General features: G+C 42.1%; 10 protein-coding genes, 3 non-coding genes and 3 pseudogenes across 29 annotated transcripts; 10 read left to right on the plus strand and 6 right to left on the minus strand.

The window, feature by feature from the left end:
* Positions 1-1,123: 1,123 nt before the first annotated feature.
* Positions 1,124-2,940, minus strand: LOC115202699 (tetranectin-like protein). Of its 2 annotated transcripts, none has more exons than XM_029766766.1 (3): positions 2,741-2,940; positions 2,543-2,629; positions 1,124-1,607 (listed from the first exon to the last, which is right to left on the minus strand). In XM_029766766.1, the coding sequence occupies exons 1-3, from the start codon at positions 2,847-2,849 to the stop codon at positions 1,210-1,212; spliced, it is 594 nt and encodes a 197-aa protein (XP_029622626.1). In that variant the 5' UTR covers positions 2,850-2,940; the 3' UTR covers positions 1,124-1,209. The 2 variants fall into 2 exon arrangements, with proteins under 2 accessions (XP_029622626.1, XP_029622625.1); XM_029766765.1 differs by having other exon boundaries at positions 2,543-2,635; positions 2,741-2,939.
* Positions 2,941-4,561: 1,621 nt separating this feature from the next.
* On the minus strand, positions 4,562-36,068 carry LOC115203062 (synaptic vesicle membrane protein VAT-1 homolog-like). Its single transcript, XM_029767393.1, has 9 exons — positions 35,735-36,068; positions 34,619-34,748; positions 34,144-34,359; positions 33,223-33,365; positions 31,448-31,551; positions 27,872-27,927; positions 27,534-27,728; positions 10,541-10,624; positions 4,562-6,983 (listed from the first exon to the last, which is right to left on the minus strand). Exons 1-9 carry the CDS (start codon positions 35,962-35,964, stop codon positions 6,885-6,887), a joined length of 1,257 nt encoding a protein of 418 aa, XP_029623253.1. The 5' UTR covers positions 35,965-36,068; the 3' UTR covers positions 4,562-6,884.
* A 3,401-nt stretch (positions 36,069-39,469) lies between these two features.
* On the minus strand, positions 39,470-45,795 carry LOC115203063 (bolA-like protein 3). Its single transcript, XM_029767395.1, has 4 exons — positions 45,634-45,795; positions 45,290-45,416; positions 40,553-40,641; positions 39,470-40,274 (listed from the first exon to the last, which is right to left on the minus strand). Exons 1-4 carry the CDS (start codon positions 45,667-45,669, stop codon positions 40,209-40,211), a joined length of 318 nt encoding a protein of 105 aa, XP_029623255.1. The 5' UTR covers positions 45,670-45,795; the 3' UTR covers positions 39,470-40,208.
* A 369-nt stretch (positions 45,796-46,164) lies between these two features.
* Positions 46,165-62,114, minus strand: LOC115204724 (beta,beta-carotene 15,15'-dioxygenase-like; annotated as a pseudogene).
* A 155-nt stretch (positions 62,115-62,269) lies between these two features.
* LOC115204725 (beta,beta-carotene 15,15'-dioxygenase-like) lies at positions 62,270-65,126 on the minus strand (annotated as a pseudogene).
* Positions 65,127-73,596: 8,470 nt separating this feature from the next.
* LOC115204726 (polycystic kidney disease protein 1-like 2) lies at positions 73,597-89,260 on the plus strand. The gene is given in 33 exon segments (XM_029770446.1): positions 73,597-73,879; positions 74,544-74,702; positions 75,746-75,886; positions 75,981-76,388; positions 76,526-76,647; positions 78,819-78,966; positions 79,688-79,836; positions 79,967-80,143; positions 80,361-80,498; positions 80,621-80,964; positions 81,133-81,253; positions 81,433-81,564; positions 81,774-81,999; positions 82,110-82,300; positions 82,417-82,647; positions 82,741-82,842; positions 82,937-83,115; positions 83,202-83,348; positions 83,446-83,645; positions 83,736-83,968; positions 84,120-84,342; positions 84,446-84,909; positions 85,008-85,104; positions 85,212-85,352; positions 85,443-85,628; positions 85,743-86,073; positions 86,240-86,373; positions 86,471-86,598; positions 86,717-86,877; positions 86,995-87,205; positions 87,414-87,515; positions 87,599-87,730; positions 88,836-89,260. Coding segments are annotated over 33 exon segments (6,303 nt in total). The 3' UTR covers positions 88,998-89,260.
* A 12,801-nt stretch (positions 89,261-102,061) lies between these two features.
* LOC115204727 (polycystic kidney disease protein 1-like 2) lies at positions 102,062-120,169 on the plus strand (annotated as a pseudogene).
* A 298-nt stretch (positions 120,170-120,467) lies between these two features.
* LOC115203064 (26S proteasome non-ATPase regulatory subunit 7) lies at positions 120,468-125,752 on the minus strand. Its single transcript, XM_029767396.1, has 7 exons — positions 125,576-125,752; positions 125,009-125,100; positions 124,821-124,913; positions 124,621-124,718; positions 124,383-124,463; positions 124,016-124,107; positions 120,468-121,184 (listed from the first exon to the last, which is right to left on the minus strand). Exons 1-7 carry the CDS (start codon positions 125,647-125,649, stop codon positions 120,755-120,757), a joined length of 960 nt encoding a protein of 319 aa, XP_029623256.1. The 5' UTR covers positions 125,650-125,752; the 3' UTR covers positions 120,468-120,754.
* Positions 125,753-128,091: 2,339 nt separating this feature from the next.
* On the plus strand, positions 128,092-192,490 carry LOC115203065 (nuclear factor of activated T-cells 5). Of its 14 annotated transcripts, XM_029767407.1 has the most exons (15): positions 128,092-128,416; positions 169,866-169,994; positions 171,296-173,829; positions 180,000-182,655; positions 183,868-184,057; positions 184,960-185,150; positions 185,332-185,504; positions 186,666-186,800; positions 186,918-186,970; positions 187,622-187,754; positions 188,382-188,450; positions 188,599-188,702; positions 188,848-190,843; positions 190,989-191,245; positions 191,451-192,490. In XM_029767407.1, the coding sequence occupies exons 4-14, from the start codon at positions 182,021-182,023 to the stop codon at positions 191,225-191,227; spliced, it is 3,918 nt and encodes a 1,305-aa protein (XP_029623267.1). In that variant the 5' UTR covers positions 128,092-128,416; positions 169,866-169,994; positions 171,296-173,829; positions 180,000-182,020; the 3' UTR covers positions 191,228-191,245; positions 191,451-192,490. The 14 variants fall into 14 exon arrangements, with proteins under 14 accessions (XP_029623267.1, XP_029623257.1, XP_029623259.1 ...); XM_029767397.1 differs by lacking the exon at positions 171,296-173,829 and having other exon boundaries at positions 181,998-182,655; XM_029767399.1 differs by lacking the exons at positions 128,092-128,416; positions 171,296-173,829 and adding an exon at positions 149,767-149,867 and having other exon boundaries at positions 181,998-182,655.
* Positions 192,491-202,415: 9,925 nt separating this feature from the next.
* On the plus strand, positions 202,416-213,262 carry LOC115203068 (lysine--tRNA ligase-like). 2 transcript variants are annotated; one of them, XM_029767412.1, is made up of 15 exons: positions 202,446-202,520; positions 208,302-208,490; positions 208,666-208,807; positions 208,976-209,141; positions 209,245-209,338; positions 209,439-209,625; positions 209,782-209,907; positions 210,135-210,254; positions 210,338-210,500; positions 210,629-210,802; positions 210,900-210,985; positions 211,079-211,164; positions 211,338-211,464; positions 211,696-211,839; positions 212,781-213,262. In XM_029767412.1, exons 2-15 carry the CDS (start codon positions 208,348-208,350, stop codon positions 212,853-212,855), a joined length of 1,833 nt encoding a protein of 610 aa, XP_029623272.1. In that variant the 5' UTR covers positions 202,446-202,520; positions 208,302-208,347; the 3' UTR covers positions 212,856-213,262. The 2 variants fall into 2 exon arrangements, with proteins under 2 accessions (XP_029623273.1, XP_029623272.1); XM_029767413.1 differs by lacking the exon at positions 208,302-208,490 and having other exon boundaries at positions 202,416-202,520.
* Positions 213,263-215,489: 2,227 nt separating this feature from the next.
* Positions 215,490-219,517, plus strand: gcshb (glycine cleavage system protein H (aminomethyl carrier), b). Its single transcript, XM_029767414.1, has 5 exons — positions 215,490-215,719; positions 217,336-217,415; positions 217,807-217,870; positions 217,962-218,093; positions 218,410-219,517. Exons 1-5 carry the CDS (start codon positions 215,569-215,571, stop codon positions 218,505-218,507), a joined length of 525 nt encoding a protein of 174 aa, XP_029623274.1. The 5' UTR covers positions 215,490-215,568; the 3' UTR covers positions 218,508-219,517.
* Positions 219,518-220,660: 1,143 nt separating this feature from the next.
* rpl13 (ribosomal protein L13) lies at positions 220,661-223,798 on the plus strand. Its single transcript, XM_029767415.1, has 6 exons — positions 220,661-220,751; positions 221,248-221,365; positions 221,633-221,774; positions 222,250-222,423; positions 223,083-223,139; positions 223,591-223,798. Exons 2-6 carry the CDS (start codon positions 221,262-221,264, stop codon positions 223,747-223,749), a joined length of 636 nt encoding a protein of 211 aa, XP_029623275.1. The 5' UTR covers positions 220,661-220,751; positions 221,248-221,261; the 3' UTR covers positions 223,750-223,798.
* Positions 221,935-222,013, plus strand: LOC115204817 (small nucleolar RNA MBII-202). The gene has a single exon (XR_003880485.1). It is a non-coding gene; the product is annotated as a small nucleolar RNA MBII-202 (small nucleolar RNA).
* Positions 222,659-222,742, plus strand: LOC115204815 (small nucleolar RNA MBII-202). Its single transcript, XR_003880483.1, has one exon. It is a non-coding gene; the product is annotated as a small nucleolar RNA MBII-202 (small nucleolar RNA).
* On the plus strand, positions 223,327-223,408 carry LOC115204816 (small nucleolar RNA MBII-202). The gene has a single exon (XR_003880484.1). It is a non-coding gene; the product is annotated as a small nucleolar RNA MBII-202 (small nucleolar RNA).
* A 7,753-nt stretch (positions 223,799-231,551) lies between the features above and the next one.
* cpne7 (copine VII) lies at positions 231,552-269,892 on the plus strand. 2 transcript variants are annotated; one of them, XM_029767417.1, is made up of 16 exons: positions 231,552-231,800; positions 233,455-234,090; positions 246,078-246,260; positions 246,516-246,590; positions 252,441-252,515; positions 255,583-255,666; positions 255,756-255,845; positions 256,012-256,110; positions 256,308-256,394; positions 257,075-257,134; positions 258,219-258,352; positions 264,378-264,432; positions 265,583-265,634; positions 265,989-266,122; positions 268,240-268,476; positions 269,094-269,892. In XM_029767417.1, the coding sequence occupies exons 2-16, from the start codon at positions 233,917-233,919 to the stop codon at positions 269,265-269,267; spliced, it is 1,713 nt and encodes a 570-aa protein (XP_029623277.1). In that variant the 5' UTR covers positions 231,552-231,800; positions 233,455-233,916; the 3' UTR covers positions 269,268-269,892. The 2 variants fall into 2 exon arrangements, with proteins under 2 accessions (XP_029623277.1, XP_029623276.1); XM_029767416.1 differs by having other exon boundaries at positions 231,552-231,730.
* The last annotated feature ends 18,466 nt before the right edge of the window (positions 269,893-288,358 follow it).

Genomic DNA, 288,358 nt, shown 5'->3' on the forward strand with positions numbered 1-288,358 from the left:
AGCTCACAAACTAGAATCAGGGTGCCCACTCCGACAAGGTTAATTGACCCACAGTCCCACACGGTGACATGTATCATTGACGTGACGTGCAAATGAGCGATAGAAAACCAATCACGCAAATATCACTATTCCGATTTTTTTTGTGCGGACGCCCGGTTCCACCCATGTCGCCTATAAAGTACCTAAATCCACCACTGCATGTATGTACAGGTAACTGCCGAAAATAAAGGAAGCACTTGAGTAAATGAGGGATACAAAGTATATTGAAAGCAGGTGCTTCCACACTGATGTGGTTCCTGAGTTAATTAAGCAGTTAACACCCCATCATGCTTAGGGTAATGTATAAAAATGCTGGGCAGGCCATTATTTTGGCTGTCATGGCTATGCCCCCATAGGATGACAATGCCCCATCCACCGGGCACAAGTGGTCACTGAATGGTTTGATGAGCATGAAAATGATGTAAACCATATTCCAGGGTCGTCTCAATCACCAGATCTCAACCCAATTGAACACTTATGGGAGATTCTGGAGTGGCGCCTGAGACAGCATTTTCCACCACCATCAACAAAACACCAAATTATGGAATTTCCTGTGGAAGAGTGGTGTTGCATCCCTCAAATAGACTTCCAGATACTTGTGGAATCTATGCCAAGATGCATTGAAGCTGTCCTGGCTCGTGGTTTCCAAACACCCTACTAAGACACTTTATGTTTGGTGTTTCCTTTATTTTGGCAGTTACCTGTATGTATGTAGGCCTATGTATGGATGTACGTGTGGATGTAACTTATGTCTGGCTGGCTGTCTGTTATGGCCAATATCACAGATTAGAATAGAATCTACTGTAAGGTCTAGTCCGGTACCAATCATCAAGTGGCATATTTTGGTAGGCCTAACAGTGTGCCCTATCTACTCGTTATTTTAAAATAACTATTAAACAATGAACACATTAACAATCATTATTGCAAGTGGGAGTACAGAAGGGAATTGTTAATTGTTTACCTAGAATTTCAACTTCTCTACAAACTCACCAACTCATAAATTAAAGCAAATTGGACATTTTGATTAGCAGTATAATACAGACAACTCAGTGAAGGTGAAAGAGAGACTCACAAACCAGTGTGGTACCATTTCCTATGTATTTTTTAATGACTAACATAAATGATCATCAGGTTGTCAACAACCATCTGGTCTCCATGGCGGTACACAAGTTAGGGAATAGGGTATTCACAAATGTACTTTTTCTTGCCAAGGCAGACCTCATCATGCCATTTTCCCTGTGCAGCCAGTGAGAGCACAACACAGCTCTCCCTCTTGGTCCCTGTGGGCTGCTTCTTGGTCTTGTCCCAGTTGAAGTAGCTGATGGGCATGCTGTTGACGTCTACATACTGGCCCTCCTTCACAATGTCTGTCACACCGATCCAGAACTCCTTGGTACCTGGCGCACTCCTCTTGGCATAGTCCCTCAGGTCATTGTTTTCATTGAGGTCACGTGGAGTGGCAAGTGTTCCACCCCATGCGATGCAGTGTTCGTTGGCCTCATGGTAGTGCTTGGGTTCCTCGATGGTCAGGTAACACTTCCTGTGAGCTTTGATGCCACGAAGACAAACTGGAAGCATAGGGAAGCAGTTTTACATTTATCTCCTTCAAACTTCCTCAGGCAATAACCCTACCTACCATGCTCAAATATTCCTGAAGAATGCGAAATATATACAAAATATATATTTACATGATATATTGGTGTATAATGTCTCACTGATATTTTCTAATCTATAGAATTTAAATCAGACATAATGAAGACTAGTAGGACCAAGCAAAGGTTTTCATCTGTATCTATGTTTTCTAAACCAAGTTCCCAAAATAAGACATAAGCCCTTTCAGTGGGAGGAACCCAGACAGAGGCATACTATATGAGACTGTAACACTCTGTTCTTCCACCCTCGCTGTATAAAGAACCTGTTTCATCATAATACTTTTATATCCATCGTCATACATTTCCCAATGTGCTCCAGAAATTCAACTGCATTATCTTCCACAGCACATGACTCAGTGCTCTGTCAACATCATTATTGCTGCTGCGAGGCATGAGGTTGAAGGTAAGAGTACTCCTGCCCTCTACTGGTGACTGAGCATATTAGTAAATGACGCTAACCCCTGATGTCTGGGGTTAGCGTGAATTATCATAATAAATATAAAATCATAATATCTCTGCATCAATTCCACACTATTAGAAAAAAAAGGTTCCAAAAGGGTTCTTCGACCTTTTTGATTCCAGGAAGTGGAACCCAAAAAGGTTCTACCTGGAACTAAAAAGCGTTTTCCAAAGGGTTTTCCTATGGGGACAGCCGAATAACTATTTTATGTTCCAGACAGCACAATTTTTTTTCTCCAAGAGTGCATGTACGACCTGCCTAACCCATAAGAAACATAGAGTAACTGCTAAATCTGCACTGTTTCCCCATGAGAGGCATTCCCTCTTTGAATCCTTCCTGGCCATAAATCAGCACTCAGTATAAGCGCACAGAGCAGCCAACCCCGCAATACCTGTCTGCAGAGCCGAGATCTCCTTCAGGGAGTTCACCTCCTGCCACAGCTTCTCCAGCTGCGACTTTACATCATCCTCATCTGCCGCTGTATCTCCATAGAAACACAGACAAGCAGGCAGGCATGTCAGAGAGAAAATGTACAGAAAAACATAGTAGAGCCACTGAAGTTTAGTGTAGTGTGTGTGGTGAGTGTTACCTCTCTGTGGTGCTGGCACTGCTTTCCTGGTACGAGATGGATGGCTATATCCCTGGTGGAGCAAGGTAAGAGAGATAACCAAAAAGATGGGGAGAACCAGATGCGCCATGTCTGCACTAAATTCCGACAAAAGAAAGGGGCACACCTTTTAACATTGACACAGGAGCCCAAAGCACTGTGGGCAGTTCACTATATACAGGCCCACTGTTTGCTCCTGCAGTGAGTCACCTCTCATTGGCTGACACTATGTAACTTTGTTTTTTTTCAAACATCAGGGGGAACTGAAATACCATGGGTGGGGTGACGACAATGATGGCCCTGTTTCTGCCCATTCATAAATATTTACTTGGGACAAGGTGCAATTCATTTACCGTTTTCCCCATCCATTTCACAAACAAGCTGTAAATTCATTGACTGCAACACTGCACAGAATGTTCTGTATGAGAATATCTGCTTGTGTATCTGACCTCCCACCACTCCCCTGTGCATGGATACATTTGACCCACAGTAAATTAACCCTGAAAAAGAAATGTTGCTACTCCATAGATGGCTAAGAGATTTGTTATTTTATACGCCATGTCACCAAAATTATTTGTATGACCAAATGCATAGATTGGTCTCCCAATGCATCAAAACATTAAGAGGATGATGACATTTTGCTTGTCAACTGTAATTATATCTCACTCAAATGTGCTGAAAATACAGAGATTCAATTGTGTAACCATGGAAAACAGGGAGCTTAATAGAGCTGAGGAAGTCCAGCTCCCTGCTCTGATGCAGCAGAGGTTCTTTTTAGTGTGTGATGTTGTAGAGTAGACAGATCAGATGGAAGAGGGGTGCAGTGTTAAGAAAAACTCTGCTGTCTGATTGAGAGAGCCGGGAAGCCCAAGCGGCACGTGGCCTCACTTAAATATGAATGAAGAGATACCTTTCAAATTTGATTAGGTGTAATGGTACAGTAAATATAATGTCTGTGTGAAACCATTTGCATGAATTAATTCCCAAAAGCTGAAGAGCAACATTGAAAAGAAATCACAATGTCATAACAACACTCTAGAACCCTGGCCAGATAATAGTCTAGGGCTGTTGAGAGGTGCAATATGACCACATAGTTAAAGTGGTTTAGCTACACAATGCTAAAAGGATGCAATCCATATTTCAAATAGATTACAGTATTGGAGCATAAAAACAGTAAAAGATCTTCGGCATAAATTATGTTTATGCCAGTCAGAGAGATAAATTCTGCAGGCTTAGATGATAGTGACTATAAATAGTACATAGGACATTGGCAAAGGTCACCCAATTTGAGTTACGTTACCGTGGGGGGATAGGAGCTTGAGAAAAGGTCAAGCATTTGTTATCACAGTTGTATTTGATTTATAGGATTCATAGGAAGTTGTGGTGGTGACATCGTGAAAGGCCACCAGCCTGCCAGTAAATAGCAAAGGACCAACCTTATTTATATTGCATAATAACGGTGTTACATACCCCACTGCTATAAGTGGAAAAGGGATGATAAGAGAATATCAAGACTCAAAGTGATTGGGAGAGATGAAAATCAGTAATTCATGTTGAATCCTTATGACTTAATTAGATAAGAAATCGGCAGAGCTTCTTAAAGTAACCATGGTCAAAGTCTATTTACCATTGTTAACAGGCAAGTCATTTACAGTGAGAAAATTACATTTTTCATACTGTACATTCTTGGAGAAATACCCCAGCCTATGAGAGTGTGATATTATAGGCAGTCTTTCACAGGGTGGCTTGTGGAGAAAACCTGCAGATAACACAGGCCAAGAAAAACACACAGCTTTCCCAGAATGCTCTGCAGATACATTTATTCATGTAAACAGAACTGGACTACGTACAGTATAACATAACAAAAACACTAATACCAACAAATACAGTTAAACAATATCTTCATATAAGTCTGTAATCAGGCTCCAGCTACAGTACTAAACATGCCTACATAGTTTATCTTTTTTTACTTTTAAGGCAAGTTGACTATCCATCATAATGACCTCCCATGGAAACACAAACATACACACTGCAAGTTACTCTACACTCTAGACCTAGACTAACAGGAAAACCCAAAGAGACATTCACATTTAGATGTACTGTTCTCCTTCATTAATATACTTGATTTCCAGTATCATTGCCAAGTCTACCATGAAAGGAAATAGGTGCAATGTTGTGATGTAGCTAATAAAATATTTGAATAAAATGTTGTGACATTTAATGTGACTTAGCTAATTAAAGATCATACGAATGTTGTAAGTGGCAAATGAAAGATCAATGAAGTGTGTGAAACTAGATTTCTTCACCAGTGGGTGGTTTGTTTGGAGAAGCACAGCTGATTACTTTCCAATCACTTCTACAGCCATGTAATAACTGGGCCCTTTCTTCCCATACAGACAGTAGGGTACATACACAAATGGATCATATTTTCTATTCACTTGCAAAGTTACAAGAAATTATATGCTGTTTTATACTGTGTCTGTACATTTATTTTTGGTTTGGGAATACTCCTGAAGGTAATATGTAAGCTTGCAGTTATATGAAACACAGCTGCCTCAGCTAGATTTACTGTTTATAACAAGGCGATTCAATAGCTTTCATCTCCGTACCATCAATGGTAGTTTCATATTTTAATGAATAAATAGCTGTGTACGTTGGATGATTGATTTCACACTTTCCATATGGATAATACTGGTAGCACAATGCAGTTGTCATACTCCATCTCACAGGAGATGGTAACATCTGATATGAATAACTCCTGTCCTGTGGTATCCACAGCAATAGTACTTCCATTCTTGATGGCCCATCAGCTCATCTGTAAGTGAATGTGTCTTTAGTCCTCCCTCTCGTTGGCACTCTGTTTGGGAGGCATTGTACACTATACACAGGCACCAGCCAGTAAACGTAACACAACTTCTTACACACACACATAAAGAACACAGACTAAACAGAAACGGGTGTGGTTAATCATCATCATTACCTGACTACCATGCCATTTCTCTCTGCATTGTTTGTCTGAAATGCGGACTATGGATGAGGTCAAAAGCTGACATTATCGTTCTTATTTTCATTAGTTGCAGAAATGTAGGGAACACACTCAGAATGCAGCCTGGCATTTGGCAGAACCACCATGAAATTTAGTGTTTGTGGAATGGGTACAATTCAAATACTGAAATCTTCTACAAGACTGCTGCAGACTTCTAGCTCAAAGGCACTGGTGATCCCATAACAACACCGCAGAAGGTCGGATCTCTAATGTGTCGGTAAACATGGTAGCAGGCATTTACAGTGGCATTTCCTAATACTCTCTCCTAGCTCACACACTGCTGAAGATAACCTGAGAGAGGAGGGTGAGAAACGATCTCAGAGAGTGATTTTGATAGACTCACTGCAGCAGGTGGAGGTAAATAGCCCAGGGCCAATCTGCTCTGGGTTTGCTGTGTATTCAGTGATAATGGGGTGATCAGAGTGACTAGTGTACATGAAGCAGCCGAAATGAATCTCACTTCTGAGTCACCATAATAGTGGTAAAAGAGAAAGGGGAATATAGCTTAGAGGAGACGTTTACTCTAACACCCACCCTCCTTGTTTCCCTCTTGTTTCAACCACCAAGACAGGAGTACAAGCATGGCCAATATCACTTATGTGCCTGGTTCACTCTCACTCACTTACTGTTCTCTTTAACACTCAATCACTCACTCTCGTATTTTCCCTAAAAGCAACATAATCAACCCCTTATTCACTCCGTTCCTACTTTGCTCCCTTGTTAAGGTTGCCATAGAACACAATGAACAACGATGAGGCTGCAGATAGGTCTAAGCATCTCTTAACATCATTTGGTCAGCAACACAATGCTCATCATAATACTGGATAGTGAATGGCACTTTACCTGATGGGCAACTTGACAACCAGTGTCTTATGAGTTTTCATATGTCTTTCAAACATCTTACATAACAAAAGACAACAGACCCACACACAAGCACACAAACATACACTCACATACTGTACAACGGTTTGAGTTCACGGTGCGTAGTTCTGGTTGTGGAGTCGTCTGTTATGGGACTAATCCCCCGCTCCACCTCCTTCCTTTAAGGTGTCCAGGCCAGTTGTGGTGCCGTACCTGGGCCTACTGGATGAAAGGCATGCGCTCCTTGTTGTCACTGTCCCCTTCATGTTCCTCCTCCTCCTCACCAGCCTCACTTGTCTCTGTGCTGTCACTGGCCATCTACACAGAATACAGAACACATTGTAATTTATCCAAATACAGAATAGAGTGCCAATACACAACATGTACGGTATAAACTGTATCTATAAGATAACATCCAAAGACAAGGAACAAAGGATACAGATATTAAAGTATCTGTCCAGTGTTCCAGATTTGTTATGAAATATTACCTACAATTAATGGCAATATTAATTAAATAGATTACTAATACAAAATATATATAATTAAGGATGTTAAAAAGCAGATTTTCTCTGTGTCCCTGCTTGGCGTTTCGGAAACAACACTGGCATACACTTGGATATTCAAATTAGTTCCCATGTGGAGGCACTGGGGCAGACTTCCTGAGCCTGGCTGCACTAAGTCAAATAGTATGGATGGATTCAGGATTTGGAAATGCACAATAAAACTACTAGGACACTTTACTATAACATCAATAAATGAATAAATGCACAGTGATTATAGCACAATTATGAGTCGTTTCTGTCCTTTGCTTTGTCATTATATTCCTAATATTTGTGTTGTTAGCAACCTAAATAACGTTAGCTAGCTAGGTAGTTGTGAAGCTAACTAACTAGCTACTGGCTGCTGCTACCTTTATCAGACAACAACAGCAAACTAGGTTTTCCCTTGACCTAAAACTTTTAGCTGCAAACCACAGGATTTAAAATTGAAGGATGGTTGTTGTGTGGAGGATCTGCTTTGACTTTCTTTCTTGTTGGTTAGCCAGCTGGCTTATTTAGCATTGATAGTGAACGTTAGCATGCTAACATTAGCTAACTGCTTCTAAACAGTCAGCAGGCCAACTCTTACTAACCTAGGGTGACTACAAGTCCCGGATTGTGCGGGACAGTCCTGCAGTTTGGCCCTTTTTCCCACATCCCACAACCAAACAATTATGTTCTACATTTTATTAACAAATTCAAACACCACTAATTTAGATTTTTTTTTATTTGTCCCGTATTTCAGTCAGACATTCCAACCTGTCTCTTGCAGTCACTTTTCACTTATGAAAAAAAATAATATTTATCATAAGAATGTGGTAGCCTACTGGTGATGTTAAACACTTCTCCAATCGTTGCTGAGATCTGATATTCTGCACAGCGCAAGACGAGATGTAGACTAATGTCATAGGTCTATTGTCAACCAATCATATTTCTCAAATCCTTTCGGGCTAAATTCCAGCTAAACTTGGAGAGGACAGTTAGGCCTAACTCTTTTCAAAAAGCATGCTTCTGATAAAGAACTACAAAAGTAAGTAAATAATCGTATTAGACTGAAAGATAAGGTCATTTAGTCAAACTTGTGAGGCTCTCCATGCTCATTAGTTGCACAATAAACATATTTGCTGCTACTTCACTAAATCCGATTTTAAAGTCTCCCTTCCTAGCTATTTGACCTTCCATGAGACCACCAAAAATGTTTCCTTGGCCAAATATTCCCAGATTTTCATAAAACAGCCACACATGTAGTCTCTCAATGGCATCACCAAATTTTGCGAAAAGCAAAAGCGTAGGCTAGGTGCGCTTCAATTACTTATTTGGTGCAACAGACTGCAGGGGTGTAGTGCTGCCATTACTCTGCTACTTCTCACAATGGTGCTCATTTGGTAATGTTAGATCAAAGCTGAATCAATGTCTTAGAAGATCACATAATGATTCATTCTTACTGGGCACAGACGTCAATTCATTTAATTGAAATGACGTGGATCAACGTTCATTCAACCAGTGTGTGCCTGTGGGTTAGTATTCTACATAACAAAACCAAATATAATAGCATAGTATAACGTTACTGTTACACCAAAAATACCACTTCATTTCTTATGAGATTTTAGGATGGTAAACTGAATAGTCCCCAAAAATTATCAGATGGCCAAAACTCAACAGCGCCAGAATGTACTATGATTGAAAAAATGTAAATACAGGAAGGCTATGAATTTTAACACCATCTGCTCTAATTTGCCCACAGAATTGGAATTCACAAAGATCTAAATGCATATTCCCATGAAACTATTTGAGATCAAATGATCGGCATGCAGACGCAGTTTGGACATTTCACTGGTAAAATCTGAAGAATTATCATTCATGATTGACAGTGATGATGTCATGGCCTATTTTGAAATGAGGGATGCCTAACTTGGTGTTTGAGGGTATTAAAAATCAAAATGTTCTTGAGACAATATGTGTGGGCATAGGTAGATGTTGCAATTGGAGGATGCATTTTATGCATATTCTATAATGATATTCAATAGGCTACATCTGGGTGGGTGTCACGACTTCCGCCGAAGTCGGTTCCTCTCCTTGTTTGGGCGGCGGTCGACGTCGCCGGTCTTCTAGCCATCGCCGATCCACTTTTAATTTTCCATTGGTTTTGTCTTTGTTTCCCACACACCAGGTTTTCATTTCCCAATTACTGGTCATGTATTCCCACGGGGGGGGAAAAATAAATGTATGAAATGTATGCATTCACTACTGTAAGTCGCTCTGGATAAGAGCGTCTGCTAAATGACTAAAATGTAAAATGTATGTATTTAACCCTCTGTTTCCCCCATGTCTTTGTGTGTGATTGTTCGTTGTTCAGGTCGGTATGTTTCCGGCTGTTTTTTTCCGGGTGCTGTTTTCACCCAGTGCTTTGTGGCAACCGTTATTGTTCACACATTGATATTGTTACTTTGTGCTATTCCTTAAGTTAAGTGCGTTGTTCACTCATCTCTGCTCTCCTGCGCCTAACTTCATGCACCAGCTACACCTACCGCCTGACAGTGGGATGGGGACATGCTGCTAAATGTTTTTATTCATGAAGGCAACTGTCTCGCGAATGTCCCGCAAAATCATCCTGTTGTCCCGCATTTGGGTATTTTAATTGTGGTCTACCTATACAAACCAATTGATTTGAAATAGAAGTGACAGGTGAGATAGTTGTTACATAGGCGTTGTCCTTTTTGCTAACACCAGCTGTGGATTGCTCGGCTTGCTAGCTATCTTGCTTGTGTGCAGTGAGTGTGCATTACTGAGCACGTGCCTCCCATTATCTCAAGAATGATCCTTCACCCCACTGGAAAATAAAAACAAAAAAGGCAAAAGCTGCTGGACCAATCACATATGGCCCAAGCAATTTCAAGCATTACATTGTATTTTTTTAAGTAATTTTTTTAAATACAATTAAAAGCGTTTGAGATGGGGTTTTACTGGACAGTTACTTTAAACGTATCAACATTGAATGAACATTTTTTTCAACGCTGCTCAGGCTTTTGTTTCTTATGTTTGCTGCTCCAAATGGGGACGCTGACATTCCCGGGTCACTACAGAAACCAGTGCCATTGGAAGATATCATATTATTGTTATCAGACTTAGCGTTATCTAGGAACCTCAAACCTAACCATGTGTTGATTTGGCCAAGAGTTCTCCAGGGATAAATTGCTCACTGTGGTGAGTCATGATGCTATTTAATAATTTCCTTTTTCCTCAAGGTTTTTCAAACTTGTTGAATGCATGTGCAATTTTAGACCACTTATCAATATCTTGTTTTTGTAGAAAAAAAGGTCAGGGTTGTGTACGTACCAAAGGAGTGGGAGACTTCTCCACATCCAGGATTAGCTTTCCTATGTTGCCCCTGTCGTGGATCCTCTGCATGGCTTCTTTTACCTGGGGTACAAACACAATAACCAATCAGACCAAACACTGACTGTCACATAAAATCAATGTCAGTAATAACAATATATACCATATAGTTTCGATCCCCCAAAATACAGCTTGTGATTTTGTTTGGGAGCTGTATGTGAAGTTCTGAATAGAGTGCATGCAGTTTTAGGCACTGCACATTAGGTGGCAGTGGTGACACAGCAAGCCCATGAAAAACATAGCGACAGTGTGACGTATGTGCACAGAGGAGTAGAGTTGCAATCGGGGCGATAAGGGTTTGCATTTCTCTTCACAACAACTTCAAAACTACATTTAACAGCATCTTCCATCCAAACTCTTGTAATAGGAGCCAGCTAAAAATCACATTCTTAAATCACAGTCCACATTGTCTGCAGAACTGAATGCTATTATGCTGTGCAAATAGCCCGACTAACAACGGAGTGTTTAAAAAAAACTTATAGGTGCAGTGAAATTTGTTGTTTTACAGGGTTAGCCATAGTACAATCTTCATACATAACCTAAGAAATTACAGTCAACAACCACAATTAATTGGTGTTCAGATTCCAAACTCAACCAATCACACGACCAGTGTCAGTACACGCTCTCATTTAGAATGATCAGAGTGTTATTATCTGAGTGGAACAGTTGCTACATGTGCTAAGTTGAAGGCCATGTTTTAAAGTGTTACTGCCTGTTCATTCTGCTGGGTGGAAGTGAGAGGTCAAACATTCCACTTCCCAGACAGACAGTAACTTTGAAGCACACACTGGTTCTCTCTCAAATAAATCAGTGCAGGTCACTGTATAATCAATCAGTCAGTCATCTGAGCCAGCACACATTTAACACAGCCAGGATGTGCACAAAGCATGACGATCATCACACCATTGCACAGGACTGAAAAATACGTGTCATTTCTAGAATACTGTATTTTGCATATTGCGTGACGTGGTCTGGTGGCTTTTCTGAATTGATATACATGGCCGGAGAAGATTAGCGTCCCTGTCCTTCATCTAGCTAGACTCAGTCAATATCTAAACCATCCGTCAGAGCTCATGACATTTACAGATGATTGGAACTGCTTCCCACCCGCCTAAAAAAAAGTGTATTCCTCCTACTTCTAAGGAGGTCAACCCTGCCACGAAAAATACTTTTCATCACACCATTTCACAGTATGACATATAGCATGATGAGATGACCTATAATGATTACCTCCTCTAAGTCAATGCCACTGGAGACCACTTTAGGGCTGCCCTTCCAAGTATTCTTACCTTACTGTCAGACTCCATTTTAAATTTGCATCTCTGCCTCTATACTCTTTGTTCTATGTGGTGACGTTTCACCAATCCCAATGTTTCAGTGCTCAAAGCACACCACTCCCCATGCTCCCTATCACCTGTTGCTACGTAGAGCAGAGAAGGGATATCTGAGACCAGTCTGCCCTGATGCATCTCAGGGATATTGCCTGTATGCTCAGTGTGATTACTGCAGAATGAATCCATTTACAGCAGTCCATGGCCAGACGAGCACAATAAAACGCATCACTGAGAGAGCAGTTCAAAATATATCTTTCAAGGCACTGTGCATTTTCAAAGTCATATCCGTATAATGGAGCAATTGTCTTTGAATGTTTTGAAAGGAAGCAACTGTGAGTCATGAGTAGGCACCCATTACATTACTGTAATATCTTTAGCATGGAAATGTATCAGAGGTAACATTTCTACAATGATTCCGAAATCCATTGAGCACATGTTGTGTTTCCCTGATTGTGTGTTGTTTCATTCCCCTCGGGGTTGGATAGATCTCTAATTTCCTTTAATTCATCCCTGGTCATTTCTAATGGCAGTAGTGTTTGCATTACCAGAAACCCACTTGAGAACACAATTAGGAAAATGAGTGTACCAAGAATCAATCCTGCAGTCAAATACGGGGAGATGCACTAGAAGGCTCTGTGATGCTGTAATTCAACATGATGCACTCTGCAATGGAAAACATGAGTCACATGGCTCTACAGTGCGACCATTTTACTTGCATATGTACCTAAATATTTTGCTGTGTGACCTGGAATTTGAATATAGGAGCACCAGTGCGCTTAGAATAGAATCACCCTGATGATAATTGCAATGATTCCTTCACTGTACCACAGGCCCTGGGTGCCACGGAGTATACGCTTGCACCATTACTACAAAGAAAACTGCTTGTTACCTCAAATATTTTTAATTGTGCTCTTAAATTTCTTTGTGCTCCAAAATGTTTCAACTTAGTCACACACGTGCTCCCTGTAAAAAAGGTCAGAGTAGAGCCTTGAGTCACATCCCTCCCTGTACGTAAACAATTATCAGCATGTGAAAAATGATCATTCATAATGTTCACCATAAATCTAATACATGCTTACTAACTTCAGCCACATAGAATATCCCAGTGTACAATAGCTTGTTAAAATTGTGTTTTCAACGACCAGTGGCTCAAACTGGAGACTGGCTGCTTTAGTAGTGGCAGCTGTGAGCCACTCCAACCTGATGGGTGGTGGGTTGTGGAATTAGATCTAATCCCCATGTTATTTCTCCTACAACTCCAACCGGATTTACCAGACTTGAGTAGCACTGATGTTTGAAGTTGGAATAATAACTATTTTCTTTTCTTTCAAGACTAAAAACTGATATAATCTAAAATGTCTTTGAGTGAGACCATTTTATCCAGTTTGAATGGCAAATGTCTTTTGCCTTGGGATATCCAAGTGGTGTGCTATCCAGACAGTACTCAGTACTCAGGTACACCATGAGAAAACCATTTCTACCAGGTAGGTGCACCAATCTCTGTCCATACATAAATGATGATGTTAGTAAATAAATTATGTTATGGGAAAAAGTGGGATCATAAATACAGCCTTGTGAGGTCATACAGTTACTGTGATTCAGTGGATCCCTCCATTTCTGACAAATCTTGCCTCAGCATTTTCCTACAAGCCACTGCAAACAGAGTACTTTCAATGTGAGAGAGTTGTGTTGGTTTGGACGGCTGTGACACCTTACTACCACATAGTTAATCCATCCCCCACCTCATCTCCACCCCCACCTCCCATCTCTTAATCTTTAGGTTCCTTTGTTAAAGAAGATTTAGATTTAAGGCGCCTGCATGCTTCCCATCCGAAACAGTTTGGAACAGTTTGTGCATATATTATGACAACATTTTGTGATGTTTTTGTTCGGCAAGGGTTTTTTCGCATGTTCGTGCACCCAAAAAATATCTTGAGGCAAGCCGAAGTCGGTAGCCAAAGTCTACGCCCCTTTGTCGATGATTGGTCAACATTAGGGATTCTTGAATGACAACAAACAGTTAATTGATGAGAGACTAATCGTTTTCATGCACATTTTTTCACTTGAGATATACTGAACAAAAATCTTGCACGATTTGGCAAAAACATAAAAGATTATTCTGACTATTTTGAGGAAGTGTATCTTGGCTACGGCGTCTCAAGATGGACAAACAGTAGTATTGACACTTTTTTTCCCATTTTTCAAGCAAAGGTCTTTTAATGGAGTATGCAAGCACACTGGTTCGGTTCGCATGCGGAAGGCTTAAGGGCATTGAGTCTTTTCATGGGCTGAGGAGGGTGGAAGGAACTCAAGCATGAAACCAGAACAACATAATCCAGACTGTGAACCAGCAGTCTGTGCCAGTGTTTGTTCCTGTGTTCAAAGCCGTTATGAGAGTTACTGCATTGGAAATTATGTATACTATAAAGTCATTCAATAACTATGCTGGAAGGTAGAGGGGTTTCATGGAAAAGGGTAATGTGATTACTCTCTGATCTCGCTCATTAAAACTCATGGGGATCTACATTATCCCTACATGGGAATAGTTCAACCCCTCAGAGATGATGACCGTGGACGGCCTATATCACTGTTCTCATTACCATGGTACACACAGACAATGTACCTCTTTGTCTGGATCCCATTGTTTCCAAAACATTCTTTAGTTAAAAGAAATGACGTAGCCTAAAGCAGAAGTAGGTCAGGGACTGTTAATGTGATGTTAATTAACAATGATGGAGAATTGTGGCTGGTTGGAGAGTCGGTAGGGGGTAAATTGTGAAGCAGGCACATATCTGAGAACCAGCAAGGAGGCTCCGCCATGCTTTATCCATGGTGAACCCCTACTGTACTCCCTGTCTAGATCCCGATTACACCCTAATTGGCCAAGACACTCCAAGTTAGACAGGCAATGCTGCTTGGGTATCCAGGCAACCTCTCCTTCATTCCATCCTGAAGACACACCCTCCACCCTCTCCAGCCAGGCGAGAACCGTTTTCCAGGCTCAGCATTTACACTAACCAACGCCCCCTGAATTCTCATCCCACGCACACAAGCAACGGGAGTCTTTGCCCCTGGCTTGCCACCCCACTTCCCTTTAATGAGGCTCTTCATGGGCTGTGGTTCCAGAGAATACCCTGCATTTCATGCCAAACCTCCCTGACCAGCGGAGGACAGTGTTCCCAGGAAAAATACAAAACATCTCATAAACACACCTCTCTCTTTCTCTCTCTCTATCTCATACAAAGCTGAAACTCACATGCTGCACGATATCCTCCCAAGACAACATCACGGAGAGCTCCACAGACAGCTACAGTATCTGTCTTCCCACAACTGCTGACAATTGCACAACTCATTTCACCAACAAACCACAAAAATAACTTCCAAATGGACTTCACAGGACTCACTTGGAAAAATGACGAAAAAGTTTCTGCTTACACAACCAGGTATGGCTGCATCCCGGTGGTATCCCCGCGATGTTAAACAGTCATATCTTGGAATTCCTTTCTGAGACCATGCCAGAAGTAGTACTGTGATGTGTTGTACCGGTGAGTGCCAAGCCTATGAGGATCAGAAGGCCCTTTCCGAAAACGCATAGTCAGGCTTGATAAATGACTTGACATTCTTTATCAGGCAGCCGTAATCTGAATGTTTAGCAGATAGCGGTCCTCCCAGATGAATGTGGGCAGCTGGTTAATGAACAGATCCTCCTCCCACAGCAGGAAAAGGCCACGGAATCCCACACCAGCCTCACACAGGAGATCCATCTCTAGGCACACAGCTACTGTCACAACTTCTAATAGCATCCAACATTGACAAGACCCCAAATGACAGGAAAGGCAGAAATTCTGACGGTCTGGAGAAGACGATTACATTGTCAGGCATATTATAGCTGGTTCAGGCGGAGGTGTGTAATGGGAATTTGAATGTTTGTGCTTATAACTATTTTCTGCGTTCTATTCATGTGCTGTTCTATAAACCAATGTCTGTGTTCATGCAAGTGGTTGACTGAACAAATCCTCTTATCAGTAACTGCAATTTGGCAGCACGCCCAGACGTTGTTTTGAGAACGAACAAACGATATCTCAGTTAAGGTCTCAGCTTAGAGAGGAGAAGCCTCGTGAGGTGTTGGTCTGTCACATGTTATGAAACAGCATTGGTCGGTCCCATGAATGAAACAAAATGGTAATGATTCATTAATTATGCTAAATCATGCAAATATAACTTGTCTGTGTACAGCCGTATATAAGACAACTGCTGGGACTGCCCAGGAAGAGCTTCTGACAGACATGTGTTCTATGGTGCATTGAGTTGGTTGGAACCTCTCCAGCGCGCTGACAATAAACAATGATTCATTTAAGATTGACTTTGAGTGTCCCTGTGTAAGAATTTTTCCACGACAGACGTTTGTAGCATAGGAAATTGCTTGAGAGCAAGAGAGGTAACCAAAGCCATAGCATCAATAGACCTGTGTTACAAATGCTTTATAACGGAAAATATTTTTTCACCACGCAAAAAAGACCTCCCTTTGTGCCACCAAATAACAGAATCTTGTCACCATGTGAGCTAGAGTGAATCTAAAATCTGAAAAGAAAATGCTGACATGGAGAAGATGGATGTGGGTTCCCAAGAACTTCAATGTGTTTATGGTGGCCAGTGTGGCCAAGGTCTTTTCAGATCATTGTCCCACAACAACAAAAGTAGGTTTTCATTGAATTTGGCAAGGCTGCTGTTCTATGGTGTGCTAGTAAGAGGACAAAGCATATGTTCCTTTTAAAATACAGTGCCTTCAGAAAGTATTCATACCCCTTGACTTACTCCACATGTTCTTGTTATAGCCTGAATTCAAAAAGGATTAAATAGCATTTTTTCACAACCATCTACACACAATACCCCATAATGACAAAGTGAAAACATGGTGTTAGATATATACACTACCGTTCAAATGTTTGGGGTCACTTAGAAATGTCCTTGATTTTAATCAGCACAACAGTTTTCAGCTGTGCTAACATAATTGCAAAAGGGTTTTCTAATGATCAATTAGCCTTTTAAAATGATAAACTTGGATTAGCTAACACAACGTGCCATTGGAACACAGGAGTGATGGTTGCTGATAATGGGCCTCTGTACGCCTATGTAGATATTCCGTTAAAAATCTACCATTTCCAGCAACAAAAGTAATTTACAACATTAACAATGTCTACACTGTATTTCTGATCAATTAGATGTTATTTTAATGGACAAAAAAAATGATTTTCTTTAAAAAACAAGGACAATTCTAAGTGAACCCAAACATTTGAACGGTGTATTTTTTTTTTTTAAATATCTCATTTACATAAGTATTCACACCACTGAGTCAATACATGTTATAATCACCTTTGGTAGCGTTTACAGCTGTGAGTCTTTCTGGGTAAATCTCTAAGAACTTTGCACAACTGGATTGTACAATATTTGCCCATTATTCTTTTCAGAATTCTTCAAGCTTTGTCAAATCGGTTGTTAATCATTTCTAGACAAGTAACTCAGCCACTCAGGAACATTCACTGTCTTCTTGGTAAGCAACTCCAGTGTATATTTGGCCTTGTGTTTTAGGTTATTGTCCTGCTGAAAGGTAAATTAATCTCCCAGTGTCTGGTGGAAAGCAGACTGAACCAGGTTTTCCTCTAGGATTTTGCCTGTGCTTATCTCCATTGAGTTTATTTTGTATCCTGAAAAACTCCCCAGTCCTTAATGATTACAAGCATACCCATAACATGATGCAGCCACCACTACTAAACATTTCGAAAAACATAATTCCACTCCACTAATAACATTAATGTCTATCATTTCACATGTTTATGAACAATTCACCAATACGAGTCAGCCATCCATTTTCCTCCATGTATTACAGATGAACAGATAACAGCAGACAACCTTTTCTGGAGGCTTCAGTTCCTTCTACCATTTGGGCACATTCAGCTTACACAGCTGCCTACTACAAGAGGAGAGGACTGTTCATCATGCTGTCTTACACAGGTCAGGTTTGCCAGGTGCGAGGTCATTAAATCAACAAGCGTAGCTAAGGCCAAGACTTAAGAGCCTTAATTTACATGATAGTGGTAATAGAAAGGTGCAGGAGCCAGTGCAAACATGGGGTGAATGACAACAGCCATTTGAATCACTGGAATAAACAGGAATGATCAGACCATGTGGTGGAATCAGTAGCTAACAATGATAGCAACCCATAATACATGCCTGTCTTAGCACGGCTCATTTCAGTGTGTCAGAGAGCCCACATGCTGCTGATAGATTTCACAGTCCTACAGGTCACTGGTCAGTGAAAATGGCTCTAGGGTGTCATAACAGGGTGTGGCAGCCTGGTTACTCTCTTCCCACCCCCACGTTCGGAGAGATCCCTGGCTACACTCTGGCCTGTTTATCAATGCAGGGCCTTGGTTCCTATGGCAACAGTGCCAAGCTTGGCTCAGCCGGGGAGGTAACGCCAGATCTGGTGTGGCCAAACCGAGAGCTGTGCCGTGATATACAACCACGTAGTACTAATGCTGTAGCTCAGTTAGCGACACGAGACAGCCGAGCAGGAGTCCACTGGGCAACAAGTAGCGACAGAAAAGGTGCTGTGTTGAGAATACTTCTCGGCTGTAGGAGAGGATACAGACGGCAGCATTAAAGCATTGAAAGTGTGGTTCAAGCTTGTGTTACACACGGTTTTGGTGACAGCTCAGCAGAGTTTAACCATGACAGCCTCATTAATGAGAAATCGAAACATATTTCCAGGACAAGGTGGACTAGTGAATCTACTGAGGCTTGGGTTATCTGTAGCCTGGCTACGGTGGTAGTACATCCTGAGTAATGCCAGTGTCAGTAATGGCCTTCTGCCTGATAGGCTGGTGAGGGAAAACACTGCTGGTGCTGAGTTTTAACAAGTGCTGTCTGAGAGGACCATAAATCAGATTGTCCAGAGCTGCATGGTTGCCTTGTCTGCCTTCTGCCAATGCCAGATCTGAGGTGTCAGGGAGCATAGTGGAACAGCCAAGCTGGTTGGGAGGGAGAGCTCGGCAACAACAGTAAACAACTGTCCGAAAACAACCGATATGCATTCAGGTGTCAGGTCACTGACAATTCCTAGGCAACAGACAAATGGATGTGGCCCAAGGTAAAAATGGGTTCTTCCCTGAGTGAGCAGCACAGCATAAAGCATACGAGAGTTGTGTTTCTGGAGGGGTGTTCATTTCCTGGAGTGCCGTGAAAGACTGACTAGTTTGGAGGAGCAGGATACAGCTGGTTGATGTGCATCTCTAGGGGGGAGCTTTGTGCATTCTCTGGCTGCATTCCTCTAATAGCCCCCTCAACTTCACTATGGACCTCTCCAGGACTTCACTTGACTCACGGCACAGAGAGAATTGCCTCTGTGATGCTCAGGGCATTCAGAAATAGTTTCTAGTAATTGAAGTCTGTGGCTTCAAAGCCACTCTCCAAGACAAGGTCCTTATAGGTAAACTTGCTTTTCATTGTGCAAACCCGTTTGATATATTGCTTTCCAAAACAAATCCGAGTCTAGAGACATTAAGAGGCTGTGGAGAACAAAATGATATCCCCTGGTCAGGATGTCACGGGGAGATGGTGCACGAGTTCCCTCACGACTACTGTGGAACAGAAGGTAGAGGACCATACCAAACAATCACAGCAAGGCCCCTGGCTACACTGGTGCTGAATGATGAATGTTGCTGTCATAGAAAGTATCCAGATAATCATCTTCAGCTCAGGGGGTTAAATGGAGTCCAGAAAACATGGCCACAACACAGGTAATAAGATTCACATTGCTTGGAGAAGACATGGCCAGCTCATCTATTTCCCCCTCTGGGTCTGGTATTGTTTCCAAGCAGAACAGTGGGATCATAAACAAGGATGACTATTAGGGCTGAGCTTTAGTGTGAGCGATGCTGCAAAATGTTACAACACTGAAGCCTCCTTCAAACCTCTCCCTCTCACAACGCTATCCTCCACTATCCCTTGCTTTCTCATTAACCTTCACTAATTTCTCTCTCTCTCTCTCTGCCCTTGCACTCTCTCGCCCTCTTCTGCGGTACCAGCTGCAGTCTCCTCATGATTAGCAGAGTAGCTTTGCTCCGGGCAGTGTGCAGACGTATCAGTCAGGTGATACAGACCACGGAGCTAGTATGTTATTATATCTTATGATGAGTATGGAGCAGCAGGTACTAATCTCCCTGACTTTCTAAATAACACTTTTCCATGCCGTGACGGCATAAGGCAGAACCCACCTTCACATCCAAAACATGACTCTCTGTGTGGTGGAGGCTTCCAGATAGAGAACATGTGTTCCGAAGAGCCCTCTTGGAGGAGAAGTGAACAGCAGAGATTAATAAGAGCCATGTCTGGGAAACGGTGGTTCTGCACTCAGGTGACAGAGCCCAATTCATCACACATCACATTATGTCTCCTGATGGAAAGGGAACATATGGATACAGCAGGTCAGTCATGTCTCTCTGACCAACTCAGGCCTGCACTATTGTTGCACATGAGGAGTAATATCATTGTCAATAGTATTACAAGTACATCCAGTCCCCAGAGTAAAATGATTGTAGGTTTAAGTCAACACTCTGAAAGCCTGTAAGTCAATAATGTTTCTAATGGACAGAACTAAGATAGGGAAGCCTTTTAGAAAAGTAAATTTATCAACTCAAAGTAGCTGACAAGCTAGGATAACATTTATTCCACTGACTGTCATTATTTGTTCATTTCAAGTTTATTCGGATCACTGATTTCGAAGACAGTGACCTCATGGCAAATATTTTGATAATTATTTCCAAATAAAAAATCTTGATTGGGAAAAAATTATAACTTACTACAGTACGTCATATAAGTGTGATACATCTGTAATTAGGGATTTCATTTCCTCAATCACTTTCTTTCCTATTCTGGTATGAGCATTTAAAGGTGCCACCCACCCTGGCATGACTTTGCAGAATGCTGTGGTTGGATCAACTTCTGAAACCATGACAACCATGCAGAATAGTGGGGAGTCAGTCTGTCACTTTCCCACCACAATGCCTGATAGGATCAAAAGGAAAAACAATAAACCAAGCAAACAAGGATCTATACTGAACAAAAGTATTGGTCCAAAGTTTCATGAGCTGAAATTAAAGATCCCAGAAATGTTCCATATGCACAAAAAGCTTATTTCTCTGAAATTTGTTTACATCCCTGTTATTGAGCATTTTCCCCTTGCCAAGATAATCCCTCCACCTGACAGGTGTGGCATATCAAGAAGCTGATTAAACAGCATGATCATTACAGAGGTGCACCTTGTGCTGGGGACAATAAAAGAACACACTAAAATGTGCAGTTTTGTCACAACACAATGCCACAGATGTCTCAAGCTTTGAGGGAGTGTACAATTGGCATGCTGACTGCAGGAATGTCCACCAGCGCTGTTGCCAGAGAATTTAATGTTTCTCTACTATAAGCCACAATGTCGTTTTAGAGTATTTGGCAGTACGTCCAACTGGCCTCACAACTGCAGACCACGTGTAACCACGCCAACCCAGGACCTTCAAGGGTGCGGACTCAGCCCCCTCCTGTACTCCCTTGTTCACCCATGACTGCGTGGCCATGAACGCCTCCAACTCAATCATCAAGTTTGCAGATGACTCAACAGTAGTGGGCTTGATTACCAACAACGACGAGACAGCCTACAGGGAGGAGGTGAGGGCACTCGGAGTGTGGTGTCAGGAAAACAACTTCTCACTCAATGTCAACAAAACAAAGGAGATGATCATGGACTTCAGGAAACAGCAGAGGGAGCACCCCCCTATCCACATCGAAGGGACAGCAGTGGAGAAGGTGGAAAGTTTTAAGTTCCTCGGCGTACACATCACAGACAAACTGAAATGGTCCACTCACACAGACAGTGTGGTGAAGAAGGCGCAACAATGCCTCTCAACCTCAGGAGGCTGAAGAAATTCGGCTTGTCACCCAAAACCCCAACAAACTATTACAGATGCACAATCGAGAGCATCCTGTCAGGCTGTATCTCAGCATGGTATGGCAACTGCACCGCCCTCAACCACAAGGATCTCCAGAGGGTGGTGTGGCCTGCACAACGCATCACCGGGGGCACCTACAGCACCCGATGTCACAGGAAGGCCAAAAAGATCATCAAGGACATTAACCATCTGAGCCACTTCCTGTTCCCATCGCTACCATCCAGAAGGCGAGGTCAGTACAGGTGCATCAGACCTGGGAGCGAGAGAATGAAAAACAGCTTCTATCTCAAGGCCATCAGACTGCTAAACAGCAATCAATAACTCAGAGAGGCTGCTGCCTACATCGAGACCCAATCACTGGCCACTTTAATAAATGGATCACTAGTCACTTTATACAATGCACTCTAAATAATGCCCCTTTAATAATGTTTACATATCTTACATTACTCATTTCACATGTATATACTGTATTTTATACCATCTATTGCACCTTGCCTATGCCGCTCGGCCATCGCTCATGTACATATTCTCATTCACCCCTTTAGATTTGTGTGTATTAGGTAGTTGTTGGGGAATTGTTAGATTACTTGTTAGATATTACTGCACTGTCGGAACTAGAAGCAAAAGCATTTTGTTACACTCACATTAACATCTGCTAACCATGTGTATGTGACAAATACAATTTAATTTGAATTTGATTTGATTTCACATCCGACTTCTTCACCTGCGGAATTGTCTGAGACCAGCCACCTGAACAACTGATGAAACTGAGGAGTATTTCTATCTGTAATTAAGCCCTTTCGTGGGGAAAAACATTCTGATTGGCTGGGCCTGGCTTCCCAGTGGGTGGGCCTATGCCCTCCCAGACCCACCCATGGCTGTGCCCCTGCCCAGTCATGTGAAATCTATAAATTTGGGCCTAATGTATTTATTTCAATTGACTGATTTCCTTATATGAACTGTAACTCAGTAAAATGGTTGAAATTGTTGCATGTTGCATTTATAATTTTGTTCAGTATAAAATAAATCCTTTATTTATTGCTTGCTGTCTTCAAGCAAGTCACAGGTGGCTGTTCAACTAAGGCTGTGTTCTGAACACAAGGGAGCCCATTTATTAAATGTCCTCTTATTAACTCTACACTCTTAGAAAAAAAGGTGCTATTTAGAACCAATACGGGTTCTTCGGCTATCTCCATAGGATAACCCTTTGAAGAACACTTTATTGTTCCAGGTTTAACTCTTTTGGCTCCAGGTAGAACCCTTTCCAAGGAGGGTTCAACATGGAACCCAAAAGAGTTCTACCTGGAAACAAAACGGTTCTCCTATGGGTACAGCTGAAGAACCCTTTTGGAAACTTTTTCCTAAGAGTGTACTGTACAGAATCACGTACCAAACTAGCCTTTGGGGGTAAGACAAAGAAAAATGTGATTCACATTAAAAAATATATATATATACAGTGGGGGAGAAAAAGTATTTGATCCCCTGCTGATTTTGTTCGTTTACCCACTGATAAAGAAAGGATCAGTCTATAATTTTAATGGTAGGTTTATTTGAACAGTGAGAGACAGAATAACAACAAAAATATCCAGAAAAACGCATGTCAAAAATGTTAGAAATTAATTTGCATTTTAATGAGGGAAATAAGTATTTGACCCCCTCTCAATTGGAAAGATTTCTGGCTCCCAGGTGTCTTTTATACAGGTAACGAGCTGAGATTAGGAGCACACTCTTAAAGGGAGTGCTCCTAACCGCAGAATGTTACCTGTAAAAAAGACACCTGTCCACAGAAGCAATCAATCAATCAGATTCCAAACTCTCCACCATGGCCAAGACCAGAGAGCTCTCCAAGGATATCAGGGACTAGATTGTAGACCTACACAAGGCTGGAATGGGCTACAAGACCATCGCCAAGCAGCTTGGTGAGAAGGTGACAACATATGGTGCGATTATTCGCAAATGGAAGAAACACAAGAGAACTGTCAATATCCCTCGGCCTGGGGCTCCATGCAAGATCTCACCTCGTGGAGTTGCAATGATCATGAGAACGGTGAGGAATCAGCCCAGAACTACACGGGAGGATCTTGTCAATGATCTCAAGGCAGCTGAGACCATAGTCACCAAGAAAACAATTGGTAACACACTACGCCACGAAGGATTTAAATCCTGCAGCGCCCGCAAGGTCCCCTGCTCAAGAATACATATACATGCCTGTCTGAAGTTTGCCAATGAACATCTGAATGATTCAGAAGACAACTGGTAAAAGTGTTGTGGTCAGATGAGACCAAAATGGAGCTCTTTGGCATCAACTCAACTCGCCGTATTTGGAGGAGGAGGAATGCTGCCTATGACCCCAACAACACCATCTCCACCGTCGAACATGGAGGTGGAAACATTATGCTTTGGGGGTGTTTTTCTGCTAAGGGGACAGGACAACTTCACCGCATCATTTGACGGGGCCATGTACTGTCAAATCTTGGGTGAGAACCTCCTTCCCTCAGCCAGGGCATTGAAAATGGGTCATGGATGGGCATTCCAGCATGACAATGACCCAAAACACACGGCCAAGGCAACAAAGGAGTGGCTCAAGAAGAAGCACATTAAGGTCCTGGAGTGGCCTAGCCAGTCTCCAGACCTTAATCCCATAGACAATCTGTGGAGGGAGCTGAAGGTACGAGTTGCCAAACGTCAGCCTCGAAACCTTAATGACTTGGAGAAGATCTGCAAAGATGAGTGGGACAAAATCCCTCCTGAGATGTGTTCAAACCTGGTGGCCAACTACAAGAAACATCTGACCTCTGTGATTGCCAACAAGGGTTTTGCCACCAAGTACTAAGTCATGTTTTGCAGAGGGGTCAAATACTTATTTCCCTCATTAAAATGCAAATCCTTTTATAACATTTTTGACATGCGTTATTCAGGATTTTTTTGTTGTTTTTCTGTCTCTCACTGTTCAAATAAACCTACCATTAAAATTATAGACTGATCATTTCTTTGTAAGTGGGCAAACGTATAAAATCAGCAGGGGATCAAATACTTTTTTCCCGGGCCTGGCACAGCTCCTGGTATATGTCCGTTACGTTTATGTGGGGTCAATTAAGGAAGACATCCTCTTCTGCAAACCACTGGAAACCAGGACAACAGGAGAGGATATTTTTAAAGTATTGGACAGTTTTGTGACATCAAATGGACTTTGGTGGTCAAGATGTGTTGGTATCTGTACTGATGGCGCAAAAGCCATGACAGGGAGACATAGTGGAGTGGTAACGCGCGTGCAAGCAGTTGCTCCCGACGCCACTTGGGTACACTGCAGCATCCACAGAGAGGCTCTTGCTGCCAAGGGAATGCATGACAGCTTGAAAGACGTTTTGGACACTACAGTGAAAATGGTTAACTTTGTTAAAGCAAGGCCCCTGAAATCTCATCTATTTTCTGTGCTTAGCAATGATATGGGCAGAGACCATGTAACGCTTTTACAACATACAGAAGTGTGCTGGTTATGAAGGGGCAAAATATTGACAATTTAAAAAGAAATTGAGATACGAGCTTAAGGTTTTCTTTACTGACCATAATTTTCACTTGTCTGACCACTTGCATGATGACGAGTTTCTCACATGACTGGCCTATCTGGGTGATGTTTTTTCTCGCCTGAATGATCGGAATCTAGGATTACAGGGACTCTCCGCAACTACATTCAATGTGCGGGACAAAATTGAGGCTATGATTAAGAAGTTGGCGCTCTTCTCTGTCTGCATTAACAAGGACAACACACAGGTCTTTCCATAATTGTATGATTTTTTGTGTGCAAATGAACTCAAGCTTACGGACAATGTCAAATGTGATATAGGGAAGCACCTGAGTGAGTTGGGTGCGCAATTATGCAGGTACTTTCCCGAAACGGATGACACAAACAACTGGATTTGTTACCTCTTTCATGCCCTGCCTCCAGTCCACTTACCGATATCTGAACAAGAGAGCCTCATCAAAAACTGTGAAAATTTAATTTAGTCAGAAGTCACTGCCCAATTTCTGGATTGGGCTACGCTCAGAGTATCCTGCCTTGGCAAATCGCGCTGTTAAGACACTGATGCCCTTTGCAACCACGTACCTATGTGAGAGTGGATTCTCAGCCCTCCCTAGCATGAAAACTAAATAGAGGCACAGACTGTGTGTAGAAAATGATTTAAGACTGAGACTCTCTCCATTACAATACAACCAAACATTGCAGAGTTATGTGCATCCTTTCAAGCACACCCTTCTCATTAACCTGTGGTGAGTTATTCACAATTTTCGATTAACAAATAAGGTTTTATATGTAAAATGGTGAAATAAAGAGCAAAATGATTGATTATTATTATTTGTGCCCTGGTCCTATAAGAGCTCTTTGTCACTTCCCACGAGTCGGGTTGTGACAAAAACTCACACTCATTCTTATGTTTAATAAATGTATCGTATAGTGTGTGTGTGGCAGGCTTACAACGATGACAAAAAACAACATTTGAGAGTGCGCTGACCCTGGTGCTAGAGGGGGTACGCAGCTGGAGGTTGAATGTTTGAAGGGGTACGGGACTATAAAAAGTTTGGGAACCACTGCTCTAGTGCACCCAACCAAAACTTTACTTCCGCTTTTAACCCAACCCCTCTGAATCAGAGAGGTCAGCTCTGTGACTTGAACTGGCCACCTGACCAACACAATGTAATTAAATCAAATTACATGACACACTGTATCTCCTTGACTGTTTCTACTCAAATAACAACATGTCAGCCTTACCAGAGAAACTATTCACATTTCCTGGAATGGATAAATGAAATGTACAGTTGTGTCTCAGACATTCGATAGGAAGGACAGAAATAATTCAATTTGTCTATACATTTTTTCACCTGAAACAGATTTTGGTCAATATCTGTATATATATATACTGTATATGTGTATAAAGAAATATACCTGAGTGGAGGTAAACACCAGTAATATGAATGGAGAGGAAAAGCTCCAGGAAGGCTTTCACTGTTTTATAAGCAGGGGATCTTGTGAATAATTAAACCACCAATCATCTACCTCATAGCAGCAGGACTGTAGTCTCAATAAATGACTCTATGACCCTCTATGCTGAGCTGCCTGCTAACCACTAGCAATTCCACAATCAAGTCCACAGAAATAGCAGAATGTGTGAAACACCCAAATGTCACATTTGTGTTTCTTTACAAACAGAGTTGGTGACAGTGTAGAAACAGAAAGAGGAAAACAGACACCCAGAGAGATGCACTGGCAGAGATGGAGAGGAGAGATTGATGTATGGAATTCATGTGGGCGTGAATGTGAACATCACATAACTGCAGCCATCAAAACAAGCAACCGGTCTCAACGGCCCACCTGCCATCTGCGGGCCGAACCGACATCCACTAACAGCGGAACAGTGACAGACAACAGATGACACTTCATCCAAGATGTTTCCATACCACCGTCTCTAAAACTTTCCATCTGTGTTTCCTTAGTGACCGTGTGGATCATTCCCAGATTGGCTGTATAGCAGACCTGCCAGTCAAAGACATCATGCCAGATGTGTTCAGGGAAATGTCCCTGCCCACCAGCTGTCCACTTACCTCCTCCAGTGCCCACAGGGAGTCCACCACAGGTTTGATCTTCTTCTGGTTGTAGAGGGAGAAGAGTTTCTCCACCACCGTTTTCACCTGCCCACACCTGCCCTGCTTGAACAGGAGGTTGAGCAGCGAGAATCCAGCAATGACCTTGTTCTCCTCGTAGAGTTTAATAGGGTTCACCTTCTCAACCTGCCACCACTGGGGAGTCAAACCAGAGACACACACATCACTTACCCCAATAATTAATTTGTGTTTCATTGTAAGTAATGAATGTTCGATAAATATTAAACAGACTGTTCCATTCTGTAAACTCAGTGACGGACTCAGCATTTCTGACTCACAGATTTTGCAAGGCTGAAGAAACTCTTTGTTTCCCCGGTCACCATGTTTGATGAGCCTGAAAACACAAAAACAAAGACACAAGCTTAGAAAGAGAGACAGGGTGGCGGTGTTAACTGTTGGGCTGAAGTGATAGGTGAACCGTAAAGAGCCGTGAGGTGAAGAGGGGTTAATGTGGGGGAGGAGTGGTTGCCTCTTTTTGATCTGGCACAGTAAATTAACTCTGTTCACCGTCATGTCATTAATTGATTCATGCCGACACTAGTGTTACAACTCCACGACTGTCATACTGACAGAAAAACTAATTCTACATTATCTGAAAACCAAGAAGACTCCTGTAATTAAACAATTCAGATGTGGATAAAAGCCAGGGTCAGTAAAATAAATTCAGGTATCATTTTTTTATCCATTTGAATTAACCTACGTTTCACACTGAATCACACCGCACGCTTGGTTTTCAATGAGGTTCAAGCGGTCGCTTAAATTCTGTCCAGATTTGACTATTGAGTAGATGGAGGGATATTACCTATAAATAATAGGACCATCTGTATTCTAAGTGTCCTTAGACAAGGTGAAAGAGCTTGAGCCTATATCTTACAAGAAACATAAAAAATATTTGTGGTCTAAGCTATGTCATAGGAAACAGTGCCTTCAGAAAGTATTCACACCTGTTGACTTTTTCCACATTTTGTTGTGTTTTAGCCTGAATTTAAAATAGATTCAATTGTGATTTTTCGTACCCCATAACGTCAAAGCCATTTTTGTATATATTTTTTTTAATGAAAAGCTGAAATGTCTTGAGTCAATAAGTATTCAACCCCTTTGTTATGGCAAGCCTAAATAAGTTCAGGAGTAAAAATGTGCTTAACAAGTCACACACACTATATATACAAAAGTATATGGACACCCCTTCAAATGAGTGGATTCGGCTATTTCAGCCAAACAGGTGTATAAAATCGAGCACACCGCCATGCAATCTCCATAGACAAACAACACATTTCTGCCCTGCTAGAGCTGCCCCGGTCAACTGTAAGTGCTGTTATTGTGAAGTGGAAACGTCTAGGAGGAACAACGACTCAGCCGCGAAGTGGTAGGCCACACAAGCTCACAGAACGGGACCTGAGTGCTGAAGAGCGTAGCGCGTAAAAATTGTCTGTCCTCGGTTGCAACACTCACTACCGAGTTCCAAACTGCCTCTGGAAGCAACGTCGGCACAAGAACTGTTCGTCGGGAGCTTCATGAAATGGGTTTCCATGGACGAGCAGCCGCACACAAGCCTAAGATCACCATGCGCAATGCCAAGAGTCGGCTGGAGTGGTGTAAAGCTCACCGCCATTGGACTCTGGAGCAGTGGAAATGCGTTCTCTGGAGTGATGAAGCGCACTTTACCATCTTGCTGTCCGACGGGCAAATCTGGGTTTGGTGGATGCCAGGAGAATGCTACCTGCTCGAATGCATAGTCCCAACTGTAAAGTTTGGTGGAGGAGGAATAAGGCCCCTTAGATACAGTTAAGGGAAATCTTAACGCTACAGCATACAATGACATTCTAGATGATTCTATGCTTCCAACTTTGTGGCAACAGTTTGGGAAGGCCCTTTCCTGTTTCAGCATGACAATGCCCCTGTGCACAAAGCGAAGTCCATACAGACTGCGAGCCAGGCCTAATCGCCCAACATCCGTGCCCAACCTCACTAATACTCTTTTGGCTGAATGGAAGCAAGTCCCCACAGCAATGTTCCAACATCTAGTGGAAAGCCTTCCCAGAAGAGTGGAGGCTGTTATAGCAGCAAAGGGGGTGATCAACTCCATATTAATACTCATGATTTTGGAATGAGATGTCCGACTAGCAGGTGTCCACATACATTTGGTCAAGTAGTGTAAGTAGTTGCATGGACTCTGGGTGAATTAATAGTTTTTAACATGAATTTTGAATGACTACCTCATCTCTGTAACCCACACATACAATTATATGTAAGGTTCCTCAGTCGAGCAGTGTATTTCAAATACAGATTCAATTACAAAGACCAGGGAGAGTTTCCAATGTCTTGCAAAGAAGGGCACCTATTTGTAGATGGGTAAAAATAAAATAAAAAGCAGACATTGAATATCCCTTTGAGCATGGTGAAGTTATTAATTACACTTTGGATGGTGTATCAATACACCCAGTCACTACAAAGATACAGGTGTCCTTTCTAACTCAGTTGCCGGAGAGGAAGGAAACCGCTCAGGGATTTCACCATGCCAATAGTGACTTTAAAACAGTTACAGAGTTTAATGGCTGTGATAGGAAAAAACTGAGGATTGATCCACAACATTGTATCTACTCTACAATACTAACCTAATTGGCAGTGAAAAGAAGGAATCTTGTACAGAACAAAACTATTCAAAAATATGCATCCAGTTTGCAACAAGACACTGAAGTAATAATGCAAAAATGTGGTAAAGCAATTAACTTTTTGTCCTGAATACAAAGTATTATGTTTGGGGCAAATCCAATACAACACATTACCGAGTACTACTCTCCATATTTTCAAGCATAGTGGTGGCTGCATCAAGTTATGGGTATGCTTGTAATCATTAAGGACTGGGGAGTTTTTCAGAATACAAAAGAAAGAGAATGGAGCTAAGCACAGGCAAATCATACAGGAAAACCTTGTTCCACCAGACACTGGGAGATGAATTCACCTTTCAGCAGGACAATAATCTAAAACACAAAGCCAAATCTACACTGAAGTTGCTTACCAAGAAGACAGTGTATGTTTCTGAGTGGCAAGTTACCGTTTTGACTTAAATCTGCATGAAAATCTAAGGGAAGTCTTGTTATGATCAACAACTAATTTTTTTAAAGAAGAATGGGCAAATATTGTATAATCCAGGTTTGCAAAGCTCTTAACAGACTTACCCAGAAAGACTCACAGTTGTAATTACTGGCCCAAAATGTTTATCATTTTTTTATTTAACTTTTATTTAACTAGGCAAGTCAGTTAAGAACAAATTCTTATTTAGAATGACAGCCTACAGGGGAACAGTGGGTTAACTGCCTTGTTCAGAACGACAGATTTTTACCTTGTCAGCTCAGGGATTCGATCAAGCAACGTTTTGGTTACTGGCCCAACGCTATAATCACTAGACTACCTGCCGCTACATGTATTGAATCAGGAGTGTGAATACTTAAGTAAATGAGATATTTCAGTATTTAATTTTGAATAACTTTGCTAACATTTCCAAAAACATGTTTTAACTTTGTCCTTGCGGGGTATTGTGTGTAGATGAGTGAGAAAAAATAAATATTTAATGCATTTTGAATTCAGGCTGTAAAACAACATGATATGGAATAAGTCAAGGGGTGTGAATACTTCTTGAAGGCAGTGTATATGTACAGTATAGCACAAGTACAATGGTGCCTAACCTATATACAATACCTGTCAGTAAGTTTGAAATGTTCTAAATGAAAAATGTCACTCAAGATACTTCATCATTCACAGGCTAACACCACATCATATCTCAAGAGTCTTATGTGCGATACTGGTGGCACAATGTAGCAAATTTATGAGTAGCATCCTGATAGGACACCAACCGTAGAGGATGTAGGTTCCCAGAGGCCTCAGCAGACCGAGGCCTTTACCAGTGTTCTCCCCAGACAGACAGTCCAGGACAATGTCCACTCCCTCTGGAGAGATCCTACCAAATACAGGAAATTCAATTAACGAGAATCAACATGTTCCTCATTTACAGACAGCCTCAACTACAGGCTTCATCAGACGCCTATCAATCTTAGTCATTCAATGTTTAGTTCAGATTTCAATAGTTACATTTATATATTTTTAGCAAATACTAAACAATCCACTTTATTGACATTTCGATCAGCCTTTTGTTCCATCAAATTCCACTCTTGATTTCAAGTGATACAGTATTAAAAGCATTGGACAGGTTAACCATCAGTGCAATTTTTCATAGCATGACTCACTTAAGAGCACCAATGTGAAAGAAAGAATGAGAGGCATGTTCTGATCAAGGGGTCCTAATGCCTTCCTTTCTGCCTGGTGGCCTGCCCGCCTGCTTGGCTAAACTGCTCGGTGGTCTTATGATGCCCATGGCCTTGCATATTGTAAAATGAGCTTTTTTGCTTTTTGCTCTCTTGATCCTGAGAGGAATGTGAGGCCACAGAGATGAAAGGCTTATTAATCTGCCTCTCCCTCTGATATGGCTGTATTTACTACCATTGTGATATGCAGGCAGACAGTATTCTCCCTCTGTCAATAAGTACTGAGGGGGAACCAAGGATTAGGCTCCTTAAGAAAGGAACTCAAGAGGAAAGCTTGGTTGAATGTATGCATTTATAAAGCACTTCAGAATAAATTCAGAATGTGATTATCGGATGGACATGCTTTAAGCCTCCTGACTGCATGACTCACCTCCAAAACACTATTCCTATTAGACAGTAGACACGAGGTTGGCCTTGGCATAGAGGGTTCTTTTCTGATTGTCTCCTATTGAGGCGGCAGCATCCCTATGGATTGCACTGATTGCCAATCAAACAAGCTAATTAGTGATGGGAGACAAAATCCATACAGTTACATATCGGGATATTATTTTTGAACGATATATCGTATCGTTCTGATAATATCGCAATATTATTTTTGCGCTAGTTGTCTGTACCTGCACCAAAACTCCAGTGTTTTTCCTCCAAAGCTTGTTCTCCATCTTCTTTTTAAATAGGGAGCCAATTTGTTTTCAGCACTTTTATTTCCATGACTGATCAAAACTCATTTTCTCATGGCTCTCACTTGTCCCTCTGCAGCAGACATATGGTGAGTAATATGTTTGGAACAGACAAGACAACGACATGCAGTGTGATCTGAATGGGCATAGTATTTATGAGGCATCAGGGCGCTTTCCTGATTGGCCCAGCTGTTCCACGTCCCCAGCAGACAGCCTGTTGCAGGTTGCCTTCAGAGAGCCTCTGAGCACTCTGCCCCACACACTGCCGTTGCTCTCGGAGACGAGCTGCGTGTTGCCATAGGGACCGCAGCCACACACGTCCAAATATGGCATCGACTAACATCTGCATCCTCCCTGAGCTCTACATACTCTGTGTTCTACGTTATCATTGTCATTTCATATGTACATATCAAATTGTACATTATAAACTGAAAGAGATTGTTAGTAATTATGTGAAATTATATCTAAACATATTTTAATAAACCTGTAAGATCCAACGAAATTACACATTTGCTAACAAATTAGTCTTATTCATAAAAATTGTGTAGAACAATTACCTCCGCAGCTCTATGTTTAGAATAAAGATTTTATCACAATAATTGCTATTGTAGAACAAAAAACAAACCTTACTTTTTAACTTCTTGTACATAATCAGCATTTCTGTCGAAGAGGTGGGTCACAGAATCTTTGATGGCTTCATGTTTGAAAGATGAGGCCGTTCCAAACACAGTGACGCTGGGTATAGTGGCGCACAGCTGAGCCACAGCTTGACCCTGAAAAACACCACACAATCCTAGTCAGACTCTCCAAGACACAGACAGTATTACACAAGGCCAATCCAGACAATGACATTTCCACAGGTTATGCATCACAGCTTTACCAACCATAATCCATATGAAAAATAATTATAATAATTATTCTCATCCTGTTCTAATCATTCAACACACTAGGTAAAGACAGTAAATGTTTTCTTGTCCATCTCCACTACAGTATGGTACTACATACGTGAATTAAACAACAGAGTTATACCCCATTGTGTGCATCAGTCTGAAATCTGAGCAGTCTGTATGTTGACACACTGGAAGAGGTTGTTCATGAATTAGTCTGTAGGAGCATCTCTGGAGTATAGTTACATCTCTAGTTATGTTTAATTATTAAATCTGGGAATCACTAACAGTGCTTTCGCTAAAGGGAAATGTGCTACATGAGCCTGATAATTCAATGTCTGGTAAAACATTTTTTTTTAATAATAATAATTCTGAAGAGTCTGTGTGCATATATACTGTAACCAGCACAGCCCAGACACTCTCTATCTTCAACCACAGTCACATCTTTCCTAGATGTCGTTTTCTCAGCCACATCTCACCATCATCTTCAATCATGAATAGGGCATTATGTAAAACAGCATCTGAGCTGTCTGATAATAGCCACAGGCTGTTACCCTCAAGAGCAACCAGAGATACGCACCTTGTCGGTATCTATAGTAACATCACTGATATAATTTTCAGATGCTGTGTTTTTCTTTCCACCTCCTTTCGGGAGTTGACTTACCACACCCCCTCCTGCTGAGTGGACCAATACTGACATCCCCTCTCGGAGATTGGCAACCTCAAACAGCATCATGTAGGCAGCCACGAAGTTCATGGAGAAGGCCGCTGCCTCAGGAAAAGTCATATCATCAGGCATGTTATAGACGTAATCCAGCGGTGTGCAAACTACCTCTGCCCAGGCGTTGTAATTTACAAAAGCCATAACCCGGTCTCCTATCTGGAGAGAGGAAAGGGTAAGCTATAAAATATGCTAAATGCAGATTTGAGAGGTGACATGGTTACAGGTTTGTTTAAGAAATGCAACAAACCTCACATGCTACTCTGACCAATGCATTTCAAAATATCAACATTAACCATTTCAAACTGGAACACAAATCAATATTTTGGGAGGTAAAAATGCAAAGTGAGATCAATATAGTTGTGCTACTAATCCATTACATAATATCTGTAACATATTGTGATCTGGATTCACTGACCTCGAATCCCTTGGTGTTTTCTCCCATCGCCTCAACTATTCCAGAACATTCAAATCCAGGGACAAGTGGAGTTTTCGGAGGATTGTCAATATTACCTTGACGCACCATAAGATCCAGGAAGTTCAAGCCACTGCAACAGTAAATGTCTCATTGATATTAACCTCACAATCAAGCAGTTATTTATTTTTAACTTAGGTGATTAGAGAAGACACAATATTGCATGATGGACATTTTCACTATTCGATAAATGTTACTTAGACTTAAAATATGTTAGTAAATAAATGCCTTAGCAGTCATAAATTCACAACACAAACAGTTTGACATCTACAAACCCATGCTTGAATTCCAGACTATTAAAAGGGGCTACAGTTCCAAGGCCATGGTGATTCACATGCACTGAACAATGAATAGCCAATCTGTGATAGGGCATATCTGTAACAGGCTCTCCTGCTTATGGAAAAATTGCATGCCACTTGTTGAAAGTATAGTTTATGTGTATTTATTATGGATTTCAATATTATCAATAAAACAATATGGTTGGACTAAAGACAACTATTCAATCCCTCAACAGAATCTACTTACTAAATGCCAAGTAGACAATCATAAGAGAATAGAGCACAAATACCACAATTGTAGGACTTTGTATGAGCCAGTTGTAATGAGAAAATCCATTTCAACTGGCTCGAGGTATTCCCCCTTCTGCCATTGCCAATAAAAGCTCACTAAGATGATCAGTCAAGAACAAGCCAAGCAAATCATTTTATCAAGCCAAATTGTAATTCATTCCAACATTTCAGGTGTTTTTGCTTTTAATTTGCATGATTGGTCCACAGACAGTCCTTATTAATCATCTACTACAGACAGTGAAACTTCAGAGGACATGTGGCTTCATGAATGCAATGAGTCCTTTTCTCGTGTAACTTTTACAAACTATAAAGGTCGAGTTGAACCTACTTTAATTCAAGGTCTATTCATGGCTCGCCCATACTGAATCAGAATCTGCAACATGTTGCAATACACTTATGAATGTGGTAACTTCGCATCACTGATATTTTAAGATCATATAGGCAGGCATCAATGTAACAATTAATCAACAGTTTAATATGCAACGTTTACCATGCTTTGACGCGAATTTTCACTTCTCCCTCCTGTGGCTCAGGCATCGCCTTCTTGGTTACCCGGAGTTTGTTGAGACCCCCGAAACCGGAAAGTATTACGGCTCGCATTTCTTTGGTATCTCCTGCAGATACTACATTTTCTGTTTCTTTTGCTCCATTCTTCTCTATCATGTGCTCAGTTTCCTCTGTCAACTCCGTCCCTTCTTTATCCATGTCGGTGGGCTTCATGGGGCTGGAAGGGGATGCTCGAGATTGTAACTGGTCCTTCCCTGCTTCCAAGTTCAGAATGCGCAGTATGAGCTGAATCAGTTCTCTTTTGGAAGAGGGGGAGGCTATTCGCACCAAAGATGTTTATAAACCTTGGATTGCTGGTGCTGTGTATTGGCCAAAGAGAGGATTTGAAGCCACCACTCGCCATATTGGCACTCCTCAATTAAACGTTTCAAGGACAAAATTACATGTATTTAAGTATTGTTTTGTTGTAGTGGGGACAGTAACATTATTCATCAAATAAATATATACTTTAAGGATTCTTTACAAATATATATATATATATATATATTTTTACGTTTAGCTCGCATAATATGATTTAAAAGTATGCATTACATTGTCTGTAACATAATACACGTGGCAAAAACGAATGTAGACATTCATACATGTATTTATGTAGCTTCCAAAATATTAGTTTTACACCGGTGGGGAAGTGCCAAGATGGAGGTACGGAAACTACAACTCAGCGCCCCCTTACAGTCATCTAGTGTATATATAAATTATTAGTAGGGACACGCCTGGTGCCTAAATTGATCACGTATGTCGCGCAGTTGAGAGTCGAGTGGAGACGAAAGGTTTCGGTTCAGTCAGTCGTGCTGATGAGCCTAGTTAATGTTGACTTGATGGCAAAAACAGAAGCATGGCATTGGCACTAATTCAAACTTGTAAAATAAAGTGATGTTTATTTCAATGGACGAGAGGGAAATAACTTGTAGTATTGGTCACCATCTGGAAGTCAGCTAACGTACAACGGTATGATATCGAGGTGCTTTTACCCACTGGCCAGCAGTTGCTTCATGGGCCAGTAACGTGGCGAATTTGTTCCATGCCACTTGATTATATTTAGAGTAGGACAGCAGCCTACACGATAAATAACTTCAAGTATTGGTAGTAACCATTTAGATGTCACCGTGATACAGTCTACTGCCCAATGGGGATAGTTTGTGCTGCAAAGCAGGCAACACAACAACACGTCCTGCAGTAAGGAGAGAAGTAGGTAGCTAGATAGTGTCGCAATATCAGGCCAGGCTGACAAATAAAGTACATTTATTGAAGTGATTTTCACCAAACATGTGGCCTACAACTACGGCATTAACGTCAACATTTTTATAAAAATGTATATATAAAAAAAAATCCTGTACACATATGATTCTGATAAAGATATTGTGTTCTGTGGGTGTCACTGAGTAGGCTGATACCTATGGATTGTGCACCAATGAAACGGAGTAAGGCTGTACAGTGAATATATAGTACCAGTCAAAAGCTTGGACACACCTACTCACAAAGGAGTTCCCACATATGCTGAGCACTTGTTGGCTGCTCTTCCTTCACTCTACAGTCCAACTCATCCCAAACCATCTCAATTGGGTTGAGGTCGGGTGATTGTGGAGGCTAGGTCATCTGATGCAGCACCATCACTCTTCTTCTTGGTCAAATAGCCCTTACCCAGCCTGGAGGTGTGTTTTGGGTCATTGTCCTGTTGAAAAACGAATGATAGTCCCACTAAGCGCAAACCAGATGGGATGGCGTATGACTGCAGAATGCTGTGGGAGCCATGCTGGTTAAGTGTGCCTTGAACTCTAAATAAATCACTGACAGTGCCACAAGCAAAGCACCACCACACCTCCTCCTCCATGCTTCATGGTGGGAACCACACATGCGGAGATCATCCGTTCACCTACTCTGCGTCTCACAAAGACACGGCGGTTGGAACCAAAAATCTCAAATTTGGACTCATCAGACCAAAGAACAGATTTCCACCGGTCTAATGTTCATTACTTGTGTTTCTTGGCCCAATCAAGTCTCTTCTTCTTATTGGTGTCGTTTAGTAGTGGTTTCTTTGCAGCAATTCAACCATGAAGGCCTGATTCACGCAGTCTCCTCGGAACAGTTGATGTCTGTTACTGGAACTCTGTGAAGCATTTATATGGGTTGCAATCTGAGGTGCAGTTAACTCTACTGAACTTAACCTCAGCAGCAGAGGTAACTCTGGGTCTTCCTTTCCTGTGGTGGTCCTCAAGAGGCAGTTTCATCATAGCGCTTGATGGCTTTTGCGACTGCACTTGAAGAAACTTTAAAAGTTCTTCACATTTTCCAGATTGACAGACCTTCATGTCTTAAAGTAATGATGGACTGTCGCTTCTCTTTGCTTATTTGAGCTGTTCTTGCCATAATATGGACTTGGTCTTTTACCAGATTTGGCTATTTTATGTATACCACCCATACCTTGTCACAACAAAACTGACTGGCTCAAAAACATTAAGAAGGAAAGAAATACAACAAATTAACTTTCATCAAGGCACACCTGTTAATTGAAATGCATTCCAGGTGACTACCTCATGAAGCTGGTTGAGAGAATGCCAAGAGTTTGCAAAGCTGTCATCAAGGCAAAGGGTGGCTACTTTGAAGAATCTCAAATATAAAATATATTTTCATTTGTTTAACACTTTTTTGGTTGCTACAACAATGTAGAAAATAGTAAAAATAAAGAAAAACCCTTGAATGAGGTGTGTCCAAACTTTTGACTTGTACTGTATGTATGTCCCCCAATGCAATTATGCAGTCTAAAACATCCACAGTGGGATCATTGTCTTACGTCAGATGGCATCACTCCTATGCAAAGCGCGTCTCTCAACCGATCAGTGCAGGCGGAATTTAAGCATTATCTGACGTAACACAATGCAGTTGGATTTCAACAGATTGTTGTTTATTGTCAAATTAATTCATTATTGTATTTCATTTGAAATTATGTAACAACATCCAACATTGTTTAGGATTATTCTGTCCAAATATGACATGATTGCACAATTTTTAGCCCTTAACATCACTTTCAAATGGGGGACTTTTATTTTGAAGACGAACCGCAAATTCCACTTTTTTGTGTGTGTGTGTGGAGGGGGGGGGGGGGGGGGGGCAAATTCCACTATTGTGGCAACAAATGAGCACGTGATCAGACAAGGTTATTCGCAAATTTCTTCTTCCAGGCACATAAATTAAAATATTTGTGAGTAGCAAAACATGAACCTAACATTGACTGACTACCACAACACATAGGCTACATGACACTGTATCAGTATTTGGGAAATATCAAAATTATGAATGACCATTTACTGGCAATAGTTTCATGTCTATAATCCAATCATAACCTGTTTATGAATAAGTGAGCAACAAAGTTGCATCTCAAGTAGGCTACCATGTAGTAAAATGTATTCTCACTTTAAGTACTAACCCACAGAAATATTGGCCAGGGAAATAGCTAGTGGGCCCCACCTGCTGGTGAATTTCCCAGTAGAAAAAACTGCAGTACATTTACCAAGTATGGGTAGCATTGGGGCCACACAGTAGAAGTAGGTCAACACAGTGATTATTACAATCTAATGAGGTTGTTAGACACCTGCAAATTATAAGTTATACAGTGGTGTAGACAAAATCCTGAAGTATCCCTTTAATAAAGACACAAGGGTCCTGTGTTTTTGTCCTTTTAATCACATACTATTTGTTTAAATCCATCTACTTTGTCAGCAACTTTTATTTCTACATTAATGGTTAACAAGGAGGAATAACAGAACATAAATACTGGAAACGGAATGAAAACTTGTCTCATGACAAACAAACAACTACTACACTAAACAAAAACAGGAAGGATTTTCAATTACAGATTAAATGTACAAGAATAGTTGCATAGCTAGTTGTCTTATCATGAGGTTTTCCGTCTGTTCACTACAATGTATTTGCATTCTATCTTTACAATGGTTAAAAACACTATAGGCCAACTCAATTGGATAGGGGAATTGACTTGGCAATTTACTAATGAATCCTGACAGCGTTATTTTGTGCGCATCATAGCTTTTTAGGTCAATGTCTTCTGTAAAGGCATCATTCCAATAATCTCATCATCAATCTCATCAATAATTTAATTGTGTTTATGGTAAATAAATAAAAATATGATGGTTTTAGAGTTACATTTATTTCACAATTGACATTGTAAAATATGTCCCTACCATAAATTCTTCAGATTATTTCTGACAATACTGTCAGGAAGTAACAGGACAAACCATTTCCTTTGTTACTGTCATAGACACATTAGCAATTCATCTGAGATTTTGGGTTGTTCATCCTTAGATGAAAATGTAATCAGCATATGACATTCCGTTTGAGGGGGGGGACGTTCATAGACCTACAATTTGTAAAAGGGCTTGGTCCTACTCTCGAGGAACATCTGTGAATATTCGTAGTCCATGCATTCCTTGGATCTCCTCCTTGAGAGCCTGTGGATGAGAACATAGCAGTTTTCAGCTGTGCTGTTTTTGCAACAATTTTGCATATTGAATAAAATGCAATACTAGATAACTTCACCTGAAAGGTTTGATATAAGACTTGACATACTTTACTACTTGTTGTTGCTTTCTCTCCCCCCACACATCCGATCGGTACAAAACAGTATCAACCAAAGCAAATGTACAATTTTGACAGCTATACAGCCTATACCCTTCCATACAATGGTGCAAACTAATTGATCTCTCCAGAATGCATCTCCATAGGTTACCTGGTTGACTAGTTGGTGTTGTTGAACAGTTCTTTTCCCTTTAAATTCATTGGATTCTATATGGACTTCATACATGGCACCACAGCCACCTGAGAACACAAAACATAATGACACAATTGTCATGAGTGCACCAAGGAATCAGAGGCGTCAAGCCCATATGGGGAACAAGGGCACGTGCCCCCTAAGATTTGTCCTGTTTTTGATTTGATTTTAGCTGCTGGTGATAGGCAGAACTTGCAGGAGGTAAGTTTATACATTAATTTGATTAAGCTATGTAGCCTATTGATTATTTCTTGATTAATAAATAAAACAAAAATGTTTTGTTGTTTCTCTGTAATACTAGCCACCTAGCCATTTTATGAAGTTTGCTTTAGCTAGCCTGCTAGATAGGTTCCCAGTCTCCCAACCTCATAACTAGCGTAGCTTGTCCAACTATTTTAGCTGGCATGTCTGCTGCCAATTTTGCTAGACTTTAGAAAAGCAAGTAATTACTAAATGTACTGAATAAGATTCACATTCCTTTCAATCTTTTACCCAGATTTTAGCAGAGAAGCGTAACAAAAATAAGCACCAGGCATGAGGATACAGACAGCTCAAGAGGTATGCTTAGATATGCAGAAACATACTTGGTTTAATGTAATCTGGCACCTTATGATAATATCATGATAGTTGTGAATTAATTATGATGCCATGATATGCCCACTGCACTGAGGATAGGAGACTCTGTCACCACCGATAAGCCCACTATAATTGAGAATTTCAATAAGCATTTTTCTACGGCTGGCCATGCTTTCCACCTAACTACCCCTACTGCATTCAACAGCACTGCACCCCCCACAGCTACTCGCCCAAGCCTCCCCCATTTCTCCTTCTCCCAAATCCATTCAGCTGATGTTCTGAAAGAGCTGCAAAATCTGGACCCCTACAAATCAGCTGGGCTTGACAATCTGGACCCTCTCTTTCTAAAATTATCTGCCGAAATTATTGCAACCCCTATTACTAGCCTGTTCAACCTCTCTTTCGTGTCGTCTGAGATTCCCATAGATTGGAAAGCAGCTGCTGTCATCCCCCTCTTCAAAGGAGGTGACACTCTTAACCCAAATTGCTACAGACCTATATCCATCCTACCCTGCCTTTCTAAGGTATTCGAAAGCCAAGTCAACAAACAGATTACCGACCATTTCGAATCCCACCGCACCCTCTCCGCAATGCAATCTGGTTTCAGAGCTGGTCATGGGTGCACCTCAGCCACGCTCAAGGTCCTAAACGACATCGTAACCGCCATCGATAAGAAACAATACTGTGCTGCCGTATTCATTGACCTGGCCAAAGCTTTTGACTCTGTTCATCACCACATCCTCATCCGCAGACTCAGTAGCCTTGGTTTCTCAAACGATTGCTTCGCCTGGTTCACCAACTACTTCTCTGATAGAGTTCAGTGTGTCAAATCGGAGGGCCTGCTGTCCGGACCTCTGGCAGTCTCTATGGGGGTACCACAGGGTTCAATTCTTGGGCCAGCTCTTTTCTCTGTATACATCAATGATGTCGCTCTTGCTGCTGGTGAATCTCTGATCCACCTCTACGCAGACGACACCATTCTGTATACTTCTGGCCCTTCTTTGGACACTGTGTTAACAACCCTCAAGACGAGCTTCAATGCCATACAACTCTCCTTCCGTGGTCTCCAACTGCTCCTAAATACAAGTAAAACTAAATGCATGTTCTTCAACCGATCGCTGCCTGCTCCTGCCCGCCTGTCCAGCATCAGTTCTCTGGACGGTTCTGACTTAGAATTTGTGGACAACTACAAATACCTAGGTGTCTGGTTAGACTGTAAACTCTCTTTCCAGACTAACACCAATCATCTCCAATCCAAAGTTAAATCTAGAATTGGCTTCCTATTTCGCAACAAAGCATCCTTCACTCATGCTGACAAACATACCCTCGTAAAACTGACCATCCTACCAATCCTCGACTTCGGCGATGTCATTTACAAAATAGCCTCCAATACCCTACTCAACAAGCTGGATGCAGTCTATCACAGTGCCATCCGTTTTGTCACCAAAGCCCCATATACTACCCACCACTGCGACCTGTACGCTCTCGTTGGCTGGCCTTCGCTTCATAATCGTCGCCAAACACATTGGCTCCAGGTCATCTACAAGACCCTGCTAGGTAAAGTCCCCCCTTATCTCCGCTCACTGGTCACCATAGCAGCACCCACCTGTAGCACGCGCTCCAGCAGGTATATCTCTCTGGTCACCCCTAAAGCCAACTCCTCCTTTAGTCGTCTCTCCTTCCAGTTCTCTGCTGCCAATGACTGGAACGAACTACAAAAATCTCTGAAACTGGAAACACTTATCTCCCTCACTAGCTTTAAGCACCAGCTATCAGAGCAGCTCCCAGATCACTGCACCTGTACATAGCCCATCTATAATTTAGCCCAAACTACTACCTCTTCCCCTACTGTATTTATTTATTTTATTTATTATTTTGCTCCTTTGCACCTGATATTATTTATATTTATATTTTAACTTTGAACTTTCTTCAAATTACAAATCTACTATTCCAGTGTTTTACTTGCTATACTTTATTTACTTTGCCACCATGGCCTTTTTGCCTTTACCTCCCTTATCTCACATAATTTGCTCACATTGTATATAGTCTTATTTTTGTCTACTGTATCATTGATTGTATGTTGTTTTACTCCATGTGTAACTCTGTGTTTTTGTATGTTGTCGAACTGCTTTGCTTTATCTTGGCCAGGTCGCAATTGTAAATGAGAACTTGTTCTCAACTTGCCTACCTGGTTAAATAAAGGTGAAATAAAAAATAAATAAAATAAATGTGCTTGTATTGATATGTGTTATGATCCCATGTACTGTGTTGTAATTTGTATGTAATATCCTGGGCATATTAATGTGTGAGATTTACAATAGTCAGAATTACACCCTCATTAAAATTGAACAGGTAAAGAGGTATGCTTAGATAACCTATCCAGAAAAATCTTAGAATTAGGCATAATGATTATGGCTCTAGAATGGAGGAAAAAAAATGTTTTTATCCAACTTCCCCCGCCGCATCATCCCCCCTCAATACTCTCGTACTTCATAACACTTCTAAAATAATGGGTGCGTGACGCCGCTTCCTAGGCCGAGAACTAGCCGAGCATAGACTTAACTAGCCCTCGCGCAAATAAATCAAGAGATGAAGCTGAAAACCTTTTTTTCTCCGGTTAATAGTGATCATGGAGGGAGTGATATGGAGTGAGGGAAGTGAAGAGAGTTAAGATGAGATAGGTAAAAATGGAAGAGGAGTCAGAGAAGAAAGATGAGGCGACTGCTGTGCCTTTGAAGAATGGAAAGGAAGCAGAGGAATGGAAATAAGAGGATTGTATGAGGATTCTATGGTGATTGGGGTTTGGTTCTTAGAAAAAGTAAATCTGGGGTTTTGGCAGACCCATTTGAGGTCTCAAGGTGGATGGAGAGTAGGATAGGGAAGTATGTATGCAGTATGTTAAGATAGAGATGCGTTTATTTGTTCGGATAGGATGCATATCCACCTCCCAAAGGGACTGAGCAGTGAGCATGGTCTGACTGGGAGAACGAGAAATAATGTGCTTTAGTTTACAGAGCAGGGCTCCACTCAAGGGTGTGATAGCAGTGCCTCTAAGTGTAGAGGTTGAGCAGCTAAAGAGGAAGGTTTCTGGCGTGTGTGAGGCCTTGCGGCTTAGCTGTAATCGAGATGGATTGAAGGAGGAGCCTGTCGGTTTTGCTATGCTTTGATTTGGAGGTACTTTTGATCTGGTAATGTTGAGATATATTGAGCTATCCGGTTAGAGCATTCGTGCCAGCTGTTCTGCAGTGTTTCCGCTGCCAGAAATGTGGTCATGTAGCGTCAGTGTGTAGGATAGGGCAACCTAGATGTGCAAGGTGTGGAGGTTTCCACGTAGTGGAGAAATGTTTGAAGGATGAGCCCAGAAAGTGTAGTAATTGTGGAGGCAGTCATGAGGCCAGGGCTACAGAGTGCCTGGTAAAGGTGAAACAGATACAGGTGGGACAGGGTGTTACATAAGCAGAAGCAGTGAGAAGGGTGAATCAGGAGGTAGGGCTCAAGGCTCTCTTCATTGCCTGCTCAGAGGGAGGAGGACAAATAGTGAATGTTCCCAGTGAAATGTGTGGATCTAAGCAACTGTGTTTGGACAAGTCCAGGTTTCTGACCTTCATCGCTATGGTTGTGAATTGTGCTGCACAAGTAGAAAGCTAGTCAGATGAAATTGGAATTGTTGTGTAGAGCAACTGAACATTTTCTGGATAATCTAGATATTTCTGAAAAGGATCTACAGAAGTTGTTGAAAGAGGTAATGCCCACTCAGGCCTGTGGTTAGGGATAATGCTGGGTATGGTAGTATATGCAGTTTGGGCTGGTTGTTTTTCCCATAAGTATTTTATTGAACCTATGAGTGCATCTGGTACTCCAATGCACTATTATTATTGGATGCCAACCGCCAATAATCCACAATCCTAGGAAGCCCAGGCTTCTCGCATTTCATTCCATTAGTCGCGTAAACGAGACCTAATATGGAAGGATGACCACGCGAGAATGAGTCCACTGAATACCAGCAAGACACCTACAAATTCAGCGTCGTAGTAACACACATTTGATTATGCATAATGATCTAGCTAGCTGGGCTAGACCAGGACCCCTTTTGACACCCATGTTTGTATGTCTATTTACCTGATATGTCCACAACTTTTAGAGACGTGGCCGATGGAAACTTCTCTTTGAGAATGTGTGCAATTCGGGTCTCTCCATCGGTCTGAGAAGACCGAGTCCTCTGCAACTGTCTAGAAACCAAAACAGCCTAAAACAAATGTTTTCAAAGACAGTTAGCGAACGTTTGCTAACTCACATCTTGTAATTCCATATTTATTGTAACGTTAGATCGCTCACTTAATTAGCTAACGTTACATTGCCAGTGTCATTTGCTGTCTGACTTAAGTGAGCAGAAAATAGTCGCACTCAACCTTCAAAGTTGACTAGTCTAACGTTATGTATTAGAATGAATGAAATTGATTTACTTGATTTTTTAGTAGAAATCTGGAAATAGAGAGCATCGTGACCAAGTCCTTAACTGAAGATAAACCTAACAATAATGAACAATAATCCAACACAAGTTTTTAAAAAGTAATGCCCCTCGATTTCAATGTTGATGTTCGTCTCCACAATATGACGTAGGTATCAGAGTCACGCAAACAGCAAAGTATACTCACTTTGTTGTAACTGGCGCCCTCTCGTGGACTGGAGACAACCATCACCCTTTTCACACATTGTTTATTAGGCCTAATTAAAACAATAATAAATGGTACAATAATTTGTATTATAAGGATTTTCCTTTACAATCCTATACAGGACAAAAATACATAAAAATAATACATAAGTATATAACACACCAATCACATAATTAAATAGGTAGCAAAACAAACATTTTCAGAAAAATATTTAATGGTATATTGATAGGTAGATGATTTTGAGGATATCCATTATGGTTTCCCTTGAGATAAGACTCCAGACTACACTGGCATTAGTCCATAGATAACTGCTCACATCATGTGTTGTGCAAAATGTAGCAATACTAGCACGTTGTTTAGACAACAATATTTACAAGGCACGTTGGGGTTTAGAGTTTCTAATACTATCCCTATTGTTTCCCATAGTGTCTATTTCTTTGTAGAGGGTAGTAGACTACTCTGAGTAAATAATTGCTTTGTCAGACTAATTTTCCTTTGGGATGACGTATCCATGCATGTCCATGTGAAGCTCTGCATTCACATATGCTCGAGCTACCTCCTTGAAAGACTTTGCATCCAGCACTAAGATGAAGCCAGATTCCCCTGGATTGGAGTTGATGACTGTTGTCAAGACCACACCTGGACATAGGAGACATTTTGTTAGAATATTGTAGGTGCAAGATGGACAGACTTTCATTGAAATTATAACTTGATTCAGCATACAGTGTGAATGTCTGGCCATTCTAATCAAAATGTAAGTCTATATATATTTAAGATTTGAGGACCATGTAAAGCAATCTCACCATCCTCTCCTTCTCCGTCGGGTCTTGGAATGAACACGGGCTCTGATGGCCAGCAGTTCTCCTCACGCCATTCAGTCCTCTCCTTTGTCTCATTGTCCAACTTCATGATCTATTTATAAAAGTTAAGTATGGTTAACAAAATATTAGATAAGCAACACATGCAGTTATGTTCACAAAGACCTAAATTAAAATCCCAGGGACTTTTACCTTAGTTGCCACTGCTGACATTGCAACACAAGTCATGTAGACAAATAATTTATCCTGGGTAGTTCCACACCTGTAGATAGATTTTGGGATTGAACAACAAAATCAACACAAGTATATTGTGAAAGAAAATGTTGGGCTGGTATGTATTTTGAGTGTCTATATGGCACAAGAATTTAACAGAACATTGAGCAATACAAGTTTTGGTCTTACCGTCACAAAGCACCTCTGGCTGACAGAGTAGTTTATCCTCTTTCTCTTTCACAGCACTGGCTGTTGTGTATTTGAGTTTCACCATATCATCTCGAACATCAATTCCCTTCAGAAACAGTTCACAACATTATAGAAACAGTTGACTACTCATTAGTTGAGAGCAATGTTTAAGGTTAAGATGGTAATCAGTTGCAAACCATTACCTTGCCAGTCTGTACAGGAAGGGCAAATCTTTTGCACAGACATTGCTGAGGTCTTTGATTGTTCTTTTAACACATCTATGTAGAACATGTTGTACAAGTTGGGATCTTCATAGGCGATGACATCAAAGATGACATGACCATCCTCTTCAAAGGCATTCACGTGATGGTACACTATCATTGCCTCTGTGTAGTACTTTATGCCCACTTCTTTGCCTGTCTTTCTGTCAATCAGGCTCTGTCAAAGTTGAAAACACAAAGGGATGTAATTTCCATGAAATGGAAAAACTGTGTACTTGCACTTACATTGGAATCATTAAATTCATTGCCAAAGAAAATGAGTCTTATAACCCTTACATTTTCCTCCGGGAAAAACTTCAGACAACTAGCCCAGTTGACACCTCTCATGTATGCTGTGGCCATCTTGAGGATGTCCAGTTTAAATGGCTGCTCAATGAAGATGAAGTGGTTACCAGTCATGCTGAGGCTGTGGTAGTAGCTGGGGCTGAGGAGGGAGCGGCAGGGCACTGTGCAGATCACCTCAAGGTTCTTCAAGGCTGGAGAAGCCTTGGCCTTATCTGAAGAAACAAAAACGGAGAATTTTCAACCATTTACTGCTATTTGTAATGTTTTGTGAAAAAGATCTGCTTCAGGCTCAGAATACTTCTCCATCCATGGTGTAAAGTAGTAAGACAACCCCCAGAAAGGTGATGGGTCAATTATTCTGCTAAATGTTTGAGATTGTAAAATACAAGGTTATTGCTCAAATGTGTTAAAACATGACTTCACCAATATAAAAACGGTCTTGACCACTGCTATATGAGACCATGCATTTTCATCAGATACCAGTGAAGGTCAGAGCTTACAAGGTCAGAGGTAACAAGGTTAGTGGTCTAAAGTTTAACTCCCGGGGCGCTGAAGTCTCTGCTAGATTTTTCTTTACTTTTAATTAGTGCCGGTTTTAGACCTGACAACCGAGAGGTATGGACAGTGATCAAGTCCAAGGGAGAAACAACCTCAAAGGGACTGGTGATACCCCTGTAACTAGGAATTAACTAACTCAAACATAAAAAGACAGACAACGTGATCTTTTTGAAGATATACAGTACCAGTCAAAAGTTTGGACAAACATAGTACAATAGTGAAGACATCAAAACTATGAAATAACACACATGGAATCATGTAGTAACCAAAAAAAATAATAATGTTAAATCAAAATATTTTATATTTGAGATTCTTCAAAGTAGTCACCCTTTGTCTTTGACAGCTTTGCACACTCTTGGCATTCTCTCAAACAGCTTCATGAGGTAGTCACCTGGAATGCATTTCAATTAACAGGTGTGCCTTGTTGAAAGTTCATTTGTGGAATTTCTTTCATTCTTAATGCATTTGAGCCAATCAGTTGTGTTGTGACAAGGTAGGGGTGGTATACAGAAGATAGGCATATTTGGTTAAAGACCAAGTCCATATTATGGCAAGAACAGCTCAAATAAGCAAAGAGAAATGACAAGTCCATCATTACTTTAAGACATGAAGGACAGACAATTTGGAAAATGTCAAGAACTTTTAAAGTTTCTTCAAGTGCAGTCGCAAAAACCATCAGCGCTATGATTAAACTGGCTCATGAGAACCACCACAGGAAAGGAAGACCCAAAGTTACCTCGATTGCAGAGGATACTTTCAATATAATTAACTGCACCTCAGATTGCAGCCCAAATAAATGCTTCAGAGTTCAAGTAACAGACACATCTCAACATCAACTGTTCAGAGGAGACTGCATGAATCAGGCCTTCATGGTCAAATTGCTGCAAAGAAACAACTACTAAAGGACACAAATAAGAGACTTTCTTGAGCCATGAAACACAAGCAATGGACATTAGACCGGTGGAAATCTGTCCTTTGGTCTGATGAGTCCAAATTTGAGATTTTTGGTTCCAACCGCTGTGTCTTTGTAAGACGCAGAGTAGGTGAACGGATGATCTCTGCATGTGTGGTTCCCACCATGAAGCATGGAGGAGGAGATGTGATGGTGTGGGGGTGCTTTGCTGATGACACGGTCTGTGATTTATTTAGAATTCAAGGCACACTTAACCAGCACGGCTACCACAGCATTCTGCACCGATACACCATCCCATCATTTGTTTTTCAACAGGACAATGACCCAAAACAGGTGCCAGGCTGTGTAAGGGATATTTGACCAAGGAGAGTGATGGAGTGCTGCATCAGATGACCTGGCCTCCACAATCACCCAACCTTGACCCGATTGAGAAGGTTTGGGATGAGTTGGACAGCAGAATGAAGGAAAAGCAGCCAACAAGTGCTCAGCATTTGTGGGAACTTCTTCAATACTATTGGAAAAGCATTCCTCATGGAGCTGGTTGAGAGAATGTCAAGAGTTTGCAAAGCTGTCATCAAGGCAAAGGGTGGCTACTTTGAAGAATCTCAAATATATTTAGATTTTTTTTCAACACTTTCCTGGTTACTACATGATTTCATATGTGTTATTTCATAGTTTGATGTCGTCACTATTATTCTACAATATAGAAAATAGTAAAAAAATAAAGAAAAACCCTTGAATGAGTAGGTGTGTCCAAACATTTGACTGGTAGTGTACCTCCCGCAGTAGTGTCTGGAACCTTGAATAAGGTGTATTTGGTCTTTCCCTTCTCCGCTATTGAAGTCCCCATGTTGTAGGCTGTTCCGTCTTTATCGTAATGTGGATGGGATGTCACCAGGTTCACAGCAAGGTATTTCAGGTAGTCCACCTAGTGAGATAAGCCCATCTTGTTATAAAAAGGTGTGTTCATGCGTATGGTCATCCAGATAGCAACGCCAGTGATAGCTTTAAGTTACCTTGTCCTGAGTCTTCAGAGTCACAGGATCTACTTTGTATGTAGTTGGTTTCAGAGGTTGCATAACAATCCTTCCCACATCGAATGAAATTGTTGCCACAGTTGTCAGTGAAGTCTGGGACCATGTGGTTAAGAAAGGTGATCACCCTGGAGAAAGATAATTTGATCAGCAACAGGCATATTCATAGGGACAAATACAATTAAATCATCAACAGTCAGCTCATATGCACCATCATGCCTGATCTTTTGCTACAGCATGCCAGAACATAATTGCTAGGTAATTGATTTCAACATCTTTCCTTTTTAATGTGCCAAAGTGAACCATCTGTAATGTGCTACCTAGATATGGTTTTTGCCTGGATCCGGGTAGGCCATTGTCCCTATTTCAGACAACAATTCTTTTGGCAGCCATGTTGTCTTTGTATGTGTATCCATGTAAATATCTGCTTCTGTAGATTACCTCACCTTAAATAAACACACAGACCGATTTACTTCTATTGTGAATTGAATTGCTAAATGTGGAAATTGTTTTTACTTGCACAACCAATGGAGCCAATAGTACCAAAAAGCCCAAAAGCTTGCCAATTGGACTTCTTGTTTGAGTTTCTATATCACAAAAAAGAGAAACACTTCCACTCATCTTACCATCATTGAATGTAAAGCTGTGCATCAGGGCCATCCCATCGAACCTGGTCCATTGCGCAGCAACGTGCCTTGCAGCCAGCTTGGAAGGTTGCCTACATAAAACAAGAGTTTTACAAAACAGCATGTGGGGGGGGGGGATCTACACACCTCACACACATGGTTGTGGGCTTTAAATGTTTTTTTTAAAGTATTCAAAAAGAAATGTGAATAACTAATAAGAGAAGAAATGGTCTTTGTTTGAGGAGTAGGCCTTCAGAATATTGTTAATTGACTATGAGAAACAATTTTGAAAGCTGGGTTCAACGTTTTGTGAAACAACAACATCCATTAGCCATTTAACACGGCCATTATTTAAATCATGAATAGCCTATACCTATGCGGTTCGTGCCATAAAGCTATGAACCGTCAGCTTGTGGCAAGTTGTGGGATGTCGGCATAGACATTAAAACCTGGGGATGTCGGTCGGACTCCAATGGCCTCCTCAACAACAAAGAGGGAAAACTGCTTTGCTTTTAAACATCCCCCCCAAAATGAACAACTTTCACCCCCCCCCTATTTTTATTAAAAAATAAATAAAAATATTGAACAATAAAAAATTAAGACTACTAAATAATTGATCTTTCATCTCTCTGCGTTTCATAATTTCCCTTCAATTAGTAAGGGGCTGAATGTATCTCACCGGAGAAAGCATCCTAGTGAGCAAAACAGTGCCTCCTGACTCTGTATGTGTAGCCCCACTATCTGACTCTGTCTGGTCAAAAAGAGTATGATGATGTTGTTGCCGCTAGTAGAATCAAATGCAAGGGAAGCCAGCAAGCATTTGGCCTCTCTTGATAAAAAAATTAAATACACAATGATAGCCAATCAGCATTGAGCTAAACTGAGTGAGCACAACTGTGAATGGTCCTGGCGCACCACAAAAAATGTCAAGCCAAACTTTAATGACAGATTTTTTTGGTTGAAATCTTGCATCTCCTTGTGTTGTCCTCCAATGTCTGGCTAGCTAAAATTGGCCCTTTCCTAAATTAGCCACGGACAGAGATTTGGACTTGTGCTTTTACTTAATTCTCCTTACTGGCCAATGATGTATGATGATGGCGCCGGAGGGTAGGGCTGCTGTCTTATTGGCTCTTAACCTACCATGCTATTTTTTTTTCTTTGCGTTGTTCTTAACTTGTTTTGCACATAATGATTATTCACCTCAAATTGGACAAGCAGTTCTGAGTCGAACGTGAGGGATATACTACAGACACCCGACCAGGTCCAGATCCCCATGATTTGCTGGAAAAATAAGCATAGGTTTCGCACAAAGAGATCAGGATGCCTTATGAGGATCAGGCGATGAGTGGCTAATCTGCCCTTGCCTTCCGTTCTGATAGCTAACGTTCAATCGCTGGAAAATAAATGGGACGAACTGAAAGCATGTATATCCTACCAACGGGACATAAAATAACTGTACTCTTGTTTTTATTTAACCAGGTAGGCTAGTTGAGAACAAGTTCTCATTTGCAACTGCGACCTGGCCAAGTTAAAGCGTAGCAATTCGACACATACAACAACACAGAGTTACACATGGAATAAACAAAACATGCAGTCAAGAAAAAGTCTATATACAGTGAGTGCAAATGAGGTAAGTTAAGGCAATAAATAGGCTATTGTGGCAAAGTAATTACAATATAGCAATTAAACACTGGAATGGTAGATGTGCAGAAGATGAATGTGCAAGTATAGATACTGGGGTGCAAAAGAACAAGATAAATAAATAAATACAGTATGGGGATGAGGTAGGTAGATAGCCCATCTGTAAACAGCCAGTGAGATATACCTGCTGGAGCGCATGCTACGAGTGGTTGCTGCTATGGTGACCAGTGAGCTGAGATAAGGCGAGGCTTTACCTAGCAGAGACTTGTAGATAACCTGTAGCCAGTGGGTTTGGCGACGAATATGAAGCGAGGGCCAACCAACGAGAGCGTACAGGTCGCAATGGTGGGTAGTGTACGGTGCTTTGGTGACAAAACGGATGGCACTGTGATAGACTGCATCCAGTTTATTGAGTAGGGTATTGGAGGCTATTTTGTAAATGACATCACCGAAGTCGAGGATCGGTAGGATGGTCAGTTTTACGAGGGTGTGTTTGGCAGCATGAGTGAAGGATGCTTTGTTGCGATATAGGAAGCTGATTCTAGACTTAATTTTGGATTGGAGATGTTTGATGTGAGTCTGGAAGGAGAGCTTACAGTCTAACCAGACACCTAGGTATTTGTAGTTGTCCACGTATTCTAAGTCAGAGCCGTCCAGAGTAGTGATGCTGGACGGGCGAGCAGTGATCGATTGAATAGCGTGCATTTAGTTTTACCTGCGTTTAAGAGCAGTTGGAGGCCACGGAAGGAGAGTTGTATGGCATTGAAGCTCGTCTGGAGGTTAGTTAACACAGTGTCCAAAGAGGGGCCAGAAGTATACAGAATGGTGTCATCTGCGTAGAGGTAGATCAGAGAATCACCAGCAGCAAGAGCAACATCATTGATGTATACAGAGAAGAGAGTCGGACCGAGAATTGAACCCTGTGGCACACCCATAGAGACTGCCAGAGGTCCGGACAATAGGCCCTCCGATTTTACACACTGAACTCTATCAGAGAAGTAGTTGGTAAACCAGGCGAGGCAATCATTTGAGAAACCAAGGCTGTCGAGTGTGCCAATAAGAATGTGGTGATTGACAGAGTGGAAAGCCTTGGCCAGGTCAATGAATACGGCTGCACAGTAATGTCTCTTATCGATGGCGGTTATGATGTCGTTTAGGACCTTGAGCGTGGCTGAGGTGCACCCATGAACAGCTCGGAAACCAGTTTGCATAGCGGAGAAGGTACGGTGGGATTCGAAATGGTCGGTAATCTGTTTGTTAACTTGGCTTTCGAAGACCTTAGAAAGACAGGGTAGGATAGATATAGGTCTGTAGCAGTTTGGGTCTAGAGTGTCACCCCCTTTGAAGAGGGGGATGACCGGCAGCTTTCCAATATTTGGGAATCTCAGACGATACGAAAGAGAGGTTGAACAGGCTAGTAATAGGGGTTGCAACAATTTCGGCAGATCATTTTAGAAAGAGAGGATCCAGATTGTCTAGCCCGGCTGATTTGTATGGGTCCAGATTTTGCAGCTCTTTCAGAACATCAGCTATCTGGATTTGGGTGAAGGAGAAATGGTGGGGGCTTTGGCGGGTTGCTGGGGAGGGTGCCGGGCAGTTGACCGGGGTAGGGGTAGCCAGGTGGAAAGCATGGCCAGCCATAGAGAAATGGTTATTGAAATTCTCAATTATAGTGGATTTATCGGTGGTAACAGTGTTTCCTAGCCTCAGAGCAGTGGGCAGCTGGGAGGAGGTGCTCTTATTCTCCATGGACTTTAGTGTCCCAGAACATTTTTGAGTTAGTACTACAGGATGCAAATTTCTGATTGAAAAAGCGAGCCTTAGCTTTTCTAACTGCCTGTGTATATTTGTTCCTAACTTCCCTGAAAAGTTGCAAATCAGGTTGGCTATTCGATGCTAATGCAGAACGCCACAGGATGTTTTTGTGCTGGTCAAGGGCAGACAGGTCTGGAGTGAACCAAGGACTATATCTATTCCTAGTTCTACATTTTTTGAGTGGGGCATGCTTATTTAAGATGGTGAGGAAGGCACTTTTAAAGAATAACCAGGCATCATCTACTGACGGGATGAGGTCAGTGTCATCCCAGGATACCCCGGCCAGGTTGATTAGAAAGGCCTGCTCGCAGAAGTGTTTTAGGGAGCGTTTGACAGTGATGAGGGGTGGTCGTTTGGTCGCAGACCCATTACGGATGCAGGCAATGAGACAGTGATCGCTGAGATCTGTATTGAAAACAGCAGAGGTGTATTTGGAGGGCGAGTTAGTTCGGATGACATCTATGAGGGTGCCCGTGTTTACAGATTTGGGGTTGTACCTGGTAGGTTCATTGATAATTTGTGTGAGATTGAGGGCATCAAGCTTAGATTGTAGGATGGCCGGGGTGTTAATTAAGCATGTCCCAGTTTAGGTCACCTAGTAGCACAAGCTCAGAAAATAGATGGGGGGCAATCAATTCACATATGGTATCGAGGGCACAGCTGGGGCAGAGGGAGGTCTATAGCAAACGGCAACAGTGAGAGACTTGTTTCTGGAAAGGTGAATTTTTAGAAGTAGAAGCTCGAATTGTTTGGGTACAGACTTGGATAGTAATACAGAACTCTGCAGGCCATCTTTGCAGTAGATTGCAACACCGCCCCCTTTGGCAGTTCTATCTTAGCAGAAAATGTTATAGTTAGAGATGAAGATTTCAGGGTTTTTGGTGGTTTTCCTAAGCCAGGATTCAGACACGGCTAAGACATCCAGGTTGGCAGAGTGTGCTAAAGCAGTGAGTAAAACAAACTTAGGGAGTAGGCTTCTAATGTTAACATGCATGAAAGCAAGGCTTTTACAGTTACAGAAGTCAACAAATGAGAGCACCTGGGGAGTGGGAGTGGAGCTATGCACTGCAGGACCTGGATTAACCTCCACATCACCAGAGGAACAGAGGAGAAGTAGGATAAGGGTATGGCTAAAGGCTATACGAACTGGCCGTCTAGCACGTTTGGGACAGAGAGTAAAAGGAGCAGGTTTCTGGGCACGATAGCATAGATTCAAGGCATAGTGTACAGACAAAGGTAAGGTAGGATGTGAGTACATTGGAGGTAAACCTAGGCATTGAGTAATGATGAGAGAGATATAGTCTCTAGAGACGTTTAAACCAGGTGATGTCATCGCATATGTAGGAGGTGGAACAACATGTTTGGTTAAGGCATATTGAGCAGGGCTAGAGGCTCTACAGTGAAATAAGACCGTAATCACTAACCAGGACAGTAATGGACAAGGCATATTGATATTAGAGAGAGGCATGCGTAGCCAAGTGAACATATGGGTCCAGTGATTGGTTGGGCTGAGTCGTGACTGAACGACGACATTAAGAACATACAGCTGGCGGGTTATACACTCCATCAGCAGGACAGAACAGCAGCCTTTGGTAAGACACAGGGCGGGGGCCTATGCATATTTGTAAACAATAGCTGGTGCACGATATTTAAGGAAGTCTCTGGGTTTTGCTCGCCTGATGTAGAGTATCTCATAATAAGCTGTAGACCACACTATCAACCTAGAGAGTTTCTGTATTTTTCATAGCTATCTACATACCACCGTAGACCGAGGCTGTGGCCACAGTGTCTTCTGATCCCTCCTGTCTCAGCCTCCAGTATTTATGCTGCAGTAGTTTATGTGTCGGGGGGCTAGGGTCAGTCTGTTACATCTGTAGTATTCTCTTGTCTTTTCCGGTGTCCTGTGTGAATTTAAATATGCTCTCTCTAATTCTCTCTTTCTCTCTTTCTTTCTTTCTCTCGGAGGACCTGAGCCCTAGGACCATGCCTCGGGACTACCTGGCATGATGACTCCTTGCTGTCCCCAGTCCACCTGGCCATGCTGCTGCTCCAGTTTCAACTGTTCTGCCTGCGGCCACGGAACCCTGACCTGTTCACCGGACGTGCTTGTTGCACCCTCGACCACTACTATGATTATTATTATTTGACCATGCTGGTCATTTATGAACATTTTAACATCTTGACCATGTTCTGTTATAATATCCATCCGGCACAGCCAGAAGAGGACTGGCCACCCCTCTTAGCCTGGTTCCTCTCTAGGTTTCTTCCTAGGTTTTTGGCCTTTCTAGGGAGTTTTTCCTAGGGAGTTTTTCCTAGCCACCGTGCTTCTTTCACATGCATTGCTTGCTGTTTGGGGTTTTAGGCTGGGTTTCTGTACAGCACTTTGAGATTTCAGCTGATATACGAAGGGCTATATAAATAAATTTGATTTGATTTTTGATTTGGCTGGCACTAAAACTGCACTCAATGAGCTGTATTCCGCCATAAGCAAACAGGAAAACGCTCATCCAACACATCCGCCACACTGATCCTCAACACAAGGGCCCCTCAGGGGTGCGTGCTCAGTCTCCTCCTGTACTCCCTGTTCACCCATGACTGCACGGCAAGGCACGACTCCAAAACCATCATTAAGTTTGCTGATGACACAACAGTAGTAGGCCTGAACAACAAGACAGCCTATAGGGAGGTGGTCAGAGACCTGACCGTGTGGTGCCAGGACAACAACCTCTCCCTCAACGTAATCAAGACAAAGGAGATGATTGTGGACTACAGGAAAAGGAGGACCGAGCACACCCCCATTCTCATCGACGGGGCTGTAGCGGAGCAGGTAGAGAGCTTCAAGTTCCTTGGCGTCCACATCAACAACGAACTAACATGGTCCAAGCACACCAAGACAGTTGTGAAGAGGGTGCGACAAAACCTATATCCCCTCAAGAGACTGAAAAGATTTGGCATGGGTCCTCAGATCATCCTGACGGGTTGCATCACTGCCTGCTATGGCAACTGCTCGGCCTCTGACCGCAAGGCACTACAGAGGGTAGTGCGTACGGCCCAGTACATCACCGGGGCCAAGCTTCCTGCCATCCAGGACCTCTATACCAGGCGGTGTCAGAGGAAGGCCCTAAAAATTGTCAAAGACTCCAGCCACCCTAGTCATAGACTGTTCTCTCTGCTACCACACGGCAAGCGGGAACGGAGCGCCAAGTCTAGGTCCAAGAGGCTTCTAAACAGCTTCTATCCCCAAGCCATAAGACTCCTGAACAGCTAATCAAATGGCTACCCAGACTACTTGCATTGCCCACTCGCCTACGCTGCTGCTACTCTCTGTTATTATCATCTATGCATAGCCACTTTAATAACTCTACCTACATGTACATAATTACCTCAACAAAGGTGCCCCCCGCACATTGACTCTGTACTGGTACCCCCTGTATATAGGCCTGCTATTGTTATTTACTGCTGCTCTTTAATTATTCTTATCTCTTACTTTTTTAGGGATTCCTCATAAGGATCTCTACAGATCGGTGTCCCACCCACAGGACGGTTGAGCTAACGTAGGCTAATGAGATTAGCATGAGGTTGTAAGTAACAAGAAAATTTCCCAGCACATAGACATACCTGATATTGGCAGAAAGCTCAAATTCTTGTTAATCTAACCGCACTGTCCAATTTACAGTAGCCATTACAGTGAAAGAATACCATGCTATTTTTTGAGGAGAGTGCACAGTTATGAACTTGAAAAGTTATTAATAAACAAATTTTGGAACAGAAATGCAATGGTTCATTGGATCAGTTTAAAACATTGCACACGCACTGCTGCCATCTTGTGGCCAAAATCTAAATTGCACCTGGGCTGGATTAATACATTAAGGCATTTCAAAGATGGTACAATTAAAAAAAAAAATACAAACAAGTAGTTTTCTTTGTATTAACTTTTACCAAATCTAATGTATTACATTCTCCTACATTCATTTCACATTTCCACAAACTTCAAAAGTGTTTCCTTTCAAAAGGTATCAAGAATATGCATATCCTTGCTTCCAGTCCTGAGCTACAGGCAGTTAGATTTGGGTATGTCATTTTAGGCGAAAATGGAAGAAAAAAAAGGGCCGGATCCTTAAGAGGTTAAACTAGGCTCAGGAGGAATTTGTAAGTCATATTCTTCATTTATTTCAGCTTTTATTTCTTTAATCACATTCCCAGTGGGTCAGAAGTTTACATACACACAATTAGTATTTGGTAGCATTGCCTTTAAATTGTTTAACTTGGGTCAAAAGTTTCGGGTAGCCTTCCACAACCTTACCACAATAAGTTGGGTGAATTTTGGCCCATTTCTCCTGACAGAGCTGGTGTAACTGAGTCAGGTTTGTAGGCCTCCTTGGTCGCACATGCTTTTTCATTTCTGCTAACAACTTTTCTATAGGATTGAGGGGCTTTGTGATGGCCAATCCAATACCTTAACTTTGTTGTCCTTAAGCCATTTTGCCACAACTTTGGAAGTATGCTTGGGGTCATTGTCCTTTTGGAAGACCCATTTGCGACCAAGCTTTAACTTTCTGACTGATGTCTTGAGATGTTGCTTCAATATATCTACATAATTTTCCTTCTTCATGATGCCATCTATTTTGTGAAGTGCACCAGTCCCTCCTGCAGCGAAGCACCCCCACAACATGATGCTGCCACCCCCGTGCTTCACGGTTGGGATAGTGTTCTTCGGCTTGCAAGCCTCCCCCTTTTTCCTCCAAACATAACGATGATCATTATGGCCAAACAGTTTTATTTTTGTTTCATCAGACCAGAGGACATTTCTCCAAAATGTACGATCTTTGTCCCCATGTGCAGTTGCAAACCGTAGTCTGGCTTTTTTTATGGAGGTTTGAGCTGTGGCTTCTTCCTTTCTGAGCGGCCTTTCAGGTTATGTCGATATAGGACTCGTTTTACTGTGGATATTGATACTTTTGTGCCTGTTTCCTCCAGCATCTTCACAAGGTCCTTTGCCGTTGTTCTGGGATTGATTTCCACTTTTCGCACCAAAGCACGTTCATCTCTAGGTGACAGAACGCGTCTCCTTCCTGAGCGGTATGATGGCTGCGTGGTCCCATGGTGTTTATACTTGCGTACTATTGTTTGTACAGATGAACGTGGTACCTTCAGGCATTTGGAAATTACTCCCAAGGATGAACCAGACTTGTGGAGGTCTACAATTTCTTTTCTGAGGTCTTGGCTGATTTCTTTTGTTTTTCCCATGATGTCAAGCAAAGAGGCACTGAGTTTGAAGGCAGGCCTTGAAATACATCCACAGGTACACCTCCAATTGACTCAAATGATGTCAATTAGCCTATCAGAAGTTTCTAAAGCCATGACATAATCTTCTGGAATTTTCCAAGCTGTTTAAAGGCACAGTCAACTTAGTGTATGTAAACTTCTGACCCACTGGAATTGTGATACAGTGAATTATAAGTGAAATAATGTCTGTAAACAATTGTTGGAAAAATGACTTGTGTCATGCACAAAGTAGATGTCCTGACCGACTTGCCAAAACTATAGTGTGTTAACAAAAAATTTGTGGAGTGGTTGAAAAACTATTTTTAATGACAACCTGAGTGTATGTAAACTTCTGACTTCAACTGTACCTGTCATCTGATGTACTTGGCTATACACTCTGTATCAGATAGTAGGCCTAATCTTTGGTCTCTTTGTTAAATCTCTTGAACATTCTAGGAATTACAGTTATGGTTGCATATTTATGTAATTCAACACTTTTATTACACAGTTGGTTAAGACAGACCTGTGAAATTGATTTCAGTGAACTCCGTGACACTGCCTGTAAGGTTGAAAAGCCTCATCTCCATTCAGTCTTATCTTACCTTTCAGACAGCAGAATAAGGTAAGACTTCTACTTACTGTAATTGCCATGTTAAGTTTTTGGGGAGAAAATAGTGTAAGGATAGTAGTCACAAGACTATTATTACTGTAAGTACTCCTCAGTTACAATAAATAACTTGTCTGTCTTGGGTGATTTCATTATTGCTGTGTGAAGCTGTCAAAATGGCTTCTCATGCACAGTAAACGTAAATAGCAAAACCTGATATAAAACATTTAAAATGTTGCAGTGATCATCTGAAAAGTCTAATTATTTTAAAAGATAACTATGTCTAAATAATGGCATCTCTGTGTTGTGTCTATGCTGTGAGGTAAGGTCGGGGGTAAGAAATCATGATGTCAGTTCTTTGCACTGAGTTACCCAAATCTTATACTTGTATACCATGATTAGTCTAATCCCACCAGGTCACCTAATATATTATATTTGTAAGCCATTGGTACCATGCTAGCCTATGCCAATTTCTTGTTAATTATGCATGCCTGGCGCTGAGGGATATCCAGTGTCTGTCTCTTATTAGTGAGGGTGAAGTCCCCGAGTCAAACCACATTTCCCATGGGGGAAGGAGGAGCTACACTAACAATCATATCAACCCTACCAACTGAACAAATGATCTTAACATGTTTCTGTTTTTTCAGTAATATTCTTTGTAGATTTTTTTTCTTGCGGGGAAAGATTGGTTCCTCTACAAACATCAAGAGTTGTGGATAAAGCAACAACAAGGTTTGAATATGTTTTTCCCCTGAAGTTTTTATTTGTTAGCAAGCTCAAATTTACTTTACTGGCACAGCCATGTTGTTGGACTATATTACACATAAATAAATAGCCATTTGTGTTACTGTAGTTGTAAACAATATGTTCCTTTTAGAATGTATTAATTAAAAGGTGATGACATGGTCAGACTTAAAGACAAATAGTTCATTTGCACATTTACACAGACATCAGGGGATCCGTTTTCAGCAAAGTCACAGAATCAAACTCAGACTAACACACTATTAAAACAAAACATAAAAACAACAAACAATAACTGGCATTTAATTCACAGCAAATTGTCAAACTGTTAAACTTTAGAGCATTAATGTCTTGTTTCAGTATTCCTCTAGAATGTACTAAATCAAAGTATACATGTTTTGTGAATTAAACAAGTGACATTTCATAAACACAGTATTCTAATGGATATTCAAATATATATTTACAAAGCTAATGTAAGTACATTGTAGTGACTCATGGTAATAATCATCATAATGTTGAATGAGGTAATTATGTGCGCAGAAAGTGCTGTAAGTTGTGACTTTTGAGAGAAGTAATGGTGATAGCAATGACACAGAAATAATAACAATGCCATAACTGCTTTGCCATACACTATTGTTTTCCTTAATAACCTGGTGTACAGAAACACAATGTACACTAGGGTGACCAGGATAGACGGAATGAATACATTATTAATAATACATTATTATAAACCCTTTTTACATACAAAACTACACTGTATACATCCTGATTAGAAAAATAGAGGTTGTCGTTCTCTGTCTAAAAATAGGATTTAAAAGACACTTTGTAGTAGATGTTCTGTAAACATAAATTATACATTTGAGCAAATACTATTGGAGAGGTAGCCTAGTAATCGAATGGCCCGGGGCTGGTTTTCTACTAAGCTATATGGAATTGTTTCAAGATGGTCATACCAAGGATAATTTAGCTATTTGATTTACAATTTTAAGACCTCTGTAGTTATACCATTTAAAAAATATATATATATTTGATAAAACATTGAATTTGGTCTTACTGCTATTAGCCCATTGAATCTGTTACTCATTGTGTTTCTTTCAGGTTTAGAACTTACACAGCAGGTTACGATAATGAAAGTAGCAGGTTAGGAGAATTAGGTTAAGGTTAGGAAAGGGGTTAGTGTTAGCTAAAATAATCACCTTTTGAGGTCAATTTGACAATCTGTATCCCATCTAGACATGATCTTGTAGCTCTGCCACCTTCTACCGCAGATGTGGAAGGCCGTCATTGTTGGATGCGGTGGATTGGGACGCAGCCCACACAAAACAGATCTCTACTTTAAACAGAAGAATTTTGATGGGGATGTTGTTTATTATGCTAATTGTATTTCCACGGGGGCACGGACATCGACTTTACATGGTTGGGAGCAATACTTTGCCCTCTACAATATTAAGGTACAATCCTGCCCTCTGCTGGCTATGTCAGTTGGTGCTCTGTGTGGGAATGAAGTGTCCATGCAGATCCATGTGAATGCTGGCGTCGATTGAGGCCCGAGCAATTTCCTCAAAGGTTTTGGTATTAAGGACAAGCATGAAGGTGGATTTCTTTGGATTGAATGAGACGACTGAGGACAAAATGACTCCTGAAAACAGAAAATAAATAAATGTACCGTTTTATAGTGACATACATCAGAGCTGAATTAGGCCTACTGCCTCTCACCGTCATCCTCCTCCACAGCTCCTGGTGTGGCAACAAACACAGGCTCAGAAGGGTAGCAGTCCTCTTCTGTCCACTTAATGTACTTTCTGGTCACAATGTCCCCCTTCCCAATCTGTGTAAGTATTAATAACACAAACAGCAGTATGTTGTCAGTGAGAAATGAGGAGGACCCACTTCTCTATGATAAGGAGAATACATTGGTAAGAGACTACCTTATTTGGGTGTGGAGTCCACTCCACTCTTGAGCCATAGAAATAACGGTACTTCTTGCCATTGAATTTGTAGTTCATCCCTGGCAACTCCAAACCTGTTTGTGTACAAATGGAGATAAATAAAATTGTATTGTAAAATGTATTTAGAAAATTAATTTTTTTGTGGGTATGATCCATACAAAATGCTGCAACTTATAACCCTCAATATTTCATTAAAACTAACAACTGTTTTACTAACGTAGCATTTGACCTCCTTGATGCAGTGGTATATAATAAATACTGATCACCGTGATGTTCAGTTCAATATTGTGTCAGGCAGGCAATACAGCGAGCTACCTCTCTGCATCACTGCTTTCTTTGGCTGTTGTGTCTTTGAGCCTCACCAGATTTGTTACTTTTGGAGTATCCTATAACATACATGTATCCAGTCTTTATTTGTTGTATAAACATGTAATGGTAACATTTAATTTGATGCAGCTTCGCATAAAGCTTATATCGCCTTGAAAACATAATATGAATTCATTGCTAGTTCATCATGGAAATGTCTAATTAAGCAAAATATCACAGCCCCTGATCAGTTCTAGATGTGATATTTTCACAGTATATCACGACCTCTCATGCTTTAATGCCTATTATGCTCTATAGCTCCCTCTTTAAGGTGCTCAATGTTTTAACTGTTCATAAGGAGCTAAATATTAATGTATTTACAGGATAGAATTGGGGTCTTATCTATATATACCTTGTCAACAGAGAGAGGCAAGACACATCTCTGGCAGATTGGTGGGGAGAAGTTGACCTTGTTGCTCTCAATGAACTCATGGGTTACCTTTCTCAGGTTCGCTAAGTAGAACATTTCATACAGATTGCTGTCTTTGTAGGTGATCATGTCAAACACTACATGGCTGTCATCCTCGTAGGCGTTGATGTGGTGGAAAACCACCAGGGCATCGGTGTAGAACTTGGTGGATACAGCCTTCCCAGTCTTCTTGTCGACCAGGTGGATCAGCGTCTAAAGAATGACCAAGGGGATCACCAGAGAGAATGTAAGAAGTTTGATTGTTGACAAAGTGAGTTCTAGATAAAAAAATCTACTTCCCATGAGGCGGTGATCAGACAAGTGTAGCTTGCAATGTCCTCTTTGTCGTATTTGAGGCAGCTGGCCCAGTTGACGCTTCTAAATATAGCTGTGGCCAGTCTGAGGATGTCCAGTTTGAATGGCTGCTCGACAAAGATGATGTAATTCTCTGTCATGCCGAAGCTGTGGAAGTAGCTGGGAAAGAGGGTAGAGCGAAATGGTATATTGCAGACCTGCTTCACCTTCCGCAGGGCAGGCTTCTTATGCTCCTTATCTGGAGAGGGAAAGAACATTGTCCTGTGAACACTTAAATGGGTATTCATTCATGGAGGTTTTTCCCCTAACATGAATATGGCCAGGAACCCCCAAAATTAAAATGTTCCGATGCCTGATGCATTTACTGGAACCTTGAAGATGACATAGTTGGGCATGCCAAACCTCATGAGGGCAGTTCCCATGTTATAGGTGTTTCCCTCATCATCGTAGTGAGGGTGTGCAGTCGCCATGTTCAGAGCAATGTGATTCCTGTAGTTCATCTGAGGTTGAGTTTACAGGACAGGCAAAGGGAGAATATATTAAAGCCAGTGATACTAGATTACATGGACAACAGTGATCATTTCAACAGATTTGAATTTACCTTTCTAATTACGTCCAGGGTCATTGGGTCAATTTGATTCAAGTAGTTGACTTCTGATGAGGCATAGTAGTCCTCACCATATCTAATGATGTTTATCAGGTTGTTATCTGTGAAGTGTGGGATGGCAGTGAAAAGGCTCTGAAAAAAGGACAAGATACTATGTGATATTATGTGTTTTTGGTTATGTTTGTCGATTATTTTGTGTGGACATCCATGAAAGGGAAATGTAAAATCAGGAACAAATAAACTATAAATCATGTTTAAAAATACATTATTTACTTTGAAAATATGTTTTTGCAGGGATCGGGATAGATCATGGTCCCAAATTCTGACACAACAATCTTGTTTGCCTGAGTGTTTTTCTTGAAGGTGTCACTCCTCAAGAATTTACTCCTGTAGTACACATCACCTGTAAAACACAAAGATTCTCTGCCCGATTCAGCCAGTTGGGAAAGTGTCTACCATTTGTGGAAATGTACAATGTGTTGTTCCTGTCTCACCATCTTTGAAGGTGAAACTATGAATTAAGGCCATGCCATCAAACCAGTGGTTGTATTCAGTGTCTCCCACTTTAAAGAGACCAGGCCCATTGTGCAGCAATGTCCCTTGTAGCCACTCAGGGACACATCCTGCAAGCACAGAAGATACAAGACACATAATAAATGCTTTCATTTGCACCATATTTTCATGTGATAAACCGAACAATGTAGAAATGGAGCTGATCCCTGATAAAGTTTGACCTTCAGCCTATATATTTTTTGGGATGGCAAATTTGATAATTTTTGAAAGTTTACAATAGAAGTTCATTATACCTCATATACTGTATATAGGTGTTTGTGTCAGTGGAGGCTCCTCAGAGGAGGCCCATTTTCAGAAAAATCTAAATTGTAAAACATTAAAGTTATCCTTTTTAGATAAAACTATACTAAATATAATCACGTCACCAAATAATTGATTAAAACATTATTTTGCAATGGTCTACAGTAAAAATAGACCTTCAACTTGTATGCATTGCAATTTAGGCTATCATTTTGGGTACTGATGTCTCGCAGGATAACTGTTTTTACTATAGGGTTACACTTAAGAGACCCTAGCTCACAGGCCTCTAAATATATTTTTACTAAATATTTGAAGAAGCACTTGCAGTGGCTGATTAGAGAAAACAGATCTGGCAATAAGAATAGGCTGTAGACAAATAAATTCAAAGATGAAAACGACTCGAAGGAGGAGAGATGACTAGAAACGATTCGGTTGGCCGTTTTATGTGTGGATTAATTGTCGGAGTAGAGGACCTTGTGCATTTCAGGTAAAATAACAACTCAATGTTTATATCCCAGGACAAATTAGCTAGCAACAGCAAGCTAGCTAAATAGGACAAATTAGCTAGCAAGTGCAAGCTAACTAGCTAAATTGCCATAGATGTTTAATGCTTTTCGACCTGTCCCCTAATTAATGTCATTGGTTCAGAGTTTGTTTTGATATTTTAACCTGCGTGCAGTGATCGCGTTTGGTGTGGGGGGACAAAATACATTTATGCACGATAGGGCACACGCGCGCAGCCGGATTCGGTTCCGTGTAGTCACAGCAACTGCGAACACACAGGCAGAGAAGCACAAAGGGATTGAGGTGCGGCGAGAGAGCGGCGGAAAACGCTACTTCGGGGACCGCAGCTGTGCCGCAGCAAGACAAATTGGTGCTTTGACGTCGTCGCGGCAACGGCAAAACTTTACTGATTTCTAGCGGAGCTATTAGTGGATCTCACTGAAAAATAGTTGGAAACACTGCACAAGAGATTCATCAGAACGTGCCAACGTTAAAAAAGTGAAGTTGCTCAGAAGGAAATAATATTTGTATTATGCAAGTCACTAACCAAAGTAACATAATGGTGGTTATTTAACATCAGGAAGAGGTCAGACTCTTATAATGCATTTATTACAACTTTGAATTGAAACTCCACTTCTCCTTTACTCCTTCTACATCTCTTATTAAATTGACATCTTGAACTTTACTAAAAGGCGATGGAAAAGAAAATAAAGAAATGGATAGATTAGAAATGAAATGTGCTTTTGGGCAGTGTTCATGATAATGGGAGTATATAGAGTTTATACATGTAATGGGCTGTCCTATAGTAAGTTTATTAATGAAAACTAAAAAGCAAACACCTGGTAAACAGCTGAGGGATGGGCTGGAGAAATGTAACCACTCTCAAATTCATAGACAGTGCTATGGATGCAAGGACTGCTCATCCATGAGATAAAAACATAAGTTTTAACCATGTTTTGGAGCTATACAGTGTTTATTTACAATTACATTGTTTACAAACAATGGAGTAAAACACGGTTATATTTAGACAGTTGAATAAGCTCAACAGGCATTACAAATGACATTATTCAACAATCAATGGCTATATACAGTGTCATTGTTTTACATGTAAAAACATGTACAGTGCGTTTGGCGAGTATTCGGAACCCTTGACTTTTTCCACATTTTGTTACGTTACGGCCTTATTCTAAAATGGATTCAATTGTTTTTCCCCCCCTCAATGTTTGCTAATTTATAAAAATAATAATAATAACAGATACCACATTTACATAAGTATTCAAACCCTTTACTTAGTACTTTGTTGAAGCACCTTTGGCAACAATTACAGCCTCAAGTCTTCTTGGGTAAGACGCTACAAGCTTGGCACACCTGTATTTGGGGAGTTTCTCCCATTCTTCTTTCCAGATCCTCTCAAGCTCTGTCAGGTTGGATGGGGAGCGTCGCTGCAGAGCTATTTTCAGGTCTCTCCAGAGATGTTTGATCAGGTTTAACTCAGGGCTCTGGCTGGGCCACTCAAGGACATTCAGAGACTTGTCCTGAAGTCACTCCTGCGTTCTCTTGGCTGTGTGCTTAGGGTTGTTGTCCTGTTAGGTGAACCTTCGCCCCAGTTTGAGGTCCTGAGCTCTCTGGAGCAGATTTTCATCAAAGATCTCTCTTTACTTTGCTCCATTCATCTTTCTCTCAAACCTGACTAGTCTCCAAGTCACTGCCACTGAAAAACAACCCCACAGCATGACACTGCCACCACCATGCTTCACCGTAGGGATGGTGTCAGGTTTCCTCCAGATGTGACACTTGGCATTCAGACCAAATAGTTCAATATTGGTCTCATCACACCATAGATGCTTGTTTCTCATGGTCTGAGAGTCCTAACGTGCCTTTTGGCGAACTCCAAGCGGGCTGTCATGTGCCTCTTACTGAGGAGTGGCTTCTGTCTGGCCTCTCTACCATACAGGCCTGATTGGTGAAGTGCTGCAGAGAATGTTGTCCTTCTGGAAGATTCTCCCAACTCCACAGAGGAACTCTGGAGCTCTGTCAGAGTTACCATCGGGTTCTTGGTCACTGCCAAGTCCAAGGCCCTTCTCCCCTGATTGCTCAGTTTGGCCGGGCGGCCAGCTCCAAATTTATTCCATTTAAGAATCACGGAGACCACTGTGTTCTTGGGGACATTCAATGCTGCAGACATTTTTTCTTACCCTTCCCCGTATCTGTGCCTCGACACAATCCTGTCTCGGAGCTCCTTCAACCTCATTGCTTGGTTTTTGCTCTGACATGCACTGTCAACTGTGGGACCTAATATAGATAGATGTGTGCCTTTCCAAATCATGTCCAATCAATTCAATTTACCACAGGTGGACTCCAATCAAGTTCAACTTGGACTCCAACCAATCAATGCTGCACGGCCATCGCTCATCCATATATTTATATGTACATATTCTTATTTATTCCTTTACACTTGTGTGTATAAGGTAGTTGTGAAATTGTTAGATTACTTGTTAGATATTACTGCATGGCCGGAACTAGAAGCACAGGTATTTCGCTACACTTGCATTAACATCTGCTAACCATGTGTATGTGACCAATAAAATTTGATTTGAAGTTGTAGAAACATCTCAAGGATGATCACTGGAAACAGGATGCACCTGAGCTCAATTTCAAGCCTCATAGAAAAGGGTAATAAGGGTATTTTTTATTAAAACAATTATATATACACATTTGCAAAATGTCTAAAAATCTGTTTTTGCTTTGTCATTATGGGGTATTGTGTATAGATTGATGATGATCCATTTTAGAATAAGGCTTTAACGTAACAAAATGTAGAAAAAGTGAAGGGGTTTGAGTACTTTCCGACTGCACTGTATGTGCCAATCCCAGATAGCCCTTCTAAGACCTTTTTACCTTTCATAATAAATTGGTCCCTTCTCAAACTTCCTCTCCGCCTCCCCAACAGAGATTTTGTCTCTGGCTGCCATGGCCTGGATAGTGGCCTGGGACGGTATGAAAAAACAATAATTAACCATTGTAACTGAATGAATGGATAAAGGGAAGTTTTAATGGAGTAGACAAGCATACATATGTTAAAATCCATGAAAGTGTCAGCACATGGTTAGACTTCACTGCCCAATATTTTGGCTACCATGGCTGGATGAAGAGATGTCAGTGACTTTGAAAGAGGGGTCTCAAAGGAGCATAGGGGGTTTAAGGTGTGTGTTTGTCTCAGTTACCAGATCGCAACCCAATTGCAGACTTATTGGAGATTCTGGAGTGGTGCCTGAGACAGTGTTTTCCACCAGCATCAACAGAACACTAAATTATGGAATTTCTAGAGGAAGATTGGTGTCACCTCTCTCCAAAAGAGATCCAGTGTCACTGTAAATTATTTGCAATCAGTGCATCAATCAATCAATTAATTTTCTTGCACTGGTAATTGCGTCCTTCTGAGCCAAGGAGTAGACATGAAAATAGAAGGAAATTACGTATCAGTAGGAGTGGCCCAGTTTTACTGAGGGGCCAATTTAGCCAGAGGCTCTTTTAGCGAGAGGCCAGACTCCCAGTCTCCAGCAGGACGCTAATCCGGTGGCTACATTATGGAATTAGTTCATGAGCCAGACCCCCAAATTTGGTCTGTCAGGCTCACTGGAGGCGACGATGAGTCCTAGCGATTTTGGAAAATGTGTGATAGCAGTGCAGCAATTGGAGCTTTCTCCAATAATAACTCTTTCTTTCATTCCTCAATCCCATACAATTTTCCCATTTGGGTTTTACACTATGACAGATAATGCTAGTATACAAGTTATTGCTCACATATAAGCTTTAATTATATATCATTGGAAAGATTCACAGCTATCCATCAGACACATTTTTGAATGTTCAGGTCAACAGAAGTTTAACCTTTGACCTTTAGGGTACATATCAGAATTACCTGTATAAATTGCTTTTAAAAAGAAACCCTGACACATTTTAAACTTTGTTTGACAAGTGGTTCTGAAAGGTCATTATCTTTCAAATTATATATAATATAACTAACTTTGAAAGCACTCGCTACAACTATTGTTTAATAATCACCCATATTATGCTATTGACATTAGAATGTTGGAAGCTTAGCCATATACTTCCATGTAGTGGGTCAACTGTGTTTTTGAATTGTAACTTTGGTGATAGAGGCACCAAATTTCACACACACACACAGCTAGAACAGGGTTTTAAACTGATGTGTAGATACAGGACCATCTGAGGATTCAGGCATTAACCCCACAGATTTTTTTCTCTCTCAATATGGCCATCAAATAACTCATTGGGGATAAATTTCACAAATCTACAAGATCTACAAATCTTTTCTAGGTGTGTATGTTTCATTTGGTGCCTCTATCACCAAAGTTACTATCCAAAAACATAGTTGGTAGAAGCTCTGTTGACCTGAACATACCGAAAATGTGTCTGATGGATAACTGTAAATTGTCGCTTTCCAATGATATATCAAGGACATATATCATATAGTTCTGAAAGAGCTGCAAAATCTGGACCCCTACAAATCAGCCGGGCTAGACAATCTGGACCCTTTCTTTCTAAAATTATCTGCCGAAATTGTTGCAACCCCTACTACTAGCCTGTTCAACCTCTCTTTCGTGTCGTCTAAGGTTCCAAAAGGTTGGAAAGCAGCTGCTGTCATCCCCCTCTTCAAAGGAGGGGACACTCTTGACCCAAACTGCTACAGACCTATATCTATCCTACCCTGCCTTTCTAGCCTGTTGTCCGGGCCTCTGGTAGTCTCTATGGGGGTGCCACAGGGTTCAATTCTTGGGCCAACTCTTTTCTCTGTATACATCAATGATGTCGCTCTTGCTGCTGGTGAGTCTCTGATCTACCTCTACGCAGACGACACCGTTCTGTATACTTCTGGCCCTTCTTTGGACACTGTGCTAACAACCCTCCAGACGAGCTTCAATGCCATACAACTCTCCTTCCGTGGCCTCCAACTGCTCTTAAATACAAGTAAAACTAAATGGATGCTCTTCAACCGATCGCTGCCCGCACCTGCCCGCCCGTCCAGCATCACTACTCTAGACGGTTCTGACTTAGAATATGTGGACAACTACAAATACCTAGGTGTCTGGTTAGACTGTAAGCTCTCCTTCCAGACTCACATCAAACATCTCCAATCCAAAGTTAAATCTAGAATTGGCTTCCTATTTCGCAACAAAGAATCCTTCACTCATGCTGCCAAACATACCCTCGTAAAACTGACCATCCTACCGATCCTCGACTTCGGCGATGTATTTACAAAATAGCCTCCAATACCCTACTCAATAAACTGGATGCAGTCTATCACAGTGCCATCCATTTTGTCACCAAAGCCCCATATACTACCCACCACTGCGACCTGTACGCTCTCGTTGGCTGGCCCTCGCTTCATACTCGTCGCCAAACCCACTGGCTCCAGGTCATCTACAAGACCCTGCTAGGTAAAGTCCCCCCTTATCTCAGCTCACTGGTCACCATAGCAGCACCCACCTGTAGCACGCGCTCCAGCAGGTATATCTCTCTGGTCACCCCCAAAGCCAATTACTCCTTTGGCCGTCTCTCCTTCCAGTTGTCTGCTGCCAATGACTGGAACGAACTACAAAAATCTCTGAAACTGGAAACACTTATCTCCCTCACTAGCTTTAAGCACCAGCTGTCAGAGCAGCTCACAGATCACTGCACCTGTACATAGCCCATCTATAATTTAGCCCAAACAACTACCTCTTCCCCTACTGTATTTATTTATTTTTTTATTTTGCACTTTCTTCCAATACAAATCTACCATTCCAGTATTTTACTTGCTATATTGTATTTACTTTGCCACCATGGCCTTTTTTGCCTTTACCTCCCTTATCTCACCTCATTTGCTCACATTATATATAGATGTATTTTTCTACTGTATTATTGACTGTAAGTTTGTTTTACTCCATGTGTAACTCTGTGTTGTTGCATGTGTCAAACTGCTTTGCTTTATCTTGGCCAGGTCGCAATTTTAAATGAGAACTTGTTCTCAATTTGCCTACCTGGTTAAATAAAGGTGAAAAAATTAAATAAAAATATGATTAAATGGTATACGTGACCAATAACTTCTTGTATACTGGCATGGTTTGTCAAAGGGTAAAATCCCTATGGGAAAATGTATGGGATGGAGGGATGAAAGAAAGTGATAACCGGAGAAAGCTCCAATTGCTGCACTGCTATCACACATTTTCCAACTCTAGGGACATAGACCTTTAAAGAAATCACTATGAGACATCGTCACCCCAAGTGAGCCCCAAGTGAGCCCGACCGACCCCTCATGGACTATTATGCACACTCCATACAAAAGTGCACGCACGCACACACATGCCTTTTCAACTATGCTTGCAAAAGAGAAATTGTTGTGAAACTTACTGTTATCTAAATGCCAATTCTGTGCAAAATGATCACGCAATTCTTTCAAACACGGATCATGTCCATTATCTTTAAACACACGATAAGGCCACACACATTCAGGCATCTGGGAACAACACATTTAATATGTTCTGTTTATTATTATCTCAGTGCAATTATTGTTGCCTATTAAGCATCATGTTAACATGATGTAAGGCAACTTGAGTTTAATCCCAAAAACTCCTTGGAGTTTATAAAATGTATCCAAATGGAAAATGCATTAATCCACCATGGCCTGGATTCTCTTTAGTCAATTGGAAAATGTAGAGCAGGCCTATACTTGGGACCTAAGTTTATTTGCCTTTATCTGTGCACATACTTAGCTATATGTGTTTATGGTTTTACAGAGGTAAATTCTACTATCACTGATTACCACATAGTACAGCTGGTCTAGAGCAGGGTTTCCCAAACTCAGTCCTAGGGCCCCCCCATGGGTGCACATTTTGGTTTTTTCCCTACCACCACACAGCTGAATCAAATAACCAACTCATCGTCAAGCTTTGATTATTTGAGTCAGCTGAGTATTGCTAGGGCAAAATCCAAAACGTACACCCAGGGGGGCCCCAGGACCGAGTTTGGGAAGCGCTGGTCTAGAGTCCCATATACGCCAACATTCTTTCATTAGATTACATTTTCATACACAATAGAAACAAGGGAGCTAAAACTGAATAAACACCAAATGACATGATACTGACTTACACGCAGCTCCTAAAAAGAGACATGTTCTTATTAGTCAAAGCAGACAGAAGACTTGTCAAGTTCACCACACTAACACATGCATTTTCCTTTACAACTGAGGATGTCAAAAGTCCAGAAGAGTTGGACATGACTGTCAGGAGACACGGCCACTGTCTGGGTCAGTGGTTGATTTTAAAAGTCCTCTTACAGTTCACAGCAGTATCAATGTTGATCAATAAAATTCTTGGCCCTGTAAAGTTTAATATGTGGTATAAATATAAAGAGTCTCTGTATTTTTTTAACTTTTATAACTCTGATGGTCTTTATCTGGGTCATTGGTTTGTTGCTGCCAAACCTGTATAAAGTTGATCTACACCTGCAAGCTGCAGTGTGTTACATCAATGGTAGCCTTCAGAGGCACCCATTATTACTGTTGACACAGGGTCCTTCCCTGAGGACCTTATTGCAGACCATTCACTATATCCCTGTGGTCTGTTGATTTGTACACAATGATTATGTCCATTAGAACTTCACAAAGGAAGTGCAGTCAGCCATAACAGGTCATTCTGTAATGTTAGGCCCCTTTAAAGACAGCATGTCACCAGGCTGCCTGTAACAGTGCACATGTGAAGGGGTGAAGATGGACAGCACTAATCTCTCTGTATTGCTCTTGATGGCTCTCCTCTTAAGCCTGTCTTGTGCTGAGGATGAGATAGCACCTCTATTCTGCCCAGAGTACCAAGAGGGTTTTGACGGCTCGTGTTATGAGTTTGTGGCTCTACCGCGTTCCTTCCTCAGTGCACAGGGCTGGTGTGAGAGGGGTGGTGGACACCTGGCCTTCATTCTAAATATCGATACACAGCAGTTCCTACAGAAGCACCTGCAGCCGGAGCAGGACTGGTGGCTGGGTCTGGCACCTGCCTCCCCGAACCTAACACTGGACTCTGCTGCTGAAGGTAAGAGAGCAGCCCAGGCAACTAAAGTGGGCATTATTTGATGACACTAATGCATTAGATCCTTTGATCATGCAAAGGATCTCAAAGGGTGGGAGTAGAGTGCATTGTATTCAGTTGAGCAGAAATTGTACAGAAAACCGTTACATTTCCACTGCTGTCTCCCAACCTAAGACTATGATGCTGGGCTTGTTGACTCTCACGTCAGCTGGCCTCTTGCTGGGAGATTTATAATGTATTAATCTCGCACCATTGCTAGGAGACCATGCCACATTTAGATATATCCTTTTAGCAGCTAATGAGGTACACCTGTCATTCAATAGGTTATGCTGTCCAGTCCTTTGATTTAAAGCAGTCTTTTTAATTCCCCACACGAAGGACCAAACTTTATCACCTAATAGCGTTGTTTCCTTTCCTTCCTGCTTCTTTACATATTTTATTAATGCCTCTGACATCCCTCATGAGAACACAAGCTATCATAGTATTTATCAAATTAACTAGATAGTACACAGTAAGCATGTCAGGTCGAACAGGTGGGACATCTAATATTGTGGGAAAATAATACTTTATTTCCTCTACTTTGAAGAGCAGGTGTTCCTAATGTTTTGTACCCTCAGTGTATATAGCATATAATACTTTCATTGGTGTTTGTGCTGTACATCCTCAGGTCCTCTCTCCTGGCTTGATGGCTCTGATGTCAGCTACTCTAACTGGGTGAACGACCCTGATCCAGGGGCTGGCTGTGGTCACATGCTGAGGAGCTCAGGGTTTCAGTGGGAGGCAACAAGCAACTGTGGCCAGGAGCTGCTCTTCATCTGCCAATTTGGTTTGTATTTGATGCGTGTGTGTGTGTGTGAGGCAGAGAGCGAGGAGTGCAGCTGGATAGAACTGTTAATATTGTAAAACAAACACAGCTGCAGCAAAGGAGGGAAATACACAAAAACAAAGTTCCACTTGAGGAAGGAGCTATTGTATAATCAACATAAAAGATGTCTTTATCACACAGGAAACCACAGTAGCTGAATAAAAGCAAAGCCACTGAATATACCCTTTCAATTGAAATGACATGCTTTGGTTGTAAAAACAATACAAATAAATGGAAATACAAGGTAGGAAATATTGACCTTTGCATTTAAAGTATTGCACTGTTTGTGCTCCTAAGCTAGTGTTTCATGCATGAATGGCAGACATTTAGAGTAGGCATTGTAATAATGATCCTCTATCTTAACCATGTGTACTGATACCCCTCCCATAAATGTAATGGCTTTTATACAACTCAATTCTAAAAAGGAAGACAGCCTAATGATGAAAACGATAATGATAATTTCACATAATTTACATTATTAGTAGCACTTTCTGTAGTGACAAAAACAGGCCTACAGTATATGCCCCTTATTATCTACACAGCTTATACGCTCTGTTACAGTATGTACTATGTAAAGTGATTTTCCTCTCCCTCAGTATATAGGAAGCAGTGGCTGCTGTGTGGCCTTCAGACAGTACCTGTACTACATGCTTCTCTGCTTGATTCTAATCTCTCTCCCTCTTATCAGTTGGATTACACAACAACTAATCTTTAGTCGACCACAATGTGAAAAATGGCACCACATCATCAGCCAATGAACTTTAGTTGTCCCTCAGACACATTCTAATAATACAGCAACACACATGAGAAAATATTCAATTCAAATGCAGAATGCAATGTGATGCATTTAAAATTAAACTAAACATAAATACCCAAGTAGGCCATTAACTTTGTTCTAGTTTGGTACATTTCAGATCTTGTATTTGAACACATTGGCAAGCTTGAGCGGAGACTAGCACCTAGTACACAGTCATATTCATCACCCAGCTGTCTCTGATCCACAGTCCAGAAAAACATCATCCTTCAGAAGCCCATCGGGGAGTTTGGTGTCATCAAGTGTTATAGCATGAACCAATCAATAGATGGTGCAAACTGCAAGGTCCTGTACGGAAGCCCCCTTCAAATCCAGGTAGAAGTAGAAGCTGGTAAGTAAAACCAACATGAGCAGAAATAAAAGCATCTGGTCTTACATTTCCGAGTACAAATCTTGGTAGAATGAGACAACTTTGCTATCTACAGGTACGAATGTGACCTACAAAATCCACCGTGGTGAGATGTTGGTGGCCAATTCATCAGCAGTCAGAGGAATCGTCCCCCACAACATCACAGTGGGACCAGAGGTGGAGAAACAGCTGGGCTCTGGCTGCCACCAGCTGACCCTGCATGCCTCTAACGGGGTCTCGGTCTTGGGCGTGTCCACTGAGCTGCAGGTGTGTCTGCTGGAGCCTGTGGAGGGCCTGCTGGGATCAGTGATGGCTGAGGAGGGGGAGTGTCCAGACTCAGACCTCTATGTTAGTGTCTCCCTGGACCGGGGAGCCCCGGTGCAGCTTCTCTTCCAGGTGTCTGGAGCCAACGACAGCATCTCCGAGACCAGAGACATGCAAAACAGCAGCATGCAGGTTTACAATATCTCAACCACTATCCAAGGTACCTAACCTATCTACTCAAACTGTCATCCAACAAACCTTACTCAGAGATTAAAACAGTGATTGATGAAGATACCTTTTTTTAAATTCTTTATTATACTCTTGCTTATATTATTCATATCAACTGTTTTGTTACAGGATTTTTGCAAGTGAAAGTCAGGGCCTGGAATGTCTTCTCACACATGGATGTGAATGTGGGGAACACAACAGTTGTTTGTCACAACAGTTCTGACCTCAGGCAGAATGGCTACGCAAACACAGTATGTGAAATAGCTAAGAATTCCAAAAAATGTATATATTCCTCTTTAACCTTTAACAGGTAGCACCTTTTTCACTAATGGGAAGGTAATTATTTTCCTGCAGTTTTTCTTCACATATTTGTTTTCATCCCCAGACAGAAAAGCATATGAGAGTTCGCCGAGAAAATAACTTGAAAATCACTGCCATTCCAGAAACTGCCAGTCAAGACACTGAAAGTGTCAAACTTGAGGTAACTGGCTTAGCAGGACTATCTCATGGAAAGCAGAGCAAATTTGAATGGGAATGCAGTAAGTACCAGTTAAAGGCTTTAAGCCACAGGGCTGTTGAAGAGAACCCTCTCACCTCACCCTATTACAGAATAAAATGAAATACAATGACTGTGAACTTTGTTACGGAAAATGGAAGTTATAAAACAATCTCAATCGTTTTTTTCTTTGTTTACTCAGTGTTGTCTGTCATTTTTTACAGCATGGCCTTATGGTGGTGTTTTCTAACCATTTTCCCTTTCTAATTCCAATAGAAGAAGACTGTAAGGGTAAAGGGAAATGCAACGACAAAACATCAGACAAGACTCGTTTGATTGAAAAAGACTGTCTTCCAAACCCATTTGAGTTTTTTGAATACACTTTTTCTGTGAAGAAATGGAGTGGCAATGGAAAATGGGTTGACTGGATTTCAACATCCCGATGCGTCACGGTTACTCCAACAAAATTAGCCAACTTTAGAATTCGGTAATATGGGGATAGGCTTAAAATAGTGAAGTTAATAGAATTTAACAAAGTCATGCTATTTTATTTCATGACATGATAACTCCTATCAGTATCATTATAAAAACAGGCAATGACAATATTATAAAAATTGCTGTTTAAATATCCTATAAGCCTATTAATAATTCATAATCATCCTCAGAGAAGTACAGGTAACTGCCAAAATAAAGGAAACACCAACATAAAGTGTCTTAATAGGGTGTTGGGCCACCAGAACGGTTTCAATGCACCTTGCATAGATTCTACAAGTGCCTGGATCTCTACTGGAGGGAGGTGACACTAATCTTCCTCTAGAAATTCCTTAATTTAGTGTTTTTTTGATGCTGGTGGAAAACGCTGTTTCATGCACCACTCCAGAATCTCCAATACGTCTGCAATTGTGTTGCGATCTGGTGACTGAGACAAACACACACCTTAATCCCCCTATGCTCCTTTGAGAGACCTCACTGACATCTCTTCATCCAGCCATGGTAGCCAAAATAATCATAATAACTGGACATTTTTATACATGACCCTAAGTATGAGGGAATAATAATAATTGCATAATTAACTCAGGAACAACACCTGTGTGGAAGGACCGGCTTTCAATATAATTTGTATCCCTCATTTACTCAAGTGTTTCCTTTATTTTGGCAGTTACGTGTATGTTGGACATCATAAGGCTTTTGAACTGGCCTAAGCATGCTGTAATTACATTGATAATATCGTTGCATTAAATAATATCGTTGCATTAAATGCCCAATAATTACATAATAATGTATGTATTGCTTTGTTATTACAAAGGTAAACTGTTTCTGGTACAACACGGTTCCTATTTCCATTTGTATGATAACAATAACTGCTGAACTCCATTGCTATGTATTTACGAAGCAATAATCAAGTTACTATGTTACAAAATGTGAATTCAATGTTTTTGAGATCTATTTTATGCTGAAAACATACCTATATTCTTTCAGTTGCCAGGATAATTGTAATATAATGGATGTAAAAAAAGACGTCACATTCAAATTGGACTGTAACTCCAGTTGCCCAAAGGTAATTTGGCATATTGAGGACCCAAACCCTTCAACAGTAAGTTTGAGATTCTTTTATTGTTGCATGCTGAATGCAATCATATGTTTCATTGGTTTCAAATCAAATTGTATTTGTCACATACACGTGTTTAGAAGATGTTATTGTGGGTGTAGCAAAGTGCTTGTTTTCATGTGTGAATGAGTTTCGTTGGAGTGCATGAATCAATTTATTGACTAACCCATGCTGTCTAATTTGGAGTTGACATATTCTAGATACATTTTTAAAAAAGATTCATAAACACATTACTTGTGGACTGCATGTGATTGACTATACAATAGCCAGAGTTCAGCGTACATGAGGACAACATTTTGAATTCTGTGGTCTTCTAGGGTGCCCTGCAAAACTGTTACAACAACGCAGGGAAAAAGCCACTTAAGGAAAGAATAGATCAAGATGGTGAGAAAGAGTACAAAGTGAGCAACAACTACCTGAAAGAAGCTTCAGATATGTTTCAGAATCTCCATGTGATAGTTTATGGTGAGTACTGTATCTATTCCTTGTATTCAATTCCAAAAGAACTTACTATAAGTACAGGCTAAATGTTTGGTTAACACAGTTGATAACAGGATGTCCTTCAGATATGTTGAACTTGCATCAAACTGTTCTTTAGCGTATTGACAGAAAGAAAGTGCAAAAAAAATTGTCATATTTAGACATTTTCCGACTGATCAATTAGTCATCCCCATTTTTGTTTGAGATATTTATAGGAGCTTAGTTTGGATTGATTCATCCTCAGAAAGTATGGAACTAATGTAACATATTCACAAGTGGAAATAAGATATCAATATCCTTTTATATCACCGTTCTTTAGATAAGGAAACTTTTGAATATGCCAGGTACACCCTTCAGATACCAGGTGTTACGACTCCTGCACCTGCTGATACTACGCCACCTGTAACCGCTGCTCCGGCTATCACCTTAAGTCCCCCTTCATGTAGTATTTTCCCTCCGAATGGCACCGTTCTGGATCCTTTCAATATCACCTGTACAACACCTACATCCTGCACAAACGGCTGCAAATATTGTTTTAAAACTGACCAAGGTGAGTATCCCTCTTTGCCAGTGTTGTATATTTCAGGAGACCTTCTCCCATAAAAGAAGTTTAGCACCAGAGCTAGATTAAGATCAAAATGCCATATTGATTTAGTTTTAAAAAATGATCAATGTAATCAGATAGTTTTTCTTCTTTATCTTTCAGGTAACCATCTGCGCTGCAGTTCTGTAAATAAAGTAACGTTACTCTTCCTACCTGTTGGGGAGATAAGCAGTAACTACATGCTGTCGGTAGAAGTGACTGTTACAGAATTGAACACAAAGACCCGTGGAAGTACCACAATCACCACTGAGGTTTGTTATTACCAAACAAAAATAAATAATCAATTATATAATTTAATGTATGGGCTCTGTCTTGCCTTTCGTCTCCATAGTTCACATCCATTTAGTAATTGGAGCACTCATTTAGTTGTTATCCCCCAAGGTGCGGCCAGCCAAGTCCGGTACTCCAGTGCAGGAGCTCCAATCTGCAGTGGCGGACACAGTGGCTAATCTAGGGCAGCAGGGGATGCTCTCTGGAGAGACCCTTGGACAGATGTTCAAGTCTGTGTCGGACATACTGAATAAAGGCTCCAGTGAGGAAAAGAATAACAGGATGAAGGTATAAGGAGTGTGTGTGTGGGTGGGGGGGGGGTACTAAATGAATATGAACTTTAAGACAAAAATAGTGGTATGTTTACGTTGAGTTTACAAGACAGATGATAGTGAGGTATCCTGATTGATTAATCCAGATGGAGATTATGCAATTGGCGTACATGTAAAAGGTCCAGGTTAAGGGCTTTAAACATCATTCTTCAATGTTGGTATGTCTCCTTAAGCTGCGAGAACAGATGCTAATGAATATAACTGAAGCACTGGAGAACAGCTCCAGCAGCACTCTTCAGAAAATGCAGCTGACGGCCAGAGCTGTGGCAGGACTCACCAAGAGGGGTGATGAGCTTAGTCCCGATGCTCAGGTACACTTGGATAGCCCCCCATGGAAGCAGGGTAGCATGGAGTAATTCACACAAATACATAGGCCTATTGGTCAAAATGTGCCCAGAATAAAGACTTAATTTCAGATGGTCTATTTTTCCAGCTTGAAGCTAGCTTCCTGGTGGCAAACCTCAGCTCTTCCCTCCTCTCCATGAACGTCAGTGAGCATGGTGGAGAAGAGGAGATGGTGCAGGCAGCTACACCAATTGTAGAGGCAGCCAGCAATATCCTGGATGTTTCCTCAAACGTGAGCACATATTTACCTTCACTTAGTCTAATGACAGTAATGAAGCAGCCTTACTGAAGAGTTTGTCTTTCACAGAGAGAAGTCTCTGATTTACTTCTCAAGGGCATGGACAGTGTGCAGAGTGCACTGTTGAATGGGAAGAAGGTTGATGAAGCTCCTGTGATTGTCAACAGCTCTCAGATCACTGTGTTTGTGAACAGGTAAGAAGAATGTAGGCAGAGGACATAAGAAAAGGAACTGTAGTTTTAAAAAGCAACAATTGTGACACATCAGATATATTTGAATTGCTGTTACAATACAATGTCTGCAAGACATTGCAACTGTTACGTAGCATCAATATTGAGTGACAGCATATCATGCCCTCTCAGAGTGTCAACAGAAACTATTCAGATGCAGTCTATAAGCAACCCAATAAGCTCCTCTGCAAGCTTTTCCTTCCCTCACCTGGGTGCTGATGTCCTGTCTCCAGATGAACCAGTGGATGTGAGAGTAAGTGCATGTGGGACTATATAATGTATGTATGTATTATCATGAGTCAGTATGCATGAAAGGTATTTTCATTGTGAAGAGAGATATTTGTCTTTTTGTACCTGTTAGTTTTGTTGATGAATAATTAGGTATGGTTTTTAAACCCTCTCTCTTGATTCACTATTTCCCACTTGTTACAGATGCTGAGTTTGAAGAAGAACCCATTTTCATGGAGCGAGGAGAACAATATTACCGGCACTGTGGGGTCTGTCTCCCTGACCAGAGGAAATGGTTCTGTCATCCCCATAGAGAACCTATCTGAGGAGATTGAGGTCAGAGTGCTGCAAACCCCTTCACTATTCTATGTCATTTGAGAGTGTAACAACTCTACTGTTGCCTTAATAATACCATATTAAATTAAAGATATAAGATTGCAGATCCTGGATCAGATATCAGTGGCGAATGACATCCTGTTGTATATAATAAATGATATACCCATAATCTCTTCTTTGAAAAACATAATCTCTTCTTTGACGCTCAGATCTTCTTGCCAAGGCCTGAAGGAGGGCAAGCAAACAGCACAATACTCTACTTGGGAAACTATAGCACACTGATGGTCGACGTCTCTTCACCTGATGTAACACTGGTGCTGAAGATAAAGCCATCGAAGGACATAACCTTTCAACTGTTCCTGGGGTATAAAGACTACCCAAACGATGAGCAATACGTAGCCAAGACTCAGATGCCTCACCAGAGCAACACGCAAGGTGATGTACCTCCTGAACGTACATATGAATCACGTAGACATAACAATTGTGAAGCATGATGAACGGATAACATTTCACGTTTAGAAACTGTGTGTGTGTTTTGGGTACAGAGGAGAAATACACCTGGGTCCTGGGCCCCAATGATTTGACAGGAAAAGTTGGGCTGCACTACCTTGTTGTGAGGCCCATTGTGGAAGCAGGGGTTAAATCCGTCAATGCCACTGTGACTGTCACCTCCATTGCTGCTCAGTGCAAATATTGGAACGAAACCTTATCCACCTGGAGTGAAGATGGCTGCAGGGTGAGTGAAACAAGTACAACACAACACCTTACGATAAAACAAAGGCACATTGCAGCATCCCTGCAATCCTTGACCAGGCCATAATGAAATACATAAACCAACTGTGATCTCCTTAGGTTGGTCCTTTAACCACGCTATTGGCCACCCAGTGCTTATGTACGCACTTGACCTTCTTCGGGAACTCTTTCTTCATCATGCCCAACCTCGTTGATGTGTCACGTACGGCTGAGCTCTTTGGCACCTTCGCCCAAAATCCTGTGGTGGTGTGCTTTATTGGTTCCATCTTTGTTGCTTACGTATTGGTGGTCATATGGGCACGCAGGAAGGACATCCAGGACATAGCCAAGGTCTGCCTTGAAAAACCACTGCTACCATTTTATCATCTTTGCTGTTGAACTTGCTGTTGATGCAGTTTTACCTTCAAGTGTTACTTCTTGTAGGTGAAGGTGACATTGTTGGACGATAATGACCCCTTGGCTGAATACCGTTACATGCTGAATATCAGCACTGGGCATCGGCGTGGTGCTTCCACCTCCTCTCAGGTCAGTACCAACAGTTTCCACTGCTGCAGGACATAATATTCTGTTCTCTGATAAAACCCCACTCAGTCACCCTGACCCTGTGTTGCTGCTGCAGGTTACTGTGACTCTGCTGGGCATTGAGGGAGAGAGTGAGCCACACCACCTCACTGACCCTGACAAGCCTGTGTTTGAGAGGGGTGCAGTGGATATGTTCTTGTTGACCACGCCCTTCTCTCTGGGGGAGCTGCAGAGCATCAGGCTGTGGCACGACAACTCAGGGAGGCACCCTGCCTGGTAGGAGAGTGGGAGGAGGGGAAAAATCCATGACCAAAGTTGAAGTGAAGATGTAGGTCTAGTTGACAATAAGAGTTTTCTTGCAGGTACATAAACAAAGTTATGGTGCAAGATGTAGAGACAGGACAGAAGTGGCACTTCCTGTGTAACTCATGGCTGGCCATAGATATGAGTGAGTGCACTCTGGATAAAGTCTTCCCTGTAGCCACGGAGATGGATTTGAAGAAATTCAGGTGAGAAGAAACTTGAATGCACCTTGGAATGGTAACATATTAATAAAAATATAATTGTCCATTATGGTACAAGCTTCCTATACCGTATATTCTGCAGTAATATGTTCTTCATGAGGACGGCAAAGGATTTCCGTGATGGCCACATCTGGTTTTCTGTGATCAGCCGGCCTCCAACGAGCACCTTCACATGTGTCCAGCGAGTCTCCTGCTGTTTCTCTCTGTTGCTCTGCACCATGCTGACCAGCATCATGTTCTGGGGCATCCCTACCGACCCCTCTGAGCAGACCATGGACCTGGGTATGGACGCCTGCACAGTAATGGGGGCATTTGGAAATGGTAGGTTTTCAGAACAATAACTCGTTCTTCTTTCTCTTTCTACTCCTGTAGGTCATATCGAGTTCACCTGGCAGCAGCTGATGATTGGAGTTCAGAGTTCAATCATAATGTTTCCAATTAATCTCCTCATTGTGAGTATCTTCAGAAACACCCGCCCCCGAGAGACGAAGCCTGGAAAGCCCAAGGCAGAGGTGTCCAAGCAGGGGAAGACTGGCAGAGTGTCTCGCTCACAGCCCCCCTCCCCACAGAGGGACAGAGAACTCACACCAGACACAGTCATCAAGGTAAAATATGTCAATATATTAATATTCCAATTGAAGCCAACAGTCCCTACCATAAAAACTAATTTTAGATACTGTATGTCAGTCATGATTTGTAAGTAGACAGTTGTAAGTTTGATATTAGCAAGGCTGTTAATGTACTGTATTCTCTCAGGACGTAAAGAAGATTGCTAAGTCACTCTCCAAGGCTATGAAGAGCCCCATTCCACGCCTGGAGTTAGAGATGAAGCCTGGACAACAGACTGATATCAACACTCTGCTCTCCCTGGTGGAGGACATCATCCGGCAGCAGAACCGAGCCGGTGGGGAGTTCTACACTGATGCCTCCAAGAAAGAGGGATCGCTCATTCTCTCACTAGGGGTAACCAATCTGCAAGGTACAGCCCGAGCCTCCAGATCCTACAATGATGATCATCAGTATTGGTTAAAAATGTTAAACTCTGTCTGACCCATATATTTCCTATGCTCCTCTGCTTTCAGAGACCAGCATGTGTGGGATCCCTGAGAAGACTGGGGATGGGAGCCAGAAAAGGTGCACCAACAGCCAGTATATGTACAGGCAGCTATGCCATGTAGAGAAGGAGCTGAGCCTACTGGGACCTTCTCGCTTCCCCAACCCAGACAGCTACTGCCGGGCAGTGCAGCAGGTCCAGGGCATAAAGGGACTGCTACAGTCTTCCAGCCTGGGAGGGGACGAGCTGGCTCAAAGCCCAGGCCAAGCTGAGAGCAGTGATGGGGACAGTGGCAGTAAAAAGTGCTGTCAAGACGGGCTTCCCTGGTGGTTTGTGTTTATCGGCTGGATACTGGTGGTAGCCACCAGCGGAGTATCAGGATACTTCACCATGATGTATGGGTTGACCTATGGGAAGGACCGCTCTATAAACTGGCTCATCTCCATGGTCGTTTCTTTCTTTCAGAGCCTCCTAATCATTCAGCCGCTGAAAGTGAGAAACATCAGATTAGAACTTTCTAATTTCAATGTAAGATGCCCTGCAGCATGTATCTGTAATCTGGGTATTACTTTGTGGATTTCCTAACACAGGTGCTAGCTTTTGCAGCCTTCTTTGCTCTCGTTCTGAAGAAAGTTGATCAGGACGAATATGGGGATCCAAAAATTGAGAGGGCACTCAGAAACCCAGGTTCTTTGTTTTCCTTATTTACAGTTTTGGGAAAATTCTGTTTACTTGTACATTAGCTAGACTTTTACAACATTAAGCAGTGTAAGATGGCAAAATCTGGTCCACAGATGACCCTGATGTAGTCTGGGCTGTCAGGAGGGATAGCACATGCAGCTTCTACCAGCCCCCTCCTCCCACAGACATCGAGAGGATGAGGAACAACATGATCAAGGAGCAGAAGGTTTTCGCCCTCATCAAAGAGATTCTCAGTAAGAGGAACCGCTTTTTCATTCACTGGACTGTCATTCACTACACCTATTGGTTAGCATAAATGTTTAAGGCCTATGATTCTGTTGTAGCCTACATGGGGTTCATGTGGATGTTGCTCCTGGTGGCGTATGGTCAACGGGACCCTAACGCTTACTTCCTGGCTCAGCACATTCGGCAGAGCTTCAGCCAAGGGATCTCAGACAGCATGAGCCACGGAAATGTGTTCACCTGGGCAAATAACTCTCTCCTCAGCAACCTCTTCGGAGAGTACCCAGGTAGGATTCTCTAAAGAGGATGTTTGTTTCTTGGAGAAACATGAAGCTCCAAAATGTCCTAAATAAAGGTATAGATTGAATCCTGTGTCAACAAAAGCAAATGGTGTGTTAAAGGTTTCATCACAGATGGGAACTCCAAACTGGTTGGTAATGCCCGTCTTCGCCAGGTGAGGGTGCAGAAGAATTCCTGCCGAATCGCCCGCTCCATGCGCCAGGCTGTACCTGACTGCCATGCTCCATACTCATGGGAGGTGGAGGACACGGGCTCCTATGGGCCAGGCTGGAACCGCTCTGTGAGTGAAAACACCTCAAGGACCCTCCGCAGCCCCTGGCAGTACCAAACCCAGGCCCGACTCAGAGCCCAACCCATCTGGGGTAGTGTGGTTCTCTACAGGGGAGGGGGGTTTGTGGTGGACCTGGGCCCTGACTCACAGAACGCTAGCAGGTAAGCTCACAATTACAAATGCTTCAAATTGATCACAATTATCATGCCATAGCAAATGTATATAATGTATATAATGGAGGTTGGTTCCCCGGTCCCCAAATTCTGTAGTCCGCGCCTGTGTATCGAAGGGTGTATTTTAATTATTCCATGTATTCTGTCCCTGCAGTACCCTTCAATATCTGTTTGACAACACCTGGCTTGATTTGTTCACCCAAGCAGTCTTTGTCGAGTTCACAGTGTACAATGCCAATGTCAACCTCTTCTGCATTGTCACACTCATGCTGGAGACCACAGCTGTAGGTGAGACAGTTGTTATATCACTCGATGAATACAGCATAAAGTAAGTATTTAAAGGCATCCAAAACTCAGATTGTCAGCACCTGTCTTATTCTCTCAGGAGCGTTCCAGTTTCGCAGTGAGCTGCAGAGCGTCCGACTATACCAGTCCACCGGTGGACTCCACATCTTTGTCATGGCCTCTGAGGTCATCTATTTCCTCTTTATCTTCTACTACATGTATGTTCAGGTAAGCCTTCATTTAAATACCTTTCTTATGTGTAAAGCGTATAAAATCTGTGACACAATTGTCTAGTGCCATTGTTCTGGAATTCCTCCTGAGTCTAACTCTTCTCTTCTCCTCACAGGGAAAACTGATGAAGCAGCAGAAGTGGGCTTACTTCAAGACAAAGTGGAACCTGCTGGAGCTTGCCATCATCCTCCTGAGCTGGAGCGCACTGTCTGTCTTCATTAAGAGGACCCTGTTAGGGAACCGGGACATGGAGTACTACCACAACCATAAAGACCAGTGAGTTCACACTGGGTTGGGGTATCATGGGTTTCTGCTATTCTTTCGCTAGTCTGCTATCCCAATTGTTGGTCAGTTGCTCCTGTGCGATGTTCAACTTCTCCGCTCTCTATCCAGGTTTGCCAGTTTCCATGAGACAGCCACAGCAGATGCAGTGCTGGGGTATCTGATCGCATTCCTGGTGCTACTGGCTACAGTCAAACTGTGGCATCTGCTGAGGTTCAACCCCAAGCTACACATGATCACAGCCACACTGCAACGGGCCTGGACTGACATATCAGGCTTCCTCGTGGTCATCACCATTATGTTCCTGGCCTATTCTATTATTGTAAGGGTCTTCCTGGATAACTTTTCATTCTCCAACTTTCCCATTTGGCAGTCTCTTGCAGCAATGCATCTGTATTTCTAATAAATTGCGATGTGCTTGTTTTTGTGATAAATGTCTCTTCAATTTAACTGAATCTTTCACTTTTCACAGCTGAGTTATGATTCATTGTGCTTTGACACTAAATCTAGCATGTGATCATTGTCTGCAGTCTAATCTGATGTATGGCTGGAAGCTGTACTCATATAGGACTCTCCTGGATTCTGCTCTGACCATGGTCTGCTTGCAACTGGGCATCTTCAACTATGACGAGGTCAGTAAAGGAAAGGACAGCTCTCTAAATTACAGCTATGGTCGTGATGGCAAGTCTGTGATTGGTATCTCCTTCCAATCCAGGTTCTTGATTACAACCCGGTGCTTGGTGCGTTCCTCGTCGGCTCTTGCGTTATATTCATGACCTTTGTGGTTCTGAACCTGTTCATCTCAGTCATCATGGTGGCGTTCACTCAAGAGCAAATACACCACAAGGTACTGTGCATCATAATCATATAATATTCCGTGTTTATACAACGGATGGGTCTAATCCTGAATGCTGATTGGTTAAAACCGCATTCAAGCTGGTGTCTATTCCACAAGTTGCCACTGGCTAAATCTATGATGTTAACATGCCTATTTACTCTGTTCCACCTGAATGCGCAATCCACTGTCTCATCAGTCCAGCCAAGCAATTTGCAAACTTGATCTCCACTATAAAAAGCATCTAAACATTATCTCGCATTTCTTTTAGACTAACATTTAGTTTTCAACAGCAGAGATTTGTATAAACCTTTGTCTGTATCTCCAACATTTGAAACAGCTGTCCCATAGTAATGGAGGAGTTGGTACGAGGCAGGCAGGCAGGGCAGGGCAGGCAGGCAGGCAGGCAGGCAGGCAGGCAGCGTTTCTCATCCAGTCGAAATCATTAATCAGCTGCCGTCATTTTTATGGATAAATACAAAGAAATGTCAGTTGAAAATAGCTGAAACAAAACTAAGTTCAGCTAGGTTGCAGTCTTTCCAGCTTCAGTTTGAAGTGATTAGCTGAGTTGTTGGCTAGCTCCTCTGAACAACAGTGTCCTGACAAGTGAACACATTTCTATGCCAGGCGAAATCGTGCCTCATCAGCTCATTGTTATGGATGAATCCAAATAAATATCACTAGAAAACAGTTTAAACAAATGCAAATGCAGCTACTTTGCTGTTATTCTCCATAGTTGGCTAGCTAGCAAGCAAGGGATAAGAACGTTGCCAGCCAGTATGGCAATGGAACATTTAGAACGCAAGACTGGGTCGAGTCCATAAATACAAAACAAAAAGACTGAGCGACTAGCCGACTTGGGTAGGATGAAATAGTATGAATAAATTAATCCAAATAACGTTTTTAATTAAAATATGTCAATCATTATTTGAATATGTTGGTAACCCATTGTATAAAAGTGATAATGCCGGTTTGCCAATATATCCTCCAAACACCGGTTTCGAGGGCATTATCACTTAAATAATACAGTATCAACACCACCATTTAACAGTGACCATTGGCGACTGTAGGTGTATCAATGTAAGACCAATCAGATTTGACTGATCTTTTTTTACAGCCCTCAGAGGAGGAGGAGATAGTGGATCTGATGCTGATGAAGCTCTGCAGCTTGTTTGGGATCAAATATAAGAAAGAAGATAAAGAAGAAAGTAACAGTCCCAAGGTGAATGCCAACAATGCCTCTGTTACTAAGAAAGAACCCTCCACTATATCCTCATAGATGCTTAGTTCTCAGTAAAGATCTGCCACTCTGTATGAATTGATTTTGGAACTGCTTTCATTTATGTTGCTCAATAGGAGTATTAAAACATGTTATATCAAGACTTTTGCACCACTTGTATGGTTGCTTGTAGCTGTTTAATCAAATCTAGCAATGTTCTAACAATATGTACAGGAAATAATAATTCCTCTCTCTAACAATTCTGCTTTTTCAATATATTTAGTTCCAAACTAAATAAACAATATAAAGGGTGTTGAACCATAGCAAACTGTGTTCTTTCATCATTATAATGGGTTGCATTAAGATCAGATAAAAGGCCTGAGATGACTGTTGTGAGCTGCGCAATTCATTCATAAAAAACTACTACAGAAATGGTTTAGTGCAGTTTCTGTTTTTACTTGTAAGAGTTGGGTGCAGACCTAAGTTCAAATGCATGTGTACAGTGAGGGAAAAAAGCATTTGATCCCCTGCTGATTTTGTACGTTTGCCCACTGACAAAGAAATGATCAGTCTATAATTTTAATGGTAGGTTTATTTGAACAGTGAGAGACAGAATAACAACAAAAATATCCAGAAAAACTCATGTCAAAAATGTTATAAATTGATTTGCATTTTAATGAGGGAAATAAGTATTTGACCCCCTCTCAATCAGAAAGATTTCTGGCTCCCAGGTGTCTTCTATACAGGTAACAAGCTGAGATTAGGAGCACACTCTTAAAGGGAGTGCTCCTAATCTCAGTTTGTTACCTGTATAAAAGACACCTGTCCACAGAAGCAATCAATCAATCAGATTCCAAACTCTCCACCATGGCCAAGACCAAAGAGCTCTCCAAGGATGTCAGGGATAAGATTGTAGACCTACACAAGGCTGGAATGGGCTACAAGACCATCGCCAAGCAGCTTGGTGAGAAGGTGACAACAGTTGGTGTGATTATTCGCAAATGGAAGAAACACAAAAGAACTGTCAATCTCCCTTGGCCTGGGGCTCCATGCAAGATCTCACCTCGTGGAGTTGCAATGATCATGAGAACGGTGAGGAATCAGCCCAGAACTACACGGGAGGATCTTGTCAATGATCTCAAGGCAGCTGGGACCATAGTCATCAAGAAAACAATTGGTAACACACTACGCCGTGAAGGACTGAAATCCTGCAGCGCCCGCAAGGTCCCCTGCTCAAGAAAGCACATATACATGCCCGTCTGAAGTTTGCCAATGAACATCTGAATGATTCAGAGGACAACTGGGTGAAAGTGTTGTGGTCAGATGAGACCAAAATGGAGCTCTTTGGCATCAACTCAACTCGCCGTGTTTGGAGGAGGAGGAATGCTGCCTATGACCCCAAGAACACCATCCCCACCGTCAAACATGGAGGTGGAAACATTATGCTTTGGGGGTGGTTTTCTGCTAAGATGACAGGACAACTTCACCGCATCAAAGGGACGATGGACGGGGCCACGTACCGTCAAATCTTGGGTGAGAACCTCCTTCCCTCAGCCAGGGCATTGAAAATGGGTCATGGATGGGTATTCCAGCATGACAATGACCCAAAACACACGGCCAAGGCAACAAAGGAGTGGCTCAAGAAGAAGCACATTAAGGTCCTGGAGTGGTCTAGCCAGTCTCCAGACCTTAATCCCATAGAAAATCTGTGGAGGGAGCTGAAGGTTCAAGTTGCCAAACGTCAGCCTCGAAACCTTAATGACTTGGAGAAGATCTGCAAAGAGGAGTGGGACAAAATCCCTCCTGGGATGTGTGCAAACCTGGTGGCCAACTACAAGAAATGTCTGACCTCAGTACTTGGTGGCAAAACCCTTGTTGGCAATCACAAAGTCATGTTTGCAGAGCGGTCAAATACTTATTTCCCTCATTAAAATGCAAAACAGTTAATAATTTTCTGGATTGTTTTGTTGTTATTCTGTCTCTCACTGTTGAAATAAACCTACCATTAAAATTATAGACTGATCATTTCTTTGTCAGTGGGCAAACATACAAAATCAGCAGGGAATCAAATACTTTTTCCCTCACTGTATTTGTTATATAAATACTTTTTTCTTTGTATTTGAGTAGTTTCAAATACACATCCTGTATTTGAGTATTTTCAAATACACAGCCCAAAACAAGTACCTTTATTTGAGTAGGACAACTACTCAAACTACTAATGGTTACAACTAAATTGTATTTGAAAGTATTTTTCAAATACCTGGGTTAAATGCATGAGTGTGTATTTTTTTTCAAATAACATTTATCTGGATACTTGTTTTCGAAATGTATTGTAAAATAATTGAAAAACCTGAAAGTATTTTAACCCCAGTCTGGTTGGGTGACAGAGTTATTTATACATGCTTGATTGACAGGCCATGTTGAAGTTAAGTGAAGTTGCCGTCCTATATGCTAAAAATATAAATAAGCCACACAATGAAACAATGAAAACTAACACAGTTGATTATAGGCTAAGCTAGCCGTACCATGCATAGATTAAGCAGAAATCTAGCTTGGTTTGACTGGCCCATAGTTGCATGGACAAACTGCAAGCTTGGCTATCTACTGTAGATAGCTACACCATAACTGCTTTTTGCAACACAGGTATATTTACATAAAAACAGTTTGTGGGAAGCCAGAAGCAAATAAAAATTCAATTTCAACTTACTGTGCTGGTGCGCAGGAAGGTTGGTCATTAAAGGGATACTTCAGGATTTTGGCAAGAGTCAGATGAACTCGTCGATACTATTTTTATTGCTTACCTCAATTAGCCAAGAAATCCGTAGTTTAAAAGCAACTGTTTTCTGGCATCTGCGTGGCGCCATTTTCCCTACATTTTCCCCCACGTGGGCCCTAGCATTTAGAGTTTCAGCCAACGAGTTTTAGCCTTTCTCCATTTGAGTGACAGCTAGCAAGATGCACACAAAGCAGAGCGAGAAAGAGCACTGATGTGGTTCACATATCTGCAAATATGCGATATAGTATGCAATTTTCGGGAAACACTTTTGGCTCGTGAGTGCTACTTTCAGAACTACTGTCTACAAAAGTACTGGAGAATCTCTTTTAGATGGGAGGAATTTAAAACCAAATATCTAAACAAACATATTATTAAAAATACTTTCCAAAGGTGGGTCTATTTTAGGCCCACTTGCTCTCTACTTACCTCATGTCAAAATTAAATTCCCCTCTATTTTTAATAATATATATATACAATTTAAAAAAATTGCAAACAATGTCTAAACAATTCTAAATGTTTCGTGGCCACCGATGATTTAACATTTATATCAAAATTAACAAACCATTTTATGCATTAGTGCTTTGAATTTGTCCTCTGGGGTGGCATCGTTATTCATGTAAATATATACATTTTCAATGATTCTCAAATAGACAAGAAAATGAATTGTACTCATTATTAGTTTCTTCTGTCTTTAAATCAGTCATGATTTTCTGGAATTTCAATTAAAAAACAAATTATTTTATTGTGCAATGACAATAACCAAGTGCCTCCCCATTACATTTTGAGTAAGATTTACCGTAATTTTGCCAAACCTTGAGAAAAAGTAATTAATTTACTTGTGTCTTATGATGATGTTACCTGCCACATGCTTAACAATTATTTTCACATTTTGTCCAAGACAACACCTTTTTTCTCTTTCATTTATCAGCATCACCTGTAGGACATTATGTCACACCGTTGGACAATACACAACAGGCAGTCAAATTTTACTATTAAAACATATTAGAAAAAATGCAATGGATCTTCGTTAAATAATTTCAAGTGTGTTCACTCCAAATACAGGGCCTCGAGAGTCCTATTTTGTTATTTTTTGTGTACTTCCCCAAGTCGGCAGCGGGTAATTTTGCGCCTGCTGCCTTAATCCTTGGGTATGATAGCTGTTTCTCAAGCTCACTCTCCGGAATCAAACCCTGATTCCTCATTACTCGTGGTCACCATAGTGTGCACAGAAGAACCAATGGAAAGTTGATAGATCAGATATTATCATGAAACGTCACTGCAACGAAGGGCACGCTATCAGCTCAAGGTTATCTAGAGTCACAAAGTGTCCGGGGGTGCCCGAGAGGACCCCACATGGGTTTTGGGTTTGATAAATGCACAACGTTCATTGGCATGTACAGATGTAGGATCTTAATTTGATCACCCTGTTACAGGAGAACTTTCCTGCAATGCAGGACATTCAAAACATGTAGTGTAGGTTTGATAAGGCTTCTGAAGTTTGTAGTTTCCACTTGATTCTCACTTAAGAGAAATGTATCAACCCCTACAAGAACGTCTATTAATTATAATCCACAAAATAATTAACATTTCCTGTTCCAGTAGGATTATTTTCCTGCTGAAGCAAACTGGCTCAAATTAAGATCCTACATCTGTATTAGCTCTAGAATTATCACAGTTATCCAAGTAACGTTGGAGTGATCAAGAATCCATAACTGATGAGCTATTAGCAGTTTCATTGTACCTGACCTCCCTGGGGCCCGAAGCAAAATTCTGACCCGTGAGCCATGTAAACCATTTACTATTGTCACACAGTCACACCTGACACCCCAGTGCTCCCGCTACAATCCTCCCTCCTTTTAAACAGTTTGCTCCATCGGCCTAACAATAAGTAGACCTATACAGAACAGAATGAGGTATAAACAAACAATATTTATTGAATAGAGTATTTTCTATAGAATCTTAAGAGAAGTGAATATTAACATTAACATAAATAAGAAATTGTAGAAAATATCAAATGTAGAAAATAATAAAATATAACACTGAGCTTTGGCTCTGCTGCCTGGTAATTAGTCCAGTCCTCACAATATGATACAATTAGCTTTGTCTATACAATGTAAACATAAGCCTATAGGCTGTGGCTGCAGCTATATGTCTTAAAAGAGTCAAATAAAACCTATACATCTGTGTGATTAACTTTGGTTCCCTCTACAGCCTGGGCATTTTCAGCATCACCATGGGCACCAGTCTATCTGGACTGTCTGGAAGAAATTGAGAAAGTATGTCACATAGTTATGTAAGCAGTCATTTACACAAATGCACTTCTGCTATACAATTGTAAATGTTACTAAGGTGTGTATACATTTGAATGTTTGAATTAAAATCTTACCATCAAAATATTCCTCTTCTGCACTTTCTCGAGGCAAAATCATCAATGATGTCATCATAGGACATGTGTTTCTCTTTTGGAAGAAGCTAGCTAGCTAACGAAGAATAACAAAGAATATCTAGTTAACAGAAGAAAAGAAAGAGAAAATCAGGACAGAAGAAAAAGGATATCAAAGTGAAACAGTTCTCTAAAGACACAAGAGACAATAATACAAGAAACAACACTTCTGTAGCTTGTCAACTATGTGTCTGTCTATCCCTGTTCTCTCCCCTCTGCACAGGCCATACAAACGCTTCACACCGTCCCAGCGCGCACGACCCACGTGGAGTTCCAGGTCTCCGGCAGCCTCTGGAACTGCCGGTCTGCGGCCAACAAGGCTGAGTTCATCTCAGCCTATGCTACCCTCCAGTCCCTAGACTTCCTGGCACTGACGGAAACATGGATTACCACAGATAACACTGCTACTCCTACTGCTCTCTCCTCGTCTGCCCACGTATTCTCGCATACCCCTAGAGCATCGAGCCAGCGGGGTGGTGGCACTGGAATCCTCATCTCTCCCAAGTGGACATTCTCTCTTTCTCCCCTGACCCATCTGTCTATCTCCTCATTTGAATTCCATGCTGTCACAGTTACCAGCCCTTTCAAGCTTAACATCCTTATCATTTATCGCCCTCCAGGTTCCCTTGGAGAGTTCATCAATGAGCTTGACACCTTGATAAGTTCCTTTCCTGAGGATGGCTCACCTCTCACAGTTCTGGGTGACTTTAACCTCCCCACGTCTACCTTTGACTCCTTCCTCTCTGCCTCCTTCTTTCCACTCCTCTCCTCTTTTGACATCACCCTCTCACCTTCCCCCCTACTCACAAGGCAGGCAATACGCTTGACCTCATCTTTACTAGATGCTGTTCTTCCACTAATCTCATTGCAACTCCCCTCCAAATCTCCGACCACTACCTTGTATCCTTTTCCCTCTCGCTCTCATCCAACACTTCTCACTCTGCCCCTACTCGGATGGTATTGCGCCGTCCCAACCTTCGCTCTCTCTCTCCCGCTACTCTCTCCTCTTCCATCCTATCATCTCTTCCCTCTGCTCAAACCTTCTCCAACCTATCTCCTGATTCTGCCTCCTCAACCCTCCTCTCCTCCCTTTCTGCATCCTTTGATTTTCTCTGTCCCCTATCCTCCCGGCCGGCTCGGTCCTCCCCTCCTGCTCCGTGGCTCGACGACTCACTGCGAGCTCACAGAACAGGGCTCCGGGCAGCCGAGCGGAAATGGAGGAAAACTCGCCTCCCTGCGGACCTGGCATCCTTTCACTCCCTCCTCTCTACATTCTCCTCTTCTGTCTCTGCTGCTAAAGCCACTTTCTACCACTCTAAATTCCAAGCATCTGCCTCTAACCCTAGGAAGCTCTTTGCTACCTTCTCCTCCCTCCTGAATCCTCCTCCCCCTCCCCCCCCTCCTCCCTCTCTGCGGATGACTTCGTCAACCATTTTGAAAAGAAGGTTGACGATATCCGATCCTCGTTTGCTAAGTCAAACGACACCGCTGGTCCTGCTCACACTGCCCTACCCTGTGCTTTGACCTCTTTCTCCCCTCTCTCTCCAGATGAAATCTCGCGTCTTGTGACGGCCGGCCGCCCAACAACCTGCCCACTTGACCCTATCCCCTCCTCTCTTCTCCAGACCATTTCCGGAGACCTTCTCCCCTACCTCACCTCGCTCATCAACTCATCCTTGACCGCTGGCTACGTCCCTTCCGTCTTCAAGAGAGCGAGAGTTGCACCCCTTCTGAAAAAACCTACACTCGATCCCTCCCATGTCAACAACTACAGACCAGTATCCCTTCTTTCTTTTCTCTCCAAAACTCTTGAACGTGCCGTCCTTGGCCAGCTCTCCTGCTATCTCTCTCAGAATGACCTTCTTGACATCAGGTGGCTTTTGATGAGCTTACATTTTGAAAAGCTCCTCTCTGCCGATGCTACTGTTACTGGTAGGGTGACTGCAAATCTTAGGGCTATCCAAAGGTTAGGATAGAGTTCCTCCAGGTTGTTCTCACAGAGAAAGGAAAGCAGCTCAAAGGCAGTCATCTTATCTGATGGCAGATCAGGTCAATTCTGAATGTCGTGTGCCAGATCCATTCCACTGGCGTCACAGTCATCTCTGAAGGTTAGAGTGTTTTCAACTTCCATCCAGTGAGCCTTTAAAGATTCACTGGACATCTGAGAGGCAGTGCTGAAGTTCTGCAGCACTCCATATTTAGTTTTCACCTGGTTGAGTGTTTCAAATCTCTCATCCATGGATGTCAGCAGAGTCGACCACAATGTTGAAGAAGTTGACTTCAAGGTTTTTCAGTTCATCAGTCACTGGTTGATCAGGAGCCTCATAACTGAAATGCCTCTTGCTGTTTCTCAGTCAATTCTCTTTCAGAACAGCCTCCACATTCATTTATTCACAAATGCTTTTGGCTGTTGTCTGGGCCTCAGAGAATCCAGTTTCCCGGTATGTAGTGAGGGAGGCCTTTGCAATTGAGATTAAATTCACTGCGATATCCAACTGCATTGAGGCGGATTGGAGGAGCTTGTTCACCTTGTTTGTCATTGTCAGTATCTCACATCATACGACACAGCAAATCAAGAAGCGGTAGGACCCAACTTCCTCTGCAGGTGCTTGTACCTCCATTTTGGCCACAGGATCATTGATCGTCTGTCTGGCTTCCAGTAATGCCTCCCGAACCTCAGAAGCCTGATACCTGATTGCATGAACACTTTGGAGCCTACTCTCCCATCTTGTGTCACTCCATGACTTCACGGTTATGTTCACCTGTTTCTTCAAAACACTCCATCTTTGTGTGCCAGCTGAAAAGAAGGTAAAGAGCTTTTGCACATGCCCAAAAACCCCAACTGCATCTTTTGAAGATTTGGCAGCATCTGCAATGACAAGGTTTAGAGTATGTGCTCCACTTGGGACGAACACGGCTCTGGGATTTATTTTGAGCAGTCTGGCTTGTACTCCTTGGTGCTTGCCCTTCATGTTGGCCCCATTATCATAAGCTTGCCCTCTGCAATCTTCAAATGGAATCTTCAGCTCGTTCAGCTTATCTAAGATGACAGTGGACAGATTCAAGCCTGTTGTAACCTCAACATTCACAAAGCTGAGTAAGGGCTCCTTGATCTCTGGCTTTCCCTTTAAAGCCACGCTTCTCAGAATAATGGACATTTGCTCCTGGTGACTAATGTCAGGTGTACAGTCCAAGATAATGGAGAAGTACTTTGACTCTCTTACTTGAGTCACTATTGCTTCCAGAATCTTGTCACTCACAATCTGTATCAGCTCATTCTGTGTGCGCTTCCCAAGGTAATGAGTATGTGTCTCTCCATCTTTAATTTTGCTGAGATTTTCCATAACGGGGTCAAATTTTGCCAGTAATTCAACCTCATTTAGGAAGTTTCCATTATCTTGTTGGAAGAGTTTGTCTGATGAACCCCTGAATGCTAGGTTTCTTTCAGCCAGAGACTGGGTGATACTTATTAAACGTGTAAGGACATCCCGCCATCTCTTTCTTTCAGCCTCCAAAATTGTCATTTGTATCTGGTCAAGAGTCTGTCCCCGACTTAGGCACAGATCAAGTTCTCTCCACTTAATCATATTGTTTGTGTGTTCAGGACTACCCTCATGGTGTTTCAGAATGGCGTTGATGTTTGACCAGTCATTCACGCCTTCCTTTATTATTTTGTAGTCTTTTGTATAAAAGAGCTTAAAGCAAAAACAATACACAGCGTTGTTTTTGATTAAGTATGAAAGCCAGCTCCTGGTAATCTTTTCCCCATTTGACAGCTGTCTCTGTAATAAGCCTGAAGGAAAACCTCTTCTAGACTTGTCTTTAGGGTAAGAAAAATCCAGTCCTGGTTTGAATGGACCTCAGCGCACTAACTCAGTCCTCATAAAGTCTGTTAAGACTGGGGGCTAATCTGCTGGGTCATTTGGTGGAGCAGCAACTGTTCTATTAGGGTCTGAGCTGCTTGTATCTGATGCTGGCTGAACACCTCTGGTTGTGCTAGTACTGGCTGGGGCTGCCTGTACTTCACCTGTGTCTGTGTTAGTATTTGCTGAAGCCAACTGTACTGGGTCTGTGTTAGTATTTGCTTAAGCCGGATGTACTGGGTCTGTGTTAGTACTGGTTGAGGCTGGATGTGGATCAACTGAGTCTGTGCTTGTACTGGTTGATGATCCAGCATCTCCTCTACTGACAAACTTAAGCATAGCACCTGTAAATTATAGATAGCAATACTATGATTAATTTTATCAGCTGGCCCATTCAAACTGGCTCCCCCAGATTTCCTTTTATACATTTTAAAATATAAAATACTATATATACTATGGCTTGGCTGAATACTTGATGGTTATTATTTATGAGAGATGCAACCATATTAGATGTATCCATTGCATCCATATTGCCCAGTACACCCAACTAATCAATATTTTAAGTTCAATATATAAATTGATAGTCAATGTCAATCCATTGCTTTCCATCTTGCATTAGTCCAGAGTTGTAACTAAACCTTGACTGAGAAACTAGATAATCATTGTCTTGTTTTAAAATGATGTGCACCTATGAGGAGTGCCATCACGCCCATATATTGTCTGGACTGGTCCCCACAGAGGTTGCTGCTGGAAAGTTTAATTTCGTGCACGTGCATATGAACGCATGTTCATGGGCGAAGCGGTTATCTTTTCCGAGCTGCGATTTATAAACACCGTTGCTCGTTGCCGTTTATCAAACATAATAAATAGTTATATTTCACTCTCACTTTTGTCAGGCACAAAGTCACAGAACACAGCCCTGGAAGTGGCTGGCAAGCCAGCAAGACAGACAAACCAAGAGATGCACTGCCCCACTAGGTTAGCAAGACAGACTAGAGAGCGATGCACTGCAAGCTAGCACATCAACTTCACGTTACTGTTATTTGCTGACATCAAACTTGGAGAGGAGAGAACACCAGTTTACCTGATTGTTGTTCCCGCAATTCACTCTCATGGTGCGGTGTTTTTTTTCTCTTTACGTGACCAGAAGGATAGTTCCGCTTCTTCCTCACATTGAAGTTGTAAACACTGACACCCGCTTTGACACAAGGGGGAGGCGGGGCCCTTGCGTAATTTGCAGGGCCCAAGCAACTTGCGTAGTGAGCGTATAGGGCCTCCCGGCTCTGGTACCCCAGCCATGTGTACTAAGACTTGCATGGCTTAATCTTTGAGCCAAAAATATGCTACTGGCAGGATAAACCAGGTAGCCCCTAGAAACATTAAGGTTAGCCTTGGTACACAGCGAGGAGGAGACCCGACCTACCCAGAGCAGCCAGCAGTAGCAGGCCATGCGACACAGTCCCCCTCAAAACTAACCACATTTGGTTAGTAGAGAGCCTACTGAATATTTTCTACCCCACTTTAGCTGAGACCGAAGAGATCAAATTCTAGATGCCATTGCCTGCCGCTGTGCCCTTGAGCAAGTCACTTAACCCCCCACAAAACAGCTCCTGGGCGCCCAGTGTGGCATCCCCCCGCACCTTTCCAAAACCTGTATATGTACTGTACATACAGTGCCTTCGGAAAGTATTCAGACCCCTTGACTTTTTCCACATTTTGTTACGTTACAGCCTTATTCTAAAATGTATTAAACGAATAAAAATACTAAAATAAAAATACATACATAATTATTCAAACCCTTTGCTATGAGACTCGAAATTGAGCTCAGGTGCATCCTGTTTCCATTGATCAGCCTTAAGATGTTTCTACAACTTCATTGGAGTCCTCCTGTGGTAAGTTCAATTGATTGGACATGATTTGGAAAGGCACACACCTGTCTATATGAATTCCCACAGTTGACAGTGCATGTCAGAGCAAAAACAAAGCCATGAGGTTGAAGGAATTGTCCGTAGAGATCTGGGGAAGGGTACCAAAAAATATCTGCAGGATTGAAGGTCCCCAAGAACACAGAGGCCTCCATCATTCTGAAATGGAAGACATTTGGAACCACCAAGACTTTTCCTAGAGCTGGCCGCCCGGCCAAACTGAGCAGAGCTTGAGAGGATCTGGAGAGAAGAATGGGAGAAACTCCCCAAATACAGGTGTGCCAAGCTTGTAACGTCATACCCAAGAAGACTCGAGGCTGTAATTGCTGCCAAAGGTGCTTCAACAAAGTACTGAGTAAAGGGTCTGAATGCTTATCTAAAAGTAATATTTCTGTTTTTTATTTTAATAAATGAGCACAAAAAAAACTTTTGTTCCTATGTCATTATGGGGTATTGCGTGTAGATTAATGAGGGGAAAAAACGATTTAATTAGGCTGTAACGTAACAAAATGTGGAAAAAGTCAAGGGGTTTGAATACTTTCCGAAGGCACTGTATACAGGTTCTGGAGAGGTGGGCAGCCACACTGTATACGTATGTATGTGTGTGTGTCTTTAAGAGGGGTTGGGTTAACATTTACGTTTTAGTCATTTAGCAGACATTCTTATCCAGAGCGACTTACAGTAGTGAACGCATACATTTCATTTCATGCATTTTTTTTTGTGCTGGCCCCCCGTGGGAATCAAACCCACAACCCTGGCGTTGCACACACCATGCTGGCGTTGCAAACACCATGCTCTACCAACTGAGCCACAGGGAAGACGTTAAAAGGCGGAAGTAAAATTTCAGTTGGACCTTGTGTGCAATTGAACAATAAACTGATCTTAATAATAATCTATTGTTTTGGGGGCTATGGAGGGGGTGGAGAACGAAGTGTTGCTGATATGTACGCCACAGTCCCCCTCCAAAACTAAACATATTTGGTTAGTAAAGAGCCTACTGAGTATTTTACACCCCACTTTAGCTGAGACAGATAGTAAAGTGTCAGCATTTTATTATTTCATTATTGAAAAAAACTTTTTTAAACCATGTTTTTTATTTGATTTTAGAAAATACTTATTGCCTTTTCTTATTGCCACAATACAAGTGGTCATTGATTACATTACAATATATTTTTTATCATCTAATAAAAGTCTATATTATTACAATCTGTTGAAATGCAGGCTTTTATTTTATTTCGTTTTCCTCATTCCCCTACGAAAGGGACGTCAAAGTGACTGGCAGTATAGTACTGGGTTGAGAGCGGGAACTCTAGGGAGAGTGGCGCAGCGGTCCAAGGCACAGCATCTCAGGGCTAGAGGCATCACTACAGACACTCTGGTTCGAATCCAAGTTGTATCACAACCGGCAATGATTAGGAGTTCCATAGCACAGTACACAATTGGCCAGCATCGTCCAGGTTTGGCCAGTGTAGGCTGTCATAGTAAATAAGAATTTGTGCTTAACTGACTTGCATAATAAAATTGTTAATTGTGACTCTAAAAATAAAACAATTTTGATAAGTCCTTGATATACTTTGAAAAGGAAATTCTGACCGTAAAAATATATTGATTTCTTATCATTTGAATCGGCAGGTTAGGACTTCTGCTAGGGTTTGAATAGTAGTTGGATATACAGTATAAAGGTCTCTCTCTAACCAGAGTAGCCTACTGGGTCTATAGCACTGCCTACTGGACACAATCATCTTATACTGCATGCAGGCTGCAATGAGTGCTCCATCATTGGCAGCCTTAAAGGAACAGTAAAACTCGGAGGCTGTTGACAGAGGGGCCAGAGGACCTTATTATATCCCATTCACCGTAGGCCTTTGCTCTGTTTGTTTGTGACTCTGTTTGTTTGTGAACAAGGATAAATCATCCAATGGGAACTCACAAAGCCAGACTGCAAGGCGCACAGCTCTTTGTTGGAGTCAGAACAGATCATTCTGTGATGTTGAAGTGGTGACAGGGAATTGCCTATCTCAGTCCCCTTTAAAGACAGCATGTCACCAGGCTGCCTGTAACAGTGCACATGTGAAGGGGTGAAGATGGACAGCACTAATCTCTCTGTATTGCTCTTGATGGCTCTCCTCTTAAGCCTGTCTTGTGCTGAGGATGAGATAGCACCTCTATTCTGCCCAGAGTACCAAGAGGGTTTTGACGGCTCGTGTTATGAGTTTCTGGGTCTACCGCGTTCCTTCCTCAGTGCACAGGGCTGGTGTGAGAGGGGTGGTGGACACCTGGCCTTCATTCTAAATATCGATACACAGCAGTTCCTACAGAAGCACCTGCAGCCGGAGCAGGACTGGTGGCTGGGTCTGGCACCTGCCTCCCCGAACCTAACACTGGACTCTGCTGCTGCTGAGGGTAAGAGGACAACTTAAGAAAACACTAATTGCCATCAATATACTGTATAATAATAGATATGATTATGTTAAGGAAATCAAAGGTTGAGAGCAGACTGTCTTGTGCAAGGATGTATTTGCAATGAGTTATTTTATTATGTGTTAGAGTGTATGATTTAAATTCTTATGAAATTGCCACGATATGAGGGAATTCTATGTCAAAGGACCCATGAGCACTAACAACAGAAGTTCATAGGATCATGTAAAATCTGGCGTCAAATGAAAGCTATATTTTTTTATTAAGGAATATATACATTTTTCAACCATTTTCTATCCTAAATAATAGGAATAAGCAAAGGCTTTGACTGCTGATCAAACAGATGGAAAAGGGGTCTTAGAAAACATCTACCAGAAAAACTCTTACAAGTTCAATGACGTCTATGATTGGTTCAGATTTGATCCAATCCGAACCAATAAAATGTCTTGTATTTGTTGTGTGTGTGTGTGTGTGTGTGTGTGTGTGTGTGTGTGTGTGTGTGTGTGTGTGTGTGTGTGTGTGTGTGTGTGTGTGTGTGTGTGTGTGTGTGTGTGTGTGTGTGTGTGTGTGTGTGCGCATGCATCTGTGTGTGCATGTATGCAGATTAACAAGGTAGCGAGGAATATATTGTATGCTCTTGTTATTCCCTTTCACTCTGTAATTGTTAAACCTTATTTACTTCTTTGTCTCAGAATCTGGGCACTCCATTGCTTGTACTGACCACAATGACACACTACAGTGTGGTTCTGGTCAGGTGATAGAGATTGATGACAGCTTCTATGGTCGTAAGATGGTTCACTACTGCCGAGTCCCGCTTCTTCAGCCACCTCCACACAGGAGGAATGTAGCTGGATAGATGTTGTAGATTCAGTGACAGGTATGGTGTGAAGTCTAAGGTTTTTAAAACTGTGGAAATATTGTGCAAGGTGTATTTTGTCCATCACTCAGGATATTGATATATGTTTTGGTTTGACTATTGATTCAAGAATAGTCTTGTTCTTACATTGTATGAGTAAGAACATTAAAGGTCCAATGCAGCCATTTTTATCTCCATATCCAATCATTTCTGGGTAACTATTAAGTACCTTACTGTGATTGTTTTCAATTCAAATGGTCAAAACAAGCAAAAATAGCTTATTAGCATAGAGCCATTTCTAAAGCAAGAATTTTGCAAGGACTGTCTGGGAGTGGTCTGAGTGGGAAGGGGAAAACTGAAAACTAGCTATTATTGGCAGAGGTTTGGATTGAACTATATTTCTTATTGGTCTATTAACTAATGTATCGCCTGGTAATGTCGCCAGGCAGGCCAACACTCCAAAACAGGCTGAAATTTCACGCAGTCTTTTCAAACAGCTCTTACACTAAAAGGGCATTATCATAATTTTCACAATTTCACAGTATTATTCCAGCCTAATAGAGTAGATATATATAAAAAACACAGGAAATCACGTTTTTGACTGCACTGGGCCTTTAAGCACAGTGCTTTTAATGGGTCAAAGTAATTGCCTGCTGTGCAGTATTTGATAATTGCACTTTTAGGACACGCTGCTAAAAATTAAAAAGCAGAAATGTAAATATTGTAAAGCAAACACAGATTCAATAAAGGGCCCAGCAATTCAATAGAGGCAGCAATTCAACTTAATTCCACTTTAGCAAGAAGCTATCACGAAACATATTTAAACATTGAGCTCTTAGAACATGCATGCATTTGCAAAGCAGAGAGCAGAACTGTAGATATTGTAAAACACACACAGCTTCAATAACGGCACAAGATGCACTGAGGCAGCAATAAAACTTCATTGCACAAAGCACCACAAAAGATGTCTTTGTGTCTTAACAAAAACCATAATAGAGGTACAGATGCTGATACAATGTCAAGACTGAAAGCAAAGCCACAAAATATACAAGTTTTAAATGGTTGTAATACCGTAAATGAAATCTAAACGTACTGTACTAAATACGGACCTTAGGTTTAAGCCATTGCTTAAGCTAGTGCTTCATGTATGAATGACAAATAGAATAGGCATTGTGATAAAACTCCTTCCTCTGAACAGTGTGCGCACGATTAATATTTTCAGAGCACTTGGACAAGTCTATTATAATGATAATGTGGATGATGATCTTAATGATGATTTTGATGGAAAACTCTCCTCTTCTATTTCTTCACCTCATATTTCTATTAATGTACATTATTTCCAGGAGACTGCCATGGACTGCATGCATGCTAGGCCACAGCAGATGTGGCCTCCTTTGTTGAACCTTGCTTAGGGCTTGGAAGCTACCTGTCTGTGGAATACAACTGCAAAGAGGGTCAGAACATTCTACCCCTGTCACTGTCTCTCCTTCCCTCCCTTCTACATTCCATTTAATTACCCAAATATGTTTTCAGCTAGTGAAGGACTCGATTTATGTTTTTCTAATGTTGTACTTCAACACATTATGAGTGGTGGCTAGCACACACAGTCACAATCTAACCTAGCCATGTCTGTGGTCCACAGGTCTCTACTTATTAATGAGCAAGTTGGCTGCTGTCTTTGACAATGTCTCCATAACAGTGAACAGGCTTCTCCATCCATTCCAGGGCAACCTGACCTGCACTCTAAGTGCTGGAGATGGGCACAACATTGATCCTTATAGTCCAGAAGAGTAAGTAACTGAGTAATGTAAATCGCCCCAACCTCAAAGGCAAAAAGTCCCTAATTCATTCACAAGTAATGGAATTTCCACTCTCACAGGTTGGAGAGCAGTGTGGTTCATAAATACACCTGTCCACAGATGGTGCAAACTGCAAGGTCCTGTACGGAAGCCCCCTTCAAATCCAGGTAGAAGTAGAAGCTGGTAAGTAAAACCAACATGAGCAGAAATAAAAGCATCTGGTCTTACATTTCCGAGTACAAATCTTGGTAGAATGAGACAACTTTGCTATCTACAGGTACGAATGTGACCTACAAAATCCACCGTGGTGAGATGTTGGTGGCCAATTCATCAGCAGTCAGAGGAATCGTCCCCCACAACATCACAGTGGGACCAGAGGTGGAGAAACAGCTGGGCTCTGGCTGCCACCAGCTGACCCTGCATGCCTCTAACGGGGTCTCGGTCTTGGGCGTGTCCACTGAGCTGCAGGTGTGTCTGCTGGAGCCTGTGGAGGGCCTGCTGGGATCAGTGATGGCTGAGGAGGGGGAGTGTCCAGACTCAGACCTCTATGTTAGTGTCTCCCTGGACCGGGGAGCACCGGTGCAGCTTCTCTTCCAGGTGTCTGGAGCCAACGACAGCATCTCCGAGACCAGAGACATGCAAAACACCAGCATGCAGGTTTACAATATCTCAACCACTATCCAAGGTACCTACCCAAATACAATCAGAAACAATGACAGAAGATAGAAGATTGTTTATTTATATCAGCTGTTTTGTTACAGGATTTTTGCAAGTGAAAGTCAGGGCCTGGAATGTCTTGTCACACATGGATGTGAATGTGGGGAACACAGCAGCAGTTTGTCACAATAAATCAGACTTTCAGACACAGAGGAGCATAAAAGGCTTGCCTGGGCCAATGTGGAAATCACTTCCGATTCAGAAAGTCCATCTGACTTCACTCAAAGTGTCACACTTGGGTTAACTGGTTTGAGTGGAGTACCCGGAATCAGTGAACCTGGGATACCACTTCAATGGGAATGCAGTAAGTACCAGGGCTGAGAACACTCACCTCTCATTTCAACTCATTAATAGGCTACAGTAACAAAGTCTGTCAAGACTATTTGCGTGGCTCACTTGTTCAAGTCTTATCTTCAAGGGTTGTGCCTGTTATAAATCCGAAGATTTTAGTTTTCAGTTCAGGCACAATCTTTCTATGAATAGAATTGTAACAATGATGGTATTTCTCTGGTTTCCGGGTGACAGTATCGATTATGTAGTACCTTATACTCAAACCATGTTCCCCATTTATTCCAACAGATGAAGAATGTAAATGCAGAGACAAAACAAACCAGGAGACTCATGTGATTACAGCAGCCTGTCTTCCAGACCCATTTATATTTGATATATACAGTTTTACTGTGCAGAAGAAAAATGGGGCCGGGGCTCAAGTGGCTAAAGCAGAGAAATGCATCACTGTTACTCCGCCAGAATTCACCGATGTTACCATAAGGTAAAACGAGGGAGGGAATGGCTCATTAGACAGATGTATAGTCCTGAGTGACATTTTGTTTGTTATGAGAGGTTTGCATTATCAAACGAAGAAGCTAAATGGCTGATTTGAATCAAATTCTAAGTTACAGTAATCTATGTCCCAGAAGATCTATTGTATGATAAAAGCTAACCTTTATTCTTCTAGTTTTTCTAATTGTAACCCAGTGAACATAAACAACGATATAAGGCTAAAATTGGAGTGTACCATCACAACGAGTTGCCCAACAGTAGTTTGGCATGTTGAGGACACAAGACCTTTGACAGTAAGTCTGAGACTCCTTTATTGTGCACACAGGCATATTTATGAATAGTGGTTTCAGTGCATGAATAGATAGAACTTCTGTTGTCTAATTTAAGATTAAATATACTTTATTAGTCCAGACGGAACTGTCTTCTGCTATTAACCAACCCCACTGACATGCACACAAACACACAGCTGTTTGAACACACATACACACAAACACACATTCATTTGTAATTTGTCACATGAGCAAAATAAGTAACCGAAATGTATGCATGTGAAGTTCGATTGTATAAAACCTGTAGTCATTCTGTACAACGACAGTGTCTATGAAGGCAACATATTTCATTTTGAGCTAATTTCTTCTAGGGAGACCTCAAACACTGCTACAAAAAAGCAAAGACCCCTGCTACACAGAATAAATGGTGGCAATGAATACATGGTGACAAGTGACAATCTGAAAAATGCACAGTCCAGATCTCTGAATCTCTATGTGATAGTGTATGGTAGGTATTCACTGATTTTAGAGTATATGTTGTTACACGTGCTTTAGTTACAGATAATAGTAGGATGAGCATCACTTATGTTGAACCTGACATCAGAATGTCAAATTAGCCATTGTAAAGTGGGCCAATGAAGTCAAGTCAATCTGCCTACCTCTCGGGAACAACAGTTACAACTACATTCTGTCTATGGTGGTTACTCTAATACATGGGGATAGAAAAACCAATGCCACAATCACCACTGAGGTTTGTCATCAAGTAAAAATCCTATCATTTACTTAATGATTTAATGGATGGAATCTGTCCTGCCTTTCTGCTCCATAGAGCTCACATTTATAATGTAGCATCTGGAGCTCTCATTTGATTGTTGTCCCCCATGGTGTGGCCAGCCAGCTCCAGTTCCTCAGTGGAGAATCTGCAGTCTGTGGTTGAGAACACTGTCGCTCAGCTACAGCAGCAGGGGTTGCTCACTGGGGAGACCCTGGGACAGATGTTCAAGTCTGTGTCCGACATTCTGAATAAGGGCTCCAGTGAGGATCAGAAAGGTGCCAAGGAGGAGGTGAGAATGGGGTAATATGCTAAGGAAATAGGGAGCATGGGCTTTGATGCCAGGAATGTCTACACCAGGGATGGCAACTGGCGAACCGCTTTTGTAGTCCCGTGGATCAATTTCCAAAAACAAAGCCCCAAATATAATATTTTTTGTATAGCCTTTAAAGACTAATAATGAGCAGTTTATAAACTACTACTACTCGATCCAGGCATAAGTGACATAAGCGGTCACTTAGGGCCCCTGGCTGCTAAGACGGGGACCAGTCAAGACCGGGACCAGTAAAAACAATTGTCCCACCAGGTGCAAGGCCAAGTCTCGCTTAGGGTCCCCAAAAGAATAGGGCCGGCGCTTGCTGCTGGTGTAATGCATTTAGTTAAGAGCCATAAGTAGTTTAACTGCAGAAATGGACTGAATGCAAAAATCAGTTGACTGCATGTGTGGCTATGGATGAGGGTACGCAGACCTGCGAGCCACTGCAGCTCCTCATGATGAGTTCACATTTTTTGTGTCCCCCACCCCATCAAAGATGCCCATCCCTGGTCTAGGGACTCTGTGTATTGGTGAAAATAAGACATTAGACTAAACTAAAAGTTACAATAAATTAGTATGAAGTTCAAGACAAAATGAAGTGTCTCTTTAGATGGATGTTTGTAAGGGATTCTGATTGATGTTCCAGCTGCGAGAACAGATGGTGTTTAGATGGATGTTTGTAAGGGATTCTGATTGATGTTCCAGCTGCGAGAACAGATGTTTCCTCAGGAAGCGCAAGTTACGGCCAGAGCAGTGGCAGGGATCACCAAGCGGGGGGAAGAGGTCAATTCCGCTGCTCAGGTACACTTGGATATGGGAGCAAGGAAACATAATCTTTCCCAAACATGTATTGCTGAAAGAAAGCGGAGATTTAGTTCCCAATGTTGTGCTATGGATCTTTTCCAGCTAGAAGCTAGCTCCCTGATGGCAGACCTCCGCTCTTCCCTCCTCTATATGAATGTCAGTTAGCATGGTGGAGAAGAGATGGTGCAGGCAGCTACACCAATTGTTGAGGCAGCCAGCAATATCCTGGGAGTCTCTTCAAATGCAAGTACACAGGTGATATATATAGCTTCACTGAGTTCCCTGATGACAGTAATGAACTATGGTTACTTTTCAGGACTACTGCATTTTGTTTGTCTTTCACGGAGAAAGGTCTCAAAGATTCTCATTAACAGCATGGACAATGTGCAGAGTGCACTGTTAAATGGCTAAAAGGTTGGTCAGGAGCCTGCCATTATCAAGAGCCCTGAGATCAGTGTGTATGCTAACAGGTAAGAGACAGAGCATTGGAGTGGAAACATTACAATAAAAATGCAAGGCCTGTCACATAAATATAATTTGTATTTAAAATACAATATCTCAAAAACAAAACGCTCCTGTTAATGTCACGGCTGTCGAAAGGAGCGGACCAAAGTGCAGCGTGGTTGTAGTTCCACATTTGATTTAATTCGTGAAACTTTGCAATTCATAAATAACTGAATTTGACAAAACAACAAACTGTGACGCAGAGAGAAACAAACACTACTCAAAATATAATAACCCACAAAACCCAGGAAGAAAAACCCCTACTTAAATATGATCTCCAATTAGAGACAACGAGGGCCAGCTGCCTCCAATTGGAGATCACCCCCCCAAACAAAACATAGATATAGAAAACATAGAAAAAAAACACAAAACACCCCCTGTCACACCCTAACCTACTCTACCATAGAAAAAAACATCTTACTATGGTCAGGAAGTGACAGTACCCCCCCCCCAAAGGTGCAGACTCCGAATCCCCCTAAACACAAAACAAAAAAGGGAGGGTAGGGTGGGTAACTCCTATCTATGGCGGCTCTAGTGCAGTCCACATAACCTTAAACTCCAGCAGAGGAGGCGGCTCCCGTACGGGGCGTAACCCCCGTTCCACCCTCTGATCCCTCTGTTTTAGTACCACCGGACCGTGGATCGGAGGAGGAGGAACCGGACTGTAGATCATCGCTGGAGGTTCTGGGCTGCAGGCCGTCGCTGAAGACTCTGGGCTGCAGGCCGTCGCTGAAGACTCTGGGCTGCAGGCCGTCGCTGAAGACTCTGGGCTGCAGGCCGTCGCTGAAGACTCTGGGCTGCAGTTTTGAGAAGAACCCTTATACTTGGAGTGAGGGGGGTAACATCAGTGGTGCCATGGGGTCTGTGTCTCTCGCCAGACAGGATGGATCAGCACTCCCTGTGGAGAACCTGTCTGAGGAGATTGAGGTCAGAAAGCTGCAAATGTGTACCAATTTTAGTGGAACTTTTCTCTTACGAGCCCTTGATGTCCAAGACTTACAGTATATCTTCTAAGATAATGTCCAAGACTTATACTTTAAAGACTATATGATCAAGTAGACAGAATTATGATTACAGTTCTATATATTACAACATCTTCTATGATTCTCAGATCCTCTTGCCGAGACTTGAAGGCGGGCAGGTGAACAGCACAATCCTTGACCTGGGAAACTACAGCACACTGACGATTGACGTCCCTTCACATTTACATTACATTTACGTCATTTAGCAGACGCTCTTATCCAGAGCGACTTACAAATTGGTGCATTCACCTTATGATATCCAGTGGAACAACCACTTTACAATAGTACATCTATATCTTTTGGGGGGGGGGGGGGGGGTAGAGAGGAGAGAACAGGGATAGACAGACACATAGTTGACAGGCTACAGGAGAGGCTACGCTAATGCAAAGGAGATTGGAATGAAAATTAACTAAACAACTGGGGAAGCGAGAGAGCAGGGCATCCCTCACTAACCATTCACTGAAACACTCAAATATAACTTTTCCAACTTCCACTTTAGAAATTATAATTGATGTAAACTACAGTGGTTCAAGGTGTGGACTCCGGCCGCAAAACCTGACTCAATAGGGGATCGTCGCCGGAGGACCCGGACTGTGGATCGTCACCGGAGGACCCGGACCGTGGATTGTTGCCGGAGAAAACGGACCATGGACCGTCGCCAGAGGCTCCGGACCGTGGATCGTCGCCGGAGGGACAGGACCATAGATCGTTGCCTGAGGCTCTGAACTGGGAACCCCCACTGGAGGCTCTGGACTGCCGACCGCCGCTGGAGACTCTGGACTGCCGACCGCCGCTGGAGACTCCGGGCCATGGATTATTACTGGAGGCTTCGTGCCATGGATCATCACTACAGGCTTCGGGCCATGGATCATCACTGGAGGCTTCAGGCCATGGATTATCACTGGAGGCTTCGTGCCATGGATCATCACTACAGGCTCCGGGCCATGGATCATCACTGGAGGCTTCGTGCCATGGATCATCACTACAGGCTTCGTGCCCTGGATCATCACTGGAGGCTGGGTGCGTGGAGCAGGCACAAGGCATATCAGGCTGGAGAGACGCTCTGGAGGCCGGGTGCGTGGAGCTGGCACAAAACGTCCTGGCTGGATACCCACCTTAGCTCGGTAAATGTGGAGAGCTGGCACAGGACGCACTGGGCTGTGAAGGCGCACTGGAGGCATAGTGCGTAGAGCCGGCGCAGGATACCTTGGGCTGTGGAGGCGAACTGGAGGTCTGGAGCGTAGAGCTGGCACAGCGCGTCCTGGCTGAATACCCCCTGTCACATGGAAAGTGCGGGGAGCTGACACAGGCCGCACTGGGATGTGCTGGCGAACTGGGGATACCGTGCGTAGAGCTGGCGCAGGATATCCTGGGCCGAAGAGATGCACCGGAGACCAGGAGCGCTGAGCCGGCACAATCCGTCTTGGCTGAATGCCCACTCTAGCACAGCAAATGCGGGGCGCAGGCACAGAATGCACCGGGCTATGAATGCGCACTGGAGATACAGTGCGCATCACCGCATAACACGGTGCCTGACTGGTCACACGCTCCCCACGGTAAGCACGGGGAGTTGGCTCAGGTCTAAACCCTGACTCCGCCAATCTCCCCGTGTGCCCCCCCTAAAAACATTTTTTTTGGAGCTGCCTCTTGGGCTTTCGTTGTTGCCGTGCTAATTTCTCGTAGCTTCGTCGATCCTCTTTTGCTGCCTCTATCTCCTCCCTTGGACGGCGATACTCCCCAATCTGCGTCCAGGGCCCTTCTCCATCCAGGATTTCCTCCCATGTCCACTCCTCCTGGCCACGCTGCTTGGTCCGTTTTTGGTGGGATCTTCTGTTACGTCCGTCGCATGAAGGAGATCAAGGTGCAGCGTGGTACGTGTACATCTTTCACTTTATTAGACAAACACCGAAAAACAAAGAAAATACAAAAACGAATGTAAAGATCTGCTGGATTCAAAGCAGCTATACAAAAACAAGATCTCAAAAAAACCCAGTGGGAAAAGGCTGCCTAAATATGATCCCCAATCAGAGACAACGAAAGACAGCTGCCTCTGATTGGGAACCATATCAGGTCAACATAGAAAACATAGAAATATAATAAGGTAGAATGCCCACCCAAATCACACCCTAACCTAACCAAATAGAGAAATAAAAAGGCTCTCTACGGTCAGGGCGTGACAGGCACTGTCAAAATCAAATGCATAAACTGACTGTGGTCTCCTTAGATTGGTCCTTTAACCACGCCATTGGTCACTCAGTGCTTATGTAACCATTTGACCTTCTTCGGGAGCTCTTTCTTCGTCATGCCCAACCTTGTGGATGTGTCCCGTACCATGCCCAACCTTGTGGATGTGTCCCGTACCACTGAGCTCTCAGACAACCCTGTGGTGGTGTGCTTTGTTGGTGCCATCTTCATTGCTTATCTCTTGGTGGTCGTGTGGGCATGCAGGAAGGACATCCAGGACATAGCCACGGTCTGCCTTGAACAATTGCTGATGCCATTTTCTAGACACTTTTGTCCAGACTATACAGACACCTTGAGAACATGCTACTCTGGTGATCCAATCAGCAGATTTACCAGTTTGAGAATGTATCATCCTGTTGGTTTGCTGTTGATGCTGAGTTTTACCTTCAAGTGTTACTTCTTGTAGGTGGAGACATTGGCTGAATACCGTTACATGCTGAATATCAGCACTGGGCATCGGCGTGGTGCTTCCACCTCCTCTCAGGTCAGTACCAACAGTTTCCACTGCTGCAGGACATAATATTCTGTTCTCTGATAAAACCCCACTCAGTCACCCTGACCCTGTGTTGCTGCTGCAGGTTACTGTGACTCTGCTGGGCATGGAGGGAGAGAGTGAGCCACACCACCTCACTGACCCTGACAAGCCTGTGTTTGAGAGGGGTGCAGTGGATATGTTCCTGTTGACCACGCCCTTCTCTCTGGGGGAGCTGCAGAGCATCAGGCTGTGGCACAACAACTCAGGGGGAACCTGCCTGGTAGGAGAGTTGTCAGGGAGGATGTCTCACAGTAGTAGAGGGGCAGATAGATTTGACGTTAATTAAAGCTGATGTTTGAAATTGTGGATGTAGTTGACAATAACGTTTTCATGCAGGTATATAAACAAAGGGACAGTGCAGGATCTAGAAACTGGACAGAAGTGGCACTTCCTGTGTAACTCATGGCTGGCCATAGATATGGGCGAGTGCATCCTTGATAAAGTCTTCCTTGTTGCCTCTGACATGGATTTGAAGAAATTCAGGTGAGGTAAAGCATGGATGCTCCTTGGAATGGCAATATATATATCCCTGGACAAGTGTCCATCATGTAACTAAATCTTCTTACACTGTATATTCTGCAGTAATATGTTCTTCATGAGGACGGCAAAGGATTTCCGTGATGGCCACATCTGTTTTTCTGTGATTAGCCGGCCTCCAACGAGCACCTTCACGTGTCCAGCGAGTCTCCTGCTGTTTCTCTCTGTTGCTCTGCACCATGCTGACCAGCATCATGTTCTGGGGCATCCCTACCGACCCCTCTGAGCAGACCATGGACCTGGGTATGGACGCCTGCACAGTAATGGTGCTGTATGGAAATAATAACATGTTTTCAGAACATTAAGATTTTCTCTCCTCAAGGTCATATCGAGTTCACCTGGCAGCAGGTGATAATTGGAATTCAGAGTTCAATCATAATGCTTCCAATTAATCTCCTCATTGTGAGTATCTTCAGAAACACCCGCACCCGGGAGACGAAGCCTGGAAAGGCCAAGGCAGAGGTGTCCAAGCAGGGGAAGACTGGCAGAGTGAAGTATTCAGACCCTTTGCTATGAGACTCAAAATTGAGCTCAGGTGCATCCTGTTTCCATTGATCATCATTAAGATGTTTCTACAACTTGGAGTCCACCTGTGGTAAATTCAATTGATTGGACATGCTTTGTAAAGGCACACGCCTGTCTATATAAGGTCCCACAGTTGACAGTGCATGTCAGAGCAAAAACCAAGTCATGAGGTCAAAGGAATTGTCTGTAGAGCTCTGAGGCAGGATTGTGTCGAGGCACAGATCTGGGGACGTGTACCAAAAATATTCTGCAGCACTGAAGGTCCCCAAGAACACAGTGCCCTTCATGATTCTTAAACGGAAGAAGTTTGGAACCACCAAGACTCTTCTTAGAGCTGTCCGCCCGGCCAAACTGCGCAATCGGGGGAGAAGGGCCTTGGTCAGGGAGGCCTGATGGTCACTCTGACAGAGCTCCAGAGTTCCTCTGTGGAGATGGGAGAATCTTCCAGAAGGACAACCATCTCTGTAGCACTCCACCAATCAGGCCTTTATGGTACAGTGGCCAGACGGAAGCCACTCCTCAGCAAAAAGCACATGACAGCCACTTTGGAGTTTGCCAAAAGGCACCTAAAGGACTCTGACTCTCAAACAAGATTCTGTGGTCTGATGAAACCAAGATAGAACTCTTTGGCCGAATGCCAAGCACCTGGCAACATCCCTACGGTGAAGCATGGTGGTGGCAGCATCATGCTGTGGGGATGTTTTTCAGAGGCAGGGACTGGGAGACTAGTCAGGATTGAGGGAAAGATGAATGGAGCAAAGTACAGAAAGTGACGAAACCTGCTCCAGAGCGCACAGGACCTCAGACTGGGGTGAAGGTTCACCTTCCAACAGGACAACGACCCTAAGAACACAGCCAAGACAACACAGGAGTGGCTTTGGGACAAGTCTCGGTTTTTGCTTTGTCATCATGGGGTATTGTGTGTAGATTCATGAGGACAGAAAAAACTATTTAATACATTTTAGAATAAGGCTGTAACGTACCAAAATGTGGAAAAAGTCAAGGAGTCTTTCTGAATGCACTGTTATTCTCTCAGGACGTAAAGAAGATTGCTAAGTCACTCTCCAAGGCTATGAAGAGCCCCATTCCACGCCTGGAGTTAGAGATGAAGCCTGGACAACAGACTAATATCAACACTCTGCTCTCCCTGGTGGAGGACATCATCCGGCAGCAGAACCGAGCCGGTGGAGAGTTCTACACTGATGCCTCCAAGAAAGAGGGATCTCTCATTCTCTCACTAGGGGTAACCAATCTGCAAGGGGGAGGGGGAGGGGGGTGTCTGCATTGACCTGCTGGTTGATCTGATAACATGTTCTGGTAGCATGTCCAGAGATGAAATATTTACAGTCTATAGTGGCTAAAGTTTAATCATTGTTGTCAGTCAGCCAAAGGATAATCATATGATATATGGCTTAAACCAAAACTCAGATTAAAAACAGCTAGGATCCAGAACCTTATGACTCCTCACCTTACAAGAAACCAAAGACCCCTGTTTGCCACGTTAAGAACCGGGATACTGCCTCTGGCAATTAAGGTTAGTAGGTTAAATGCAATAATTGAAGAAGAGCAGCTAGGGGCAATTCAGGGGAGGTTGAGAATTAACTGTACTTTACATTTACATTTTACATGTACGTACATGATAATTTAAGAGTAACCTTGTTTGATAAAATGCAACAACTCAAACCAGAAATTAGAGATAAAGAAAAACTGGAATGCTTATTTAGAAAATAAGTGTTCCTGGTTACAAATGCTGTTTCCAAAGCATGGAAGATACATCAAGAAAAGCAACACTGAGTATACAAACATTATGAACACCTGCTCTTTTCCTTACATAGACTGACCAGGTGAATCCAGGTGAAAGCTATGATCCCTTATTGATGTCACTTGTTAAATCCACTTCAATCAGTGTAGATGAAGTGGAGGAGACAGGTTAATTAAATAAGGATTTAATTAACGAATTGAGGCTGTTCGAATTGAGGCTATTCTGTGGGCAAAAGGGGGTGCAACTCAATATTAGGAAGGTGTTCCTAATGTTTTATTCCTAATGTTTTATACATGGTTTTGTCAAAATTGTTCAAGCTCAGTAAATTTATGGACAACAATATTCAAACCTTGTCCCTGATTTTCAAGCTAATTTAAGTCAGGACTTAGACTGGACCACTCAAGAACACTCAACGCCTATTGGAAAGCCATTCCGGTGTGTCTTTGGCAATACACATAACGTGATCCTGCCACCACAATACTTGAAAATACAGAGGATCAACAACATTGCATTCACTCCAGATTACTGGCCTGTATGACAAAGTGAAAAGAATCCACTCCAAATCATAAATTCAGTTTGCAACAAGGCTGTTAAGCAATACTACAAGACAATACAGCAAAGAAATGTACCTTTAAAAATGACAGGTTTAGGTCAAATACAACACAAAGTGAAGCCCTTTGTATTGTGGTGGCCGCGTCATGTTATGGGTATAATTGTCACCAGCAGGGACTGGGGAGTTTGTCAGGATCAAAATAAATATGAAAGGAGCAGTTTAAATGGGGAGTTTGTATGCGTGCAAATATATCATTATTTTCTTTGCTACTGCAGATATAGTGCTCCTACAAGCCCATATGGGCTGGGCATTTTGAAAATGCAAGACACTTTAATAATGAAATAAATCAAATTAATAATTGCTGTGTTTTCAGAGACCAACATGTGCGGGATCCCTGAGAAGACTAGGGATGGGAGCCAGAAAAGGAGCACCAACAGCCAGTATCTGTACAGGCAGCTATGCCATGTAGAGAAGGAGCTGAGCCTACTGGGACCTTCTCGCTTCCCCAACCCAGACAGCTACTGCCGGGCAGTGCAGCAGGTCCAGGGCATGAAGGGGCTGATAGAGTCCCACCTCTCTTCTTCCAGCCTGGGAGGGGACCAGATGGCTCGAAGCCAAAGCCCAGCAGAGAGCAGTGAGGTAGACACCAGCAGTAAGAAGCATGGCGGGCTTCCCTGGTGGTTTGTGTTTATCGGCTGGATACTGGTGGTAGCCACCAGCGGAGTATCAGGATACTTCACCATGATGTATAGGCTGACCTATGGGAAGGACTCCATGGTCGTATCTTTCTTTGAGAGCCTCTTTATCACTCAGCCACTGAATGTGAGACCTACAGTACAATACATACTATACAATGTAAGATGCCCTGCAGCATGTATCTGTAATCTGGGTATTACTTTGTGGATTTCCTAACACAGGTGCTAGCTTTTGCAGCCTTCTTTGCTCTCGTTCTGAAGAAAGTTGATCAGGACGAATATGGGGATCCAAAAATTGAGGGGGCACTCAGAAACCCAGGTTCTTTGTTTTCCTTATTTACAGTTTTGGGAAAATTCTGTTTACTTGTACATTAGCTAGACTTTTACAACATTAAGCAGTGTAAGATGGCACAATCTGGTCCACAGATGACCCTGATGTAGTCTGGGCTGTCAGGAGGGATAGCACATGCAGCTTCTACCAGCCCCCTCCTCCCACAGACATCGAGAGGATGAGGAACAACATGATCAAGGAGCAGAAGGTTTTCGCCCTCATCAAAGAGATTCTCAGTAAGAGGAACCGCTTTTTCATTCACTGCACTGTCATTCACTACACCTATTGGTTAGCATAAATGTTTAAGGCCTATGATTCTGTTGTAGCCTACATGGGGTTCATGTGGATGTTGCTCCTGGTGGCGTATGGTCAACGGGACCCTAACGCTTACTTCCTGGCTCAGCACATTCGGCAGAGCTTCAGCCAAGGGATCTCAGACAGCATGAGCCACGGAAATGTGTTCACCTGGGCAAATAACTCTCTCCTCAGTAACCTCTTCGGAGAGTACCCAGGTAGGATTCTCTAAAGAGGATGTTTATTTCTTGGAGAAACATGAAGCTCCAAAATGTCCTAAATAAAGGTATAGATTGAATCCTGTGTCAACAAAAGCAAATGGTGTGTTAAAGGTTTCATCACAGATGGGAACTCCAAACTGGTTGGTAATGCCCGTCTTCGCCAGGTGAGGGTGCAGAAGAATTCCTGCCGAATCGCCCGCTCCATGCGCCAGGCTGTACCTGACTGCCATGCTCCATACTCATGGGAGGTGGAGGACACGGGCTCCTATGGACCAGGCTGGAACCGCTCTGTGAGTGAAAACACCTCAAGGACCCTCCGCAGCCCCTGGCAGTACCAAACCCAGGCCCGACTCAGAGCCCAACCCATCTGGGGTAGTGTGGTTCTCGACCGGGGGGGGGGGGGGGTTGTGGTGGACCTGGGCCCTGACTCACAGAACGCTAGCAGGTAAATGAACATTTACAGTGCTTAATGTTTAAAAATGATCTGAATGATCAAACCATCTTTGTGGTAGAGAATGATGTTATTTTATTCATCCATGTCTTCTGTCCCTGCAGTACCCTTCAGTATCTGTTTGACAACACCTGGCTTGATTTGTTCACCCAAGCAGTCTTTGTCGAGTTCACAGTGTACAATGCCAATGTCAACCTCTTCTGCATTGTCACACTCATGCTGGAGACCACAGCTGTAGGTGAGACAGTTATTATATCACTCCATGAATACAGCATAAAGTAAGTATTTAAAGGCATCCAAAACTCAGATTGTCAGCACCTGTCTTATTCTCTCAGGAGCATTCCAGTTTCGCAGTGAGCTGCAGTGTCCCCGACTATACCACCGGTGGACTCCACATCTTTGTCATGGCCTCTGAGGTCATCTATTTCCTCTTTATCCTCTACTACATGTTCAGGTAAACCTTTCTTTACACAGCTTTCTTATGCTGTTCTATATTAGAATATAAAGGCAGTGATACAATGCTTCTGGAATTCCTCCTCAGCCTGACTGTTCTCTTCTCCTCACAGGGAAAACTGATGAAGCATCAGAAGTGGGCTTACTTCAAGACAAAGTGGAACCTGCTGGAGCTCGCCATCATCCTCCTGAGCTGGAGCGCACTGTCTGTCTTCATTAAGAGGACCCTGTTAAGGAACCGGGACATGGAGTACTACCACAACCATAAAGACCAGTGAGTTCACACTGGGTTGGGGTATCATGGGTTTCTGCTATTCTTTCGCTAGTCTGCTATCCCTATTGTTGGTCAGTTTCTCCTGTGCGATGTTTAACTTCTCCTCTCTCTATCCAGGTTTGCCAGTTTCCATGAGACAGCCACAGCAGATGCAGTGCTGGGGTATCTGATCGCATTCCTGGTGCTACTGGCTACAGTCAAACTGTGACATCTGCTGAGGTTCAACCCCAAGCTACACATGATCACAGCCACACTGCAACGGGCCTGGACTGACATATCAGGCTTCCTCGTGGTCATCACCATTATGTTCCTGGCCTATTCTATCGCTATAAGGGTCTTTCTCAAACACCTAACCTAGAAGTTGTCCAACTTCATCCTCATTCTCTTCTTATGTGATGTTATGCTTGTGTATGATGGGTGTCCCCTCGACTTGCAGTGTGAATGTAAACTGTGATCATTCTCTGTCTGCAGTCTAATCTGATGTATGGCTGGAAGCTGTACTCATATAGGACTCTCCTGGATTCTGCTCTGACCATGGTCAGCTTGCAACTGGGCATCTTCAACTATGACGAGGTCAGTAAAGTAGTACAGCTCTACTAGACTCCTGATTACTGCTGTAGTCATGATGGTAGCTTTGTGATTAAATTCTGTAACATCTCCTTCCAATCCAGGTTCTTGATTATAACCCGGTGCTTGGTGCGTTCCTCGTCGGCTCTTGCATTATATTCATGACCTTTGTGGTTCTGAACCTGTTCATCTCAAGTAATCATGGGGGCGTTCACTCAAGAGCAAATACACCACAAGGTACTGTGCATCAATCTTACACTATGTAAAATTAACTTCAATATATCAGAATAAACAGGGACCAATATCTCAATACATTTTGACTGAGGCGGTCACTTGGCTATCCATTCTGAGCTGTCTGTTCACTGTTCCACAGCCCTCAGAGGAGGAGATAGTGGATCTGAGGCTGATGAAGCTCTGCAGCTTGCTTGGAATCAAAATTAAGTAGGAAGACAGTGACGGACCCAAGGAGAATGGCATGACTGCCTCAGCAACTAACAGAGGATTCTCCACTATATCCTCATAGATGATTACATCTAAGTACTGGTGTACCACTCTCTATGTATTCATAGGGAGCTGTCATATTCAGTTCTGTTGCTTCATAGGAGCAGTGATGCATTTTGTTGACTTGTTGCCTCTAGCTGTTTAGTTATCTAATATATCATGCATAAATGAGGCTATTTGTGCCGTTTTGTGATCTAATGCACAGCTTTAAAAAGGAAGGAAATAACAACTCCTTCTCTTACCTCACTTTTCTGTCTTAAATACACATATGTATGGTTATTATGGCAACATGTGAGGAGACAATGAGGAGGAGATCAGGATACAAGATAATTCCAATGTTGTATTAGTAACATGTTTGTTGTGAAATTAATAAAAAATGTTTTGAACCATAGAAAACTAGTATTTTGTCAACATTAACCAAATGAGCTGCATAAGAATGAAAAATGATTAGACTTATGTGGAGTAGACAAACAAATGGCCAATTCCCTTCACTCTTTTAATCCATTAAGAAAATGAGAGGGTCTTCTTAATAAAAAAAAGATAGTGTCTGACAGGTGGGAAGAACGAAAATAAAGTCAGTCTGTAGTCAGAAATGACCATTGCTTCCTCATTTCTTCTCCTTCTTATCTTTCTTAGTGTCTCCCTTCTCTTTTTCCTTGTCCTCTTTCTTCTCTTTCTTGCTGTCATCTTTTTCCTGGCCTTCCTTCTTCTCTGCATCTCGGTTGGCGACCTTGTTGTTGATGAGGTTGTGAAGAGCAACCACGGAACGGATGAGTGAAGCCAGGTAAACCACCAGCATCTGGTCATTGGTCTTGAGGTAAAATGCCTTGATGAACTCTTGAAGGTTGACGTCAGGCAGCAGGTTGAAGACGTCCTGCAGCTGGTAGATGATCTGGTGGTTGATGGGCAGCTTACCTGTGGCAACTTTGTCCAAATACCCTTTGATATCCACTAACTTGCAGTTGAGACCCTTTAGGCCATGCACCTGGTTGGTGATGCGTTGAGACAGGGTGCCAACTGTTGTGTCCTTGATGTCTCTGCATAGAGATACAAAACATTTCATTTTAGTGACTTGCATGTTTTAAGTCAACCTGTTTCCCTTTTTGGTGGAAAAACTGGCCTTAACATAAAAATTTAAGAATCAGACTTGTTATTCAAATACCAGTTTTTCAATTACTTTCATATACATTTAAAGTACAGTTCCAGTCAAAAGTTTGGACACACCTACTAATTCAAAGGGTTTTTCTTTATTTTTAATATTTTCTACATTGTAGAATAATAATGAAGACATCAAAACTATGAAATAACACATATGGAATCATGTAGTAACCAAGAAAGGGTTAATCAAATCAAAATAGATTTTAGATGACAACTTTGCACACTCTTGGCATTCTCTCAACCAGCTTCACCTGGAATGCTTTTCCAACAGTCTTGAGGGAGTTCCCAAATATGCTGAGCACTTGTTGGCTGCTTTTCCATCACTCTGCAGTCCAACTCATCCCAAACCATCTCAATTGGGTTGAGGTCTGGTGATTGTGGAGGCCAGATCATCTGATGCAGCACTCCATCACTCTCCTTCTTGGTCAAATAGCCCTTACACAGCCTGGAGTTTTGTTTTGGGTCATTGTCTTGTTGAAAAACAAATGATAGTCCCACTAAGCGCAAATCAGATGGGATGGCGTATCGTTGCAGAATGCTGTGGTAGCCATGCTGGTTAAGTGTGCCTTGAATTCTAAATAAATCACAGACCATGTAACCAGCAAAGCACCCCCACACCATTACACCTCCTCCTCCATACTTCACGGTGGGAACCACACATGCAGAGATCATCCGTTCACCTACTCTGCATCTCACAAAGACACGCCGGTTGGAACCAAAAATCGTACATTTGGACTCAGACTAAAGGACAGGATTCCACCGGTCTAATGTCCATTGCTTGTGTTTCTTGGCCCAAGCAAGTCTCTTCATCTTTTTGTTGTCCTTTAGTAGTGGTTCCTTTGCAGCAATTCAACCATGAAGGCCTGATTCATGCAGTCTCCTCTGAACAGTTGCTGTTGAGATGTCTGTTACTTGAACTCTGTGAAGCATTTATTTGGGCTGCAATCTGAGGTACAGTTAATTCTAATTAATTTATCCTCTGCAGCAGAGGTAACTCTGGGTCTTCCTTTCCTGTGGCGGTCCTCATGAGAGCCAGTTTCATCATAGCACTTGATGGTTTTTGCGACTGCACTTGAAGAAACTTTCAAAGTTCTTGAAATGTTCCACACTGACTGACCTTCATGTCTTAAAGTAATGGACTGTCATTTCTCTTTGCTTATTTGAGCTGTTTCTTGACATAATATGGACTTGGTCTTTTCCAAATAGTGCTCTTATGTATACCACCCCTACCTTGTCACAACACAACTGACTGGCTCAAACGCATTGAGGATAGAAATTCCACAAATGTACTTTTAACAAGGCACACTTGTTAATTGAAATGCATTCCAGGTGATTACCTCATGAAGCTGGTTTAGAGAATGCAAAGCTGTCATAAAGGCAAAGGGTAGCTACTTTGAAGAATCTCAAATTGAAAATATATTTTGATTTGATTAACACTTTTGCTTACTACATGATTCCATGTGTTATTTCATAGTTTTGATGTCTTCACTATTATTCTACAATGTAGAAAATATTAAAAATAAAGAAAAACCCTTGAATGAGTAGGTGTGTCCAAACTTTTAACTGGTACTGTACGTATTCAGAAACATTTTATTTGAAAAGAAGTTGAATATTTTAGTGTACACTGAACAAAAATATAACCGCAACATGTAAAGTGTTACTCCCATGTTTCATGAGCTGATGTCAACGTTGTGAACAGGGTGCCCTACGGTGGTGGTGGGGTTATGGTATGGGCAGGCATAAGCTACGGACAACGAATACAATTGCATTTTATCGATGCCAATTTGAATGCACAGAGATACCGTGTCGAGATCCTTAGGCCCATTGTCGTGCCATTCATCCATCACCTCATGTTTCAGCATGATAATGCACGGCCCCATGTCTCAAGGATCTGTACACAATTCCTGGAAGAGGAAAATGTCCCAGTTCTTCCATGGCCTGCATACTCACCAGACATGTCACCCATTGAGCAAGTTTGGGATGCTCTGGATCGACATGTACAACAACGTGTTCCAGTTTCCGCCAATATCCAGCAACTTCGCTGGACGAATGGGAAAACATTCTACAGGCCACAATCAACAGCCTGATGAACTCTATGCGAAGAAGATGTGTCGCACTACATGAGGCAAATGGTGTTCACACCAGATACTGGTGTTCTGATCCATGCCTACTTTAAAGGTATCTGTGACCAACAGATGCATATCTGTATTCCCTGTCATGTGAAATCCATAGATTAGGGCCTAATGAATTTATTTCAATTGACTGATTTATTTATATGAACTGTAACTCAGTAAAATCTTTGAAATTGTTGCATGTTGTGTTTATATTTTTGTTCAGTATATTTAGAAATACACTTGGAAAGCATTTGAAAATAGACTGACTCAAATACACACCCATGCACTTAACCCAGGTATTTAAAAATAGTATTTGAAATAAGTATTTGAAAATGGTTTCAAATACAATTCTTTTTTACAAATAACCATTCAAATACACAAATGAAAGTACTTGTTTTGGGCTGTGTATTTGAAAATATTCAAACAGAAAAAAAGTATTTTCAGTACCAGATACTCAAATATACATGTATTTGAACCCAGGTCTGGTCTGAAAAAATGATGAGCAATAATACAAGAACGACAGTCATTTACATATTGAACTTCAAGACAAATGACAAGTACAAAGACATTGACCACATGCATGAGTCATGTCTTACCGGAGTAAATGCTCCACTCCCACTTCCTCTGCTTCTTCAGCACCAATCTCACTGGTGACATGTTCAAATGTCTTGGATGTTGGAGTGCCATCCTAAAAACAAAAGAAATGTTACAACCATTAGACCTTCTTCTCAAGTGAGTTTGTCAGTTTTCCTCAACATTAAAGCTCAAAAGGCATCCGTTGCTCCACAACATAACAAACTTTGATTTGTACAGTGACATTCTTCTAATCCTACAATTTTTAGATTTCACTAAGTGGTAGATGTAAAACTGACATGAAGCATAAACCTTTGTTGCAGAGGTAAGAGTAGAGAATTGTTGTTCCACTTTTACATTAATTCAATAATTCCACTGATAAAAACATACATCATGCACTTCCTCCACAGATATGTAGGCCTCCGTTGGTAGACCAAGGTCTTTCGGTTTCACGTCAATGATGACCAAAACCTATAAACAATCAAAAAAATCGAATTAAAATCTTTATACCATAGTATAAAGATGTTTACTCACATCAGTGACATCAGTAGTAATATGTAATTGCTAAGTAAAAAATTACATCAACATTTTGTATTAAATTCAACTAAAATGTTGTACTTATACTTACAGAATTGGTACAATATTGCTTCACGAGTTCATTGATGGCAATGTCATTCTTGTGTAGTTTGGGGCCTGTGTGATACCAACCAACTATTCTTTCTCTTGCTGAAACAATGGGAATACATGTTCAATCACTAAATCACATTGTAGAGTAAAATCTAGCGTTATTAAAAATGCATACTAATTTACAAAGAACTCGAGACTTACCATTGACTTTCTTGAACATGTTGTACATGTTCTCCAAATAGTCATGGTCCAGGAACCACACAGAATCATCCTTGTCATCCTCGTCAAATGGCACTGGAAGAAGGGGGATCAGACGGATCAACAAGAAACCAAAGTGTAATCAAATAATGGACTGTGGTTGTAGAAATAGGTCATGTTAGGAAACTCACCTGCAAAGCTGTTGGACACATCAAGAACCTTCTTATGCCATGAGCCGAGAAGTACACCCACAACCCTCTTCTGACTTCCAACTTTACCGATTCTGATCAAATACAGAACAAGAGTAGGCTGTTAGCTACAGACAGCGTTTCTGAACTGTCTTTATTGCACACTTGTGACAGTGACATCCCTGACTAGAGAGCGCGGATGGAGCAAACGCGTTACAAGTTGGTTAACGTTAGCTAGCTACAATAGCTAGTACAGTGCATAAACGATGCACTAATCGTTGAGGAAACCTGCCATTTGTGTAATATGAGAACTTGTGTATCTAGCTAGCTACTAGCTATACTGGATAGCATTAGGTGAATCAGAGCCTTCCGAGGTGAATCAGCTAGTTAGCTACACAGTAGCTAGTTAGCTAACGTTAGCTTGATTGCTCTAAATTATTTTACTTTCACTAGCTAGTCGTTAACGTCAGTTAGCTACTATAACTAGCTAAACTGTAGGTATTTGGGAAACAACAGTGAGTCCACATTTTTGAACAATCATCAACTGTCTAGCTCATTCGAATCCTTTACCTGTTAAAATGATCCACCACACTCAGGAGCACCAAGGGATGGACAATAACTTTCTCAACAGCCAACTCCGGCATGTTTATGTGTGAATTGAATTCAATAGAAACTATTTTCGCGACAGAGCACAACAACCACAACCACTGTCAGTGCGCCACAATCCCACAATCCTTCGCGTAGGGTCATGTGACCAAAGAGCCAAAGGGTATGGATTTGTCAAAACTGCGCAAAAAATGCTTCGTTTGGGTTCTAACGTGCATTTTGCATGGATTTGAATACCCTTTAAAAAAAAATTTAGGCGAAATATCTTAAATTAATTTGACAAGCTATTTTTTTAATCGAACGAGTCCAGAATATACTTTGTGTAGAATCATTGCGAAGTTGCAGTTCAAGCTTTTTATTATTGATTCCTCCATGGGTTGGGCTGTCCCTGGTTTTAACACTAGAGGGCTGTAAACGCAGAAATAACTCTTACACACTGTCCCATCCTGTCACAGTTTGATTCTAGCATGAAAGTGCTTTTGAATTTAGACATTTGCCCTATTTTCAATGTTGCTCGTGATGACCAGACAGACAGTGATCTTGGTGGACAAATCAATCAATAAATTGTATCCTAATTTATTTTCCATCGTTATAGCTGTAGCTCTTAGAGTTTGTGCTTCACTTTATAGTGAACTCTCCTCGCGTTTCTTCAGAGTTAATAATAATCCACCCTTGGTAACTTCATTACCCTCATGCTCATCCAAGGTTAGTAGTAGTTGCCACATGCTGTGTGCATAACATGCCTCACACTGTGTGTGCTATCTAACCGCACATAATATTTAGGTATTTTGGTTGTATGGTGTTTTCTACAAAGATTGATGAGGCTTCTTGTGATGGAGGAGTTAGGGTAGTGCCTTTATAAACTAATAATGAGCAGTTTATAAACTACTTATAACCCTCTGTATAAATCCTTAGGTTGTTAGGTTGCTACAAACTGGGCAGGGAGCTATTTTATCGCTGGTCTACTGTACTGACTATTTTACTTCAAATGTAGCCTACCGGTCAAACTATGTTTTTTCATTAACTGAACAGAAAGTATTTGGAAGGGTGAGAGAAGCCTGATTATCATCAAAATCATAGGGCCAATAAAAGCATTAAATCCCAAGGACACGGTCATAAACACTAAGGCCACAGGTCGTTTGAAGTTTGTTTTCTTTTTATAGAAAGAGTAATGAACTTGTGAATGTGAAACAAATGACGAAACATTTGCTGTTGATTAACTCAGTGCATTGAGAAAGTAATGATCAGTCACAGATGTAGACCATGGCATGTGAATGGTTATTTTAGGATGCATGTGGTGAGTGCAGTGGTGAGATTAGGTCTATGATTAGGTCTCTGCATTGTTCGGAATGGGCTCGTAAGTAAGCATTTAACTGTAACCTGTTGTACTCTGCGCATGCGACCAATACAATTTGATGTCCAATGATGTTGGGATTTGTTCTGGCAGAAGTCAGAGTGTGCCATCCTCCAATCTTTACTTTAATGTCTATCTTCAAACCTGCAAACTTTCTAAAGGGTACATATGACATGAATAACGAAAAAGTCTCACATAACTCACAAGATCTACAGTACAGTGCAGTACACCCATTGTTACAGTCATGCCCCAATCAACAAACAGGTTTCTGCAATTACCTTGCTGCTGCGTTAACTTTGCTCTTGGCCATTGTTAGGATTTATAAGCATATCATTATTCATTCCACTCAAGAAGCTCATTGTGTTTTATAAGTGCTTTTTTTTAAAGTCTGTATATCTATTTAAACTGATAGTTATCATACTTCAACAGGTGGCATAAGTGAAAACATGTAACTGTCAAATCAATAGAAAACTTCAAACCTTTATCAAATAGTATCTCACACTGAATCAAAATCCTCTTATTTCTGCTGATAGTTTGGCTTTATGAGATGCATATCATAGAACCATGATCCTTTCATTATACTCTAATATCCAAGAAGGGGTTCTGTGGAAAAAGGTTGAGGACTTTGATGTGTGATAAACTAGCACAGGTGACAAGCTGCAAATCCTTTTGCAAGTGTAATGCATACCTCAACGGCCAACAGCTGTGCTGTTACTTTTGAAAGTTGTTGGAGTTGCAGTGCCACAGTCTTTGTTTACTCATATAATATCACATATATGACATAACACGTCAGAAATGGCCAAAGTGATGAGTGGATGCACCTCCATGACTTATAGCCACTGTGCCAGAAAGAAAGAAAAGCTGTGACCAATCTCATCATGACCATTTGCTTGTGCATTATCCTATAACTACATTGACATCAGGGGGAGATCACCAAATGCAAGAATGACAATTATCGATAGACTTTCCTTTATTATTTGAGTAGGCCTAGTGCTGTTACACTTTCAATTATGCAAATATAAGACTAGTTGTAGGCCTACAATCATGTGACAGATTATTGTCCAGTGGCGACTGTCTTATCTTAGCTGACGAGTTTGCGTCATGGGGGGGGGGGGGGCGGGGCTGTACAGAAAATAGACGAACTGAACATATTTGACAAACACGAACGTAAAGGAGGCAGAAAGAAGCGTGTTACACAGGCTAATAACGACTATTTCAAGATATACGTAGCCTATATGTCAAATAGCGTTTTGTTTGTTATCAGTATATTTATTTCCCATTAATTCAGTGTCAGAGAAATATTTATTTCTAGCTTGCTAGCTCAGCGACGTTCATATCTGAGGGCGTCCGATTTCCCCTCCTCTTCAGAGGCATTACGATGCCCTCTGATTTTATATCCCTACTCAGCGCGGATCTCGACCTGAATTCCCCCAAATCCCTATATTCCAAAGGTAATACATCTATTTTATGTTAAACTGAGACTCATTTTTTCTTGTCTGTGTTGTTTTAGTTATTTTCGTTGATATACACTGTTGTTACTCTCGTACATGTGTGTTGTGAAAGCGCTGTCCTGGTTTATTTGGCCGCCCCCGGTCGGGGTGAACGCCAGCGCTCCGCATCCCTCTACGCCGCTTTAGCGTTGCATCTAAACAGTAGATCTATAGCCGATGCCGCGTTTAGAATAACTAGGAAATCGGAAATCGCCGACTTCAGTGCATTCAAAACCACTGGGAACTCGTAAAAATTGGTTTGAATGGTCATCCATCCCGGAATTCCAAATAAGAAACTCGGGCATCTTCCGAGAGCGCCGTCTTTCCGACCTGAAGATCACTGACGTCATGATTTGACCTGTTTTTTTCCAAGTTCCCAGTTGTCTTGAAAGCATCATCAGTGCAACGTCACGCGTAAATCTGTTTTTATTTTCATTAGAGGATTTGCTTTAACCCTAAAGCTAGTTTAATCCTGTTTGTTTCCTATATGTATTTTCGACGACTATGCAATATAAAAAAGGAAATACTTTGCCTAAAATCCTGTAAATTTCATACACAATGCCACATGATACATTTACCCTTTTGACCCAGTTTATTATTTATCCTCCTTACAAAGGTGAGGACCTTTTTGGCAGGCATAGCAGATCTAGCCTAATTTTTTTGCATTCCTGCTGTCTAGAAAGTATTAGTAGGCATTGGCCAAGTGATCTGTTATGTATTAGACCCATGTGTAGATTATAAAAGAAAATAGAAAGTTGCCTCTTAATAATAGGCTAGTCTTATGAATGTAAGAAAGTATTAGATTTGTATACCGTTCAATGTAGCTTTATATGATAAACATCTGATAATGGACCAAAAGCTGCTTACCTTGATGCAATGTCAACATGTTACTGTTGTTTGTCATAAGTCAACTAGGCTATTTATTCAGCTGGTAAATGACTACACAAATGATTTTATATTTTTTATTTGCATGTAATGATATTAAAGTAATTTGGGTTTATGGTCCCATACCCTACACATATTTGTAGTGCTATCATGAGTGTTAGAGGATAAAGGCTGCCTCTGATATCACAACACAAAAAGGGTTAATTCCTGATACCCTATGTTGAAAGCCATTAATGCATTCTGTGGAAGTGTTTACCAACACTGTGCCAGCAGTAATTTCAATATTTAATGTTTAAACAAACACAGTCATCACTCAGATGGTGACTTAAAAAAAGAGGCAGATACTAGAGTACAATATAGGCCTAGGCCCTATTTTATGCTGTAGTTGTGGGTCTAAATAGATTATATTCACCATGGCCTAGTCCCACTGAACAACAACCAAGGGGGAGTGCACTGGTTGGCTGAACAGTTAGGGGTGTCTACAGCAGCATGTCAGTCCTCTTGACTGATGCAACAGCCGAGCTGAACTGGGGTTGCTTCGAGATCTGCAGCAAAGAGTAGTCACTGAGAGGAGTGGGTCGCTGCACAGTCAAATGTGAAAGTGTAGAATATGATATGTCTTTAAGTATCTCAGATGTATCTCACACTGTAGTTGCTTAAAGGTCATGTGCTATTTGTGTGGCAAATTGACAACTGTTTCAGAGCAGCTTTTGTTTTTCCAAGGGTATGATGTTATGTTGGCAATACTCAGGGCCAGGTACACCGATTCATCCTCCAAATCTCTCTTCATATGGTTTCGCAGTATGTCTCAATACAGCACTTCAACAACATATCTATAAGCCCTTTGACAAACAACGGTATTAAACATGTCCAATTTCACAGTGAAAGTTCATCGTACATCTCAATACATCTCAAACAGCCAGTGGTCTTAGGCTAGCCTATGTCTCTTTTTTACTCCCTCAAATCCCCTACAAAGTAGAAAGTGTAGTCTTTATTAAAATCAGAACTTTTTTGTAACCCATTCCTGAAAACATGTTTTTAATTTCCTGAGTGCTGCAGAGATATACAGTTGAAGTCGGAAGTTTACATACACCTTAGCCAAATACATTTCAACTCAGTTTTTCACAATTCCTGACATTTAATCCTAGTAAAAATGCCTTAGGTCAGTTAGGATCACCACATTATTTTAAGAATGTGAAAAGTTAGAATAATAGTAGAGAATTATTTATTGAAGCTTTTATTTCTTTCATCACATTCCCAGCGGTTCAGAAGTGTACATACTCAATTAGTATTTGGTAGCATTGCCTTTAAATTGTTTAACTTGGGTCGAACATTTCGGGTAGCCTTCCATAAGCTTCCTACAATAAGTTGGTTGAATTTTGGCCCATTCCTCCTGACAGAGCTGATGTAACGGAGTCAGGTTTGTAGGCCTCCTTGCTCGCACACGCTTTTCAGTTCTGCCCACAAATTGTCTGTAGAATTGAGGTCAGGGCTTTGTGATGGCCACTCCAATACCTTGACTTTGTTGTCCTTTAGCCATTTTGCCACAACTTTGGAAGTATGCTTGGGGTCATTGTCCATTTGAAAGACCCATTTGTGACCAAGCTTTAACTTTCTGATTGATGTCTTGAGATGTTGCGTCAATATATCCACATAATTTTCCTCCCACATGATACCATCTATTTTGTGAAGTGCACCAGTCCCTCCTGCAGCGAAGCACTCCCACAACATGATGCTGCCACCCCGTGCTTCACGGTTGGGATGGTGTTCTTCGGCTTGCAGGCCTCCTCCTTTTTCCTCCAAACATAACACTGGTCATTATGGCCAAACAGTTCTATTTTTGTTTCATCAGACCAGAGGACATTTCTCCAAAAAGTACAATCATTGTCCCCATGTGCAGTTGCAAACCGTAGTCTGGCTTTTTTATGTCGGTTTTGGAGCAGTGGTTTCTTCCTTGCTGAGCGGCCTTTCAGGTTATGTCGATATAGAACTCATTTTACTGTGGATATAGATACTTTTGTACCTGTTTCCTCCAGCATCTTCACAAGGTCCTTTGCTGTTGTTCTGGGATTTGTATTGCACATTTCGCACCAAAGTACGTTCATCTCTAGGAGACAGAACGCGTCTCCTTCCTGAGCTGTTTGACGGCTGCGTGGTCCCATGGTGTTTATACTTGCGTACTATTGTTTCTACAGATGAACGTGGTACCTTCAGGCGTTTGGAAATTGCTCCCAAGGATGACCCAGACTTGTGGAGGTCTGCAATTTTGTTTCTGAGGTCTTGGCTGATTTATTTAGATTTTCCCATGATGTCAAGCAAAGAGGGACTGAGTTTGAAGGTAGGCCTTGAAATACATCCACAGGTACACCTCCAATTGACTTAAATGACGTCAATTAGCCTATCAGAAGCTTCTAAAGCTATGACATAATTTTCTGAAATTTTCCAAGCTGTTTAAAGGCACAGTCAACTTAGTGTATGTAAACTTCTGACCCAATGGAATTGTGATACAGTGAATTATAATTGAAATAATCTGTCTGTAAACAATTGTTGGAAAAATTACGTGTGTCATGTACAAAGTAGATGTCCTAACCGACTTGCCAAAACTATAGTTTGTTAACAAGAAATTTGTGGAGTGGTTGAAAAACGAGTTTTAATGACTCCAACCAATGTGTATGTAAACTTCCGACTTCAACTGTATATTCTGTTTGTAAATATACATGCTTCTTTGGTTCCAAGTACAGGACTCCAGTAATCTCTGTGCAATTTAGTCCGAGAGAAATTCAACTTTTATCCTGCTATTTTCATCAAACCCGAAATTACCATACAGTTATCAGGAATTTTCATCCAGTCAGTCCCGAGGGTGCATGTGAGTGTTAAACTTCAATCACAATGTTGGGCAAGTAGGGACTCTGCTTGTGTAGTGTTGCACCTGAGTCCTGAGTTCCTTAGCATTTTAGAGGACTCTTCAGTCTTCATTGCCTACTTTCCAAGACAGATACTGTATAACTTAAACTGCATGTTCCTTCAACTGAAAACGGAGAAAAACAGTGGGTATATTTTTCTGGTGTCTTTGGTATGTTTGTGGATTGCGGAAAGTATCCATAAGACTTTGACTCTGTTTTTCAACTGAATTCACAATAATCTGGCTAACCTAAAGTATAAAGGGCTGTGTTTACTTTCTGTCTGACCGTGCTGTTAATCCTCTACCTGGCTGGCTGCTGGCAGTGACCACACAGAGGCTGCATGCCCAGAGTAATCTCTGCACAAACCATCAGATTGTGTCTGTGGCTCAAATTTGCTTAGGATAGCCTAAATGTCATAGGCCTAGCAGTGTTGGAGAGGTGGCAGAGTGAAGCCCAGAGGGTGTCAAAGAGCCACCCTTAATTAGTGTGGCTTTAAAGCCAGCAGAGTGAAGAAATTACTCAATCATCCTCTTGACTGATGTCAGGAACTTGCTCATAAATGGGTTCACTTGAGTTGGCCTGACTTGCGGCTGTAATGGACTGCCCCATGTCAGATTATGAAAATGATTCGGCTAGGCCTAGTTTCTTCACTGAAAGTCTGCTTCTTGAGGACCTACAGATGGATATCTTTACAGTGGGCTCAAAGGGCTATCTATTTTTCTGTGTCACTACTTTTAAGGGTGGAATGAGTGACCGGGCATGTATGATTCTCTAGACTGGCAGGCTCCTTACATCATCATAATCCGAAAGATTTTGTGTGGGCTTAGAGGACGTTTATCCACTTTTGTAATAAGAAGGGAAAGTAGAGAATTTGAGGGACAGAGAGCTTCCTCAATTGCTGCCCTGTAAACATTTTGAGAGGTTGAAAACGCTCAAATTTAAATCAGACACTGTGTTTCCAGTTTCTGTTTTTACTCATCGTTTACTAAGTTTTACAAGCATTGACATAACATAATGTCATGTGTCATTTTGATGGACTAGAACAGGTATTCCCAAACTGGGGCACGTTCAATGTCGTCGGGGGTACGCCAAATGAAAATGTGAATCGCATTTAAAATATATTTATTAAAAATGTTTTTTATTTTTACATGTTTTTTTTCTTCACATTTTCAAACAGTCCATTTATATTTTCCAACAGGGTTATACATTTGGGTGAGGTTCTTTTCTCGCCTGAGTAGCCTCGTTTCACTGCCAAAAATAAAACTAAACCATCTAGTGTTCAGCGAAATAACAACACAATGTCAAATACAGGTAGCCTAGTCAAATAATTAACATCAATCACATTAACCGTTAATCTCTCGCAGGAATTCCACTAACGGTCCGTATGTAGCCAAAAGTAGCTGCTGCTCATGTTGGTATCAGTACTGATGGCGCAAAAGCCTTGACAGGGAGACATAGTGGAGTGGTAACAGTTGCTCCCGACGCCACTTGGGTACACTACAGCATCCACAGAGAGGCTCTTGCTGCCAAGGGAATGCCTGACAGCTTGAAAGACATTTTGGACACTACAGTGAAAATGGTTAACTTTGTTAAAGCAAGGCCCCTGAAATCTCATCTATTTTCTGTGCTTAGCAATGATATGGGCAGAGACCATGTAACGCTTTTACAACATACAGAAGTGTGCTGGTTATCAAGGGGCAAGGTATTGACATGTTTTTTTTAATTGAGAGACGAGCTTAAAGTTTTCTTTACTGACCATAATTTTCACGTCTGACCACTTGCATGATGACGAGTTTCTCACACGACTGGCCTATCTGGGTGATGTTTTTTCTCGCCTGAATGATCTGAATCTAAGATTACAGGGACTCTTTGCAACTATATTCAATGTGCGGGACAAAATTGAGGCTATGATGAAGAAGTTGGAGCTCTTCTCTGTCTGCATTAACAAGGACAAAACACAGGTCGTTCCATCATTGTATGATTGTTTTGTGTGCAAATGAACTCAAGCTTACGGACAATGTCAAATGTGATATAGCGAAGCACCTGAGTGAGTTGGGTGCACAATTGTGCTGGTACTTTCCCTAAACGGATGACACAAACAACTGGATTCGTTGTCACTTTCATGCCCTGCCTCCAGTCCACTTACAGATATCTGAACAAGAGAGCCTCATTGAAATTGCAACAAGCGGTTCTGTGAAAATTTAATTTAATCAGAAGCCACTGCCAGATTTCTGGTTTTGCAAATCGCACTGTTAAGACACTGATGCCCTTTGCAACCACGTACCTATGTGAGAGTGGATTCTCGGCCCTCCCTAGCATGAAAATGAGGCACAGACTGTGTGTGGAAAAGGATTTAAGACTGAGACTCTCTCCAGTACAAACCAACATTGCAGAGTTATGTGCATCCTTTCAATCACACCCTTCTCATTAACCTGTTGTGAGTTATTCACAATTTTCGATTAACAAATAAGGTTTTATATGTAAGATGGTTAAATAAAGAGCAAAATTATTGATGATTATTATTTGTGCCCTGGTCCTATAAGAGCTCTTTGTCACTTCCCACGAGTCGGGTTGTGACAAACTCACACTCATTCTTATGTTTAATAAATGTATCGTATAGTTTGTGTGTGGCAGGCTTACAATGGTGGCAAAAAACAACATTTGAGAGTGCGCTGACCCTGGTGCTAGAGGGGGTACGCAGCTGGAGGTTGAATGTTTGAAGGGGTACGGGACTATAAAAAGTTTGGGAACCACTGGACTAGAACATGATATGTCCCCATTGACACTGAAACCACTTGTATGACTAATCTCAGCATCTCCAATCCTCAACTATGATTTCTGAACCATCCATCAAGATAAGAGGCAGAGGATGATCATTGTTTTCCCTAGGATTGTTTTCAGCAGTGGTGGCGTGTGTGTGTGTGTGTGTGTGTGTGTGTGTGTGTGGTGGGGGGGGTACATTGTTACTATTAGCGCAATGACATGCTACCTGTTCCCATAGTCGTTGGCTCAATGACTGAAAGTCTATCTTTTTTAAAGCACGTCTTGGCAGAAATATATATATATATATACATATATACATATATACAGACAGACAGACAGAAATTTTTTTTTTTGCAGCTAAATTAATATAGGGGAAACAGTGGGATGATAAAGAAGATGATGATAAGCTTTACATAGACAGGACAGAGTACAATGACCGTCGAACGTTCTGTTGACTGTCTTAACCTCATTTTTAGGCTATAAGTGGTCATTTATTACATCAATTGTCAAATACCTACATCCTTGTAGGTAGGTAACATCTATTACAATGTTATGTGACTGGTATAAAACTATGGAACGCCGTTTGGGTCTTTGCGTGTCAAAAAAGATACATGTCAAATAACGCTATTTAACACGTCAAATAAGCTTGTTGATCAATCAGGACCTGAATATGACTGCACGTCCCATAATAATTTAACGCGTTCATACATTTTTTACGGAGTTATTACACTATCACTCGTATTTCATATGTCACAATGATTCATCGATACGTATGCTCTGATGCTGGTGAAGTTGTCTCGCGCACCTGCAGTGCTGGTCATAAAAAAAGCTAGCTAGCTGATGGATGCAAACAATGTTCTTCCCCCAAAACATAGCAAAATTACATCTGTTTCCGTAGCTATAGTTAGCTAGCTAACTATATAGTTAGGTGTCATCATCTAAAATAAACCTAATTTATAAAACAGTTCTTATTTGATTAATGGTGGTCGGACCCATCTATGTGAAGCTAGCCACAATAAGGATTAACCACAATAGTGGACTTTGTGGTTAGCCTTTAAATTAAAAGTATGTCATTGACAGTGATGCAAATGAATACAAATAGTGTAATTATGCCATAATTGTATAGATCATAATAAACGAGGTTGGAATGTTATATAAAATTAACAAAAGACAATTTGTTAATTTGACAAATCTGTTGAAATCACACTGGATGTATTAGCCTTTAGAATCGCATTGGGGGCATTCTTATTTCACTGTACAGCCTTACCCCCATGTCATTGATCCACAATCCATAGGTATCAGTCTACTCAGTGACACCCAGAGAACATTAGCGTTGTAGCTCTTATTGTGGGACTCTGAAAAAACTGAATTGAGCCACATTTCTTGTCAACCTACTATGTGCATTAAACATTATTCCTGAGGAAAAACAATACTGTGTTGATGTTTTGGAGTCAGATAACTCTGAGGAGGGTGTTGAGTATATTATTGAGTAGACTGATACCTCATTTCATTGATCCCAATCCTTAGGTAAAACTGTACAGTGCAATATGAATGTCAATACACACAATAGGCTGACTGGGGAGGTGATTTCACACAGTCACAGTCCTGTGATAAGAGCTACAACACTAATATTTGCGTAAACACTTAATTCTTACATCTAGCTGTTCCGCTAGCGGAACACCTGCTCCAATATCCAATGATGGGAGTGGCGCGAAATACAAATTCCTCTAAAATCCGAAAACTTCCATTTTTCAAACATATGACTATTTTACAGCATTTTAAAGACAAGACTCTCGTTAATCTAACCACACTGTCCGATTTCAAAAAGGCTTTACAGTGAAAGCAAAACATTAGATTGTCAGCAGAGTACCCAGCCAGAAATAATTAGACACCCATTTTTCAAGCTAGCATATAATGTCACAAAAACCCAGAAGACAGCTAAATGCAGCACTAACCTTTGATGATCTTCATCAGATGACAACCCTAGGACATTATGTTATACAATGCATGCATGTTTTGTTCAATCAAGTTCATATTTATATCAAAAACCAGCTGATACATTAGCATGTGACGTTCAGAACTAGCATACCCCCGCAAACCTCCGGTGAATTTACTAAATTACTCACGATAAACGTTCACAAAAAACATAATTATTTTAAGAATTATAGATACAGAACTCCTCTATGCACTCGATATGTCCGATTTTAAAATAGCTTTTCGGTGAAAGCACATTTTACAATATTCTCAGTAGATAGCCCGGCATCACAGGGCTAGCTAATTAGACACCCACCCAGTTTAGCACTCACCAAAATCAGATTTACTATTAGAAAAGTTTGATTACCTTTGATGTTCTTCGTCAGAATGCACTCCCAGGACTTCTACTTCAATAACAAATGTAGGTTTGGTCCAAAATAATCCATAGTTATGTTCCATCAGCGACGTTTTGTTCGTGCGTTCAAGACACTATCCCAATGGTAAATAAGGGTCGTGCGCATGGCGCATTTCGTGACAAAAGATTTCTAAATATTTCATTACCGTACTTCGAAGCATGTCAACCGCTGTTTAAAATAAATTTTTATGCAATTTTTCTCGTAAAAAAGCGATAATATTCCGACCGGGAATCTGCAATTAGGTAAACAGCCGAAAGAAAATACATCACGGGGTCGACTCGGGCACGCGCCTAAGCCTTTTGTCTGCTGATAGACCACTTAGCAAAAGCGCTCGTGTGTTTCAGCCAGGGCTTTGAATTACGTCATTCAGCTTTTTCCCGGGCTCTGAGGGCCCATGGAAGCCGTAGGAAGTGTCACGTAACAGCAGAGATCCTTTGTAATGGATAGAGAGAATCAACAAGGGGAAGAAATGGTCAGACAGGGTACTTCCTGAACAGAATCTTCTCATGTTTTGGCCTGCCAAATGAGTTCTGTTATACTCAGACACCATTCAAAGAGTTTTAGAAACTTTGGAGTGTTTTCTATCCAAAGCTAATAATTATATACATATTCTAGTTTCTGGACAGGGGCAATAATCAGATTAAATCGGGTACGTTTTTTATCCAGCCGTGAAAATACTGCCCCCTATCCATAACAGGTTAACAGTTATTTTCTGTGGGTGTCAGCGAGTAGACTGATACCCCGTTTCATCGCTTCACATTCCAACCTTGTTTATCATTATCTAGTTTAAATCTGACATGATTCCAACAATTGTAACCTTCTGCTTCACTTTGAAAGAGGTACTTTTATTTTGAAGGCAAACTGATATTCCACTATTGTGTCTAATCCTTACTGTGGCTAGCTTCACAACACAGCCCGTTCAGGTCAAGCCTCACTAGCCAGATGAAACTAGCTGGCTGCTTATAACATTAGCTTTGGGCAACAGGGTTAAGTAGTTGGCTAGCTATTTATTTTCATGAACTGAAGTTCAATTTAAATAGGCGAACAACAAGTGGCTACCTAGCTAATACTTACAAGGATTCCTAAAACATTGCTAGGAATAATGAAAATAACTGCAGTTTCTACTGGTCATTGTTTTCAGACTGGTTGTATTGGTGCTAGCTAGGTACCAAGCTAAAACTAGCTAGCTACCCCAGAAGTAGCGGTCGAGCAAATAATGCCTTATTACTAAAGCGGTATTGTAAACACATCGTTTGTGGCCGGTGTGCTTGTTTGCATACTTTTTTTTGTACAGCTTTGACAGTGCTTCTTATAGTCGTGGTGGTGCTTGGCTTGCACGTGCAAATTCAGCACTCACAACATTCTATAATAGAATTGTGTTATTTGACGTGTCAAATTAAAAGCTTATTTAGCGTGTTAAATAGTGTTATTTGGCGTGTATCTTTTTTGACACGGAAAGACCCAAACGGCGTTCCATAGTCTGCAGCTGAAGTTTAATCAAAACATGAAACATTCACAGCTTACATGGAAGTTGGAGCAGGCAGCTGTTTACCTCATGGCTGCGTGAGGTTGTGTCGTCATACTGTACTTTTTATTTTCTATCATTTATGGATCATATTGTGGTGTTCCCCTGCCGGGCCTCTGGGAGCACGTTCTTTAATGATGCAGTGAATTGCACTACACTGCAAACACTGCTGTGGAGATGGAGCCAAGCATATGGCCTTGTCTCTGCTGTCCTGAAAACAGAATGCGCTAGAGGTGAAACACTTCTATTTCTAGTACATCTCTCCTATTACATCTGTTTTTAGTCATAATTCGCATAGTCTATATGTAGATGTAGGGGCAGTGAGGGGTTAGGTTGCATTTAATACATCTCAGTTGGGTTTTGTAATGTGATCCAGGTGCAGTTCTATAGACGTAAGAATATTTGAAACTATAGGATAAGAGCATACTTCGCTTGTCAATTGCCACGGACCTCACAATATGATATCACGATACTTAGTGCCAATACGATTTCTATTGAGATGATCAAGATTCTATGTGTTGTGTTTTGATGTTCCAAACATTGCTCACTATTTGTCTGCTGAAGAGAGCATGAGAAAATTAGTTTTGATCAGTCATGATAATACAAGTGTTGAAAACATGTTGGCTCAATATTTTTCTTAAGAAGATTGAGAACAAGTTATAGGATGAAAAATACTGGAGGTTTGGTGCAGGTACAGCAGCTAGTGCTAGCAAATTCTACCTAGCAAAATCACTAGCGTGCCTTGTCAAGTTGTAGAATTGTGACCATTTTGCAATGTGACAGGTATTTTAGGAGAAGGTATAACTACCATTAGAAGTAAAATGGAATTGGTAGTTTACAAGGCAAGATATTTGAAATGGCCAGCCACACAATGAAACCTTTACTCCTGAACACTTACTTCACTGTTAAGTTAACTGGTTGGCCCAATTTACAAGCCCTGTGGTTTTGGTAAGCTTAAGAGCTCTGACCTAGAGAGACTGGTCCCTGTCTTAATGACTGTATTACACAGTGACGCTTTCCATCAGTATTGGTATCTTTGTCCTACTCTGGACCACAGATCTCCCTTTGGCAGAGGCCCTCTATGTCTCTAAGCTGGCCCACCAGAGCCCATAGGATCAATCATTAACCATCACAAGGGGAGCGGGCTGCTTTGTGTGTAAACCTGAGCTTGCCCTCAATTAATATTGACTCTGCTATGTTAAACAAACTTGGTGGCATGTGCTTAAAAATATTTGATTGCCTTGAATGCTAATATATTTATGATGATAAAAGATCAAATACCTCAGAGGGACAACAAATGAAGCCAGTTTTTGATTAGATTCTTGATAATAATTTGAAATGTTTGACTTTCTGATTGGAACAATGAGATGAACAAACATTCAGTCCCACACTCCTGTGCTTGCACTTCTACCTCAAATCTGCAGGCATGGCATACACAGAGAAAGGATGGATTGGTGATCTCTCTTTTTAACCTTTGGGATTATCATGGGTTTAGAGAGAGGCCGGAATCTAAAATAAATCAGCTGTCCCACTCTTTTTCTGCTCCAAACAATTTAATTTAGCCTAATCACAGCAGTTGATAGTGTCAGTTTCACACTACTACCCAGGCACACTTTTGAAACATGCCCTAAATCCTTTTGATTATGTGCAGAATTATGGCCTAGGTTATGTTTTCTCAGACATGTCCTTATGAAATAATCTCCTTGTTCACTGGATGGTTGCTTGTGTTTTTATTCACGGTATTGAGAGGCTCGGAAGTTCATTTGTTTCTCTCGTTTTGTTTCAAGACATACAGAAGGTGTTTTCCTCTCAAACATCATTTTGCCAGAGACCAGGTTATAATAAGTCATGCTGGGTATTATATGTCATGCAGCGTATAATAAGAGTATGCCAGCTGGGGGGCTATACATTAAGTACAAGGGCCACAGAGGACTGTTACAGGGCCATCCGTGTCAGTGAGTTAGGATATGAGGATCCACAGTGGGTTAGTTAAGAGCAAGTGTAAGGTAACAGTATATTTCTGCCAAAGTGGATGCTTGTCTCAATGTCTAGTTACACGCAGATAAATCCGCTGGATTTGCTTTCCAAGAACCATCATATGATTTAGTCTCATTAGGTGTAGGCTACTGCTTTAGGAACATTGTCATAAACTAGGCTAAATGGTTTAGTACTGTATATCAACTATGCCGATGTGAATGAGACTGTGAATGAGACTATCAATGAATGGATTGTTTTGTATCCAAAGACTTTTGGTATTTTTTCATTTGCTATAGGCAGAGATGGGCCTACTTTAGGACTCTGACTGTAGGAGAGTTAAATTAGTGTGGTCTGGACATTTTGAAATATGGCTGTTATTTTTCAGTCCATTTTCTTCTCCAGGATAAGCTTAATCCAGAACTATTAAGAGTCATGGTCATGTAAATTGCTTTGTACTTTAGGTAAAAGGAATGTTCAATGACAAACTATAGCTTAGTCCCTAGTCTTGGTTTTCTGTGGGTCTGGGTCACTCTTTGTTGTGAATCCATCCAGTGGTTACAAAAATGCTTGGTTATTTCTGAGTAGCTCATTGCTGGTGTGCTTGTCTGGATATTGAAAGCTGTATGTCACCACCAACATGGAAGGAAATGGGTCAGCATCACGTCCGCTGTGTTGACATGGCTGAGAGTGGTAGTTCTTTCACTTGGTTCAAAGAGCCAATACAGATGACAGTTACAGGTGTAGGATCTTACTTTGACCTGTATTGACGCAGAAAACTAGTTCTGCAGCAACAGGATTTGAAAATTTTAGTCCATAATGTTGCTTGCTTGGCGGTTAGCCTGGTGGTTAGCTGGTCAAAATGTTACATGAATCGTGGAATACTGTTAATATAACTGTGTGTTAGTGCAGGTTTTCAGTGAATTTCTGTAAATCACAATCTGCATTTCCTGCAAGGCTGAAATTCTAAGCAACAAAAGAGTGATCAAATTAAAATCCTTCATCTGTATGTGAAAACAGCACGATTTCTGGTAGATGATAGGTTGACCAAAAGCCTACTTTTTTCAAAATATGTCTTGGGCCAACATGTTTAACACGTTCTTAAAAGCTTCTTATGCTCTTAGCGTACAATGTTGTCAATGAACGAGCTGTCAAAGCTAGCTGAGTTATTAGAGCGGTGTATGCAAAAAAAGTGAGCAGACTTGTTTTGAGAAATTACATTTGATCACACAGCCCACTCCCCCTCAACACACTAGCCTACTTCAAACCAGGCTGCACACTAAGGCTTCACTGATGGTTCTTAAATCCATTTTATGACACAAACTGGACAGCAGGGCTGTTTCTAGCTTTTTGGGGGCCCTAAGCGATATTTGTTTGGGGGGCTCCGCCACCTTGAAACATATTTTAGTCCCCCCCTCTTGGAGGTGGAGAGAGAATTGCAGCTTTAAAGTTAATGTCAAGCAATTTTACACATTTAGCCATGGGGCGTTAGAAAATGTTGTAGTTTTAAAGCAAATGTTCTGCATTTCTAAAATGAAATCCATGGGGCAGAGAGAACATTTTTCACTTTGAAATCTAATTTCATGCGATTCTAGTCATTTTTCCATGAGGTTGAGAGACAAAATAGTTGTTTAAAGCAGTTTTTCTGCAGTTCCTACACATTTTGCCATGACCTATTCCATGTTCATATGATATCTGAGTGAGAGTGAATATCAAAATTAATGGTGGCCCCCTAGAAGTCAGGGCCCTGAGCACATGCCTTGAGTGCCCAGTCACTAATTCATGATTACTACAAGGTTTAGATTAGCTGGCTAGGCTAATTTACCTAGCAATCTAAACTGTTAGTTGACATGGGCTTATTGACTGGCTGTCAGTATCTGACATGACGAGGAATACATCCTTCCTTTTTGTTTGGGGGCCCCCTAGCGGCCGTGGGGCCCTAAGCGGCCACTTATGCCTAGTAACGACACTGCTTCCCCCATAACTTCCTTTTAGAAACTCTCAGGGGTTAATGGTTAACACTAACCAAACCTCAGTAAAGGGGAGTAATAGGCCTCAGGTCAAAACATTACCTCTTCCAGTGTTTACTGTGACCTTGTTTAGGCTCTAACCATTCTATGCATGAGCGGTTTAACCTCCTAGCACCCATAGCAACAGTCACTGATGGTAACATCTACACTTGTTATTTCACCTTGCAGTGGTTATCATCCCTCTTGTTCTCGTATCAAATTGACGGATTTCTGACGGTATTATGTTACGAGGCTTTCATTAATCAATGTTCTTATTTCATATGTACTTCTTTTGTTTAAAATGACTGCAGAACAATGTAGCCAGTGTCATAGGCACCCTGATCATAATTTGGCAAGGGGATACTAGTTCAGATGAGCGTGAGAAAATATGTAGAGCAAAAGCCACAATAGTTGCAGGGCTACAATCTCTATAAAGCATGACAAGAGGTTGGCAATACAACAAGCCAGTTGGTTAATGCCTACCTTTCTCAAAACATCAGTATCACATAATGATCGACACACCAGTCCCTGTTGTTGCATGGTTTGTATTGATACAATAAGTCACTGCTGTGAATGAAGTGCCTCACCACATTGAGTTTAAAAACATGGCGTTTATCAGTACTGTTAAATGCCATTTGTGATTTAGTGAACATCAAGACTGTGGTCTCATGTGACTTTAATTGACTGTGGTCTCATGTGACTTTACATAGGGTTAGTAATTCAGAAACCCTGTTTTAGGAGCTACTGAAAGGATTCCCAGATCAGTTGTCTGTTGGGGACAATTCAAGAATGACACAATCGTGCAGGAAGAATGACACATCGGGCATTAGGTAGCCTAACAGTTAGAGAGGCGAGCCAGCTTCAAACTGGGTTACCAGTTTGAATCCCGGGTCTGAAGGGGGAAAAATTTGTCTGAAAGTGAGCCAGGCAATTGGAGGGTTGCTGGTATCCTAGATGCCATTGCCTGCCGTTGTCCCCTTGAGCAAGGCAGTTAACCCCCCACAACAACTGTTCCACGGGCGCCCAGTGTGGCAACCCCTGCTCCAACCTCTCCAACTTGTGTGTGTCTTTTGGTGGGGTTGGTATAAAGCAGAAGTCACATTTCGGTTAGACCTTCTGTACAATCGACAAATACAGTGATCATAATCTTGTGCCAAATGATCTGCACGTTCCCCAGTTGTAGCTTATCTTTGGAAATCAGAACTTGGCACTATTTCATTTCTGCTACTGCCAGTAACTATAAAGAAATACATGTAGGCCTATGCACTTAACAGCATAGTCTTTGACCAAATAGGGCCTTAAATTGGGCGATACAAATGCCCAGTCTCAACACTGTCCCTTGGCTTTTGTCTCAGAGACAGATCCTGTGCCCACAGTTGAACTCCGGTGGTAGACTAATTCTCACGTTAGTATTTCATAAATCTCTTGTCGACAGTTGCACGTAACATAAATGGTAGTAGCAGCTGTCGACAGAGTGTATGATGCGACGACTGAAGCCTGTTGCATGCTTCCCAATCGAAACATTTTGTGAATATATTATGACAAAATTCTGTCAAGTTTTGGTGTTTGGCAGGGATTTTTTTAATCTGTTCACGCGCACAAACATTTTTCTTGAGGCAAGTCGAAGTTCGGTAGCCGAAGTCTGCTCCCCTTCGTCAGTGATTGGTCAACAGTACTACTCCTAGTAGGAGTGGGAACTAGGGACAGGGTTTTTCAGTAGTGTTTGTTGTCATTGAATGAGAGACAACTCATTTTCATGCTATATTTTTTAACTTAAATACTCCAGTTAGATGTGAAATTGCACAACTAAGACCTCCTTTGCAAAAACGTCCAAATGAATTACAGATTTCTTGATTTATCTTCGATTAATTATTTTGAGGAAGTGTTACAGGGTATGTTGTTGCTACAGCATCTCAAGAGGGACAAACAATAATATTGCTGCTTTTTTCTCGTTTTTCAAGCGAAGGTCTTTTTAAGGGATCATGCGAGGCACAGACGTTCACTTTGCCTAGCCAAGTTCTGCTAAGAGCAAACCAAACCTAGTATGCAGGGGCCTTTACGAGGAGCTTACAGATACACAGATTTTTCATCACTGGTCGTTTGGGCAAATCAGGATTTAGCAGGTCCTCACATCTTTAGAATTCAGAAGGGAAGAGATATTTGGCCTGTAGACTTGCCACAAAACTGTCTGAGAGTTTATGTTTAGAGTGGTGGAGAATTTTCTTATTATCATTAGTAATTTTTCGAACACGCCCCCCCCCCCCCCCATAACCTAATCGAGCATCTGACGCAATTACGCAAGGTTTTAGTTCTGGATGTCTGAGGTTAGTGGTTTATTAAATTCTCTCTGGCCACAGGTGCTGTACCAGTGAGAGACGGGATAGGCTGGGAGTTTGGCTGTGGCGCCCTCTGCTCTCGCTGTGCCTCTCCCTCGTAGGAGACTGATTTGTGACACCTTTCTGTGAAAACCCAAAAGCGTCTCCGAGCTCTGATCCCTCTGATGTTTCTACCCAGAGCGAAATGCACACTTTTTTTTATGTCAACAAAGATGTTAAATATTTAGAGGGCTAAATCATAGCTGCCAGGAGATTTTTCCATTGGCAGATGAGAAGACAAGGTCAGGTTTCAGTGTAGGCTTACAGCTCTGCTAGTCCCGCCTCAAAGAGCATGGCTCCTTATGTGGACATTATGACATGTCTGCCCCACTTGGATCCACCGCTAATGAGCATTGTTCATCAATCTTAACTAAAGGCCATAAGCCTTTTCCTCTTGTGGTAGTTTTCAGATAACCCCTTGCTATTTAAAGTCCTGTTCCTGATTTGTGATTCTTGTTAACGCTTTCTCTCTCCCTCTCCTCTTCTACCTCTCTCTCTCTACTCCTGCAATTGCCACACCCACACGTGCTCTGTGTCAGAGAGCTTGCCCAACGATAGATTATTATACACAAGAGGTATGTCAAGGGCTTTGGCTACACTGTGACTTCAAGGGGGGTATAAATTGACAAACGTTCCAGCGCACCATTACGGTTGTGCAATCTCAATTTCCTGTGTTTTCATTCCTTTTTCCTGTCATCTGTTAGTTCCCAGGGAGGTGTGGGCAGAAAGAATGGCACATTTGGAGTGACATTGTCCTATTCTCCCCCCAACATCCTGTCGTTAAAAAAAAAAATCTGTTTTATGCAAGTAGCTTAGCTACCCGTCTTAAGTCTCAATAACTTGTAATTGGGAGCATAATAAGGTTCACTTTCACTGAAGGTAGATAGTTATCACTTTACCTCAGTTGAACTGCCTCTTAGTCACAGCCTGATAAATGATGAAATGTTAGAAGGGTTTTGGTGAGTGGGAAAACCAGACGTCATCATCAGGTATGACTGTGCCCCACTGCCAAGCTCTGAACCAGATGGAACCTGTTCTGGTTAGAGATAGGACTGATTACATTTTATCTTTCAACCGTTCGCTGCCCGCACCCGCCCGCCCAACTAGCATCACTACTCTGGACGGTTCTAGCCTAGAATATGTGGAGAACTACAAATACCTAGGTGTCTGGCTAGACTGTAAACTTTCCTTCCAGACTCATATAAAACATCTCCAATCCAAAATCAAATCTAGAATTGGCTTTCTATTTCACAACAAAGCCTCCTCCACGCCAAACTTACCCTAGTAAAACTGACTATCTTACCAATCCTCGACTTCGGCGATGTCATCTACAAAATAGCTTCCAATACTCTACTCAGCAAATTGGATGCAGTCTATCACAGTGCCATCCGTTTTGTTACCAAAGCCCCTTATACCACCCACCATTGCGACCTGTATGCTCTAGTCGGCTGGCCCTCGCTACATATTCGTCGCCAGACCCACTGGCTCCAGGTCATCTATAAGTCTATGCTAGGTAAAGCTCTGCCTTATCTCAGCTCACTGGTCACGATAACAACACCCACCCGTAGCACGCCCTCCAGCAGGTATATCTCACTGGTCATCCCCAAAGCCAACACCTCCTTTGGCCGCCTTTCCTTCCAGTTTTCTGCTGCCAGTGACTGGAACTAATTGCAAAAATCGCTGAAGCTGGAGACTTACATTTCTCTCACTAACTTTAAACATCAGGTGTCTGAGCAGCTAACTGATTGCTGCAGCTGTACATAGTCCATCTGTAAATAGCCCACCCAGTCTACCTACCTCATCCCCATATTGTTTTTATTTTACTTTGCTGCTTTTTTGCACACCAGTATTTCTATTTACACACCATCATCTGCTCATCTGCTCATCTATCACTCCAGTGTTAATCTGCTAAATTGTAATTACTTTGCTACTATGGCTTATTTATTGCCATACCTCCTCATGCCATTTGCACACACTGTATATAGACTTTCTTTTTTTTCTATTGTGTTACTGACTGTACGCTTGTTTATCCCATGTGTAACTCTGTGTTGTTGTTTCTGTCGCACTGCTTTGCTTTATCTTGGCCAGGTCGTAGTTGTAAAGGAGAACTTGTTCTCAACTAGCTTACCTGGTTAAATAAAGGTGAAATTAAAAATAAAATCTCAGGGCCTCTGTCAGGATCTGCTTGATAGTAGAGGTCGACCGATTATGATTTTCCAACGCCTATACAGATACCAATTTGTTGGCGGGCCAAAAAAGCCGATTCCGATTAATCGGCCGAATTTTAGCTTCTTTTTTTTGTGCTTTTTTTGTTGTTGTAATAATGACAATTACAACAATACTGAATGAACACTTATTTTAACTTTAATATAATACATCAATAAAATCAATTTAGCCTCAAATAAATAATGAAACATGTTCAATTTGGTTTAAATAATGCAAAACAAAGTGTTGGAGAAGAAAGTAAAAGTGCCATGTAAGAAAGCTAATGTTTAAGTGCCTTGCTCAGAACATGAGAACATATGAAAGCTGGTGGTTCCTTTTAACATGAGTCTTCAATATTCCCAGGTAAGCCGTTTTAGGTTGTAGTTATTATAGGAATTATAGGACTATTTCTCTCTACGATTTGTATTTCATATACCTTTTGACTATTGGATGTTCTTATAAGCACTTTAGTATTGCCAGTGTAACAGTATAGCTTCCATCCCTCTCCTCGCTCCTACCTGGGCTCAAACCAGGAACACATCGACAACAGCCACCCTCGAAGCAGCGTTACCCATGCAGAGGAAGGGAAACAACTACTCCAAGTCACAGAGCGAGTGACGTTTCAAACGCTACTTGCCATTTCACATCGGTTACACCAGCCTAATCTTGGGGGTTGATAGGCTTGAAGGGGTGGGTATAATTTATGGAACGTTCCAACAGGAATCTGTTCCAAAAAACGTAAAGTAAAAGGTTGCCAACCAACAACGCATACAAAGTAGCAACGCATACAAACCTAGCTAACTAGCTGCCGAATAGGCATCAACTCACCACGTAGCTTATTCTTAATGTTTGTCCATAGGCAAACAGACGTGAGGACACATTTTTCGGAATAAACGTGATGAGTGAAAAACGCAATGAAATAGACCACTCCCTACCCAGTATCTTATTCTGCCGCTATACAACTGTGTATGCGTTGTTTTTTGGAAACCTTGTTATTTACGAAGTTTTTGGAATAGATTCCTGTTGGAACGTTCCACAAATTATACCCACCCAGGTTGAAGTCATAAACAGCGCAATGCTTGATGCACAGCGAAGGGCTGTTTGAATGAATGCTTACGAGCCTGCTGCTGCCTACCACCGCTCAGACTGCTCTATCAAATCATAGACTTAATTATAATATAATAAACACACAGAAATACGAGCCTTAGGTCATTAATATGGTCGAATCCGGAAACTATCATCTCGAAAACAAAACGTTTTTTTCTTTCAGTGACATACGGAACCGTTCCGTATTTTATCTAACGGGTGGCTAAGTCTAAATATTCCTGTTATGCATTGATGTTTATGGTTAGGTACATTGGTGCAATGACAGTACTTTTTTCTCAAATGCGCTTGTTAAATCAACACCCGTTTGTCGAAGTAGGCTGTGATTCAATGAAAATTAACAGGCACCGCATCGATTATATGCAATGCAGGACACTTTAGATAAACTAGTAATATCATCAACCATGTGTAGTTAACTAGTGATTATGTTTAGATTGATCGTTTTTTATAAGTCTAATGCTAGCTAGCAACTTACCTTTGCTTCTTGCTGCCCTCGCGTAACAGGTAACAGGCCTGTTAATCCTTGTGGAGTGCAATGTAAGGCAGGTGGTTAGAGCGTTGGACTGGTAACCGAAGGTTGCAAAAACGAATCCCCCCTGAACAAGGCAGTTAACCCCCGTTTCTAAGCCGTCATTGTAAATAAGAATGTGTTCTTAATCTGACTTGCCTAGTTAAATAAAGATATATAAAATAAATAAAAATATCGGCAAATCGGTGGCCAAAAATACCGATTACCGATTGTTATGAAAACTTGAAATCGGCCATTCCGATTAATCGGTCGACCTCTACTTGATAGCATTTGATTCAACAGAATACATCTGTTGCAAAACATTGGGCTACTACCTTTCTCGAATCTTATCTGGAACAGCATTCATTTTCCCTCATAGTTTTGAATCCCCTCCAATATAGCCTTGGCAACAGAACAATTCTGCTGAACTAAATTATGTATCTTAAAGTGAAGAGATGGCACCGGAAGAAATGGCAGCCGTTTTACAGGCGCCTAATCAATTGTGCTATTATGTGGGGGGTTTTTTCGCGTTATTTGTAACTTATTTTGTACATAATGTTTCTGCCACCGTATCTTACAGCAAAAAATAGCCTCTGGATATTAGGACAGCGATCACTCAGCTCAGATTAGACAGATTTTTTTCTTCAACAAGCAGGACGCACAGGATGTACTTCAGACACCCGACAAGGCCAATATCCCCTTCATTGGCAGGAGAAAGAGACGCAGGTATAGGGGACACAGGACCGGGTGCCTTGTAAGGATCCGTTGACGGTGAGTGGGAAATCTGCCTTTACCATCAATATTACTTGCCAACGTACAATCATTGGACAATAAATTAGACGAGGTACGATCACGAATATCCTACCAACAGGACATCAAAAACTGTAATATCTTATGTTTCACCAAATCGTGGCTGAATGACGACATGGATAACATTCAGCTTGCGGGATATACGCTGCACCGGCTAGATAGAACAGCACACTCCCGGTAAGACGAGGGGCTGCGTTCTGTGTATATTTGTAAACAGCTGGTTCACAAAATCTAAGGAAGTCTCTAGATTTTGCTCACCTGAAGTAGAGTATCTCATGATAAGCTGTAGACCACACTATTTGCCGAAAGAGTTTTCATCTATATTTTTCGTGGCTGTTTATTTACCACCACAGACGGATGCTGGCACTAAGACCGCGCTCAGTCAGCTGTATAAGGAAATAAGCAAACAGGGAAACGCCCACCCAGAGGCGGCACTCCTAGTGGCCAGGGACTTTAATACAGGAAAACTGAAATCAGTCATACCTAATTTCTATCAGCATGTTAAATGTGCAACCAGAGGGAAAAAAAACTCTAGACCACCTTTACACCACACACAGAGACGCATACAAAGCTCTCCCTCGCCCCCCATTTGGCAAATCTGACCATAATTCCATCCCCCTGATTCCTGCTTACAAGGAAAAACTAAAGCAGGAAGCACCAGTGACAGCGTCAATAAAGAAGTGGTCAGATGACGCAGATGCTAAGCTACAGGATTGTTTTGCTAGCACAGACTGGAATATGTTCTGGGATTCCTCCGATGGCATTGAGGAGTACACCACATTAGTCACTGGCTTCATCAATAAGTGCATTGATGACGTCGTCCCCACAGTGACTGTATGTACATACCCCAGAGCATCTGCTGTTCTGGACGACTGTGTGATCACGCTCTCCGTAGCCGATGTGATTAAGACCTTTAAACAGGTCAACATTCACAAGGCCGCAGGGCCAGACGGATTACCAGGATGTGTGCTCCGGGCATGTGCTGACCAACTGGCAGGTGTCTTCACTGACTTTTTCAACATGTCCCTGACTGAGTCTGTAATACCAACATGTTTCAAGCAGACCACCATAGTCCCTGTGCCCAAGAACACTAAGGTAACTTGCCTAAATGACTACAGACCCGTAGCACTCACATCCGTAGCCATGAAGTGCTTTGAAAGGCTGGTCATGGCTCACATGAAAACCTAGACCCACTTAATTTGCATATCGCTCAAACAGATCCACAGATGATACAAACTCTATTGCACTCAACACTGCCTTTTCCCACCTGGACAAAAGGAACACCTATGTGAGAATGCTGTTGGCTTGTACCATTGCTCTGATAATAGCCTCATTCTCCCATGGTTATTTCTAATTCATCAGCAGACATTCTAAATCCTTAATTAGATTTTGTGCCAAATCCTCTTAGGTGATTAATATACTGTAGGTGTGGTCTTAGTATGGCTGGGAGAGGTGAGACTGAAGGACAAATTAGCACTGCCATGCAGCACTAGCCAGGGGCAAAGACCGCTACAACCACACACAGCCCTCCATGCGGCACCATCATGGTCCAACTGAAGAATTCAATCAGGATTGTGGTCAATGATTACAGCAAGCCTATCTCATCATGGGTTAAATTATACAAATTGGTAAATACACAGTTGGTTTTATTTAGGTTGTTCTGACTGCTGTTGCTGCAGTCCTTCATATTGCTCTGCTCAGTAATAAGTAGTGATGTTTTTTCAGGTTTGGCAATTTATTTTTTTATTTTTTCTAAATGCATCAATTACCTCCCTCCCCAAACCCCATGAAGGGGGAGCCTCAAGGCCAGAACAACCCTTCCTAACATAAATTGTTAATGCCAAATATTTTATCAGCTTATTCCAACATTCTTATCAGCAGAGTCAACATGCGCTCGTAGCAAAATCAAGAGCAAATCCACAAAGGTTCCAAATTTGGAGGCTTGTGACGCCGCAGGCTATTTTTAAGCATGTTACTAATAACTCTCCTGGGATTTATAGATGGATGGTAGGAGAGGGGTCTCTGTTTCTCAATGCTCTACAGAGCTGACGTTTGACTGTGAATTTCATGGGCTGCTGGGTAAATGGTTTGGAGTCTTTCATAGTTCTCATATGTCAACATGGCTGGTACTGATAGAGCCTCAACCACTAACCATTGTTCATCAATCATTCACTTGGGAAGAGATGCAGTTTTCTCCTTCATATGATCCTGGATAAATAGTAGGGTCGGGACTATACCAGTATTGCGATACTTTTTCCATGACAAAAATGAAACCATGAAGCAGTCTCTTTGGTCCTTAAAAACCTGCTGTGTGTAAAATATTGTGTGCTATAGATTGTAAAATAAATAATTGTGACTCTGGATGACAACATAATGGATGTTTGTTTCCAACATTAGGGCTGTTTTCCTAAATAAGATAAATCCACTTTGTTTCGTTTCCTTGCCACGATACTAACGAGTATCGCGATAATGGTATCGTCCTGGCCCTAGTAAATAGCATTGACCTTTTTTGTATTTTAACCAAATCAATTTGTATTTGTCACATACAGAGTTTACAGCAGGTATAAAAGGTGAAGCGAAATGCTTATGCGCTAGCTCCACTAAGGTATAAGAAGTAGAGGTCGACCGATTAATCGGAATGGCTGATTTAATTAGGGCCGATTTCAAGTTTTCATAACAATCAGTATTTTTGGACACCGATTTGCCTATTTTTTTTATATTTTATTTTTACACCTTGATTTAACTAGGCAAGTCAGTTAAGAACACATTCTTATTTTCAATGACGGCCTAGGAACGGTGGGTTAACTGCCTTGTTCAGGGGCAGAACGACAGATTTTTACCTTGTCAGCTCGGGGATTCAATCTTGCAACCTTACGGTTAACTAGTCCAATGCTCTAACCACCTGCTTTACATTGCACTCCACGAGGAGCCTGCCTGTTATGCGAATGCAGTAAGAAGCCAAGGTAAGTTGGTAGCTAGCATTAAACTTATAAAAAACAATCAATCAATCAATCAATCATAATCACTAGTTAACTACACATGGTTGATGATATTACTAGTTTATCTAGCCTGTCCTGCGTTGCATATAATCAATGCGGTGCGCATTCGCGAAAAAGGACTGTCAGTGCTCCAACGTGTACCTAACCATAAACATCACTGTCTTTCTTTAAATCAATACACAAGTATATATTTTTAAACCTGCATATTTAGCTAAAAAAAATCCAGGTTAGCAGGCAATATTAACCAGGTAAAATTGTCACTTCTCTTGCGTTCATTGCACACAGAGTCAGGGTATATGCAACAGTTTGGGCCGCCTGGCTCGTTGCGAACTAATTTGCCAGAATTGTACGTAATTATGACATAACATTGAAGGTTGTGCATTGTAACAGGAATATTTAGACTTGGGGATGCCACCCGTTAGATAAAATACGGAACGGTTCCGTATTTCACTGAAAGAAAAAACGTTTTGTTTTCGAGATGATAGTTTCCGGATTCGACCATATTAATGACCTAAGGCTTGTATTTCTGTGTGTTATATTATAATTAAGTCTATAATTTGATAGAGCAGTCTGACTGAGCGGTGGTAGGCACCAACAGGCTCGTAAGCATTCATTCAAACAGCACTTTTGTGCGTTTTGCCAGCAGCTCTTCGCAATGCTTCAAGCATTACGCTGTTTATGACTTCAAGCCTATCAACTCCCAGATTAGGCTGGTGTTACCGATGTGAAATGGCTAGCTAGTTAGCGGGGTGCGCGCTAATAGTGTTTCAAACGTCACTCGCTCTGAGACTTGGAGTAGTTGTTCCCCTTGCTCTGCATGGGTAACGCTGCTTCGAGGGTGGCTGTTGTCGATGTGTTCCTGGTTCGAGCCCAGGTAGGAGCGAGGAGAGGGACGGAAGCTATACTGTTACACTGGCAATACTAAAGTGCCTATAACAACATCCAATAGTCAAAGGTATATGAAATACAAATCGTATAGAGAGAAATAGTCCTATAATTCCTATAATAACTACAACCTAAAACTTCTTACCTGGGAATATTGAAGACTCATGTTAAAAGGAACGTCCAGCTTTCATGTTCTGAGCAAGGCACTTAAACGTTAGCTTTCTTACATGGCACTTATTGCACTTTTACTTTCTTCTCCAACACTGTGTTTTTGCATTATTTAAACCAAATTGAACGTTTCATTATTTATTTGAGGCTAAATTCATTTTATTGATGTATTATATGAAGTTAAAATAAGTGTTCATTCAGTATTGTTGTAATTGTCATTATTACAAATAATCTAAAAAATCAGCCGATTAATCGGTAGCGGCTTTTTTTATTGGGGCCCTCCAATAATCGGTATCGGCGTTGAAAAATCATAATCGGTCGACCTCTAATAAGAAGAACTAGACTGCCTTCAAGATGGCCATTCGCATACACCGTTCCGTAGCCAGTGTGAGATTTGGCTTTTTCTTTGCAACTCTGCCTAGAAGGCCAGCCTCCCGGAGTCGGCTCTTCACTGTTAACATTGGGACTGGTGTTTTGCGGGTACTATTTAATGAAGCTGCCAGTTGAGGACTTGTGAGGGGTCTGTTTCTCAAACTAGACACTCTAATGTACTTGCCCTCTTGCTCAGTTGTGCACCGGGGCCTCCCACTCCTCTTTCTATTCTGGTTAGAGCCAGTTCGGCATTGTACGAGAACTTCAGTTTCTTGGCAATTTCTCGCATGGAATAGCCTTAATTTCTCAGAACAAGAATAGACTGAGTTTCTGAAGAAAGTTCTTTGTTTCTGGCCATTCTGAGCCTGTAATCGAACCCACAAATGCTGATGCTCCAGATACTCAACTAGTCTAAAGAAGGACAGTTTAATTGCTTCTTTAATTAGCACAACAGTTTTCAGCTGTGCTAACATAATTGCAAAAGGGTTTTCTAATGATCAATTAGCCTTTTGAAATGATAAACCTGGATTAGCTAACACAATGTGCCATTGGAACACAGGAGTGATGGTTGCTGATAATGGGCCTCTGTAGGCCTATGTAGATATTCCATAAAATATCAGCTGTTTCCAGCTACAATAGTCATTTACAACATTAACAATGTCTACACTGTATTTCTGATCAATTTTATATTATTTTAATGGACAAAAAAAAATTTTCTTTCAAAAACAAGGACATTTCTAAGTGACCCCAAAGTTTTGAACGTGTGTGTGTGTGTGTGCATATGTGTGTGTATGTGTGTGTGTGTGTGTGTGTGTGTGTGTGTGCATATATGTATATGTGCTTTTTATTGCTGTTCCATGTTACAAACATATTGCTCACCATGTGTCTTCTGCAGAGGGACAAGTGAGAGCCATGAGAAAACAACTAATTTTGATCAGTCATGGAAATAAAAGTGCTGAAAACAAATTGGCTCCTTATTTAAAATTAGATGGAGAACAAGCCATGAAGGAAAAATACTGGAACTTTGGAACTAGCACAAAAATAATATTGTGATAGTCAAAACGAAACTACAGTGAGGGGGAAAAAGTATTTGATCCCCTGCTGATTTTGTACGTTTGCCCACTGACAAAGAAATGGTCAGTCTATAATTTTAATGATGGGTTTATTTGAACAGTGAGAGACAGAATAACAACAAAAAAATCCAGAAAAACGCATGTCAAAAATGTTTGAATTGATTTGCATTTTAATGAGGGAAATAAGTATTTGACCCCTCTGCAAAACATGACTTAGTACTTGGTGGCAAAACAGTTGTTGGCAATCACAGAGGTCAGACGTTTCTTGTAGTTGGCCACCAGGTTTGCACACATCTCAGGAGGGATTTTGTCCCACTCCTCTTTGCAGATCTTCTCCAAGTCATTAAGGTTTCGAGGCTGACGTTTGGCAACTCGAACCTTCAGCTCCCTCCACAGATTTTCTATGGGATTAAGCTCTGGAGACTGGCTAGGCCACTCCAGGACCATAATGTGCTTCTTCTTGAGCCACTCCTTTGTTGCCTTGGCCGTGTGTTTTGGGTCATTGTCATGCTGGAATACCCATCCACAACCCATTTTCAATGCCCTGGCTGAGGGAAGGAGGTTCTCACCCAAGATTTGACGGTGCGTGGCCCCGTCCATCGTCCCTTTGATGCGGTGAAGTTGTCCTGTCCCCTTAGCAGAAAAACACCCCCAAAGCATAATGTTTCCACCTCCATGTTTGACGGTGGGTATGGTGTTCTTGGGGTCATAGGCAGCATTCCTCCTCCTCCAAACACGGCGAGTTGAGTTGATGCCAAAGATCTCCATTTTGGTCTCATCTGACCACAACACTTTCACCCAGTTGTCCTCTGAATCATTCAGATGTTCATTGGCAAACTTCAGACGGGCATGTGTATGTATTCTTGAGCAGGGGGACCTTGCGGGCGCTGCAGGATTTCAGTCCTTCCCGGCGTAGTGTGTTACCAATTGTTTTCTTGGTGACTATGGTCCCAGCTGCCTTGAGATCATTGACAAGATCCTCCCGTGAAGTTCTGGGCTGATTCCTCACCGTTCTCATGATCATTGCAACTCCACGAGGTGAGATCTTGCATGGAGCCCCAGGCCGAGGGAGATTGACAGTTATTTTGTGTTTCTTCCATTTGCAAATAATCGCACCAACTGTTGTCACCTTCTCACCAAGCTGCTTGGCGATGGTCTTGTAGCCCATTCCATCCTTATGTAGGTCTACAGTCTTGTCCCTGACATCCTTGGAGAGCTCTTTGGTCTTGGCCATGGTGGAGAGTTTGGAATCTGATTGATTGATTGCTTCTGTGGACAGGTGTCTTTTATACAGGTAACATGCTGAGATTAGGAGCAGTCCCTTTAAGAGTGTGCTCCTAATCTCAGCTCGTTACCTGTATAAAAGACACCTGGGAGCCAGAAATCTTTCTGATTGAGAGGCGGTCAAATACTTATTTCCCTCATTAAAATGCAAATCAATTTATAACATTTTTGACATGCGTTTTTCTGGATTTTGTTGTTGTTATTCTGTCTCTCACTGTTCAAATAAACCTACCATTTAAAAGTATATACTGATAATTTCTTTGTCAGTGGGCAAACGTACAAAATCAGCAGGGGATCAAATACTTTTTTCCCTCACTGCATATATTGTCTAAAATTATATCCTGATATGTAACTGTATGGATTTTATTTTTTTGTCACTAGTCAGTGAAATTAATCTCTAAAGTGCAGATTGTCTCTGAGGCAAATTAACTCTCATTTCAGTGTTATATGACTGGTTGTTTTTATGATTGTCCTGTTTCGAAGGCTGAGAAGCTAAAATCTCTGAGTGTAGCCCTGGCTTGGTGATGTCATGCAGTGAGTGTATTTGTGCGTGCTGAGTGACCACAGGCCTTGTTGCCTAAGCATGGTTTTCCCGCTGGCTGGAAAAATGCCTATGTGGGCACACTAAGCTCATTGTGAAGCAGCATCCTTGGGGGAGAGGGGGAACAGCAGTCCTGTGATTTGTGTCCTATAAATGAGACAGGCAGTAACAAGATAGATATTAGCAGATGGACCCTATTGTGACTGACAGACCACACCTGATGGTATGCAAGGCCTGGTTCAGTAAACTATCCCGTGTGTTGTGTGTCTTTGTGGGTCTGTGCAGAGGGCTGGCTTGTGTAAATAGCTTGAATTCCACAGTCTTTCTTTCATCTTGTCTGTTCCTCCTCTCTGAAGCCACTGGTAAACACAGCACAGACAGACCAGGATTTCCATGAGCAAAAAGTGGCGCAGGACATTAATTTACCGGACATTTGAGAAATGTACCTGGTCCATATGCAATAGGTGCGTAACCTGATTATGGCGTCCACCCACGGTGCTCAGAATGACAGAAATCACGTTTACATTATGGTAATTAATCTTAACAAAACTAGAGAGCGACCGATAATCAGCAGAGCCGATATATCGGGCCGATATTGGCCTTTTCTATTCTATCGGCTATCGGTCCTTCTCTATCGTCTTTGCCGATAGTGCCTCTACGTAGCAAAGCTTCTGCTATGCCAGCCACCACTCACCGCTTGAGCCACGAGCACTGCACAATGCAGAGGAATGTCTAGCTGGGAAAATCATCAACAGCAAGCTAGCTTATTCTCCAACAGAAAGGTGCAGTATTGAGAAATTGATTAATTGACAAAGTGACCAAAATCAAATTCATGTTGCAAATATTAGTTTAGTTAGCAATTCATTAATAATTACGCTTTTGTCGACGTGCCTGGACATGCATGCAATAAGCAAGCTAGCTAAGCAGATAGCTATGGGATCTGTTAGCAAAGATGACGATAACTGACCCTTTTATCTGTGGTGTTGGCTGGCTAGCTATTATTAGCTACTATGCTAGCTAGCTGGCTAGATAAACATGGTACTAAGATATCAGATAACGTTCGCTAGCTACGTTGGCTATTAACTGCTATCTGGTTATCATATTGAACATGCACCAAGTTCGGGAACGAGCCAACTGACTTGCAGTGTAAGGTTAGCTATTTACTGGTGTGCCGATCTGACCATCCACAATCGTTCCCGTAAGTTGACAGTTGATAGTCGGGTTAGAGGACTGTCGTAATAGGGAAAGAAGGAAGTGTTTTAAAATGGCTAAATAAAGGTATGCAATAGGTTTAGCTGCATAAGAATCTTACTGCATGTTTATGGACCAAGAAATCTGTAGATCAGTGCGTGTATGTGCGTTCTCACTTCTCAAACTATGGGCAGATTTCAGCCTTTCAGACAATGTGTATTGTCGTTAAATCATTTTTTCCTACCCTCGCTCTCCCTGTTAGATATATTATGCACTTATATGGCTTTGTAGCAAATGTAATCACCATTAGCTAGTGCTCATAGTAGCAGAAAACGTCAACAAGGGATATGAGGATGGAGAGAGATGTGAGGAGAAAGGGAAAGTGAAGTTACAGCCTTGCTCTATCCAATCATAGCAGTAGGATCAAGTTACAATCCGCCCATTCCTTGACAGCCCATTGAGTTATTTCGAATTTTGTCATAGCATTTGAGTTGCTTAGAGGTGCATCCTGACGGCAACAAAAAAATAAAAAATAATTTCCAGATCACAGAAAATGACTAAAAATACTAGTTTCATAAGAGTCCATGATCACAAATCATGATGTTATGTTGGACCCATTTGCATTGAAAATATATGCTCTTATATTCTCAAACTAACAGCAGTGCCTATATGATGTCCTTCCATACAGGCGTGACATGCTGGAGTGATGCTGCTGTGCAAATGTTGTTGATTATTAGGCTAATATAAGTCCCAAATAGAAGGGAAACAGATTGTCATCTGTAGCACCATAGACTCCACTGATCAACCAAACAAGCTCAATAACTCAGTGCATGCACACATTGTTTTTGAATATGCATTCACATGTATTGTGAGTAGGCCTATGCCATCTTAATTTACCCAGTTTATTAAGAGATTTACCATTCAAATAAAATTATGTAGTTAGTTTTTTTTTTACCAATCTAAGGCAAATGTTTTAGATTTTTTGAATTGATGAATTAATGCATACATGGCTGTCTCTTGGAGATTTTATGATATTGAATATCGGCCTAAAATATCAGCCATTGGCCTCTAAAAATTGGTATGGGCATTAGCCCTAAAATCCATATTGGTCGTTCTCTAAACAGAACATGCAACTCAAAGATGCAACGGCATGCGTCCTTACCGAATTCCCGATGCACAGTTTGAAGATGTTAGAATAACTGTCCACATTTACTGTTCCTCAGCCAACAAGACGAGTAACGAACAGCAAAATCAGTAGCCTATGTCAATCTACTATCCTCCATAGTAGAAAGTTGACCTACTCTGTTGGTCAGCTTGTTGTTCTGTGCGAAAAAGAAATTCCAAACAGACTCTGGGACAGTTGTGGGACAATAGATCCCATATTCATACAACCAGTACATAAAAATAATTTAAAAAAACATTGAGGCTGATGCAACAGATCAGAACTTTTGGCTTAAAATTATGATAAGAAATAATTGTTTAACATTATAGCTGCACGGCAATGCACACACGTCAGTAGGCTATGCGTGAATGTTCCTACCATAATGCAATTAGAGGGAAAACATTTATCAAAAGCACACTGCACATGCGAGCAGTTTCAAGAGACAGAGATGAATGAAAATATCAATTGTAAATGTAGAGAGATGGGAGATCTAAAGATGCAACAACTAGCATGGGTTGCTAATATGACTAGGATTGTGCCTTGGATTACTGGACAATGAAAGAAAGTTGATTTGAAAACCAATAGAACATGAGAGAAATAGGCTACTGGTTTCAATGGCATATGGAGTTTTTTTTATTTTTTATAATTGCCTCCGTTTATAGAAATTGATTTTGGCTCGGCTACTTTGAGGCAAGTTAAGACATGCCTCATGATATGAAGTAAAACGTTAAGGTTTCACACAATAAGTATATATTTTTTTAAATGCGTACTGCCTCCAGCTCACATTGCAAAGTGGTGTGATTCGCTGAATTCTGCCTACTACCGTTGCCTAAGCACTTGAATGGCGAATGAGAAGCACACTTCAATTACCAGTTGAGAAATAAAAATAGTAGCTCTCTTTAATCGTGGCCATCAAATCTGTAGAATTGTTGCGCAATGATTGTGCTAATAAAAGCATGTTTCACACCAGCAGCAACAGGATCTATAGCAGCAGCTCTCACACAGATCTTCCACTCAAACTACGCTCTGTATCTGTAAACTGTGCGTGTGTGATAATTAAGAATCATAACTACTAACAAAAATACACGCACAATTGAATTCCACAGTAGGCTCACTGTGACTGGCTAGTTTGTCCTGATGATGGTGGGTGTTGCGTTGCGAGTCAGTCGGAGGTAGGCCTAATCTGATTCCAAGAGGTGGTCTCTGGTCAAAATGAGATTAGCTGGACAGAAACAGGCTGCAGGTCATGATCTCTGAGCCTTGCGTGACACCAACGGCTGCCCTTAATCCAGGACCTGGCTGCCTTTCACTTTTACAACAAACACAGATGGAGAAAGAATAAAGAGTGAGAAGACCGAAGATGCATAGACTACACAGATCACATTCTGAGAGATATGGGACCTGATAAAGATAATGCACAGTCTATAAAACCAAACCTCTCAACTTACCTTGTGATGCGTTTCACTCAATGGTTAACAAACCTCGGCTAGTTAGTTTCTTCCCCTGTCATACTGAATGAAATTAATGACACACACTAGGAAGCACATGGAAGGGAAATTATAAACATCCACTCTGTTAACCCTCTGTCCATAACACTGCTCACTGCGTTGGTCTAAAATGGTCTTCTTTCATCTCAGTGTTAAGATATTGTTTGAGTGAGATGTTATGGCGCTGTACTAATGATCAACCACACACATACATACATACATACATACATACATACATACATACATACATACATACATACATACATACACACACACACACACACACACACACACACACACACACATACACATACACACACACGACCCGAACAATTTGACCAATGGCTCTTGGACTGGTTGTGTGGAAAGAAGCCTGCTGTAAAAGTTAATCTGCTCTAAACTAACCTCTACACTCCTTGTGACTCCTCCCAAACATTGTACTGCAACTGGGCTGTAACTCAAATATTGCCACTCATTAAGTAATTTATTTGAGCTATTTGCCCCAACAACATTGTTCCAAGTAGAACATTGATTTGAATAACAACATTGAGAATCCTCATTTTGTTATTTGTGATCAAATTCACCTAAGCTATTCCTACGAAACATCCGGCCAACCTCGGAGGAAGTGGACTGGAGGCTGAGGGTATAGGCCCCTGTGTTGTTAGTCACACATGTTGGTTGTTTTTTCTTTCAGGTGGTTGATTCATCTCTGTCTCTGTGTGAAGAATAGATCTGCTCTGGGATTCAATTCCATGGAGAGCATTGTCATAAAACATTCATCAGTGGATGGCTTAGGTGACAGGACATAGCACTTGCCATGCATTAGGAAGTAGCTGAGAAGACCAGACCTGCTCTATTGGATTCATGAAGCCATTATGTTGTTATCTCAGGTAGTGAGAGATTGTGACCGGTCTGGGGCTGAGGACGGTCTCATTTGCGTTTGGTTTCCAGTGTTCAGGTACCCTAGATGGAGATATGAATGTTCCTTTGGTTATGCACAGATGGAGACCCCAGTTCAGCTGTGTGGTGGGTCATTGCATTGGGAACCTGTAGGAGTTTCTTCTGGAACTGTGTGTGGGAGAGAACGTAAAGTAATAGTTGTCTATCTGTTGTGCTTTTATCCAAACTGTTTCCACAAGACTGTCACTGACACACATCAGTGTTTTTGTTAGTCTTTTTTGCAATGTCCTTGTTGGAGGTGTGCTGGTGACCACGTCTATAATGATGTCACTAGTCCGTGTGGTCCTTGCTTACACCTGTATTTGGGCAGCGGGCACAGCAGCAAGAGATGAGGGTTGATGACGGTACGGTGACACTGGTAATGCGCAAGCCAACTGTGCTCTGATGATTGAGCTTGCCCCCTAGATGTCAACACATGGAGGATGTGAACATTTACATGAATCCCTGACACCAGAGCTGGTGACCCCTCATTTTGTTCTCCACCACCCCTCCAGATTTCCTGGAGAGAGTGAGAGGGGACAGTTCCTGGAGAGAGTGAGAGGGGACAGATTTGCTGTTGGGTGATACCGTGGAAGCATTTTATTACTCCATCCCTTAGTTGTCAGGCGCATTTGAATCATGCCTCTGTTAGGTTGGCCAAATTTGAGACTGAAGGGCATTGCAACGGTTGTGATTTTCATAGTTGTCTTTAGGAAAACCTTTTTGTTGTGGCTTGAGTGGACTCTTGGTGATATAGGTTACTGTTGGGTGTGAGAATCACAGTGGACAGGTTAGGCTAGGTCTACTTGTCAACTTTTGTTTCTCTACTGATTTTGGTTGACATTTCTATGGGGAATACTTTTAGCACCTCCTTTTTGTCGCAACAATTTCACCATGTTTCAGTCATACGTTGGATGGCAACATCTTCCTTCCGGTTGAACAAATTTGAGACAACGCTTTTGATGTCAACATTTACTCAAGATCATATTTTTCAGTATCAATGTTTTACAAAGTAGGTGGGCCGTATGTGACTAGTGCTTCAATGGTTTGTGTTGGTTTGCCGTTAGGAGTGCATTTTGCGAAGATGTTGAGTTCTCCCTCTGGGCTCATACCAGAGTAGCACCTGATTTGAATAGAAAATTGATGGCTGCCCAGACAGCTTTAGATGTCAGGGGAGGCCGTGGGTGGTGTTTAAAGATTTAACAGATTTTTTAAACACATGGGTTACCGTTGCTTACTGAGATGATCCTGCCGTATTTACAGTAACTCTGGCAGTTGTAGAATTATCCACCTGTAATGGTAGGCTAACTTCTTTATTTCGGCCTTTTGTATGTGTCTGTTTTTCTCCTCATTTGCTCATAAGTGGGGTGGCAGGTAGCCTAGTGGTTAGAGCGTTGGACTAGTAACTGAAAGGTTGCAAGATCGAATCCCCGAGCTGACAAGGTAAAAATCTGTCGTTCGGCCTCTGAACAAGGCAGTTAACCCCCTGTTCCTAGGCCGTCATTGAAAATAAGAATTTGTTCTTAACTAACCTGCCTAGTTAAATAAAAATATATAAAATGAGAAGAGACAACTCTCTTATGGAAAGTGCCCCCATGTTCCCTGTTGCTATGGTGTCAGTGGCAGCCCTCATGTAGGCTTGGTTGTAAACATATCAGGAGTGTTGTAAATAGCTCACTGCAGGTGCCAGCCCTCTGAATGTGTTTCTCCCTGCCTGGGTTGCCCATCAGATGTGCTGCTGTGAAGGTAAGCCTTTTCTTTATCCTTCCTTGTCTCTTCATTTAGTAGTGTCCCACCATAATGTAGCCTAGCCACCCTGCACCTTTATCCTACTTTGGCTGTTTGTGTTTTTCTCAATGGCCTCCATTTTTTTCTATTTGACAAGCTTGCAATGACAATGCAGCCAACCTGTTGAACAAGCTGATAGAAAAAGGTCGGTGAACACCGTAACAAGACAAGTGGTGGGAGGGGAGGGAGGGGGACAGAAGGGGTGTCAACATTCATTCAGCCAAAAACGCAGTGCCACGCCCCAGGTGCTAGGGCTAGTAAGAGCAAGCAGCAGGAATGTGAGGGAAATGAATGGGAGTGTAAGTCCTGCCTTTCCCATGGTGAGTGGTCTCTCTTTACACTTTTACTTCAACATAGTTGTGCAGTAAAAACTGAACACAAGCTATGGGCACGATTGTTAACTGTGTGGACGTTTTGAGGTCAACTTTGCCTGGATTTGCCTCAAAAGAAGGTGAATCTTTGAACAGTAGGCTGCATGTGGCAGATCATAGGCTTGGCAGAGTTAGGCTAAATAAAGTGTACCCGTATCTTAATTATAATTTAAACCCTATCATCTATGCATGTATAGTAACAGCATTCTTTCTTTGAGAAATGGGATGGTAGTTAATTAGTTTAGAAGCAGATCAAATAAAATAATTGGCATCTTAAATCCAGTTTTGGAACTGTGAACTGATTCACTTTCTGAACTCTGTCAGAATAGGAGAGGAAATGAAGTTATCCTCATTTTCACTCTGACTTGATCAAATTCACAGAACAGCAAAACGGGGTGTAAGAATATAGAGCGTGTTAGAATGGAGGCAACACATGGGGTCAAGTCAATGTGTTTATTTAGCCAGTTAATTATATTGACCCTTGTTTTTCTTTTCCCCGTGCGAAAGGAAAATCGTGTTTAGCGATGTGAAAAGAAAGCACTGTGCTCTGTTTGCGAGGGAGGAAACTATGCAGCAGAATAGGAATTTTCACTCTTTATAAAGTCCTGGGACTGTGGAAACACTAAAACAGGCCAGCCACTGATTCGAGAGCAGAGCTCTGAGAGCAGAGTACATATTTTTTGTCTGTGCGGTCTGCATTCTGTTTACTGGAAGGGCCCCGTGCAGAGTGCACATGTTCCCGCATGTGCCATCAGTGTGGCCAGGGAGGACTGGTAGAGGGAATGGTAAACGGAGCGGCAGACTCAGAGAATTAGAGAGAAAGTGTGTGTGTTTGTTTATGCCTTTCTTTTCTGAAGAGGTTACCTAACGTAGAAGCATTAAACCACACCAGATCTGCTTGTGCTGCTCCAACGGGAAGCTCGGACGAGGAGGCGGCAGAGTTTCTCATTTTCAGGCCCCTCTGTGAGGGGAAACTGTGTATTCATCCAGAATGAGCAGTGCTGTGGGACCCTCGAGGCCTGTGGACTGGTTTCACTGCTTGCTTCCCAGGTTCGTCTGTAGTAGACAGCCAGCGGTAACAATGGGAGGGTTAAGTATCTGATACTCACACCAAACCCCGGGACTCAGCTGCAAGTAATTAAAGCTGGCAGTTGGCAGAGAGTCAGGCGACTGTAATGGCCGCTGTAAGTTCATACCATAATATTTGGAAGATGAATAGGGTCTGGTAGTAAACGTGTTGTCATGTTGTTGACCTAAGGCTTTCTAGCTCCCCTCCCTCTGTCCCGTTCGCCCTGAGGGGGGAGTCCAAGGGAGAAAGGCCCTCTGTCAAATCTGCTCTCTCTACTGTAATCAGTTCTGAAACGCTACTTATTGACATGCCAGGGCTTTTGCTGTGACCTGCGTAGTCTTGTTTTTTCCATAAAAGTCGTTTTATCCCTGAGGTGTTACCATCTCAGGTTTGAAAGTAAAAGATGGTTTCCTTCTCAGATAACCCTCAGCAGGCAATACATGTGATTCTACTTTGACTGCATGGATTCATTCAGATCTGGTGTTGCAATCTCAATCATAAAGTGAAAAGTAGCTATTGAGCTTTTTGTCTTGTAAAATATATAAAGTATCAGCAGGGGCTTTACTAGGACACTAAAAGCAATCGATTGAAATGATAATTGGGATAGGGAATTTGATGCTCAGTAGGACTTGTTTGTTTGGGCTGACTATGGCCCTATTCCCACTACGAGATATGAAGGAGAGTCTGAGGAGCGGGGTGGTGAAAGAAAATGTAACTTTTCAGTTCACATTACATCCTTGCTTTACCTTTCGTTGTGTCTGGCAACACAACATTCTTGGTCCGCAGCTCAAAGTTAACATAAATATCACAGTAGCCACTAGCCAGTAAGCACAAACTATTCAACATTGACAAACTTTTCTTCTAAAACATATTACATTGTTGAATAATGCAACCAAACCATATTACACTCTTGAATAATATAACAATTCACAAACATGTATGTGCAGACAATTAAAGGGTTTATTTTCTCGTCTATAGCCTACAGTCGTTACATTTTAGCTTCAAGACAAAAGCACAGAGTTGCTATAACGGCATGTTTTCATCAAGTAAAGTTAGCCTATCAAAGCTGTTTTATATGGAAGCCCATAACTGCCACAAAAAAAAAGAATTCCTCATGATTTGTCAAAGTGCATAATTAGTCTGATCTTCAGTCTGATCAACTGTAGTCTACTGATAACAACTACAGCTGCAGGTAGCCCAGAGAAGCCTATGCGATCTGATCCCATCTGCGCCTGGCCAGGGGAAATGTAACATGTTTTTATAGCCTACGCTATGTATTTATAGGAGGGATGTAACGATTCACCCGATTTTCAGATGTTTAACGTCGCTCCGCGGACCTCAAAACGATCCAAATGTAGCATGCATCCGTCAGAAAATCGATTCTAACATTGCGAATCGCCGGTTCAAATTTGTTTTTATGACAACTGATGTGTCCTCTCATTCACTGTCGAACTAGCCATATAACTGTGTTGACAGTCATTGATCTACAAGTCATTTTGCATGCCGAACAAGCCCAGGGAATATCAGTAGCCTAGTCTGACTGCACACTGTGCCCAGCTTTGCGTGCTGACCAACGCGAGTTAGGCACCCTGTCCCTGCAGGATCATGTACATCTGTGCGGCACCTACAGCATTCAAATGCTAAAAGGGCTTGCACGACATTAGGCTTTATTAGTTGAGTGACAACATATGTAATTTGCTCGATTGTTATCAATGTGCTGACAGTAGATGTTGTTTCAATTGTTCAGGTTCACCATCAGCAATAGTTTTCGTAGTTTTGCTTTAATTGATCAGTGTACACTGAGTGTACAAAACATTAGGAACACCTGCTCTTTCCATGACATAGACTGACCAGGTGAATCCAGGTGAAAGCTATGATCCCTTATTGATGTCACTTGTTAAATCCACTTTAATCAGTGTAGATGGGGAGGAGACAGGTTAAAGAATGACTTAAGGCTTGAGGCAATTGAGACATGGATTGTGTATGTGCGCCATTCAGAGGGTGAATGGGCAAGACAAAATATTTAAATGACTTTGAACAGGGTATGGTAGTAGATGCCAGGCACACCGGTTTGAGTGTGTCAAGAACTGCAGCGCTGCTGGGTTTTCACACTCAACAGATTCCTGTGTGTATCAATGGTCTACCAACCAAAGGACATTCAGCCAACTTGACACAACTTTGGGAAGCATTGGAGTTAACATGGGCCAGCATCCCTGTGGAACGCTTTCGACACCTTGTAGAGACCATGCCCTGACAAATTGAAGCTGTTCTGAGGGCAAAAGGGGTGCAACTCAATATTAGGAAGGTGTTCCTAATGTTTTGTACACTCAGTGTATATGGTAATTAGATATACAGGGTAAAGTTGATCATTTCTTAACAAGGAATCACTTTTGGGATGTGCACTGTATTGCTAACACAGGAAGAGAAAAGAAGCTCGCTAAAAATGTCAAACGTTCAAAAGTTTTGAGATGGGGTGGAATCCAAAGTTGTGCTATATATTCATTGGGTATGTCATAGCTAATTTGTTAATGATAAATATTGATACATTACTTGCTCAAATTTAATCTGCAAAAATGACAGGTTAATTAGTAGGTGATGGGGATTTCAAAGTGGGGAGACAAAAAAACATAAAGCTACATTACCCCCCTAATCTGGTGGTAGATGCCTAGTCTCACTTATGGCTCAGATCAGGTGCCTACACAGTATACACCATAGACATACATCATTTACAGACAGACTGGCAGATCCAGCTCAGCGAGGCCCACCTCATGAGCTCCATCAACAACGGTTTTAATTCAGAATGGAAAATGAATGTGTTTATGCAACAAATGTTACTGCATCTCAACGCATCGATTTGTTCTCTACTCAAACTGAATCGCACCAAATCATTGCAAACTAAAACGTATCGTTCATGCATTGTATTGGAGCCCGTGCATCTAAATGCGCATTGAATCGTTGTGAAAGGGAAAGATGCACATTCCTAATTTCTAGCCTAAAATGGGCCCATTTATTTGTGTTCTAAGAAAATGTTAATGTGATCAAATTTGGTTTATAGTCACACTTCGGGTAGCTAGGCTACCTAGTCCTTTTTAATCCAAAGTTGTTGACTGGAATGAATCAATCAACACAATAGTAATGACTTGCTATCTGAGCAACCCTGCATACAGCGTGCTCAGCCTTGTTTGTTTTTGTCCAATCGCAATTGTCTCTTAATCTGTGTGAAGGGTTGTAATGTTTTTATTTTTTTTACATATGACTAGATTTTTTACAGTAATTTATTACTATGTCATACGCTTCAAATGGGGTCTGGAGTTGGTTAGGTTATCCTACCACCAGATCAGGAAAAGCTCTAGGCCCCAGGAAAACAATTGCCCCCCACCACCACTCTGGAACCTGTGGTGCCACCTCTGAAATCACCACACAATGTTACAAATAAAAAATTGTGGTGGGGCTGGGCTTCCATAGTTTTACATGGCTCAGTGCAGCCGGCACCTACTGCGACAATTTCAGAATGTAGCAGGCTGTTACTTCAATTTCAGGTAAAAACTCAATAAAACAAGTCTCAAATATTAGGAAAATGTCTATACATTTCAGCTGTTTCAAAAACATTGCTCTGGTATTGCCATTTATACTGTAGGAGTGTTGGCTCAATGAGACAATTCTGTTCTCGCTGCCCTGCTTCAAGGGGGGCAACTGTCGGGCGAGTGTCATGCGCTACCTCCGAAGGTAACAGTTGAGACATAGAAAGTAAGCAAGTTTACATTTGAGTAATATGTGTAGCCAACGGTATGTTAGGAAAAGTCTAGTAAGTGTGAAGAGGCTCTATCTGCAGAACCATAGATAGTCCTATTGAATGGAGGGAGTTGGACGTGTGAATGTGCTGGTCGTCATCACAAGTAGAGTAGCGCTTGAAGTCACCTCCCTTCACAGCCGCCTTCCTCCAGTCCTCCTTTTGGTTTTCAGTGTGGTGCTCATCAGCATACTAATCATGGCTCGGGGGGCATTGTGCTCTTGTTCCTCTAAATAGCTCCCTGCCATTTTTCATGGAGGGGGCCGAGCGAGACGTCCAAGGCCCCTGGCACAGACACATGGGGTTGGTAGGTGGTGGGGGCACCGGGCAGCAGCTGATAGGCCAGGCTGTGGAGACATGGTAGGAATCTGGACTGGGGCTGTATTTATCACTATGCTCTTGTTGTTATAGTACATTTATAAACTGCTAGGTCATTTTCCAGAGTGCTGGCCAGGCAGGACAATGCTCTGGGCCTGGTACAGGGTCAGTAACAACCAACAAGAGGCATGCTGTTACATGTTTACGAAGGTTATTGTTTTTCGCTGTTGAAATGTTTTCTTGATGTCTATAAGGAGAGCCTATAAGTGAAAGGGAAAAAAGTCACAGAATTGCATTTTACAATTTTGAAAATTGACCATCTTACTCACCATTTGAAAAGGAGGAACTGTAACTTTGCTGTATTTAAACTTGTCTTTTAGAATTCTGAAAGAGCTTCATGTACAGTAAATCTGCTGACTTCTTTGCAAGCTGTGAGATTGAGCAGCCTTTCAAGTCCTTACAAAGGGACTCAACTCACCTCCTGAACCCCCCCTCTCTCTTTTCTCTTCTCTCTCTACACAGAATCAGTGTATGACCTTCTCCCCAAAGAGCTGCAGCTGCCATCCTCCACTCAGCAAAACCCAGCAGCAGCCATGAGCCAGAAGAGCGGTGGAGAGGCGGTTCCTCCTCCCTCAGCTGCCCTTGACTCAGGTAAGCCCCTCCTTCTCTTCTGCCTCCATGGTAACAGTGAGCAGTGCTGGTAATGGTTCCATCCTGTTTCCTGGAGTCAACCCTTCTTTAGGCTACCTGCAAGACCACCTCCAACTACATTAGGGGTAGGCAGCACACAGTCTGTACCTGTAGGCTTACACCTGCATGTAGAGTACAGCAATAGGCAAGGAGCAGCTGCTGAAGACCGGAGTTATGAGGCCTTATTGCCCTCTCCCTTGGGCGTCCTGAGGCCCTCAGCAAACACACTGCACACAATGCCAGCCAGCCATCCCTGGGCCCTGGGGGCTTGCTCACGTCTCTGAAGACTGTGAACAGTTCTGACTGTGAGTGATGGGAACGACCTGTTCCTGTTTCTTCGGTTTCGGTGTGCATTATCCCCTGGGTTTTACACAGATTTTTTTGCAGACATGCAGAACTATGAGCACCTTATATCATGATCTGTTGCTGGTTGCTATAAACCTCACAGCTCAGATGTAATCAGCTCCAGCTGCAGCCCCCTTTCAGAATCCCAATCAGAGGGCTAGACTGAAAATGAGCTGTGGTAAAGCATTGCCTGGTTTTGTGCTGACACAATGATTCTATACAGGAACTGTAGGATCCAAACATCTCTTTATGACATAGGCCTACAGGTTGCAAGCAGATCGGAAAGGCCTCTTTTTGAATGTGCTTTAGAGTAGACATTTTTAAAGGTTTTCCCATCAGGGCGTAGGGGCTGTAACTCAATCAGAGAGGGCATTCTTGCTCTCCATAGAAATCCAACTTCATGATCCTAGCTCAACAATTGGCTATAAGGATTGCACTGTTTTGAGTGGTTGGGTTATGCCAAAACGAAGTAATGCCTACAGTCCTTGCTGGGAACACTGTGCCTTGCAGTTGGAGTCTAAGGAAACCCTCTTCATTCCATGCCGTTAGAGGACACCCCTGATTCTTTCAGGGCACACAAGACCTACAGTCCCCATCTTCTTGGGCTGTCTGAATGATCTTCAATACGGCAGTCTGTCTATTTGGGGTCCACCAAATCATGAAAAGCAAAATGTACCCCATTAATTGACTATAGCAATTGGCTCCCAGTCTGTTATTGTACATTTGTGAAGATAAATGTTATAAAAATGCAAACCATCTCTCTTTGGGACAAGACACAAGTCAGAAGCCGGGTACAAAACCATTTCGGTACTGCTCACAAAAGCATTGTTTGAGATCCAAAAATGTTAAGTAATTCAGTGATATCTCTTTGCAAAATTCCAGAAACATCACTAACTGTTTACTTATGTGTTTTGCAGCTATTTTGCTTAACCAGTTACTGCCACAACATTATTTTAAGAAGTATCTTCTGACACCATACATCAGTCTGTGTAAGGCTAAATAGTACATCTAGTACACTACAGTACTTGCATAAGGAATCCAGAAAATCACTGAAACTAGTGTGTTTGCAACTGTAGGCCTAAATGTTAATTAACCCAATATCATATTCAAATGAAGAGAAAAAATATAAAACAAAACACCTTTTTCTGGTTAAATTTGTCACAACCTGAACATTCAAAATGCAATTCACTTTAGCTCTTTTTACTCTGCCCCTTACCAAAGTGCCCCGGTTTAGAGTGAGTTTCAGTAGAACCAGAAGTCTGTTGCCTTCGGACATCAGTGCTTCAATGCAGCCAATGCAGCCCTCAGACAAGGCGGGACATACTGGCTGTAGCTGGAGGAAGGTGAAGTATTTTTCAGTTTACATGAAATTTAATTTGGGACTGTAGGTTTTACTGCAAATTGGCCTTACTTCTTCTGGCTATCTCTTCTTTTCACTTTTTTTGTGAACTTTATTTTGTACCCCAAATCTTTGGAATCAAGTATTGAAAAAATACTTTGACATTTAAAATGTAGGTTTCTATTGGTTCTCTGTCAAATGAGGACAACTCTTTAATTTTAGGCTGTCCAGCAGTTCAGCTTAGTTTTTTTTGGTCACACCAGACAATTTTGCCCATCACTTTGGCTCTTTGTTCAAGTAGTTTCTCCCTCCCCGTATCCCTGCACAGCCTTCCTCCATTTGCCAGCCATATAGCTCTCTGCTGAAGCATCTCTGCTCTGGCCTTTTTACACCTTTACTGTTTTGTGCTGTTATTGTACTTTGCAGGGCGGGTGCATGCTGGCTGTGATATTACCCTACCCCCATCACCCATCCTTTGCCTGCCCTGCTACTTTTTATAGCTTGGCCTGGCTGTCACCACATCCCTGATGCCAGTGTCCTTACTGTTTAGCCCTATACGGCTGCACACTTCCATGCCCCTGTTCCTGTTCCTATCCCTGTTCTTATCCCTGTCCTACCACCCCTGCCTGTAACCTTAAGGCTTCATTACTTTTGTCCTGTTTGTCCCCTCCCCTGACCACTCTTCTTTGAGATATGGCTGAATGGAGATGTAGCATCACTCTAGGTTGGCTTCAGCTGTTTTGTAGTAACGTTGGCGGTTTTTAGTCAACTCTTGCCATACAAAATTCATATTGCTTTTACTTTGCTGATTAGCGCTCCCTTTTTTTCTAATTGATGTAACATGTTATTGATTTCCATTTAGAAGTCTGGAATGGGCATGAATTATTGTTGTCTGAGGTCAACTTTCTTCCTTGCCTTTCAGTCAGTCTATATAGTACTAATGCCAGGCCATTTAAGGGAGGTCATTTCAAGTAGTGCACTTCACAAGAGAGTCTGTTTTTCTGTTTTAAGTAGGTAATTGCAGTGGGAGTCTTTTTATAGGTGTACACCCATTAGAGAGGGAAATGACCTTATGTTACTTTTGCCCGTAATTTCAAACAGTTCATCTTTAGGAATGTTTGTTCAGTTCAGACCTTACTATCCCAGCCACTCCTTCTCCTGCTTCCCACCCATACTAAAGGGTCCGAGTTTGCTTGTGCCAACTTAGCTTCTGCATGAGTTTAAAGTGGAAATGCATTTTACTTTACAAGCTCCAAAATGACACTCAGCCAGTACATTGAACAGCAGCTGATCAATATCAGAATCCACACACCTCAGCAATATATTGACAAGTGAACATACTCCACAAATGTTCTTCCTTTATTTGTTTCAATAATATTCAGCAAATGCACAAAGTGAATTGCTTTTTTTGTTGATTTGGATACAAGTTGTTTTGCTATTAATGAACTTAACTTGCATTTTAGCTGGGCCCCACAGGCATCGTGGTGGGTTGTGTGACTGTGTCTGTCTATCAGTAGTGAAGACATTTAGTCCCAAGGGCTCTTAACCCATCAAAATTCACCCAGGGTGTTGAGTAGGTCTGTCTACACTTTTAGACTTCTTACTATTTTAATTTATTGCATTTACCGTTTTTTGTATTGTATTGCAACTGAGTTTTTGATGTCAAAGTTTTGTTTCTTTAATTCTGCATTTAAATGATAGTGGAACACAGTGTAGAAGGGGGTGGGGTTAAAAGGGACATTTAAAAAAATAAAAATACAAATCTACATCATATTCATCATCTCCAGCACCACCCCAATATTAACATATGCAAAAATTGTGCATTTCTGTGTTCTGTAGTAAAAAATATCAAAATATGTTTTTCCAATGACATCAACCAATTAGTAGGTAACGTCTACTCAAAATGTGTCAATTGCACGATGCACAACGATGATGTCATTGGAAACACTTATCTTCCTCCATCTTTTTTTACTACAAAACATGTTGGGGTGGTGCTGGAGATGATAAATATGACGTTGAAACATTTTTTTTTTCCTTTAAGGGTAAAGAAAAGCAGAACTTGGGCTAGGATGGAACACGCAATGGTCCCATAGGTGGAGGCATGGGGCTTCGGTAATGCGTTTACAATAAGAGCAAATGTTCTATGTTTATTTGAAAATGTATTAAGTCTACGCTGTAATACACCTTGAATCCTATTGCCTCCATCTGCTGGGGCTGTGCAATAATCAAATTGGTTTTATAAGCATGGTGATTTGCAGCCACTTTGAGCATTTTTGTTAAGTGGAAATTGGTAGGGTTTGTGGAAAGAATAGCCTACATATATTGAATGATACTACTGGTACTACCATTTTATGGCCAAACCAAATAGTTCCAGTGCCTTCAGAAAGTATTCATACCCCTTGACTTATTACACATTTTGTTGTGTTAAAGCCTGAATTCAAAATGTATTAAATTGTTTTTTCTCTCAACCATCTACACACAATACCACATATTGACAAATTCAAAACATGTATTTAAACATTTTAGCAAATTTATTGAAAATGAAATACAGAAATATGACATTTACATAACTATTCACACCGCTGAGTCAATACTTTGTAGAAGCACGTTTGGCAGCGACTATAGCTGTGAGTCTTTCTGTGTGAGTCTTTCTGTGTAAGTCTCTAAGAGCTTTCCACACCTGAATTGTGCAACATTTGACAAATGTTTTATTATTATAAATTATTTTGTCTTTTTTTTCTTCTTTTTTTAGCACTGTCAAATTTGGTTGTTGATCATTGCAAGACAACCATTTTCAGGTCTTGCCGTGGATTTAAGTAAAAACTCTGCCACTTGGGAACGTTCACTGTCTTCTTGTTAAGCAACGCCAGTGTAGATTTGGCTTTGTGTTTTAGGTTATTGTCTTGCTGAAAGGTAAATTAATCTCCCAGTGTCTGGTGGAAAGCAGACTGAACCAGGTTTTCCTCTAGGATTTTGCCTGTGCTTAGCTCCATTCCATAATTTTTTATCCTGAACCCCCCCCCCCCCCCAGTCCTTAATGATTACAAGCATACCCATAACATGATGCAGCCACCACTATGCTGAAATATGGAGAGTGGTACTCAGTAATGTGTTGTACTGTATTTGGCCCAAACATAACACTTTGTATTCAGGATGAAAAGTTAATGCTTTGACACATTTTTTGCAGTATTACTTTTGTTGCAAACAGGATGCATGTTTTGGGACATATTTATTCTGTACAGGTTTCCTTCTGTTCTCTCTGTCAATTAGGATAGTATTGTGGCTAGGGTTGCACATTTTGGGGAATGTTCAGAGGTGGAAACTTTCCGTGGGAATTAATGGGAATATATTGGAATTAATGGAAGAATATGCAAATTAATATTAATACCATTTAAATGTAGATGTTTTTTGCATTGGATATATTTAACATATAATTATGGAGACTGAAACATAAACCTTTTACCTTATCATAAGTCTACATAATTGCAAATGATTAAATCATTCCAATGGAAATAAAAAAAAACAATTTAGTTAGGAATTGAACTTTAATTAAATGAGTTGACTCTTCACATGGGATTATTTCACTGAACAACAAAAGAAAGGGAATATTGAATGATCAATCCCCAATGATCCATTGCATCTCCCAAAAACGTTTTCAACATACATCTGTAAAATGATAGTCTAATAACTAAAGCTTTGGTTGTCTTCCTCTCAAGCTTACATGTCTTCTCCCTGGACCTCAATGTCCACCTCTTGAACATCAGACTCTGAGGCCTCATCTTCACTGTCACTTTCCTACCTTGTTGAGGATGGCTTGTTGTCAGGCTCAAATTTGCCCGGATGGCCACCGATTTTTCAACCCTTGTATTGGTCAGCCAGTTGCTTGCTTTGGTCTGTATGTGTTCCCAAACAAGGACCAGTTGCGCTCTGAGGTGGCTGATGTTGGTGGGATTTGGAGGATGATGGACAGAGGAATGATGGACAGATTCACAAAGTCCCTTCCACCATGTGGCTGATGCAATATTGCAGTCGTGCCAACATATCTCATCTCCATCCCAAAGCCCTTGCTTGGAAGTGTACTTCGCCAGACTGCCAAGAACCTTGCTCTCATCCAGGCCAAGGTGGTAAGACACGGTAGTGATGACACCATAGGCCTTGTTGATCTCTGCACCAGACAGGATGCTCTTGCCAGCATACTTGGGGTCCAACATGTACGCTGCAGCGTGTATGGGCTTCAGGCAGAAGTCTTCATGCTTGATCTATTTCAGAACTGCAGTTTCCTCTGCTTGGAGAAATGGTGAAGTGGGCAGGGCACTACAGATTTCTTCTCTTACATCTGCAAGGAGAGTCTGAACATCAGACAGGATGGCATTATCTCCCTCAATCCGTGCAATGGCTACTGCTATAGGTTTCAGGCTGCTTACCACTCTCTCCCAAAATACATAATCCAGGAGGATCCTCTTGATGGGGCTGTCAATATCAGCAGACTGTGATATGTCCATTTCTTGGAGAGACTCCTTCCCTTCCAGGAGACTGTCAAACATGATGACAACACCACCCCAACGGGTGTTACTGGGCAGCTTCAATGTGGTGCTCTTATTCTTCTCACTTTGCTTGGTGAGGCAGATTGCTGCTATAACTTGATGACCCTTCACATACCTAACCATTTCCTTGGCTCTCTTGTAGAGTGTATCCATTATTTTTAGTGCCATAATGTCCTTGAGGAGCAGATTCAATGCATGAGCAGCACAGCCAATGGATGTAAGGATGAGGGTAACACTTCTCCACTTTAGACCAAGCAGCCTTCATGTTCGCAGCATTGTCTGTCACCGGTGCAAATACCTTCTGTGGTCCAAGGTCATTGAAGACTGCCTTCAGCTCATTTGCAATGTAGAGACCGGTGTGTCTGTTGTCCCTTGTGTCTGTGCTCTTGTAGAATACTGGTTGAGGGGTGGAGATGATGTAGTTAATTATTCCTTGCCCACGAACATTCGACCACCCATCAGAGATGACTGCAATACAGTCTGCTTTCTCTATGATTTGCTTGACCTTCACTTGAACTCTGATGAACTCTGTATCCAGCAAATGTGTAGATAAAGCATGTCTGGGTGGAGGGGTGTATGCTGGGCGAAGAACATTGAGAAATCTCTTCCAATACACATTGCCTGTGAGCATCAGAGGTGAACCAGTTGCATACACAGCTCGAGCAAGACATTCATCAGCATTTCTCTGACTACTTTTCTCCATTGAGTCAAAAAAATGTCTGATTCCAGGAGGACCATGAGCTGTTGCTATCGATAAAGTGTCTGATTCATCATTTTCACCTCGAGTTGAAGTAGAGGGACTTTTGTCAGAGGTTGCTTGTTGTGAGCACTGAGGGAACTTTATTCACTTGGCCAGATGATTCTGCATCGTTGTTGCATTCTTCACATATGATTTGACTCAGTATTTGCAAATTTACACAGCTTTTCCTTCTACATTAGCTGCAGTGAAATGTATCTACATATCAGATAGTGCCCGTGGCATTTTCCTGTAAAGATTAGAAAAAAATGAGTAAAAAAAAACAAATACAATTCCATGTACAGATAAATAGTTAATCAGTTAGATTAAACAACTCCTTTGTAAGATAAATGTTTTAAAATGAAACATGTATGGAACAGGTTAATTAACACTCCTCAGTTAGCAGGCTCAAGCAAGCTAAAACCCACATGGTAGCAAAAACTAACTAGCAGAAATTGTTAACAAGTTAGAAATGATTTAAACACACTTTTCTGTAGGCTACTATTTAATAGTTAACAAAAAATAATGTATCTCATATAAAATATATTCACCCCACTCAGTATTGTAATCAAAACTTACCAGAAAGCATGTAGTCCTTGGCTCAGACAGTGTAGAAGTGTGGGCTCAACAGCATCTCATTAGTGTGCAAGATCTTGAGAATCAGCTGTACATGTGAGGAAGAGTGCACTGCACATGTGATGGAAGAGTGCACTGTGCATGCACAGGGTTGCAATTCCTTTGAATTGGGGATAGTTTATCCAAAATATGCCACAAGACCTAGAATTGCCTTATGTGTATCCCACAAAAAACGTTCACTGTTATAGCTAACTTTTTTGATGAATTTAAGCAACATTTTTGACATTTTCTGGAAAGTTTCTGACCCTTTGCAACCCTAATTGTGGCGTAACTACAATGTTGTTGATCATCCTCAGGTTTTGCCTATCACAGCCATTAAACTGTTTAAATGTCACCATTGGCCTCATGGTGAAATCCCTTAGAAGTGTCCTTACTCTCCAACAACTGAGTTAGGAAGGGCACCTGTAACTTTGTGGTGACTAGGTGTATTGAAACACCATCCAAAGTGTAATTAATAACTTCACCATGCTCAAAGGGATATTCAATGTCTGCTTTTTGAAATAGTTTTTTCCCCCATCTACCAATAGCTGCCCTTCTTTGCGAGCATTGGAAAACCTCCCTGGTCTTTATGGTTGAATCTGTGTTTGAAATTCACTGCTCGACTGAGTGACCTTACAGATAATTGTATATGTGGGGTACACATTCAAAAATCATGTTAAACACTATTATTGCATACAGAGTGAGTCCATGCAACTTATTATGTTACTTGTTAAGCACATTTTTACTTCTGAACTTATTTTTTTTTATTTGTAAAAATGTGAAAAACATAATTCCAATTTGACCTTATGGGTTATCATGTGTAGGTCAGTGACAAATCTCAGGTTATCGATTTTTAAATACACAACAAAATGTGGAAAAAATCTACCGCGTGAATACTTTCTGAAGGCACTATATAAAATGTGTTCATAATATACATCATTTTATGTATGAAGTTCTCTAGCTTCAATCTATGTGTACTTTGTTCCTTTGGATGTCTCGGAACCAAACCTCCTCAGAGTAATTATACATGAAGCCTTCAACCTTTTGTCCCCCATCTCCCTTTGAATATTGAATTGCAATGCATTTCGTTAGCCAGGGTATTATGCACAAACGGAGCAGGTGATGACTCAAAATTCAAACAAGAAATGAATCCTGAGTCAGCCATTTTGGTGGTTATAGCTGTCCTATTGGCCAGCTGTCTTTTTCTTTTAGAATGGATGGGCTCCTATTGAACAGGATGTCTTCATTAGCACCTGGCGCTCAGCATTTCAAGGTTATCAGATGTACTGTGCTGTTTGCAGGTATAATAGTTTGTCAAGATCAAAAGGTTTAAAACCAGGCAATCCTTAACTGGCCCTCGTTTCCTGGACCCAGATTAAGCCTAGTGCTTTTTAGTCCAGAAATAGTCTTAACTTGAAGTGATGATGACCAAAGACACATTAGGCTTTAAAGAGGCTAAACAACAAGGGTTAAAAGGTGTCTGTGATAAATGCCTCTTCTTGTGGCCAGGTGCCTTTCTCCTGTGATAAATCAGATTTCCTGATTTTTAAATTATTTATACCCTGGATAAAGAGATGCAGCAGTGCTCTCCTCCATCCTCCCTGTAGGTGTCTCTGGGTTTTCTCTTCTTTAACACCTGGCTACATTTTAAACAAACAATCAGCCTTGCGTGTTTAAACTAGAAGGCTAATGGGGGCGTGGAGGGAGATTCTATCCAACAGTTCTACTGCTCCACAGCACAGGGATTTCATTCTCTCCTGCAGCGTTTGCTGTCCTGCTGTTTATTACACGGTTGTCTTTAGTTTCATTACACTCAAAGTAGGGCAACTCGTTTTTAGATGAGAAAAATATAGATTACCTCCCTCCTGGAGAGACAGCAGGACATAAAAGGGCAGTTGTTTGAAATGTGTACACAACTCACGGATGGGACAATTTACTCAGGCATATTTGCCAATGTACAGTAGTCTACAGAAAGCTTTTAGGCCATATAAATAAGTCAGGAGGAAGCAGAGTAAAAGCTGTGAACCTTTACAAAGCTGGAGGGGTTTACTGGACTGGGTTTCTTTGAGGCCTTTGTTTCTCCAGTTTCTGTGAGTGTTTTTAAGTGTGGTGAGAGGGTGCTCAAAGTGGCTGCAAATCGTTCACTGTGGTTCCAATCTTAGCAGGGCCTGTATGTTTCTCATGTTTGTTACGCTTCCAAAAATCTGCATGAACAGCACATCATGAAATGTTTCATATTTAGATTTTCTACTTGTCATAATTTTGTAATGAACTAATCCTTCAGCATTTCAAAACCACTGTTCTGTTCTGTTTATTCTTGTTTTTAAACTGATTTTCATTTGAAATTACATGGTTGTGAAAATGGAACTAGTTCTTTTGCATCCTAGGATCTGCATGTGGGGTCTGTGGGAGGAAGCTCACAGCTGCCATGGGGAACAAATTGCTGTCTTGCTGCCATGGGGAACAAATTGCTGTCTTGCTGCCATGGGGAACAAATTGCTGTCTTGCTGGATCCCAATCTAACTAAAATGATTCCTGTCTCTTGAATAAAAAAAATATAATCTATTGGGTAAAATAGGTGCTCCCTACCATCTATAATCAAGTGGAAGTTGTTTGTCTGTTCGCTAGATTGTATGGATTTCTGCAAACAGAAGCAATGTGATGTATGTTTTGAAAGCATTCTTGTTCATCAGAGCATAAATGGATTTATGGCTTTATACATTTCTTCTGTTTATCATGGCAACTCTACAATAAGTTCAATCAGAGCCACTAAAATTAATTAGAGACCTATTAAAGCAAAATTGTGCTCTATATTGTTGCAGTCAGGTATGGTTTCTACATATGAGTGCATTTGGAATGGGTAAAGTGAGAGAGTTTGTGGGTGGAATGTAAAGTGACTGGAATTTCTTCACAGACAATGCACCACATTGGCTTGTAATGAGTCATAGATATCTGGAATTCTTCCGATTACCAACAAAAAGCTATCTTATTTTTCAGTTACAAGCACTGTAGCTACAGTTTTGAATGAAGTGTAACCTAGTTGCATCGCTTTTTATTTTATGTTTTTATAGACATGTTGAATTCACGGTATCGATAAAGGTTTTACAAATTAGGGTAGCTTGTCTGCCTGTCCTCTCACTCCTCTCCCTTCTCCTGCAACAGTCTTCAGGATTTCACCACCATGCTCAGACCTTAGCTAGGCCCTTAGGCCACCAAGGCTTCCATTTCTTCCATCATATCATCTCTAGTATACTGTCAATGTAATGCTTTATTTCTTACCATGGGGGTGTCATAAGCTTTCTCCAGCTCCATGTTTTTGTTGCCCTTTTATGCCAGGGACAAGCCCTACACTAGCCAAACAATCCAGTTTGTTTTCACAGAAGTGGAAGATGACAATCTACCATGCAGCATCTGCCATTTCACCTGCTTGAAGCTGCACTCTACTGTACCCTGCATTGAGGACCTGATAACTAGGAATGCTTTTGAAATGTACTCAACATTTGCTGTCATTTTTCAACCCTGGCTAAGGTTTCCTAAGGTGTTTTAGGAGGACTTTCAGAAAAACATATTGAGCAGGAATAGAACGAGACCCTTGAATGACGGTTCCATTTTCACAAATACGTTTTGTTCAACGTAGTTTTCTTTATTTATTTTTATTACATTTGAATGTTCAGCTCTTATTGCTCATTCGCTGTCTCGTTTTTATTCCAGGAAGTTCCCTCTGAAGCAGGGAGTGTCTGCATATAAAATGGTCTGCAGTTCTCTGCTTCATAGGTCAGAAGCTTGTTTATCTTGTCTCTGTGGCTACGCTCAGTCCCAACTAAATTGTTTGAACCTGTATGAGAAAAAGCTCCATTTGGCACGCATCATCTTACACACCAGATAATCTTAATTTCATTTGAACATCCCTCTACATGTAGATTTCCCAGTTAACTTCTGTTTATGGCAAATGCTATTGAAAATCAAGTCCCAGTGTTACTGAAAGATGGTTAGAGAATTGGATTACTGCACGTTCTGGGGAACTATTTTTTGCCGATTTGAATTAGAAACTCTCAAAGTATCAATTTCAGATAATTAGATATACATGTCAGTAGATTCATGACTTTTCATTTACATCATGTCCTGTTATAGGACTCTTTCCCACATTTAAATTATTTATTTTTTGTCAGAACACGTGTACACACATACTCACCTACACACACTCACACATAGACACACTCACTCATCATGATGCAATAAAAGAAAAGTGAAAATTATAATTGGATGATCAAAGAAAGCAAAAAAAACGAGAAAACAACCATGCACAAATTTCGCTGCTTGAATGGGACTGCTAGCCAATGCTGGTTGAGATGCCTTTATTTACTCTCCAATTGTATACACTGTAGATGCCACCACCGTCTCCTCTTCTATGACCATGGGAGGCCCTCGCAGTGCTTTTCCCACCTCTTCCACCTCCACCATGCACTCCACTACTTCAGCCACCGACCAGACCTCTGCTCACACTGGCATCGCCGCTCCAGACGAAGGTGTAAGTAGCAGAGCGGTGGCCGACATGCTTGGAGCCGAGGGCGGGACTGGCAACAGTGGGAGTGCTGGTGGCGGCAGGGCTGGCGGCGAGAAAGGAGGGGCAGGATCCCTAGGTGGAGGAGGAAGAGGGGGGGCATCCCAGGAGGCCCAGCAGCACCACCAAATGACCCCCTCCAAACGGCGGACGGTGCTGAACATCTCGCCTCCGCCCGAGGACCTGTTTGACGACAGCCGCATGTCCTGCCAGGAGGATCAGCTCCAGGACTCCGAGCAGAGCAACAGCATCTGGATGGATGACTCCGCCTCCAACTTCAGCATCGTCAGCTCCAGCTCCTACAACGACAACACAGAGGTGCCCCGGAAGTCCCGCAAGCGCACCCCCCGCCAGCGACCCGGCCCCAAGCCTGCCTCGGCCGAGGAGGCCAGCATGGACGTGTTTGATGCAGACAGTGCCAAAGGGCCTCACTTTGTGCTCTCACAGCTGGGCTCAGACAGCAAGGCCTGTACCAAAGGAAGGTGGGTACCCCTAGATCTCTTTTACAGTGAAATGTGGAAACCTATCATTTACTTCCTTTTGGTCTGCAGAGGTAACTTTCCTGTTCTTTTACATCTCTGAGATGGCTCTATGGACTTTGGTTAAGTTTCAGTTCTCAGTTTGAATCTTGTCGGGAGCACAGAATGGAAATCCATTTAGAAGTACATTAAGACAAGTTAAATGTCAGAGAAAGTGATTCATTAATTGAAAAACACTGATAGACTTGAAATTAGCAGTGGCCATTTACAACTACTATTGAATGGACATCTCAACAGAACTGTTCATTCTATATCTTGCCTGATTTTGAAGAGGTTTATCTAAATTTGCTCCATACTTATTCCCATTGTTAAGAGGTGTAAAATCACTATACCACAAGCGGAAATCGTACCAAACCACTGGCTGAACGTTTTCCTCTTTGCTTGAAGAAGAGCTGGCAGATCAGAGGCTAGGGAGTGGCAGGATACCACAGCACAAACAATGGTCAGCCATGGTGAATCACACTGAGCCTCTTTGAAAAGCGTTGAGAAAGCAGAGCAGATTAAATAAACCAATAAGTATGGATCCCCTAAGAGGTTCTGATGGACTCTGATTAGTAGTGGGCATCCAAACTCTGCATTGCTCACTAGTGTCACTGGGAAACCATGGCAGCTATTTGGGGATCCCTCACTAGTCCCCTGCTGCTCTCCAGTTCCAAATACCCCCTATGCTCCACCATACACACATACTGACACTCTCTCTCTCACACACACACACACACACACACACACACACACACAGATATTTCCTGGTGGGGTCACAGCTTGGCTGGAACTTTGATAGTAAGTGGACGGTCTCCAAGTCCTGTCAAGTTCTCTTCCACTGAGAGGAAGCTTGGTGCCAACAGTGGAGCTGATCTTCCCTCCCCTTACATAAATGAACACAAGGTGGAGAGGAGAGGAGAGGAGGAGTGGGGGTGAGGGTTGCTGCCACTGTCACCCAACGCCAGGTTGTGCGGCCCTCAGTCCCCATTGATTACAAGGACACAGGCAGGGTTAGGGTTAGCAGGGGACAGTGCTGTGAATGAGTGAAAGGAAACAGTCCCCTGCATTAAATTTAAGCAAGCGTATTGTAGTCAATGTTAGTGTTGCATGTTTCAATGTAGGTTATTTAGGAGCTGTTGGGCTTACACAGTAGCTAACCAGTCTGTCTTGCAGTTCGGCAGATGGCCCCCAAACAACCCATCAGAAAGGTGGGACCCTAGCGAGCCAGTTCCCTCAGAAGAGTGAGGGCAAAGAGCTGAAGATCCTGGTCCAGCCTGAGACCCAGCACAGAGCCCGCTACCTGACTGAGGGCAGCAGGGGGTCAGTGAAGGACCGCACTCAGCAGGGCTTCCCCACCCTAAAGGTACGCCTTAAACCAGAAACAGGACCAGGGGGGCTGGGGCCTCTAGGGCTTTTTGTGGACAGTCAGTGCCCCATACACGGGTCACTGTTTTGACTTTACCCCTTTGGAAATATGCCTTTATCGGTCCTTCACCAAATGCCACCATCAACCTGCTCCATACTCATTGTTACATAACACCTCTACATTGGGTTAACATGCTTAAGTCAGTGATTCAGTGATTGTCACAGGTTATGTAGAAACTTGTATAAGAAGTGATGCAATGTATCAACCTCAGGGTATTTTCTTTTTCTGAAATAAGGTATTATAGCTGTTACAACACACCTTGGAAGGCAGCACTCGGGTGGTAGAACATGGCTCTTGCAACGCCAGGATAGTGGGTTACATTCCCATTAATGACTAAGTCGCTTTGGATAAATGTGCCTGCTAAATGCAATATATTATATAACCTACATAAAAACAACAGATTTTCTTGTCCACCGAGAAAAGAGGTAACTATCGTTATTCTCTTGAAGTGATTACAATAGCAAATCGTGACTTTATTTGCATTTCTTTGTCATATCTCAGTATCAACAATGCTAATCACAATGTATTGCATATTTCAAATGTTTTACTCTCAAAGTAGACAGCAAAACAGGCAGTTGTGCAGTGGCAGTTCTGTTATCATAATTCCATATCTTAAAGTATTGTATCATCTTACTAAGCAGAAAGATGGCACTGTCTAGCACGTATTCACTTTTGTACGTTATTTTACCTGCACCCTTTTGGCTCTTGTGAAAACTATCCCTTGCACAATACATTGAACACTCAATTCTCTAGTGACTTAGAAAAATAGGTAGAGTTGACTTTGGAGCAGCTGTGTTATTTTATGATCTGAGTGTTCTTTGTTTCCTTCTTGTCCTCAGCTGGAGGGTGTGAATGAGGCAGTGGTGCTGCAGGTGTTTGTGGGTAATGACGCTGGGCGTGTGAAGCCACATGGGTTCTACCAGGCCTGCAGGGTGACAGGGCGCAACACCACAGCCTGCAAGGAGGTGGACATCGAGGGCACTACTGTCATTGAAGTGTCCCTAGACCCCAGCAATAATATGACCCTGGCGTATGTATCTGCTTATTGTCATAGCTGTTGCAATTCTTTAAAATCACACATACTGGAGACTGCTCCTCTTAGTCATCCTCCAATGGGAGTGTGTTGGGGGCTGTTGCAGCAATAGCAGCTGGGGCCTTGTTCAGAAGGCCTGCCTTCCAGTCTAACAGCTGTGATGTGTGTGTCTCTGCAGGGTGGACTGCGTGGGGATCCTGAAGCTGCGTAACGCTGATGTGGAAGCTCGTATCGGGGTGGCCGGCTCCAAAAAGAAGAGCACACGTGCCAGGCTGGTGTTTCGGGTCAACATCCCCAGGCCGGACGGTTCTGTGCTCACGTTACAGACACCGTCGTCCCCCATCCTGTGCAGTGAGTGGCTTTAGGTTATTCGTAGCATCTGCCCGCCGGAGTTCTCTCAGGAACTCTGTCGAGCTGAGAGGTGACGCACGTCACCAGGGGATTAGGGGGAGGGAAAAGAAGTTCATTCAGGGGGTTGGGTGGACAGGAGGAAAATGAAGAGGAGCTTGGTTCAGGACAAGGATGTCAATAATGAAGTCTCCATTGGGAGCCGTTACTGTCAAAATTCGACTGGATAGCCTTATGAGCATTTGTAATATAGGTTTGTTTTATTGTTTTCATCTCGTTTTTAAGTTTCAAGCTGAAGACTTGAACACTTTGAGGAGTTGATTCAGTCTAGAAGTTCCATTTCTAATGCGTTATGTATGCTTAGCAGACCATTTTCTAATTCAAGTACATTTTCAGAGACCATGTATATAGACTCTCTTCAGCTTCATGTGTGCCTCCCGTTGTGGACATAGGGTGTGGCTGTGAGTGGCAAAAACAGGAAAGACTGCTCTGGGGTATAAGAAATTCTATTTGTCGGTGGTTTTAGAAGCAGAACTTCTCAAAAAAAAAACGAGGGAGAGAAAGAAAGGGGGAAGAAAGAGGTGTGGACTTCTATTGTTTACAATGCCAGAGTGCAATCTGTCCAAGCGAACATTTGGCCAGAAAATGTAAAATCTAAATCTCCAGTGGCGTCTGTCTGTCTGTGTGTGTTGTGCTGTGGAGCGGGGTGGTGAGAGTGAGGAAGGCCTGTGAAAGCTGGGGAGGAGGAGTGGGAGGAGTCTGAGCTTGTTGTTTATAGAAACTTGAGGATTTATATTTGCCTGTGAGAAAGGGGGACTGCAAAGACAGTGTCAAGTTTACCTATATTACAGTCGTTTTACTGTCTGGTTAATGATCATATACTGTAAAATAACAATCACATGCACCCCATTTTTTTAAACGCCAGCTCAGCTCACATTTTTCCTGGCAAAGCAATTAAAGCACAATTACTATTTCACAAGATTACATGTGTGCCTTCCAAGAAATCACAAGGTACTCTTGAGCAATTGGTTTAAGCTTTTCTGTTGGCATCCCCTGGTTCCTCTGAAAAGGCCAGCAGTTCTGTACTTGTGACAGAATACTAGTTAAAGAAGCTAGGTCAAGCAGAACTCAGAGCCTGACTCTCTGTTGGTGTCCTGTCTACAGCCCAGCCTGCAGGGGTGCCTGAGATTCTGAAGAAGTCCCTCCACAGTTGCTCGGCGAGGGGGGATGAGGAGGTCTTCATCATTGGGAAGAACTTTCTCAAGGACACCAAGGTCATATTCCAGGAAAATGTATCAGGTAGGTCTACACAACCAATTATTGTCTGAAATCCATGTCCTTACAGTATATGAATAATGAATAACTTTCATATTGACCTACCATACTAATGAAACCGTTCATTGTTTTCCCCCTAAGATGAGAAGTCTTGGAAGGCAGAGGCTGAAATTGACATGGAGCTGTTTCACCAGGTAAATAAGCTTATTCTCTGCTTATTGTGGTCCTAGAAGGATTCAAGCTAATGATTTAACGGGGTGATTAGATAACAGCAGCCATTTGGGATTTGTAGGTTCAGATGTAATCATCTTAAATTGCTACTCACTCAGGGAGGTGAATGGCCTCATTGTTTTGTCACCTAATTACTGTGAGCCACAGTGGTAAGTGTGTCTCAACAGCCCTGCATAAACCTTTGCCCTTGGGAGCCAGAGGGTCAGCGCTACGCTAGCTAAGCCTCAATCAGTTGTCTGAGCCCTGAGGTGTTAGACGTCTTTCACGTTATTCACAATTTGTAACCATGTGTAAACTATGTAAATCACCGCCACACCTTTTACTAGTCAGCAAAGTTAGAAAGGTGTTGCGTGTTTGAAGTAGTTGATGACGTACGGAGTCTCCAGTTCATCTTCGGTGCCAGGATTATGTCCGTTGTGGCTGTCTCTCTCTTTCAACTCTACGTTGTGCTGACATTGCTTGATTATTTAATCAAAGTCATTTTGCGCTTGCACATGTTTTAGAAGGGATGTTGACACGTTTGTCACATGACTTGATGTATGTAATTATAAGACTGGGACTACTGTACATTTTTGTTAGCTAAGTGGATTTGTCTGTTATGCGTTTCCCCTCAGAATCACTTGATTGTGAAGGTTCCTCCATACCAGAACCTAGCCATCGCGTCTGCGGTGTGTGTGGGGATCTACGTGGTGACCAATGCTGGCCGATCCCACGACGTACAGCCTTTTACATACACTCCAGAACCAGGTCTGTGATAAGTCAATGAACAAATGTTCTTTTTTTACACCTTCTGTGCCACATTAGGACCAAAACAACATTTCCTCAGAGCATGTCTTCAGCCAGTGTAAATTATAACCATTACTCTACCACCACTACTGTATTAGGTGGATATATCCTCTAGCCTGCTCTAAATTTACCATTACAGTCCTTGGTACAGGAAGCCATGTCCACTCGGGAACAGGGGGTATTTGTCTCCTCCTTTTTCTCTCACATCACTTCCAGTCGTTAAAACGTCCTTTGGGCACTGTGGCACGAACTATCAATGAGCGAGCAGGAAATGACAGAGAAAGGAACTAAAACAATGAAACAAAACATGGAAGTGTAGATGATCCATCTAAAAAATAAAAAAAAATACCCTTCTATATACAGTATGCACTAAACATGATACCGGATTAGGCAGCACCCTATACAAAACTATCAAGTCATACAGATTTATTCCTGATTGTTTTTCACTCTATACAGTAACATTTCATATTATATTTTTGTATATGAAAACCTGACATGCAAACGATGGAAAATGAGACTGGGTATGAAGAATAAGGTCATCTGATTTGCATGTCCATAACTCAACCTGCTTTTCTGTGTACGTCTCAGTGGACATATCTGTGAAGAAAGAAGTTCCATCTCCAGGCAAGCCCTGCTCTTTTGATCAACGGATGAAAGGTATAGTATATCTCTACCATGCTGTGTACATGCTGTATCGTGTGTTCTTGTTTGTAATGCATAGGTGTGTGTGGGGGGGGTCAATGTACTCCTGTATCTTGGCTTTCAGTATGACAAAATTGTAACATTGTCATTCACGCCCCTACAGTAATTGATGGTGCCTTGATGCCCCCAATGTTGCCTCTTGTGAAGAGAGAAGAGGTCACTCCAATGGAGGTCTCCAGCAACCTCCCTTCTGCTGGCGTGTTCAAGGTAAAAGCTCTACAAATGCATTCATCAGCCTTGGCTGTGATAATGCCTCATTAAATAGTAGAATCATATCCATATGAACCATATCGATCTTTCCCCCAATATATATAAAAAACTAGCCGGTATCATCTGTTTTTTGTATTCTCAGCGGACCCCCGATGTCATGTGTTCGGCCCAGCAGACGCTGGACATGAGTTCCAACCTTCCCCCCAACAACAGCCCGTTCTCCAACTCCTTGCCGCGGCCTGCCAGTGACCCTGATGAATCCCAAACAGCAGTCTTCAACAGTGCAGAGGCTCTGAGCACCATACAGAAGCAGGACATCGCTCCCACCAACTCCTTCCCCGTGCCTGCAGACTCTCTACTCCAACCTGGGCCTCAGCAGTTCCTCCTGGAGCCCAGAGAGGGGCTGGGGCAGGACAGGGCTGGCAACAACGCTGGGGCAGTAGGGAGGCTCAGTCAACAAGTGGAGGCCCCTCAACCTGCCCCCCAGCAGCACCAGCTGCCCATATTCCCCCCAGACGAGGTGGCCCAACTGGAACAAGCAGTGAGACAACTGCAGGCCAAAGGATACTGCAGCCAGCAGCAACAGCGACAACAGCAACAGATTCAGCAGCAACAAATTCAGCAACAACAGCAGCAACAAATTCAGCAACAACAGCAGCAACAAATTCAGCAACAACAGCAGCAACAAATTCAGCAACAACAGCAACAACAAATTCAGCAACAGCAACTACAGCAACAACAACAGATTCAACAACAACAAATTCAGCAACAACAGCAACAGCAAATTCAGCAACAGCAAATTCAACAGCAACAAATTCAACAGCAACAAATTCAACACCAGCAGCAGCAACAGCAAGTGTTGGAGAACCTGCAGCAGCAGCTGTTTCAGTCACAGATGCCCATGCAGTGTGGCATATTCCAGGGTGGTTCTCGAGGTGAGAACACTGAACAGCAGGGTTCCCAGCAGGGCATGGTGCAGAACCATGGTTCTCTCTTTCAGCAGGCCCAACAACAGCAGCAGCAGCAGCAGCAACAACAACAGAAACAGCAGCAGCAAGCAGCACTCTTTCAGCAAGCCAATGAGCTCCTCTCCATTCAGACCAACTTCCTCCATCAGACCCCTTCTCATACCTCTCCACCCCTTTTCCATAACCCCAGCCCCCTGGATGAGGCACAGGACCCACAGGGGGTGCTGTTCCACACTCAGAAGGCCTCTCCCACCCAGGAGCAGGTCCAGGCAACCCTCTTCCAGAACACCCTGACAGTGTTGAGTAGGACCAGCCTCTCCCCAGAGCAGCCCCCCTCTGCCGCCAACCTGTTCCTCCCCCAGAGTACCCTGCCCGGGCAGCTCTCCGCTAGTGGCAGCCAGCAGCAGCAGCTGGCCTTCCTCAGTGCCCTGCAGACCTCTGCCACTGAGCCCCAGTCAGTGTTCCAGGCACAGACCCAGCTTTCCCCCATCCAGCAGGGGACCCCCATGGAGCAGCAGCAGCCCTCCCAGCCCCAGCCTCAGCCACCTCAGCAGAACTCCATGTTTCAGAACATCTCCCCTCATCCACCTGCAAACACTCTCTCTCAGACCCAGCAGCAGCAGGCCGGCCTACTGTTCTGCAGCAACCCCCTCTCCACTCCAGAGCAGGCCCCCAGTCTGCTGTTCAGCAGCCAGGGCCAGATGCCCCCCATGAGCAGCAGCAGCCTGAACTCTCAGGAGCCCCAAAACCCCTCCATGCTGTTCTCTCAGGCCAGCATGGTGACGGTTAGCCAGCAGGAATCCTCTGAGCCTATGGCCTTCCAGGACCAGAGCCAGGTGGTGGGGAACCCCTCAGAGCCTCGCCAGCAGGGCCTGTTCCAAGAGCAGCAGCCCATGCAGCTGATCACCAGCTCCAACAACGGCCCAGAGCAGCCCGTCTCCCTCTTCATGCCCCAATCCAACATGGCTGCCCTGCAGGGTTGCATGGCTTCCCAGGAGCTCCCGCAGACAGGCATCTTCAGCACCCAGAATGGGGTGGCAGGCCTGCAGACCACCACCTCCTCCCCCGTGCAGCAGCCAGGGTCTCTGTTCCAGACAGCAGTCAGTGGGACCCTCAACCAGCCCAGCGAGGCCCAGCAGCCAGGCCTCTTCCTCTTTGGGATTCAGAACGGTAAGGATTCATGATTAAGATTTCTTTCCTTTTATCAAATGTCAGCTTTTTTAATATGCTCCAGAAAACAGTACGCCATCGTTTGGTTTTCGCTAACATTTCATGTGGCATGTAGTCAGTGACTACCCCTTTCTTCCCTATACAGAGTGTGGCCAGCTGATAAACTCTCCTGGAACCACTCTGTCTGATCAGATCATTGCCATCAGTCAGTCTGGTCAGAACCAGAGAGAGAGTGAGGCCCAGATCCAGTCGCTGCTCAACCAGTCCATGTCTGAGTCAGGGAGCATGCAGAACAGCATGACCGCCTCCCAGAACATGGAGAAGATAGATGACCTGCTTGTCAGCCTGCAGGAGCAGGGCAACAACCTCACTCGCTCCTACTAGGCCTGCTATAGGTTTCAGGTGAATGCTCATCTCTCTATAAACATTTTAAAAGTTTGGTTTGCCAATGTGTTTCAAACAGTTGCACTTTTGTTGTTCAGTTTAAACGTTTTGAGGGTATCAGAAAGCAGGATTAACCATTTTGAATTCTAATTCAAATTTTAATCACTGACTATTGTTTACATGCTCCTATGTCTTTAAAACGTGTAATTGCCCCTCCCTTTAGGAGCCCTGAAGACCCCCAGTGTGGACCCCCATTACAGACGGCAGAAGACCCCCCAGTGTGGACCCCCATTACAGACGGCAGAAGAATGGAAACAAATTCAACAGTGGGCTCCTGTCCAAACTCCAAGTTACATGTAAGCCTCAGCGGCCTTCTTCTCCAAGGACAGTCTTCATGTGTAGATGCTCCACAGTGGCGCCGAGCGGGGTACCAGTCCTCCACTGCATCTAAACCTGGACCTCAAAATAGGACATAGGTTGTAGTCACCCCACAACTGCAGTGTGGCCAATGTATCTCACAGCTAGTCGCCTCCAGCTGTTAATGAAACATGACACTTTGAAATGTTTGGCTAACTCATCAGTTCTCAGAGCAGCACTTTGCGGTGTGGTTTTATAAGGATGGTGGTGGAAGCGAGCACAGCACTGTCTTCTCCAGGACCAGAGTGTGGGCTCACAATTGTTTATAACGCATTGTTGTCCTTTTTATACGATATTAAAAGTATTTTAAGAAATAGCAAAAGAAAATATACAATTCGTGAAAAATAAACCTTTGTAAGATATTTTGACATTAGTTCTTTCAGCACTTCACAATGCTTTCCTTTTGTGACCATTTACTCATTATGTTGGCTCATGCATATTCACTAGTCAGCTATTTATCTGTTCTCGTGTTTACTGGATGTACAGCTTGACTACTTTATTACTCCTGCATGTGTGTTGAGTTATGGTTTTAGTTTTTTATTGCTCCTTTCATGAAATACCAGTTTATCTTATTGGCAGCCATCTTCCCATTACCCATTCCTGAGAATAACTCCAAGTATTTGAGTATTACACCATGGATTTCTTTCCCTGATTAGACTCTGGAGTACGAGAGATGCTCTAGATTAGGGTCAATGTGGATCAAGATTTTTATTTTTATCCAGCCTTTAAATCATTCATTTCCAGACTACATAATTAAATAATAGGCCTACAGTTTGAATAAATCATAACCATATATGCGTACCATATACGGTTGTCTGATTGATATAATTAAAGAGTATATTGTTATTTGTATCATTCTATGGCATGTGTAGATAATGTGTTATTTTGTAGTGATGTCTCCATGGCAGATGTTTGTATTAGCTCACACACGAACTAGACTTTTATCCATAGATCAGAGTGGAGTTTTCCGTATGTTTGACTTACTGTAAAACACCAACTCTCTTGCCTACAGTGGGCCACCCCAGGACCTGAGTCAAGGCCTCAAGTCACACCCTCCTTTTTCGTCTTCATGAATGGCCAGTTTTATGGCTCATATTGATTGGTGTGTTCATATTTGTCGTTTGAGACTCGCCATGTTTTGACAGGGAGAAAGTGGTGAAAGTGACTGGAGCAGTTATTTGTTTTGCCTTGACCATGAATGGTTGTTTGTAGTTGGATTATTAGTGTCAGGCGTGATATACAGATGTAGGATCTTAATTTGATCACTCTTTTGTTGCTGAGAATTTTCCCGCACTGCAAGAAATACAAACTTGTAGTTTTTATTATTATTATTTGTATTTTATAATTTATATATATATATATATATTGTACTTTTTACCCCCTATTTCGTGATATCCAATTGGTAGTTGGTCTTGTACCATCGCTGCAACTCCCGTACGGACTCGGGAGAGGTGAAGGTCGAGAGCCATGCGTCCTCCGAAACTTGACCCTGCCAAGCCGCACTGCTTCTTGACACACTGCTCGCTTGACCCGGAAGCCAGCCGCACCAATGTGTCGGAGGAAACACGGTACAGCTGGCGACCAAAGTCAGTGTGCATGCGCCCGGCCCGCCACAAGGAGTCGCTAGAGCGCGATGAGACAAGGACATTGTGCGCCGCATCATGGGTCTCCCAGTCGTGGCCAGCTGTGACACAGCCTGGGATCGAACCCGGGTCTGTAGTGACACCTCAAGCGCTGCGATGCCGTGTCTTAGATGCTGCGCCTCTCGGGAGGCATGTGTATTTGAGTTTTAAAAAGGTTTCTAAAGTTTGTATTTTTTACTTTGAAATGTCAGACTTGATTTTACCCTAATGAAAAATGTATCAACCCCTACAAAAATGTTCATTAATTATAATCCACAGAATAATTCACATTTCCTTTTTGCTGCAGGATTATTTTTCTGCTGTAGCAAACTGGCTCAAATTAAGATCCCACACTTGTACTGCTGCCAAACTGGTTTGTGCTTTTATTCTTTACATGTGAATATTGGGCAGGAGTGGAGCCAACCGTAAGATTGTGTCTTGTTTTTAGTCTGAATCTGAGTATACGCATGACCAAGGGGCTGGTCTATGATGACAACAAGAACAGCTTAGTTGAGTGCCTCCATCTTTCTCTCTTATTGTTGTTGTCTGTTAGTGTGTGTTCTTAACATCATGACCTTTTATTCACTTTAAAAACAAGAAGAGTTTTTAAAATGGAGAGTATTTAAACTATTTTTAGTAATGTGATTGGTGGGGCCCCATATTCCCCATCCCAGAGCTTGAGCTGTGTTCTTTTAGATATTTAAAGGGACCCTACTCATGAAGAATGAACCGTTAAGTTGCTTTAGAGAAAAAAGCTGTCTGTGATTGGCTTTCTTCAACTCTTGTGAAAAACTAGTACTTTTGTTTCCAATAGTCATGAGTATTTATGTGAATTTTTTTATAAGATTTACAAATATTTTATCATATCTTTTTTACTGGTGTAGTTCTAATACATCTTTTCAGAAATCATATCTAATTTATTTGGTATTTTTTGTCTTAGATATTGTGTCCCACAATCATCTTTGTGCTACAAATGACTTGATGTACAAGTTTGGTTCTGATTTAACTCCGTAATTGTATTAATATTAGATATGTGGATTTGGCCCTTCCCCACCTGTTGAAACTGTAATTGGCAGTGTTCTTGTGTGTCATATCTGTCAGTGAAGCTTATCTTCTCCTTGTGAGGACAGGGATACAGCTTTATGGTTGAGGGAGTTAAAATGTACCATGTACACTATGAGTCACATGTACTTTCCTGTGCATTGTTTTCCTCCTTAGATAGATTTCCGTTCATATGCCAGGTTGAGATCAATTGTACAGTATGTTTGTCCAAAGCTGATAGTTTAAGTCAAACCCTTGTGATATAATTTGTGAAATATTGAACCTATACTGTCACATCTGCAACTTATTTCACCTCTTGAATAAGGAAAGTGTAGGAAGTTATTGGACAACTATGCCAGTTATAAAGCCATACAGACAGATAAAACAGCATCTATTAAATATTTGTTAATAGGGTTTACAAAAAACTCCAAACGCAGAATGTGTTTGTTACCTCAACCCGAGCAGGTTGCTAATCAGGCCACCTTACTCAACATTGGACCAATTACAATGATAAAGTACATTCTTTATATATAGTATACAAACAATATTTTGGCAGCAGCATGTTAATGTTTTGTGTTATGAATACACAATAAGATCATTGTTATTTTCAAGCATATTGAGGGAAAAAAATACCTATTTTCAAATGTAACCAATGAATATCCCAAATAGTTTGAGCGTTGACAAAAGAGGAGGGCTATTTGTCAAGTAGGCTACATGTTTTACAGTGATGACGACATGAGTCTTTGTAATTGAGTGGCGCTATACGTTATTGTGCCGGTTAAGGTTCCATTTACTGAAGACCTAAAAATGAACTACTTTTCCTACTCAACCAATGACTACAGAAATGCAGAGGTCACCATGAAAGTTATATTTTTACCAATATTTGCACCCAGACTAACCAATGATTTATGACATCACAGTGTACAGCAAATATATTTTAGAAGTATTGCTCAGTACATTGGATGATATACTTGTGCCTTGACAAACTTTTATAGTAGATACCAGATTTATCGTGTACCATTGTTGCCTGTTTTATTCACCACTGTGACACTATTGTCAGTGGTTATTAGCCCTTGATAACTAGTATCTTGCAAGCCATAAAACTTGTGTGCTTCAAATGCCGTACAGAAATGAGTGACCAGATAAATGTATAGTGTTGTGCATCTGATTTATTTTCACGAAAATGTTAATCGCATTTGTTGTTTAATGTAGGTGCAATTGAAGTTTTGTCTCAAACTGCTATGCAGCTTGATTCAATATAAATGTATATCTGTTACTTTTTTAATATAGATTTTATCTATCTAGCCTCTCTTGATTGTTCATTGCAAATGGGAAACTATAACAAAATATTGTAATTCTGTTAATTATTTATGTAGCTTTTTGAAATGGTATTGATACTGTGTGCCACTGGAATTTATTTTTATGATTGGGCTTATGTCAGTCAAGACAAACACAAATTTCACCTAATTCAAACAAACTTGTCATTCAGAATTTTTATCATGGGTGTTTTGTTTTTATTGTAAATGTCATCAGTTAGTCTGTTCACACACTTCTGTTTGTGTCCCCTTAACCTGTCAGGCTTTAGTTTGATGTGAAAGTCTGCTTTATTTCATTAGGGGTTTTTTTCTGCTGGGGATAGTAGTGAACCTGTTGATAGCATTGACAGGTTATAGGTATGGGGAGAGCATATCACCTGTGTTTTTAGCTACTACGTGAACAACCGTGAAATATTACCTTTGAAAAAATGAATCGATATAAATGTATTTTTGCTTTTGTTGGGGCATTTGTATACTCTTGCAATTATATTTATGTAAACCTGCTGGTATCTATATTAATAAAGATAGATGATACGTTTTCCTTTGTCGAGTTGATTTCCCCACCCTCTGATGTTTGGTTTTGGTAAGATATTTTTGTATTGATCAACTTTTGTTTTTGCTCAGGAGAGACACAAAGACGCCATGAATTAACCATACCGTGAACGATTGAAAATGACAAAATCACAAGCACGTGAATTGAATTACGTTTGAAGAGTAATATAACTAATCATCAATCAAATGCATCATGGCCTTACCCTAGTTGTCCATCTGAAACATGTTTTAACATTATGAAGGGAGGAGAGCGAGGGAAGTAGAAAGGGAAAAACATGCTTGCATGCTCAGAAACCAGATGAATATGGTCACATATTCACATGTATTTTAATATTGTGATTAGAGATGAATAATTAGTAAATAACCTGTGTTCTTCAATGAAGATCCGGGTTAGGGGAGGGTTTGGCCGGGGTAGGCAGTCATTTTAAATAAGAATTTGTTCTTAACTGACTTGCCTAGTTAAATTAAAGGTTAAATAAATAAAATATATATCAAATGAAGACCACCCTCAACAAAATAAACTCCTATGATCCCCCTGGTGGTCTGAGTGCAGTACTACTTTTGCGCAGTGTCTTCTGTGACTGATCCCCTTGAACACACTGAGATGTCATTGCGTACAGTTCAACGTCAAAATTTGTGTACGTGCGTTGATCTCGCTTGGAGCTGGAGAGGGTGGAGGGCCAGGATAGAAGTAAGGTAATGTGGTGTGGGGAATTGGATGGATGGAAATGGCCAAGTGATGGAAAATCTGATAGAGATTAAAGGTAGGTATGCCTGAATGATGGCCGAGGGACCAGGATTGATGTAGCCACAGGTATCTAGTGCGATGACAGGAATCTTGTGAGTGGGAGGTATGGGGGGAGTTGACAGTAGGGAGTGATCATTACCCCATACTATGTACAGTAGGTCGGAGGGAGGAGGAGGTGTCAGTGGATGGAGTAGACAGGTGAGTGTTTGGAAGGGCAAAGTGGGATCAGGTGTCAGTGGATGGAGAAGACAGGTGGGTGTTTGGAAGGGCAAAGTGGGATCAGTTTCAGCAGGTGATTGCTCGGGTGGATATGAGCAGGTATGTGGATAGTATGAATAATTGAGTGGGGGCAACTGCTGAGGCTGTACTTAAGAGTTCAGGGAGGAGGAAGAAAAAGGAGGAAAGCAGTCCCATGGAGGACGGAGGAGTGTGGGGCAATGGTGAGGAGTAGAAACGGGGCATTAAGAGTACTGAAAAGGACGCATGACTTCCAACATCTGATTCAGTATAAGCAGGCCCTGGTGAGGAGAACTATCCGTCAGGCAAAGAGGTCATGTTGGCGTCGGTTCTGTGACACCATTGGAAGGGTGACACCTGTGGGAGAAGTGAGGTTAGAAGGGAGTGAAATTATCCAGTGGGGAGGATACAGATGAGAAGGCAGAGATGATGGCCAGAGCGTTTGTCCAAGTGCATAGCTCGGCAAATTTGTCAGAGGAGGGAGAGAGAGAGAACGAGAGAGGAGCACCCAGGAGTGCTGGATAGGAGGGAGGATGTAAATGATGTGTTGAATGCACCATGGCAGAGGTGAAAAGGGCAATAGGCAAGGCTGGGTTATCTTCACCTGGGAAAGATGAGGTGTGCTATGTTATGTTTGCCCATCTTAGTGATGAGGCACTGGATAAGGTATTGGTGTTGTACAACAGAGTGTGGGAGGAGGGGAAACTACCAGGCAGCTGGAAGGAGGTAGTAGTGGTACCAATCCGGAAGCCAGGGAAAGACCCAGTGAGGCCAACAAGCTATCGGCCAATAGCTTTAACATCACGTGTGAAAGATTATGGAACGTATGATTACAGCGAGGCTAACTTACTTCCTGGAGAGCAAGGGGCTAGTATCACCACATCAGAGTGGGTTCAAGAAGGGGGCGGGGAACTATGGATACAGTGCTCTGCTTAGAATCAGAGGTCAGGAAGACTCAGGTGAACAAGGAGAATGTTGTTGTTGTCTTTTTTGATGTGGAGAAGGCGTATAATATGACATGGAAGGAGGGGTTGTTAAGCAAGCTTGATATTATGGGGGTAGGAGGAAGAACGTACAACTGGATAAAGGACTTCCTGTTTGGAAGATCTATACAGGTGAGGGTGGGGAAGTCTAGCAAATCAAGTCCAATTTTATTGGTCACATACACATATTTAGCAGATGTTATTGCGGGTGTAGCGAAATGCTTGTGTTCCTAGCTCCAACAGTTCAGTAGTATCTAACAATTGACAACAATACACACATCTAAAAACAAAAGAATGGAATTAAGAAATATATAATTATTAGGATGAGCAATGTCATTGACTAAAATACAGTATATACATATGAAATGAGTAAAGCAGTATGTAAACATAATTAAAGTGACTAGTGTTCCATTATTAAAGTGACCAGTGATTCCATGTCTATGTACATAGGGAAGCAGCCTCTAAGGTGCAGGGTTGAGTAACCGGGTGGTAACCGGCTAGTAATGGCTATTTAACAGTCCGATGGCCTTGAGATAGAAGCTGTTTTTCAGTCTCTCCTTCCCAGCTTTGATCCACCTGTACTGACCTCGTCTTCTGGATGATAGTGGGGTGAACAGGCTGTGGCTCGGGTGTTTGATGTCCTTGATGATCTTTTTGGCCTTCCTGTGACATCAGGTACTGTAGGTGTCCTGGAAGGCAGGCAGTGTAGCCCCGGTGATGGATTGGGCAGACTGCACCACCCTCTGGAGAGCCCTGCGGTTGCGGGCAGTGCAGTTGCCGTACCAGGTGGTGATACAGCCCGACAGGATGCTTTCAATTGTGAATCTGTAAAAGTTTGTGAGGGTCTTAGGGGCCAAGCCAAATTTATTCAGCCTCCTGAGGTTGAAGAGGCGCTGTTGCTCTTTCTTCACCACACTGTCTGTGTGGGTGGACCATTTCAAGTTGCCAGTGATGTGTACTTCAAGGGACTTGAAGCTTTTCACCTTCTCCACTGCGGTCCCATCGATGTGGATAGGGGCGTGCACCCTCTGCTGTCTCCTGAAGTCCATGATCAGCTTCTTCATTTTGTTGACATTGAGTGAGGGGTTATTTTCCTGGTACCACTCTGCCAGGCTCCTCACCTCCTCGCTGTAGCCTGTCTCGTCACTGTTGGTAATCAGGCCTACTACTGTTGTGTCGTCTGCAAACTTGATGATTGAGTTGGAGGTGTGAGTGGCCACGCAGTCATGGGTGAACAGGGAGTACAGGAGAGGACTGAGCATGCACCCTTGTTGGGGCCCTGTGTTGAAGATCAGCGTAGTGGAGATGATGTTTCCTACATTCACCACCTGGGTGTGGCCCGTCAGGAAGTCCAGGACCCAGTTGCATAGGGCGGGGGTCAGACCCAGGGCCCGAGCTTGATGGGTACTATGGTGTTGAAGGCTGAGCTATAGTCAATGAACAGCATTCTTACATAGGTATTCCTCTTGTCCAGATGGGAAGGACAAGGCAGCTACCTGGTGGACAATGGTACACCGCAGGGGAGCGTAATTAGGCCTTTGTTGTTTTCATTCATGATCAATGATGTACTCTCAGGTACGGCCGGATATTGGGAGGTCGTTATTAGATGATGGCGCCTTATGGAAGAGGGGAAGAAATGTGCCATACATAGTCAGGAAGGTACAGGAGGCAATAGATGAGGTAGAGTGGTGGGCATTAATGTGGGGATTCAGGTTCTCTGTAGAGAAAACTCAGTGTTCTTTACCAGGAGGAAGGTGGGTGATGAGGTATGCTTTAGGTTACAGTATATGGGAGAAACTTGGGGTGGGTGGGGGCCTTCAGGTTCTTTGGGGTGTACTTTGACACTAGGCTGACCTGGGCAGAACACATTGAGAAAGTGGTGGTAATGTGTAAGAAGGTGCTAAATGTGATGCGCTGTCTGACGGGGAAGGAGTGGGGGGTGGGCGTTCCTCATTGAGGACCATGCATGTTGCATTCATCTGATCTGTAATAGACTATGGCAGTATAGCGTATGGTTCGGCAGTCCGGACCTCATTGGAAAGTCTAGATGTCATACAGGGGCAAGGACTCAGAATATGTAGTGGGGCGTTTCGACCTCCCCAGTGTCTGCACTACAGGTGGAGATGGAGGACATGCCATTGCAGATTAGGAGACACCATCTGAATTATTGGGTCAACCTACAGGGACATGGGGTGTCTTATCCTGCGAAAGGGATTTTACAGGTATGCTGGGAACATGAGCGAGGACAGAACACAAGCTTTGGGTGGGTGGGTAATACTCAGGCGAGGGAGATGTATGGAAGGGAGTTTAGTACAACGGTAGCTATTCCTGTAAACCCAGCATGGCTACTCCCGCCTCCAGTAGTTGATCTAGAAGTATTGGAGAGACTACAGAAAGATAGGGAGGGTGATCCATCTGATTTGTTTAAGAGACATCCGGATACTGTGTATCAAGATTTTGTGGCCATTTACACAGATGGTTCAAAAGATCCAAGGACAGACACACTGGGTCAGCATTTGTAGTGCAGGAATGTGGGGTGAGAGTCAAGAAACGTATTACAGATCATCTTGCTCTATATACGGCAGAGCTGATGGCCATACTGTTGGCCTTGCAGTGGGTTGAGGAAGTCAAGCCAGACAGAGTAGCTATTTGCTCCGATTCATGTGCATTGTTGATGAGTCTTCAGTCCTTTAGATCACGTAGCAGACAATGCCTGCTTTATGATGTACTACAAGCCCATTGCAGGATTAGATAAACGGGTATACAGATAACATTTACTTGGGTTCCAGTCCATGTTGGGGTGGAGGGGAAAGAGACAGTTGATGTACTGGCTAAAGAAGCACTTTGTTCGGGGATGTTGACGTTGTAGTTTCAATGAGCAAGGCAGAGGCAAAACCCCTCATACGGACAGGGACGATGCAGAGATGGCAGGAGCAGTGGAATAGAGTTACTAAGAGCAGGCATTTATTGCAAGTACAGAAGAAAGTCGGGGAGGGGAGGACGGCAGGAATGGACAGAAGAGAGGAGGCTATTTTTAGATTAAGGCTGGGACACAGCCAGTTGAATAAGACTTTACATTTGGTAGGAAACCCTCCAACAGGAAAGTGTGATTATTGCCAGGAGATGATCGTGGACTACAGGAAAAGGAGTACCGAGCACGCCCCCATTTTCATTGACGGGGCTGTAGTGGAGCAAGTTGAGAGCTTCAAGTTCCTTGGTGTGCACATCTTCAACAAACTATCATGGCCCAAACACACCAAGACAGTCGTGAAGAGGACATGACAACACCTATTCCCCATCAGGAGACTGAAAAGATTTGGCATGGGTCCTCAGATCCTCAAAATGTTCTACAGCTGCACTATCGAGAGCATCCTGACTGGTTGCATCACTGCCTAGTATGGCAACTGCTCGGCCTCCGACCGCAAGGTGCTACAGAGGGTAGTGCGTACGGCCCAGTACATCACTGGGGCCAAGCTTCCTGCCATCCAGGACCTCTATACCAGGCAGAGGAAGGCCCTAAAAATTGCCAAAGACTCCAGCCAGCCTAGTCATAGACTGTTCTCTCTGCTACCGCACGGAAAGCGGAAATGGAGCGCTAAGTCTAGGTCCAAAAGGCTTCTTTACAGCTTCTACCCCCAAGCCATAAGACTGCTGAACGGCTAATCAAATGGCTACCCGGACTGTTTGAATTGATCCCCCCTTTTTTACTCTGCTGCTACTTGCTGTTTATTATCTATGCATAGTCCCTTTACCTACATGTACCTACATGGACATATTACCTCAATTACCTCGACTAACCTGTACCCCCGCACATTGACTCGGTACCGGTACCCCCTGTATATAGCGTCGTTATTGTTATTTTATTGTTACTTTTATTTATTTATTTTACTTTAGTTAATTTAGTAAATATTTTTCTTAAAACTGCATTCTTTTAATTAAAACTGCATTGTTGGTTAAGGGCTTGTAAGTAAGCATTTTACAGTACAGCTGTTGTATTCAGCTCATGTGACAAATACATTTGTATTTTATTTGATTTTGAAACAGAGATAGTGGAGCATGTATTGATACAGTGTGGGAAGTATGAGAGGGAAAGAGAGAGGCTGATATCTAGTATGAGGGAGAAGGGAATACAGGAAATTAGTTTAAAGAGTATATTGAGTAGAACGTCATTAGATACAGTCTCAAATATTTTGTCATATTTTTTAAGAGAAACGTGGCTGGCAGGTAGAATTTAGTTTCTCCCTGGCCCACTGTCCAATACAGTAGGTGGCGGTAATGCACCATAACGTTGGATGCCAACGCCCGACAAAGCCTAGCGAAGGAGAAAAAGAAGATGGCAGACGTTACCGAGGTGGATGCAGAGAAACTCAGCAAAAAGTAAGCCATTGTCGATTCACTCGTTTTTTGGACAGCATTTATGAAGACGTTTGAAACACTTTGATGGTGTGTGTGGATCACATCCTTGTTATTAAACAATAAAAGTAGTAGGATATTGTTGCACCAGGTCGGATAAAGCACGATGGAAAAACAAGTTGACCATAGCGAATGTGCATACAAATTCCAATGGTCCATTCGGTTCAAATTGCATATCACGCGTGTTACTTGTAGTCCTTTAATGTGCACGTATGCATGCTTATCATCCTATTCTGTGAGTAGATGACTACAGAACCCATATTCCGTCGTACAAATTACCAAAGGTTATTTGCTGATTTGAAGTTTCTTGTTTTCATGTAGGTTGAACAAGACCACGTTTTAGCTAAAGTAGTGTTTGCCTTTTTAGCTTTACAGTAATGAGTTGCTTGCCAAATTCACCAACCTTTCAAGTGATACTGATATGCTATTTATGTGGGGAAACGTTGAACTCATCAGCTTTATGCATCCAAGCTAATTATCCTATAATCCCACTTCTGTAATGGGATGTCTTGCTAGCTAGTGGATTTAGCTAGCTACTTCAAGGCTACGTGGTCTGACTGATCAGCTCAGAATGAAAGTGAAAAAGTTCTTCCTACTCAGTGGAAAAATTACCCAATTGTCGTACTTGAGTAAAAGTAAAGTTATCTTAATAGAAAATGAGTCAAGTGCAAGTTAGAGTAAAGTATTCCTTGTGTAAAAGTCTGAGTATTTGTTTTTTATTATACTTAATTCTCAAAATATATATATATTTTTTTTTATTAGTTATATTAGTAAAAAAAAAGCACGATTTTTATTTTTTTTAACACTGACTAGACAGGGTATATCTGAAATAGTGAACGGGTTTATCAAACAAAATCACAGCATGTTTTTGGACTCATTCAGCAGTTTTAACCTGATTTAATTGGAAATGAATGTTAAGTTCCATTGTTATTCCTAAAACAAATTGAAAATGATGCTGTTGCTGCTTGCCGACTAAACCAACCGTTCAGGTCATACTGATATGCTATTTATGTGTTGACAAGAACTTTTGATAAATAGCTCAATGTCAAAACAGAGTTTAGGTGTCCAAATCAATATGCAGACACATTTTGTGATATATTAAACACTCATAGCGATTTAAGGGGGAAATCAGGTTGTATGCGCTGTTGAAACCAACACAAAAACAAACGGAAACTGGAAATACTATCACTGGTTTAAAGGACAACCTCTTGAAGACAGCCAGCTACATTCTGAAGTGATGCATTTTTGACCCACCACCTCAATTCGGTCTTATGTAGCAACATTTGAAATTGTGTTTTTTACATTGGATGAAAATACAGCCTAGTAGATTCATACACTACACTGGTTACCTTGTAACCCCACTTTTGACAAAGTCGGTTAGGACATCTACTTTGTACATGACAAGTAATTTTTCCAACAATTGTTTACAGACAGATTATTTCACTTATAATTCACTGTATCACAATTCCATTGGGTCAGAAGTTTACATACACTAAGTTGACTGTGCCTTTAAACAGCTTGGAAAATTCCAGAAAATTATGTTATGGCTTTAAAAGCTTCTGATAGACTAATTGACATCATTTGAGTCAATTGGAGGTGTACCTGTGGATGTATTTCAAGGCCTACCTTCAAACTCAGTGTCTCTTTGCATGACATCATGGGAAAATGAAAAGAAATCAGCCAAGACCTCAGAAAATAAATTATAGACCTCCACAAGTCTGGTTCATCTTTGGGAGCAATTTTCAAATGCCTGAAGGTACCATGTTCATCTGTACAAACAATAGTACGCAAGTATAAACACCATGGGACCACGCAGCCGTCATACCGCTCAGGAAGGAAACGCGTTCAGTCTCCTAGAGATGAACGTACTTTGGTGCGAGAAGTGCAAATCAATCCCAGAACAACAGCAAAGGACCTTGTGAAGATGCTGGAGGAAACAGGTACAAAAGTATCTATATCCACAGTAAAACAAGTCCTATATCGACATAACCTGAAAGGCCGCTCAGCAAGGAAGAAGCCACTGCTCCAAAACCGCCATAAAAAAGCCAGACAACGGTTTGCAACTGCACATGGGGACGAAGATTGTACTTTTTGGAGAAATGTCCTCTGGTCTGATGAAACAAAAATAGAACTGTTTGGCCATAATGACCATCATTATGTTTGGAGGGAAAAGGGGGAGGCTTGCAAGCCGAAGAACACTATCCCAACCGTGAAGCATGGGGGTGGCCGCATCATGTTGTGGAGGTGCCAAAACAAAGGGAAATGCATCACTTATTTGTCAATCACTCATATCGATATCAAGTTGCTGCAGGAGGGACTGGTGCACTTCACAAAATAGATGGCATCATGAGGGAGGGAAATGTGGATATATTGAAGCAACATCTCAACATCAGTCAGGAAGTTAAAGCATGGTTGCAAATGGACAATGACCCTAAGCATAATTCTGAAGTTATGGCTTAAGGACAACAAAGTCAAGGTATTGGAGTGGCCATCACAAAGCCTCAATCCTATAGAAAATGTGTGGGCAGAACTGAAAAAGTGTGTGCGAGCAAGAAGGCCTACAAACCTGACTCAGTTACGCCAGCTCTGTCAGGAGGAATGGTCCAAAATTCAACCAACTTATTGTGGGAAGCTTGTGTAAGGCTACCCAAAACGTTTGACCCAAGTTAAACAATTTAAAAGCAATGCTACCAAATACTAATTGAGTGTATGTAAACTTCTGACCCACTGGGAATGTGAAATAAATAAATAATAAAATAATTCTCTACTATTATTCTGACATTTCACATATTTAAAATAAAGTGGTGTTCCTAACTGACCTAAGACAGGGAATTTTTACTAGGATTAAATGTCAGGAATTGTGAAACTTAGTTTAAATGTATTTGGCTAAGGTGTATCTAAACTTCTGACTTCAACTGTACTTCATTATCAAAAGTCAAAGAAAATGCTTGTTTTTTTTTTTTTTAACTCAAACGTGATTAGACAGGACAAAGCTGTTTTCACGATGTCAGGTATATCATCAAAATAAATCAATCACAGCAAACTTTGGACTCAGTCAGCAGTTTTTACCTGATTTTAATTAGAATACTATTGAAACTTTTGAGAAAATGGCAATTGAATGTTTAGGTACACCTACTAGAGAGCTCTTTGTCTACACCCATTCAGCATAGTTCACACCCTCTTTGAGCCTATCCCCACCAATCTCTTTAAGGATTCACATGTGAGGCCATGTGCTAAACAGAGTGAGTAGTGTAGTAAACAACCAAAGATTAAGACTAAAAGTGGTGAAAGTAGTAGCAAAAATAATGAAATACAATAGATGGTTGTAATCACCCCCAGACACACCTGGCTAACTTGATGGGTCGTGTAATCATCTAGCTTCCTGAAACGGGTCACGTTTTGATTTGGGGTTCGCCAAAACAAAGGGAAATGCAACACTTATATCGATATCAAGTTGTAATCAATAGAACAAGGTGGGGGGTCAGGTTGCAAATCCTGTTCAAAGGAACCCTACTGAAAAAAACACATGGAATCTGGGAATAATGTGCATATCACTGGTTAGAGGACAACTTGTAGAAAACAGCCAGATACATGTTGGATTGTTGCATTTTTAAAAAAGTGGGTTGCCAGCGGAAAGTTTAACGCAACACTATTTTGTTAATCACTCATATCACATTAACATCAATAGAACGGGGGCAAATGATTGGGTTGTATGCACTGTTTAGAGTTGAACTGACAGCGCTTTATCTACTCAACAAATATGAAGAAATGTAACTAACCCTGGAAATTGCAATACAATATAACTAGCAAGGGCAATGATCACAAGTCAGTCATAACGTGGCTAATAAGCTAGCATATCTATATATGTTGCTATTTATTTAGCAAGCTAAAAGCATGGTGCCTAATGTCAGGTAGCTAGTTAGCCAGCTAAGGAGGATGTCATTGGATGAGTGACTGACCTTTTTCCCCATATTGTTTTTCGGTGGCTACAACTAGAGATACAGGTGTCATTTGTTTAGCTAGCAATAAATGTGAATCGCATTGCTGGCTATCTAGTTAACTATGCTGAACTTGAACGACTATTATGCAGTTAGCGTATCTCTTGCATTTGTAAATTCACTCTGGCCATCTACTCTGATTTCAGAGCACTCGTCTGAATATGCCAGAGCGCAGAATAACTGATGAATTGTTGCCACTAGCACAGTTAGTCACTAACGCTCTAAATAACATGTAAACCGCCTAACCAGCTCTGCTAGGGTGAGTAAAATGGTCAAGAGTGAGGTTGACTTGGTGCTTGACTGCCATTGTGAGGAACGCTCAGATCAAACCTAGTCCTCAGCCACAGCGTCCAGCGTAAGGTGTGTGTGTGTGTGTGGCTCTGAATACTTGGAGAGCAAAACACTCTGAATTTACAAACAGACAATGCTCTGAATTTGCGAACGACCCAGAACGCACTGACACACTGAAGGTAATTTACCAACGCACCCTTAGTTGTCAATCAAATGTATTTGGCATCGATCAACGTGCGTGCCGGAAAGTTCCCATTCAGTTGTCAAAACGTGGGTTGGGGACAAGCATGCATTGCCAGGCAAGCTGCAGAAGTAAGAGCAGGCTACTATTCCCCATCGTTTCAGTGCAATTTTGACGGCTAACTATCTTAAAAAGTTTAAGAGGGTTTATCTAATCTCGCTCTGGATAGCATTAGTTGTTGATCTTGCTGTTGTTATGTGCATAACTAAGGGAGAGGGAGCCTACCTTTTCATGGTTGTTTGATCAATAGGACTCCCATAGTATTTAAATATTTGTAGAAATCCATTCAGGTGTATTTTGTGGCTTTTGGCGAATGCTTTCTAATGATCTAAAATCGCGCCGTTGATACTGCTTGTAAACACAGTCCAGTTCAACGTGAATGATAGGAGGTCTGTGTGGCATAAAGGCCTACTGTAGCTCTGATTGCTTATTCTGCACCGGTCTGGGTAGACTCCGGTCCTGGGAGAGACATGTTTTTTTGTTGTAAATTATTTACTGCAGTATCTATTAATTTTCCAAATGGATGGCCACTTTCCCACTCTATATTGCGATAGTTTTCAAATGTTGTTCCCAAATATTATATGAATTTAATAAGATGTGGAAATGACCATATCTAAGTGGTCACATTGTCAGAAAATGTAAAAATAAATACAAATAAAAGTAATGTTGCTAAAAGGCTGTCAGTTCCCTATTCAAATGACACACGGAATATGAGCGTTTTTATATCACTGGTTAGAAGAGAATTTAGTCATTCTGGAATTTCGGATGGAGATTCTGGGAGGCTGGCGAAACAGGAAAGAAGCAAGTCAATTGCTTTGTTATTTAACCGAATCACAATCCGAAATAGGATATCAACATTGACAAGGGTTGGTTGTTCATTTTGAATGATAGTTTGACTCTTAAATCTGTGTTTTGGTGTGAGGCCAGACTTTTATAGAGAGACACCCCCGATATATCTCAGGGCCATATGAAAATGACGGCAGAGTTTTCGAACTGCAAAGTCCTGCGACTTTTACTCCATTGTAGTGGAGTAAAAGTTGTCAAAAAAATATTTAAACTACTTAAGTAGTACTTCAAAGTATTTCTACTTACTTTACACCAATGTTACTAAACCCGTTTACACTGAACAAAAATATAAACACAACATGTAAAGTGTTGGTCCCATGTTTCAAATTCACAGAAATAAGTCAGCTGTGTGTGTGTGTCTCTCTCCAGGTCTGGTCATTGACTGGTGTAGCACAGTAGGTCAGCCTGCATCACCATGCTGACTCTGGTGGTCAGGACTGCCAGGCACCAGGTGTGTCAAGCCTTTGGGGTCAGGGCTCAGGGGGTAAAGTTTGCTCTCCCCAGCACAGTGTCAGTCCCAGCTCTAATTCAGGGGAATCGCTGGCGAGGTGACAAAAGGTTGGTGGCTTTTCCGTTCAGTGAGAAAAACAACTAACCTTTTGTCATGAATGATTCCCTTTTTAGGCGTTACTTGTATGGCTTTATAAAGTAGTCTCCCGAGTAGTCCCCTTAACCTCGATGCTGAGTCCACGAGATATCCTGATGTCACCCTCTGTGTCGTTGTTGTTGTCAGTGAGCTGAAGAGGCGAATGAAAGCTGAGAAGAAGGCATCTGAGAAGGAAGCCAAAGTCAAAGAGCAGGTTGAGCAGAAGGAGACCAATGACCAGGCAGTTCAGAATGCATACGGGGCAGATGAGGAGACCCTGGACCCTAACGTGAGCTATATGGATGTTTATGATCGTCCTTCCCTCCCTCTTGTGATTTGCTTCAGAACATTTGACTGCTGATCTTAGTAGAAGATTAAAAATATATATTTCTCAAAAATAGGGCTGCAGTAATTGAGCTCTTGTACATTTGCACTAACCTCATGTTTATCCCAATAGCAATACTTTAAGATCCGCACTCAAGCCATCCAGGCTCTGAAGGGCACAGCAGAGGACCCATACCCTCACAAGTACAATGTAGATCTGTCGCTCACAGAGTTCATTGAGAAATACAACCACCTACAGCCTGGAGACCAGCTAACAGACATTGTCCTCAATGTATCAGGTACTGACAACTGTTTTCAAATATTGTGATTTTAAATAATATGATGTTGTCATTTGATGGTCAATCTGTATTTTTGACATATGTGAAACTCTGTTGTTGGCAGGTCGTGTCCATGCCAAGAGAGAGTCCGGGGCCAAGTTAATCTTCTATGACTTGCGAGGGGAAGGCGTCAAGCTGCAAGTTATGGCAACCAACAGGTACAGAACACGGTCCTTCCTAGAACTCTACTACTCATGGGAGCTCAAATACCTCCCACATGTATCTTTTCTAACCCCGTCTGTCCATCTTCCCTGTCAGGAGCTACAAGTCTGAGGAGGAGTTTGTGCGCATTAACAACAAGCTGCGGCGTGGTGACATCATTGGTGTTCGTGGTAACCCAGGGAAGACCAAAAAGGGCGAGCTGAGCATCATTCCCATAGAGATGACCCTGCTTTCACCTTGCTTGCACATGCTGCCCCACCTCCACTTTGGTCTCAAGGACAAGGTGAGCACCTTCACAATCCTGTAGTGGACATACATAAAACATGTCAGGCCTTCATATGAATGAGAGACGATACAGGACACCTTTAATTCATGTAACCTGCAGAAGAAATTACCATTTTTAGGAATCCTCACACTTTCTCTAACCCATTGCCTCCAGGAAACACGATTCCGCCAGCGATACCTGGATCTGATTCTCAATGACTATGTGAGGCAGAAGTTTGTAACACGTGCCAAGATCATCACTTACCTCCGCAGCTTCCTGGATGGGCTGGGATTCCTGGAGGTGAGGGAAATGGCCACTAGGGGGCACTTGTGTTTTTTAAAAAAGGTCTGTCAGGAAAATTACATTGGAGTGTGGAGGAGTTCAGGTTAAGAGTTCAAGAGGGGTAAAGCTGTCTTCTCTTTGATGTGGAAAGTTATTTTAAAGGTTTCTTTTTCACAAACAGTGTATGGGTGATAGATGGAGATAGGTAACTGAGACTTTCAAACCACAACACACGTTTCTTACAGATTGAGACGCCCATGATGAACCTGATTCCTGGTGGGGCCGTTGCCAAACCCTTTGTGACCTACCATAACGACCTAGACATGAACCTTTACATGAGGATCGCTCCTGAGCTCTACCACAAGGTAACATGTCCCCCGAGGAAGGACCAATAACACATGAAAAAACACTTTCAACTCCATGCTCATATTTCCGTGTCTTTCCCCAGATGCTTGTGGTTGGGGGGATTGACAGAGTGTATGAGATTGGACGGCAGTTCAGAAACGAAGGCATTGACCTCACCCACAATCCAGAGTTCACCACCTGCGAATTCTATATGGCCTATGCAGATTACCATGACTTGATGGATATCACAGAGAAGCTTCTCTCGGGTGAATGAAGGGGGTGTTTCTGCTTCATCATTCTGGAATGTGAATATATAGTGTTACTCACAGTGATATGTAGGTATGTAGCTGCTAAGTTCCATTACTAACTGGTCTGCTCTCTCTCTTCCCATCAGGGATGGTCAAGCACATCACTGGAGGGTACAAAGTGAAGTATCATCCAGAGGGTCCAGAGGGCCCGACCTATGAGATCGACTTCACTCCTCCCTTCAGGAGGGTCAGCATGACACACGACCTGGAGAAGGAGATGGGCGTCAAGTTCCCAGCTGCTGACACCTACGACAGTGACGGTAAGATAATGAATGCCGGTCAGTACAGTGCCACAGCTATACCTCCTATATAATTATAGAATTGTCTTACTGACCTGTCCCTTTCCACCCACCCCAGAGACCCGTAAATTCTTTGATGAACTGTGTGCCCAGAAAGGAGTGGAGTGCCCTCCTCCTAGAACCACTGCCCGCCTCCTTGACAAGGTGCCTTTTCTAATCTACATCAGGAAACCCTCCTATACCCCTTCTGTGTTGTTGACGACATGACTAAACTGAAGTTGATGTTTATCTCTGCAGTTGGTGGGAGACTTCCTGGAAGTCACGTGTATCAACCCCACGTTCATCTGTGACCACCCACAGATCATGAGCCCCCTGGCCAAGTGGTGAGCTCTTCCTATCCATATTACACTCATTTAAAAACAAGCAACAGTGCTCTTATTCACATTCCAGTGGACTGCAGGTTACCATTTGAAACAGAGTCATAGGTATTGCAGTGCCCCCTGCTCGTCAATGCTGATGTCTCTAGCTATGCTCTCCTTGATCTCTCCCCATACAGGCACCGGTCAGAGAAAGGCCTGACGGAGCGTTTTGAGCTGTTTGTATTGAAGAAGGAGATCTGTAATGCCTACACTGAGTTGAACGACCCTATCAGACAGAGGGAGCTCTTTGAGCAACAGGCTAAGGTCAGTGTGCCTGGGCGAGTCGGCTGAGTAATGCTAGAAACTATGTAGTAGTAGGGGCCACTGAACTGACACATTTCCCAAAGATTCTTGCCTTACGTCAACTTAGTTACCGTTGGTGCTTCATTTTCTTTGTGGTATTTTCCTGTTTGAGTCACCACCCTGTAAATCTTGATGAGCTATTTAGTTTTGGTTTCTCATCTAGCTCCTGTGTGTATTTTTGTGTTTTATTAGGCCAAGGCAGAGGGTGATGACGAGAGCATGTCCGTTGATGAGACTTTCTGCACGGCACTAGAGTATGGCCTGCCACCAACTGCTGGCTGGGGCATGGGCATTGACCGCCTTACCATGTTCCTCACAGACTCCAACAACATCAAGGTACAGTCATAATACATACAGACAGAGGCCAATATAGATCATGTGCAATCTCTAAAGCACTGTAGGCCTTAATGCTCAAATCAATGTCGTTTTTCAAGTCTATTTTGGAATACTGACTGTTCAAACAGGAATTCACAAGTGACCAAATCGTGTGTGTGTGTATAGATGGCAGTCATTTGCTGACATGGCTATGCTAGTTGTCATAGTAATGACTGGTGTGTGCGCAGTGGGCTAGGCTGATTGGTGGTGGTGCTTGTGCTTCCTATCACTCAGAAGTTATGTAGCAGCTAAGGTGACAACAATGTCTTTAAATGTTCAAAGTCATAGTGTAAGAACACTTATAAAAGGCTCAAAGGATAAGATGATCCACCTTTCAAAAGGAGTCCTTTTTGGCTAGCCTCAGCAGTCCGCTAGCTAGGTAGCTGTTTAGCTTTCTAGCACATTCAGTCATTTGTTTGTAAACCATTAACAAGCTCGTTAGCTACCACGTGTTCTTATCAAACTGTCAACCGAGTAGCTAGCAAGCAACAAGATATGCCAGATAAGTCTAAAAACCAATAAATCAGATTTGAGTGTTCAGACAAGTTGATTGGCCAGGAATCAGATCTGTATCTGACTTCCATTGTACTGTAGCACATGGAACCGGATACCACCTTCGTAGGTGGTTTGAAATGTGGCTTGAAATATCTGATTTCATGTGCTTTTTGGCTGTTCAGACTGCAGGAAAAGTAATAGATTTGAATCGAAGATGCAAAAGAATTTGCATTTGAGTCGCTTCAAACTGCCAATGTGAACAAGGCTTTAGGCATGCATGTTTATTATTATGCAATAGGGGACACTGTTTTGATGCTTGTTTACACATGCAATACACTACAAACTTGAATGCACTTCAGCAGGACTCTGTGTCTGTGAAACCACCTGATGTTAATTTTGTTTCACAGGAGGTGCTGTTCTTCCCTGCCATGAAGCCTGATGACAACAAGACAGCCCCTCTCACAGAGGGCACCTCTGTGTAGTATTGTGACCTCGCCTGCTGGCAGATCTCTGCAGGGGTTGGCATGGTGATGAAGCCTGGGGAAATAATCAGATTGGTCTGTTGGTCTCACTATGTGTCCCAGTGGCATTGACTGTTTTCCATTTTATCATATGGTTTGAATCTTGCAATCTGCATTATTAAGGGAAATAAGTTACTTAAATGATTTTTCCTCCATTACAATTGTGTGCTCTTATTACCTTGCTCTTTGTCTCTTTTCTGTCTTCCCTCATTAGTGTGGTGGACATCCAAGCCCAATGTAATGTCAGTGAATGAGGGTTTCTGGACATGTTTGTTGTGTTATTGTATTCTATACAGTCCAACAACAACAAAAAATGTTCACCCACACAACTCCCATTGGAACAAAAATAAAATTTGACAAAAATGTGATTCTGTATTCCCATGATTGAGTTACATGTCAAAGTATGTGTCTGCAGCTGATATACTGTTGTAGTAGGCCTACGTTACTGGTTTGTTTTTTAGCCATGGTCTTCATTATGTACATTTTCATACGTTTTTGGATAAACCAGGGGTTATTTGGATAAATCAGCTGAATCTGTTGCAAAACGTTTCTTAAACGGAAGCAAACGAAACGGAGGAACGTACCAGAATTTGTTAAATAGAAACAGTATGGCAGAATGACCACCTATTCTAGGTATTCTAGGAATACCTGGGATAGGATAAAGTAATCCTTCTACCCCCCCCCCCCCCCCCCCACCCCCAAAAAATATATAGATGTACTATTGTAAAGTGGTTGTTCCACTGGATATCACCAATTTGTAAGTCGCTCTGGATAAGAGCGTCTGCTAAATGACAAATGTAAAATGTTTTGTCTTTTCTGTTTTCCAAACGCAAAACATTTAGAAACAAACTAGAGTTTCTATTGGACAAATTCAGGTAGCTCAATCCGTTTCGTTCTGTTTGTTAAACGGTAAACTGTTTCTGTAAGACGTAATAAATACACCCCTGGTGACTGAATACTTGACCACCAATATGCACCCCAACCCCTAAAAGGATTTTGTGGGAGGACCTGTGTACAATATCTTTGGTTAGAGGAGGAAGAGCACAAGGTGAGTAGATGTGTCTGCAAGTTCATTTCCAGTGAATGTAGTCCAGTCACTTTCTAGTCATGTTCCAAAGTACTGTAGGACCCTAGTGTGAAATCTATCAAGAAAACCAGCATTTGTTTAACCCTCCTGCTGTGTTCCGGTCAAATTGGACTGATTTACAAGTTCTCTCTGAAAAATGGAGTTCATTTCATCTGATTTTCATAAGGTTTCATGACTGTCCACACAGGGCATCTGAACACCCAAACTACATTTTGATGATTTTCATAAAACTTTGGGTGTTTAATTTAACTTTGTACACCTGTGGTGACCGGTCATAAGAATGAATGGGGAGACTACAATTAGTGTATAAAATTGAGTTCAGGCACATGCCCATTCATCAGATGGATACACTTCCTCTCCCATACCCCCACATGCATGTATGTTTGAGCACACACACCTCACTCCCCTTCTTGGGTTCCATGACAAGGAAATAGAATCTTTCCCCCATGGGAACCACACCTGTTGGTCTTCTCACAAGCAATCGCAACATTGTTTCAATAATATATAGAACTTTTCTCGCAGCTCTGGTATATAAAACTTTTTTGAGGCCTTGCTCACATTTCATTCTGTGGCAGCACAATGACCAAACGATATACTGTATGTGAGGCTATTGACCTTATCTTTAATCATGACACTGGTGAGGAGAGCGTCCTTGTTAAACTTTGACACAAAGTAGTCTGATAAATAGCACAATATGTTTAATCTGAGTATTTGTTATAGTCAAAATAATCCATACATTATGCTTTTTTTTACTCAAAAATTAGTTGTATGAGCTCAGGTCAATGAGGCCTACAGGCCATAAATAGCAAGTAGAAGTTAAAAACTTGTAATGTTCACAAGAACTTAAGTTGATAAAAAAGATCTAACACAACTTTAGGGGATAATATATGTATTATTATGGATTATGATCAGCTATAACGGGGCGGTCATTTTGGACCGGGAACACAGAATAAGTTAACATGAAACGAACACTATGTTCTAGGAACTGTTGCCCAATCTCAGCAGTTGTGTACTACAGTACAATGGAAAACGGACACCAAAGAAACAGTGACGGGGTTAGGGCTGTAATATTCATGAAGGAAAAACTATTTAGAGTCATAACCTACCAAGCATAACGAGAATGATCGCGTTCCCCTGTTCAGATGTTGCATGAATCAACCAATGGTTGAGTGCCACGGCATCGATTGACAGATTGTTATAATGTATGTGATTAGCTGATAGTTAAAATATCAGTGTAAAATATGAAATGCTTCAGCAACGCCTGGGCAGAGGAACGCGCCCAAAACCTTATGGTTAGTTCCACAATGCCATAAAGATGCAGAGTAGACAAACCCATAGACAGAATAAAATCTAACACTACCAACTATGCGGGAAAAAAACTATTATTTTCCGAAATATTCTGTTGCGCATTTATTACGCCTTGAGAGTATCCATATAAGGAAAAACCTTATCGGCAAATACGGTCCAACTTCCACAAAGTCCTGCTGAAAATCCGCTTCTATTTCATGTCGAGAGCGCGCAAATGGTGATTGTGCGCGTTCCACTCAGTCAATTTCATGTGTAATCATTTCGGCCAACACTGTGAAGATGGCGATGAGAGTAGCGTTCCGGTGCCTTTCTGCAAACTTTTCCACAGTACTGCTTCAGCTTTCTCGACCTGTACAGATATCCGCAAATCGGCTCTTATGGAAGGCAAACACCGTACGGACACTGAGCACTGCCTCGCGACTGTCCACAGGTAACAATTTGTTACAATGTTGCCTAAATTGGCACGCTCAGTGTTGCATGTTAGATTTTTATCAACATCACAATTGATTAACGGGTCTGTGGCTACGCATTCCAGTCGCAGAGGGGGAAAAATCTCACGCTGTTTTGGTGACTTTCCCACGGTACATTTCTACACGTCAGAGAGAGCATGAACTGCGACTTTTTTTATTTAATTTTATTTGGTGATCAGCATATCCCGTTTTGTAAGCAGTTTAGAACGCATGCCTTGCTACGATAAAGTTTGGTCGATGGCACAAATAAAAAGTAGCCTAATGCTGGCCGTAACGTGGTCTAAAAGTAAACTATCCTTAGTTATTCCCAGACAGAAATCAAGTGATTTGTTTTTATGGAATTTTGGGATTCCCTGACCAGCCTGTCGAACAACGCTCCCCGCGATAGTTTGGTTTAACCGTAACATTTTGAATTATATGGTCGCTTTCCATAAACTGCTATCTGGGATGACCCCAAAGGTAGCCAGGTCGGTTAAAGCTTTAATTTTCTTAAACAATGTTTTACAGTGTAGCCTATCAGAGGTTTAACTTGACCTTGCAACGATTTGCTGGGTCTGCTTTTCACCGTCTTTAAAAAACATTAGGGCTTGTTAGGCACTCAGACACCCACTGTCTCCTGCCCCAATGTAATGGATAATTGGATACAGCAAGTCACGCACGAGTTTGGACATGGGCTGGTCAGGAGTAACACATTTCAGCATACATCTATATTTAGCATATTTACTACATGTGTAGCCTGCAAATGGCAACTACATGTGTGGTGTTTTAGTCTAAATGATATTGAAGATCTCCATTAAGGCTCTCCCCTGAGTCTTTCAGACAAACCAGCCATGCCCCAGCATCATGCACACTTCACAATCTGGTTCAAACCTGTATTTTCTTCTGCATGATCTGATGCTAGCATTGGAAACTGAGGCATTTAATTCCTCCCCAGCATATCGGGAAAGATTGACAGCATTTGACACAAACCATATTTTATTGTTTCTTGCTTAAAATGTGGATTACATATTTGTCCAAAATAATATAAAATATAACTAGTTAATTTAATAGAAGGAACAGCCTACATAGCAGATTAGAGGAAGGATGTTTTTCACTTCAACCAATAGAGAACTGTTAAATGTGTGTGCTCCCTCCCACCACTCATACTGTGTACAACCATACTACAATGTACAGTAATAGAGAATGCTGGTACATTGTATGAGCACTTGACATCACAATGGTGATAGTAATACAATTCACATCTTGTTTGACATTACAGGGCTGAATGTGGGGCAGTGCATGAATGTTATCTTTTGCCATCATGCAGTATTTTAAATTAGTTTTGCACAGTACTTTTTGGCTCTGGTCCATAGTACATTAGTGTCCTTTGGACAGTCAATAACAAGGGCAATGTGTGGTTTGGGATGGGTACTTAGTTAGGGTAACCCCCCTAGAGTTTGGAAACACTAAAGTGATGGTGTACTCATGTTTTTCAAGGTTATGGCCGTGTCAACTAGTCAGTGTACTAATACCTTATTAGTCTGGTTTTTCTATGCACATGCATCCCATAATCTGACGTGAATGTCTATTTTTACAGCCCTGAAATTCACAGACAAGCATGAGTGGGTGCGAGTAGAGGGAGGAGTTGGCACAGTTGGCATCAGCAATTTTGCTCAGGTAGGCAGTTTGGTTGATACTTTTATCAATGATTTAGTGTGCGGCTGTTTCTAAATGACTGATAATCTGACATTTATTGGTCTACATAATGCCTGTATTGTCTTGAGAGATTTATTTTGGAACTTTGTCCTGCAATACAAAGACATATACAATTTTACATGTGTATGACTATTGTTTAGGGTAATTGATTACTTGTATTATGCCTGGCTTAAAATTTGAGGGCCAATCTGATATTTGTGCAATAACTTTAAGTTTACCACAACTTTCATTGGCCTTATTTTATGCTTCATGAAATCAGTTACACCTTAGGATTCTTCCCAGATTTTCCTCAATGTATACTTCAAATTTGAATATCTGCTAAAATGTTAGAATTTGTGTCCCTCCATTGTAGGAAGCATTAGGTGATGTGGTGTATTGTGGACTCCCTGAGGTGGGGCAAAAACTTGAACAAATGGGTGAGATTTTTTTTCAGGTTTAAGTTTCCTCCCACAAGTAAATGAACTTTGTTGCCAATAAGGAGGGTCATGCATGTCCTCTGTGTTTCAGAGGAGTTTGGTGCTTTGGAAAGCGTGAAGGCTGCTAGTGAGTTGTACTCTCCTCTGACTGGTGAGGTAACTGAAATCAACACAGAGCTGGCAGACAACCCTGGACTAGTGAATAAATCCTGCTACGAAGGGGGTGAGTATCAAGACGTTACATGAGAAATCAGTTGATGCGTATGTTTGACATTTTAGTCATTTAGCAGACGCTCTTATCCAGAGCGACTTAGATGAGCAAATTAGGGTTGTCTTGCTCAAGGACACATCAACAGATTTTTCACCTATTCAGATTGGGGTTTCGAACCAGTGACCTTTCGGTTACTGGCACAACGCTCTTAACCGCTAGGGTACCTGCCACCTCCTTATGTGATTTTTGTTGGTGAATAATCATTCAACACACTAAACCCCCTCTCCTGACAATGTTACTGACGGTTGCTCTGCTCTTTGACTTCCAGGCTGGCTAATTAAGATGACTATTGACAACCCAGCAGAACTTGATGGCCTCATGGACGATGGCTCCTATGAGAAATTGATCAAATCACTTGATGAGTAGACTGCTTGGCTCCATGTTGTTTTTTTTTAAATGTTCTTTTTAATGATGATTACAGGTCTTTCACACTAATCTGGACTGGCTGTAAAATCTCAGCTAAAATGATATGTAAAGTAGCCCTATTTATTTTGCCTGTAATTGTTTCATCACCAAGATAACCAAAATGTTAATTAACAATGCTCATCTAGGTGCTTATTGCTGATGAAACCACAAGACAACCTGAAGGGTTTGTTCCCATGTCCTTTTGTCACAATGATAAATCCTGTTGGCACAAAAATCAAAGATTTATTATTTCAGGTGCTTAGTTTGGACTGAAAAAAAATAGAAGTGGCAACAGGTTGGAAAGTGATCGGAAATGAGAAGTCGGAGACAATAAATACAGCGTACAATCCATTGTTTTTTTTCATTATGACTTTTCTATTCCATCTGGTGGGAAGGATGGAATACAGTACTATTCACTTACTTCCATAAACCACCTTAAGTCATTATTTAATAGTCTCAACTTAATTTGGTGTCTGGCAATGCAAGACTAGTCAAAACTGAACTTTGGCTGGCAGCCTGGCACTTCCAAAGACTCCCACACTTGTAGATTCACATTCTTCAGCAAGATAACCTTCTTTAGAACAAAAGGCTAAAGCACAAATGAAGCAAGAATCAATTATATTTGGGATATTGTCATATTTTGAGGTAACATCTGGAATATATTGCATTTTTTGTTACACTGTTTATACACACTGCCTGTATTTATATACTGGATGGTGGCATAGCTCACTAATGTCTACTGCTATACATATTCTTAGTATATATTTTTGGTGTAGCCCTATATATGCGTAGATTGCATTTGGATTACTGATTTGTCCTGACATTCATGATATCTTGTTTTTGATTATTTGTGTACTTGTTTGACACTTTTACTGCATTGTTAGGAGCTAGGAAGCCAAGCATTTTGCTGCACCTGCTATAACCTCTGCTAAACTGTACGTGAACAATAAAATTTGATTTGATATACTGCTGCTGTATTTTCCAACTCAAGTGATTCAAGCTAATGGTAACCGAAAGTTACACTCCAGTGATATTAACACATTTAATATATCCACACAGTACCACTGATTTATTAACATATAATCAGCACAGTCAGTTAATGGAACAGTAGTTTTCATTGTAAATGGCTCGTTTCCCATTCTGTGAAGGGTGTGTGTGTGTGTGTGGACCTATTCCTAGAAATTATCCTGCTTTAAACTCAAACTTTTTGTTCTGATGCCTAACGTGAAAAACCAGGAGGATAGAGAAGCACTGCTGATGACACTGGCCGCTTCTCGTTGCTAACATTGACTCTCGGCACACCTTGACTTTTGCCCTTAGATTAAGATAGAGATGAGGTGCAGAGGAGGGTTGGTCAATGATTAATGGCAAAAGTGGGCACAGAATCAGTGTAGCAGAGAAACTGAGCAAATCTTTGACTTTATTTTTTTAACCGTTAACTATGAAGGGGCATGGGGCTTTACTTCTTTACAGGAGAATACCATTTGGCTGTCGGACAGAAAAGATCCTCTTGGGATGGTCCTGTCTTGACACAATGAGCAGAGTTTTGGTGTTGCTGTTTATGTGCACTTTAAAAAGTGTGTGCTGCATATCTTTACTATGATTTCAAGAAAGTATTATGGTTTAATATTTCGATGCACAAAACTCATACATTGAAAACGTCATTCATAATTATTACAATGAGAATGGAAAATTGGGGGATACTCGGAGAAATAGGCTGTCTGAAACGGGTCCATAAGTGAAATGTATGTAACTTTATTGTGGGGCTGCAGGGACCCCTTGTGGTGTACCTACAAAAATACATAAGCAATAAATCAGATTTGAGTGGACGACCATTAGTTATTGAACAAATCATCTTTCATGCATGCATACTAATTGTTGCAATATGTGTTGTATTGGGGCTTGATTACGGTATGAAAAGCACGTTATTACTCAGCATTATGCCAAAACCCAAAACCAAGAAGATTTGATTTACTAACAAAAAGCGTACAAAAAGGTGATTCGATCGAAATGCATTCTGAACAAGATATATATATATATTTTTTAATCAAAGATTATGATTGAATCTGTTTTAATACAACTCTTCACACGTGAATTTTAGGACATCCGTTTGACGATCCATTGCGTCTACCATTGGGTGCCATATCCCACAATGCACAGTTTTAGGACTTCCTTTTTCCTTTCAGCCATTTTCCGCCTCAGACGGTATGTGAAAATAAGCTCACTGTCTTTCAAACGAAATCGCTCTTAATCCTCCAATATATCAAAATGTATGTTACTTTTATGCATTTATTGCCAGAGTGTATGATGTTGTCGTTCAGAATATATGACTATTGATGAGTTAGTTGAGATGAAGGCAAGCCAGATAGGTTGACTGCTAAACCTTTCTGGGTTGCAGACGCATGTATGTCTGTGTTGTCAGTGACGTTACAAGTGTTTCATTGTCACCAACCTGTCGGTACTGATCAAGATTATCGACAATTAACTCCAATGATTACGGAGCCATTAATACAGTAAAATATACGTCTGTTTGTGTTGAAATCCATTGCTGCATCCCCAGTTAGCCTGGACGTGATGGCTAGCTAACTGGCTAGCATTTAGCCTAGTAAGCACTTCGTCAGCCATTTTTTCCACCGCTGGAATGGGCTGATCTTATTGCTAAATGTGATTAGCTTCTACATGTGTTAATTCTTCGTTTCAGGGAAGTAGGCAACCATGGCACCCAGCCGGAATGGCATGCTTTTGAACCCACACTTCCACAAAGACTGGCAGACGAGGGTGCGCACCTGGTTCAACCAGCCCGCAAGGAAGACTCGCAGGTAGGCCTTGACTAGTTACATTTGTTAAGTAAAGTATAATGGGGGTAAATGTTAACTTTTGGTTGAACTGTCTTACGTTTCAAACATCTGCTGTATGCCAACCTACCAGCTATTAACTAGCATGGTTATGTGATGTACCCAGTTGGTTAACTAGCTGTAAGAATTTATGGCTATGGTGTAGTTTGTTGTGTGCCTGCGGCTGTATGTATGTGATGGAGGTCATTCAAATATAACTTGATATATATGAACAGACTCCTCATTTTTCAGGCGAAAGGCCCGTCAAATCAAGGCTCGTCGTATTGCGCCACGTCCTGTGGCCGGACCCCTCAGGCCTCAAGTCAGGTGTCCCACCATCAGGTATCACACCAAGGTGCGTGCCGGACGTGGCTTCACCCTGGAGGAGCTCAAGGTAAGAGGAATATTAACAGTACATTTACTTTGTGAATAATAACCTCCAGGTTTAGGCAGTGTTAGTATGTTATGTAAGACTGAACAGTCTGAAAGATAGGTGTGAATTTATTGAATATATTTTGGCTTGCAGACTACTAGAACCTTTTACAGCAGTCAAGTGATGACAAATCTCCGGAATCTCTGTACCCCCTTGATGATTCAACTTGAACCTATTTGCTGATGTCTGCTTGTTTTAATGTGTGCTGTGCATATAAAAAAAAACTCAACTGGTCAGTTGATTCATAACATGGGACTCAAGCCAGTTATTAACCCATTTCTGTTTGACAGGCTTTTTTGTCTGAATGTAGCAATCTACTTGTATTGAGTTATGTGCAAGCCTTCACACTCCTAAAAGTCCAGGCGCAGCTAGCAACTAAATGCCCAACAGTCCTCAAATATTTGGTTCACTGCCTTGCATGTGCCTTGTACTTTAGGCCGCCGGTATCCACAAGAAGACAGCCCGCACCATTGGCATCTCAGTTGACACCCGCCGTCGCAACAGGTCATCAGAGTCCCTGCAGGCCAATGTACAGCGCCTGAAAGAGTACCGCTCCAAGCTCATCCTCTTCCCCAGGAAGGCCTCCGCACCCAAGAAGGGAGACAGCACTGTAAGTGTCAGTCGTAGAACGTTGGGTTGAGTGTTTAAAAGAATATGGGCACGCCATAATCGTATTGTCAAAGTGATTGCTTCATTTGAGGGTCAGATTATAAACATTGGCAGTGGAAGATTTCATCAGTCATGCGTAACATTGCTGTTAAACGTGATTTCAGAAAATGAGCTTATAACCGCGGCTGATTGAAATAATGAAACCTGGGTTGTGAGCAGCTCTTTCAGCAGTCAAGTGATGACAAATTCTCCGGAATCTCTGTACTACCTTGATGATTACATTTGAACCTATTATCTGATGACTGCCGGGTTCGTGTGTCTAGTGCCCATTCTGTAGTTTCTGAAACGGCCTGTTAGCAAGGAAGTTTTGAAGTTAAGGCGTGGAAATTGGGCTTCAAACTGGTCAGTGGCGGTTTTGAAATGTTTTACTGCATTTTGTGCAGAGTAACATTGATCTGCAGGCGCAGGGTCTGCATGGTTAACTGGACTACTTTGTTTACGTGCTCCGTTGTAGATGAAGTTTCAGTTGGTGTGCAATTAAATGTTTGAAATCTCTTCTCTTCACCCCAGTAGCATTTTTAGATTGACTGCACCGTCTTGAATGTGCACATGGTAGAAGTTACTTTTCCTGCGAGCATTAAAACCTTTCCCTTTCTCCAGGAGGAAGAACTCAAGATGGCCACGCAGCTCTCTGGCGCTGTCATGCCCATCAAGAATGTACGTATCACACATTCATATCACTTCATTCACCCAAAAAAAGGAAGTTTGTGTTCTTTAAAGTGAACTTAACGCTGATTAGGGTTATAGAATGTAAATGGGATGACCAGGTCATAATTGAAATATTTGGAGGCTGTATCTTGAGTCTATGTATTGAACACATGTTCAAGCTCTTTCAGCAGTCAAGTGATGACAAATTCTCCGGAATCTCTGTATTACCTTGATGATTCTCTTTGAACCTATTATCTGATGACTGACAGATTGTGTGCTGAACCTTAACTTACAGAAGTGGACACACAAATAATTCAATCATTGAGTAATAACATGGGACTCGAGCCTAATCTATTCATTATATTTGACTTTCTCTTTGACTGAAATGCCCTTCTACTCTTGATGAGTATATCTTTACATTAACATTGTGGTAATTGGGTGTCTTCTCCCTCTGCTGCAGGTGCACAAGAAGGAGAAGGCCAGGGTGATTTCTGAGGATGAAAAGAACTTCAAGGCTTTCGCCAGCCTGCGTATGGCCCGTGCCAATGCTCGTCTCTTCGGCATCCGTGCCAAGAGGGCGAAGGAGGCGGAAGCTGAGAGTATTGACAAGAAGAAATAACCGTTCCTTTCTATGGAACTTTCAAAAATAAAAACGTGTATAAACTTCACTGGTCATTTTTCATGTTTGTTACTATCTCGTCTTGTAATGTTAATTTTTTATTGCAGTTGTGGAGACATTTCTGTTCAATGGTGTTAAACACTCAACTTTGGTACGTTTGAAAAATATATTTTCATGCTTTAGTATTTCAATTCACATTTGATGGATTATAGAAATACAGGCATCAATGCTAATGTTAAATAGTGTTTACTGTGTTGCCCAAGAGACCAATGGATGGAATTTATCTTGCCCAGTCACTACCAGCAAGTGGCAGCTGTATTACATTGAAAATTCCTCACTCTGGCATTTTCAAATTGTATGTGGAAACCAGTCTCCTGAATGTGAAGTACACACTATGGAAGTGACATTTTCAAGGAAGTGGTCTTAACATTTGTAGGCTTTTTGAATCGTCTTCAGCGTGTCAAATGTAGCACAATGGTCCTCGAGCCCAAAAAAATCATGCGGCACCTGGCAGAAGTAAATTCATCCATAAACTATAATTTATCTTAATGTACTGCTCTTCATTAATGTCATAACCCCATTCAAAAGGTTAGGGGATGTAACGCAGAAGTGTTTGCTTTCAAGGGGTTTTTGTTTAGCATACTTTGAAATCCTAAGTATTAAATGGCTTCTTTCACAAAGCAGTCAATCTACAAATTCGCAATAGAATGTGGCACCCTTGGCTTGTCAGTTCTGGCTCTGAAAAGTGTACTGCTCATGTTAGTTTCACTGCTAGTTCAACCAGAACCTTGTGTGATTGTATGTTTTAGGGACTGTTGACCAATGCTCCAGCCTTCTAGTAGTTTATGAAAATGTGGCTGAGTTGTGTAGTCAAAGAATTGATGGAAAGGTTGATTGTGGAATTCCTAGATTCCCATCCTAGCCCTAAGATTTCCAGTTCGGTATTTATAGGGGTGTAAAACGCAACATGCAACAATTTAAGGTTTTACGGAGTTACAGTTCATATGAGGAACTCAGTCAATTTAAATCAACTCATTAGGCCCTTATCTTTTGATTTCACATTACTGGGAGTAGAGACTCATCTGTTCACAGATGCCTAAAAAAAAAGTCTGATCTCATGTGACCATTTGCCTCATGCAGCATGACATCTTTGCATAGATTTGATTGTGTCCTGTGGAATGTTGTACCACTCTTCAATGGCTGTGCGAAGTTGCTGGATATTGGTGGGAACTGGAACACGCTGTCATAATTGTTGATCCAGAGCACCCCAAACATGATCAATGGGTGACATGTCTGGTGAGTATGCAGGCCATGGAAGAACTGGGACATTTTCAGCTTCCAGGAATTGTGTACAGATACTTGTGTATTGGGGCCGTGCATTATGCTGAAACATGAGGTGGTGGCGGATGAATGGCTCGGCAATGGGCCTCAGGATCTCGTCATGGTATCTATGCATTCAAATTGCCATCGATAAAATGCAATTGTGTTTGTTGTCCATAGCTTATGCTTGCCCATACCATAACCCCACCGCCATCGTGGGACACTTCATAACGTTGACATCAACAAACCGCTCACCCACATGACACCATACATGCAGTCTGCCATCGCCCGGTACAGTTGAAACCTGGATTCATCCATGAAGAGCAGACTTCTCCAGCATGCCAGTGGCCATTGAAAGTGAGCATTTGCCTATTGAAGTTGGCTGCAAGACCCTGGTGAGGACACCGAGTACACAAATGAACTTCCCTGAGACAGATTCTGACAAGGTGTGCAGAAATTCTTCGGTTGTGCAAACCCACAGTTTCATCAGCTGTCCTGGTGGCTGGTGAAGAAGCTGGATGTGGAGGTCCTGGGCTGGCATGGTTACAAGTGGTCTGCGGTTGTGAGGCCAGTTAGACGTACCGCTAAATTCTCTAAAATGACTTTGTAGACGACTTATGGTAGAGAAAATAACATTCTCCGGTAACAGCTCTGGTGGACATTCCTGCAGTTAGCATGCCAATTGCATGCTCCCTCAAAATCTGATACATCTGTGACATTGTGTTGTGTGACAAAACTGCACATTTTAGAGTGGCCTTTTATTGTCCCCAGTACAATAAAATGTGTAATGATGCTGTTTAATCCGCATGTTGATATGCCACACCTGTCAAGTGGATGGTTTATCTTGGAAAATGAGAAATGCTCACTAATAGGTATGTAAACAAATTTGTGCACAAAATTTGAGAGAAATAAACTTTGTGTGTGTGAAACATTTCTGGGATCTTTTATTTCAGTTCATGAAACATGGGACCAACACTTACATTTTAGTCATTTAGCAGACGCTCTTATCCAGAGCAACTTACAGTAGGGGAAAGGGGGAAACCTAGTCAGTTTTACCTCTGAATCAGAGAGGTTGTGGGGGGCTGCCTAAATCGACATCCACATGTTGCTTTTATATTTTTGTTCAGTATACAAGTGCCTTCGGAAAGTTTTCAGACCCATTAACTTTTTCCACATTTTGTTACGTTACAGCATTATTCTAAAATGTATTAAATAAAAAGAATGAATCAGCAATCTACACACAATACCCCGTAATGACAAAGCAAAAACAGTTTTTTAGAAATGTTTGCAAATTTATTAAAAATAAGAAACAGAATAACCTTATTTACATAAATATTCAGACCCTTTGCGATGAGACTCAAAATTGAGCTCAGGTGCATCCTGTTGCCACTGATCATCCTTGAGATGTTTCTACAACTTGGAGTCCACCTGTTGTAAATTCTATTGATTGGACATGATTTGGAACGGCACACACCTGTCTATATAAGGTCCCACAGTTGACATTGCATGTCAGAGCAAAAACCAAGCCATGAGGTCAAAGGAATATTCTGTAGAGGGTGCCATGAGGCACAGATCTGGGGAAGGGTACCAAAAAATGTCTGCAGCATTGAAGGTCCCCAAGTGGCCTCCATCATTCTTAAATGGAAGAAGTTTGGAACCAGCAAGACTCTTCCTTGAGCTGGCTGCCTGGCCAAAAAGAATTCTCAGACCATGAGAAACAAGATTCTCTGGTCTGATGAAACCAAGATTGAACTCTTTGGCCTGAATGCCAAGCATCACGTCTGGAGGAAACCTGGCACCATCCCTACAGTGAAGCATGGTGGTTGCAGAATCATGCTGTGGGGTTGTTTTTCAGCGGCAGGGACTGGGAGACTAGTCAGGAACAAGGGGAAAGATCAACGGAGCAAAGTACAGAGATCCTTTATGAAAACCTGCTCAGGACCTGAGACAAAGGTTCACCTTCCAACAGGATAACAACCCTAAGCACACAGCCAAGACAATGCGGGAGTGGCTTCAGGACAAGTCTCTGAATGTCCTTGAGTGGCCCAGCCAGAGCCCGTACTTGAACCCCATCGAACATCTCTGAAGAGACCTGAAAATAGCTGTGCAGCAACGCTCCCCATCCAACCTGACAGAGCTTGAGAGGATCTGCAGAGAAAAATGGGAGAAACTCCCCAAATAAAGGTGTGCCAAGCTTGTAGTGTCATACCCAAGAAGACTCAATGCTGTAATCACTGCCAAAGGTGCTTCAACAAAGTACTGAGTAAAGTGTTCGAATGCTTATGTAACTGATTTATTTTTAATAAATTAACAATGTCAACCTGTTTTTGTTTTGTCATTAGGGTGTACTGTGTGTAGCTTGAGGGGGAAAAAAACAATTGAGTCAATTTTAGAATAAGGCTAACCTAACAAAAGTGGAAAAAGTCAAGGTGTCTGAATACTTTCCGAAGGCGCTGTACCTTGACATTCTACCACCACCATTGTATTCTCATGCACCTGACTGACACTTCTGCACTGTGAGTAATATCCTGGGGATGAGATTATCACCACACTAATGGCAGAATCTGTGGTAACATAGGACAGTGCAGGTCATACAATGTCTTGGTAAAAATAAGTTGGTGATAAGGTCTGTTACGAATCCCTTTGGCCCTGCAGTCTAGGGGGGGGATGGCAACGAGACCGTAACATAAATCATGCAAATTATAATAGTGATAAGAAACAGTGAGAACCAATAACCACAATCTACCGTCAAACTCTAATGGTTTATTTATAAACACACGGTAATGGGGTGTGAGAAAAGGGGCTGAGCTGGACCCAAGCAAAGAAACAATAATCCAAAAACACCCCTAAACTAGACTAGCCTACCTCAATAACAGCTAGCTAACTAACCAAAAATACAGTGGGTGGTCCGCCCAGTTCTAACTAGGGTACTTAGACAAAGTATTCCTACGGGTAATGTATGCCCATGGGCGACTTGTCTTGGTACCCCCTTTTCCCACCAAACAAACAAACAGTCAAACAATACTCACAGGATTACCAGACAAATGTCACATGCAGTTGCAAAAACAAAAGAGATCAATACAGAGAGGGGGACACAGAGAGAGTGAGAGAATGAACACAAAGATTGATCTGGGGAGAAAACAACTGACTGGGTTTTTAAACCAAGGGAAAGGGGCTGTGATAGGTTGAGGGAAAAGGAACATGTGTCTTCTGATTGGGGACTGATTGATGACTGATTGGGGAGTGATGATTGTCACCTGTGAGGGGAGAAGGAGAGAGAAGAAACACACACCGGATACATACACAGGATACTTGTATCCGTAACAGGTCTGACAGCATTGTTCTTATGCTCCTCTGATAGAATGACTGCCACAGCATGATGTCTTTTAAGGTTACTTGAATGTCAACTGTAGCAATGTATGCTATAATATCAATTATACTTAACCAATAAAATGTACAGGAAGGCAGCCTTGAGGTGTGTGTGTGGGCGATACCTTAAAAATGAATGCATATTAAATTGAGTGTATGCAGGCTTTGTATGATGTCATGTCTCTTGATTTGCTGGGCAGTGGGAGTATTATGCAAACATCACATTTCCTCTGCTCCTGCATACTCTGTCAGCCATGACAATCTCTGACCTGAGCAGAATAAAAGATCCGGTGAGAACCGCACAAGATTCTGTCTCTGCCAGGTGTGCTTCTTTAATGTCTTCTGTTCTGATTATTTGCTTCAAATTGTGCTGCTGGTTGTTTATTCATGTTCTGACTTTGAGTGTTTAAACTGTAAGATACTCTGTTCGATGTAGCTTTGACTTAGTCTTTCCCCCAAAATAATTTACTAGTGTTTGTTGAATGTTCTCCCCTAGGCCTGTATCATAGCCTTAGGATCCAACAGGAATTGATTGAAAGGTTTATTACTGACAGCTTTCATATTAGGTCAATCAATGAAAAGTATTGAGGTAAGAAGAGGATAGGCTTCATTTCCAATTCACTGAGCTATATTTACATCAACTAGATCATGTTAAAACAAAAGCACACCAAACAGATTAAGTGGAAATTCGAGCAACCATAGCCAGTATGGGAGCCTCTAGAATCAATGAAGTATTGGGAGTTTGCCCCAATGTGTCTAGGACTATCTTAACACAGGGGAACTACTGGGTTGAGGATTACATATGAAGTTACACAAACTCCTCACCAGTGCCTGCACAAATTCAATTTTCATGTTTTCCATTTTTGAATGGCAGGAATCGTTGAAGTTGGTTGGTATGTGACTCTCGTTATCAAAATAGTTTTCTGTTGAAAGCAAGCAATCCATTTTTACGGGAAAACATTTGAACTCCACAACAGCGTAATGTCTGCCTGGGAGCTAGAGTGGTATAAACAGCTAGATAGCAAGAAGACTCTTGATAAAGATATGCATAAATACACAGGAAGTCCAGAGAGAGAGGCTTTAGTGTTGGCACAGCGGCAACAGATGGTTCTGGTTAGGAGCTACAGCATAATGGAGCTCAGGTGTATGGCCTAGGGCACTGTTGGTTCCTACTCGCAATGAATTCCCATCGAGTTTGAGACACAGGAGGTGAGAATCTAAGACGATAGGGTAACCATTCTTTAGGCTACAACTGCAATAAACCATCTTGCTACCGTGGCATCAAACCCCTGTCGTTGCCATGTTAATTCTGGTATTCATGTGAGCTTCTGCACATTTACTTATAAGAATTATAACAGAAAGGAAATCAGTGATCACCATCAGAGGGTCATAGGTCAACGAAGCAGCGCTATCTCTGTTTTAAAGAGGCAGAAAGGGAGGATGTTTCCTGCTGCAGGGTTTGTTTGATGTGATCATGATGAGGGACAAACAGCCCAGTTAAGTGAATAATTAAAATAGAGCCAAACGTTTAGTTGAGTGCTGTTTGAATAAGTAGCTCTCTGCTCAATGCTGATTAGCCTCCCTATTTGCTGCCAATAGTCTTTCCGGAGGCCTAGTTTTTATAAGGAGCAAGACCTCAACTGTGTACATGTGGAGTGCTCCTTGACTGGCCACCTCTGAAGGAGGGGCTCAGTGAATTTAGCAAAGCTTCTCTTGTAATCAACAACAGAGCCCGGAGGATGTATTGCCACCAATGATGTTGTATCCCTCTTTAGAGAACATTTGGAGAGGAATTGCTAAATCAGACATTTTCTCTGCATCCCAGAATAGGCTTTGACCTTAAGCAATGGGAGCAGGCATATAGTGTACTTGAATTCTTTCATCCAGCCTATTGTCATCCAAGTGGGAAGGCAGAAAGGATATGTGCTGTAGGCGGGACCCCCACCACTTATAATTGCTACAGTTAAGTGCTTTGAAAGGAAAATGTACAACTCTGAATACACTTCATTGTCAGCTGGAAAGCTATCATGTTATATAATCTTTAGCCAGTTTTAGTGAGTTCACAAAAATGATATGGGCCTTGTGGGTGGGCTGAAAAAGGCTTCATATGAAGAGAACGGGTAGAGTGTATGTGTGGGTGTCAAAGGATTTTAAAACCTGCCCAACACGCTGTTGATATTCAGATCATTATAGCATTAGCTATAGCCCTTTTATTGGTATTAAATAGTCTTAAACATGTTGTTGTGTGTGTGAGTGAGAGTGCAAGAGAGGGTGGCAGAGGTAGCGGTTGGGTGAGAGAGCGAGAGTATGAGACATTGCCTGTTATTTACAAGAGTAGCACTGACTGCGATTCATCTCCATTGTTTCTCCGTTAGAGCTCAGTGTCACTTAGGGTCCTTAGCTGTCTGGCCAGCCACATCAGGGCGCTCACACACAAAACTTGTTGTGCCATCACCTGAGGATCTGTCTAATTCAATCTCTGCTGTCTGGCTGTCAAGTGTCTCCTCCTGTGTTTCCTGGGGTTGTAATTATTGACCTCCGTGAAAGACAGCAGTCCTGTCAGTGATACTAAAAGTCATATCTAGCCACTGGGAGTAATATAGTTACATTGTGTCATACTAATAGGCCTATTACTGAAGGGAGAGACTATGTATCTCTTACTTGATGTAATTGAGTGAATATTTTGGGGTGGATTGCAGACAGTTATTTTGCCTTTGAGCTGAGCAGATATGATCCGGCAACAAGGTACAGTGTTTGCAATGTTTGATAAGCAGAGATAAGCCAGCAATACAAATGCAAGACATTGGAATTTTGTGGGGGGGAAAGCCTCACATTGTATGTGGACAGTATAATATGTAGCCCATTAGAGTTGAGGAAAACATTTGTGGTTGTATATGTGTAATCTGTATGCTTTTAATTGTCTGTTGGTCACTGTGGCTGTGTTTTATTTGATATATCGCAGGTTAAATCAAAAGGCTAATCAACAAATGCGTAAATGCTCTGGTGGTCAATTTAGCTAAGCCTCACAGGAAAATGAGCAGAAAGGTGAGCTGATTAGTGTGGAACAGCCGCCAAGAGAGAGTGTTCGTGTATCACTATTGTGAACCGCTGTCGCACCTCTACGTCTCCCTCCAGCGGATTCTGGGGACATTGCGAGCTTTATCGGTGTGGTTATCACACACCCCTCCCTTGCTTCTCCCCCCTTCCCTCCACTGTTCCTGAGTTTCGGAAAAATCAAGCAGTGTGTTGAAGGAAAGGTAACAACAAGTGTAAATCCAGGGGACCACGACAGGTAGGAACAAGCAGCAAGAGATTGAATGTATTATTTTGAAGCATATGATGCAAGTTTCTGAATGATTGAGGTAATCGAACAAAATAATGTTATTGCAGAGTATTTTTGGAATAGTATACGTTCATGTGGTATTGTTATATCATTCATTGTGAAATGCTTGGATTCATTCAGAGGTTGTGGAGGTGCATCGATAAACGACCAGTTTAGCCAGTAATATAGATCAGTTTATATATATTTTGTGATGATAATTGAATGAATAAGGCAGTCGCGCTTCTCTCTGTCACCCTCAACAAATCATGCTATAGTTATCGCAGGAAATTATTTAGGTTGAGACCAAAGTTAAGAACAAAATCTTTATGAGTTGCTTAGTTGGATAAAAGTCATGTCAATTACAATTGTACAAGTCGTGAGTAGTCATTTATCAAGCTTAGCTGTCCATAACTGACTGTCTACCAGATATAACACAGTATATATGAAATGGACGTGCTACGCCCGGTTTAACATGACCAGGGAGGGGTGTGTGCCCATGCAGTTGTTGGTTCATGTGTCGGACAACAGGTTGTAGACATATTGCTGGTCAATAATAGGTTATGAGAATCTCTTTTCCACATTTTCGTTTTTATCTGTAACATGTATAGATCAGCACTCTTCTTTTTTGCATTTATTTTCCACCATCATATTTTATGTCATTGCAATATATAAACAAATAATTATAAGAACATGGAACCAACTGAACGTTACAAGTGTTGGACAGATTATTTCGAATTAATTACAACTTTCGGGTTATTGGTTGTTTTATAGTAGCCAATGATCTCAATATGTGTTCTATTTTATGAGTCATATGAGCCCTTATCATTTGTTGTTATTGTTTCTAACTACCTCGTCAAACACGTATGATTGCTGCCAAGGCGCCTGATCTAATGTAACATAATTGCTTCAACCGAGCCTCACCCCACTGGAGAGCAGCAGCCGAGTGACTGAAGGTCGCTGTCCATTGGCGGTGGTGCTGAAATAGGGCAATGTGGATTCTTGCGCCTCGGCAGGCTTTGTCACTTTTATATTTTTTTACTGAGTAGCAATTCACCTGTTATTATTCAATCACCTTCATAGCCTACCTCATATGCAAACTTCTTCTGGTCGGATCTTGGATTCTGCTAATATTTATTTGGGTACCTGTAATTCGCTCCTTTAAGATTACGATGATGTTAAGGTTCAATAGCATTTTGTTTGTGGATATATGCTATTTTGCAGATACTTAAAGGCCCAGTGCAGTCAAAAACGTGATTTTTCTGTGTTTTATATATGTATTCACACTATGAGGTTGGAATGATACTGTTGACATTTTGAAAATGATTATGCCTTTTTAATACAAAAGCTGTTTGAAAAGACCACCTGAAATATCAACCTGTTTTGGTGGGTTTAATGTTTTGGCCTGCCTGGTGACATCACCAGGTAGTAAATTAGCCCAATAAGAAAGACAGTTCCAAATCTCTTTGCCAATAACATCTAATTTTCAGATTTCCCCACTCAGACCACTCCCAGACAGTCCTAGAAAAATTATTGCTTTAGAAATTGCTCTTTGCTAAGAAGCTATTTTTGTTTATTTTTGACCATTTTAATTGAAAACAATCACAGTAAGGTACTTTATTGTTACTCAGAAATGATTTCATATTGAGATAAAAACACCTGCATTGGACTTTTTAATTTGTGTTTTCTTTACATAGATACAGTACCTGTGTGGACTTTGAAGAGAAGGATGATCGGGAGCCCTTTTTTAACCCAGTTGTGATGCTCATGGACAACTTTTTCATGAAGAACACATGAAGACACATTTTGGCTAATCCTGAATCGTAAGTGACTCTCCACAGCTTTCTGGTCATCTAATCAAGACTCCCCAGCCTCCATCCAGCTCGGCCCACCCTGTCTGTTATCGCTGCAGAAATTAAATGACACCTGCCTTCATCTCAAATACAGACCTCTGAGAAAACTCTTTTCCCTTTTGTAACATTCACTACCAAGTCCAAGGATCCATTCTTCTCTTCTATGTATCTAACTCTGTGAGATTTTAGTGCCTCGCTCGGCTTGAATCCCTTTGCCATCCCTAGTAGTTCCCATTACTCTGAGCTCTCGGCAGCACCCACCATCTCTTGCTCCTTACTGGTTGACACCTCGGGTCCTGAGCCAGGATGAATGACGTCCAGGATGCTACCTCCCCAGGGGCCGCCCTCGGTGGCCCTGTTGCCTGCGTCTCCAAAGTGGAGCTGCGCGTCGCCTGCAAGGCCCTGCTGGACCGAGACACACTGAACAAGTCTGACCCATGTGTCATACTCATGGTGCAGAACCAGGGACAGTGGACAGAGGTGAGTACCACCCATCCCCTGTATGACCCCAACCTACTGGCCTGGTAAAGTCTTAACTAACATAGTTCACTCCATAATGTACTGATGGTATGAACAATAAGTAATGGATGTTGATGCTAAAACAACTAAGCCTGTGAAGCTCACACCCCAGTAATGAGCTGCATAAGTATCTCTATGATGTTGACATGTAACATTGGGTAGTATGACCCCAGTTTATTAAAATAACAATGATTCGTGTCTGACGGAGTTCGATAGCATGAGGTGAACCAGAGTGAGTGCTTGTTTCTACTGAATGGAAGGCATTGTCACCTAGCAGGATATGGACGGCACAGTGGGAGGGGCAGCCCTCTCTCCCCGCCCTCCATTTCTCCATATCAAAGCTGAGCCACGTTTGGAGGATTTAAAAAATAAGTATTATCTGGAAGGCAGTGGTGGCTTGAAGACAGGAGTGAGATTTAAGGTGTGAGCTGTTTGTGTGAACGTGTCAGACTGAAGGATGAAATCCTAATCCTGCTCCCATTATCCCAACAGCTGGGCAGTGCACCAGATCACAGAGAACAAAGTAGAGCCAGGGAGAAGTGGCATGTCTGGTGCTGGCTTGGTGGTATTGCTGCCGTCTTTTCTTTTTAAATGGATTCTGATTTATAGAGTAGCTACCTAAAACTGAATTGGAATTCTCAAACAGATCACCAAGAACATTGTTCATCGGAGGAGGGAGGGGGACAGGAAATCTTATTTTCCTTTTCATGCTTCTTCCTGTACTCTCCCTATCTCTTTCTCGCGATCTCTTTCTATGTTGCAGATCATAGTTTCTTGTCTGTCTTGGAATTACACTGGTACACTATCTGCAATATGAGCTGGGGGTGTGTGAGCTATGAATAGCATATTTCCCATGATGCAGTAGTCCACTATAGTAGTCCACTATAGTAGTCCACACTGATATTCTGTATATCTATAAGGCTGTTTGAATTATAGGTGGTTGTTAAAGAAATCCATATTTGTTCCTTCATTCCATTGCATTCCCATATGAGATGGGATGATTTGCGATGGGATGATATGAGATGATTTGAGATGATTTGAGATGGGATGATATGAGATGGGATGATTTGAGATGGGATGATTTAAGATGGGATGATATGAGATGATTTGAGATAGGAGGATTTGAGATGGGATGATTTGCGATGGGATGATATGAGATGATTTGAGATGGGAGGATTTGAGATGGGATGATATGAGATGGGATGATTTGAGATGGGATTCCAGCCTGGCACTGCTGATGTATGTTGATATGAATCCGTGGTAGTAAGCACAGAGGCCTACACTTCCCATTCCCTTTTTAATTAAGCCATGCATTAGGTGCAAAATATGTTAACAAAGTGGAGGACCATAAGGGTGTCTGTAATGGTATGTAACGATGCTTGTTGTAAGTGTATATACTGAGTGTACAAAAGTTGTAAAATGTTTAATTCCATGTATTACAAACATGGCACAAACATAGCACTCATTTCAGACCTGCCAGTGGTGCTATAGATCATAGGAAAAAACTAAAAACAGAAAGGAAGAGTCTTCTAATTAGTATATTGTAACGAAACAAATATCCTCAATCTAAAAAAGTGTTGGCACAATATAATATACACTGAGTGTAGGAAACATTAACCTGTACGGGATCGGTCCCCCCCCCCACAGGACGGTTGCGCTAACGTGTGCTAATGTGATTAGCATGATGTTTTAAGTAACAAGAAAATTTCCCAGGACATAAACATATCTGATATGGGCAGAAAGCTTAAATTCTTGCTAACTGCACTGTCCAATTTACAGTAGCTATTATAGTGAAAGAATACCATGCTATTGTTTGAGGAGAGTGCACAGTTATGAATTTGAAAATGTATTAATAAACCAATTAGGCACATTTTGGCAGTCTTGATACAACATTTTGAACAGAAATACAATGGTTCATTGGATCAGTCTAAAACTTTGCACATACACTGCTGCCATCTAGTGGCCAAAATCTAAATAGCACCTAGATTCCTATGTCATATTTGGGCTTTTCTAATGCATTTCAAAGATCTTTTACCAGCTCTAATGTGTTATATTCTCCTACATTAATTTCACATTTCCACAAACTTCAAAGTGGTTCCTTTCAAATGGTATCAATAATATGCATATCCTTGCTTCAGGTCCTGAGCTACAGGCAGTTAGATTTGGGTATGTCATTTTAGGCAAACATTTCAAAAAAGGGTCCGATCCTTAAGAGGGAAACCCTGCTCTTCCATGACATAGACTGACCAGATGAATCCAGGTGAAAGCTATGATCCCTTATTGATGTCACTCGTGAAATCCACTTCAATCAGTGTAGATGAAGGGGAGGAGACAGGTTAAAGACAATTGAGGCATGGATTGTGTATGTGTGCCATTCAGAGGGTGAATGGGCAAGACAAAATATTTAAGTGCCTTTGAACGGGGTATGGTATTACAATGATGCTGGGTTTTTTACACTCAACAGTTTCCTGTGTGTATCAAGAATGGTCCACCACCCAAAGGACATCCAGCCAACTTAACACAACTTTGGGAATCATTGGAGTCAACATGGGCCAACATCCCTGTGAATTGTATTTATTTATCTTTATTTAACCAAGGTCTCTTTTACAGATGAGCCCTGAATGACATAAATTACAGAAAATACACATCAATATAAATACAAAATGCAAGCAGAAAGAAAAACACGGTCAGAAAAAAAACACATTCATCAGGGATGAAAAACATCAAATTTAAGAACATTTTGAAGATTGTTCCACAAATAAGGTGCAAGGAATTTCAAGAGTAAACCATGCCTGAGACACCTTGTAGAGTCCATGCCCTGAAGAATTGAGGCTGTTCTGAGGGCAAAAGGGGGTGCAACTCAATATTAGCAAGTTGTTCCTAATTTCTTGTACACTCAGTGTATGTTGCAATTATGCCCCAATGTATTGGCCTCTCCTCCAGGCATTCCCAGATAATGATTAACAGTGACAATGTTAAATCGTAGTGTGTTGAGATGGGAAGCATTTATTGAGGCCCAGTTAATGGTTATGAATGAGAAATGTTGTAACGATCGTCAAAAGGAGTAGACCAAGGTGCAGCGGGGTATGTGTTCATCTTGAGATTTATTTTAACTCTGAACACTTAAACAAAATAATGAACAATGGAAAATGACCGTCACGTCTTGCAGGCTATAACGAGCAGTACAAAAATAAGATCCCACAACTACAGGTGGGGGAAAAGGCTGCCTAAGTATGATTCCTAATCAGAGACAACGATAGGCAGCTGCCTCTGATTAGGAACCATACTCGGCTCAACACAAAGAAATAGACACCATAGAATGCCCACCCCACACCCTGACCTAACCACATAGAGAAATAAACCGTCTCTCTCAGGTCAGGGCGTGACAAATGTGTTCCGAGGCTTTGGCAATAATGAAGCTTGGCTGATAGTGTTGAGCACACACTAATCAATTTGTGGCTGTGGTAATGCAATAAAACAACATTTCATGAGGAAATTAACCTGGGTTCTCTGCAAGCTGAGCATTTGAGTAGTTTACATAACTCCCCTAAATTCAGCTCGAGCATTAGGAGGTGATATAATTGATACAACCTAATGCTCCGAATAACCATATCATCCATGTCAGTGGAGAATGCAATTTGTTACAGCAAAACAAATTCCACGAAACAAGAATTCTGAAATGTGAGTCTGTTAAGCCCAGTCAATACTGAATGTCAGTGTGCAAGAAGAATTGAGAAATAGGGGAGGAGAAAGAGAGGGTGAGAGAAAAATACTGCATCCCTGCTATCTACTGTTTGCAATGGTCTGTTTACCCTTTGACCTAAAAAATATATATAACTCTCACAACAGCTTTGACTGTTCTTTGAGGGCTGCCTTTAGTTCTCTTTAGTTCTTTGTGTTACACACTGTTACAGTAACTATATTCAAATGACTTTAATCCCCTGTGTGCTAGCTATTCATTAGCTGTGGTTCACAGACATACAAATATGCGCACCCTTCCACACACACACACACACACACACACACACACACACACACACACACCACTCAAAACTTTGTCATATCTGTCCATCAGCTTTAGGAGATTGTGAAGACGCTTAATTTGCGAATTGAACAAGAGGAACAAGACAATATTGTGTTTTATTGTCACGGATGTAAGTGGTAGTTCATCAATGTAGTCCATGCAGTGAGCTGAATTAGATTATTCTTTGGCCTGAATCTTCCAGGCAGCATTAGACTCACTGCTACACTATATATACAAAAGTATGTGGACACCCCTTCAAATTAGTGAATTTGGCTATTTCAGGGGTATAAAATCCATAGACTAACCTTGGCAGTACAATGGCCTTACTGAAGAGCTCAGTGACATTCAACGTGGCACTGCCATAGGATGCCACCTTTACAACAAGTCAGTTCGTCAAATTTCTGCCCTGCTAGATCTGCCCCGGTCAACTGTAAGTGTTGTTATTGTGAAGTGGAAATGTATAGTGGCAACAACGGACCTCCGAGTGCTGAAGCGCGTAATGATCGTCTGTCCTCGGTTGACACACTCACTACCAAGTTTCAAACTGCCTCTGGAAGTAACTTCAGCACAAGAACTGTTCGTTGGGTTCTTCACGAAATGGGTTTCCATGGCTGAGCAGCCTAAGATCACCATGTGCAATGCCAAGCGTAGGCTGGAGTGGTGTAAAACTCGCCGCCATTGGACTCTGGAGCAGTGGAAACGTGTTCCCTGGAGTGATGAATCACGCTTCACCATCTGGCACCATGGACAAATCTGGATTTGGCGAATGCCAGGAGAAAGCTACCTGGCCGAATGCATAGTGCCAACTGTAAAGTTTGGTGGAGGAGGAATAATGGTCTGTTTTCCATGGTTCAGGCTAGGCCCTTTAGTTCCAGTGAAGGGAAATTTTAATGCTACAGCATACAATGACATTCTAGATGATTCTATTCTTCCAACTTTGTGGCAACAGTTTGGGGAAGGCCCTTTCCTGTTTCAGCATGACAAGGCCCCCGTGCACAAAGTGAGGTCCATACAGAAATGGTTTGTCAAGATTTGTGGGGAAGAACTTGACTAGCCTGCACAGAGCCCTGACCTCAACCCTATCGAACACCTTTGGGATGAATTGGAACGTCGACTGCGAGCCAGGCCTGATCACCTAACATCAGTACCTGACCTCACTAATGCTTTTGTGGCTGAATGGAAGCAAGTCCCAGCAACAATGTTCCAAAATCTGTAACAGCCTTCCCAGAAGAGTGGAGGTTGTTATAGCAGCAGAGGGGGGACCAACTCCATATTAATGCCATGATTTTAGAATGAGATGTTCGACGAGCAGGTGTCCACATACTTTTGGTCATGTAATGTATCTTATCCAGAAGTGGTGTGTGGGTAAAATCACTGGGGAAGCCAAGCCAGAGAAAAAGCCATATTACAACCTGTGTTGTGATAATTGCGTTGTTTGCTCTATAACCTGTTATTTCATATGCCTTGCGACTGTGATATATAGGCCAAAGGCTGAGACAATAAGAAGACACAGTGGCAGAATAAATTCAACCACACCTTTGTTTCATCACAAAACCAGAGAGCAACCTCTGTCCGGTGAAGTCCACAAAGCATATTGAATGTAACAAACAGTTACATGACCTACAGCATAGTCAAGAAAGTTCATGTTTCTGACATTTTCAAACTACTAAACAACTACAATTATGAACCACAGAGAGATACTGCATGTCGCAAAGAATGCAGGAGCTGCCGCCACTATTCCAGCACCATTTCAGCTTCAACATTTCAACATCATCAAATCACCTATGCATAGTCTAATACAGTGACAACTAAAAGATACCAAAAACTATTTAGTCCAATCATTGTAAGTTACATATGATGTGGCTGTCCATGGTTCTGATTTATTTGTGTGTGTTGGTGAAAGTATAAAATAACATGTTGACTCACCCTACTTGTAGAAAAACACCAATGCCACCCTCCTCCCTTTCATGCTGACAAAATGGTCTATGACTATCATACAGTACAGTCTTATTTTTTTGTTGTCCTAGGCTACCTGGCTAAAATAATTGCTCGCTAGCCCAACTTCCTTTCATGGGCAATGTAAGCCTTCTACATGTAGCTACATATTGAACTTCCATCCTCTCAGTCTACAATGTAGTTTATGGTTGGATCAGAATTTATAATCATTGGCCAGGACGGAGAACTAAGTAAAACCACAAGTCCAAATCCCTATCTCCATCCATGGCTAATTTAGGAAAGGGACAATTTTAGCTAGCTAGCCACCAGAGGACAACAACAAAACGAGATGCAACAATTCAAGTTGTTTCAATAGATGCCGTATTTCTCTATGATAGCACTGAAGCCAAATCCAAATTGGTAAATGATTTGGGAAAGCCTGGCTTCCCTTGGCATTCATCAATACATGCCACTGATCTTAACCATACCAGTGCTGTTGATATACAGTGGCTGGAGCATGTTTGTCGATGTAGAAGCCACTTCATGGTTTTACTAAAGATAGAATTCAGCAAAACAGAGAGCTGTGTCAAGATAGTTGGGCTGTGGAAGAGACCCTTGAATGAACACTCCCTTGTGATATGTGTTGTACTGCTTTGTATTTCAGTCTTTGGTGGCCCACTCCTTTGCTCTGAAATCCATCTGAACAGGGATGCAACATTGTCATGCAAATCATTTGCTCATCATGCCAAAGGCTGAGAAAGACCGAGTAGCTAAATCGACACACATCTTGCTTCTCTCTCTCTCCTGCCGAACGAATGCAGCGCATTTTTATTTATTAATTTTATACAATATTCTGCCCATATTAACACATTTATATACAATATTCTGTCACCAGCCAGCCGTCATTCCCCAGCCAATCGCGCACACGTGTCGGGTGTGCAGACGAAAGAGTCGCCGACAAAGGAAGGCTTCTGCAGACTTCACTGTAAAATATAACGCGGTGCAGCGGTGCTTCAATGGACACAAGGACAAACCCTCATAACGTTTTTAGTTGACGATGTGATTAGACTTATTTTATTAAAGTTAGGTATCACGAAATCGACTCAACATTTTTCCTCTCTGAATCCCCCCCCACCTGTAGCGGTTTTGCATTCTAATGTTTGTCACTGATACAACTTTCCCTGTATGAAAATTACTTAATTAGATTCCTCTTTTCTCTGTTGGGTAAAAAAACGTCAAATCATGACATCAGTTATCTTAAGGTCGGAAAGTCGTAGCTCTAGAAAGATACCCGAGTTTCCGACTTGGAATTCCGTGTTGGATGACAGTTCAAAAATATTTTTCCCAGTTGGAGCTGTTTTTTTGTCTCCAGAGTTCCCAGTTGTTTTGAACGCGGCATTACACCCCTACTCTTACGATAAGTGCCATGGATTTTTTTAAGCCCACAGAGAGTCAGGACACCCGTTTAAAATCCCATCTGAAAGACCCTACGCAGGGCAATGTCCTCTTCACTGCTCTGGGGCATAGAGCCCTACAGTGAGGGTGTCAAACAGTTGGATATAAGAGCAACGTCAACTCACCAACATTATGACCAGGAATATGACTTTTCCAAAGCGGATCCTCTATTTGGTCCACCACCCAGGACAATGGATCGGATCCCAGCCGGCGACCCAAAACAACGGCGCCGCAGACGGAGCGGTCTTCTGGTCAGGCTCCGTAGACGGGCACATCGCGCACCGCTCCCGAGCATACTACTCACCAATGTCCAGTCTCTTGACAACAAGGTAGATGAAATCCGAGCAAGGGTTGCCTTCCAGAGAGACATCAGAGATTGTAACGTTCTTTGTTTCACGGAAACATGGCTCACTCGGGATACGTCATCAGAGTCGGTACAGCCACCTGGTTTCTTCACGCATCGCGCCGACAGAAACATCTCTCTGGTAAGAAGAGCTGCGGGGGTGTATGCCTTATGATTAATGAGACGTGGTGTGATCATAACAACATACAGGAACTCAAGTCCTTTTGTTCACCTGACCTAGAATTCCTTACAATCAAATGCTGACCGCATTATCTACCAAGAGAATTCTCTTCGATCATAATCACAGTCGTGTATATCCCCCCTAAGCAGACACCTCAACGGCCCTGAAAGAACTTCATTGGACTTTATGTAAACTGGAAACCACATATCCTGAGGCTGCATTTATTGTAGCTGGGGATTTTAACAAGGCTAATCTGAAAACAAGGCTCCCTAAATTTTATCAGCATATCGAATGCGCGACACGGGCTGGCAAAACTCTGGATCATTGTTATTCTAAATTCCGCGACGCATACAAAGCCCTCCCCCGCCCCCCTTTCGGAAAATCTGACCACGGCTCCATTTTGTTGCTCCCAGCCTATAGACAGAAACTAAAACAGGAAACTCCCGTGCTCAGGTCTGTTCAACGCTGGTCCGACCAATTGGATTCCATGCTTCAAGATTGCTTTGATCACGTGGACTGGGATATGTTCCGCGTCGGACAATAACATTAATGAATAGGCTGATTCGGTGAGCGAGTTTATTAGCAAGTGCATCGGTGATGTTGTACCCACAGCGTCTATTAAAACCTTCCCCAACCAGAACCCGTGGATTGATGGCAGCATTCGCGCAAAACTGAAAGCGTGAACCACTAATTTTAATCAGGGCAAGGCGACCGGGAAACATGACCGAATACAAACAGTGTAGCTATTCCCTCCGCAAGGCAATCAAACAAGCTAAGCGTCAGTATAGAGACAAAGTAGAGTCGCAATTCAACGGCTCAGGTACAAGAGGTATGTGGCAGGGTCTACAGTCAATCACGGACTACAAAAAAGAAAACCAGCCCCGTCGCGGACCACAATGTCTTTCTCCCAGACAAACTAAACAAGTTATTTGCTTGCTTTGAGGACAATACAGTGCCACCGACACGGCCCGCTAGCAAAACCTGTGGGCTCTCCTTCACTGCAGCAAATGTGAGTAAAATATTTAAACGTGTTAACCCTCGCAAGGCAGGGCTGAAGAAATTCGGCTTGTCACCAAAAACACTCTTTTAAAACAAACTTTTACAGATGCACAATCGAGAGCATCCTGTCGGGCTGTATCACAGCCTGGTACGGCAATTGCTCCGCCCACAACTGTAAGGCTCTCCAGAGGGTAGTGAGGTCTGCACAACGCATCAGAGGGGGCAAACTAACTGCCCTCCAGGACACCTACACCACCCGATGTCACAGGAAGGCCAAAAAGATCATCAAGGACAACAACCACCCGAGCCACTGCCTGTTCACCTCGCTATCATCGGGAAGGCGAGGTCAGTACAGGTGCATCAAAGTGGGGACCGAGAGACTGAAAAACAGCTTCTATCTCAAGGCCATCAGACTGTTAAACAGCCATCACTAACATTGAGTGTCTGCTGCCAACATACTGACTCATCTCTAGCCACTTTAATAATAAAAAATTGGATGTAATAAATGTATCACTAGCCACTTTAAACAATGCCACTTTATATAATGTTTACATACCCTACATTACTCATCTCATATGTATATACTGTACTCTATATCATCTACTGCATCTTGCCTATGCCGTTCGGCCATCGCTCATCCGTATATTTTTATGTACATATTCTTATTCATTCCTTTACACTTGTGTGTATAAGGTAGTTGTTGTGAAATTGTTAGATCACTTGTTAGATATTACTGCATGGTCGGAACTAGAAGCACAAGCATTTCGCTACACTCACATTAACATCTGCTAAACATGTATATGTGACAAATAAAATTTGATTTGATTTGAAGTCACCTTGCCCTAGAGAGATTTACACGGTTATCAAAACGTCTCGCCAGGGTAAGCCTACACGAAACACAGCCCTTATTTTATGTGTTTCTAAAATCCCCTATGGGAAAAAACAAACAATTGGAATCATTTCCTTGTTTGACCACTAGATTGTATGACTCATACTGTGGTACTCTATTGGGAGCTCCTTTGGCCAGAGTGCCCCTACTGGCCCTCCAACCTCACTTCCGGCAGCATCTGGTCTCCCATTCAAGACCGACCCTACTTAGCTTCAGAGGCAAGCCAGCAGTGGGATGCAGGGTGGTATGCTGCTGGCAAGCAGGAGAGAGGGAGCTGACTCCCTGGGACCTCAGAGATCCCTCCGTACGTCAGACAGTCACCTCTCTGTAGACTCTCCCTGCCACCCCAGATGAATGGGCATCACAGGGGTAGGCATCACAAAGGCACAGCACTTCCTCTGTGGCTCTGGGTAGCTTTCATCACACACGGAAACAAACTTGTGTTCACAAATATGTCCAACCAGATAGCACAGAAAGAGAATGAGAGAAACAGCGAGAGGAGGAGGGCTAGAGTCTAATTAAAACATGTCTTTGCTGTTATCTCCTGAGAAATGAATCACTCTTTCTACTGTTTGCAAGGTCAATAATGAATAACAAGACAATCCCCCATTCCTCAGGTCATCTGTATCAGTATACTTAATAACATTGTCTTCAACACTCTTGAGGTGTCTCTAATTAGGACTGGCAGACTAGACTCTTTATTCCACAGTGATTGTCAGTGAGAAAAGGTGCATGCTTTCTCTGTTGCTTCTCATCAACCATTCTGTGTGTGTAGGTGTCTGTGCGTGTTCTCGTCAGCTCAAGGCCAACAGCATGAGGTAAAGCAGTAGGATTAACTCCTGAATATCTGAATGTTAACGTGGACGTGTGTACTATAGTGTGCCATGTATGTTCATGGCGTTTGGTGTGTGGGGCCCATGTTGACTCTGACTTTAGAGAGCTTTGACAGAGCTGCTGATCAGGGAGCTTTATTCTTGATTTGTGCTCTATGGACGGGTGGGATTTGGCTTTGCTACGATAAGGTTGTTAGTGAGATTGATGGCTAGGCCTGGTTTGAGATGGATGTATTTTTTTGTTTTAGGTCAAACTACGGAGATGTAAAATTGCCTTTCAAATTGAATTACCTGTGTTTACGTCTTTTTGACTTTACCTTCTGTTTTACCATCACAACTTTTTCCTCAAACTAAAAGAGATGGAAAACAAGAGTAAAATATTTATGGAATTTTAAGTTTCCTTACCAGATTTAGATTGACAGTTGCCTTAGGCTTGAATCATTTTTTTATATGCTTTTTCAATAGCTCCAGTTTGAAATCCATTGATTCACTTAAACCATGAAACACTTAAACCATGGTTCAAACACTGCTTTTTAGGTCACTTTAATTTACTGATAGCATCTTTAGGGGATTCATGTGCTTTCGATGATGTGTTTGCTCCCCTCAGAATACCTAGCTTGGAGTTAAATTATTAGTAATAATGTATCGGGTACTGGACATAATTGGATACTGGATGCTACTGGGTGTTAGATGGGTACACTCTGGCTGGGTTTACATAGGCAGCCAATTTCTGATATTTTTCCCAATCATTGGCAAAGAATCGGGCTGCCTGTGTAAACGCAGCCTCTGTGCTCCACTGAAAGCAGGTGGCAATGTGGAGAGTTTAGGCATGAACCAGGTGTATTAGATAAACAGGTGTATGAATGTCCAAGCATGGCAATGGATGAGCTGTGTGTCTGCTGAGCTCTCAGCCCTCAGTCCACTAAAATCCTCTCTGCTGTCACTGTCTGAGCAAGAGCATCACAAGATTTACATTTTGGTCTAATCAACAGGAAAACAAACAAGAACGCCAACAGTGGCTGTAGCAGTGATCCAGGTGCAGATGGGTATTTGGCTGTTGTTCCTACATTCCCATGTGCCCATGAATGCATCACCATGTCCCATTCATTAATTAGCATTGCAAATGAACTGATACAATGTACATTGCATATAAAACTGCACTTTTTACGTTTAATTGGTAGGAAGCTCTCATTAGAGAGTTGAGTTGGAGGTCCGAGTTTCTCCAGTAATATCCAACAACGTGTCCACATTCTAATGCTGTGCCTTTTTCTCCCCTCTTGTCGCTTCAGCTTGACAGGACAGAGGTGATCAAGAGCAACCTGCACCCGGTCTTTGCCAAGGTCTTCACCCTAGACTACTACTTTGAGGAAGCGCAGAAGCTGCGGTTCGAGGTCTACGACATCCATGGCACCCACAGTATTGGCACCCGCGATGACGACTTCCTGGGTGGCGTGGAGTGTACGCTCGGCCAGGTCCTGTACTGAATGTCTGACCCTTCCACTCAGTTATCCAATGTATAATTTCTTATGTCTAATCAAATCACTCACCACATATAAATTGAATGGAACAGTGTGCCGAGTTGCTGCTCACCAACATCAGAGGGTAAAGGTTAGAAGTCACCAGACCTCGTCATACTGCTCTCAAACTGCTTTCGTACTAATTGTCCTGTAATACTTGTCAGTGCTTCACTAGTCACCAGTCATTCATAGTTTTCCTGTGTTCCACAGATTGTAGCCCAGAAGAAGATGGTGAAGCCTTTATTCCTAAAGTATGCGAAGTACGCTGGGAAATCCACCATCACGGTAGGTTTCACCTATTCATCATCCTATTGATCTCACTCACCATTGGCTCACTATTGCAGTAACAGTGGCAAGCAAAATCAAATGCAGTGACTTGTTAAATCAATTCATACAATTAAAGCAAAGTAGCTGATGTGAATCCTGTGATGTAAGGATGCTTCTCTGTACAAAGAATCATGACTCATATACAATATCTGTCATGACAAAGAGAGGGGGACGTTAAAGCACAGAGTGTTTCTGTTGGATGGTCTCAACACCATCTGCCAGGCCAACATTACATTGCCATACAAAAGGAACAACACAGAGAAGCTGTGTTTAACAAGCCTGCAAATCTGACCTTTAGTGGAGTGGGAGGAAGAGTCAGTGTTCCTCACTGCTCCTGTTAAGTCAGAGGTGCAGAGTCTCTGATCTCTCAGTGCCTTCTTCTACTGCAGAGATGAGAGGAGAAGGGGTTTTAACCAAGGAGTGAATTCGATAATGTCAACAACAGACCTTTTGCCTTATTGAGACCTATCTTTATTGATTTTACCCTAACAAACTACGCATAAATTCCCCTTGGAGAGAAGTGCTGAGAATGACTTGCTTGGGATGGAATTGGCCAAAGTAAAAAATGCATTTGAGGATCTTTCCCTTCAGCTAGTGTTGCCATTATGACCATTGATTGGATGCGATCACATGGCGGCAGCTTGCTGTGAGGCGGTTATGGGGGATATAATGGGTTTGTTTAAGCACAGTCCTGTAGCAGTGTGGGCTTAATGCATTCTAGTGAATTAGTGCTAACCTGTGTCATGGTGTTTCTGAAAATAGCTTTTCCTGATGTGATAATGGGCCTGGGCTTTGTCAAGTCTGTCCGTGAGATGGATCCCAATGGCATGGCGTCTGCCTGTAATGTGCCTGCGGGCTAATCTGGAAGGTGGCAGAACAACAGACAACTGTTGTGTTTTGTGTGAAGAATCCCTTCCTAGTGTTTGTAACACATCTCTCAGATGTCCATCGTGCATATGGTGACATGGGATGTGGAGAAGAGTTGGTCAAATGGTAGGGATTAAGGTACCGTTGTATGCAGTTACTGTGGCTCCCACTGGCAAGCGTCACATTACAATGGTCTTCTAACTGGAACGTTCATAGCCGGGCCACAATCCAGTACACATTATGCCTACACAACACTCACCTGGACAATGGCACCATGATATGAGATACAAGAAGTCATATTAATCCAAGATGCATACTGTACGTACAGAAAGCTTGACAATCTGCTGATACGACACATGCACCAAGTGTTATAGCGCTGCTGTGTTGTATTATTGAGAAGCTGAGAGACCCATAGACTTTGTTTCTGGACCATTGCCACACTTTTGTTTGAATGACAGAAACCATACACTTTACTGTAGAAATGTTCTTGTTGTTTTGAGTCAACAGATGTTTTTCAGCTTGAATTTATTTAGGCTGGTTATCATTATTGTAGCAGTCGTGCATTTTAACACAAAGTCCTGTTTGATAGACAACACTTGATTCACTGGCTTACCGGTGTATAATGACACTTATTTAGGAGGTGAGGGGCAGTAAAGGGCCAATACAATTTGCCCTAATGTGCTGAGATGACTTGTAACCTTCTAACTGTTCATCAGGAGTGGTTCTGAAGGTGAGCAGCACTCTCTGTAATGGGCTCATTGTAGTGTATCTGGAACTCTTTGGGCTCTGACCACACCATTAGCTATGCAACACCGTGTCTGCTTTTAGTGTCTACTTTTAGAGTGCTCCCCTCTCCCCTCTCCCCTCTCCCCTCTCCTCTCTCCCCTCTCCCCTCTCCCCTCTATTCAATTCAAAAGGGGCTTCATTGGCATGGAAAACTTGTTTACATTGCCAAAGAAAGTGAAATAAACAAAAGTGAGGAGTTAACAAAACAACATCAACCAAAAACGATTAGAATTTAACTGAACATATTGAAAGACATTTCAAGTGTTATATTATCAGCTATGTACAGTGTTTTAGCAATATGCAAACAGTTGTAGTACGAATAGTAGGAGTAGATAAATAAACAGATAAATATTGGTTGCCCTCCACTGGTTGCCCTGTTTTCATGGCAACGGGCCACAAATCTTGCTGCTGTGATTGCACACTGCACTATTTTGCCTAACAGATATGGGAGTTTGTCTTTGTGGGTCTGTGTGATATGTGGGAAATATGTATCTCTAATGTGGTCATATGTTTGGCAGAATGTTAGGAAGTGCAGCTCAGTTTCCACTTCATTTTGTGGGTAATGTGAACATAGCCTGTCTTCTCTCGAGAGACAGGTCTGTCTTTGGCGGCCTTTCTCAATAGCAAGGCTATGCTCACTGAGTCTGTACATAGTCAAGGATGTTCTTAATTTTGGGTCAGTCACAGTGGTCAGGTATTCTGCCACTATGTACTCTCTGTTTAGGGACAGATAGCGTTCCAATTTGCTCTGTTTTTTGGTTGATCATTTCCAGTGTGTCAAATAGTTATTTTTTAGTTTTCTCCTAATTTGGTTGGGTCTGATTGTTTCTGTCCTAGGGCTCTGTGGGGTCTGGTTGTGTTTGTGAACAGAATCCCAGAACCAGTTGGATGAGGGGACTCTTCTCTAGGTTCATCTCTCTGTAGGTCAGGGCTTTGTGGTGGAATGTGTGGGAATAGCTTCCTTTTAGGTGGTTATAGAATGTAATAGAGAGGAACCAGGCTATGAGGGGTGGCCAGTCCTCTTCTGGCTGTGCCGGGTGGATATTATAACAGAACATGGTCAAGATGTTAAAATGTTAATATGCATTGTTTGGGGTTTTACGTTGTACACTTAGTGTATTTTTTGCAGAATTCTGTATGTAGAGTCTCAATTGGGTGTTTGTCCCGTTTTATGAATTCTTGTTTGGTGAGTCGACCACAGACCTCACAACCATAGAGAGTAATGGCTTCTATAACTGATTGAAGTATTTTTGGGGATGTCTAGTTGTATGTTCCTTTTGATGGTGTAGAAGGCCCTTCTTGCCTTATCTGTTAGGTCATTCACTGCCTTGTGGAAGGTACCTGTCGTGTTGATGTTTAGGCTGAGGTAGGTATAGTTCTTTGTGTGCTCTAGGGCAACGCTGTCTAGATATAATTTGTATTTGTTGTCCTAGTAACAGGAGCTTTTTTGGAACACCATTATTTTTATTTTGACTGAGATTCATTGTCAGGGCCCAAGTCTCACAGAATCTGTGCAGAAGATCTAGGTGCTGCTGTAGGCCCTGCTTGGTTGGGGACAGAAGCACCAGATCATCTGAAAAGGAACAGTAGACATTTGATTGCTGAGTCCAGAAGGGTGAGGCCGGATGTTGCAGACTGTTCCACTGCCCTTGCCAATTCATTGATATACTGTACACAGATTGTACAAAACATTTCCATGACATAGACTGATCAGGTGAATCAAATCAAATCAAATGTATTTATATAGCCCTTCGTACATCAGCTGATATCTCAAAGTGCTGTACAGAAACCCAGCCTAAAACCCCAAACAGCAAGCAATGCATGTGAAAGAAGCACGGTGGCTAGGAAAAACTCCCTAGGAGTTTTTTCTAGGAAGAAACCTAGAGAGGAACCAGGCTATGAGGGGTGGCCAGTCCTCTTCTGGCTGTGCCGGGTGGATATTATAACAGAACATGGTCAAGATGTTAAAATGTTAATAAATGACCAGCATGGTCAAATAATAATAATCATAGTAGTTGTCGAGGGTGCAACAAGCACGTCCAGTGAACAGGTCAGGGTTCCATAGCCGCAGGCAGAACAGTTGAAACTGGAGCAGCAGCACGGCCAGGTGGACTGGGGACAGCAAGGAGTCATCATGCCAGGTAGTCCTGAGGCATGGTCCTAGGGCTCAGGTCCTCCGAGAGAAAGAAAGAAAGAGAGAATTAGAGAGAGCATATTTAAATTCACACAGGACACCGGATAAGACAAGAGAAATACTCCAGATGTAACAGACTGACCCTAGCCCCACGACACATAAACTACTGCAGCATAAATACTGGAGGCTGAGACAGGAGGGATCAGAAGACACTGTGGCCCCATCCGATGATACCCCCGGACATGGCCAAACAGGCAGGATATAACCCCACCCACTTTGCCAAAGCACAGCCCCCACACCACTAGAGGGATGTCTCCAACCACCAACTTACCGTCCTAAGACAAGGCCGAGTATAGCCCACAAAGATCTCCGCCACGGCACAACCCAAGGGGGGAGGGGGGGGGGGCGCCAACCCAGACAAGAAGACCACATCAGTGACTCAACCCACTCAAGTGACGCACCCCTCCCATGGACGGCATGGAAGAACACCAGTAAGCCAGTGACTCAGCCCCTGTAATAGGGTTAGAGGCAGAGAATCCCAGTGGAGAGAGGGGAACCGGCAAGGCAGAGACAGCAAGGGCGGTTCGTTGCTCCAGCCTTTCCGTTCACCTTCACACTCCTGGGCCAGACTATACTTAATCATAGGACCTACTGAAGAGATAAGTCTTCAGTAAAGACTTAAAGGTTGAGACTGAGTCTGCGTCTCTCACATGGGTAGGCAGACCATTCCATAAAAATGGAGCTCTATAGGATAAAGCCCTACCTCCAGCCGTTTGCTTAGAAATTCTAGGGACAATTAGGCGGCCTGCATCTTGTGACCGTAGCGTACGTGTAGGTATGTACGGCAAGACCAAATCGGAAAGATAGGTAGGAGCAAGCCCATGTAATGCTTTGTAGGTTAGCAGTAAAACCTTGAAATCAGCCCTTGCCTTAACAGGAAGCCAGTGTAGGGAGGCTAGCACTGGAGTAATATGAGGTAATATCCAGGTGAAGCTATGATTGCTTATTGTTGTCACTTCTTAAATCCTCTCCAATCAGTGTAGATGAAGGGCAGGAGAGAGGCTAAAGAAGGATTTTTAAGCCTTGAGACAATTAAGACATCGACTGTGTATGTGTGCCATACATAGGGTAAATGGGAACGACAAAATATTTAAGTGCCTTTGAAAGGGATATGGTAGTAAGTGCCAGGCGCACCGGTTTGAGTGTAGTCAAGATCTACAACACTGATGGGTTTGTCATGCTCAACAGTTTCCTCTGTGTATCAAGAATGGTTCAGCCAACTTGACACAACTGTGGTAAGCATTGGAATCAACATGGGCCAGCATCCCTGTGGAATACTTTCGACACCTTGTAGAGTGCATGTCTTGATGAATTGAGGCTGTTCTGAAGGTAAAATGGGGTGCAACTCAATATTAGGAAGGCGTTCCTAATGTTTTGTTCACTGAGTGTATATGTTGAATAGTATGGGGCTCAAGCTCCATCCCTGTCTCACCCCATGGGCCTGAAGAAGTACATCTGTGTCTTTATTGCCAATTATAACTGCACACTTGTTGTTTTGTGTACATTGATTTTATAATCTCTCTCTCTCTCTCTCTCTCTCTCTCTCTCTCACATTATCACCTCTATCTCATTCTCTCTTCTACCTCAGACACAATAACATTTGTGTTTTTCAGCAAAACTTATTAGCCTGTCTGTAATAATCCTTTAAATATGCAGAATAATTAACTTATTTGCTATTAGTGTATTCCTTTAGGAGGCCAACTAAACAGTCTTGTGGACTAAATTTGGACCCAGCTCCGTTTGGCCAGCTCTGCATTACTGTAATGGAACCACATCTGTTTCTCGGCTTGAAGGAGCTTTCTGTTGAAGTTTAAAAGTAATAACACTCCTCAACATTTTATGTGACATATTTTGATTGGCTTCAAGGACCTGTCCACATGTCATACGACAGGCTGTCTGCCTGCGGAAAATAAAATATTCTCATTGGTCAAAAATGTGACTTACTAAAAACCTTTTTTCAGGTACACGCTGAAGAAATTTCTGGCAACAATGGATATGTTGAACTGTTCTTCTGTGCCAAGAAACTGGATGATAAGGTAAGGGATTAGGGGCCTTCTCCTGATGGAAATGTCAATATAGTTCATGGGTGAATTTGTGCTTATTGCTGGCTGTTGAACCTCTCTCCTGTGAATGTGATTTCAAGATCTCTTTTTGACATTATCAGTCATTAACCAGACAAGAAAGATTTATACAACGATGATGATATGGATTTTCTACACTTATAAACGCAACATTTATTTAGATCCATATGCTTTACACTGTATTTACTGGATGATATGACATAAAGGCATACAACATTTGTTCTATTAAGTCTGAATTGAACTTGGCTTTCTGTAAATGCTGGTTCCCCGTTGAGACAAGCATTGTGAGAATGGTGTGTCATGGACCCTTGACAGATAGCCAAAGGAAGATGAGGGTGAGATCAGTGTGAGGTTTGCTTAGTTCAGTGTGTGTGTGTGTGTGTGTGTGTTGGTGTGTGTCAGTGTGTGCGTAAAGGGTGTTGCCGTGTGGTTCTCTGTTTGCAAATAGCCCCTCCACACAAAGCATCCCACAATGGACCACAGGCCCTGAAGCTCTGCAGGTGTCTGTTCTTCCTACAGCAGCAACAAGCCATACCCGAACGCCTCCACACTTATCCTCTCTCTCTCCTTGTCGCTCAACTAATATCTCTGCATTTCTCCTTCTCTTCCTCCTTTACTCAGCATATCTCTCAGGGTCTTCCGCCCTCTCACTTTCTGTGCCTCTAGCTAAAACATACTCTTAGTGATTATCTGCAAAATACTTTTTTTCTCTCTCTCTTTTCCTACCATTCCATTTTTGTCTGCCATTCATAAATTTATGCATTTCAAGTATCCTGGCTCTGAAAGGCTGCCTTGCAATATCCAAAGGACATGATCGACCTGTCCTTTTCAACTCTAAATTCCTGCGCCCTAACACAATATGAAGAAATCAATCCAACATGGGGCTCACTGTGCAAAGACAGCACAGACAGCAGTAGTTTGTCAATAAATGGCTTGACAGAGAAAAGCTATGTAAAATGCACGGTGAGCTCAGAAAGAGGGAGTTTGTTGTCGGTAGAGCATTTAGGAGGGTTACGAAAGATATTTGGCAACAGATTTTGGGAGCTGGAGCACTGAGGCACCTACAGTAGAGCTGGCACACCCACACAAGGCTCAAGGCAGAAGGTTCATATCTCAGTCAACAAGACTGGAATAACTCTCTGACATCAATGATTATAGCAGAAATCTTCTTCCTGCCTCTCTGTGCTCTCAGAATGCTACCAAGCAAAGGGTGCAATTGGCCTCTGACTCTAAACAGTGTTGGATAAAGTTAACAGGGAGTGGAGGCAAAGTTCTGCTTAGTGTGTATTCATCAGAGCAGAGCCCAGACTCCTTTAATGCATTTATTAGAGTTAGCAATTTACAATCCTTTTGATTGGCTGATTGGACCTAATCCAATAGAAAAAGGGTCATGATGAGCAATTCCATGTGGAAATAAAAACAGATTTCAAATTGCACTGTTTGTGATTTAGACACAAGCAATATTGCTAATGGAATCTTCAGTGTACATTGGAGGCAGGGAAACTCATCAATGCTGGTATGGTGTGCTGTAAAACGTTCTCTTTCTTTTGCTTATTGACATAATTATATTTCAGTTGCCCAACCCTGTCAGCAAACTACTTTAACTATACACTCTTAGAAAAAGGGTTTATTTGGCTGTCCCCATAGGAGAACCATTTTTGGGTTCTAGGTAAAAGCACTTTTTGGTTCCTGGTGGAACCATTTTTGGTTTCATGTAGAACCCTCTGTGTAAAAGGTTCTACATGGAACCCCAAACAGTTCTACTTGGAACCAGAAAGAGAAACAGAGAGCAGGAGATGGAAAGTGGGAGGGGGGGGGACAGAGAGAGAGAGAGAGAGAGAGAGATGTGGGGGGATGGTCACATGCTCAGGCAGATTAATTGCCAGGCTACTATCTTTGTATGGAATCTCTCCATTCCAATGACTTTGAGGATCCCATTACACTGAGAAATATTACTCTAATAGACTATGCACATGATCTATACCACACAGGCTATAAATACTGCCTGCTTCACAATGGTGATCAGCTGTGATGAGGCACTTTAATATTGTAATTGTTTTCCCAGCACAATGGATGACGGCTCTGACAAAGTACCTTTTCAAAGGTTTGCATTTAAATGTCTTGAATGTTTAACCTTTTATTTTTAAAAGTACTTGAAAATATATATATAATCAAAAATCTATATAATTGTAGATGGAAAGACTTGCTGTGACAACCACAGTATGACCAACATGGATCAGGCAATGAAATATCCCCCATTTATTTCTAATACTGTAATGCTGCCTGAAACGCTGTCCAAGGTACTGAACAAACTGCTGGGGGACATTATGGAACTCAGTAGACCGAGCTGGTCAAAGGTACAGGTAACTTTATTAATGGTGCTGATTATATAAGTGGTGAGAGCTGTTATCGCTGGACAGGGATTAAATGTTGACAGACAACTGCACTTGTAATGCACGTCAGTCCACAGTGACGCCACTGGCAAGGGGTTGCCGTGACAACGAGATGGGGGGGCTACCTCCTTTTCTTTCCTCCCTGGCTGTCCCTGTGGAGCTGTATCAGGCTAATGCAGCGAGAAATGGGGACATTAAATATCTTGTTTTGTGCCCCCCTGCTCACTCTCTCACACACTCTTTCTTTCTCCCTCCATTCCTTTCTCTAACACTTTCATACACTACACAATGTACAGAAATACTGTCTGTTGAGCCCTGAACAATCAATTGACCCAAACAAGCTGTAGTTGCTCTCAGCCTTACCTTGAGACTCAATGTCAAATGACTCTTTCACGCCCTTTTCCTGATTTGATTTGTCACAGCAGTGAACAATACACCACATGCACAGGCAGGGGACAAGCGGTGTCAAATTTAGCACCAGGAGGACCAAGCTAACATGTTGACATCTGTGTGTGTGCGTGTGATTTCAAGGACTTGTTTGATATTTGATTGTTTGAGATAAATGACTGTACATTAGTGGCTCAACTAGAATTAGTGTATTATGTTTGATTGGTTTGTATATTTGGCAGGATCTATTCAGTAAGTCAGACCCTTTTTTGGAAATATATCGAATCAACGATGATGGAACGGAACAGCTCGTTCACAGAACTGAGGTAATAGACACATTCATTTCTCCTCTTTCTATCTACCTCTCCTTCTCCATGTGTGGTGAAAATTACTCATGTCTAATGTGCTCTTGCAGGTAATCAAAAACAACTTGAACCCTGTGTGGGAGCCCTTTAAAGTGTCTCTCATCTCTCTGTGTAGCTGTGATGAGGACAGGAAGCTCAAGGTAAGAAACACAGGAAGTCCATAGTGTGATGGTATAACATTGCTGCTGTGGTATTGATGAATGAATGAATGAATGAATGAATGGAACTGGTGAATGAAGAAACTTACTGGTGAATGAACAGTCAATATCAGAGGCTTCTGTCTGTCACTGTGTGGTTGTGTCACAGTGCCTAGTCTGGGATTACGACTCCAGGGGAAAACACGACTTCATCGGAGAGTTTTATGCCACATTCAGAGAAATGCAGAAAATTGGCAGTGGAAGCAAGGTCAGTCGAACGGAGAGAGAGAGTGCTGTCAGTCACTGTTGAATGTTTGATGTGTGTCACTGATGTCCCACTTGTGACAAGGACAGAAATGGGTGAAAGAAATGTCACGCTGCGGTTCTATGTTCTGCAAGTCATACTGCAGAAGTCATAACTCATTACTATGCTTCTGTATGTATTGTCTACCTCTTGTGTTGAAGGTCACATGGGATTGCATGAATCCAAAGTACAAACTGAAGAAAAAGAACTACAAAAACTCTGGGGTGGTCATCCTCAGTGATCTCAAGGTTAGAGCCAACCGTTATACAGGTCCTGCTCAGCAACTCTCCACTATCGAATACATCGACAATCATCCCCATCTCTGTGCTATTCGGTTGTACTCTCTCACATGTACACATGGTGCTAATTAATGAATATTGCTCATTTTAGAAATGCGATCATCCTCAGTTTACTGTCCACCCCCGCTACCCATTTCTGTAAATGACTACATCTGTGGGTGGCTGTCACCGTGCTTTCCCCCTATGTTTTTAGTTCGCAGGTCTTTTAAAAATGTTTTTTTTTTAATTGGCATAGCTGTTGGTGTGTCTCAGGCCTATCATTTTGATTACTTCATTTGGATTAATTAGTTTCCTGCGCCCCAGCTCATGTGATTGCTGCTGTGTCTCAGTTTGAATCCTCTGCCGCCCCCACTGGGTGTGTGATCTCTAACTGGCATGGAGAGAACACACTGCACATCACAGAGCTGCTGCCTTCATGTTCATGCTTACTACATAGTACTTGTTTTCTAAACAGTGCATAGCTACTGAGATGTGGTTGAATAATAGTTTTCAAATACATACTTGTTCTTTTGTAAATGGAACAGCCATTGGTTAAAACTGGAATCCATCTAAAAACATTGAGTACTCCACCAAGTCCGAACTCCGCACCCTCTGGGGTTTAGTTTAAAAGCTTCTTCTCTGTTCTGCAGCTTCACAGAGTGTATTCCTTCCTGGACTACATCATGGGAGGATGCCAAATCCACTTTACAGTAAGTTGAGTAGCCAATGCGTGCGCTAGCATATTATCATCACTTAGCAGCATGGTACAATGCTATGTTAACCTTCAAACGTGTACGATCCACTGACTGCCTACACATTCTGTACATATTAATGGTTGCTTGCCTTCGTTAAGGTGTTGGAATAGACAATAGGTCTAGTATTCTAACCTGCCTGTGAAATTTAAACCAGTGTTCCATTTCCAGGCTAAGTGCTGTCACCAAGGCCAGTGTTTTGATTAATGCTACATTCTCTTAGTGTGAAACATTACATTCTGCATTTTTTAACCGGTGTGCCCGGATGCTTTTCTCACTGAAGGCTAGCTCCTTAGAAGGATAACTGAGGCAATAATGAATATTCATTTAGGGGAACTGCTATGTTAGGAGCACTGCTTCATTGTTGCATAGACAGCCTTAGGTATCACTTTCCACAGATTAAGAACACTATACAAGTCCTTTGATAAAGCACTAATGATTAAAAAAAATATGTGCAGTATATTTGTATGATCATTTCCCTTGTTGAGAAGCTCTGCAGTTCTCCCTGTGCTCGTATCTTTAGCACTGCTGACGTCAAAGAAGTGAAATATCTATGTCCTTTGCCACTCCTTCTTACATGCCCTCATCGCATCCTGCACATATGTTGGTCGTATAAATTGCTCTGAGAACATCTGCGCAATGACTGGACATAAAAGATGAATATTTAACAGACGGCTTCAGCAATGTTCATTTACATATTTTAGATATGCATGTTTTCACCATATATTATACAGATTAATTTGCGTAAGCAGTTAATGCAATTATGCCTGAGGACATGATTGCGATGATATTACAGTATTTAAGACTATGAGGCTGCTCCCGGGTTGAAAAGTCAAGTCACTCAATGGCGCAGGCTCCAGACACTTACACAATGGAAGTCAGTTGATTTGTCATAATCGTCCTCTATAGAAACACAAGTTTAACAGAGCACTGTACAGAATAACCTGCTTCAACACAACCTGCATAGACGGGTAGACCCTAGGTCTAGTGTTTATGGTGTTTGGTTTGTTTACAGTCTAATATGAATCTGTCATTGCTCTAGGTGGCCATTGACTTCACAGCCTCCAACGGAGACCCACGAAACAGCTGCTCCCTACACTACATCAACCCGTACCAGCCCAACGAGTATCTGAAGGCTTTGATAGCAGTGGGGGAGATCTGTCAGGATTATGACAGGTTAGTCAGCACCACGCCTCTCTGCCCAGCCTCATCCTGATCTCGATCTGTGGGCTGCTCTCTGTATGTCTATCAATGGGAAATGTCACTTTTTACATTCCATTCGATAGATGTCCCATAATGCCGAGCCAGTGGTTCTACTCCATCTAATTCCCAGCTATGAGGAGGTCATAGAAATCATGGAACGCTGAAATAGAATAGAATTCTGAGGATTCTTTCAACTACTCACTGAAGCATGAGTTGGAAAATGAATGACAATTTATAACAATGATAAGGCCTCGATTTAATCCGATCGAGTGATAACTCACGTTGTTTGGGCGGTGTTAAAGGTGTAACTGCGGTATGAGTCCGCAAATCGGTGAGTGGCTGTTCTTGTGTGTTAAAAATCACCCCCTTCCTATTATCCCTACCGCGTTAGTTCAAAACTGCGATAGAAAGTGTGCATGTTTTCATGTTAATTTGGATGGGGATAGGCTATCAGTCTAATCGAGGTGTAGACAATATAGTATCACACGTTCGAGTGTCTGAAATTGTAATGCAACTGCATGAACTTCTAACACGGCTGCATGGGATTTGTCGGATATAAAGTCGGGTGTGGATTTGACACCACCAAAACAACCGCTATGCAGATAGAATCTAACACTAAGTCAGCCACCGGATGTCATACATTTCCTCCATGTAATCTAAGACTTTTGCCAGATACTACGAAACTGCAACAAAAAAAAAATATTTAATTCATGCGTGAAAATTACTAAGGTCCACCTGCAATTCTCATGCCCACTCCCAACACTTTCATTAAGTCCTTATATTTCCACCTTACTAGGAGGAAATTAGAGAAAACAAATAGCTTTACACAGACATTGGCAATGCATGAGGAGGCCCTGGGGAAATCTCAGATGAAGTTGCTTGGAGGCAGAATCAGTGTTTGAGATGAGGCTGGTCTGCTTAGATTTACTGCTGCCGCTGCCGTTTCTGCTGCTGTTGTTGGAATGGGCACAAAGCGAGATGGTTCCAAGTGCAGTAGACAGCAGGTCTTGTTCCATCCGTGGCAGCGGGTGCAGAGGAGAGGACACTCATCCTGGCACAGTGGCACAGCAGGATTAGCAGAGGCAGGGAGGGACAGCAGCAGAATGGGCAGGGGTAGGGAGGGACAGAGGAAAGGGCAGAGGAGAGGCAGCAGCAGAGCCATGGGCAGAAGTGGAGAGATGGCAGAAGAAGGATGCACAGGGCTCTCAAGAGTTTGGGGAGATAATGGTTTCAATGGCTGGGGAGAGTTGGAGAGACAGGCTGTATATTATAATTTGTGTGTGTGGTCACATTGCTTTCTGTATACAGTATTTGTTAAATATATGTAATTGACTGGTATTATAGTTACACTCCTAATTTCTAAATGACTAATTCAATATTTATTCCATATACACCAGAGTTATCGAAGGCAGTCTTGTCAGACACCGGTTAATTAGTAACAAATTATTTAGAATTTGGTCTCTTGTCTGTCGGCACAGAGCCAAATGAGGATTTACACTGAGTCAAGCCAGTGTTGGCTCCTCCTGTTGAATGTGTGGAGAACGTTGGCTGCCTAATTAAAAAAAGCACAAGAGATAACTCTAGAACAGCAGAAGACCTGTTGGAGAGACAAACTCTAGCTACCTGAAAAAGAGATGTGTAGGTAGCTAACTCAGTTTGGTGTTGGGTGTCACAAACATGCCTTTAAGTGTTGCGCCTACGTTACATATTGTGGGTTATCTCCTCCCACGTCAGGCTGTTATTCAGGTGCACAACGTGGGCATGGAGGCCTCTTGTGGGGAACATCAGGTGATGTGTGATCACATTTACAGAGTAGGAGCTGGATTAGGAGCCGGGCACCTTTTGCTCTGAGTGGGAAGTGGCTGGTTCTCCTACTGAGAGGGGAACGGGGCTCAGTGAACACACCCGCCTGCAAGATCCGCTTTCACATCATGTCACGTGGAAGTGAGAAAGAGGTGCCACCATGGAGCCCACATGTTTGTGCCATCCTCATTAACAGGCCTGGGAACAACATCACATCTGGCTCTCCCACTCTCCTTATTGGTGTCATGTTGAAATATAGCCGTCTACCAGGGTGGTAATCCTCCAGAGCATAGCAGTCTCTACTTGGGACTTATCACTTAATGCTGCTTAAGAAAACACTTGAGGAAAGACACTTAGTACAGACATGTGCTGCTTAAGAAAACACTTGAGGCAGACCACTACTCCACACACACTGAACTAATTTGTAGGTTGTGATGTTTAATCCAGGCTCAATTGGAAAAAGGCATAAGAATCCTAAAACGTTGAGCACAATCAAAGAGAATATGTATACCACTACATAGAAAGACCACTTCCCAGAGAATGTCTACTTTATCTGAGGAAACCATAGTCAGACTTGAAAGCCAGTTTATTTCACTCTCTGTCTGTGCTCGGTACTTGTGGCACCTCTACATTTTCTCAAACACCAGGTTCTATTCCCACAAAGTATTAAACTGACGGATAGAACAGAGAAGCGCCAAGCATCAGAACTAAGTAGCAGTAGCTCCAGTGGAAGTATTTGTACAGCCTCTTCTCTTGATACTTCAGGAGCTATGGAACATGCGTCAGAGGACAAAAGTAAGATAAATCGCCGAGGCAACTTTGAGAAGCTGTTTCAGGTCCATCTCGCTGTTATGTTAAAATGATAAGTCTGATGTATTGTAATGAGCTTTCTGTTTGGACAAAACACAACGGACTAGATAGAATAGAAAGATACAAGGAAAATAAACAAGAACAGCAATATGTCAAAGATGGCTATTCAAGGCAGAGATATCAGACATCCGTGGTTGAGTGGTTTGAATTGTATTATAGAACTTGAAACTGGCTTTGCCACTGCCGAGCAGAGAGTATGTTGTAGGCTCATTTCTCATTCGCCCATTGTGATGGATCTCCCTTGCATTACAGACAATAATTAACAAAACTACCCACCCAACCTGACCCTGCATGCAGTTTATTCACTCATTTGCCATGATTTGCTGTCAGAGAAGATGTGTTCTCGGCGCGTTGTGTTCTCGTACACCTCCATTGTTCCTGCAGGTTATTCCTGTCCTTTCTCCTGGATAGCGCTGTCCTGTGGGATTCATTTAAAGCAGGATTAGCCATTTACAGAATCTGCTTAAATCTCCCGATGGAGGGTGGTGGGAGAGAGAAGGTCCACTTTCCCCTCTTTCTTCATCTGAGGATTAAGGAGTTGAGGATTAAGGAGATTAAGGACCAAAGTGTTGATGGAGGGAACAAAAAGAGAGCATTTCTATAACACAACTGGGGGCAGAGAGAGAGAGAGAAATCACATCTGGTGCTTTCCTTCATTGATCCAAGCTGTTTTACCAGCTCTCTTTCCCTGGGTTAATAGAGAGATGGGGCCTTGAGATTCTTTGCTTAGAGGGATGTCTGAGCATCTTCCTCTAATGGACAGAACGGAGTCTGTGTCAAAATCAAATTTTATTGGTCACACACATGGTTAGCAGATGTTAATGGGAATGTAGCGAAATGCTTGTCCTTCTAGTTCCGATAGTGCAGTAATATCTAACAAGTCATCTAACAATTCCCCAACAACTACCTAATACACACAAATCTAAAGGGGTGAATGAGAATATGTAAATATAAATATATGGATGAGCGATAGCCGAGCAGCATAGATGGTATAAAATACAGTATATACATACGATATGAGTAATGTAAGATATGTAAACATTATTAAAGTGGCATTGTTTAAAGTGACTAGTGATCCATTTATTAAAGTGGCCAGTGATTGGGTCTCAATGTAGGCAGCAGCCTCTCTGAGTTATTGATTGCTGTTTAGCAGTCTGATGGCCTTGAGATAGAAGCTGTTTTTCATTCTCTCGGTCCCAGGTCTGATGCACCTGTACTGACCTCGCCTTCTGGATGGTAGCGATGGGAACAGGAAGTGGCTCGGGCGGTTCATGTCCTTGATTATCTTTTTGCCCTTTCTGTGACATCGGGTCATGGAGGGCAGGTAGTTTGCCCCCCGGTGATGCGTTGTGCAGACCGCACCACCCTCTGGAGAGACTTGCGGTTGTGGGCGGTGCAGTTGCCGTACCAGGCTGTGATACAGCCTGACAGGATGCTCTTGATTGTGCATCTGTAAAAGTTTGTCAGGGTTTTGGGTAACAAGCCAAATTTCTTCAGCCTCCTGAGGTTGAAGAGGCGCTGCTGAGCCTTCTTCACCACACTGTATGTGTGGGTGGACCATTTCAGTTTGTCCGTGATGTGTACGCCGAGGAACTTAAAACTCTCCACCCTCTCCACTACTGCCCCTTCGATGTGGATAGGGGGGTGCTCCCTCTGCTGTTTCCTGAAGTCCACGATCATCTCCTTTGTTTTGTTGATGTTGAGTGAGTGGTTGTTTCCTGACACCACAGTCCGAGTGCCCTCACCTCCTCCCTGTAGGCTGTCTCGTCATTGTTGGTAATCAAGTGTGTGTGTGTGTCTGCTTGCCCTTGTGTATAGCTAGGCCTGCTAGAACAAAGGACTATGGTTTTGGGATGATGTTCCAAATGTGTTGTACTGTACATCCACCAAGCCCAATTTGAATTGAAAAAAGAAATACCATTTTGATTGGCTTGCTTGTTAGATGATCTCCTGTCAGTCTTTAGAGAGAAAAGAATCAGCAGCTGTAAGCAAACTGTGAATATCGGGGATGGCAGCAGCCTTTGGAAACCAGTTACCTTTGTAGGGGCCTTGGTCGTGTGGACAGCTTCTCTCTTTCAGGATGCCGCTCTCTCATGAGAGAGACTATACCATTTCCTGAGACAGAGTAAGCCCAATTGAAGATTACTATGTTTAGCACAGAGATGATCATTCTTAATTCCCAAGGGTGGATGATGAGACCAGAAGGGTTTTATCATCTGTTTTTCCATTACTTTGCCTTTAATATGCTGGAGAACGTATCAATCAGCCAGCGAATTAAAGTTCAGAGTAAAGGGAAAGCTTTAGTTGTCTCTAATGAGGGCTTACAGGCAAATCTTCAATTGAATGCTTATTACTTCCTGCTTTAGTGTTTCCAGCCCATGTCATCACCCTCTCCCCTTCCTGCTGCAGTAAATAAATTAAAACAGCTCCTTTCAAATGCTGATGGCTGAAAACAAGATGTTATTATGGAGATGTTCATTCAGATTGCCACGGTGCTCGAGAATCCACTTTTTTTTCTGCATGAAAAATGTCCTGATAGCAGAGACAAAATCATGCATTTAGGCAGTATTACTAATGTGATGGGAAAGAAGCTAACACAGCCCAGCACACATGTTCACAGTGCCATGGATTGGAGAGTGATAGATACACACATTCCCTGTCAGAGAACGAGAGCTGTATCTCACTAATCATTCCATCTCACATTTTAATCCTTTCTTAAACCCTCTCTTTTTGCCGTTGCACTATGAGGACTCCTGTTTTGTTTCTTGTCTCGGCTCGCATACTGCTCAGTGAGCCCCACAGCTCATCATGTGATCAGATCTACTGTATGTCTAGTGGTATTTCCCAGCAGGCATTGCTTCTGTCCTACTGTGTCTTACACTCTCATTCTCCCCCACAGTTCCTGCTTCCATTCCTCTAGTGCAGTGCTCTCCTGCCCTCCTGACAAAGAGTAATGCATTCAATATGGCAGAGCATATAGTACTACATTAGCTCATCATATTAGAATGATACCGATAATGATGTGGGGAATACAGCAATTGCGACGGCACAATTACCACTTAGTGGCGGAGAGTAACATAATCTCACCCCATAGGTGCAAACTGACAGCTGGAACATAGAAGCAAATCTTAAATTGTCATTTGAGTGTCCTAACTGGTTGAATTGTAAACAAGACTTAAAAGGAGGGATTTGCAATGTAGTTTTTCCTGTGTGGAAGAGATAAATTACAATAATGTTCTTGACAAGTATCTTCCATTTTATCAGTGACAGTGTGTTCTCTATTGTAACAGTGACAACAGTATGATTGATTTACTTTACATTTTAGTGACAAAAGATTTTCCGCCTTGGGATTTGGTGCCAGAATTCCACCCAATTACGAGGTGAGTATTATCTTGTTTAGTTGTTATAATCTTTTCCCCCACTGCTTATTTTCCCTCTCTCCTCTTGGTATTTGCCCATGCCTTAAGTCTATATTGAATGGGCTGATTGCCCTATTTTCTGACACCATTCGTCACTGTCAATGTCTCACATTTCAAATTCATAATTGAGTTTATTTTTATTCACAAGCCCCTTCTCTGGAAATACCTGTCCCTGAGAAAATAACATGTTCTGAGGAAATTAAAATAATGGCAAGCAGGCAGTGTGGCGCAAGGCTCCTTGGTGTTGATGGCCACTTGTCAGAAGGTTTCAGGAGTGAGAGAATAGCGTCGTTTTAGCAGATTTGGCATGGAGAACAGCGACTCCGCTGTTGTTTTAACTAGCACCCTGGGGAGAGGGTTTGAAGTGCCACGCTCGCGCACACACACACACAGACACAGACACACACATCGCTTTCAGAGACACACACACACACACCGCTTTCAGACACAGACTGCTTCCAGAGATAGAGAGTCACATTACAGGAACACTGAAGTACTGGCAGGTCAACAGACAGAGAAAAGATAGAAGAAGGCTATCAGGATCTGCTTCTGTTCTGTTCTGTGCATTGACTTATAAATAGACTTAACTACTGTAAGTTCTGTAATTATGGCTTAATGACATCTGTCTTGTCAAAGGTACATACACTGGACAGAAAAGACTGTTGTTTTGATTGGATAGAAAAATGCCACATCTGAACTATTTCTGTACCCCAGGCTGCTAAAAGACTACAAAACCAAATCAGTAAATTCAGCATTTTTGCTGTCACTTAGAATAGTTCAAGAGCCCAAAGCTGTTGTATTTACCCAAAATAGTAAAAGCTTTCAAAAGGCTGTGTGGCTATGGCTTTGTTCAATAAGATAACTGGACCACTTAGTATCAGAAACATGGTCATTCTCATACTCAAAGTAAGCTTTATGTGGACTTATGGTCCTATATTTTCATTTATTCCACCGCTACTCCAGACATTCAAAAGGTCATAAAATGTGGACTGAAATAAATGAGTGTCCTTGAAGACCCCAGTTGTATTTCAAATGAGGCATAGGGATTTTGTGTCTACACTAATTTCCAGTACAACAGTGTCTGACCTTTTTTTTTTCCCCCAACAAACAGGTGTCCCATGACTTTGCCATCAATTTCAACCCAGAGGATGATGAATGTGAAGGTAAGAGAGATGAAGCCTCCTCTGGGTACCTTATACTTCTGAACATCTCAGCAGCTCTGCCCAACCCTCCATCAATCTCTACCGCTGACATTTTACAATGAAAAATGTGCATACAGGATAACATGTGGAGCTTTAGTGCTTTTCCCGCTCTCAGAATCCATCTTTAATGGACACAGAGCCCTACAAATTCACATTTCCAGTAATACGTTTATCCTTCGTTCTTTTACTCCAGCCCACCTGTCTCCCTCCTTTCCTTCCTCCCTCGGTCCCTCAATGTGCTACTTCAAGGTGTGTACCCACAGTAGAACGTGTGTGTGTGTGTGTGTGTGTGTGTGTGTGTGTGTGTGTGATCAGAGATTCAGGGGGTGGTGGAGGCCTACCAGAACTGCCTGCCTAAGATCCAGCTGTATGGCCCCACCAACGTCTCTCCCATCATCAGCAGGATAGCCAAGCTGTCAGCAGGAGAGGAGACCATCAAAGATGCCTCAGTAAGTGTCCCTTTACTGCTGTAATGGAGTGATGTACAGTACAGGCCTGCATGATATGGAGAAAAATACAAATATCCATAACTGATATCCCACCCATTGAGCCTCCATGGATGAGCTGTCTCAGGCTCAGCTCAGCTTTTACACAATTAATACCAGTCAGCCAAGACAGACCATATAGGTGAATGATTGAGTGTAGAAATGAAAAACATAATAGTGATGTCATTCGCTATTATATGTTTTTGTCTAATTAAGTGATTATGCCTCTAGAAGCCTGTGGCTCAGTTGGTAGAGCATGGTGTTTGCAACGCCAGGGTTGTGGGTTCGATTCCCACGGGGGGCCAGTACGAAAAAAAAAAAAAAGAAATGTATGCATTCACTACTGTAAGTCGCTCTGGATAAGAGCGTCTGCTAAATTACAAAAATGTAAATGTAAGCCGGTGTTTGGAGGAAATTGGCACAGGTGTTGTTAGTCTCGGGCCAGCAAACCGTGCCAATATATCCTCCAAACACCGTATTTGAGGGAATTATCACTTTTATACGACGGGATACCAACAAATTCAAATCATGATTGACACATTTCCATTAAAAACATTATTTAGATGAATTTATTCATACTACTTCCACAAGATATAGTCCACATCGTCAAATCTAGGATTGCTACCCAAGCCGGCTGGCTCCGTTTCCGGAGACACAACCCAGTTGTTAAGTCTTTTTATTCTATATCTATGGACATTTGTTCTAAATGTTCCGTTGTCATGCTGGCTGGCTAGCTAACAACTTATTGTTAGCTAGCCAACTTGGGCTAACACAGTCACATCAAACAGTGCAGCAAGAATAACAGAAAAGTAGCTGCATTTGTGTTTGTTTAAACTGTTTTCTAGTGACATTTATTTGGATACATCCATAACAATGAGCTAATGATGAGCTATTTCGCCTGGCATAGAACATTTGCTCTCTCACCAGTAAGCTGTTTGGAGGAACTAGCCAATGACACAGCTAACACAATTACTTCAAACTGAAGCTGGAAAGACAGCAAACTAGCTGCATTTTGTTTAGTTTTACCTGTTTTTCTATGGACATTTCTTTGTATATATCCATAAAAATTATGCTGATTTATGATTTCAACTGGCTGAGAAAAGCTGCCTGTCTGTCTCGTCCTGACTCCTGAGTCCTGACACGTTGATTACCATCGAACAGCTGGAGATCGAATTTCAATATTGAAACAATGTTGCAAGTATCAGAGAGACCGACAGCAAGGTTTATACAAATCTCTGCTGTTGAAAACCAAATACTAGTCTAAAAGAAATGGGAGATTAAGTTTATAAATTGTCTGGCTGGGCTGATGAGACAGTGGATTGCGCAGTGAGATGGAACAGTAAATAGGCATTTCATAGCCTTAGCCGGTGCTAACTTGTGGAATAGACACCGGCTGGAACTTGGTTTTAACCAATCAGCATTCAGGATTAGACCAACCCCTTATATAAATCTGTTATAATTTATTGAGGTTCTGCATAAGCACCTTTAAAATCTCTCAATGAAACGCGGTAATGATCGAGTTAACAAGAATGCCCAAGGCCTTTAATATCAATGTGTTCCTACATTAGTTTGCCCTCAGGCTGCTCAAATTACATTTGAAACACTTTTCCATCATTCTGGTCATTTCTTCTGCTTTGTCCTTGTACTGATCTTCATTTATTATTCAATCATCCCTTCTTCTGATCAGTAAATGAGACCAAAGGATCAATGAAAAGAGAATTCAGGACATGAGTTAAAACTGAAGCTGGGGCACTTTAATCCTAAGGGACTCATGGGACATCTGAGAGGAGAATACATGGGAATACACTCATAGACCTCATATGTAAAATCCATTGGCAAATGTACGATATCTGTAGATGTTGAGGATTGTCTCATTCATATTGATATCCTGCAGGGAGAGAGAGAGGTGTTGATGGGACTAGAGATTAATACATTATTACTTTTCTCAGTGTTTCTCAGTGGGAGCAGTCAGATTTCAGAGGATAATGTGTTACACACAGACAAGCCAAGGGCACTGAAGTGTGTGGTGACAAAAGGTTAACACGCAACCGCAACCCTCTCCACTTTCCTCTCTCCTCCAGCGTTACCACATCCTGCTGATCCTCACAGATGGCGTGGTGACAGACATGGCGGACACACGCGAGGCCATCGTGCGCGCCTCCTACCAGCCCCTGTCCATCATCATCGTTGGCGTGGGCAATGCAGACTTCACAGACATGCAGATCCTGGATGGGGATGACGGGGTGCTGCGCTCGCCCAAAGGAGAGCCCGTCCTCAGAGACATTGTGCAGTTTGTGCCCTTCAGAGACTTCAAAACGGTCAGTATTGCCCTCCTTCCCTTCCGCCGTCTATACCTCCATCCCTCCAACTTCCCTACCTCACTCTACTCTGCTATGCCACAGTCATATTCCAACCAAGCCAAAAGAACAGAGGTGTGGGTCTCCAAGGTCTCAGAAACTGCACTACTTTTATAATAGCGATGCTGGCGGCCATTAAGTCTCCCAGTGTGACCTCCAAAGCCCCTTCAGTAATAGCATTACCCTCCAATGGGGCTTTGAAGACATGCTAACAGCCAGGCAGCCTCTCCTCTGCTGGCCTTGCCAGTGCTACAGATGGAGGAGCTTCAGAAAACCCTCCTAAGAAAAAGAAATGTTGTCACCAGGAAAGAAAATCCATTCATTTAGAAAAGTAATGATGAAAAATGCAAAAATGCCTCCAAAAGCTTGATGCGATTTGTCTGTGTGCTCTCTTTCCTTTTGACCGCTGCCCAAACAATGGAAAACACAAATCATTCTTTCCATTCTTCCTTTGTTAGGTTAAAAAACAATTTGCCCAGAGTTTCATTGGATTTAGGTGCCACTGAAAATGATTGTTTTAACCCTTTGGGGTCTTGTGCCAGAACTGTCCAGACTACAGCTGTGTTCTATTATCACAGGCCTCTCCCGCTGCCTTAGCCAAATGTGTCCTGGCGGAGGTGCCCAACCAAGTGGTGGAGTACTACAGTCACAAGGCCATCTGCCCCATGCCGCCCGTCCCATCATGTGACTCTCCCACCTCCCTTGCCAACACCCCTACAGAATCATTGCCAGCAGTGGGGCCCACGGCCTGACCACATCTCAGTCCAGCAGAGAGAGAGAGGGTGCAGATCGCTGCTCTGGACCAAGAACCATGGTCATTAACATTAGTGTTGTTATCATTCTTTTTTCATTTGTACAGCGTTCACACACAGACTGGAAACTGAAACCTTTGGATTGTTTTCTCTCTCCGTTCGGATCATGTCCCTCTGCCTGGCTGTGCATCCATCTGCCTGTTCAGCATGATGCTGGAGCCTTCGTCCTCTTCCTCCTGTTTTGAGGATGCATGCAGGTGAATCCCTCCCAGAGTTGATCAACTATGATCACAGGCTCTCTGTCCCCTTCTGCCCTGATACTGGCACCTCGGCCCTCAGTTCATTTTTATATGACTTCTAAGGCTCTCCAAGGCTTCAGTCTGCTTCTCCTGCTTCATTTGCTCTGCTGTGTCTCTCTAAGTCTTACTGCCCATCACTGTATTGTCTGAAGAGCCTGTCAACTGAAGGATTGGGAGAGGGGGGGATCTTAACATATCAAACCACATGAGTCTTTCAATTATGTGGAAATAGATTTAGGTAAAACTTTATTTTACTATTCCAACATGATGCCTGCACAGAAAAGGTAGTCATATACAGTACCAGTCAAAAGTTTGGACACGCCCACTCATTCAAGGGTTTTTCTTTATTTTTACTATTTTCTACATTGTAGAATAATAGTGAAGACATCAAAACGATGAAATAACACATATGGAATCATGTAGTAACCAGAAAAGTGTTAAACAAATCAAAATATATTTTATATTCTTTAAAGTAGCCACCCTTTGCCTTGATGATAGCTTAGAACACACTTGGCATTCTCTCAACCAGCTTCATGAGGTAGTCACCTGGAACGTATTTCAATTAACAGGTGTGCCTTGTTAGAAGTTAATTTGTGGAATTTCTTTCCTTAATGCGTTTGAGCCAAAACGTTGTGTTTTGACAAGGTATGGGTGGTATTTAGTAAAAATCCATATTATTGCAAGAACAGCTCAAATAAGCAAAGAGAAACGACAGTCCGTTACTTTAAGACATTAAGGTCAGTCAATCCGGAAAATTGCAGTAGCAAAAACCATCGAGGTAACAGCCCAAATAAATGCTTCACAGAGTTCGAGTAACAGACATCTCAAAAACCATTGTTCAGAGGAGACTGCGTAAATCAGGCCTTCATGGTCGAATTGCTGCAAAGAAACCACTACTAAAGGACACCAATAATAAGAAGAGACTTGCTTTGGCCAGGAAACACTAGCAATGGACATTAGACAGGTGGAAATCTGGCCTTTTGAGACTTGGTTCCAACCACTGTGTCTTTGTGAGAAACAGAGTAGGTGAACGGATGATCTCTGCATGTATGGTTCCCACCGTGAAGCATGGCGGAGGTGTGATGGTGTGAGGGTGCTTTGTTGGTGATACTGTCAGTGATTTATTTAGAATTCAAGGCACACTTAACCAGCATGGCTACCACAGCATTCTGCAGCGATACACCATCCCATCTGGTTTGCGCTTAGTGGGACTGTCATTTGTTTTTCAACAGCACAATGACCCAAAACACACCTCCAGGCTGTGTACGGGCTATTTGACAAAGGAGAGGGATAGAGCACTGCATCAGATGACACGGCCTCCACAGTCACTTGATCTCAACCCAATTGAGATTGGTTGGGATGAGTTGGACCGCAGAGTGAAGGAAAAGCAGTGAAGGAAAAGCTATTATTCTACTATGTAGAATAATAGTAAAAATAAAGAAAAACCCTTGAATGAGTAGATGTCCAAACTTTTGACTGGTACTGTACATGCAAACTTGACATTTTCCGAATGATTCACACAAAAATTACGTTACAGTACAACATTTTAAAGCTTAGTGATTTATATCAGATTTAGCGATGACATGTATTTATATCACAATCTCATGTTTATAATAACCTTACGCAGGCATTATGGCAGAGCATTCAAATAAAATGTTACAGAAGTGTATACATGATAAATAAGTCAAGAAATATAAACAAATATACGTACAGTATAAATAAATGATAAAGATCTACATCAAGATAAATCAGATCTTTTTCAACTGTTATGCCCATTACCTCCATATGAAGCATACCTTAGGTCAGGTTGAGATAAAGACAAATCCCTATCTGGAGCCTGTTACTTTTCTTAACTGAATTAATGAGGAACATTTTAAACAGGGCTCTTCATGGTGTTTGTATCACAAGGCTGTACGATATTTTAGGTCTTTAAAACAAATCTTATTCAAGGGAGATAACCTTGCATCTCATTACTCATGTGAAAGACCTCACTGCACTGTCTGGTGAAGAATCTAAATTCGGTGGAATGTATATGATTTATATTGTTTGAAGAGTGCAAATGTCACAGGAGTACACGTTGACATTAATGAGAAAAGGCCAGAGAGTGGGATCATGGCCTTGTATTCATATTGACTGGTTTGGATGAGATGCTGCTGACTTATGGTAAGCAGCTTTACATGCACATCCCTCCATGATTAATATGTACTGTAACAATTTTTTCCCTCTAGGAACTATTTTGTTCTCTCTGTTGACACTTTGACTTGTTGATTGTATAAATCATGGGTAAGAAGTCTTGCACATAGTTCTATAAACTTCTTCTGATAAAAATGATACTGACGTAGTTTAGGTGCATCAGGTATCTACGTCAGATATGATGCAAACAGGTAACCTGAATCACTGAAGTCGTATTATTTTGTCTGCCCATATTTTTACATACACTAAGAATAACACCTTAAAACAGGTTGCATTCAGTATAAAGATTGCAAATGTTTTCTCATAATGGAGAAATATCATGAAGATTACATCACAGTTGTCTGGGATATTGTAAAACTGGCCCTAATCCTCATCAGTACATTTCTCTGGACAGTAACAAACACATGCTGATGTTGATGCCAGTCTGTGCCCATGCCTCTGTCCCCTCTGTCCCCTTTGTTGATGCAACTTTGTAATTATCAAGTTTGGCTTCTCTCTCAATACTTGCATCTCTCCAAGATGGCCCATGTGCTCGTGTGTACATAACTGTGGCTAAACTCCCCGGTACAGTGCTCCTGTGTGCTGTGGTCTGAGCTCCTTTGAAGAACAGTGAGTGTGTATCTGTCACTAAGGACCATGAGCTACGGCTTATTGATTTAGGACACCCAGATCTGGAGTCCTACTTGATCAGCTGAATGTAAATAACCCTGGATGGACTTTCACCTCCACACTGGGGCTCTGCAATGTGATGTGTAGGATGGGGAAATTGATGTAGAACATTTGCCAATATTCTGTTGGACTGAGTTCTGACATCAATAGTAATATATTGAAGTACTTTATATTTATTAAATTAATTCTTTGTTTGTTTTTGTTTGGATATCTACTATGTGTTTGTTTGAATATGATGACACCATTTCTCAAGGTGGCATACTGCCATGGATTTATTCATCACATGAATGGATATCTCATTTTTAGGATTACTGTTGTGCAATGGCAGGAAACCTTATCTATCAGATCTATATTGAGAAATGTATGAATCATTGGCAAGATGATGGGGTACACTGTTATCCGTTACAGCCCCTGGTCCTTATCTTTATTGCACAAGCTAAAACAGTGTGCATTTTCATAGAATTGGCTTGTGCGCAGCCCACCATATGCGCACACTTAAGGCCATACATACATTACACACTCCGAGCAACAACAAGTGATGTCATGCTGATATGAATCAGTGTTCCTCTTCCTGACGGGGAACGGGATTTGAATATCATATGCTCAAGGCACAAGTATCAGCACCTTTCTGGTGTTTCTTTGCTGTGCTGTACTGTTGTTCCCACCCTGGACAACATGGCCCTGGACAACATGGCTCATTATTTAATGTTGCCCTCAGGCACAAGCCAAAGCACTCTCCATCAACTCAAATCATCCTTTGCTTAGTTCATTTTAAGAATAAACCCTTTAGACCAAATGCACAGTTAGTTGCAGGTATTGCTAACCCTGATGCATACTGTGTCTAGCAGTATTGATTTCGATGGTGGATGTCTCTCCTTTAAAATATTTATCAAGGGAGAATGACTGTTTTTAAATGAGCACTGCAAAGAGTGCATAATCTGAGGTATTTATTTTGCATTCACCACTGACAAACATGGGCTCTGAACACTACTGTACATTGGGTGGAAGGTAATACAGGCTAGTCTATTGCCCTGCTGTGTATTCCCTAAACCACTGGATGATTTTGAGGTCATAGATATTTTATTTCTAAAAAGACAATTCATTGCATGCTTACTTCTGTTGTTAAGATGTGTTGTACATTCATTTGAAGTACGATATGCTGATAGGCAAGCCTACATTTGCACAAACCTCTGTTCATGTTGTGGATGCTCTATTTATCTTGCATTTAGGCCAATAAATCCAGTCAACTGCATGATAGTGTCTGTGATGTCTCATCCTTGTGAAAAAAGTGGAAATATTCGCCTCTATTCTTCCATGGTTTTTAAGTGGAAAAACTAAATAAAGATGTAGTATTTATTGCCATTTGATTTGATCATTCTTCTTCTCTGATTCGATTCAGGTTATTAGGTTGTGGGAATTTACGGCGTACCTTTTGGAGGTAAGACAATATTGGATAATATGTTGCTACTATAGGAATTTATCACAGATTTCCATTACAACGGCCCCTGTGAGCCCCACATCTGACTCAAAGCACTTACTGATGCAATTAAACAACCAGAGAGATGGAGTGACATCCCCTGTTCATTTTCTGTGACCTATAACATGTTTTTTGCCTTGTGGTTCAATTTAAATTGGAGAGGAATACAATTGAGAGAGGAATGCAGCAGTCTTTTGAGAGTCGCAATCTCTGCTCTCGTATGATTTCCCCCGGTGTGATGGAAGCTTTGGTCGGGATACTCCATGCACACGCTCACCGTGGCCGGGTCAGCGATGATGAGGCTGTACAGCGTCAGTACATGTAATGGGGGTGAAGACTGCTCCTTCAGACAGTTCCTTTCATTTAACGGCTATTGTGCGAGAGCGCTGCATAGCGGCTGTTTCCATGGTGACGGGGACTTGTGACAATACCTATGTTCGGAGAAAACCAGGGACAGAGGTGGGGGGGAGGGGGAGTGGTAGAGGGCTCAGTGCGTAATAGAGTGAAGTTTTTCTTTAAAGACTTGTCTTTTTTTAAACAGAAGCCTTGACTGTGTTGTTCAGTGCCCTCACAAGGCCAGATAGAATCCACAAGCCACCCCAGCTGAGCTCTGTGCTCGAGGCTAAAGCTTTGCTGGATAAAGTCTTACAGTAAAAACCCTGCTCCTTCCATCACATGGTTGTAAGGAAGTTTATTTTTAAACCTCACAATGGCAGGTCAAAGTGGTGGTAACATTGCTAAAAATAATGTTAGGGTTGAAGTGATATCCTGGAAAACTGATATCCCACAATCCTGATGCTGCTCTGCCCACCATTCGAGAGGTATTGGATTCCTCCAGCAGGCCTGTCTGTAGGGAGGAGTGGTGTAAGTTGAGCAATTTTTTACATTCTGCATCACTCCGTCAAGGGAAATATAATATTCTTTCTAACAAAGATATCTAAATATATTTCAGGATCTTGTGTTCCTATACAGAAAGTAATACAGTGCATTTGGAAAGTATTCAGACCCCTTGATATATTCCACATTTTGTTATGTTACAGCCTTATTCTAAAATTGATTAAATTGTTGACTTGTTGGAAAGGTGGCATCCTATGACGGTGCCCCGTTGAAAGAGTGTATGGGGTAAGTTGAGCCACCTACCTAACAAACACTTTGTTCTTTAAAAAAAAACATTTTTAACATTACCTCATATCTCAGCGATAATGCCTTGCATTACACCTGGGAAGAAAACACTTCAATTTGCTCAACTTGCCATTGGCTCAACCATTGGCTCAACTTACACCAAGGTATACAATTTGACTACATTAGCCCAGACAGCTACAAGGATGCACTTTCATGCTAGGTTTAGGACCTCATATTGAAGCTTATAGAGACCCCACCTTATGTATAGAACAATCTTAAGATGATATATTTGGTTTAGATACAAGCATCATGAAACCTCTAAATAAATACATTTGACTAATTTACCTAACTTGCTTACAACCTTTCCATGTGGTTTCTACCGTCTCAGACTCCATGAATGATGACCTCTTCCTAAATATCTGGTCAAATTATACATTTTGTGTATGGCTTCCTAGAAACAACAGTGGCTGAACTTACCCCTTTGGCTCAACTTACCCCACTCTCCCTTACTATTCTCCTGTCTATATTAGTATGGATAATGAAGCTGAGTGGACCCATTCATCTGTAAAGGGGAAACTCTCTCTTCTCTCTGCAGACCCTTTGTGCCCTGATTTACAGCCACAATTAAAGAGCGCTCAGCACAGCCAAATATTCATCGGCAATAGAATCGACAACAGAGTCGCGCCCTGAGACAAGGTGATGTTTAGGGGGAAACAGCTCATCAACTCCGAGTTATAGACTTTAATGCAGGGAGGCCCAGCTGGGTTCCCACTCGCCGGCAGGGCGGGATGTAGATTGGTGTGCGTTACAGTGCTGGGCAGCAGGCTCTAATGAGGAAATGAATGATTGAAGGTGGAGGTAGGGAGCTGCTCAGGAGTAATTAGCCATCTCTTCTGATGTTCTCTGACATTCAGTGAGCTCCAAAAGTATTGGAAAAGTGAAACAATCTTTGTTGTTTTGGCTCTGCATTCCAGCACTTTCTATTTTAAATGTTACAATGACTATGAGTTAAAGTGCAGATTGTCAACTTTAATTTGAGGGTATTTTCATCCATATGTGGTGACTTGTTAGAAATTACAGCACTTGTTGTATATAGTTCCCCCATTTTAGGGGACCAAAAGTAAGAAAAATGTGCTAAATAAACAAAAGGAAAAATAGTAATAGCAATAATGAGGCTATATACAAGGGGAACCGGTACCGGCTGGGGTACGGGGTAGTCGAGGTAATTGAGGTAATATGTACATGTAGGTAAGGGTAAAGTAAATATGCATAGATAATAAACAGAGAGTACCAGCAGCGATTGTGAAGAGTCTGAAGGAATGTGAATATACAGTACCAGTCAAAGGTTTGGACACACCTACTCATTCAAGGGTTTTTCTTTATTTTTACGTTTTTCTACGTTATAGAATAATAGTGAAGACATCAAAACTATGAAATAACACACATGAAATCATGCAGTAACCAAGAAAGTGTTAAACAAATAAAAATAAATGTAAGACTTTAGATTCTTCAAAGTATGGTGGTTTTGCCTTGATGACAGCTTTGTACACTCTTGGCATTCTCTCAACCAGCTTCATGAGGCAGTCACCTGGAATGCATTTCAAATAACAGGTGTGTTAAAGATTAATTTGTGGAATTTCTTTCCTTCTTAATTCGTTTGAGCCAATTAGTTGTGTTGTGACAAGGTAGGGGTGGTATACAGAAGATAGGCCTATTTGGTAAAAGACCAAGTCTATATTATGGCAAGAACAGCTCAAATAAGCAAAAAGAAACGACTGTCCATCCTTACTTTAAGACATGAAGGTCAGTCAACCCGGAACATTTCAGTGCAATTGAAGAAACTGTCTCTCATGAGGACCACCACAGGAAAGGAAGACCCAGAGTTAATTCTGCTACAGAGGATAAGTTCATTAAAGTTACCAGCCTCAGAAATTGCAGCACAAATAAAAGCTTCACAGAGTTCAAGTAGCAGACACATCTCAACATCAACTGTTCAGAGGAGACTGCGTGAATCAGGCCTCACCGCAGAGTGAAGGAAAAGCAGCCAACAAGTGCTCAGCATATGTGGGAACTCCTTCAAGACTGTTGACCACTTCTGGACCACTTCCGTCATTGGTACTTGCTGTTTGAGTTTTTGCTTGTAAGCAGGAATCAGGAGGTTAGAGTTTAGGTCAGATTTGCCAAATTGATGGCTTTGTGCGCACCTCTGTGTGTGGAGTAAAGGTAATCTAGAGTTTTTTCCCTCTAGTTGCACGTGACATGTTGGTAGAAATGCGGTAAAACAGATATCAGTTTTCCTGCATTAAAGTCCCCAGCCACTAGGAGCGCCACGTCTGGATGAGTATTTTCTTGTTTGCTTATGGCCTTATACAGCTTGTTGAGTGCAGTCTTAGTGCCAGCATCGGTAAAACGGTGGCCATCCCCTCCAGCACCATTCTCTCCATCTGTATTAAAGTAGTAAAAAGATAAGTATTTTGTCCCATATTCATAGCATGCAATGACGACATCAAGCTTGTGACTCTACAAATTTGTTGAATGCATTTGCTGTTTGTTTTGGTTGTTTCAGATAATTTTATGCTCAATAGAAATTAATGATAAATAATATATTGTAAGAAAATAATATGTTTCTAAACACTTCTACGTTAATGTGGATGCTACCAAAATTACAGATAATCCTGAATGAATTGTAAATAATGATGAGTGAGAAAGTTACAGAGGTATAAATATCATACCATTATCCGTAATTATGGTAGCATCCACATTAATGTAGAAACATATTCTATTATTATTTACAATGAAAGTGACTCCAAAAATGCCACAATACATTATTTACCTTTAATTTCTAGTTGGGAACAAATTGATCTGGAACACAACCGAAACAAACTGCAAATGCATCCAACAAGTTTCTAGAGCCACAAGCTTGATGCAATCATACTAAACTTTTGATTTCTTTAATACACATACAAATCAATTTGTCCCAATACTTTTGGTCCGGTAAAATGGGGGGACTATGTACAAAAAGTGCTGTAATTTCTAAACGGTTCAGCCGATATGGATTAAAGCTGACAGTCTGCACTTTAACCTCATACTCATTGTATCATTTCAAATTGAAAGTGCTGGAGTACAGAGCCAAAATAACAACAACATTTTCACTGTCCCAATACTTTTGGAGCGCACTGTACGTACAGAGAACTTATATCATCACTCTCTCCCTATCTCTTCACACGCACACATGCACACACACACACCTCCACTAGCATCCCTTGGCTATCAAGACTTGCTGAGATTGCATCTCAAAAGTATAGTAGTTTGGATATGTTGGGAGTGAAGATACACAGCATCTCCATAATGTATTTCATTTTCTCTTTCCAATGCATACTGTTGTCATTTTATATTCTAGTGACAAATGGTACTGGCAGTATTCCAAAACGTTATCCGTCATCTGAAAGGAGCAGCAATTGCATGCCATATAACTTTGACTGCCACCAGTCTTTGGCAGACCATTTCTGTTAGAGTCAGTTGGCAGTCATCAAAGCAGAGTGATGAGAGAAAATAGTTTACAGAGCGAAGACAGCTCCACGGGAACAAACCTGATGACAGGAGATACATCAGTTTGTCTCCTGTCTAACGGATGGCTATGTGAGGCAAATAGACCCAAAGGAATATAAAGCATTGTCAACATAATGTCTGAATTCTTTCTTTTTACTTAAGGCAAATAGACCCACAGGAATATAAAGCATTATCAACATATACTGTCTGAAATCTCTCTTTATCTCCCTCCCTCTCACGCTCTCTCTTTTCAAGCAGAACACCATAGTCCACGACCCGTGCCCAAGATTGCCAAGGTAACCTGCCTAAATGACTATGGACCCAATGCACTCACATCTATTGCTATGAAAATCTTTGAAAGGCCGGTCATGGCTCATAACCTTTGTAGCTCAGTTGATAGAGTGTAGCGCTTGTAACGCAAGGATAGTGTGTTCGAATCCCGCGAACACCGTAAGTAAAATGTATGCACGCATGACTGTAAGTCACTTTGTATAAAAGTGTACGCTGAATGGCATATATTATATCATACCAGACACCCTGGACCCACTCCAATTAGCATACCGCCCCAACAGATCTACAGATGATGTCATCTCTATTGCACTTTACACCTCCCTCAACCACCTGGACAAAAGGAATACCTACAGTGCCTTCGGAAAGTATTCAGACCCCTTGACTATTTCCACATTTTGTTACGTTACTGCCTTATTCTATAATTCAATCTACACACAATACCTCATAATGACAAAGTGTAAACAGGTTTTTAGAAATGTTTGCTAATTTAAAAAAACAAAAAAACAGAAATACCTTATTTACATAAGTATTCAGGCCCTTTGCTTTGAGACTCGGAATTGAGGTCAGGTGCATTCTGTTTCCATTGATCATTCTTGAGATGTTTCTACAACTTGATTGGAGTCCACCTGTGGAAAATTAAATTGATTGAATAAAAAACATGAGCTGGCGCACACCCAGAATTATTTTTTATGTAGAGGTGCTACCCTGAAGAAGGCAGAGTGATGCCGAAATTTTTACCCAATACATTACTGGGAGTTTATATATGGAGTGTGCGACTCTCTTTATTTTTCTAGCTTAAAATTCAGTTGATGGACATGATTTGGAAAGGCACACACCTGTCTATATAAGGTCCCACAGTTGACAGTGCATGTCAGAGCAAAAACCAAGCCATGAGGTCAAAGGAATTGTGTGTAGAGCTCCAAGACAGGATTTAGTTGAAGCTCAGATCTCGGGAAGGGTATCAAAACATTTTTGCAGCATTGAAGGTCCCCAAGAACACAGTGGCCTCCATCATTCTGAAATGGAAGAAGTTTGGAACCACCAAGACTCTTCCTAGAGGTGGCCGCCCGGCTAAACTGAGCAATCAGGGGAGAAAGGCCTTGGTCAGGGAGGTGACCAAGAATCCAATGGTCAATCTGACAGAGCTCTAGAGTTCCTCTGTGGAGATGGGAGAACCTTCTTGAAGGACAACCATCTCTGCAGCACTCCACCAATCAGGCCTTTATGGTAGAGTTACTAGACGGAAGCCACTCCTCAGTAAAAGGCACATGATAGCCGCTTGGAGTTTGCCAAAAGGCACCTAAAGACTCTCAGACCATGAGAAACAAGATTCTCTGGTCTGATGAAACTAAGATTAAACTCTTTGGCCTGAATGCCAAACATCACGTCTGGAGGAAACTTGGCTCTATCCCTACGGTGAAGCATGGTGGTGGCAGTGTCATGCTGTGGGGATGGTTTTCAGCGGCATGGACTGGGAGATTAGTCAGGATCGAGGAAAAGATGAACGGAGAAAAGTACAGAGAGATCCTTGATGAAAACCTCAGGGACTCAGACTGGGACGAAAGTTTACCTTCCAACAGGACAACAACCCTAAGCACACAGCCACCAAGACAACGCAGAAGTGGCTTCGGGACAAGTCTCTGAATGTCCTTGAGTGGCCTAGCCAGAGCCTAGACTTCTCTGGAACATCTCTGGAGAGACCTGAAAATAGCTGTGCAGCAATGCTCCTCATCCAACCTGACAGAGCTTGAGAGGATCTGCAGAGAAGAATGGGAGAGGTCGTAATCGCTGCCAGAGGTGCTTCAACAAAGTACTGAATGCTTATGTACATGCAATATTTCCAATATTTTTTATATATATTAGTACAAATTTCTAAAAACCTGTTTTTGCTTTGTCATTATGGTGTATTGTGTGTAAATTGATGAGGGGAAAAACTATTCAATACATTTTACAATAAGTCTGTAACGTAACAAAATGTGGAAAAAGTTAAGGAGTCTGAATTGACAACAGCTCAGCATTCAACACCATAGTCCTCACCAGGGCAGGACCCTGGGACTGAACACCTCCCTCTGGATCCTGGACTTCCTGACGGGCCACCCCAGGCGTTGAGGGTAGGCAACAACACATCCGCCACGCTGACCGTCAACACGGGGGCCCCTCAGGAGTGTGTACTTATTCCCCTTCTGTAATCCCTGATGTGTTGGGGAATTATTCAGATATGGATCATGTTTCAATATTGTGGGTTGTGTATTGTCTTATCAGAAAATGGTATTCTGTTGACTATTGGGTCATTGTGGATGTTTTACAAAAAGTGTATAGGTCTGATAAACTCACAATATTAAAACTAATTTAAATTCATATTTGAAAGACCAACCTCATTTGACATTTCAGGAGCAGGCATATTTGCCCATAAAAAATAAAATGGTGGCGCATCTTTGTTGCTTTATCTGACTTAACCTTCCCTTTCAAATGCCAGAGCAGCAATAAACCATGGAAAAGATAGAAAGACATAATAGTGTGGGGCTTTAGATAAGCACTTTGAAAGGTTAGTTTTATTTCCCATCTTAAAAGTTCAGGGTATTCATTTCTTAGTCAGGGGGCTGAATCCCGGGACATATAATTAGCCCTATTAACCAAGCCAACCAGCTAGGGCTTCAATAGAAATGACTACAGTGCTGTGGAGGTTGGTTATCAGACCATCACTAGATAGCAGTGTTCAAAGAGAGAAAGATCAATGCATAGAGTTATGTGAGCATAAACTGTTCTATCATTGTTGCTACAACTGAGCAAACTGGTGCCATAGACTGGTTCTATTCCAATCAGTAAAGCACTAGATTCATAATGTTGTAAATACAATACGCTTGTCTGACCTCTCTCCATCAATCTCATTCCTACAGGCAGCTCAATACTGGCAATCATTATGTACTGAACAAAAATATAAACACAACATGTAAAGTGTTGGTCCCATGTTTCGTGAGCTGAAATAAAAGATCTCTGAAATGTTTCATTTTGTGCACAAATTTGTTACATCCCTGTTAGTGAGCATTTGTCCAAGAAAATCCATCTACCTGACAGGTGTGGCATATCTAGGAGATGATTAAACAGAATGATCATTACACAGGTGGACCTTGTGCTGGAGACAATAAAACGCCACACACAACACAATGCCACAGATGTCTCAAGTTTTGAAGGAGCGTGCAATTGGCATGCTGACTGCAAGAATGTCCACCAGAGCTGTTGCCAGAGAATTTAATGTTAATTTCTCTACTATAAGCCGCCTCCAACATAATTTTAGAGAATTTGGAAGTACATCCAACTGGCCTCACAACTGCAGACCACGTCTAACCATGCCAGCCCAGGATCTCCTCATCCAGCTTCTTCCCCTATGGGATCATCTGAGACCAGCCACCCGGACAGCTGATGAAACTGAGGAGTATTTATGTCTGTAATAAAGCCCTTTGTGGGGAAAAACAAATTCTGATTGGCTGGGCTTGGCTCCCAAATGGGTGGGCCTATGCCCTTTCAGGCTCACGTATGGCTGCGCCTCTGTCCAGTCATGTGAAATCCATAGATTAGGGCCTAATGAATTTATTTCAATTGACTGATTTCCTTATATGAACTGTAACTCAGTAAAAGTGTTGAAATTGTTGCATGTTGCATTTATATTTTTGTTCAGTATATTTCTTCAGTAGCAAATATAGACCTTTCTGTGGTCTGCAGAGTTAAGTGGGATTGAGGGCTGGTCGTGGGTTAGACAGAGGGATTTTTTTGTCATTTTTTGGACTAGTCATTACAGCTATTGCATTCGTGTAGCTGTAAATAGTGTATCTTGAGAAGACAAATGGAGGGTATACCTTTCCCACAGCACACGGTGCATAAGGGAGAAATGACCGGTCACAAGAAAGTACTAATGTGTTGTAACGTGGCCATTCTCTCTTTTTGTGAATAAATAATCTAATTGAAGTAGCAATTGAGATTCCCCTCCAATTGCTTTCTGTCTCTGCGGGTGATAAATGGCCTTAATTCTTTCCAGTCTTGGTCCTATTCCCTCACCAAGATGACTAACACTTCTGGATGCGTAACAAGGGCAGGCATTGGAAAAATAATTAGTTGTAATCAACAATGAACATAGGTAACTTGAGACACAACGTTCTAAACTTCTTGTTGGTCCCTCAGCACAGATAGTTGTCTTAGTGTAGTAAATAGTAGAAGAAAACCTTCACCTTTCTTTCAAATGAATGAATATAATTCAAGGTTGCTGTTGCTGTTGGTTTGTTACATGGTTAGCAATTTACAAGCAGAAAAAGAAAGCCCTTTTAAGGTGAATTATTAGTCTACAGTAACTGTATGTATAGCATGCATGTAGACTTGTTGTATGATTGGACTGATCTGATTTTTAGAACTGTAGTAATTGGGCCTTGGCTTGTGTGATGGACATATAGGATACATCTTTCACTTAGGTGATTCACAACATGCCTTTGATATTCCTTGATTTGCAACTGCAACACAATGCTCCTTGTTTTCAATACATGGATATTCACCTTGTCACATCACTATTTAACAATGATTAAGCAAAATACATTCTACCTGCTGAGTAAACAGCGCATGGTTATAGTCCTGCTGGAATTGGTTAATTTACAGTATGCTGTGGAAGGCTACATGTGATGTGTAGACCAGTATCGTCAGTGTGCATCTCCTTGGATTGCAGAAAAGCCCTGTCCAGTAGCAGATCCCTCCCTGAAGAGACAACATGAATCAATGGCCATATAACCTGAGCCAATTACAGCCTCACCTCTGCCCTTAGACTAGCCTCATCCCCCTCCATCAGCTCTTACTGAGAGCTAAATGAAGGCCAAGCCTGACCTGTGACAGAATTTTAAATGATGGTACTGCACTCACATTAAATGAGCATTTCTGGTTGGTTACAATATGCTGCAGTAGGTGTAGTAATGCAACCCAGAATAAGCCAAGGTTTCACTATGCTTAATTGGGAAGACGTTTTACACATTTTTTGTTGAACACTCCTATCATGATCAACTGATGAGAGTATTGAGCAAATGTACTGTAGGTAATCCCAGCAGGTAATCCATTGTGTCCACATGACAGCATTCAATGTGATCTTTTTCTCTGAGTCAAATGTGTTTTGTGCCAAAGGGAAGGAATGGGGAATAGTCATAGTTATTACAGCAAACAAATCCTGTGATAGTGATAAAGCGTCAGGCGAATATCCCAAAATGTCAGGCACATCATGAGACGTGTGGGTGGAGGTCTGGTGGAACCAGAGGGAGGCAGCCTTGCTGCGATAAGCCTGAGGGGCTGCCATTCTCACTACTGTGAGTGACATCAAACTGCCTTTTAACACTTAGGCTTGGCCTGGCGTCTCATAAAAGGAGACAGAGTGGACTAAAGAGAAGTACAAATAGAATTTAGTAAACAGCAGGAACGTCACTCAGAAGCTAGGGGGTTATTATTCCTTAGCATTTCAGAGGCATATGCTGTAGGAGTTACAATTCCTTTACTGTTTGATATTGAGACCATTTTCAAGTGTTATAGTCATTCCCCACAAATCTCATTACCGTCTGTACTGTTGATGATGGTTTACATTCAAATGATGTACGGTATCATTCTGCATGTCCTTTATTGTTTTTTTATGAGTAGTAGAGAGATTCAAATAAATAGCAACATGCAGTAGGCAAGAAAACCTTTTGTGTGCCTACTGTACACTTGATGTGTCCATTCTGTCTTTCAATTGTCACCTGACAGGAGTTATGAATAATATTGCATCAAGTAATCCTTTGGTCTGTTCTCTCTCTATTTACTTTGTTATGTCACACCCTGATCTGTCCTTGTGATTGTCTCCACCCCCTCCAGGTGTCGTTTATTATCCCCGGTGTATATATCCCTGTGTTTCCTGTCTCTCTGTGCCAGTTCGTCTTGTTTGCCAAGTCAACCAGCGTTTTTCCTTGCTCCTATTTTTCCCAGTCTCTGTTTGTTTCTAGTCCTCCTGGTTTCGACCTTTGCCTGTCCTGACTCGGAACCCGCCTGCCTCACCACTCTGCTTGTTCTGACTACCAGCCTGCCTATCCCCTTGTACTGTTTTGGACTTGGATCTGGTTTCTGACCCCTGCCTGGCCTGACCTCGAGACTGCCTATCGTCTGGTACTGTTTGGACTCTGACCTGGTTTATGAACTCTCGCCTGTCCCCGACCTGCCTTTGTCTACTCCCTTTGTTATAATAAATATCGTAGCTCTACCGTCTGCCTTCTGTGTCTGCATTTGGGTCTCGCCTTGTGCCCTTATATGTTATATCATTTAAAACAGTGCTAAAGATCTTCCAATGGTAAATCTCTTTGTCTAAAAAGAAAGTCTTTGAGAAACTTCCCAAAGTGAAAAGCCTTATTATTCACAGAGGGAGGTAGTAACAGTATGAGCGTTTTGTGATATTTTTGACAATCGCCCAACAGTCCCCAGCTGCCTCCATGTCACTTCTGACCCCTTCCTTGACCGCCACACAGGCTACCTGTCAGAACACAAACTGCACAGAGGTATACAGTTGAGCACACAAGAGAACACTCCTGCTGGCTTCACGTCTCAAAGAATACTTATTTTCTTGTTATGACACTGTCTTCTCCTGTTACTCCTGAACCATTCCTCTTTTTTCTGTCTTGTTTTAACCACTTTACTAAACAGAACTACGTTCTAATGCTTGGTACGGGTCTGTTTATTTTTTGGTTGTCATTAAGCAGATGCTCTTATCCAGAGTTACTTACAGTACTGAGTGCATAAATGTTTTATTTCTTTAGTTGTTTAATCACATGCTGTATTTCTGCCACTGGTCTACATTGTTGTTTTTGTTGACACAGTGGTCTTTTATCTTGTGTTCAGTATTCATGACTTACCCCAGACACTTATACACACAGATCAAATTCATGATTCACCTTTAACGCATCATTGCATTGTCCTCAAGTGGCTGCTGTCAAACGGCAGACAGACCCTCAGGTCTGCAGTTTGACAGCGCCGGAGGGTAGGGCTGCCGTCTTATCGGCTCTTAACTTACCATGCTATTTAGTTAGTTTTTTCGTCTTGCTAGTAACTTGTTTTGTACATGATGTTGCTGCTACCGTCTCTTATGGCTGAAAAGAGCTTCTAGACATCAGAACTGCGATTGCTCACCTCAAACTGGACGAAGAGTTCTCCTTCAATGAGTCGGACGGGAGGGATATACTCTACAGACACCCGGCCAGGCCCAGATCCCCGGGATTCGCTGCAGAAGGAAACTGAGATTTCGTGGATAAAGATCATGGTGCCTTGCGAGGATCAGGCGACGAGTGGCTAATCTGCCCTTGTCATCCGTCCTGCTAGCTAATGTTCAATCACAGGGAAAATAAATGGGACGAGCTGAAAGCACGTATATCCTACCAATGGGACATTAAAAACTGTAATACCTTATGTTTCACCGAGTCGTGGCTGAACGACGACATTAAGAACATACAGCTGGCGAGTTATACACTCCATCAGCAGGACAGAACAGCAGCCTCTGGTAAGACATGGGGCGGGACACTATGCATATATGTAAACAACAGCTGGTGCACGATATCCAAGAAAGTCTCAAGGTTTTGCTTGCCTGAGGTAGAGTATCTCATGATAAGCTGTAGGCCACACTATTTACCCAGAGAGTTTTCATCTGTATTTTCTTAGCTGTCTACATACCACCACAGACCGATGCTGGCACTAAAACCGCGCTCAATGAGCTGTATACCGCCATAAGCAAACAGGAAAACGCTCATCCAGAGGCGGCGCTCCTAGTGGCCGGGGACTTTAATTCAGGGAAACTTAAATCAAACAGGCCAACATTCATAAGGCCGCAGGGCCTGACGGATTACCAGGACGTGTACTCTGAGCATGCGCTGACCAACTGGCAAGTGTCTTCACTGACATTTTCAACCTGTCCCTGACTGAGTTTGTAATACCAACATGTTTCTAGCAGACCACCATAGTGCATGTGCCCAAGAACACTAAGGTAACCTGCCTAAATGACTACCAACCCGTAGCACTCACCTCTGTAGCCATGAAATGCTTTGAAAGGCTGGTCATGGCTCACATCAACACCATTATCCCAGAAACCCTAGACCCACTTCAATTTGCATACCGCACCAACAGATCCACAGATGATGCAATCTCTATTGCATTCCACACTGCCCTTTCAGACCTGGACAAAAGGAACACCTATGTGAGAAGGCTGTTCATTGACTACAGCTCAGCGTTTAACACCATAGTGCTCTCAAAGCTCATCGCTAAGCTAAGGACCCTGGGACTAAACACCTCCCTCTGCAACTGGATCCTGGACTTCCTGATGGGCCACCCCCAGGTGGTAAGGGTAGGTAACAACACATCCGCCACGCTGATCCTCAACACGGGGGCCCCTCAGGGGTGCATGCTCAGTCCCCTCCTGTACTCCCTGTTCACTCATGACTGCATGGCCAGGCACGACTCCAACACCATCATTAAGTTTGCTGATGACACAACAGTGGTAGGCCTGATCACTGACAATGATGAGATAGCCTATAGGGAGGAGGTCAGAGACCTGACCGTGTGGTGCAAGGACAACAACCTCTCCCTCAACGTGATCAAGACAAAGGAGAGGATTGTGGACTACAGGAAAAGGAGGATCGAGCACATCCCCATTCTTATCGAAGGGACTGTAGTGGAGCTGGTTGAGAGCTTCAAGTTCCTTGGCGTCCACATCACCAACAAACTAACATGGTCCATGCACACCAAGACAGTCGTGAAGAGGGCACGATCGAGAGCATCCTGACGGGCTGCATCACTGCCTGGTGTGGCAACTGCTTGGCCTCCGACCGCAAGGCACTACAGAGGGTAGTGTGTATGGCCCAGTACATCACCGGGGCCAAGCTTCCTGCCATCCAGGACCTCTATTCCAGGCATTGTCAGGGGAAGCCCCTAAAAATTGTCAATGACTCCAGCCATCCTAGTCATAGACTGTTCTCTCTGCTACCGCACGGCAAGTGGTACCGGAGCGCCAAGTCTAGGTCCAAGAGGCTCCTAAATAGCTTCTACCCCTGAACAGCTAATCAAATGGCTACCCAGACTATTTGCACTGCCCCCCTGGAACACTGCTGCTACTCTCTGTTATTATCTATGCATAGTCACTTCAATAACTCTACCTACATGTACATATTACCTCAATTACCTTGACACCGGTGCCCCCGCACATTGACATTAACTCTGTACTGGTACCCCCTGTATATAGCCCCGCTATTGTTATTTACTGCTGGTCTTTAATTATTTGTTATTCTTATCTCTTACTTTTTTGTTGTTGTATTTTCTTAAAACTGCATTGTTGGTTAAGGGCTTGTAAGTAAGCATTTCACTGTTGTTTTTGGCGCATGTGACAAATACCATTTGATTTGATTTGAAGTACTGGGACACAAGCAAACTATTCAGGAGTCAATTTGACCCTGCAAAACAAT

Source organism: Salmo trutta, chromosome 12, assembly GCF_901001165.1.
Source record: "Salmo trutta chromosome 12, fSalTru1.1, whole genome shotgun sequence".
Lineage (NCBI taxonomy): Eukaryota > Metazoa > Chordata > Actinopteri > Salmoniformes > Salmonidae > Salmo > Salmo trutta.

Excerpts from the sequence above, each read along its gene's own strand:
- LOC115203065 (XM_029767397.1), top strand. The coding sequence starts at position 128,344 with ATGCCCTCTGATTTTATATCCCTACTCAGCGCGGATCTCGACCTGAAT. Across the intron at positions 186,971-187,621 it reads ACATGGAGCTGTTTCACCAG|AATCACTTGATTGTGAAGGT; the intron begins GTAAATAAGCTT and ends GTTTCCCCTCAG. Across the intron at positions 188,451-188,598 it reads TTTTGATCAACGGATGAAAG|TAATTGATGGTGCCTTGATG; the intron begins GTATAGTATATC and ends ACGCCCCTACAG.
- LOC115203064 (XM_029767396.1), bottom strand. The coding sequence starts at position 125,649 with ATGCCGGAGTTGGCTGTTGAGAAAGTTATTGTCCATCCCTTGGTGCTC. Across the intron at positions 125,101-125,575 it reads GTGGTGGATCATTTTAACAG|AATCGGTAAAGTTGGAAGTC; the intron begins GTAAAGGATTCG and ends GTATTTGATCAG. Across the intron at positions 124,464-124,620 it reads AGCAATATTGTACCAATTCT|GTTTTGGTCATCATTGACGT; the intron begins GTAAGTATAAGT and ends GATTGTTTATAG.
- LOC115203068 (XM_029767412.1), top strand. The coding sequence starts at position 208,348 with ATGCTGACTCTGGTGGTCAGGACTGCCAGGCACCAGGTGTGTCAAGCC. Across the intron at positions 208,808-208,975 it reads AGGAGACCCTGGACCCTAAC|CAATACTTTAAGATCCGCAC; the intron begins GTGAGCTATATG and ends TTATCCCAATAG. Across the intron at positions 210,501-210,628 it reads CACAGAGAAGCTTCTCTCGG|GGATGGTCAAGCACATCACT; the intron begins GTGAATGAAGGG and ends TCTTCCCATCAG.
- LOC115203062 (XM_029767393.1), bottom strand. The coding sequence starts at position 35,964 with ATGAAGCCCACCGACATGGATAAAGAAGGGACGGAGTTGACAGAGGAA. Across the intron at positions 31,552-33,222 it reads TATGTACAAGAAGTTAAAAA|GATCTCTCCAGAGGGAGTGG; the intron begins GTAAGGTTTGTT and ends TGTATTTGGTAG. Across the intron at positions 6,984-10,540 it reads AGAAGTCTCCCACTCCTTTG|ATGGCCAGTGACAGCACAGA; the intron begins GTACGTACACAA and ends TATTCTGTGTAG.
- LOC115202699 (XM_029766765.1), bottom strand. The coding sequence starts at position 2,849 with ATGGCGCATCTGGTTCTCCCCATCTTTTTGGTTATCTCTCTTACCTTG. Across the intron at positions 2,636-2,740 it reads AGTGCCAGCACCACAGAGAG|ATACAGCGGCAGATGAGGAT; the intron begins GTAACACTCACC and ends GTTTCTATGGAG. Across the intron at positions 1,608-2,542 it reads GATCTCGGCTCTGCAGACAG|TTTGTCTTCGTGGCATCAAA; the intron begins GTATTGCGGGGT and ends CTATGCTTCCAG.
- LOC115203063 (XM_029767395.1), bottom strand. The coding sequence starts at position 45,669 with ATGCTCTCTATTTCCAGATTTCTACTAAAAAATCAA. Across the intron at positions 40,642-45,289 it reads AAAAGTTGTGGACATATCAG|GTGGCTGTGGTGCCATGTAT; the intron begins GTAAATAGACAT and ends TTGTGTTCTCAG. Across the intron at positions 40,275-40,552 it reads AACACCAACTAGTCAACCAG|GCTCTCAAGGAGGAGATCCA; the intron begins GTAACCTATGGA and ends TCTCATCCACAG.
- rpl13 (XM_029767415.1), top strand. The coding sequence starts at position 221,262 with ATGGCACCCAGCCGGAATGGCATGCTTTTGAACCCACACTTCCACAAA. Across the intron at positions 222,424-223,082 it reads CCAAGAAGGGAGACAGCACT|GAGGAAGAACTCAAGATGGC; the intron begins GTAAGTGTCAGT and ends CCCTTTCTCCAG. Across the intron at positions 223,140-223,590 it reads CTGTCATGCCCATCAAGAAT|GTGCACAAGAAGGAGAAGGC; the intron begins GTACGTATCACA and ends CCTCTGCTGCAG.
- cpne7 (XM_029767417.1), top strand. The coding sequence starts at position 233,917 with ATGAATGACGTCCAGGATGCTACCTCCCCAGGGGCCGCCCTCGGTGGC. Across the intron at positions 265,635-265,988 it reads AGAGGATGATGAATGTGAAG|AGATTCAGGGGGTGGTGGAG; the intron begins GTAAGAGAGATG and ends GTGTGTGATCAG. Across the intron at positions 266,123-268,239 it reads AGACCATCAAAGATGCCTCA|CGTTACCACATCCTGCTGAT; the intron begins GTAAGTGTCCCT and ends TCTCTCCTCCAG.
- gcshb (XM_029767414.1), top strand. The coding sequence starts at position 215,569 with ATGGCGATGAGAGTAGCGTTCCGGTGCCTTTCTGCAAACTTTTCCACA. Across the intron at positions 215,720-217,335 it reads TGCCTCGCGACTGTCCACAG|CCCTGAAATTCACAGACAAG; the intron begins GTAACAATTTGT and ends CTATTTTTACAG. Across the intron at positions 217,416-217,806 it reads GCATCAGCAATTTTGCTCAG|GAAGCATTAGGTGATGTGGT; the intron begins GTAGGCAGTTTG and ends CCTCCATTGTAG.